We start from the raw sequence: 288,358 nt of genomic DNA, 5'->3' as shown, positions 1-288,358 counted from the left end.
GGCAGGAGAAAGCCCTCACTAGCCAGATCAAATCTGTCAATGAAACCCTCAGTAGAGGCACCTAGTTGATATTCTTTCACTCACAATAGAAATGCCTCACTAACCTCTACAATCTGCATCCAGTGAAGGAACACCCCTTCCTAATTACTTGGTCTTAATTGCACCCCCTCAGCCTACCCCATTACTAATGATTCTCACCCAAGTCTGCCACGACACCCGGTATAACCTTATCTACATAGATTGGATCATCTTCCAGGTCTAATTCTATAAACTCTGCAATACAATGTGCGATGAAACAAGGTTGGGTTTGGCTGCTCAGCCCCATGGTGGAGACCTCGAACCGTGACCTGGTTCAGTCCAACTGTGTTTACTAGGACCTCAATTCTGGAGGACAGCGCTTAATTGTTTTACAATGCCACACATTAACTGGCACATGTTCGTAGACTTCGTAGCTGCCAGCGCCAGATGCCTATGCTGTAATTCACTCTACTCTCCCCTCCAGTGTAATATGTATCCCTTTCAGTGGCGTAACCCTCTCTTAGCACTTAGCTAATGTATCTTCCAAGTGTTAGATTGATTTTTCGCTGCTATCTCACGCAGACAGAACTCATCACAAAGGAGAGAGACAGATCATAATTCCAAGGTCAATGAAAAATAATATCTACCATTCAAGCACCTAGAAACAATCACATTTGATGTGTACACAATTGTCAAACAGTCATTCATTTTAACACAATTCCATACATATGTACATGAAGCAAATTTTGTAACTATCTGTAACGAAGAGCTCTTATATCAATGTACAGGCAGGGCCATAAGTAGGAATTAATTTTATTGGGGAGGGTGATATTTGAATTTGAAGCAATTCCTAAATAGGCCATACTATGTAAAAAATGAAACAAAGTGATTTTACAATATTTAACTGGCTGGCTGAAAGGGAATGGAGGGAAAACATTCCATCCGACCTTACCTGGCCCTTATTATGTATAGTTTTAGAAGAATTGAAGAGTGAATATTTCTGGTTTTATTGTCTGAACTAGAACCTTTTACATCTACAGATTGCTTTATATCATGTGTGGGTCATTGTGAATGATGGTTATGTTAAATAACACAGTTATGTATGTATATATGTGAACAGTTCCATGTGAGCTAAATACATTAAATTTAATACTTTTTTTTAAAAAAGTATATTTTTACACCAGGATAACTGTTTGAACAACTGTCTTTAAACTAGTTTATTATTTACGTACTACGACATAGCTACAAAATAGACCAATGCGCCAAAAGAAACATTCATAAAATAAGAAGTGGAGCGAGAATTGTTTGTCACTGAATCACCGAAAATGGTGCTGGTTGGGTTGGCTATCTTTTACCAAATAGGGCCCAGTGTTCCACAACAGCCATTCCATATTTCCAGCCCACTTGAGTGGTTGCCGGATTTCCCCCTCCCACATTGCAGCTTGTATAAAGGGTGTTCATTAGTTAGAAGTTCACAGAATCCACATAGTCTTCTTGGGACTGTGAATCCTTTTAATAGCATACATTGGGGCTTATAGCGATGCAGGAAGAAATTGGCCATTCTACGAGTACAGCCCTGGAGTGGGGGATTTACCTCTAGCATCACTCTGGAGGCAAATCCTCCCACTTTCCGTCGAACATTGGCAAAATCGGTGGCATTACTGCAGTTGTAGCTCCATCAGTGGCAATTCTGCCAAAAATGCCCAATGGCCTCTCAAAAAATGGGGATTAACTCTGCCCCGGCACATGCAATCCAGCAGTAATTCCGCCGGACCAAGTGGCGGTAATGGTATTTCAGATGGGTGGTATTCGAGAAGATTTACCACCAAAATACCACCCAATTCATAATGAGGCCCATTGTGTTGGTGCTCCTTTGCATCACACAGAGCCTTTGTTTCTGGGAATGATGTCTCTCTTTACAGGGGTCTTCTAAGGAATGAATGATGGGAGAACAGATTCCAAAACCCAAAAAACATCATCAACCAAGTGAGCCTGCTGCTGCCTTACCAACTAATAAATACTGGTAATAGCAATAATACTCACCATCATCACAACCTTGTGTTTTATATACCTCCTCATGCTGGATTCCTACAGCTTCCAAGCACTGCAATAATTGGGGTCTAGTGTAACTAACTTATCAATGTGTCGGAGAATTCGAGTTAAAGGGCTGAGTCAGCCTGTCCAACCAGGGAACTAAATCCATTAGACCGACCACCGTCTTCTTTCTTTCCATGGCCAAGGCGGTGCGATTAAGCTGTCCTACAGGCGACCAGAGCCTGAGTTGCAAAAGCATTTTACAACGGCAAAAATCCCATTGAAAAACACGTTGTAAATCCAGGGACGTAATCTGGGGGTCACCAGGAGTCTCCCTTGCCACCTCTGTAGTCTCCCTTGCTACTTCATATAAAAATATATATAAACCATTATTTTTCTTTTTTTTTAGATTGAGTCTCACGGGCTGTGGCCAGCAGTATGTGGCTCTTTGTTTCTGGAGTGTCTGCTTTTCTGATAGCTATTAGCCATTATGGTAACTCATTGGGTAGAGCGCTCGCTGCTGCAATGTGTGTGTGATCTGCAGGTTCGACTCCCAGCAAGGTCAACCTTTCATCCTGCTTAGCTTGATAAATGTGCACCAGCACAGGTTGAGTGATATTGTATGTACATTTGATCTATATGAATTGCATAAGTGCTATATAGTAACACATCATTATTGTTTGGCCTTGGACGACTGCTTGCATTCACATTCATTTGGTAACATGGGCCTATACGCACTGATATTAATGATGCATATGGTGATCCATTCTTGTATAAATGTATACCACTTTACAGTGATATCGCAACAATATTTTTCGTAGTGTACTTAGAAACAATGCTATGCCACTTCCTGTTTTGTCAAAGGGGGAAAAGGTCGTGATCCATCACTTTCTATGATGTCACTTTGGGGTGAGGTCTAATTACATCACTTCTTGTAATGTCATCAGAGGTCAAGGGTCGTGTGATGTCACTTCCGCTACCCCTTACATTTTGGTGAAACCACGCCCATAGTGTCTGTCTGAATTAGTTGGTCCTCTTTAAGAAGAAGAAAGGTGGGACGGCACCTTCTCAGTAGAGATGCCATACCAGTTAAACTGACTTTCAATTTCTAACCAAAACTAGACAAGTAAAAAATAAATAAACAAAACATGTTTTGTTTTTTAAAAAAAGGAAGCACATTTGAAAAATACTGTGCGATATTTTCTTCCGAATTGTTGGGAACTTGTAAAATGTCTTAAATGCTGTGTTTTGGACCCCTGCCACCTACATTGAAATGGGCTTCTTTACATCCTGGAAACACGTTTGTCTTGCAAGCAAGTCAACGCAGAGCAACGCAGGTTTGAAAAGCTATTTAGCGTGTTATAAACAATTAATTTAAATACATGCACTGGAAGTCGTTACTGTTAATTTCTTCTATTTGGAATATTACTGTGGAAATGAAGTGTCTTTATTAACAGTAAATAAACGAAATAATTGCTATGAACATCCGAGTTTATCACGACTGGTAACATCAACAAATTCTACTTGGCAGACTCTGCCTAGCGTTTGAGCATTTGAATATAAAGCTTTTCATATTGGTAATCGTGAGACTGAATCTAATGATTTACAGTTCCACACTGCCATCTACAGGATCATAACAGAATTAGTTTACCTACTACCTACTCTAAAGAATATTATTTTCTGAGGATTTGTCTTGTGTATACATTCAAATCGTAGGCCCGCACAGTTTCCTTTTAAGTCAACTGGAAATAGGTCAGGTTACACCACAGATGAAAACCTCATGACCTATTGGTGTGTTTGTAGATGCAATATTTATCTTTATGTTTAATCATGCGATTGCGACAACGTTCTCATGAAAAGAAGAACTCAAAACAGCGTTTGATGATCCTTTTCTGAAAGCGCGATGCCGCCTGCACACATGTACATTATATACATATTATTTTAGTTAAATGCAATTGTTATTGTGTATGCAGCTATCTCCCTAATGGCAAGCACAGCGCTCTGATGTACTATGTGTCACGTTGATGTCTCCTTGGAAACGGGGGCGGGAGAAGTGAGGGTACGGATGCTAGGATGGGAAGTGACGTGGAGGGGGCGGGACGGGAAGGGGCAGTGCTAAGTTGTAAGTTAATAAAGAAGTACGTGTTGCTGCAGCTCCCCGTGTCTGCGTTTCACTGCGCCACTGTGTGCGCGACCCCAACGAACCTATCACAATGGCGACGAGGAGGTGAAGCGGTAGGCGGGGCCGCTCTTGAGGGAGAGCTGCCTTCCCCCTCTCACATACGACAAGATACGTGTGAGGAGGAACGGAGCGTCCAAGGCACGCTCCGCTCCATCAACAGCACACGCAACGCGCTTCGTGTGGCCCGGGCTGCGGCAGTGACTGGGCGAGTCACGTGGGGCCGGTGGAGAGGAACAAGGACACTCCGCAGCGTTGCCCAGCCCGCGATACGCACCAGGAGGCCAGCACACGTGTTGCACACGAGGAGAGAGGCTCTCCTACACACCCGGCCCCCGGAGCCAACAGACAGCGTGACACGTGCGCTGCTCGCAGAGGGGGTGAGCCCCACTGGGAAAATACGTGCAAGGACAGGGAGCCCCACCACAGCTGGTGCGGTGGACGTGCTCTGAGGGACCCTGTGCACACGGATGGTGCTCGTGCCTTTGGCGGCCATCCAGCCCTCTCACCAGCCGAAGCCACACCCTGCAAAGGAACGGGAGGCCTACGGGAGACATAACCCAAGAGCAACGACGGATCGTACTCGCGCCCCAAAGGCAGCCATTAAGGAGGGGAAGAACGCGGCAAACAGCCTAAAAGTCAGAGACAGTAAATGAAACCCCACTGCGCAGAAATGTTGGGCCAGGATGACGGGCAAGGAGCACAAGCTCAGGGTAATGGGCCCCCAACCCCAGTGGCGCCTACACCAGATCACATGCCCTACAACCTACCAGACACCCTGGCAGCCCAGATGCCAGGTGCATTCGACGTGACAGACACTAGTAACATGGGTCCCAGATGTACCAAGTGGATCCGAGATTTCGACCTGTACATGGGAGCCACGGGACCAATCACAGACGCCAGGCAAATATGCCTACTAAAGTTGCCAGTTGGGTTTGCCACACGGGACATCATTGATGAAATGCCTCCAGACTCCATAGACTCGATTCAGGACCTCAAGGATGCGCTAGCAGCATACTTCGCTCCACACACCAACGTGGACTATGAAAGACACTTGTTTCACAGCACCAAACAAGCAAAAGGTGAAACTACGGATGCCTACATCATGTGCCTACGCACCAAACTAAAACACTGCGACTTCACAAACTACTCTAACACTGGATCGAGTCTCAGCCTGCGAGTCTCAAGCCTTCTGCAGAAAATTACTTCAAAAATCCTGCACCCTGGAGGAAATACTGGCACTAGCAAGAGTCCAAAGAGCCATTGACTCCCAAGTAGAGAACGTTGTTAACACCAACCCAGGGGAAAGCGTGAACAGACTGCAGCTAGAAAGAAAAACAGAAGAACTCTTCTGCTTCAAATGCGGGTTTGAATACCCACATGAAGGGACATGCCCCGCGATCGGACAACGCTGCACCTCCTGTGGCGAAGAAGGGCACTTCAAGGCCGTATGCAGACTATTCCAAGACCAAGGAAGAGACCGGCCCAGAAACAATCAATCCAGGTCCAAAGACCGGAACATGGGGCCGTCAAATGCCTTCCCAACCTCTAGTACCCAAAGCATCCCGAGTCAACCCACCCTGGACCAAAGGGACAGAGAGTCCGGAGAAGACCGGCAGAAGAGAGAGAGGAAAGAAAGAAGGAGATTCATAATGCGCGCAAGACCCGAACGCAGATCGAGATGCCACGTACATTACCTGGTGGAACAATCCCCCACAGACTCTGACCCCAGCTCATCAGGGTGTGACCAGAAGAAAAAGGCCTACGTCTATGCCCTAGGTAACCCCACGGCAACAGCTCACAGCCGAACACTCATCATAAAACTCAATGAGAGGCCAACAGAATTTCTCATAGACACTGGGGCCATGGTAAACGTAGCAAGCGAAAACGTCTACGCCGACCTACCCCAAAAACCCAAGCTACATCCAGCGACCGTCGACATATACGCCTACGGAGCCAAGACACCACTAAAGTGTTTGGGACAATTCAGTGGGCTCTGTCGCTACAAAGGACACCAAATGAACATACCAATACATGTCCTAGCACGGAGACGGACAGTGGCTGCGTCTTAAGCTTCAAGGCAGCCGCTGACGTGGGTCTGATCCACATATTATACAATACAATGGTCTACAAATACATCGACCCGGTCGAAATGATCAACAATCTTTACTCCAGAATATTCAAGGAAATCGGAAAGCTCAAGAACAGGCCAAATCAAGCTCCACGTAGACAACAACATACGCCCAGTGGCCCAACTGTACCGTGGAATTCCAGTCAACATCCAGAAGAAAGTCGAGGATGAACTCCACAAACTCTTAGAACAGGATATCATTGAACATGCCACGGGCCCCCCCACGTGGGTCTCCCCGATTGTCCCAGTTCCTGAAAAGGGGTCTGAGGCCATAAGACTGTGCGTGAACATGCGGTGCCCGAATCAAGCCACCCGACGGGAGAGACACCTAGCGCCCCGCATCACAGGCATGATTCACTTACTGAACGGGGTGAAGGTCTTTTCCAAATTTGACCCGCAAAAGGGGTGCCACCAACTGGTACTGTGCCCTGAGAGTAGGAATACAACAACATTTGTCACCCATGTTGGCCTCTTTAGGTACAAAAGACTGTGTTTATGGGTGTCCTCGGCGGCGGAAATTTTCCAAGCCGAGGTACATAACGTCATCAAACACATCCCAAATTGTCTTAACTACAGCGACGACATATTGGTATTTGGAACAGACGTGAACAAACATGACAAAACCTTGATGAAGGTATGCAAGGCCCTACACAATGCCAATCTCACCTTGAACACGGACAAGTGTGAATTTCGAAAAAGCACGCTTAAGTTCTTCGGGCACGTCTTCTCGGAATCGGGAATGACCCCAGAACCTGAGAAAGTAGCGGCACTCAATAACACCTCTGCTCTAGCCAACGTGTCAGAACTTCGGTCTTTCTTGGGCCTGTCCAGCTATTGCAATCAATACATCCGAGACTTCGCGTCTGTCAGCGAGCCGCTGAGACATCTAACACATCAGGACATAATGTTCAACGGGACCTTTGACTGCCAAAAGGTGTTTGAAATCATAAGGGAAAGGGTCGCGAAAGCAGAGAACATGGCATACTATGACCCAAACAGGACGACTGAGTTAACAGTCGATGCCAGCCCCGTGGATCTGGGCGCCATCCTGTCACAAATTGACCCAAAGGACCTGTCTCAGAAGCACATTGTGGCCTACGCAAGCAGGAGCTAATCCACCACTGAACAGGCATATTCTCAAGCGTAGAAAGAAGGGCTTGCCGTTGTATGGGCGTGTGAGCACTTTCCCTTATTCCTGTATGGGAATCCGTTCTGAGTCATCACTGACCACCAAGCCCTACTGTTCTTGTATGGGAATCCACAAGCCAAGATGCCCCCCCCGAATTGCCCTATGGGGTCTGCGATTACAGGACTATGCATTTGAAATAATACACAGACCAGCGAAAGGGGAAAACCCCGCAGACTTCCTGTCTAGAAGACCATGGGAGGGGTGCGCACCTGAACCCTCCGTGGCCGACAGGTACCTCCGGTATCTCATCCACCAGACAACGCCAGAGGGAATCAATATAGAGACACTCCCCAGAGAGACCGAAAATGACCAAGCCTGCCGCATCACATGTGACGGGCTAGAGTCTGGACTGTGGCGAAGGGCAAAGGAAAGGGGGAGAGTCACCGGCAACAAGGTGAGGGAGGACATGGAATGCCTGATTCAAGTAAGAGATGAGCAGGCATTGTCTGAAGACCACTTGTTACTAAAAGACTGCAAATTGGTAATACCCGAAGCCATGAGAGCAAAAGTCATTGAGCTCGCTCATGAGAATCATCGGGGCATGGTATCCACCAAACGCACGCTCCCTCAAAAGGTGTGAATCCCCAACATGGACACCATGGTAGAAACAGCGCTGAAGGCGTGTCCCACCTGTTTTCTCATTACACCGAACCATCACCCCGAACCATTGGTCATGTCCGCACTCCCACAGGGAACATGGGAGGCAGTTGCAGCTGATTTCTTTGGACCTATTGAGGGAGGAAAATATATCTTAGCTGTGATGGACGAGTACCCAAGATACCCAGACGTTCAGCTGATATCCTCAACGACAGCTCATCATGTCATCCCTGCTTTGGACCACATCTTCTCAGCCTACGGAGTACCAAAGGTACTCAAAACGGACAATAGACCTCCATTCTGCAGCCATCAGTTTGCTCAATTTGCTGAATATCTAGGATTCCACCACCAGAAGATCACCCCATTAAGGCCTCAAGCCAATGGCATGATTGAACGGTTCATGGCAAGCCTCAAGAGAGCTCTACAGGTTGCCCGGCTGACAGGACAGCCCTATGAACAGGTCCTAAACCAACTCATGAGAGACTACCGAGGGCCTCCCCATAAGACCACGGGGAAGACACCGGCCGAACTAATGTTTGGGCAGAATACACAAACGCAAATTCATCAGGCTGATGCAATCAGTCCACTCCCTGCTCTAGACCAGGAGGTGCGAGAGCGGGATGAGGCGGCAAAAGCCCGAATGAAGGAACATGCTGACACTCATCGGCGTGCCCAAGCGACCCACATAGAGGTAGGAGAAGTGGTGGCAGTTAAACAACCTATGACACACAAACACACCTCGTGAGGATCCTCTACTTGTCACCCAGAAGAAAGGCTCCATGATCACTGCACAAGGATCGGAAGGGTCTGTCAAGAGGAACTCGTCCCACTTTAAGGAACTTCCGCAAACGGGAACCAGGCGCCTGAGTGGGAAGGTACAAGTTCACTTGGACTACGAATCTGATGACCCCTATCAGGGAGACCAATGGGACTCTGAAGAATCAGAACAGGATGTGGTAGCGGAGAATGCTGGGACTGTACCCTCTCCAGCAAGGAATCCCGTCTGCCCACAGAGAGCCCGGAACAAACCTCGCAGGTTGATCGAGGAAATGGACTAGTGGTCCCCGAGACCGTCGCCCGTTGCGAAGAGTCTGGTAACTGTTTAAAATAGGGGGAGATGTCACGTTGATGTGGGTGGGAGAAGGGAGGGAACGGATACTAGGATGAGAAGTGATGTGGGAGGGGGCAGGACGGGAAGGGGCAGTGTTAAGTTGTAAGTTAATAAAGAAGTACGTGTTGCTGCAGCTCCCCATGTCCGCGTTTCAATGCGCCACTGCGTGCGCAACCCCAGCGCACCCATCACACTATGGGCAATCCTCACGCTTTAGAAAGTCGTGTAAATAGATTAATAAATACAAATACTTTAATATATACTTAATTGGTATGGCCGTTATATATATATTTTCCAAAAACTGAATATGCACATTATTGAGCCCTACCAGTCTCACACCTCTCTGGAATCCTTGCTTTTAATTTACAGTAACAGTTACTAATTCTACGTCACGAAAACAATAAACAATCCGACAGCAAGAAATCATCATTTGATGGAATCTTCCTTTTAAAATCATTTGTTTTGCCTCATCTTGCATTCCCCGAGAATCCTGGGCACCATCTGAGGGTACTGCCTCAAAAACTAAGCTCTCAGGGTTACAACACCCAGGATCCTGTGTGGGGTTTAATGACAGCCCCAGGATCAAAGGAAGTGAAAGGCCAAGTTAGGCCCAAAATGTACAGAAATACCTTCTTGTAATGGGAAGGAACACTGGCAGACTTGATACCTTGCCAGGATAACTATCTGAAGTCCTCTGGGTGGAACTATTGATAGGAGGATGGAGATTTAACATTACTTGGGAGGCAGCAATTGGGAAAGACTAAAGAGGCTTGGATTTTGGCAAGGTGAGAACATTAGAGGGATGGATGCTGGTGGCTATCCATGACTGAAGTGCCTTATCAGATCCCTGTGCTTCCCCAAGAGAGGGTCCTGAAATGCTGATGTCTTTCCTGCTCATTAAAATCCCACAAATCCAATGTAAGTAGTTTGTCTAACCAAAAAAAGTGTGGGGATTTGTTTGATGTACTACCTTCCCCTCGGTTAATGGGTCAGGAGTATAATAGTAGACCTATTTGATAGCTAATAATTAATTTAATTTCCCTATAGCTAAATAACATGGGATGATTTTGTTAATATTTGAAATGAACAAAACTAATTCCCAGTATAAATAAAAACTATAGTCTGTTTATGTAATTGGGTTCACCTATCTTCCTTGTCAATCCCAGAATTCCATAAGGTAAGGGGTGTCCTTGTCTACAAATTAAATTCTTAACTGTCACCATTTCCCAGACCTGGCCTTTAAGCAGAGGGGGGCTGAATGTAAGTGAATGTGTTTTTCTTTGGATGATGGGTAGAAAAGTGCTTTTCTAAATGAAAGGACATGTATTTCTAATTGAAAAATGCACAATCTCTCCTAAGTGTGAGAAAGTGACCCTGATAAAAAAGAGATTTTGTATTGCTTCAGGGCGAAGAAGGAAGAAGGGTTCTATCAATTCGGAATATTATCAAACATCTAGTGTGCTTTTAAAACTGCTAGCATATTCAAGTGTGCAGAGAAATTAAACACACAAAGTGCTGAATGTGTGAAATTGCTGTTGAAAATAGAAAAGGTTTGCAGTTGGTTTAATTTTGAACTTCAATGGGTTTCGTGGGACAGGAGGGTTGAACTATTTATTTGGCCTATGTTCCATGCACATGAGACCCAAAGGTGAAATTACAAAAAGTGAGATTGTGTATTGAAGCTTTAATTTGGGCCACAGAGAAGGTGGCATGTGTAATAATTTTGGAGCAAATATTCATTGAACCTATTATTTAATAAATATATATTCTTTCTGTACAACAGTCTGGTTCTTGGCTTATTGGTGGTGGAGGGGGCAGGTCTACATGGCTCCATATAAAGAATTGACAGGATTTTACTGAACAGATCAATGATATATTGGGGGGTGCTTTCATTAGGGAACAGTGAACTCACCATGTTAGGGGAAGTTTCTAACTATGTCATTACAAGTAGGGGCTCATAGCTGGGATGTAGCTTTCTGTGGCAGAGATGGAGGTTGGGGGATGGCAAACTAGAATAATGCAAGTTATCACATCAGTAGGAACTGATATTTGTCAGAATATTGGTATGTTACACAAAGTCTTAACAGGATTTTACATGACCCAAAATATTCAGGAGGAACAGATTCAAATGGTTCAGCTCACAGCTTATTTATATTTTCACTTGCAAATAGTTGAAGAGCAACTGCAAAATAAAGAGACCATTATGCTGAATCAGACTGGAGACCAGGGACAAGCCCAGAAATCATTTCTGCAATGGGAAGATAAGATGCAACAAGGTCAGATTTTAGAGCTCAAATATGAAAATGTCATTGAACAACTCAAAAATGAGCTAAAAGCACATCAGCAAGATCGTATGGAGTGAGAAATGCAGTTCTCTGCACTGCAAGACACACATAAAGAATATGTGGAAAATGTGAACACACTGGACCATAAGGTGATTGATCAAACTACTTAGAGTAGGGCATTGTTGGATGAGATTGTCACCTTCAACGAGGCCATAAATTAACTAAAAAGTGAAAACATTCAGTTAATTATAAAAGGGAGTGAATCCCAAAATGGCTTTGATAAGATACACCAAGATGTAAATATTCTGAAAGAACAGAAAATGCAACTAATTAAGGAAAAAGACCTTTTGAACCAGGACAATAGCGTTCTATTACTAAAGTAAATCAGTTGAAAATGGATGCACGAAAAGGTCAATCAGTTTATGGAGTATTTGAAACAAGCTGAAGCTGATCTATCACAGGCATCACATTGTAGAGACGCTCAGGAGAAAGAACTTGTTATCTTGAAAGAAAAGCGCCTTGACTATGTACGCATAATACAAGACTCTCAGAGCGAATATGAAGTATTTCAAGATGAAGTACAGAAAATAAAGGATTCATTGGTGGCTCAGAGGAGTGTTCTAGAAGCCAGCCAGGCCTTCGTGTCAGAGTTAAAAATTCAGCTCTCTGGATATGAACAGGAAAGTAGGACAGAGAGAAGTGTGAGAGTTTAAACAATAAAATAGAGACATATAAACAAGCATTGAGGCACCCTGACCAATGAAGGTATGGGATGGGGTCCTGTGATCAAGGAGAGATACCCATCCCATTAGGGACCTGATGCCAGGATCCACATACTCTCCTGTACAGACAGGAACTGAACTCATGCATACCACTTATAGAGAACTGGGAAACCTGAGAGAGATGGACTTACCTAGGCCTAGCCAAACTGATCCAGAAGGCCAATCCTTATCTGACAATGATGAATATTCACCTATACCAAACAGAGCAGAAGGTAGCCAGACCAGTGTGTCCTGCGAGATTAAAAATAATTCTATGAATACTGCTAACGTTGAAAACTCACATGATGAGAAAATCAGAGTAAGACTTGCAGAAAATAATCTTGCAAAAGGAATATCTAAACCACTTTGCTGAAAGAGAAAATTCAAAACTCCAACATAAGAATGGCGGTCTAAAAACCTCCACACTTTCAGGTGAATGTGGGGATTTCCCCAGACTACCTGGAAGGGTGGATAGTACCCAGTGGCAATGGTCTGGAGAAGAGACTGGAGCTCATTAAAAGTCTGGCGGTAGCCATGCCGGTAAAACTGCCAGGTTGCCGCTGGACCCGTAGTGATTTCCCGGCACTGGACTTGCCGGAATTACTGGGGCATTATAGCCCCGTTGGTCCGGTAAATCCGGCGCCGGCAATTCTGTAAATCCCCATTCCTGTGGAGTTCCATATGACTCCATTGGAATGGGGACCGCGGAAACACTGGCACCATGTCGTAATTGCGCTGGTGCTTCCGTGCATCTCTGCGGGCGGGTTCCGTTCCACCCGCCAGGTCAGACCTGGCAGGTGGGATGGCACCTGCCCTCAGAATTTGTAGCTTGCCGGTCCCAAAAACGGTGTCGGTACGGTTCTACCGGCACCGTTAATTCTGGACCAGCAATCTTGTAATGAAGGCCACTGTGTTTTATCCTGGGCCTAAAAGTGACGACCGGGAAAGCGACCCTGAGAGTTTGTGGCGGCACAGGTGAGAGGAGTCCAGACCCTGTGATTCTGGGATGTATTCCCAATCTCATAGCACTTGGTAGATAGGCAATGGAGTTCAAATAGTAGCTCTGAGTCAGAACGTGAATGGGTTAAAGTCATAAAGAGATTCCTGACCATACCATAAGAATAGTAAGTATTCAATAGAGGAGCACGTGTATGTGTACACTCCCCCAGCATAACGGGGGGCCACACCAGGTAAGTAATTCAACAGGAAACTTCTCTCCCAACTTCCCACAGTAGAGAAGTACAGCTCCACCTTCCAACCTGTTTTTTCAACAGATACCCTAAAAATCTAAACTTCCAGAACAATCCTACTCCTGCTACCTGGTTCCAAGACAAAAAACACTGAACCAGGGAGAAGGGAGAATCGGGACTGAAAATTATGAGGGAATTTTTCAATACTGGAGCTTCTCCACTGGAAGGGACAGTTGCCCTTTTAGGGAGGAGAAGAGGTATTAGCAGGAGCCTCCCTACAACCCAGAGAAAGATATGGTTACGCTCACCTGGTCTCTGCGGAGGCATTGGGGCACGGTTGCAGCCCTCCTTGAACTTGAATCACCCCCTTCAGGCCTCTCCCTCAGTAGAAAAGCTGTGAGCTGTGGTACATGATGATACTGCTCCTGCGTGGAGATAAGAGTGTGTGAGTGCGCCAATCTGTGATTGTTGTTCCTCTCAAACGCTTCACCCCAAAGTATGGTTTCTGTGAGCATATGCCAGCCCATAAAGCTCAACTGTGAATCATGGAAGATAAGCTCTCTGTCCTGCTACTTCTGGCAGGGGTGCATTGAATGGGATCTAGTTCCTTCACTGATCCCTGATAAGGATTAGTCAAGTGCAGCTGCGACTATGCTTCTCCTTATGATTGGTAAGTCTTTCTTGAGCTCTTGTGATGCTGTTCGTTCTGTTTAATGTCTTTATATGTTTCTCCTATTTATGTCCGCAATAATGTCTCTCTTCTGTTTTCTTTGCTGCCGGATGGAAGATGGATGCTACTGCAATGTTCGACAGCAGGTATGTGATGGTTTAAGGAAAAGTGAATAGTATGGCAAAGCGCAACCTTAAACTGACATTTTTTCGATGTCTAACCTTGTCTTCTGTTTTTCCTTGAAGGCGCTGCTGTCGACAATGGAGTGTGTCGTGCTGCGGAGCCAAGATGAAGATTTTGGCGTTCCGGAAAAGTGTAAAGGTGAATACTTGGTTCGCTGAAGAGATGTACAGGTAAGAACAGCTCCCCCCAGTTGGTAAGTATGCTGGCAGGAAGCAGGATGTCCAGGAAGCAGGATCTTCAAAGGTAAGTCTGACCTCAGGCGACAGTGAGCGTTACGCTGCTTGCAAGTGCAGAATAATGCAAAGCATCTGTCTTGAGGATCGGGGCAGCTTATATAGCTGAGATTGTGGGCATGCCCATTAGGGCCGGCTTACCAGCCACACCCTGCCACTCCTAGAGAGTGAGCACGTGCGAAGGCAATCCATTAGCAGCCACACCCAAGAATACACTTGGGGCTGCTTAATGGATGGAATGTTCAAGGCTAATGTATCCTGCTTAATGGATGGAATGTTCAAGGTAAATGCATCTGAAGTGCTATGTCCATAATAAAAGCTTTTTGGTGTTAAATGGATGTTCTTGTTTACTTTTGTTCATGAGCCTGGCGCCAAAGCTGCCAGGACAGTGTCCACCCAGGTCTCCTGTGCATGCAACCCCTGCATGCCTGTGCCCCTGACTTCATGACCATGATAGATACTCAGCTGGAGTGACAGGTCCAACAATTGACGGATGACCTGGGGCTCATGCTGAGGACTCAGTCAAATCCTCAACTTAATCCTCCTTCCCAGAATCCCCCAACACCTGCGTCTGATGCCCCGGGGAGGGGGGATGACTGAAGGAAAATCTCGATATGAAACAGGTTCCTGAGGTGGAGGTCCTTGTTGAGGTGAGTTGCCAAGCTTGTGAGGAAGCTTTCTTTCTCAACAAAATAGAACCCCCTGAAACCGTGCAGCCTGATACTGACTTTTCTACATCTGGGAAGCTAGAACCCAAAGAGCAAACAGTAAGTAGGAGAAGTCAAAGAAAAAACGACTTTGTGGAGGAACAAAATCAAATAATCCCCTTGAAGGGAGAAGAATTCATGGAGGTTTCAGGTGTGCATATCTTATCTTTCAGGAATGGGGTGATCTCTCCCAAAGGAAAATGGGTCCTGTATGAAACCGGAAGGCGTCTCACCCACTAGTTCCTGGGGGTCTCTATCTCAGATGGCCAGGGCACGGGCACGGCCATCGCCTTTGGATCCAGACCCTGGGGGTGGACCAGTGCAGGAGGATCACCTGGGTGAGGGGACTTCAGGGAGTGGGACACCTGATGGTGAGATGCGGTATCGCTCTCTCTGCAACACCTTTACCCCATCTTACCCGTTAGGATATATGGGAACTCTTCCCCTCCTCCTTTCCCTGCATGAACACTTTCACACAGACAGCCTACTCTGGGAGAAAACAGACTCATACCCGAGTGGGGTACCTGACATGTCCCACTAGTATGGTCAGGCAAGGTCAGGCAATTACTGGTAATCATTCACACTTGGCTTCCCCACACTGATAAAAGGTGGAGCATGAGAGCACATTCTAAGAGAGGCAAAGCACACAAAGGAACAGCTGTTTCGAGACAGCAGTTGAATGAGGGATCGAAAGATGGCAAACCAAGAAGGCTTCACAAAGAGGGAAATACGCTTGACCTTTCCAGTAGATAGTCATTACTTTCTAGAAACCTTCTAATTAAAAAACATGAGGCCAGGAAACCACACTGAAGAATCCTGCTTTGTGTGACGGAGATACTCAGGGCCCTCCTGCATGACTGACCGAGTCAGGGAGAAGCATTAGCTGCTGTGGTACCGTCCTTGGCTCCAATATCAAGGAAACATCAACGCAGCTGGTGAGTTGAGGAGACCGATGCAAGTGTAGACGAGCAGATATATACATCCTCAGGATATCCCGCCCCACTACCTCCTTTATATTGGGAACATGAGACCGCACCTTGTCTGACTCCAGCTATCGTACCAATACCGCAAAGAGTGTTTGGAAGAAGGTACCCATTGAGACAACCTTATGGAATGCATCCACAAGTTACTGATGGCCTGCACTATGAGATCCCTAAAAAAATATGAGAACTAATTAAGAAAACTGACTGATGACATCATGAGCAGGTTTGCATGAAGTCCTGAAGTATCGAGTGAAGGACAATGGGCCTCATTACAAGTGAGGTGGTAAGGGGTAACGGCGCCGGTAAAGGTGTCGGTGCTGTTAACCCCTTACCTCCTCATTACGAGGTCCCCTCGCGGGACCCGCTCTGGAAGTCTGGTCAGACCAGACGTCCTATGAGGTTCCTGCAAAGGGACCAGCATGCTAACAACGGTCACATCATTAACGGGCCAGTTGTTAGCATGCTTGTTCCCCATTCCCATTGAGCCCTATGGGGGCTCAAATGGGAATGGGGATGGTCCGGGTTCCCTGAATGAGGAAATACCGGGCCCACTAAAGTCAGAATGGCCCGGTATTTCCTCATTCATGGACCACGGACCCGAACCCGAGTTTGGAGGCAGTATGCCCTTATTAAGGGCATAGCTGCCCACAAACTTGTAATGAGGCCCAATGTATGATTCCTGAGGTCAGCTATCTACTCTGAAGAAGAGCGAGTGTACAGAGGATGAATCCTCTCACGTTAAGGTGCAAGAAAGAATACAAAAAATGACAAATTTAATTTGTTTAAAGACATTTAAAGTTTGCAAAATAAACAGAATCGTGGTCTCCTGTCACATGAGCCGAGGCTGAAAATAAGGTATGAACTTGGAGTTTCAGACACGATAGCGAGTGCCCTTGCTTCCGTTAAATTTCTAAGACGAGAATACTCTGCAAGGCCAAGTACAAAGACAAATTCATGGCAGAAGGCATGGGTGATGAGAGATGCAAGTCTAATTGGGGTGAGGTAGCTTTATGACCTATCTCCCTGAACCTGGGTTTTGGCTTACGTACCACCAAATGAACTGAATGTTCCAGACATGGCACAAGCATGCCAACCAATTGTAGTAGTCTGTATAACAAAGGACCTTATAGTTTAAGAGACCAATGAAACACTATGGGCCTCATTACAAGATTTTCGGTAATGGAAAAACGATGCTGGTAAGGGAATACCGGCATCACATACCGCTCCGGCCTATTACGAGTCGACAACCGGGTATCAGCACCACCTCTGAGACAGTGCACCCCCATACCGGCGTGCGCGCAGGCACGCGGCACTTCGGGCCGGCAATACCGATGGCGCTAACCAGAGGACATCACAAGTCATGCGGACATGCAACTACCGGCATCATGAAGGCGGTAATAAGGGATACGGGGATGGCGGCATCACCGGCATCATGAATCACCCGTTGACAGCAATATGCAGTGTTCCCAACTGCCACAGGTGCACACAATCAGCACAGGTGGAGGCAATGGAGTCTCGCCCAGCACAAAAGGAGCACATCCACACACCACACCCATTTCCACACTAAAATGATCCCACTTGCAGTTGCGATATTGGGGCTGGAGGACATGCTTGCATTGCTACGCCAGCAACAACAACAGGCACGACAGAGGAGACGCAGGAGGAAAATGAGGGTGAGACAGGGCCAGCAAGTCCCACCAGTGCAGCCAGTGGTACCATGCAAGCAGCCTCCAATCCTTCGCATCAGAGCCAGTCCATTCAACCTAACCCTTGAGCAGATCCACACCCTGTACTGCCTGGACCGGGACACCATCACAACCATTGTGGACATGATACACAAGGACATTGTCAGCCTGATTGAAATTCGCCCCACCATCCCCCCTCTACTGAAGGTAGTGTCTGTGCTCCACTTCCTGGCCACAGGCACCTACCAGCACACAGTGGGGCAGATGCATGGCATATCACAACCTTTTTTTTCACGCATGCTGAACCAAGTGCTGGATGCCCTCCTGAAGCACTCAAGCGACTACATATCCCTACCACCAACTGCCGAGGAGATCTTTGACACTAAAGTTGGCTTCCATGCACTGGCAGGCATGCCAAACTGTATCGGTGCTCTTGACTGCACCTATGTGGAATTGGTGGTCCTGCATGCCATGGAGGTGGTGTACCCCAATACTAAGCTATACCACTCCATCAATGTGCAGATGGTATCTGACTCCAGCAAGTTCATCACACATTGTTGTGCCCGATATCCCGGATCAACTCATGACTCAATGGTCCTGCGGAACGCCACGCTACCACACTACATGGAGCGACATGCAGGACGACGTTCCTGGCTGCTTGGTAAATTGCATGACAGGCACATGGCAGTGTAATGGGGTCGAGAAAAGCACACACCACCCTGGTGTGATTGGGGTGGTGTCTGTACAATGTCCATACAGCAAAACACTGTGTCCCAAAGCATCCCAAACTGAACATGACACCCAAACCCCATAGCAAAGATGTAAGCTGCACACCAATGACAATATGCCTCACTTGCAACCAGCCCACTTCCCACAACACGTCCACTGCACATCATCAGACCTTACCCTCTGTAACATAATCCAGCAACATGCTGTGAGTATGCACAATGTAAATGACCACAGCAAAACCCAACAGAGGACATGCATCCATGAGTGTGCACAAATCAATCCCACCAATGGAATTCACAGCTTGTCACTGTTCCACCACCAAAGTAGCGCTGCATGTCACCATGGGAATAATAAGGGCTGAATGAGGAATCATGATGAGACTTGTGCCAATACTGCTAGTAAAAAAATCATAGTAATCACTACACATCACATTAATGATAACAAACACAGAGGTAGGCATCCACAGTGTATGAACACCAGCAAGGAAGTGGACACCCTGCATCATCTGGATGACACAACCCACACCTGTAGACCATGGGACAGCACACATTGTGGCAAGTTAAAATAAGTGCATACATCCAGGGACATGTGCATGTGAACAACAAATATCTGCAGGCATGTGAGTGATAAGTACAGGTGTTATTTTAGGAATTGACTTACACGTACCTTATTCTGCTCCCATGCAGGTGATACTGGCTACCTTTGAAGCGTGGCACCTCACCCGTGTCCGGAACCCACAGAACAGGCACAAAGAGGACTACAATTGTGCCCATACCCGTGTGGTGATCGAGCAGACATTTGGCCTGTTGGAGGCACGGTTTCACAGCCTCAGCAGGTCGGGTGGGGCACTCCTGTATGGGCATGAGAAGGTGGCCAAGATCACCATGGCCTGTGCTATGCTGCACAACATGTGTATCCGATGGAACGTGCCTCTGCCCCCTGACATTGAACAGCAACCACCAAGTGAGGATGAAGAAAATGGGGTTAAACATCATGCAGGTGATGATGCACAGGAGGGACGTGCTGTGCGCCAGTCTGTGATAGGCCAATATTTCTAAGACACATGAATGCAGAGGGTGCCATGAATGTGGGACTCAGGGCACTGGGCGTAAGGGTACATGGACACTAAGCACTGTAAACCAATAAAGCACACATACACAATAAGCAATGTCCAGTCAGGTGTATTTAACAGGAAATATGAAAAAGTGCTCTGACCGTCCACCTCACACACCCCCCTCCCCTCTCCCCCACTCCCCACAACTCCCCTATTCACCTCCTCCATCCTCCCCCTCCCCCACAACTCCCCCACACACTCCCTCCCCCCTACCTCCTCCCCCCACAACTTTGCCACATGAGTCTGCATTAATCTGCACATGCAGGCTGACCCTGCTACTTCTGTCCTCTGCCGGACTCTGGGGGTGGCATGTCAGGCACCGCATGGTGCGCACAGACCTGTGCAGGGGGCTCGTCTGTGTGGAGCTGGACGATGACCCTGTGGCCGCATGGTCCACTGTCGGGGCAGGAAGTTGAGCCTCCAAGGCATTGGCAGTCCTACCAAGGACCTGCCTCACTGCCGACAGCTCCTCACAGATTCATAGTGTGCTGGACTCAATGGTCCCTTTGTATGGCCACAGTGTTCTCTCGGGCCTCCTTCCTCTTCAGGTCACCATCCAAGACATATTGTTTTACAAGCTCGGTCAGCTCCTGCTGCCGCCCCTCCATTTATGCCATTCTCAAATCCCTGTCCCGGACCCCTGTGGAGGTGGATGGTACATCTGGAAAGGGGCCCAATTCAGGTGGGTCGTCTGTGGGGCTCCATGCCTCTGGTTCTGCCTCTCCTCCAGACTGGACGTGCATGGGGCCATTGGGTGAGCTTATTGGGGTGTACTGGGGTGTTTGGGAGAGGCTGGGTGTGCCACCAACTTCCACTCAGCGGTTGTCCTCCTTCAGGGACACATACCTCGCCTTGGGATTGTTCTTTATCCCTACTCTGGGGCGCTGCGACAGCTGCCTCCCCCAATGAGCTGTTAGCAGCAGGCAGGGTCCTATCTGTGACTGGCTCAACTGCAGTGGATTCTACGGGTGTTGGCACTGTTGGTATAGCGGCTGTCCTTTGACGCCCCTGTTCCTTGCCACCCTGTGTTGCCTTTGCCCTCGGTGGCTGATGCGCCTTGTCTGTGCCCTTGGATGTGTAAGGCCTGTTGCTGTCTTCCCTGGCCCTGGCCCTCTTCGATGGAGTGGTGGTCTGTGCAGCAGAGTCCTGTGCATCCCTGTCAGTATGGGAGACCGAAAGAGGGACGGCATCAGTGAGGGTTGTACATGCATCATGCACACAATGATATTAGTGCAGTTTTACACATTTGATGACTTGCTGTTTTACAGTTGTGGCATACAGGTTGCTTGCCTTATGGTGGGGTTATTGAGGCATATGTCTGGTTCACACGTGTGGGGTGGAGTATGCTTTGTGACATGCCTTTGTGTTGTGAACTGCGTGCAGTGTGACACATGCCGTTTCCCTGTTTGTGGGGTGTGTATCAGGTATGGCATTGGCCTGCTGCATGCATGTGAATGTGACGGTGCTGGGGACAGCATCTAGGCAGGGATGTGTCCATGTGTGTGTAATGGCTCATGTCACAGTCACATTGGTGGACCATCATCATACTTTGCATTACAGTGTTTTGTTTGGACACTCACCTCCATCTGCCGATGACGACGCGCCACGTTCCATTTCTCCCACTCACTCTATGGACTCAATTCCAATGGTGCTGGCACAAGTCTCTTCCCATTGGGTGAGTTTTATTGGTGAGTTCGACCTGCCGCCAGTAGCCAGACCCTGGCTCCGATTGGCTGACAAGATATTGCGCACACGGAGGCGCAGGTCATCCCAGCGTTTTGCTTACATCCTTTATGGTGAGGGAGGTGGTGCCAACTGCACTGACCTTCTGGGCCACTAGCTCACATGCCTCTTTCTTCTTCAGCTGTGTAGCTCTCTTGAGGTCTGAGGCAAAGGCCACGTCTGCATTCTCTGCCAGTGTATTGGCCAGTATGTTTAATTCATCCTCTGAAAATATCTCCTTCCTCTGCCGGGATTCTCCTTTTTTTATGGCCTTTGGCATAGTGCTGGAGGTGTGGGTGCAGATGTAGCTGGTGGTGTGAGGCTCCAGGTCCTGTATCTTGAGGATTGCAATTGATTGTGTTTTTTAAGATGGCCGCCGTGCCATTTCCCGTTCCGACGCGATGACGTTACTTCCGGTTCCGGTATTGCCAGGCCCGTTATTGCCGTGCCCGTTATTGCCAGGCCTGTTACTGCCAGGCCCATTATTTAGGGGTGGACGAAGGCAGAGGAGGTGTCAGCGCTTTCCATGATGCCGCTAACTGGGTTTTGGGGTCATTTACGCCATGCCGGTACAGACGATACCATCATGCTGCTACGCGCGTGCAGGCATTCTCGTAATCGGCCGCTGTTAGCGGCGTCAATGCTACCCAGACGTGGTATTACCTCCAGCACGGTAAAGTTTGTTTTTTACCACAAACCTCATAATGAGGCCCTATGTATCTGATGTTTCTGAAATGACATATCGTAAGTTATCCATCTGAACTCGGACAGCCAATAAGAATCCTAGCTCCTATATGATTGCATGTCTAGATATTTCCCTTAACCAATCCTCACCCTTGATAGTCTTTTCACTATTGCCATGTAGTATGACATCACTCTGATGCATAATGATGTATAAGAATTGTATTTTTTGTGGAGATCACTGAGAGACTGAGCGTTTGTCCGTTGATGTTCGTTGTAAATTCCCTGTTTTAGATAATTGTTAATAAAACAGAGTTTGGCCAGTTATTTGGACTCAGAATTATTCTGGTGTAATCCCATCCAACCATAAATGCACGTTCCAAGGGCCATAAGCTCATGTGGCAGCAGTGTGGCTGGTTTCAAGATCTAAACTAGTTTGACTTCATAGTTTCAGACGATCGGGCATCCTCTGCCATTAGCTGGAAGATTGTGGAGTTTCCTGTGGAGAGTGGCCAATAGAAATAAACTTGCAAGAAGAACCAAAACTGTGGGCAGGTCCCTTTTTGAAGAAATCTCTGCTCAGTTTTCACAATCGCCCCGCGGACAGAAGGCAAAGTGGCCGGATCTGAGGAGGAGTTGATACTGAAGGCCTCGAGGTGATTAAACAGATGTAAGTAGGGAAATGGCAATATAAAGGGGCAGGATTCTGTTATTTTGGGGTAATGGCAACATTTTGTGTGGATAGAGAAACATCTAGCTAAACCTATTTCAAGGGAGATAGAGAAAGACATCTCAAATTCCAGTCGGAATATTAAGAGAGAGAGAATATGCACATTCCGGACTGTGTATGGTGACATCTTAAACCCAGTATAGGGTAATATAAGTAACTTCACACAAGACAAAGAAGAAAGAGGCGAGAGTTGAATATATCAATAGATAGAGATAGAGAAATTAAGAGATGGAAAGGAGAAAAGGATAGGGCTTATGAGGCAGAGGTTGAAGTGGGCGGAAGCGGTCGGGGGCGGTGCTCCTATACTTTTTATTTTTAAGTTTCACCATTCCTATACTTTTATTTTAAAAAGAAACCATTCTGGAATGGTTTAGTTTTAAAATAAAAGTGTAGGAAGAAGTTAAACCTTGCACTTCAGTGTACTGCACTGCCCATTCCCATAATTATTAGGTGTGTTTGTTTGGGGGTTTGGATTGTGTGTGCGAGGGGGCACAGCAATAGGGTTTGTGGGGAGTGGGGCAGACCAGCAGGGAACATAATTCCACTACTTCTTTTCATACACTTCGACCACTGTGATGAGTTATCGCTTATGCAGAGCGAATGGAAGGGAGGACAGATATTACTCAAGATAGATGAAAAGAGCATTGAAGAGGTTAAGCAAAGGGAAGACAAGGATGAGAAAGAAAAGAAGGATAAGGAACGAGAAAAGAGGTTGAGGGAAGATGAGCAAGGAAGAAAAAGCAGGGAACATCAGGAAAATATATATAGAGAAGAACAAGAGAAAGACGAAAAGTGAGCAAAGGAACAAAGGAAGTATAACAGTAGAAAGAAAGAAATAGAAGAAAAGGATCAAACAGAAACAAAGAGAGTGGACGAAGAAGCACAACAAGTGAAGGAAAACAGACTACAGAGAAGAAAAGAAGAAGAACAGAGAGAAGTAAGAAGCAAAGCACAAAAACAAGAACAATGGAGGGAAATAAGAGACGCAAGAGAGCGAAGCGAAGTGGAAGAAGGAATAAAACCAAATAGACGGTTGTGAGATCTTGATGCCAGTTTTGTTCTTAAAGAGCGAATGAGGCCAAATGAGGAAATATGATGGGATACAACTAGAAACATTCTCCCAATAAAAGAAGTAGCACCAGAAATACCTAGAGTAGCACTACAAGAGGAAATGTATGATGCAGAAAATATTGGAGAAATGATCGATAAAATATACCAGAAAATGAGACTGATTCAGAGAGTATGGAACTCAGAGAAGCGGTAGATGATTCCCAATACCAAAATCACAGGTTGTGGAGGAAACTGTGCTCCTTAGTGAACATAGAAAACTGTCTTTAAGTAGAAGAGTTTTAGATAGTGAAGAGAAGGATGATAGTCACACCAGTTGGGGCCTAGCCATGTCAGACGAAGATAGGGAGTCAGCTTGTAAGGTAGGAGGGGAGGATGCATGTGCTCCCTTGGGAAATCATAATTTGGATAAGGTGGTAAGATGGTCAGATCTGGAACACCCTAAGGAGAGAACACCAGATACTATACCACATCCCAAACTCCCCTGAAGGCGATTATGTAGTGTGAGAGAACAATATCCACCTTATGTGAGTAGGTTAAAGTCGTTACCAGCACAAAGACAAATAGGGAATATTACCTCTTAATTGGGTAAACAAATCATAGGATCCGATTATGGGATGGGGTTCTCACAGTTCCCCTTGTTAAAGAAAGGGGGTGCAAGACCGCAATATATTCCATGGCCCCAAATGGATAAGCAAAACTTAAATTGTAAGTTACCTAGTTTGACTTCGGGGCTGGGAAATGGATATATGAGCTAGAGAAAATGACAGGGGGAACACACTGGCCGTAGGAGACATAAAAGGTCTACTGGCAGTTACTCTTAGGGAAAGGGCTGACGACATTTGGAGATGAGCAGAATACGCGAGTGTGACAGCACAAAACACAGTGCATGATGGAGAGCCATTTAATAATTGCAGGGCAAATGTTTGGAGAGCTCTCAGGGTACAGTGTCCTGATACATCAGATATGGGCGCAATTATAACAAGTAAAATGAAAGAAGATGAGGATCCTATTGCTTATATTCAAGAGAGATGGTAGCTTGAGACACGTGAATCATATTTTGTGTCAGGGTTTGCCAGAAAAGGTAAGGAGACAAATGAAAAAACAAGTAGGAATGGAAGTGAAGCCATGGGCTGAGATAGAATTGACTATTGTGGATCATTGCTGATTGTTACAAGAGAAGAAAAAAAGAAAGAAGAGAACAGAAAGCTTGAGGAAGCTAAGTTAGTTCAGAAAGAATTGTCAAAATTTGCTATAGAAGGGGCAGTATTGATGAGTGGGGAAGGAGTAAAAATGCAAGAATTAATGGGTGCATCCTAGGTGAATAATGGACACCCACTGGGTATGGGTTTCGGCCACGAGGTAGAGATGGAGGATTTTAGAGGAAGAGGTGGATTTCAGAACGCCCAAGGTGGATTTATTTCAAAATACCCTGGGTGGGAGTCAGAAAACTCAGGGAGGATATAATGGTGGGTTTGCCAGAGGACCATCCCCAGTGTGATGGAATTGTGGGATGAAAGGGCTTATTGCATGAGTATGTAGAAGCAGAGAAAATACACAACAGAATGGACAGTCTTCAAGAGGTGGGACAGCTTATCCACTGCCACACAGTACACAGACAGGAGAGGGCTTTACCCATGATCACACATCCTATTAGACACAGGCACTGCAAGCACAGAAGGCACTACAACAGGGATCAGTGCAAATACATCTACTGCAAGGGCAATCACAACAAGCACCTATGCAACACTGGACAAATACTGACACCTAATACAGTGGGTGTCACTGTGATCAGAGGAATCATTTTACGGGGACAGGGATGAATATGTACCCTCAATAGGACAGCTCACAGGGTGACTTGATGTGTTCAGTACTATCAGTAACATCAGACCCCCAAGAGAAACCAAAGGTCAATGTGACGATAGGAGGCAAATCCTTTCCTTTTCTTGTGGACACTGGGGCTACTCGCTCTTTTATAAGAGAGGGAAAATATCCAATGTCAAATGTTGCCATGAATGCTCAAGGGTTCTCTGGAGCTATGAATGTATATCCCCTTGTATTCACAACAACGTCATTTAACAGTGTGGGTAGAAACTTGATGACAAAATGAACATGACAATTTCATTCACAGACCAAGAGTTGGTGTGCTCCACTTCAGGAATACACTATTTAAACATGGGACAGTTCATAATGGCATCACAGGGCAAGTGGCTCTACGAGGAGTCCCGGTAGATCGGAAGTCTTCATGTATGGCATGAGCATTTTATTAACATAACTACCTGGATTAGTGGGCAACATTGTGAGGAACCCTGATGAATTTTTATTTAGTCTACACGTACTTATTGAACTGGAAGCAGCTACAGTACTAGGGAAATAGCAATGCTTGAATGAGTAGATGATGAGGGAAGAGCATGGAGGACAGTGATAGCTCTAGAGGAGAGTTACAGATTGACTGACATAATAGATTAAGCTTTGTTCAGAGATGAACGTATAGATGATGAGGTACTGTTTTTAATAAGCATTACATATTGGATAAAAATTGAGAAAAGGGAAGTCCCACAGCAAATGACACTACTGCGGCAATGGCCAGCTTTCTTTCAGGAAGAGGTAGAGAAGGTGCCAAGTGTCCTTTGGACTACAGGCACATATGACGTAGGCCTATTGAAGGAAATAGGGGAGGTTAACATAAAGCTCAAACCAGGAGCAATTTTATCCCAAACAAAACAGTATCCTATGTCTCGTGAAGCTGATGAAGGCATATTTAAAACTGTTTCAGCATTGATCAATCAGGGAATCCTAGTGCCATTGGAAACCCTGTGCAATACTGCGATGTATCGGTCAAAAAATCTAAAGGGATATTGTGGAGATTTATCCAGGACTTGCACCCTCATAATCAGATTGTAGAAGCAGATTTTCCATTAGTTCTGAATCCTGCGACAATTTTGTGTAGCATCCCAGTTAAAGCTAAGTATTTCCACATGATTGATTTAAAGAATGCGTTTTTCTCGATCCCATTGCATAAAGACTCACAAGACCCTACTTCCTTTATGTTCCGACAAAAAAAGACTAAAACACACTTGTTTACCTCAAGGGTACTGTGCGTCCCGTCCATCTTTAACAGAGTATTACAGATGGATCTAGGTAACATTGAAATCAACAGTGCAGTAATTCAGTACGTAGATGACATATCTATCTGCAGTGAAACAGATGATGAATGTAGACAGGACTCTGTTCAGTTGATGATTACCTTGGCAAATAAGGGATACAAGGTAGACACCGAAACATTTATTGCCAGGAAGAAGTATTGTACATAGGCCAGTCAATTTCACATGAAGGAAAGAAAGTGACACCTGAAAGAGCTGAGGCTATCATGAAGACACTTAGGCCAAATACAGTGAGACAAATGCAGCAATTTCTGGGCTTATGCAATTATTGCAGGGCCTCAGTGTTCGATTACAGTACATACACAAAACCGCTTTTGTAAGCACTTATTTTTATTTATTATGCATTTAGTTTGTATTCAATCAAGAACAAACTTTTGCACATTAAAAACAATAAAAATAGCATTACCTGCTATATAAGAAAATCAACAACAGAAATAGCCATGCACAAATATATAAACATTCCTATATTCACTACCAAAATTGACAATATTTTACCTTCCTACCATATCTTGTAGGTCCAATACCAGTTCATTATCAAATCAATCACCATCTGCCATATGTAAAAAGATGCAGCGTTGCCTACTACCGATTCTGCCCCTATCAAGTCTGCCCAAAATTGGTCCCTGCTTAGGTTCTCTATTGATTTCATGATACCCCCATATCCTTTTATGTACAGGGATTCAGAATGGCACATGCCGTCAGTAGATGTCGACTTGTATCTATTTCTGTGGAGCAGTGCCTACACATTACATCTTGATCCTCATGGGCTGCTCTTTTCCACTTCTTTGTGTATTCTTTTGAACCCAGGATGCTAAACCTAAGTTGCATTGTAAATCTCCTCAGTGATGAGTTGGACCATTTAATTAGGTAGCTTTTGGGTTTACCAATCTTGAAACCCTAGTGTGAGTATTCTCTCAATCTATGAAGCTTACTCAGTTTGTCTGTGTCCATGATCATGTAACTCTCCAATGATTTATTTTTAATCACTGACACGTTATTCGGTCGTTCACGTGTTTTGTCCAAATTGAGGTCCAGTTTACACAGGTAATCTTCCGTAAAACTACTCAGCTCCTTCCTAAAGCAGTTGGGCTGCTTCCCTTCATCACTTTACCCAGTAACTGTAAGAGGTGGTTTGTTCCTGCTAACGTTTTATCAATTTTAAGATACAGGAGAGTTTTTCTAACTGACCAGCCTGTGAGCAAAGGCTCCAGGCGCAGGGCCTCCACCGGTACACCTCTGGGCATATTCATTATGGAACAGAGTAGTTTTCCTTCGAATTTCTGGAGCCACACGACCTCCCTTTGTGACAAAGTCTCAAGCACAATGAACCCTTCTATATTGCTGCCACCCATGTGTTCCACGTAGGATTTCATTGCCCCCACCTCCTCCATATCCTGGTAACAATATGGACTTTGTAATGCGTGGCCGATGGAGTCGCCCATATAGGAAAGCCCAGGTATAACACTTTGGTAGCCCTTTCCAGTATTATGCTAGCAGATGCCACTGTGTTTGTTTTGTCTTACTTTTGGAATCTTTAAGGCACTTTGTTCTTGTTTTAGTTTTATTTATGATCATGCTGTTCTCTTTAGCATAGGCATCTAGTGCATTCAAGAAGCGTTGGAGTCCAATCTGTGTTTGATCTAAGATTATTATGTCATCGGCGTAAGCCATGATGACAATTTTTACACCATTTATGGTTGGAAGAATGTTTCCAGTATACTTTAAAGCTTGGTCATATCAGCAGTTTAGATATTATACATGATGGGACCCAGTGCACATTCCTGTTTGAGCCCCTCATTGGTGGAAACATATTTTGTCAGTGACTCCTCTTGGTTGAGACAGCCTGCCACAGTTGTATTCCTATATAGTTTTTGAATAAAATATAGGAGAGCAGGATCAATGCCCCATGCTTTTAATTTTGCCCATAATCTGCTTCTGGATACCAAGTCGAAAGCATTCGAGAATTCCACATAGCAACAGTACAACGTGTTCTCACCTTTTGAGCGTAATGCTCTCAAAAACTGCAATGTTGCTATGTTACTTGTTGTGCTATAGCTCTTCCTGAAACCTGTTTGGAACATAATAAATATGTTCTTATTTTCTGTCCAGGTATTCAATAGTTGAAGGAGAATGCCTGCAAATAGTTTCTTACAGGAATCCATCATCGCCAATAATCTGTAATTTGTTGTTATAAGTCTGTCCCCTTTTTTAATATTGGTTCCAGAATAGATTGGCACCAACTCTCTGGGATTTGGCCAGTCTTTAATATTTTCCCAAAGTATTGTGCCAAAATTCTTGCCCAAAGGCTGGGATCGGCTTTATAGAACAGATTGGGGATGCCATCCGGCCCCAGTGCTCGGGAGGCTTTTGATTTTATTATTAGCCTATCATGATTAGTTTCGGAGAACTCTTCTTCCGGCTTTACTCTTGAAAGTGAGTTGACATTGCTCCATGTTGTTGTCTCTCCTGCTTCTGGCTCTGCCCATACCTGGCCCTTTGGACAATGTAGCTTTTGGATGTGTTTTGTCCAACCTTCCACAGATATTGGATTTAGGGCAATCTTAGTTGATAGGTTTCTGAAGCTGTTGAAGTTACGCCAGAATTTGACCTTGTTATCTAATTTCAGCCATGTGGACATATTTCCCAAGTTCATCGTCCTGATAGAAGGCCTGTGCATTTTTTGCCAATTTCTGTACTTCGTGGCCATATTTTTCGTGGTCCTCTTTTTGTTTTCTGGAGATAACTCTGGATTTCGTTTCACTGCTGCCTTTTAGTTACGATATTTTCTCTTTCTCCTGGACAATTGGGTCAAATAGTTTGTGGTCTTGATCCTGGTTGTTTTAGTACTTCCCTTTATTATATTTTATATATCGTGGAAGGATCTCTTTGATTATCTCTTCTAGATTCCAATCAGCAGTAATGAAAAAGCTTTTCAATTTCCCCATGTTTATTTTTCAAACTTAATTTAGCCGTTCGATATCTCTTTGTGCTCATCGCAAACGGTTTCCTGCGTTATTTGGAATGACATTTGAACAATTGTGCGGTGTACCCGCCCATCCTTTTGAGTGGACATCCAACATAGTGTGCCATAATTACTGGCCCCACTATGAGTGACCACTATCGAGATACATATTGCATGCATTGCCCTGTCGACTACCACGTAGTCAATTAGGGAGGTGACTATACAATTTGACCATGTGTATATTGCATCAGACACCTTACTAGGCTGCATCCCCATGGGTTCCAGGTAAAAAACAATAAAATAGTGAATGCCAGCTTTATTTTGCCCCACATTGAGGCCGTTAGAAAGGTGTAGCAATCTTATGTTAAAATCTCCTGCCATGAGGAAACTACCAGTGGGGGTACTTTCCATCCGACAGGTGATAGCATCTGTGATTAGAACTTTTATTGATTTGGTTAGAGAGCCCCCCGGAAGATTGTGAATGTTGATTAATAGAGTTTTCCCATCTGAAGGAATGCTGCCACTTAAGCACTTAAGAAAGCACCAGTTTGACAAGGAAAAGGCAGAATGAACTGAAGAAATGGAAGAATGGTTTGAAGAATTAAAAAAACAATTTGTACAGCTCTAGTTTTGGGGATTCCCAATTACAGCGAGGAATTCTATTTGTTTTCACACACTAATGGGTCAGTAATGATAACAGTACTCACACAAAGAACAACCTTAGGGTATAAACCTTTGGCATATTACAGTGGGATTTTAAACCCAGTTATGAGAGGTCATTTCCAACAATCTTTGGCTGCTGCTGCATTTGCAATTGAGAAAACCACAAGTATTACCATGGGCTGTTCTATGACTCTTTACGTGGAGCACACCTTATTTGCGATTTTAGAGAGACCCAAAGGCACATTGACACCACAAAGAGCATTGGCATATGAGGTGCTGATCTCTAATCCAGCAATTAAAATAGTGAGGTGTAAAATAGTGAACCCAGCCACGTTTGCAGCTAAACCTGTAGAAGAAGGTAAGAAGGTGATCATGAGCATGACTGCTCAAATTATGTTGAATTCTATAATGATATACACCAAGTGAAATAAAATGCTTTAGCGGGAGAGGAGATTCTCTTTGTTGATGGTTCTTCGAAGATTGACCAAACTAGTGGGGAGAGAAATTCAGGATCTGCAGTTGTAAGACACTGATTAAATGGTGAATTTGAGGTAGTGATGAGTGCAAGACTACGTCCCACTTTTCACCACAGGCAGCAGACTTGGTAGCACTGATTGTTGCACTTGAAAAAAACAAAGGTCAGCAAGTGACAGTGTTCAGTAACTTGGCGTTCATGACGTCAACAGTAGATGCAGGGCTGTCATGCTGGAAAAGAAGGGGTTATCTCTGCGCAGGCGGCACTCCAGTACAACACACATCTCTATTGGACAGGCTCATTAAGGAACTACTATTTCCAGTAGCCATAGCGGTCGTAAAATGTGCAACACATAAACAGACTGTATCTCTCGCGGAAACAATGCTGCAGATTTGGAAACCAAAAGGGTTTCATCTTCTTCAGAAATTTCAAGATGTGATACTGAGAATGTCAAAGAAGTATTATATAGAAGTATGCTAGTACTAGAAGGATTTAATATGCCATAAATTATGCAACCAATAGAGATTCAGGATAGAGCCCCACACGAAGAGCACTAGCTATAGAAACATAGGGGGTTTTCTTTATCCCCCACGGAAGCATTATGGAGACAGGAAAGCCAGTGATGCCAGCAGCATTGTTGAAAGACAGACACGAGCAGCTGCATTACCCCACACATATATCCAGAGAAAGTCTTGCTGCCAACAATGAAGAAGACTGATTTGTTCCCAATTTATTGGAACATGTTGCACAGTTCATTGTGAATTGCATCATGTGTCAGAGGTTTACAGCTGGGCATACACTGAGAACAGTCAGTTTCAGCGTTTGCATATCAATTAGGTCGATATGCTGCAGGCATGTAATGGATACAGGTATCTATTAGTGATGGTGTGCCCCTTTACTAGGTGGATCAAAGCTCGTCCCTGCACATATCCTTATGCCACTTGCGCAGCAAGGTTTCTAGTGTGTGATGTATTTCTGAGATGGGGAGTGTGCAAAGTTTTGAGATCTGATAATGGCCCACAATTTATTAATGAGCTAGTTCAACAAATAGGACTTCTATTGAGTGTAAAGCATATGTTTTCTTCTGCTTGTCACCCACAAGCAAACGGGATATGTGAGAGACTCAACGGCTTCCTAAAGGAAAGGATATTCAAGATCAGATTAACTTTAAAAAAGGGATGGCTATATTGCCCACCCCTTGCCTTGTAAAGTCCCTTCGAGTCAGGAGTGATGCCGAGAGTGTAGCGCAGACTCTAGGTGATGAAATGCATAATTATTTGACATGTATGACTAACAGTGTTATTTTCATTACAGATCAAGTCAAGCATCAGAGATGGGGGTCAAAGAACATGGAAGTGGACATCACAGTAACCAATCTGAGTGAATTATTGCCACACTGTTGCAGACCCAATCCTTATTAAGAGTTTCACCCGCAGGTGGCATGAACCAAGATGTAATGGTCTCTTTTGTGTAGAAGAAGTTTTCCCTACTGCAGTTACGGTGTCTGGAATAAGAGCTTGGTTATTTTTAGTTAGGGGACGTAAAAATCTACAAAGGAGACCCTCCCTCCAGCACTTGTTGACAAAGAAGCAAGACAAGAAGAAGAATTGCTACATGTTCAGACTCGATCAATGACCAAGAAGAAGGAAGATGAAACAGTGTGTGATTAACGCACATTTCTTTCTGGACTGGAATTCATTTGGATACTCCTTAAATTTTAACAGGAAGTGAATGGACTTGCAGAGAATTGCAGAGCTTAAAAACATACTTTTAGAGATTCTTTGTAAAAACAAAATTGCATCAGTACTATGCCAAAACCTCAGTTCCGCATTAGAAATTGAAGTATCCAGATTCATTTTTGGGAAACTATCTGTTTTAAAACTAATACATGTTACCAGTTAATAGCGATACACACCGGCCTGTAGTTGCAATTTTTGTGTTTATACTTCAGTCATACCTACTCTCGTTAGGAGAGATGTTAATATTCCCACATTTATTAATGATCCAAAGAATGGCCCTGTCATAAGAAGACTTCTAATTGTAATCATTGAGCAGATTGTGCAACTACAAAAGTAAATTGAATACCTGTATTAAACATCATCTGGGAAGAAGACAATGTGGTTATAGATAGAGAAAGAGTTCAACAAGTATTGGTATGGCACACCAAGTATTTCTCTTGACTTTTATGCCCGATATATATATGTATATATATGACTGTGTCATTTCTTCTTCTTTCTGTACCTCATGTTTCAAAGCATGTATTTCTCTATTGTTTCAATTAAGAAGGCAACACCTGTGATTTCTCCTAGTATGGTTAAACATAACGATAATTTCTTTGACCTCTTTGGCCATGTCAAACGGCATAAGAGAAGTGCAGAAAAAGATAATCAGGGAAAATAACTATCTTGATAATTCATCTCACTTGGGGAATAACATGTGGTAGCAACACATGATAAAGGTGGGGGAGAGGGCATCTGATGAGAACTGCTATGCCTGCTCTCTCATCCCCTATGCCATGAGTACGGTAAGAACCTTAATTTCAAAAGAGATGCTGGCACAAGATTGGAAGTGCCTCAGCCAGCTAGCCACATGTACTACTAGTGGACAGTTTTAAGGTAACTGGGAAACCTTTTGATGGAGATCAAGACAGTCATTTCCATACCAGGATGATTATATGAAGACAACACAAATGGAAAAAGGAGCCTGGATGGACTGATAGGATGCTTGTGTGCCCTACTGCAGGACAAGAGAAGGTGATTGTTCAAGAAATGAAGAGGATGAATTTCTCGGACATGACGGAAAGGACTGAAATGCCTGGATTCTGGGAATGCTCATAGCTACTAATCTATGGACGGGTGAGCACAAACAAAGAATGTGAAGATTTAATGATGTCCTGTGCAGCTCATCTGCTGGGGAAGGAAGCAGTGCAAGAGGTGCAGTAGGTAAATGATGAGTGTCTGAAGTCATGGGCCAAGTTCTCTAAACTGTTGACATGGGTGGAAGACGAAGCAGGCCTTGTCACTGTTGTCCCATTGGTTAATGCAACATTATGCGTTTGGAGCAAAGGAAAAAATCAAGTTGGGGAGATTAAAGGGTGCAAGGCCACAAATGAAGTTCCAGGAATGAAGAGAGGGATGGCTGTCTTAATGGGATGATATTGGGCCTGCGGACCTAGAGCATATATGAAATTGCCCAGGAATTGGGGTGGAGTGTGTTCCTTGGTGTATGTCCATTTTCCAGCATTGGTGACTCCTCGGAGTGATCTGAAAATCGAAGCATTTCCAAAAGTGGATGACTATCTGAGAAAAAGAAGGTCAGTTGAACTCCGGTGGATGAAGAGAGATAATTATTTCTCACAAAAATCACTAAAGGGTTATGAAGACATTCCTGATGAGCACAAGTGGTTCATCATGACTGCTAGGATAATGACATCCATGATCAGGCCTGGAATTCAAACAGTGGTGAATGCCAAATGGCTACAGATCACCATGTGGGAGATGCTGCAACCAATCAATGCTACTATAAAGGGATTCAATGCCATAAAAGAAGAGTTGAGGTCCATAAGACCGATGACCCTCCAGAACAGGTATGTCCTTGACATGATTACAGCAATGGAAGGAGGTGTTTGTGCTAAGATTTGGCCATCATCTAGCACATTCATACCATCTCATGACGGTGAGAACGGGAATTTGATGAAGGCTATATCAATGTTCATAGACTTAAACACAAAAGTGGAGGAGGAGACAGATGACATTGGAGATGACAGTTGGTTCTCACTCATGTTTTCATGGATTCCTTACTGGATGCCAAATATATTCAAATTCCTTGGAGCAATATTGGTGTTGATCATGTTTGGATTCTGTATCATAAGGATAATAAATGGACAATGCAATAAAACAGCAAAGAAAGCAGTGGGAATGAAGATCATGACACAAAGCATGAAGCAGAAGACAAGGACCTGACTGATAGTGCCATTAAAGATCGTATCAAAGCAAGTATTCTGGCACCTGAAGGAACAAAATTCTGGTACCCAAAAGATCATAAGAATTATGAGGTACATTGGGTCTTCTGTGCACCTAACAGAGAATGCAATTACATGACCTGGAGTATGGATGAACACGTTAGAAATGGGGGCACCCTGAGGGGGGTGACGAAGATATGGATACCCAAGAAACCCTTCTTCAAGAGAAGATACAAAGAAGTAGGAAAAATTGATGAGGTGGTTGAGAACTCAACGAGAGGGGGGTATGTGGAGGAACAGATGTATACATCCACAAGTGATCCCACCCCCTACCTCCTTTGTATTGGGGACATGAGACTGTGCTGGGTCTGACTCTAGCTATTGTACCAATACAACAAAGAGTGTTTGGAAGAAGGTACACATTGAGACAACCTTAGCAAATGTATCCATGAGGTAATGATGGCCTGTGGAAGAGATCCCTGAAGAAATGTGAGAACAAACTATGAAAATGAACTGTTGACATCACAAAAAATTGTGCATGAAGTCCTGAAGGATCAAGTGAAGACAATGTATGGATCCCGAAGACAAAATTATGAAGTACCAAATTAGGTTAACTTTAAGGTGTAAGAAAAGAAGATTACATGATAGAAAATGCAGAAGAAATCAGAAGCATTGAGCTTAAGGCCCTTTAGTAATGTGCATACAATGGATGGGTTTGTGGAATAACTCTGAGTCCAAATACCAGAACCAATTCAGGAAGATCGAAAAAAGATCTGTTTTATTAACAATTATCTAAAACAGGGAATTACAACGAACATCAATGGACTTTCGCTCAATTTTCTTTCAGCGATCTTTTCACAAAACATACATTTTATACTAAAAATACGTCAGAGGTGATGTCCTAAAAACCTACTATGGATTGTAATTGGCGAAAGGAGAACATCTAAGTATACATTACATAGGAATTGGGATTGTGATTGGCTGCCCACTGTCAAGTGGAGAATATATGCCTACCTCTAAAACATGTCATCTTCAAAATAATTAAGTACACAGCTTTCAATGGTCTTCAAATGATAAGGTAAACACAAAGAATGAGAAATGGAATGAATTGAAGTGGTCCTGTGACGGTTTAAAAAAAACACATCGCACAATCGAAAGTCTTCAGTTTTGGATACAAAGGGATCTGAGCCCGAACGAGGGAGACCGTGGTCCAAGCCCAAACAAGGGAAACAAATTGTCAACATTGTGCTAAACGGGGTCTGAGCCCGAACAAGGGAGAACCGTGGTTTTTGTCCGAAAGAGGGAGACCAATTGGGAAGCTGTGAATGTGAGAATCCTCATAAGAAAGGAACTTTGGTGTTTGTTACGTTAGGCCCTCTGCAATGAGAGACTGTCATTGGAAGAGAGACATTGGCAGAAGGCACTGATACCTGGGCTCTAAACTGTTTCCTTGTGGCCAAGAAGCCAGAGTGTGTGCTAAGCTTGGGTGTGCCTCCTTGTCCATGCTGAAAACATGGGGAAGGGAAGCCAACAGCTCAACTATTCTGACATATTATTTCTTGAACACTTTTCTTTTGCCTACATTGTTTTCCTACAACATGTGTATTTAGAAGTAAGGATTGGCAATAGGTTTATTAGTATAGGCCCTTTTATTCTGACATAGACTCCACTAGGACTGCATTCTTATTAATTGATGGTCATACCTTGCTCCCATCCTTAGATTTGGGATTAGATAGGCATTTAACCAACCCATTTGAAGTTCAATAAACACCCTTGAACTGTGATCACTTGTGTCTGTCTTTATTGTTGGATACCATGACTTCCTTACAGTCCCAAGAGACCCTGATTTGACAGGATAGGTATGGAGACTGACCCCGATCAAGAAACTCTTAGACCCCAAAAATGTGAGCCAGATAATACAGAAACCATAGAGGTATCCTCCCCACAGACAGGTTCTGAGAATAGTTTTCAGGTAAAGGGGGACAGCGAAGAATCTGTGGCTAAAGAGGATCTACCAACTGTGCAAATTGCCAGATGTTAATTTATTGCTACAGATTCCCAATCTTCAACATGAAAAATATCCCAAGATCACATAGTGACATATTTCAACATTAAGAAAGTGACCACTAAGCTGATAAATAACGTACACTTTCTTTGCACCCTTGAGAAGAAAGAGGGAAGATGTTATGCCCTGGTCAAGGTACAAGGATAGTGTGAAATATCAGCTCTGGTGGATAATGATCCCAATCCAGTCTCCTGTTCAAAAAGGCTTTTGACCAATTAAACTCAGGAAGGGGAGAGTCACCAGATTCCCCTCATACCTCTTCCTAGACAACTCCACAGTTGTGATGGGAATGAAATTTCCATCAAAGGCACTGCAGATCTGCTAATAAAAATTGGGTGACATTGTTTAGAACACCCAGTGACAGTCATGAGTCCAGAGGGCACACCTTTTGTACTGGGGAATGAGATCCTTCGGAGGTTATCACCTCTGATCAACTGTGTGAATAAGGTCCCCTGGACCCAGACTAACCAGCCTATCAAACTAAAAATGAGTACAAATTATGTGAGTTTGAATGGCACCTGCCATTTAATCGAACAACCTTCTGAGAAAGTGGAATTTAATTCCAGAATAATCAGGTCCCAGACATCACCATCATTGCTGTAGGAGAACAAACTGGTAATGGTAACCCTTCTCAATTCTTGAAAATCAACCTTCATCCTTGTTTTTGAGTGGCATTCCACAGTGGAAGGGAACACCCTGCTCAAAGTTATAAGAAACCCTGCATCCCATGAAAAAGGACGTGAAGAACCAGCTCAAAGTCTGACTGGAATTCAGAAAAAGTGTGAACTATTGTTTTTCCCCATTCAGATAAATGACGGGGAGGAGCTTGTTCTTGCCACAGTATGCCTTATTAGTGGAAAAAGCTTAATCAGCAAAGGATTATTCAGGAAACTCCCAAAAGATCAGACCATCCCTACATTTAAATTGATTGAGAAATGCGAAGTGGGCATGGAAACCCCACATTCCAAACATTTCTTGTCTAGCAGGTGTATGCTAAAGATTTCTACTGGCAACAAAGGCATAGAACACAATTGTTGGGTCTTATGAGATGTGCCTTTAGACTTTTATTTAGGTAGTGACATTCTCAATCGATTCACAATCAACTTGGATCTAATTAATAATAAAGTGCGGTCATGGCTGGGTACCCATGGGATTTGACAACACCGAAAAAGTATTCCAGTCTGCTCAGTTGCTGCTTTATGCGGTTGATGTTCAAGTGCACGAAGAGGCTACCTTCCAAGGACATGTGCAACAATTCCCCCCAAAATTAAGCAAGGACAGAACATAAAACATAAGGACGCTTATATACATTTGAATTCTCATCTCCAATCACAAGGTTTGTATTTACATCCAACACTGCTAGTGGATCTAGAACATGACAGCATTCAAATGTTGGTGGATATCAGTGACCCTCAAAGTATCAATTATTGGACCAATTTCAAACAACTTTTTCGACACCAGTGATGGTATTCCTCCAGAAAAGATTTCTACCTGTCTTGGGGGGGGGTGCTGTCTTGGTATACTCTTCATACCCTTTTGGGGTTGAGGAGGTAACATGTGACATCAAGAAGGACAAAGTGATATTTAGAGGAATAATAGCTACCTCGAATCCATGGAACCTCCTGACAAGGGTAACACCATAAACAGAGCTATCTCACCCAACTGGAGGATAACGCTGACATAGCCAAGCCTAAGGTCTTTCCAGATTTTAAGAAAATGGATCAATCGGGCTGATGCCTGTGAGACTGAGGAGCAAACACAGAAACTGAAACAAGGAGACTCATATTACTGTGGACGTACATCTATTCATTCAACCCCCAACCCAGTGATGGCTCCAGTATTTGTTAAACAATACCAGTTACCTCTCACATGCATTGACTCACTCACAGAGATTATTAAGAATTTAGAATCCCATGGGATAATTTTTCCGATCCACAGTACCTTTAACAACCCGGTACTGGAGATATTACAACCAAATGGGCAATGCAGATTATGTGCAGATCTGAGGGAGTAGAGCAAATGGGTCCACATGTCAAGATGGCCACTTCCCTACATCGATCAAGTGCTGGTAAAGAGGGTCAAAAGTGTACGCATCACTTGACTTAACCAACAGTTACTGAAACGTGCAAGTGAGCAGAGAAGAACAATACAAGCTTGTCTTTACCTTTGGGGGGCAGCAATACACAGGGACCCAAAACCGCTTTGGATACATAAACTCCGGCAATGAGTTAAACATCTTTTTGCATAAGGCACACCCGCTTTGGCCAAAATGGGAAACCTGGCCTATGTACATGATGTCCTGATCAAGAGCTCAACTATGGAGGAAAATATAGAGGAAATCTGCTAGGTTCCGACCCAGTTGCAGAAAGCTGGAGAAAAGCTGTCCATTCAAAAGGCATAGTGGTGTAATACCTGAGTGAACTTCTTTGAGCACAAAATCACTGCTGAGGGTCTTAACCCCAAGGCAAAGAAGGTGAAAGCCATATTGAAATGAAAAGACCCTACTATACTGCGAGAATTGAGAAGCCTTCTTGGACTCGCTAGTAATAGTGGAAAGTTAATTGAAGACTATGCAGAGTCCACTCGACCCTTGTTCCATTTATTAAAGGCAGAGGTCAAGTGGGAGTGGGGTCTGGAATAATCCGAGGTAATTTTAACAACTGCAAAGACGCCTTTCCCAAGTCCCTTGTTTGGCTTACCCCATCAAGAATAAGGAGTTCTTCTTGAAGACAGGGTTCTCAGATTCTTCCCTAGCAGTGGTAGTGTACCAAAAGCATAACAAGGTTATCCTCCCCAACACCCCACATTCTTATGCAAGTGTCAATCTCACACACCATCACAATTCTGCCACCCTGCTTGGCACACAAGAACCCCACAAGAGTGTAGCGTTGCCAAGCTCCACTTCTACAAACTTTGCGTCACCTGCTTCACAAGCCACCATTCCCACCCCCAAAAACACCTACCCCTCCACTCCCACTTCCAATCCTGCTCCAAATCTGCCTTGTCCTAACCCCACCACCCCATTATTTCCTCAAAGGAAACAATATTTCTGCATTACTCACAGCACACCGACCTGACATCAGCATGACCACCTGCATTCACACTCAGAAACTTTATCAACCACCAAATAATGTTGCCATTACCACCCCTAGCATTACCCACTTGCCCCCCAACACCACCTCCGCCAATACCACCAGAGGTAAACATGGCAATCACTATTTTAAGCCACGCACAATCTGCAATTATGAGCCTTCTCCCAAACTACTGAATCCACCCAGAGAATACACCAAATGGCCCCAGGCTGCAAGGCACCAACTTCTCACCACACAATGCACTGACCATAAAGACCTCACTGAAGCTTGCCTTGGACCCTCAAGCTATTCTCACCTAAGAGCAAGAACCCTTCCCACCAGACATAACACACTACCTACCACACTCCCCTCCTTGGGAACCCACAGATTGACCAGACTTGCTTCTCACATCACCTGTGTACACCAATCCTCCATCCTCAAAGATCCCTCCCCAATCAAAAGCATCCTCACCAACCCCCACACCTCTCAAGAAACCACAAAATGCATGCACACTACCCACAATGTTTTACTGCAGCATCTGAGGATATGACACCCCAATCAGTCCCCACTGACACCATCCTCATTACACAAGAACAACAACAAAAAACTAAAATGTGCCTTGATTAATGCTCGCTCCCTAGGAGCATGTGCAATTGATGCCCATGACCTACTGCTGGAACACAAATTACACCTGTTGGCCATCACTGAATCCTGGATACACCTAGCCTAAGACCCTATCCTCACTTTAGCTGTCCCACCGGAGTACACTATCCTCAGAGCAGACCGCCTTAATGACTTAAGTGGAGGGGTAGCATTCATAGCTAAAACCTCACTTCATATCCAATCTTGCCCTATTCCTATTTAACCAGGATATGAAATCCTACTGATGAAACTATCCACTAACCCTAAAACCACCTACAACATCTTGTTAGTCTATCGCCAACCCAACAACATCAATCGACCTGACATCGACATTCCACAACTAATCACACCGCTTCTAAAGCCCTATACAAAATTAATGATCCTAGGTGACATTAACCTTGGCTAAACAACCCCAAAGCCACTGCACTTGCAAGAGCCCTTGAAGACATGAACTTCACTCAACTTATTAACACCTCCACACACAAAAAAGGCAGAACTGTTGACTGGATCCTTATGTCGAACTCAGCCATTAAAATGACCTTTATCTAAGAATCCCCCTGGTTGGATCACTTTCTAATTTACTTTGACCTCAATATCTCCAACTTAAAAGCCACCGTCCCTCATACACCTAACTCTATATTGGTTAGAAACTCACGTAAACTCACATTTGACAACCTGAACCCCACCCTTGTATCTTCACTCAAAAACCACGACTCTACCAACACCAACCCACATGACATTGCTAGCTTTTGTCATGCTTGCCTTCAACTTACCCCTACACACACATACACCGCTCATATCAAAATACCCTAAATCCCACAAACTGGCTCACTCATGGTTTGATGAGGAACTTACTAACCTATGCTGTAAGAAAAGTCAGCTGAACATCTGTACAACAGATATCCTTCCACCACCAAATGCAACACACTAGCCACAGCTACCAAAACCTATAAAGTGGCAGTGGTAGCACACAAATCTAACTCTTATAATACTCGAATCTCCGAGGCAGTCTCTAATACTAAAGAACTCTTCTCTATACTAAGAGAATTTGAATCACCCATTCCACCCTCCAACCCCAGACAAGTAGACAACGAATGGTGCATGGTCATCCAAAATGCCTTGACACACAAAATTGAATCCATCCAGGACAAAATAAGGGGTAAAAGAGACTCTCTTTCCAGCAAACCCACTGCGCACAGTCCCGCTGATCATATCAACCATGTCTCTTCTCACTTAACTCCCCTGTTCATATTCAATAAAATCTCCCAGGATCAGTTTCTGTCCACCATCCTTGTCTTAAACTTAAAACCTTCTAGCTGTAAGGGAGATACCTGCCTGGCCCGCTTAGTAAAACTCTGTGCTCCTACCCTGGCCTCTGTCAACACTGACCTCATCAATGCCTCCTTCACCTCTAATTCAGTACCTACCAACATCAAAGCCGCATGGATCACTTCTCTAATTAAAAAACCCACCCACGAACCCCACCATTCCCACCAACTACTGTGCATCACCACTGTCCCCTTTCTATTGATCATAATAGATTGTATAGCATATTCACAAATCCAACCCTTCCTTGAGCTCAACCACCTCCTGGGTTTGAGACAATCAGTCTTTCGAACAAAACATAGCACGGAAACTGCCCTACTGGACCTCAAAATCCAGATGGACACCATCCGTGCTACAGGAAACCTTAGCATCCTCCTCCTTCTCAAGCTATTGACTGCACTCAATTAACAAAGTATACAGCATCCTCCAAAACTGGATGGCTACACACAGCCTCTGCCTCAATAATGACTAAACAGAGATCATCATTGTGTGCTCCCCCACCTGCCTGCAATGTCTCAACCTTAACTATTCCACCATTTGCATTGACGACACATATCCCAGCACTGAAGCAAGTAGAAACATTAGGACTCTATCTGGAAGCTGGTCTCTCAATGGCCAGGCACATCAGTTCTCTCTCATCATCCACTGTGTACACATCCTGCTTCATCTCACTAAGAAGACAATTTCTATCACCCAACAACTGCCTGATGCTTGCTTGAGCACAGATCCTTTCTAAATTGGACTATTACAATGCCCTCCCTCTCAGAACCTAAGCCACCAACCTATTAAAACTACAAATATTGAAAAACAAAGCACTACATGCTGGCCTTAGCCTAAAACGCAGCAACCGCATATCTTCCACGAAACAAGATGCCCACGGGCTGCCCATAAAATCACGGATTGAATTCAAGGCCCTTATGCTGGCTCACAAATTTATTTACAATGATGCCCCAACTTACCGCAGTGACTGTCTCCTGAAAAAATCACAACAATGTACTTTAAGATCCAGTGCCAGCATCACACTTGACATTCCAAGATACAAAAGCAAAAGAGCAGAAGGCTCGGGATTCGCACTTGCCGCCCAACTCTTTGGAATACTTTGCCCTCTTCATTAGAATGAACATTCTTATTCAGCATTTGAAAAATGGGTCAAAACCTGGCTTTGGCAAATATGACTGATTCCTGAACACAATTGATAAATGTGTTTGTTACTGAATGTAATCTTGTAACAAACGCTGTGATACCTCTGGGTTTGGGAATTTTTAAATGCTATAAATAAATAAAGTTATCTAAAGTTATCTCTCTGGAGAAAAAATTCAATGACTGAAAAGCCACTCCTGTCAAAGTGTGGGCATTGAAAAACTATCGGCCATTCATCCAGGGGGAGCGCATTACCGTAGTGACTCCTCATCAACCCTTATAATATTTAAAAAATGACAGGATATGGGAGGGGAATGTAAGTAATTCCAGAATTACTTCCTTGATTCTGTCCATGCAAGGCTTCTCTGTGGATGTCGGTTATGGGCAAAACAAGAAGAATCCTCTAGCGTAAGGATTGGCTGACTTGTATGATTGTGCTCAAGAAAAATGGGTTCATGGACGAAATTCTAATGATCAAAAACAATCTGGTGGCGTACTTAACATCCCCACACAAGCTCTATGAAGAAGACATGTGTTGAGGATACCCACAGTTTATGTGGGTGGGTGGGTGATCCTATCATGTTGGCAGTAATGGGGAAAAAGAAATACTGGCTGGCATTGGGAATGCCTGGGTGAATGACATCCTGGAGCCCCCTGGCTTGTTGCAAAATTGGACCCTGAAGTAGACAGGTGGCAGAGTCGATGGCCGTTGATCAAGACATCCTCACTGCAGTACATCACCAACTGAAACAACTGGTCATAATCACTGACACTGATTATGTCAGGAATGGCTTTGTGGAACACCTGATTAATTGGAAAATCGAGGTATGCTTTGTCCTAACAATAAACCGTTAAAGCATGTGAAACTGATTCAGTAAATTGATGATCTGGTGGTCTCTAATAAGATGACCATCTATTGGAAGAAGATAAGAGGTCATTCCAAAATCGAGGGGCTGGATAAGATTGGAAATGACCTGGCTGACCAGCTGGCTAAAACCAAAGCTTTGCAGGGGGATTTCATAAAGACAGAATCCCTGCTGGGTGAAATCCAGTTCACAGTTGTAACTAGGTGTCAAACCCGTGGGAACAGTGAAGTCTTGACTGCCCTGTGGAGTAAAGATACTTGGATTCAGGTTTGATTACTGCACAGAAGGGGAACCCAATTCTTGGAAGAGTCTATCGACACACTAACAGAATCAGATTTTACTGGTAAAGTGTATCACCATGGGCTGATGAAGTTTTCCAAAATGTTCCAAATCCAAGTCGGTTTGCTGGTACGGAGATCCCTACTTGGATGTGACCAGTGGGTGGTACCTACCTCATTCCAGAGCCTGATGTTGAATCACGCCTAAGACACAGCCACTGCCGGTCATAGGGGGTTTTGTATGACATTGGAAATCTTGCACAAGGTTGCATACTGGACACACATCGGCCAGGACTGTAACATTGATTTAAAGGGGTGTCTTGTGTGTGTTCAATTTCAATCCAGTTCTCCTATACACCGAGATCCCCTACAGAAAATGGGAGTGACACTTCCTTGGTCAGATTTGTACATTGATTTCCTCCGGCCAGTGCTTCCCTCCTCTAGAGGAAACAAGTACATGTTGACTGTAACATGATTGTTTACCAAGTGGGTAGAATGTCTTCCTGGCCTGAATTGTAAGACAGCTGTCGTGCTAATGATCAACCACATCTTCTCTGGTTTCAGCCTCCCATAAAGGATTGAGTCAGATAGAGGCAGTCATTTTACTAGTCAGTTGATGACAAAGATGTGGGAGATTGGAGGAGGAAGATGAAAACTCCACATTGCCTACCACCCAGTCTCGAGCAGGGGGGGGGGTTAGAGATACAAAAAGATGATTCAGCATCCTGAAGAAGGTTGGGGCTGGCTCTGGACCCAGTTAGGACATTCGATTGCCACTTTTCCTGATGGCTATTAGGTCTATACCATCTTCTGCAATAAAACATTCACAATTTGAGCTTATGACCAGATGAGTTCCCTCAGCATCTGCTCTATAGAAATCAGGAGCAGACACTGATTAACGTGTCCACTACTCATGAGTACATTGAGAATTTAAGCAAACACCTCCAGCACGCCTACACTTATGCCCAGCACAATTTAGAGAAATCGGCTGAGGGAATGAATCCAGATTATGATCTAAAGACCTAGAAAAAGGAATACAAGGTAGGTGAGAAGATTTACCTGTACAATTTGCAGAGGAATCAGACCAAGGAATGAAACTTTCCTCCATCTTGGTGTGGCAGCTTTCAGATTGTCAACAAAATCTCCCATTTTACCTTTAATATCTGCATTCCAAACGGAGAACAGATGGAAGAGAAATTGGTCCATATCAATCAGTTGAAAAGCTGTCTTCCTAGACAAGCTTTACGACTGATTGAGGAGCCCAATGAAGTTAGAGCCGAGGAACCATCTGAGGAATGAAGGTAAAATGAAAAACCTGGATGGAAACTAAAATATATATAACAAGTGATTGGTTTAATTAATATTAATGGGAAATTTAAAAATAAATAAAGAATATATATGGCCTTGCAATTGCCAAGGTGAAATGTGATAAATGTCTCATAATTGATATGCAATGTCGTCTCAATTTCTATTCAAAATTGTCTCCCAAATTCTGTGTAATATTATCCGGGGAATGCAGTTTTAAACCAAAAATACTTAACTATTCTTTTTACTCCTTTCTAGAATGATTAATCTCCATCATTCCAACCTGGGGAATGGAACAACTGGAGTCCGGGGAGGATCACAGGGACACAGGAAAGGAACCAAGGAAAAAAAGAGATTGGAGGTGTTCCGTGACCATACCCCCAGAGCACAAAAACAAGGAGGTGTACAAAAAATAAATTCTCCCCGGCTCTTTCCTATGAGTAATCAGGACAAAAGAGCTGGGGGAAGGGGGTTCTGTGGGTTTTAATGACAGCCCCAGGATCAAATAAAATGAAAGGCCATAATAAGCCCAAAATGTGCAGAAATAGCTTCTTGTAATTGGAAGGCACACAGGCAGACTGGAAAGTCAGCATCAAAAACATTGCACCACTGCTAATGTGCCTAGTGAATTCATTAAATGTACTTCTGCAGGTGAAACAAGACATACATGAAAAATGAGACCTGGCTGCAAAAGAGAATATTGTCATATTGTGAGCTCACAGACAAAAATGCAGCACTTTCGTTTCAGCTGTCACATTAAAAAAACTGTTTCAAATTAAAGAGAAATCCACATACTGATTGGGCCTTGCATGTTACTGATACAGCCAAGAAATATTAAAGGCTAATTCTACATGGGAAGCCTGGCATTTGCAAACATAGAATCACCTTCATGAATATGAGTTTATGTTGCTAGAGGCATGACTTTAAGTTTCGATTTCCAGAGAAGGGTCCAGTTTCTATTCAGAACACTCATGCAGGGACCGGGAAGGAGATTTATTGCAGCCTGTTCTCTGAGATAAGCAACTGGATGAACATTACCTTTGGGAGAAGAAATGCTGATGAGATAACTGCAAGCTTAAGTCAACAATGAAGCAGCAGAGACTGCAACAGATGCTTGAGAAGAAATGAAACGTATACTGTGAAATGAAAGTCAGGATCTGCATACATGTTTGAAGATTCCCATTAGTTTAAATGGACTATCATAGTTGTTCATATTCACAAGAAGAATAAGTCACAGCATAATGGATCAGGTATCACTAAAAGCTGCTGAACAGGCCTACATATTCATGGAATTCTTATTAAAATTCAACTTTAGCAAACTCTGTAACAATCTAAAATGTATTTCTCGCTCGCCAGAAAATGTCACGAGGCCGAACGTTGGGGAGGTAGTAGCATCACGGAATCATGGTACTGGGTGAAACGTTTGGTGATAATAACTGGTATTATTTGTGAGAAAAGAGAGTGTGAAAAACTGTCAGTCGGACGTGGAACCTTCTGCCAAGACAGGAGTCATCTTAATAAGTGCACCATGATTAGCTGAATCTAAATTACAGGGACTGGGCAGCAGCTTTATAGTTATGTTTAAGTTGCCCAGCCGATATGAAGAACACTTTTTGGGTGGCTTATAGCTTTGCCCCACTTGGACGAATCCTGCAGAAAAACATATATGGCCCAGCCAGATCGAGCCTGCAAAGTTTGAAGTTTCGTCGTTGTGGGGGGCGGCGCAAAGTTTTAGGGGGGTTCCAAATGTGTGGTTTCTCCCATAGACGTAATGGAAAATAATTTTGCTCACACCTACAGCCCAAACCACTGGTCGGTCGTATTTTCACCAAATGTGTGGCAGGAGCAGCGGTTTGCTCCTGAAAGCGTGCTTTTGTAAATCTGATGTAAATCCGTCCCATAGATTTTTTTTAAAACCACCCAAATGTAGGTAAAAATAAATTAGTGATATCTGGGTTCGGTCCACAGACTCACTTCCCTGTTCAGGCTGTGGACAGCCCTACGATTGGTCCTGAGGGAGGGTGCTAGGTCCGTGGACATCGGGCGTGCCTGCTGATTGGATGGTGAACAGCGTGAGGTGCATGAGACTTTTGGAAATGCCTGCCATGTTGGATTCGTGGACAGCCGCCAGTGTCCGAAACATTGCGGTTAAAAACGTATAAAAAACACAACATTGCACTTGTCAAACTTATCAAACAATCTCTGGGGAGGTGAGGGTGATGAGGATGGGATGGGATATTGCCTTAAAAAGCCAAAAAACTGGTGTGTTTCTTCTCCGATGTCCGCAAACAGTCTGGGACACTCCTGTGATGTTTGCGAACATCTGAGATCTTCAGGGGCATCTATGCTTATTTGTGCATTACAGGGTTGGTGAAAAGCAATTTATGGATGGCATATAACTTTGGCGCCACTCAAACAAATTGCATGAACTTTTGGAATCTAATTTTAGACCTGATGCTGAATGGTTTTGAAAAGTGTGGTGCTGTTTTGTCAAAAGGGAACAAAATTAGAGCGGGGGGGTGTCCTAAAATATTGCAAATGCATAGAAATCTGGTGCCATTTGACGAAGCTGCGCAGAAGTATGCAAACAGATTTTAGATCTAGATATAAATGTTAGTGCAATGTCTGGTGGGATTTTGTCAAGAGGGGGCACAATTAAAGGGGGGTCTAAAAATATTGTAAAGGCTTATAAATGTGGTGCAATTTGACAAATCTGCACAAAAGGTTGCAAAAAGATTTTAGATCTAGATATAAATGATTTTGCAAAGTTGGGTGGAGTTTTGTCAAGACGGGGCTAAATTAGAGGTGGTCTCAACATTTTTTGATGGCTTATAATTTTGTTGCTTTTTGACGAATTTTCAGAAACATTTTCAAACAGATAGACCCAACCTTGAATATTCATGCAAAGTCTGAATTGATTTTGACAAGTGGGGGATAACTTACATGACTAATTTATGTACTAATTTATGTCCGTACATTTTGATACTCTGATATATTTGATATTTTCAAAAAATACAATGTGGGCGGATTTGCAGCAAACTTGTGCAAGAAGTGTTGGCAAGTACCTGAAAGGATGATTTTGCAAATGTGTCCGTGTTTTATTTTTTTAAAAGTGCCATAATGTAGGTACAAAAAAGTGATATACCTTTGGTGACTGAGGTATAGCCTTCGGCCATGGGCAGTGGGCAGATTGGCTGGGTCACGGCCTCAGGCGATGACCCGGACAATCTGGCTACTTCCCATGACCATGGGGGACTAGCAATGGGGTTAAAGTGGGCATGGCCACCAGGGACCGGCTATGTGGTAAAGCTTTTCGAAATTGGGATAGGTTTCAATGGGGAAAACAAATGTGCTTGTGGGTACATGTTGAAATGCTGGATGGGATTGCAGCAAATATGTATGAGGAGGGGCAGCAAGAACTTCAAAGCATGGTTTTGCATATATGTCCTGTATTTCATTTTTTGGAAAGTGTGAAAATATAAGTACACAAAATAGTGATATAATATTGGTGTCTGTGCAATGGGCCTGGCTGTCAGCAAGGAGAAATGTGTACTGTAATTTGCTTATTAGGGCATGCAGCGGTAGGTTTGAATGGGAACAAATATTCTGCTTGCGTTTACAGCCTGCAGTGATGGACTAGATTACAACAAACCTGCACGGCAAGCACTAGCAAGGATCTAAAAGCATGTTTTTGGAAATATGTCTTGTGTCTTATTTTTTGAAAGTGAAAGAATGTAAGCAGAAAAACTAGCGATATATATTTGGAGTCTGGGTAGTGGGCCTGGACCGCGGTATACTCAAATGTGTACTCTGATTTGCTTATTGGGGAATGCAGCATGAAGCCCATTCCCCATGGATTTGGAAACTTGACATGGCTGCAAGCCATGAACACTGCTCATTAGTTACATTATTATGGTTTAGTGGACACTGGGCCAGGATGCAGAGAAGGTGTAGTGAATAATAGGGGTGGTTTAGTTTGGCTGGTGTCATGGGGGAGCGTTATGCCGTAGGCTATTGAACGATGAATTACATCCCCGGCATGCACTTATAACGACAGACATAAGTATGTAAAGTATGTATTGCAAAAAATAGGTTTCTTAAAGGAGGTTTATAGTTCTTTCATATATATGAAAAGAGGAATTATTAATAACTTATATACAGTGATGTAACACCATGAAACAATTTCACTATTAAATTGACAGAAAAAACATTGTTAAAGGGATGTTACGGTTAAGATGCATCCCACCCTTGGGATTCCTCTCCTCCAGTAGTTAGCCAGTGGCGTCTCATCTTGGCATCCAAAAGGGAGATACAAAAGATTTGTAGAAGATTGTTAAGTGGCAGTTGGTGTGTTGAAGCATAATATGGTCATAGGATTATATGTACACGTTTTGGAAGTGATTGGTGGATGGATGTGACTGTTTGAAAGCAGGCATTGACGGAGTGTTACAAATATAAAATTAAAAGGAGTAGAAGGGCTACCCTGTGTGATGGCGTGCACGTGCCATCTAGCTCTTTTAATGATCCTTCGCCTGGAAAGGGAAATGTGGAGACCATGGATAGTTATAAAGGTCCTTCGATTATGGCCCTTATTGTATGCTAGAGAAAAAGTATTTTGGACAGAAAATTGTTTCTGTCTCTTTATATTTTTCTCTAGTATACAATTGTCCATTAGCACCCTGGGTGGGGGAGCCAGCTAATGAGGTGGCTAGGAACATGGGCTTGAACCGCCGGTACAAGCCTAGTTTCCAAGCCACATGATGGCTGGCTCTCCCCACCATCATCTTGTCCCCCACCCTCCATTCCATTTCTTTTTTTAACCCCTGATCCCCCTACTTACATTAATTCAGCAGCGGTGGATGGCGCTGGTGCATTCACTCCTTTTCTTCCCCTCCCATACGCTGCCATGGAAAGGGAAGAGGGGCTCTGTATTGAGCACCACCTTCCCTTTCCATTGTGGCCATCTTGGGAAAGGATTTACCTTCCTACAGTGGGACGCTGCGAGCGTCCCGCTGTAGGAAGAAAAATGCTTTTTTTAGTACCCCAATTTACCGCTTTGGCAATCCGGGGTGCTAATGGCCTTCATCCCCCTTTGCAGGCGCAGGGGATGGTTAGGTTAATGGCCTGGAGCCCTTGTTATCTGCCATTGCTTCACTTGTCTTTGGAAGTACTGCGCTGTTGAGTAGGTCCTCCAGCTGGTGGTGGCAGCGGTTTTGCTTGGCGAGGAGAAATTGCAATAGCTGATGCCGTTTTTTAAATAAATAGTAGTTTTGCTATTATTCTTCCAAGTATGTGCTCTGTACTAGATTATTAATAGATAATGAGTAAGAATAAGTGTAGGAGCTGTGCAAGGGTAAGTTCTGGGCTTGAAAGTTGCAAGATCAGCAGAAAGCGCAGCTCTGATCGAGAAGTGTGGATGCGTTCATGGACACGTCATCTTGTGGTGCGTGAGTGCGAGGTCATGCGACACTATCCGGAATGTCCGCAATGATGTCAAACGTTCCTGGACATCTATGGATGAAAAAGCGGTGGAAAAAGATGCAAAAAGTGCAGGGAAGTGTTCAAAATGATGCTAGAAGGTGGGGAATGGCAGATCTTCAAGGTGAGACTTTGTAAATTGGCCAAAAATGTTGCTATATCGGGGTAAGTATGATATTCGTAAGTTGTAAGAAATTAGCATACATTGGTAAAAACACATGAAATTCACAGAAAAAACACTGTTAAAGGGACGTTATGGCTAAGTTGAACTAATACAAATCTATGAAACTCACTGAAAAAACATTGTAAAGGGACGTTATGGTTAAGTTGCACTAATAAAAACCTATGAAATTAAATGAAAATCTTTGTTAAAGGGACGTTATGGTTAGGTTGTACTAATAAATACCTTTTAAATGCAATGAAAAAACTTTTTTAAAGGGACGTTACGGTTACAAGTAAAATCGAAAAACCTCAGAAATTCACCAGTTATGGTAAGCTAAGCAACAAAAACTTGCGCCACCAGCGTGCACTGCTAACACTAAAACCCAGGACATCAAAGTTGATATCATAAATGTCACTGATGACATCATTGATGACATCACATAATCACATCTGAAATTATTTTTTATGAAAAGTCCCTACAATGTCAAGGGTGATCAGGAGATCTATCATAAACTACTTAATCTATTAAACAATGTACTCATCTAAACAAAACATTATATTGCATTTCTTGTTAATACAGGAACCTAATCATACATAAACATAGGCAATGGATGCAGCATGCACGATAGAATTACAATATTTATAATCTTGTAATTTTGGATAGTAAAATAATGAATGCTACCTTATTAGAGTTTTGAGTAACGTTAAAAATGTAATAACTAGCCAACAATTCAAGACTTCTGCTGGTACAAACAATACATATGAAGACCCACAATGCATACAAATCAGAGGCACATACAGGGAAACTAAAATAAGGAAGAAAGAAACAGCATCATCAGAAAATGTTAATAAAGTTAAAGTTTATCTTCTTGTACACAAATGAATTGTGTGTTTGAGGCCTGCTTATTGCCCCATGTATGTGCACCATGAGCTGAGACCAAATCCTAAGGAAAGTACCTTAAGAACATATGACAATGTTAACATCTAGATATGTAGTACCTTTTCAATTTTAATATTCTGACTGTCAGTGAACAAAACCACCTGGCCTAGATATGCCAGTGAACAAAAATAAGTGGCCCAGATATGTGATGTCATCAGTTATGTCATCAAGGAACAACTCACACCACTTAAATCAAAGTTGGTAAGGAATAATAGTAACCACCAGAAATGGTTTCATAGCGAGCTAACCAAACTCAAAATAGAAAAAAGAGTTTTGGAAAAGAATTGGCTTAAACATCCAGCACTAGCCACTAAAGAACAATGGAAATGTACTGAATCACGCTATAGAAAGGGCAACAGAGAAGCTAAACGAAACCATTACAATTAATTGATAGCATCTGCACCTAACTCCACCTGCAAACTATTTGAGATCCTCAAGTCCATAGAGAAACCTAAGGCCCTATCTCCCCCTTTTGACCCCAGTCAGGATTACTGCGATTTGGTGCAAAGGGATTTCACTTCTAAAATTCAGAAAGCTGGGGACATCATAAAATCGGCCAGAGAAACATCCATCAGTGTAGTATCTACACCGGTCGGGAAACCCAGGAAGAGAGAAGTAGCTCATTTTCACTTCCATCCCACTTCTGAAGAGGACATGGTCAGAGTGCTTGCCACTATGAAGCCCACATCATGTTCGGAGAATATAATACCCTTGATAAATCATATTGGAACATAAGGATTTCTTTTCACCAGTCCTAACCAAAATAGTTAATGCATCATTCAAAGAAGGCACAAGTGCATAAAAGCAGTCACCATCACTCCCCTTATCAAGAAGCCAAGCTTAGACCCCAATGTCCCAGGCAATTTGCGTCCCATCACTAATTGCAACTTCGTACTCAAGGTCCTGGACAAAATAGCAGCAGCCAACTCCAGAAGCATGTTGAAGCTAATTCCATCTTGCATGAGCAACAATCGGGTTTCCGTGCTGCACAGAGCACGGAGACAGCTATGTTGGATCTGCAGAAACACATACTTAGTGTATTTGATAAGGGCAAGACAGGGCTACTGATGCTCTTGGACCTGAGTGCGGATTTTGATTTAGTTGACCACAAATTATTACAACAGGTCCTGGATAAAATGACTGGCTGCTCCAAGGAAGCATTGGCATGATTGACATCTTTCCTAGCCAACCACGAGGCAAAAATCCACTGGGGGGGATTCTCCAAGGCAGCCCATATAAGTTACGGGGTCTCTCAGGGAGCCAGCCTATCCCCTCTCCTTTTTAACTTGTGTATGCAATGCCCGTGCGAGCTACTGGAAATCACCGGCACATTTTTTACAAACTACGCAGACGAAACCAGGTTGGTGGTAGAGCTAGAGGGTGACTACGTTAAGGATAGTGCCAAAATCTCAACACTGTATAATGTCACAGAAAACTGGATGCAGGGCAACTGGATGTGCCTCAACAGCAAAAAGACGGAGATGATGGTCTTCGATATAAGGACACATGTATACAATTATCGGAGCAGGTTAAAACTCTCAGGATGACAATGCATTCTTCCATGGGAGCAGAGGCGCAGGTTCATTACCTACACGAGAATAATTCCTTCTATCTCCACTTACTTAGATCTATCCGTCCATTCCTAAGTGAGAAGAATACTGCCACAATTGCTACGGCAACCATTTTGTCTCAACTGGACTATGGGAACTCTCTTATGCTAGGGGCCACTAGGAACTGCATAGAGAGATGCCAGATCATGGAAAACAATGCTGTACGTATTATTAAAGGTATGAAGAAAAGTGATCATATTTCCATGGAAAGGAAAGCACTGCATTGGCTTAAGATCGATGATAGGATCCAGTTCAAAACCTTGACACTAGTGCAGAGGTGCTTATATGGCACTGCACCGGTATATATATCTCAAGAAAAAAATTTCACAATATATCCCGAATCATCCACTGAGATCAGAGACTCAATGCGGGATCATGGTGCCTTCCCACAGCCGAGCAACAGGCTCGGGTAGATCCTTCCATGTTCTGGCAGCAAAAGAATTGGAATAAACTACCCTTAACTCTCGGACTTGAACCAAGTTACTGGGCCTTGAGAAAGAATATCCTAGATCCCGGAGTTCCAGTCAGCCAAGGTTAGAGTGTTATTACTTTTGTTTGTTACCTATATGTTTTATGTTAAGCGCCCTGATGCCTGCGGGCTTTCGGCGCTTTATAAGCACATAAATACAAATACAATACAAATACATAACTGGCGAATTTCTGATGTTTTTCGGTTTTACTTGTAACCATAACGTTTCTTTAACAAAGTTTTTTCCTTGCATTTCATAGGTTTCTATTAGTGCAACTTAACCATAACATCCCTTTAACAAAGTTTGTTCATTGATATATATATATATATTCAAGGAAAAAACATTATTTGCAGGAATGTTAAGGTGAGAATTTAACATAACAAAACCCTTGACATCAGCTAAAGCCACCTTAACTTTGTGCCCCCTGTTGTGCAACCTATGACCACAATGTTGACAACACAGATGACATCACTGATGATACCACTAATTACTACACAACAGTATCTGGCACTAAACAGGGCCTTCAGCCATATTCAGTGTGCATGGCCAAATATATTTTAACACATTAATGGGCCAGAAGTCATGTGCTTGACTCCTAGACACTGGCCACGGCTTTAAGCTGGGCCCACTGTATATTTTAAAATACGAATAGGCCACCAAACCTAATCATTGCCTTTCACCAGTGGCTACATCCTTGACCCATCTCCACTGAATATTATTATATGCACTAACCAGCCACTAGCCCTGGCTTTTAACATAATACTGGCCAGTGGCCATGGCCTTCAGCCATGCCCACTGTATATTCTAACTGGGCCACTAGTCATAGCCTTTGACCATGGCTACATCCTTTTGTTATAACCAATGCAAATATTTAAATACAAATGTGACACTAGCTATGGTGTTTTCCCTTGTCCACTGTACATTTTAGAACACCAACCAGTCATTAGTCATGGCCTTTGGCCCTGAACTCTCATTATACACCCTTGCTTGGGCCTTTAACTTAAGTTTTTTCTGACATTACAACACCAGGAATGCTCTCCTGTGGGTGGTTGCTGCTTCAGAAACAGTGAAGATGGAATCAGAAGAGAAGACAGCTAATGTGCCCTGCCCTCTTTCCACTTCTAATGTTTTGGATGCATGCATGATATTACAGTGCAGAACATACAGAATGAATCCTAAAACCGGGTGGGGGGAAAAACAAATGTTGTAAAATATTATGTAGTGAAAGATTCCACTTACCAGAAGATGATGCAAAATATAAATCAAGCAGCAGCTCGTGCTTTGCCTCAGTTTTGGAGACAGTTATTTCATCTACATTTGCAGTGATGCCAGAGTATAAAGGCCACCATTCCCCGGCTCCTTCCTGCAAACAAATGACACTTCTTCACTACACGAAGCAATGCTGTTTAATAAAGCCTGATGAACTACATCACATTACTTTTGAAAACGTAGATGATATATTCATTTATCAAACATGAAATAGTGAAGATCATCAAAGCTGAACACCTTTTTGGGCGCTCAAAGATTTCATACTAATAATGCAGGGTTTAGCCAAATACCATGAATCGACGCTTGCAAATCGAAAGTGGTTCCCATAACACTCTATGATTCATAGATATGGGCGTCTGAAAATCCAATATAGCTAAGGCTCATTGTGGGGATCTATTTTAGATTCTCCTACATCTACGCCTATAGAGTATTTATGGTTCAGTCTTGGTATTGTTACTAATCAGGAACAAGCTGTGGTTAGAGCCTTTATGTATTTCCATAAGATTTGGTATGCAGACCCAACTCTATTTTTATTATTCTTATTATTCCTATTATCACTAATTTAAATAACACTTCTTGTGGGACTCCACCAGCTTCTAAACATACGACCAGGGATCAAACCCAAAGACACGCGCATGTGCTGCCTTTGAGCTCTCCTCCCGCCTCTTAGTAGAAGAAGAGGTTCAATGCCTGACATGTTTGGAAATGTTAGTCCTAAAAGTCGAAGAAATTGCAGATGTCACTTAGCATCGATACATTCTTTAAAAAAATGAGAAATATATACATAAGTTCTGAATGGCCGGACTTTGTCCAGAAACTAAACAATAATGAGCTAAATCTTCATTTTACCGAGAGCCACAAAAAGACTGCACTCGTTTATTTGGATATTCTTGTTAAAGTGGCTCAGGATGAACTTGTTACAGAACTATACAGAAAACCCACAAGTTCTAATATTCCGCTATACGCCAAGAGCAATCATCCTACCGCCCTGAAATGGAGTATACCATATGGGGACTGTATCCACATAAGGAGGAATTGTTCAGAGTTGGAGACATTTGATGCAGAACGTGCACGAATGGCCTTGAAGTTTAAACAACGTGGATATCCTAAAAAAATACTTGAACAAGCATATCACAAGGCCAGGGACCAGGATCGCTGCTCGCTTTTAATAGCCAAAGTTTTGCCATCCACAGACATATGCATAGTGAGACTCGACTCATTCTCACTTATGGCAAGGCTTCCCAGCATATACAGCAGATCATGCATAAACATTGTCATGTTCTACAGCTGGATGAACACATGCGAGGAGCCTTGGGGGATAGAATGAATATTACATTTCGACTTTTGATTTCCCTGAAAGACAATCTGGTCTCTAGTTTTATGAATTCACTGACATTATCCACAGGCCAAACCTGGCTCAACACACCAACTGCAGGCTTCCACAAGTGCAGGAAATGCAAAGCCTGTCAATATGCCAGAGACTTTTAATTATGAACATCCCATCCTGGCAAGAAACATTTCTATAGGATCATGTATCACTTGTGACACGGAGTATGTGGTTTATGTGCTCATTTGTCCCTGTGATAAGTGGTATGTTGGGGGCACAATAGGAAGATTGAAGCTGTGTATGCTCCAGCATATCCATGCTATTAAACATATAGATCCTACGTACCCTATGGCCTTACATTTTAAACAAGTACATGATGTGAAGTTAGATGGCTTTGCATTTTTTGGTATACACACAGTAGCCAAACATCCTAGGGGTGGCAACAGAAAATTGTCAGTCAGACAATTGGAAACTAAATGCATCTTGGACCGGGAAACTAAAAAACCCAGAGGACATAACTTAGATGAAGAACTTTACACTTTTCTGGGAACCTAGTATTGGAGGAAATGATTATTGTTATTATGCATGTTCCTTGCTTCCAGTTGAAGGACTTTGGGCTCTTCATGTATATTATTGTCATATTCTCCCAGTACTGTTCGTAGCATTGCCTAGTGGAGCTTTTCATGCATATGGTTTCCAGCCTGAACTGTACGAGATTATTTCTATTCAATCTAAGTATCTGCTTCTCTCCTCTATCTTCTCTCTTTTCGTGACTCAGCCTTTTGCCTTCGATGACATTGTCTATGCTGAGAAAGCACAGTCTAGCTATGTACATTATGTAGCCTTCATTAGCCTTTTGGCTAACTAAAGTCTGATGGTTTGTTTGTTTTTTCTATTCATGATGTACTGGGGACACCATTTGGTTTACATCTCGGATAAAACTAATTGTTATTACCCTATATTGAAACTCCTGCAGTACCCCCAACATATTTATGGTACAACACTTTTTAAAGTTTTTTTTAGAATTAGAGACTTTTCTCTCTTAATTTATTATTTTTTCTATTTTGTTCCATTACGAGTGTTCGATAGTAAAGCACATTCAGACATTTACAACAGCCTCCCTTTTTTTAGTATTACTCCTTAAAATGTATTAATATTGGCGGGCTTCTTTCATGAATCACACACTAGCATATATGCCACAGCCCAGCACACCACACCACCCATAACTCCATATAGGACCTGCCACATAACACTTTATTTATGGGATGACATTATGCATTAGAGGTTTAAGCATATTAGAGGGTTTTAAAATCAAATCTCCTCATCTGGTACCCCATCCCTGTATAATAGTTGCTCATGTTTGCATCTATTGACTGTAGTCAATTGCTATTCTGCTGATTTGCACAAGTCGATATGTTTACAGTGAAAGTTTACAGGCACAAAGCACTTTATTCAATGGGAAACATTATGTTGGAAATAATATATTCCAGCTAGTTGCTGCTATGCTTATTTGCACTAATTAATATGTTTACAGTGAAGATATTCACCGGCACTATGTACTTTATTCATTGATGTAACATGAGGTCCTTGCACACATCTGCTTAACCTAGGCTAGTAATGTTGCACTGTGGAGTTACAATTGGCCATTCATTTTGGCAGCATTAGTTTTAAAAGGGTTAGTGTGGGGGTTTGGGCAGCGAATCACTAGCACACAGGCAGCTATTCAGCAAGAGGCTACCGTTTTTGTACTTTTTTTGGGCAAGCATTATTGAGAGTTTTCTCGCATTTGAAACTAGTCCCATTTTAAAATACTTTACGATATGCCTAAATGTCTGTATTTAGATACATCTATAATAACGTTATATATAAATTGCTAGTACTCGCCGATAACAAAGTGGTTATTCACTGTGGCATACTCTGTATTTAGCACACCTTACCATGTGAAGAAATAATTCTATTTTCTTCCCTTTTTATGATTGTGTAAGAGTGAATTCCTTTAAATGCGATGTGATGTGATTTGTACACTTAAATAGATTAAAGCAACACTTTGTTTCTTTGCTTTTCCTTGTCATCCTGACTAATTCATAATAAAGGGATTTGTCAGTCTGGAGCTGATTCGTTGTCCCTGCCCTTTGCAGAAAGATATTTTGGCGTTTTTGCTTGTTTTGGGAGTGCATCCCGTTTTCTTTCCTTTTTCTGCATTGGATTTTTCTCCTTTCAATATTACACAGCCACGCTAGTGGCTGTGTAGTTATGGTGAATTTGCTGTTTCCATAGGAAGTGCCCTTTTTGGGTGGCTCATAACTTCGCTCTCCCTGGACGAATCCTCACCAAACTTTGCAAAAAAAGTATAAGGGTCACTCTGAATGTATTTGCAAAGTTTGGTGAGGTTTGGTCTGGGAGGGGCAAAGTTATAAGGGGGGGTCCCAAAACTTATTGTTTTCCCGTAGACTGAATGGGGAAAAAACTTTGCTCACGCTTAGAGCCCAAACCGCTGGATGGATTTTCACCAAATTAGGACCAGGAGCAGCGGCTTGGTCCCGAAAGCTTGCTTTTGCAAATTTGGTGAAAATCCGTCCAGTAGTTTTTTATAAAATGAGCAAAAAATAGGTCAAAAAAAATTTGTGATATCTATGTTCGGTCCGTGGACAGTGTCCTGATTGGACAACCGGCTTGCGTCATGTCCGCGGACATGCAACGTGTTTGTTTTTTGGACGGTAAAGAGCGTGAAGTGCGTCAGATTTTCGGGAACGCCCGCCATCTTGGATTCATGGACGTCCGTGGACAGTGCGGTGAAACTTGGTGGAAAAATACTATTTAGTAGAGTGTGTTGGTGTGTAAAAGTGTTTGAGGAGGGTGGGGGAGTAAGAGATGGGTTAAATGTTTTATTTATTTAGGTGGTAGACCCCCCTGTTGTGTTCGCTTTGTCCGCGGACAACGCAGATGTTCTAAAATGTTCTAAATAAACGAAATGGGGGTGTTCTGAGGACACTATGCCTGTCCATATTGTTCGCAGGCAAGTTGAAACTGTTATAAGAACACACGCGGTGTCCTGAAATCTTTGTCAATGGACGAAATGTGGGTGTCCTGAGGATGCTGTCCGTATTGTTCGCTGGCAAGATGAAAGTGTTCTAAGAACACATTATGTGTCCTGGGATGTTCGTAAATAAACAAAATGGGGGTGTCCTGAGGACGCTATGCATGTCCGTATTGCTCGCAGGCAAGTTGAAACTGTTCTAAGAACACAGGCTGTGTCCTAAAATGTTGTTAAAGAAACAAAATGGGAGTGTCCTGAGGACGCTATGCCTGTCCGTATTGTTCGCAGGTAAGTTCAAACAATTCTAAGAACACAGACTGGGTCCTAAAATGTTCGTAAATAAATGAAATGGGGGTGTCCTGAGGACGCTATGCCTGTCCGTACTGTTCGTAGGCAGGTTGAAACTGTTCTAAGAACACATCAAGTGTCCCGGAATGGTCATAAATAAACAAAATGGGGGTGTCCTGAGGACGCTATGTCTGTCCGTATTGTTCGCAGACAAGTTGAAACTGTTCTAAGAACAAACGCCTGTCCGTAACTGTTCGTTTCACTTGTGATGCACTTTTAATCACTTCAGGACCCGAACAGTGTCCGTAGAACACCAACGCACATGCGCAAAATAGTTTCAGTGCATTTGGTGTCCTGCGGACACCCGCTTCCTTCGCAAACATGTTCACGAACCTATCATTGACCGCGCCCACGATCAGCATATGTTCTGATTGCGAACAATGTTCGTGTCCCGAACAATTTAAAACTACATTTTCAAGTAATCTACAATATTTTCCAATAAAAACTCACAACAACAAGTCCCACATAGTAATCCTGAGTTTCTACATACTTTTTGTGACTTTTTGAACCCTTTTTTCTGTTCGATCTGTCCGCGGACAGCACGCATGTCTGCGAACCGCGCACAAGCACCCCTATAACAGATCACACCCTAGAGCTCATTCTCATTGTGTTTCTGGCTAACCTACAGAGCACAGTGAATTTTGCTGCCAATTTGCAGATTTTCAACGCCAAGCTGATGGCTTCCATGGCTCCACTCATGCCACCTGGTGCTGCATCTGCCTCAGCACCACCCCCACCCCCTCCACCACCACCACCTCTCCAAGGGCCTGAAGAGGGGAACAGGAGTGAAGATGCACAGGAGGAAGAAGAGGACGACGAGAATGAGGTAGTGGAAGTCCTTACTACCAGCACTCGGCGTGAGTCTTGGGTGTGGCGGTTACTTACCATTCGTGGTAATGGTCCTAAGGCGCGTGCGAACCAAGTCACCTGCAATGAGTGCAAAATGGTACTCAGTCGCGGGAGGCATGGTTCATACAGCTTTGGGACAACTACCATGAAGTGACACCTAAAGTCATTCCACTCGGGGGCCGTTCGCAAGGTTATACCTTGCGAGGAGCATAGCAGGTTGACTTCCTCTACTTCATCCTCCGTTTCCGATCCTGTCACCACAAGGAACACTCCTGTGGGACAGCGTATTCCTCAAGCTGCCTCACAGGCCATACGCAATGCTGATGACCCTTACCTTTCGAGGGTCACAGTTGTGTGTATGTACTGCGACGCAGTACTGTGCAGGGGGAGAGACTTTGTAGTGCTTTTGAGTCTATCGTCTCAGAGCACGAGAAGGTCTGCTCACTACCCAAGTGAAACCCACTCTACATCGTCCTCTCTCAGCTCGCCCTTTCTTATCCCTGTGGTTGGTGTCCCCTCCTTACCCTCCTTTCCCCTGCTCTCCTAGTGTGTCTTGTATAAAAAACCAAAATAAATTTAAAACAACAAAAATAAAAAAGGCTCTTTTCAGAGCCACCTTTTACAGTTAAAAAATAGAAGTGAAAATAAATGAAGCAGGTCTCTGTGTATTTTTTAGAAGTCCGAGGACAGTCCGCGGACATCTAAAATGTTGGGGTGCTACCCTATCATAACCATTGCAGTTTTATCTGGGAGGAAGTGGTGGCTCCGAAAAGAGCCTTCTGGTGGTGTTTATTTGTGTTTGAAAAATTTGAAATGCTCAACACCTACTATAAAATGGATGCTGTAATTCCAAAAAAGGTCGCAATGCATTTTGTACATTTCTCAAAACAAATCTGATTGCCAGCATAAGTAAGATGGACTCCATTTCTGCAAAAAGTGTATGTACTACAAAACATAATATTTTCATTGTGAAAAGAGGACATGCCAAAATCTCTTAGAAAGGCACAAACAGCCTTATTGACATTGCACCTTGCTTTCTCCATATGTGGACCAAATGAAGAAGAACAAAGCCACATTTGTCTTTGCGCAATCCGTGAAAAAATTACTTGAGAATTTGGAAACATGTCCATGACCTTCCCAAGTCCTTCTTTCATTGCAAATTCCAGACAGATGTCCTAAACTGTTCCCTCCACAATGAATTACAATTATGTCTGGATGTTGCTCTGTCTCCAAAGTAGCACAGAGAGGTAGGAAGTCCAACCACTTCATTGCACGTACTCCATGCCAGTGCACTTCCACATGTGGGAATCCAAGATCTACAGCTACTCCACAGCTTTCTGCATGCACCTTCAACCAATGTATCCACGAGTCTCCCAAAATCCAAACAATCTGTTTTTTGAAACAGACAGCCATAGCTATCTGTTCTTCTCTCAGCAAAAAGAGTATCTGAGAAACTCTCTCCTGGCACAACATGCCCACTAAACTTTCCTGACCAATCACTTTCTCTGCTCATTCTCATTTGCATGGCTCCCCAACCCAAAAATCCCTGGATGTAACACCCGATGTCCGCGGACTACGCCATGTCCTCGGACATATCGTAACATGAACAGTCCTTCTACCATTTCCTTTTCACTTTCTGTGCCATTCCCTCATTGGATATAGCTACTGTTAGTCTCTCTGAGTACAAGTGTCATATCATTGGAAAGCACCTTCTACCAGAAATACTGTACAAGTCTCCAAGATTTCTACTTGCAGCTGCATGCATATCCATATGCATGAACACAAACTACAGGTATGCATATTTTCTTTATAGTACATGTACAATTTGTATAGATTCATATAAACAGATTAACTGACTTTTAACTTGTATAATATATAAAATGAATTTACTGTCATTTTTTTGATCTCCTAAAATCAACTGTCACTTCCAAACCTATCTGCTATTTAATTTCTTTTTACACACACATTTTCAAAGCATGTGAACTAACATATTTAAAGTACAATATGAAGAGTTAACATACTCAAACAAAATTGCATGCACACAGTATGTTCAAAAATCAAACAACAATACTTGTACAAAAATAGAAACATTTATTGACTTATATTTATATACTGGGCAAGCAGCCTGTGGCATTGAGGAGCTGTTACTTACAAGAGCTTAGTTACAGAAATAGTGGTATTCAGTGATACGTTATGAATTCCACAAGGCATACAAATGATATTTTGGTTGGTACAGTTAGTCATTACAATACAGTTTATGCATTAAAAACATATGATGTGTATTCAACTGGTGCGATGCATCTTATGTGAATAAGATAGTTTTCATGATTTTGAGGAAGGCGCTGAGGATCAATGTCAAATAAAAAAATCGATGTCTAAATTAAAAACAATGCTATATACAAACAAAATTCCTTATTTGTTTCCTTTACAATTGCAGTGAAGACCATTCTCCTGAAAAGAAGCAGCCGAATTTGAAGTACAAAGAACAACTAAGAAGAAACCTGCTCATTTCAGAAACAAAGTAAATTGAATACCACCATATTATTTGTACTATTATTCAAACACACTGTAAGTTTAATTCATGCTATTTCTGTGTCTAAAAATAGAGATTGTGCACTATTCTGTCTACAAATCCCCATTTCTTAAACAGAGATTTACAGGCAGAATGACAAACAATTTCTTATTTTTCGACACACAAATAACCCAATTCAACCCCTAGAATTTTGATATTATAGAACAAACAACTGTTTTAATTGTATACCATTAGATTTACTATTTCTACTTCTCCACACCACCAGCTTACTTTCTACTATCATCTGAACCCCAGTTTAGTAGCACATAAATTCAAGAATACCCATCCCAACTAGTTGTAGTTGCCCAATGCACAATCACATCTTTATTATCTTACTCACACATTCATGCACACAGCACACATACATTAAGAACACCCCAACCCATACCTTCTTTATTTTTTTCAACAGACCCTAAAGAATGCCTACCAAAAATCAAGTCCGTAGAAAGCAACTCAGAAGCAGAGCAAATGAAAATATAAGTGTCAAAAACAAGCATCCATCTCTAGCAGAATTTGTAAAAAAGTTAAAACAAAACAGCTAATACAGTCATTTAGCGAAACAAAACAAGCTTCAAGTACAGAAACTTTGCCTCCTCTATCAAAATGTAAAACAAACCACAAAACAATTAACAAAAAATCAGCTACCACTACAGATAAAACTGCTCCTATAAATCTTGATATAGTGCAAACTAAGCATACCAAAAAAAGTATTTTAGCAAAAATGTTCCATCACAGAGTCCTTCAAAATCTTATAAAAAACAGGAGAGAAATCAAACTCAACCCTTAAAACCTACCGTAGGAAATTAATATTAGAAGCGGTGATACACAGTGCAATCCTTCTCAAAAGAAAGTTATTTATTTTAGTGTTAAACAAAATGAAACCACTAACAAAACTAATGACTAAATTACAAAAAAGACTTCTCAATAAGCAAAATGTCAACAGAAATAACTTCTTAAGTATCTGTGGGGGTGAATGGTGTCACACTACGAGCAAAGAACCATACTTTAATGAAGAAGCATACAAACAAAAGAAAACAAATACAATTGCCATACATAGCAGTGGACGAGGTTATGAAAAAGTTAATAATACCATAATGGAACAAGAAATACTGCTTACAAAAATATCCCAAGAAAACTTAGAATTACCTCTCCATTTAACTGAATCAGAAAGTCTAGTATACAAATGGCCATGCATGTCAATGTGTAACATTCCCAAAGAATCTTTCAAGTCTTTACGCCAATTCCTCAATCAATATGTGAAGGGCAAAGACAAAATCAAAATTAAACTACTGCAAAATATGCATACTTGTCCAGTGCGCAAGTACACAGGACTACAAGGACATTCATTGGCCTGCATTTCAGGACCTACTTGCAAAACCACCTTCCATTATATCAAAATGATATCAACACATCATTCAACTATAAGAAATCTAGTCTATAAACTGTACTATGCTAAAAGTCCTGCTTTAACACTAGCCGATTTAAATAACATTCTTCTACATGGTACAGCAAAAGACCTACTTGAAGAAATCGACTATTTCCAGAAAAAATATTTTGGAAGTGAAAGCCACTTACAGAATGAAATAGCTTTCCAACAAATTAGCAACAATTCTATGCATGCCAACCTTCTACTACACACATACAAAAAAGAAATACTGAAATTTAAAAGTACATCTGCTGAAATACCAAACCATCAGGGTAATTCATAGAATTTTGCACAAAAGTGGCGCACGCGGCTGGCGCACAGTGTCCCCGTGCGATACACTGCGCCAGCCGCGTGCGATAAAATCCATTTCATCGCACATCGTATTCATTGATTTTAGCCCCCAAAACCAGCCGTGCTGCAGAGTGGCGCAGCGACCCTGCAGCACCACCAGTTACGCCCCCAAGAACGCCCTCGCGCAAGGAAAATCCATCAAAATCCCCAATTCATCGCAAATGTCTGCGCTAAACCTGGACCAGTTTACAGGGCTGCCAAACAGCAAACGCCAAGCGGGGTCCGTGTATTACTGGGCTGCGTGGGAAGTTTCAAACGCGATTGGCCCTGTGCGAGCGGGGTACGTGTATAACTGGGGAGCGCGGGAAGTTTCACATGCGATTTCAGCAGGGTACGTGTATTACTGGGGTGCGCGGGAAGTTTCACACGCGATTTCAGCAGGGTACGTGTATTACTATGCTGCGCAGGAAGTTTTACATGTGATTAGCCCTGTGCGAGCGGGGTACGTGTATTACTGGGGTGCTCGGGAAGTTTCACACGCGATTGGCCCTTGTGCGAGCGGGGTATGTGTATTACTGGGGTGCGCGGGAAGTTTCACATGCGATTGGCCCTGTGCGAGCGGGGCACGTGTATTACTGGGGTGCGCGGGAAGTCTCACACGCGATTGGCCCTGTGCGAGCGGGGTACGTGTATTACTGGGGTGCGCAGGAAGTTTCACACGCGATTTCAGCTGGGTACGTGTATTACTGGGGTGCGCGGGAAGTTTCACACGCGAATTCAGCAGGGTACGTGTATTTCAGGGGTGCGCGGGAAGTCCCACATGCGATTGTCCTGGGTACGTTTATTCCAGGGGTGCGCGGGAAGTATCACACGCAAATTCAGCAGGGTACGTGTATTTCAGGGGTGCGCTGGAAGTATCACACGCGATTCCATCAGAGCACGTGTATTTCAGGGGTGCGCGTGAAGTTTCACACGTGAATTCCGCAGGGTACATGTCTTTCAGGGGTGCGCGGGAAGTTCCACACGCGATTGTCCTGGGTACGTGTGTTCCAGGGGTGTGCAGGAAGTCTCACACGCGAATTCAGGAGGGTACGTGCATTTCAGGGGTGCGCGGGGAGTACTACATGTGATTTGGCCATGTGGGTCCTCCCAGGTGTTCCCTCTACACCCTCCACGGCCCCTGCAGGCAGCCCACACCACAGGGGACTACCTTGCACCCCTGCTCATGTCCCGCAGGCAACCCATCCACCATGGGAATGCCCCCCAGCCAAGCCACATGTCACCTTGCACTACTGATCAACAACGCATGTCTCCCAGCACCCCCACCCCCCAGCACTGTGGGGCACCTGCCAGCAGGCCCCCACTCATGTCCAACTCATGTCCCCCTGAACCCCCACCCCCCAGCAGTCAGGGGCACCGTCCACCAGGCCCCCACTCATGTCCCCCTGCACCCCCAGCCCCCAGCAGTCAGGGGCACCCTCCACCAGGCCCCCATGCATGTCTCCCAGCACCCCCACCCCCCAGCAGTGCAGGGCACTTTCCACCATGCCCCCACACATGTCTCCCAGCACCCCCACCCCCCAGCATCCAGGGGCACACTCCACCAGGCCCCCACTCATGTCCAACTCATGTCCACCTGCACCCCAACCCCCCAGCATCCAGGGGCACCCTCCACCAGGCCCCCACTCATGTCCAACTCATGTCCCCCTGTACCCCCACACCCCAGCAGTCAGGGGCACCCTCCACCAGGCCCCCACTCATGTCTCCCAGCACCCCCACCCCCCAGCAGTGCAGGGCACCCTCCACCATGCCCCCACACATGTCTCCCAGCACCCCCACCCCCCAGCATCCAGGGGCACACTCCACCAGGCCCCCACACATGTCTCCCAGCACCCCCACCCCACAGCAGTGCAGGGCACCCTCCACCATGCCCCCACACATGTCTCCCAGCACCCCCACCCCCCAGGCACTGTGGGGCACCTGCCAGCAGGCCCCCACTCATGTCCAACTCATGTCCCCCTGCACCCCCACCCCCCAGGATTCAGGGGCACCCTCCACCAGGCCCCCACACATGTCTCCCTGCACCCCCACCCCCCAGCATCGAGGGGCACCCTCCACCAGGCCCCCACTCATGTCCAACTCATGTACCTCTGCACCCCCACACCCCAGCAGTGCAGGGCACCCTCCACCATGCCTCCACACATGTCTCCCAGCACCCTCACCCCCCAGCATCCAGGGGCACACTCCACCAGGCCCCCACACATGTCTCCCAGCACCCCCACCCCCCAGCAGTGCAGGGCACCCTCCACCAGGCCCCCACACATGTCTCCCAGCACCCCCACCCCCAGCATCCAGGGGCACCGTCCACCAGGCCCCCACTCATGTCCCCCTGCACCCCCACCCCCCAGCAGTCAGGAGCACCCTCCACCAGGCCCCCACTCATGTCTCCCAGCACCCCCACCCCCCAGCAGTCAGGGGCACCATCCACCAGACCCCACTCATGTCTCCCAGCACCCCCACCCCCCAGCATCCACGGGCACCGTCCACCAGGCCCCCACTCATGTCCCCCTGCACCCCCACCCCCCAGCAGTCAGGGGCACCATCCACCAGGCCCCACTCATGTCTCCCAGCACCCCCACCCCCCAGCAGTGCAGGGCACCCTCCAACATGCCCCCACACATGTCTCCCAGCACCCCCACCCACCAGCATCCAGGGGCAACCTCTACCAGGCCTCGACTCATGTGCCCTAGCCAACACGTCATCACAATCTAGATCCCTGGCCCTTATGGGCTGCCTCCACATGCCAAACACCCACCCAAGTATTGCATCCACCCACTTAGAAATGGCAATTACATGATACAACCCCAATGGCAAGCATGTAAATGAACACATGTCCCTCACATACACACAATGGTTGTCAGTGAATGTCAAAACCCATATTATGATATGCATGAAACCAATGAGATGATACTACACATTGAAGTTTGATGAAGAACATGTATTAAAAGCAACATAAATGGAATCAAAAATAAACAAACGACAATGGGAATTAAAAACCAAAAGCAGCATGTCCGTAAAATAAAGTAAAACCACAAATCATAATCCAAAGGAAAGGTGTCCAAAGTCACAGTTCAAAAAAGTAAATCCAATGGAAAATCCAAACCGAAAACCATTGCTCCATGGGTAAATTCCAAATAAAAAAATAAAATCCAACACTCAACTATATACAGATAAACAATCCAGAGTTCATGATCCCAACAGAAGAAATGAAAACTATCTAATAATACTACCTAATAAAAAAACTATATACAAAAATGTGGTCCATTGTACAAAAGGTCCAAAGAAAATTAAAAAGCAAAGGAAACCTAACACTAACTACATAACTATTTACAAGGGCAGCGGGCTAGTCCGACGGCTCACTGGTTGTTGTCATGGGCCAGGGCATCATCGAACTCCTGTTCAATGGCTTGGAGGCAGGCATGTTCCCTGGCCCCGAGGTATTGCAGGGATAATGCAGTGTCCAGCTCCAACTCCCTGCGAATACCCTCGAGGCACTCAGGCCGCCTCAGCCCCCTCCGCATGGAGTCCTCCGCCCTGACCATTGTGAGCCGTTCCTCCTCTGCCCGCTGCCGCTCCGCACCTATCTGCTGGCCCAACCGTTCCCACAAGGAAGACAATCCCATTCCAGGGTTCTCCTGCCCTCCGGCCGATGCCTGCACCCCTGATGTTGATGGCCCGAGCCATGATGCCTCCCACGTTGAGCCTGCCGCTGCCTCCGATGCAACTGCCTGTGCCAGCACGACGGCATCCAGGCTGATGGAATCCACCGACGCTGTAGTGCACGTGCCCTGCCCGATGATACCGTCACATCCTCCATCTGCTGGGGTCCAGTTGCTGGTGTGTCCACCCCCGCTGGACCTCCAACTCCCGACTGTGGCAGGGATGGGATCCCCACCGAGTTGGCTGAGTTGGCCGGGGCAGGTCCACAGGCGGCCCTGGTGGCATCTGGGCCAGAAGACGGCATGTAGAACGACTGGCGCATAGCTTCCACAGAGGAGGAGAGGGTCGCCAGAGTGTCCGACACATGTACGAAACCCCCGACCATGGTCGCTCCCAACTGGGCCACGTTGGCACGGTGCTCTTCGTGATGACGTGCGTGCTCCCCCCGGGAAGCACGCACCTCATCACGAATGACACCCGTGTGCAACGCGACACCAATCAAGACCTTCTCCATACGGCCAGGGGTCCCCTCGTCCATAGGTGGAGGGGAGTCAGATGACATGGACATCCCCCTACCTGCGGACAGGCCTGGGATGGGGCATCCCTGCTGGTGCATGGTGGTGCAGTCACAGTGTCAGGGACAGTGACATGCACAGGCACCTCCACGGCGACCTGTGCTGCCTCCTGCCCCTGGCCCTGGACTGCACCACTTGCACCAGCAGGGATGCCCCCACCAGGCCCCATGTGAGGCTCAGTAGCGGCCTCCTCCTCCTCTGTGGAAACCACCAACCTGGATGGCTCCACCCCGTCTTCCGCCGTTGCAAGCCCCTGTGGGGGCTCACCCACCCCTTCCGCTGCAGCCGTGGGGGCAACCCCGCCGCTTTGCTCCACAGCGCCGTCTCCGCCCTCTTCTTCACTTTGCGCTGTGTAGAGGGAGACATAGAACACAAGCATCAGGGTACTGTACAATGGTCCCCTAGACAGGAAGCAATAGCAGATGAGGGGCACTGTCAAAGATCCCTTCCATCATGTCCCTCCACAACACATGGGTCAGTGCAGGCAAAACACATACAGTAACAGGCATGGCGCATGCTATGGACATTAGCAAACATGTCCAAGGGACTCTTGAAACATACAATGTTGTTTTTGAACTCACATGCATCATGGGTCATGCCTATCACATGCACACACTTCACCGTACTTTCATCATCTGGACTCGTACACCCCAGACACAGTGGATGCAAGGATAACTAGGCTGCATCAGTGATTCTGAACATTGTCACAGACATGTGTCATGCATCCATGGCATTCACAAGTCACAGACACGCAGGTCAGACACACCGACATGGACACCATACATGCACATGGCATCAGCACCCATCCCTCACCCCCACCCATGTCCAGGAACAGAGACTGGCATGCTCTCATGTGTCCATTCCGCATAGGGCTCCCCATGTTGCATTTAAACACATACACCAACCGTGTGCTTCACACATTACTGTTCTCAAATGCATGACCATGATGTCCCTGCACACACACACGCGTACATGGCCTATGTCACACATACAGGCAAGTATCAGACAACCAGCACACTGCAACATGCCCTGTCTCACACAGCAATGCTTGGCCACTTACCGCTCGACTCCAGACGGGTCTGCCTCTCAAGGACCTGGACGTGGAGCGCTGGGGCTATGTGTTCCAGGACCCTCATCTGATCTTCCGACAAGTGGCCGCGGCGCCCCTTAGCATCCGCTGCCTTCAAGAGGTGCCGGGCCTTGTTGAGGGTCCTGGATCTGAAGTCCTCCCAGCGCTTCTTGACATGATGGAATAGTCGGACTGCCACCCCCTCCGCGTTGATGGCAGTCACGATGTCCGTCCAGATCCGAGTCCGTCCTTCCTTGTCGGCGCGTGATGATCCGAAGAGGGCATCATAATGCCCCAGGACAAGCTCCATCAGGACACCCTTATGGGCTGCCTCCACATGCCAAACACCCACCCAAGTATTGCATCCACCCACTTAGAAATGGCAATTACATGATACAACCCCAATGGCAAGTATGTAAATAAACACATGTCCCTCACATACACACAATGAGTGTCAGTGAATGTCAAAACCTATATCATGATATGCATGAAACCAATGAGATACTACACATTGAAGTTTGATGAAGAAAATGTATTAAAAGCAACATAAATGGAATCAAAAATAAACAAACGACAATGGGAATTAAAAACCAAAAGCAGCATGTTCGTAAAATAAAGCAAAACCACAAATCATAATCCAAAGGTAAGGTGTCCAAAGTCACAGTTCAAAAAAGTAAATCCAATGGAAAATCCAAACCGAAAACCATTGCTCCATGGGTAAATTCCAAATGAAAAAATAAAATCCAACACTCAACTATATACAGATAAACAATCCAGGGTCCATGATCCCAACAGAAGAAATGAAAACTATCTAATAATACTACCTAATAAAAGAACTATATACAAAAATGTGGTCCATTGTCCAAAAACAATTAAAAAGCAAAGGAAACCTAACACTAACTACATAACTATTTACAAGGGCAGCGGGCTAGTCCGACGGCTCACGGGTTGTTGTCATGGGTCAGGGCATCATCGAACTCCTGTTCAATGGCTTGGAGGCGGGCATGTTCCCTGGCCCCGAGGTCTTGCAGGGATAATGCAGTGTCCAGCTCCAACTCCCTGCGAATACCGTCGAGGCACTCAGCCCACCTCAGCGCCCTCCGCATGGAGTCCTCCGCCCTGACCATTGTGAGCCGTTCTTCCTCTGCCCGCTGCCGCTCCGCACCTATCTGCTGGCCCAACCGCTCCCACATGGAAGACACTCCCATTCCAGGGTTCTCCTGCCCTTCGGCCGATGCCTGCACTCCTGATGTTGATGGCCCCGAGCCGTGATGCCTCCCACGTCGAGCCTGCCGCTGCCTCCGACGCAACTGCCTGTGCCAGCACGACGGCATCCAGGCTGATGGAATCCACCGACGCCGTCGTGCACGTGCCCTGCCCGATGATGTCGTCACATCCTCCATCTGCTGGGGTCCAGTTGCTGGTGTGTCCACCCCTGCTGGACCTCCGACTCCCGACTGTGGCAGGTATGGGATCCCCACCGAGTTGGCTGCGTTGGTCGGGGCAGGTCCACAGGGGGCCCTGGTGGCATCTGGGCCGGAAGACGGCATGGAGAACGACACGCACATAGCCTCCACAGAGGAGTAGAGGGTCGCCAGAGTGCCCGACACATGTACGAAACCCCCGACCATGGTCGCTCCCAACTGGGCCACGTAGGCACTGTGCTCTTCATGATGACGTGCGTGCTCCCCCCGGGAAGCACGCACCTCATCACGAATAACACCCGTGCGCAACGCGACACCAATCAGGACCTTCTCCATACAGCCAGGGGTCCCCTCGTCCGCAGGTGGAGGGGAGTCAGATGACATGGACATCCCCCCTACCTGCGGACGGGCCTGGGATGGGGCATCCCTGCTGGTGCATGGTGGTGCAGTCACAGTGTCAGGGACAGTGACATGCACAGGCAACTCTGCGGCGACATGTGCTGCCTCCTGCCCCTGGCCCTGGACTGCACCACTTGCACCAGCAGGGATGCCCCCACCAGGCCCCATGTGCGGCTCAGTAGCGGCCTCCTCCTCCTCTGTGGAAACCACCAACCTGGATGGCTCCACCCCGTCTTCCGCCGTTGCAAGCCCCTGTGGGGGCTCACCCACCCCTTCCGCTGCAGCCGTGGGGGCATCCCCGCCGCTTTGCTCCACAGCGCAGTCTCCGCCCTCTTCTTCACTTTGTGCTGTGTAGAGGGAGACATAGAACACAAGCATCAGGGTACTGTACAATGGTCCCCTAGACAGGAAGCAATAGCAGATGAGTGGCACTGTCAAGGATCCCTTCCATCATGTCCCTCCACAATACATGGGTCAGTGCAGGCAAAACACATACAGTAACAGGCATGGCGCATGCTATGGACATTAGCAAACATGTCCAAGGGACTCTTGAAACATACAATGTTGTTTTTGAACTCACATGCATCATGGGTCATGCCTATCACATGCACACACTTCACCGTACTTTCATCCATCTGGACTCGTACACCCCAGACACAGTGGATGCAAGGATAACTAGGCTGCATTAGTGATTTTGAACATTGTCACAGACATGTGTCATGCATCCATGGCATTCACAAGTCACAGACACGCAGGTCAGACACACAGACATGGACACCATACATGCACATGGCATCAGCACCCATCCCTCACCCCCACCCATGTCCAGGAACAGAGACTGGCATGCTCTCATGTGTCCATTCCGCATAGGGCTCCCCATGTTGCATTTAAACAAATACACACACTGTGTGCTTCACACATTACTGTTCTCAAATGCATGACCATGATGTCCCTGCACACACACACGCGTACATGGCCTATGTCACACATACAGGCAAGTATCAGACAACCAGCACACTGCAACATGCCCTGTCTCACACAGCAATGAGTGGCCACTTACTGCTCGACTCCAGACGGGTCTGCCTCTCAAGGACCTGGACATGTAGCGCTGGGGATATGCGTTCCAGGACCCTCATCTGATCTTCTGACAAGTGGCCCCGGCACCCCTTAGCATCCGCTGCCTTCAAGAGGTGCCGGGCCTTGTTGAGGGTCCTGGACCTGAAGTCCTCCCAGCGCTTCTTGACATGATGGAATAGTCAGACTGCCACCCCCTCCGCGTTGATGGCAGTCACGATGTCCGTCCAGATCCGAGTCTGTCCTTCCTTGTCGGCGCGTGATGATCCGAAGAGGGCATCATAATGCCCCAGGACAAGCTCCACCAGGACACCAACTTCCTTCTGACTGAAGCTGTTGGCCCTCTGCCCCTCTGGCTGGGGCTCGCCAGTGGTCTCGGATGGTGTTTGCCCCGACATGGCGACCCCGAGGCAGGCGTCGGTGGGCAACTGGGTCCTGGGGCTGGGTTGTGGAGCGATGGTATCCCAGTCGGGAGTCTTCTGTTCCAGTAGGGGTGGACACAGCAACTGGACCCCTGCAGATGGCTGATGTGCAGGCACCAAATGGCAGGGCACGGTGGCAGCAGGCAGGCAGGCAGGCAGCAGCAGATGGCTCGTGGGAGGCTGCTCGGGGCTCTGGGGGGCAGTAATCCGGCCTTTTGGGCAGGAGTGTGGTCTTCCGTGTGCTTACGCGTGGCCAGCTTGATACGGAGTGATTTGGCATGTGAAAATTCTGCACGTCAGCTTGTAATTCGAGGAAAGGCCCTTAGCGCGTAAGCGCGTCAGCACGCATACGGGATTCCATTGGACCAAAGGCCCATAGCGCGTAAGCGCGTCTGTGACGTATCGCGCACGGGCGTTGCCCTGGTAGGACTTGAAGATCCCACGTGGATTTCCATTGCTCAGTACGTGCTTTTCGTGGGGTGCGGTGCGTGTGTTATGCAGGCGTTGGGGTTCATACGCCATTACTTCACAGCGGGTGGGTGTTGGCTACGCATTCCTCTACATGCAAGGCAGACAGTGAGTGGTACCCTGCTCCCCAAGGCCCGATCGCGTGTTAAACAACCCGTGAGCCCCTGAAATACACGTACCACGCTCCCCCATGCCCGATCGCGTGTTAAACTTCCCGCGCACCCACGAAATACACGCACACGCTATTATTCACACAGCGGGTGTCCGTGTTTGTCGCGTACCCCTTTGCACGTCATTTAGGGGTGCGTGGGAAGTTTCACATGCAAATTCAGCAGGGTACATGTATTTCAGGGGTTCCGGGGAGTACTACACATGAATTGGCCGTGTGAGTCCTCCCAGGTGTTCCCTCTACACTCTCCATGTCCCGCAGGCAGCCCATCCACCATGGGCATGCCCCCCAGCCAAGCCACATGTCACCCTGCACTACTCATCAACAACGCATGTCTCCCAGCACCCCCACACCCCAGCACTGTGGGACACCTGCCAGCAGACCCCCACTCATGTCCCCCTGCACCACCACCACCCCCCAGTATCCAGAGGCACCCTCCACCAGGCCCCCACTCATGTCTCCCAGCACCCCCACCCCCCAGCACTGTGGGACACCTGCCAGCAGGCCCCCACTCATGTCCCCCTGGACTCCCACCCCCCAGCAGTGCAGGGCACCTGCCAGCAGGCCCCCATACATGTCCCCCCAACTTCGGTGGCAGTGAAGCTGGTGCCCCTCTGCCTCTCTGGCCAGGGGTTGCCAGTGGTGCCACATGTTGCAGTGCCCGACATGACAACCCCAGAGGCAGGAGTGGGTGGGCAACTGGGTCCTGGGGCTGGTCTGTGGAGCGATGGAATCCCAGTCGGGAGTCTTCGGTTCCAGCAGGGGTGGTCACAGCAACAGCACCCCTGGCTGATGTGCAGGCAGCAAATGGCAGGGCACATGGGCAGTAGGCAATCAGACAGCAGCAGATGGCAGGTGGGAGCATGCTTGGGGATCTGAGGGGCAGTAATTTGGCCTTCTGGGCAGGAGCGTGGTCTTCCGTGTGCTTACGTGTGGCCAGCTTGATACGGAGTGATTTGGCACGTGAAAATCAAGCACGTCTGCGTGTAATTCGAGGAAAGGGCCTTAGCGCGTAAGCGTGTCAGCACACGTACGTGAATTCATTGGCCCAAAGGCCCCCAGCATGTAGGCGCGTCTATGATGTTACGCGCACGTGCGTTTTCCATGGCGCGTAGAAAAAATAAGCACGTCAGAGTGTCATAGCGTGCAATTGGTGGAAAGGGCCTCAGGGCGTATGCGCGTCTGTGACGTGCGTGCGCGGGCGTTTCCCTATAACTGCACGTCAGAGTGTCAGCTCGTGTAATTGGAGGATAGGGCCTTAGCGCGTACACGCGGAAGTGACGCTGGACGTGTGTGCATGTTTAAAAGGTACGTGTAGAACGCCATTTCCTTGTTCGTGCTTTTCGTGGAGAGCGAGTGGGTGAAATCTGTACTTCTTGTCGGTTCATACGCGATTTACTTCACAGCATTCCAAGTTCGTACTCCGTTTCCTCTGACAGCTTTTTCTCTTTTTGTCTTTTTCCTGGGCCTGTTTCCTCAAACAGCGTTCACTTCTTCTGTTGTCCTGTCTCCTCAGACAGCGTACAATTCTTCTTTTGGCGGGGGTGTTGCCAACGCGCACACGCGCGTATTTTTCACACAATTTTTCCTGTGCTTGCCCCGTGTGTTGCGTACCCCTTCAGAGGTCAGTCTAGGCTGCGTGTGACACGCATACGTTCATTTTTGTGTTTCTGGGTGCCACAGCGTAGTGCAGGTTTATTTTTCCATGCACGTGGTCTAGGAGGGGTTGCGTGCACATTATCTCCCTTTTTTGGGGTGCCTGTTCGTTGCGTGACCCGTCATCTTCCTCCAGGGGTCACATACAGCCTTGCTAGAGCACTAGGGTACGAATTCCATCTAGTACCCTTCCCCTTTGACCCCCAATTGCCCAGGACAATAGTTTACTGCAACTCCCATACGCACAACAACATCAGTGCCATGGTTGGGAGGCGAGCACGTGGTAAGAGTGGCAAAGGTGGCCGAGCCACAAGAGGTGGCCGTGGTGGATACGGTAGGGGACGTGGCCGGGACTTGCAGGGTGCCCCTAGCCCCCCATGTGTGGGTGACCAGTCAGGGACACCCATGCCCCCCCCCTGGTTGAGGGTAACGTGGCTGACACCATCCCTGCTCAGCCCTTGTTGGACCAGCCCATTGTGGCACCAGACCTGGCACAGGGTGACTCCATGGCTGACTTCCAGGTCAGCAGGTCTAGGCCACGTGTGGCAGTGCATGTTGGTGTCACCAGGCCACGTGGATCAGGGGCAGCTATGTCATCTGCTGCCCCGAGTAGGCAGGGTGGGGCGGCTGCAGGGGCAGCTGCGGCTCCATCCACCCCAGCTCTGAGTCTCCCAGCCAGGACAGTGTCGGTCCCAGTCCATCCTGCTGACGTTCCGCCTGACTACATCACACTTCAGCTAATGCCTGCACCAAGTCCCATGGTGAGTGTTCATTCCCACACTCCTAGTCCATAGTCCACCGGGGCTCCTGCCCCTAGTGTCCAGAGCGGCGTAGGACACTCAGGATCCCCACCACCTTCCAAGCAGAAGAGGAAGAGTGCTCGTCCAGTACAGGCTGATGCCCCAGACACGGCTACACAGTCCGGCACACCAAGGAAGCCCAGCTTCAATCAGGCCGATCTTGATGCACTTGTGGAGTATGTGGCTGCACATGACAGCGAAATGGTGATTACTGCAGGATGCAAGACCACACCTGCACAACGTCAGGCACACTGGCAGACCATCGCGGACATCATAAGTGCCCTTGGATTCGTGAGGCGCACAGCTAATGATTGCTACAAGCGCTGGAATGACCTGAAGCGCAGGGCAAAGAAAAAGCTGGCCTCAAGTCATGCCGCAACTCTAGTGACTGGAGGTGGGTCTCCAGCAGAGGACATAGAACTCACTCCACATGAGTATGTTGCTGGGACCTACGTCACGGAGGAACAGATCCAAGGTGTGGGAGACCTGCCAGATTACGAGGCATTGTCCGGTGAGTGCACATGCATGTGTGTCATCCATGTGCATGGTGTGTGTGCGAGGGCTTCTGATTGAGTGCCAGGTGAGGGTGTGTGTGCCTGAGTGGTTTGGGTCACCCATGTGCTTCATCCAACACATTCTGTGCACCAGGATTTGGGTATTGCAGTATCCCTTCTGGCAACAGTAGACATTCAGCCCAACCTCACGCCAGTTGCCCTTGAAGTGTCATCTTGCCACAACATAGTTGCGTATTATTCTGTGTTCATTCAGGCTGATTGTTTGCATTGCACCACTTTCACTAGGCATTTCTCAGTCCTATTGTCACATGTGTGACATGGCTATGGTACATGCCATCTGTGTGATGGCATGTGTCATGTATGTGTATTGGACATGCCAATCACAGGCCAATGTGTGATGGCACTGATAGCCAGCATGCAGCAAATGTGTTGGTCTTCCATCTTGGTGTCATCAATGTGTGCCATTTGCCTCCCCTTCATACGCAGTGACGGTGCATGCATGGGAAGGCTATAGTCATGTGGGACATGTGTCAATGAAGTACTGTTTCTGTTGCTTCTCAGCCCTAATTGTGTGCCATGGTGCTAATGCCTGTTCCCATTTCTTTTCTTTCATGTCTTTGCAGGGGATGACGCACTTGATACTGCTGGGGTTGTGGAGATGGTGCAGACCTAGGAGGGGTCTCAGGCCCGACCGGGCACCAGTGAGGGACGTGGTGTGGTGGTGGGTGAGAACCCACACTTGCTGCAGACCATCATCTCAAGGGGTGTCTCTGGGTGCACCTCCCCCGAGCTCTATTCAGGTGTCGATTCGGATGATGAGACCTATGTGCGGTCGCAGGTAAGTGTTTCTGGGAGGGATTCTGTACTGTTCAACCCACCTGCACCAGGGGTAGAACCCTCAATGGGGATGTCAGTGTTGGTAGGTCCGCCTTTGGTGGTTACGGATGCAGGGTCATACTCCGCAACATCTGATCCTGTTCCTGGGCCAGCAGATCAGAGGGGGAATGCAGTCCTGCAGCCTCAGGCAGTGCCGGCACAGCAAGGCGCAGTTCGTCTTGCCCCAGACAGGTGTGGTGCCCGCCGACGCGGTGGCCGTACGCCACCTGGCAATACCGCATGGGAGCAATCCATATACGGTATGGCAAACCAACAGGCAGCATCGTCTGAGATGATGGCTCAGGCCATGGATATGGTGGCCACTTCCATTGTCCCCCAAAAAAGGCTGATGGAACAACTACAGCAGGCAACAGACTCCATTTGCCAGTCACACAGGGAGGACATGTTGGCGTCCAACAGGGACAGGCGGGCGGCACTGGAGACTCTGCGGGAAGCCATTTCTATTGCGTCCCAGGGCCGCAGGGAAAACCTGAGGGTGGAACTCCGTCAGCTCAGGGTGACTCTTGTTGAGCTTGAGGCTTCAACTGACATGAGGACAGAACAGCAGCTGGAGCGGCTCGCACGTACGCTCTCAGCTGAGATGCAGGCAACTAGGGAGGAGGTCCGGGCATCCCGTGAGTTGTTGCATGGGGACCTCCGCACGATTATCCTCCAGAACCAGACCTTCCACACCCACATGCTTGCTGCCATGGAGGACCAGACTAGGGCTTTGCGTGGGCTGCCTCCCATAGTGCCACCACCTCCTGATGCAGCTGCAGAGGGTGAGGAGAGCGACAGCAGCGAATCTCTCACAATAGGGTAGCTGTGCAGGCCATGAGCCCATGGAGGTCTTTTTTTTTCGCATGGAGGGTTTTGGTGTGCACCCTGTCCTCGGACCTCTTGGGTGGCCTTCTCCAACCCCCCTGGCCCATTCATGGCCATTTTTGATTTTTGATTTTTGATTTTTTTGACAGTGTGTTGCCTTGTGTGGCTCCCGTGGGCATACGCTGTATTGTGGCTGGGCACATGCAGGCTTGTCCTGAATTTGGGTTAGATGCTTGGGTTTGTGTGACACACACCCCTCCTGCTTCCCGTTTCCATTGGCTTGCAAAGGGTGTGCCCAAGTGACATTGACTTACACAGTGACGTTGGACTCCCATTTAATGTGTGGGCAGTCTGTAGTCAATATTGTGTATGGGGTATAGCTGTTGGGCTGGGGCGACCACTTTTTTGATAGGGGCTTGTGGGATGTGGTCAGTAAATCATAGACGAAAAAGGGGTTTTCCCAGAAACAAGCTACCTGTTGTTGTCACAATCTCGGGCGCAAGGTCTAGATAAAGATGAGGAACATGCAGGAGAAACATAATCTTATTATAGAATCAATCTGTACAAAAGCTAGTATTTTTACTCAAAAAAACATAATTTTATTTGATTACATAAAAAGATTGAACATAATTAGTTCAATTAAAAACACCAAAGATGACCAAAATCACAATCCTGTTTAACAGAAACGGTTAGATAATAGAGGTAGTCATGTGGGACCACTTCATTTCATCCAATCATGTATCAGGCCTATTTTCTTTTATGAATATAGGTGATGTTAGTAGTTTTGTAAGTGACTTTTCAACACAAACAATGACTCATGAAAACATTTTTGAACAACCACTAATGGTACAGTATATGGGCATAAGCCCATCTGTAAACAGTGTCGACAGGTTAGCTCTGTTTCCAGCCTTATAGGTCAACACCAGTCTTTTGTGAGTGGCTGTCGTCGTGGGATGGAAGTGAGACCATATAAGACTTTCGTCAGGACACGTTAAAGCGGTGTTAGTAACCCCAGCATCGAAATCTTCATACTGGGCTGAGAGTATCAAAAGATGTATTTCTAAAAACAAACAAACACAATAGGTTCAAAACTAGCTAAGTTCCAAATGTCATTCATCAGCAAGCCTCATCAGTATTTCTATGACCTGCACTGTCTTATTTTAGTGGGTGTGCAACCAAGAAAACTAAGTGGTTAATCCCCTCAGTCTCGATCAAGTTAGTTAAATAACTTATATTTTTGGAGTATCTTATTACTGATGTAGAGAGATATTTATCGTTTTCTTATTTAAGCATTCTTCATAAAAATGTTATTCATGTTATTTCTATAGAGCGATGTTATTTTTTATACCTTCAAGTGGAGCTCCATTTTCACGATATTTGATGGAGTGTTACAAGGTCCAAGAGTTATTAGTGACTTTGTTTCCTTTTTGAAGCAAAGGGTGTCGATCAATGGCTTATAGTGACTAGAGGAAAAAGGAGAGAGAGGAATGCATGTAATGCACATCAATGTTGTAGCGATTGCCTCGCTACAGATACATTATGGAGGGAATATATGTGAGTCCTCATACCTTTAATCCATAGTGATGCTGTTGCCATCAGTACAAAGGCAAAATGCGGTGTTGTTGGAATCCGTATAGACGAAAAACGGGGCGGTACGTATCAAATATCGCGTGTGTACCTGATCTACAAATTCAAAAGGTACACAAAAGGACTATGAATGAAACGGAATCCAATCTACTTTTCAATACAAAAAAACTCTAAATGCGGAAGACTTACTTGTACGTATGGAACAGGACTATTTGTTCTCTGTCCAGACGGTCGCGTACCGTGTCGGTGATCATGTGATTTATATGGCGCCTTTATACATGATCACACGTTAGCGTTGGCGTGATGACGTGTTTTCTAATGGCTAGCCTGATGCGAATGAAAACGCAAAAGACAACACGCAAAAGGGACGGAGGAAATCGGCCATTTCTGAATGGTTGCCCAAGATCTAGATGGATGTGTGTTAAAAATATGGCTGTTTCTGAAAGGCGGCACAGAGCATGGGAGCAGGTTGTTATAAAACACAATGCAGTGGAGGCTCTGGGATGTATCATCCAAATCTAGTGAAACGTCCATGATTCTGACTAGCAGGACTATAAGCTGCTTGGTCCCCGATATTAAAAAGGGGAAGAGACACATCTCATTTGTGTATAAACAGATTCCATTCGATATATAAATTTAGGCCGCTTTTAACCGAGTCTTGTTTGTGGATCCATTTTTGTTCAAGTTTACGTAGATTGAGGTCCCTATCTCCCCCTCTGGGATGTGGATCGAGAGTTTGCAAGACAAACCAGGTCAAATCATTGAAAGAGTGTTTCATTTTATTGTAGTGATCTACTAGTGGTTTATCTTTGGTATTATTCTTAATGCATGAGCGATGTTCTCCTATTCTAGTTCTGATAGTACGTTTAGATTTCCCAATGTACATCAGATTGCATGGACAGATAATACAATAGATCACCCATTTTGTGGCACAGTTGGAAAAAGATTTTAGTGTCCAAGTACCAGTCTTGAGCTCAATAGTTTTGACATTCCTAGTGAAGTTACACATTAGGCATTTGCCACATTTGTAGTGGCCTACAATTGGAGGGAGGCTCCATAGTGTGGATTGTGTAGATGGTATGGTAAACTGTCTGGGATACGTGTGGACCAATCTGTCCCCGATATTTTGTAACCGTTTGAAAGCAAAACGGGGGGGAGGAATAGAAAAGGCCTCCGTATTTATCATTTGCCAGTGTTTGAGAATAATTCTCCTCAAGGCATTGCTGATGGGAGTGTAGGTTGTCACGCAGGTGATTTTATCTAGTTGCGTGCGGTCTTGTTTTTCTAAGCAGTCTGCTCTCGGAGTGTTTTTAGCCCTTTTGTATGCTCTTCTGATCGTATGGGGTGGGTAACCCCTTTCTTTCAAATTGTTCTTTAATTTGTCACTGTGGGTTACAAAATCTTGTTTCTCAGAACAATTCCGCCTGATCCTCAAAAACTGTCCGAACGGCAGGTTTTCTTTCAGTGATTGAGGATGGAAGCTCTCAAAATGCAGGAGTGTATTTTTTTGAGTTGGTTTCTTATAGAGGCTGGTTCCAATTCCATTGTTAGATCTGCGGTATATAAGGAGATCTAAAAAAGGTATTTCTTTGATGTTAGCTTCCCATGTGAACTGCAATGATGGCTCGCGTTGGTTAAGCCAGATGTTGAAACTAGTAAGTTCTTCTTTTGTACCGCGCCAAATCATGAAAATATCATCGATATAGCGATGCCATGTGTGGATGTTTTTTCCGAAAGGGTTCGTATCATGGTATATATGGGTGTTTTCAAAATGATTCATGTATAGGTTAGCCAAATCTGGGGCAAAAGTAGCCCCCATGCTTGTGCCATTTAGCTGTTGATAAAACAAGTTCTTATGAATAAAGACATTTTTTGTCAGGGCAATGTGTATGCATTCGGCAATAAACGCCGAAGGAGGCTGTTTGTCAGGTCTTGTTTCCAAGAGTTTGAACATCACATCAATACATTTTGTTTGAGGTATATTAGTGTAAAGTGATGTGATGTCGAGGGTGACATGAGTCACTACTATTGGAGGAGTTGGAGAAAGTTACCCGTTTTCTGTTTCTTTGGGATCTTATTTGTGGCTGTCCATTCCAATTAGTCTGGTTTGGATTGAGTTGTTGAAAAAAGCCGGGAACTAAATAGGGGTATGTAACTTCTTCTTTGTAATTAGCGATATCCTTCTTCAGTTTCCAGATCTTTTTGTCTAGTGTTAGTGTTTGAAATTTAGACATTTCTAAGTTCAATTTTTCTAAAGCAGATTTTGCCTCAGGAATACTTGAGTCAGCTATGATCTTTTTTTCTAGAGTGTCAATGTCAGTTTGTTGTTTCTTGCTCTCTTCTTCTGCTGTCTCAATAATCAAGATTACCCAGTCATGAGAGCATTTGTTGCCTACACCACTAAATCCTTTCATAAATTTAGGATTATCAAGAAACACTCTGGCGATGTTTTTTACCTGTAAGCCCTCAGGAATGACTCCGGCCTTTAGGTACTCAATCATTAGTTGTCCGTGAGATTGGGTGCGTATCAATTTCTTTGTTTTTTGCGCCAGAAGGTCCACATCGTTTGTATTATTTAGTAGGGCAGCAGAGGGTCCCGCGACTGGGGTATCTAATATGGATGGTAATCCAATACATTTTTTAAAAATATCTTCTGTAAATGAAAGAATATGTACATTTTCCATTTTGATATTTGGAGAAATGCTCAACCAACCACAAGGGTTGTCCTAAAACTGGGTATAGCTGTTGGGCTGGGGTGACCACTTTTTTGATAGGGGCTTGTGGGATGTGGTCAGTAAATCATAGACGAAAAAGGGGTTTTCCCAGAAACAAGCTACCTGTTGTTGTCACAATCTCGGGCGCAAGGTCTAGATAAAGATGAGGAACATGCAGGAGAAACATAATCTTATTATAGAATCAATCTGTACAAAAGCTAGTATTTTTACTCAAAAAAACATAATTTTATTTGATTACATAAAAAGATTGAACATAATTAGTTCAATTAAAAACACCAAAGATGACCAAAATCACAATCCTGTTTAAAAGAAACGGTTAGATAATAGAGGTAGTCATGTGGGACCACTTCATTTCATCCAATCATGTATCAGGCCTATTTTCTTTTATGAATATAGGTGATGTTAGTAGTTGTGTAAGTGACTTTTCAACACAAACAATGACTCATGAAAACATTTTTGAACAACCACTAATGGTACAGTATATGGGCATAAGCCCATCTGTAAACAGTGTCGACAGGTTAGCTCTGTTTCCAGCCTTATAGGTCAACACCAGTCTTTTGTGAGTGGCTGTCGTCGTGGGATGGAAGTGAGACCATATAAGACTTTCGTCAGGACACGTTAAAGCGGTGTTAGTAACCCCAGCATCGAAATCTTCATACTGGGCTGAGAGTATCAAAAGATGTATTTCTAAAAACAAACAAACACAATAGGTTCAAAACTAGCTAAGTTCCAAATGTCATTCATCAGCAAGCCTCATCAGTATTTCTATGACCTGCACTGTCTTATTTTAGTGGGTGTGCAACCAAGAAAACTAAGTGGTTAATCCCCTCAGTCTCGATCAAGTTAGTTAAATAACTTATATTTTTGGAGTATCTTATTACTGATGTAGAGAGATATTTATCGTTTTCTTATTTAAGCATTCTTCATAAAAATGTTATTCATGTTATTTCTATAGAGCGATGTTATTTTTTGTACCTTCAAGTGGAGCTCCATTTTCACGATATTTGATGGAGTGTTACAAGGTCCAAGAGTTATTAGTGACTTTGTTTCCTTTTTGAAGCAAAGGGTGTCGATCAATGGCTTATAGTGACTAGAGGAAAAAGGAGAGAGAGGAATGCATGTAATGCACATCAATGTTGTAGCGATTGCCTCGCTACAGATACATTATGGAGGGAATATATGTGAGTCCTCATACCTTTAATCCATAGTGATGCTGTTGCCATCAGTACAAAGGCAAAATGCGGTGTTGTTGGAATCCGTATAGACGAAAAACGGGGCGGTACGTATCAAATATCGCGTGTGTACCCGATCTACAAATTCAAAAGGTACACAAAAGGACTATGAATGAAACGGAATCCAATCTACTTTTCAATACAAAAAAACTCTAAATGCGGAAGACTTACTTGTACGTATGGAACAGGACTATTTGTTCTCTGTCCAGACGGTCGCGTACCGTGTCGGTGATCATGTGATTTATATGGCGCCTTTATACATGATCACACGTTAGCGTTGGCGTGATGACGTGTTTTCTAATGGCTAGCCTGATGCGAATGAAAACGCAAAAGACAACACGCAAAAGGGACGGAGGAAATCGGCCATTTCTGAATGGTTGCCCAAGATCTAGATGGATGTGTGTTAAAAATATGGCTGTTTCTGAAAGGCGGCACAGAGCATGGGAGCAGGTTGTTATAAAACACAATGCAGTGGAGGCTCTGGGATGTATCATCCAAATCTAGTGAAACGTCCATGATTCTGACTAGCAGGACTATAAGCTGCTTGGTCCCCGATATTAAAAAGGGGAAGAGACACATCTCATTTGTGTATAAACAGATTCCATTCGATATATAAATTTAGGCCGCTTTTAACCGAGTCTTGTTTGTGGATCCATTTTTGTTCAAGTTTACGTAGATTGAGGTCCCTATCTCCCCCTCTGGGATGTGGATCGAGAGTTTGCAAGACAAACCAGGTCAAATCATTGAAAGAGTGTTTCATTTTATTGTAGTGATCTACTAGTGGTTTATCTTTGGTATTATTCTTAATGCATGAGCGATGTTCTCCTATTCTAGTTCTGATAGTACGTTTAGATTTCCCAATGTACATCAGATTGCATGGACAGATAATACAATAGATCACCCATTTTGTGGCACAGTTGGAAAAAGATTTTAGTGTCCAAGTACCAGTCTTGAGCTCAATAGTTTTGACATTCCTAGTGAAGTTACACATTAGGCATTTGCCACATTTGTAGTGGCCTACAATTGGAGGGAGGCTCCATAGTGTGGATTGTGTAGATGGTATGGTAAACTGTCTGGGATACGTGTGGACCAATCTGTCCCCGATATTTTGTAACCGTTTGAAAGCAAAACGGGGGGGAGGAATAGAAAAGGCCTCCGTATTTATCATTTGCCAGTGTTTGAGAATAATTCTCCTCAAGGCATTGCTGATGGGAGTGTAGGTTGTCACGCAGGTGATTTTATCTAGTTGCGTGCGGTCTTGTTTTTCTAAGCAGTCTGCTCTCGGAGTGTTTTTAGCCCTTTTGTATGCTCTTCTGATCGTATGGGGTGGGTAACCCCTTTCTTTCAAATTGTTCTTTAATTTGTCACTGTGGGTTACAAAATCTTGTTTCTCAGAACAATTCCGCCTGATCCTCAAAAACTGTCCGAACGGCAGGTTTTCTTTCAGTGATTGAGGATGGAAGCTCTCAAAATGCAGGAGTGTATTTTTTTGAGTTGGTTTCTTATAGAGGCTGGTTCCAATTCCATTGTTAGATCTGCGGTATATAAGGAGATCTAAAAAAGGTATTTCTTTGATGTTAGCTTCCCATGTGAACTGCAATGATGGCTCGCGTTGGTTAAGCCAGATGTTGAAACTAGTAAGTTCTTCTTTTGTACCGCGCCAAATCATGAAAATATCATCGATATAGCGATGCCATGTGTGGATGTTTTTTCCGAAAGGGTTCGTATCATGGTATATATGGGTGTTTTCAAAATGATCCATGTATAGGTTAGCCATATCTGGGGCAAAAGTAGCCCCCATGCTTGTGCCATTTAGCTGTTGATAAAACGAGTTCTTATGAATAAAGAAATTTTTTGTCAGGGCAATGTGTATGCATTCGGCAATAAACGCCGAAGGAGGCTGTTTGTCAGGTCTTGTTTCCAAGAGTTTGAACATCACATCAATACATTTTGTTTGAGGTATATTAGTGTAAAGTGATGTGATGTCGAGGGTGACATGAGTCACTACTATTGGAGGAGTTGGAGAAAGTTACCCGTTTTCTGTTTCTTTGGGATCTTATTTGTGGCTGTCCATTCCAATTAGTCTGGTTTGGATTGAGTTGTTGAAAAAAGCCGGGAACTAAATAGGGGTATGTAACTTCTTCTTTGTAATTAGCGATATCCTTCTTCAGTTTCCAGATCTTTTTGTCTAGTGTTAGTGTTTGAAATTTAGACATTTCTAAGTTCAATTTTTCTAAAGCAGATTTTGCCTCAGGAATACTTGAGTCAGCTATGATCTTTTTTTCTAGAGTGTCAATGTCAGTTTGTTGTTTCTTGCTCTCTTCTTCTGCTGTCTCAATAATCAAGATTACCCAGTCACGAGAGCATTTGTTGCCTACACCACTAAATCCTTTCATAAATTTAGGATTATCAAGAAACACTCTGGGGATGTTTTTTACCTGTAAACCCTCAGGAATGACTCCGGCCTTTAGGTACTCAATCATTAGTTGTCCGTGAGATTGGGTGCGTATCAATTTCTTTGTTTTTTGCGCCAGAAGGTCCACATCGTTTGTATTATTTAGTAGGGCAGCAGAGGGTCCCGCGACTGGGGTATCTAATATGGATGGTAATCCAATACATTTTTTAAAAATATCTTCTGTAAATGAAAGAATATGTACATTTTCCATTTTGATATTTGGAGAAATGCTCAACCAACCACAAGGGTTGTCCTAAAACTGGGTATAGCTGTTGGGCTGGGGCGACCACTTTTTTGATAGGGGCTTGTGGGATGTGGTCAGTAAATCATAGACGAAAAAGGGGTTTTCCCAGAAACAAGCTACCTGTTGTTGTCACAATCTCGGGCGCAAGGTCTAGATAAAGATGAGGAACATGCAGGAGAAACATAATCTTATTATAGAATCAATCTGTACAAAAGCTAGTATTTTTACTCAAAAAAACATAATTTTATTTGATTACATAAAAAGATTGAACATAATTAGTTCAATTAAAAACACCAAAGATGACCAAAATCACAATCCTGTTTAACAGAAACGGTTAGATAATAGAGGTAGTCATGTGGGACCACTTCATTTCATCCAATCATGTATCAGGCCTATTTTCTTTTATGAATATAGGTGATGTTAGTAGTTGTGTAAGTGACTTTTCAACACAAACAATGACTCATGAAAACATTTTTGAACAACCACTAATGGTACAGTATATGGGCATAAGCCCATCTGTAAACAGTGTCGACAGGTTAGCTCTGTTTCCAGCCTTATAGGTCAACACCAGTCTTTTGTGAGTGGCTGTCGTCGTGGGATGGAAGTGAGACCATATAAGACTTTCGTCAGGACACGTTAAAGCGGTGTTAGTAACCCCAGCATCGAAATCTTCATACTGGGCTGAGAGTATCAAAAGATGTATTTCTAAAAACAAACAAACACAATAGGTTCAAAACTAGCTAAGTTCCAAATGTCATTCATCAGCAAGCCTCATCAGTATTTCTATGACCTGCACTGTCTTATTTTAGTGGGTGTGCAACCAAGAAAACTAAGTGGTTAATCCCCTCAGTCTCGATCAAGTTAGTTAAATAACTTATATTTTTGGAGTATCTTATTACTGATGTAGAGAGATATTTATCGTTTTCTTATTTAAGCATTCTTCATAAAAATGTTATTCATGTTATTTCTATAGAGCGATGTTATTTTTTGTACCTTCAAGTGGAGCTCCATTTTCACGATATTTGATGGAGTGTTACAAGGTCCAAGAGTTATTAGTGACTTTGTTTCCTTTTTGAAGCAAAGGGTGTCGATCAATGGCTTATAGTGACTAGAGGAAAAAGGAGAGAGAGGAATGCATGTAATGCACATCAATGTTGTAGCGATTGCCTCGCTACAGATACATTATGGAGGGAATATATGTGAGTCCTCATACCTTTAATCCATAGTGATGCTGTTGCCATCAGTACAAAGGCAAAATGCGGTGTTGTTGGAATCCGTATAGACGAAAAACGGGGCGGTACGTATCAAATATCGCGTGTGTACCCGATCTACAAATTCAAAAGGTACACAAAAGGACTATGAATGAAACGGAATCCAATCTACTTTTCAATACAAAAAAACTCTAAATGCGGAAGACTTACTTGTACGTATGGAACAGGACTATTTGTTCTCTGTCCAGACGGTCGCGTACCGTGTCGGTGATCATGTGATTTATATGGCGCCTTTATACATGATCACACGTTAGCGTTGGCGTGATGACGTGTTTTCTAATGGCTAGCCTGATGCGAATGAAAACGCAAAAGACAACACGCAAAAGGGACGGAGGAAATCGGCCATTTCTGAATGGTTGCCCAAGATCTAGATGGATGTGTGTTAAAAATATGGCTGTTTCTGAAAGGCGGCACAGAGCATGGGAGCAGGTTGTTATAAAACACAATGCAGTGGAGGCTCTGGGATGTATCATCCAAATCTAGTGAAACGTCCATGATTCTGACTAGCAGGACTATAAGCTGCTTGGTCCCCGATATTAAAAAGGGGAAGAGACACATCTCATTTGTGTATAAACAGATTCCATTCGATATATAAATTTAGGCCGCTTTTAACCGAGTCTTGTTTGTGGATCCATTTTTGTTCAAGTTTACGTAGATTGAGGTCCCTATCTCCCCCTCTGGGATGTGGATCGAGAGTTTGCAAGACAAACCAGGTCAAATCATTGAAAGAGTGTTTCATTTTATTGTAGTGATCTACTAGTGGTTTATCTTTGGTATTATTCTTAATGCATGAGCGATGTTCTCCTATTCTAGTTCTGATAGTACGTTTAGATTTCCCAATGTACATCAGATTGCATGGACAGATAATACAATAGATCACCCATTTTGTGGCACAGTTGGAAAAAGATTTTAGTGTCCAAGTACCAGTCTTGAGCTCAATAGTTTTGACATTCCTAGTGAAGTTACACATTAGGCATTTGCCACATTTGTAGTGGCCTACAATTGGAGGGAGGCTCCATAGTGTGGATTGTGTAGATGGTATGGTAAACTGTCTGGGATACGTGTGGACCAATCTGTCCCCGATATTTTGTAACCGTTTGAAAGCAAAACGGGGGGGAGGAATAGAAAAGGCCTCCGTATTTATCATTTGCCAGTGTTTGAGAATAATTCTCCTCAAGGCATTGCTGATGGGAGTGTAGGTTGTCACGCAGGTGATTTTATCTAGTTGCGTGCGGTCTTGTTTTTCTAAGCAGTCTGCTCTGGGAGTGTTTTTAGCCCTTTTGTATGCTCTTCTGATCGTATGGGGTGGGTAACCCCTTTCTTTCAAATTGTTCTTTAATTTGTCACTGTGGGTTACAAAATCTTGTTTCTCAGAACAATTCCGCCTGATCCTCAAAAACTGTCCGAACGGCAGGTTTTCTTTCAGTGATTGAGGATGGAAGCTCTCAAAATGCAGGAGTGTATTTTTTTGAGTTGGTTTCTTATAGAGGCTGGTTCCAATTCCATTGTTAGATCTGCGGTATATAAGGAGATCTAAAAAAGGTATTTCTTTGATGTTAGCTTCCCATGTGAACTGCAATGATGGCTCGCGTTGGTTAAGCCAGATGTTGAAACTAGTAAGTTCTTCTTTTGTACCGCGCCAAATCATGAAAATATCATCGATATAGCGATGCCATGTGTGGATGTTTTTTCCGAAAGGGTTCGTATCATGGTATATATGGGTGTTTTCAAAATGATCCATGTATAGGTTAGCCAAATCTGGGGCAAAAGTAGCCCCCATGCTTGTGCCATTTAGCTGTTGATAAAACGAGTTCTTATGAATAAAGAAATTTTTTGTCAGGGCAATGTGTATGCATTCGGCAATAAACGCCGAAGGAGGCTGTTTGTCAGGTCTTGTTTCCAAGAGTTTGAACATCACATCAATACATTTTGTTTGAGGTATATTAGTGTAAAGTGATGTGATGTCGAGGGTGACATGAGTCACTACTATTGGAGGAGTTGGAGAAAGTTACCCGTTTTCTGTTTCTTTGGGATCTTATTTGTGGCTGTCCATTCCAATTAGTCTGGTTTGGATTGAGTTGTTGAAAAAAGCCGGGAACTAAATAGGGGTATGTAACTTCTTCTTTGTAATTAGCGATATCCTTCTTCAGTTTCCAGATCTTTTTGTCTAGTGTTAGTGTTTGAAATTTAGACATTTCTAAGTTCAATTTTTCTAAAGCAGATTTTGCCTCAGGAATACTTGAGTCAGCTATGATCTTTTTTTCTAGAGTGTCAATGTCAGTTTGTTGTTTCTTGCTCTCTTCTTCTGCTGTCTCAATAATCAAGATTACCCAGTCACGAGAGCATTTGTTGCCTACACCACTAAATCCTTTCATAAATTTAGGATTATCAAGAAACACTCTGGGGATGTTTTTTACCTGTAAGCCCTCAGGAATGACTCCGGCCTTTAGGTACTCAATCATTAGTTGTCCGTGAGATTGGGTGCGTATCAATTTCTTTGTTTTTTGCGCCAGAAGGTCCACATCGTTTGTATTATTTAGTAGGGCAGCAGAGGGTCCCGCGACTGGGGTATCTAATATGGATGGTAATCCAATACATTTTTTAAAAATATCTTCTGTAAATGAAAGAATATGTACATTTTCCATTTTGATATTTGGAGAAATGCTCAACCAACCACAAGGGTTGTCCTAAAACTGGGTATAGCTGTTGGGCTGGGGCGACCACTTTTTTGATAGGGGCTTGTGGGATGTGGTCAGTAAATCATAGACGAAAAAGGGGTTTTCCCAGAAACAAGCTACCTGTTGTTGTCACAATCTCGGGCGCAAGGTCTAGATAAAGATGAGGAACATGCAGGAGAAACATAATCTTATTATAGAATCAATCTGTACAAAAGCTAGTATTTTTACTCAAAAAAACATAATTTTATTTGATTACATAAAAAGATTGAACATAATTAGTTCAATTAAAAACACCAAAGATGACCAAAATCACAATCCTGTTTAACAGAAACGGTTAGATAATAGAGGTAGTCATGTGGGACCACTTCATTTCATCCAATCATGTATCAGGCCTATTTTCTTTTATGAATATAGGTGATGTTAGTAGTTGTGTAAGTGACTTTTCAACACAAACAATGACTCATGAAAACATTTTTGAACAGCCACTAATGGGAGAGTATATGGGCATAAGCCCATCTGTAAACAGTGTCGACAGGTTAGCTCTGTTTCCAGCCTTATAGGTCAACACCAGTCTTTTGTGAGTGGCTGTCGTCGTGGGATGGAAGTGAGACCATATAAGACTTTCGTCAGGACACGTTAAAGCGGTGTTAGTAACCCCAGCATCAAAATCTTCATACTGGGCTGAGAGTATCAAAAGATGTATTTCTAAAAACAAACAAACACAATAGGTTCAAAACTAGCTAAGTTCCAAATGTCATTCATCAGCAAGCCTCATCAGTATTTCTATGACCTGCACTGTCTTATTTTAGTGGGTGTGCAACCAAGAAAACTAAGTGGTTAATCCCCTCAGTCTTGATCAAGTTAGTTAAATAACTTATATTTTTGGAGTATCTTATTACTGATGTAGAGAGATATTTATCGTTTTCTTATTTAAGCATTCTTCATAAAAATGTTATTCATGTTATTTCTATAGAGCAATGTTATTTTTTGTACCTTCAAGTGGAGCTCCATTTTCACGATATTTGATGGAGTGTTACAAGGTCCAAGAGTTATTAGTGACTTTGTTTCCTTTTTGAAGCAAAGGGTGTCGATCAATGGCTTATAGTGACTAGAGGAAAAAGGAGAGAGAGGAATGCATGTAATGCACATCAATGTTGTAGCGATTGCCTCGCTACAGATACATTATGGAGGGAATATATGTGAGTCCTCATACCTTTAATCCATAGTGATGCTGTTGCCATCAGTACAAAGGCAAAATGCGGTGTTGTTGGAATCCGTATAGACGAAAAACGGGGCGGTACGTATCAAATATCGCGTGTGTACCCGATCTACAAATTCAAAAGGTACACAAAAGGACTATGAATGAAACGGAATCCAATCTACTTTTCAATACAAAAAAACTCTAAATGCGGAAGACTTACTTGTACGTATGGAACAGGACTATTTGTTCTCTGTCCAGACGGTCGCGTACCGTGTCGGTGATCATGTGATTTATATGGCGCCTTTATACATGATCACACGTTAGCGTTGGCGTGATGACGTGTTTTCTAATGGCTAGCCTGATGCGAATGAAAACGCAAAAGACAACACGCAAAAGGGACGGAGGAAATCGGCCATTTCTGAATGGTTGCCCAAGATCTAGATGGATGTGTGTTAAAAATATGGCTGTTTCTGAAAGGCGGCACAGAGCATGGGAGCAGGTTGTTATAAAACACAATGCAGTGGAGGCTCTGGGATGTATCATCCAAATCTAGTGAAACGTCCATGATTCTGACTAGCAGGACTATAAGCTGCTTGGTCCCCGATATTAAAAAGGGGAAGAGACACATCTCATTTGTGTATAAACAGATTCCATTCGATATATAAATTTAGGCCGCTTTTAACCGAGTCTTGTTTGTGGATCCATTTTTGTTCAAGTTTACGTAGATTGAGGTCCCTATCTCCCCCTCTGGGATGTGGATCGAGAGTTTGCAAGACAAACCAGGTCAAATCATTGAAAGAGTGTTTCATTTTATTGTAGTGATCTACTAGTGGTTTATCTTTGGTATTATTCTTAATGCATGAGCGATGTTCTCCTATTCTAGTTCTGATAGTACGTTTAGATTTCCCAATGTACATCAGATTGCATGGACAGATAATACAATAGATCACCCATTTTGTGGCACAGTTGGAAAAAGATTTTAGTGTCCAAGTACCAGTCTTGAGCTCAATAGTTTTGACATTCCTAGTGAAGTTACACATTAGGCATTTGCCACATTTGTAGTGGCCTACAATTGGAGGGAGGCTCCATAGTGTGGATTGTGTAGATGGTATGGTAAACTGTCTGGGATACGTGTGGACCAATCTGTCACCGATATTTTGTAACCGTTTGAAAGCAAAACGGGGGGAGGAATAGAAAAGGCCTCCGTATTTATCATTTGCCAGTGTTTGAGAATAATTCTCCTCAAGGCATTGCTGATGGGAGTGTAGGTTGTCACGCAGGTGATTTTATCTAGTTGCGTGCGGTCTTGTTTTTCTAAGCAGTCTGCTCTCGGAGTGTTTTTAGCCCTTTTGTATGCTCTACTGATCGTATGGGGTGGGTAACCCCTTTCTTTCAAATTGTTCTTTAATTTGTCACTGTGGGTTACAAAATCTTGTTTCTCAGAACAATTCCGCCTGATCCTCAAAAACTGTCCGAACGGCAGGTTTTCTTTCAGTGATTGAGGATGGAAGCTCTCAAAATGCAGGAGTGTATTTTTTTGAGTTGGTTTCTTATAGAGGCTGGTTCCAATTCCATTGTTAGATCTGCGGTATATAAGGAGATCTAAAAAAGGTATTTCTTTGATGTTAGCTTCCCATGTGAACTGCAATGATGGCTCGCGTTGGTTAAGCCAGATGTTGAAACTAGTAAGTTCTTCTTTTGTACCGCGCCAAATCATGAAAATATCATCGATATAGCGATGCCATGTGTGAATGTTTTTTCCGAAAGGGTTCGTATCATGGTATATATGGGTGTTTTCAAAATGATCCATGTATAGGTTAGCCAAATCTGGGGCAAAAGTAGCCCCCATGCTTGTGCCATTTAGCTGTTGATAAAACGAGTTCTTATGAATAAAGAAATTTTTTGTCAGGGCAATGTGTATGCATTCGGCAATAAACGCCGAAGGAGGCTGTTTGTCAGGTCTTGTTTCCAAGAGTTTGAACATCACATCAATACATTTTGTTTGAGGTATATTAGTGTAAAGTGATGTGATGTCGAGGGTGACATGAGTCACTACTATTGGAGGAGTTGGAGAAAGTTACCCGTTTTCTGTTTCTTTGGGATCTTATTTGTGGCTGTCCATTCCAATTAGTCTGGTTTGGATTGAGTTGTTGAAAAAAGCCGGGAACTAAATAGGGGTATGTAACTTCTTCTTTGTAATTAGCGATATCCTTCTTCAGTTTCCAGATCTTTTTGTCTAGTGTTAGTGTTTGAAATTTAGACATTTCTAAGTTCAATTTTTCTAAAGCAGATTTTGCCTCAGGAATACTTGAGTCAGCTATGATCTTTTTTTCTAGAGTGTCAATGTCAGTTTGTTGTTTCTTGCTCTCTTCTTCTGCTGTCTCAATAATCAAGATTACCCAGTCACGAGAGCATTTGTTGCCTACACCACTAAATCCTTTCATAAATTTAGGATTATCAAGAAACACTCTGGGGATGTTTTTTACCTGTAAGCCCTCAGGAATGACTCCGGCCTTTAGGTACTCAATCATTAGTTGTCCGTGAGATTGGGTGCGTATCAATTTCTTTGTTTTTTGCGCCAGAAGGTCCACATCGTTTGTATTATTTAGTAGGGCAGCAGAGGGTCCCGCGACTGGGGTATCTAATATGGATGGTAATCCAATACATTTTTTAAAAATATCTTCTGTAAATGAAAGAATATGTACATTTTCCATTTTGATATTTGGAGAAATGCTCAACCAACCACAAGGGTTGTCCTAAAACTGGGTATAGCTGTTGGGCTGGGGCGACCACTTTTTTGATAGGGGCTTGTGGGATGTGGTCAGTAAATCATAGACGAAAAAGGGGTTTTCCCAGAAACAAGCTACCTGTTGTTGTCACAATCTCGGGCGCAAGGTCTAGATAAAGATGAGGAACATGCAGGAGAAACATAATCTTATTATAGAATCAATCTGTACAAAAGCTAGTATTTTTACTCAAAAAAACATAATTTTATTTGATTACATAAAAAGATTGAACATAATTAGTTCAATTAAAAACACCAAAGATGACCAAAATCACAATCCTGTTTAACAGAAACGGTTAGATAATAGAGGTAGTCATGTGGGACCACTTCATTTCATCCAATCATGTATCAGGCCTATTTTCTTTTATGAATATAGGTGATGTTAGTAGTTGTGTAAGTGACTTTTCAACACAAACAATGACTCATGAAAACATTTTTGAACAACCACTAATGGTACAGTATATGGGCATAAGCCCATCTGTAAACAGTGTCGACAGGTTAGCTCTGTTTCCAGCCTTATAGGTCAACACCAGTCTTTTGTGAGTGGCTGTCGTCGTGGGATGGAAGTGAGACCATATAAGACTTTCGTCAGGACACGTTAAAGCGGTGTTAGTAACCCCAGCATCGAAATCTTCATACTGGGCTGAGAGTATCAAAAGATGTATTTCTAAAAACAAACAAACACAATAGGTTCAAAACTAGCTAAGTTCCAAATGTCATTCATCAGCAAGCCTCATCAGTATTTCTATGACCTGCACTGTCTTATTTTAGTGGGTGTGCAACCAAGAAAACTAAGTGGTTAATCCCCTCAGTCTCGATCAAGTTAGTTAAATAACTTATATTTTTGGAGTATCTTATTACTGATGTAGAGAGATATTTATCGTTTTCTTATTTAAGCATTCTTCATAAAAATGTTATTCATGTTATTTCTATAGAGCGATGTTATTTTTTGTACCTTCAAGTGGAGCTCCATTTTCACGATATTTGATGGAGTGTTACAAGGTCCAAGAGTTATTAGTGACTTTGTTTCCTTTTTGAAGCAAAGGGTGTCGATCAATGGCTTATAGTGACTAGAGGAAAAAGGAGAGAGAGGAATGCATGTAATGCACATCAATGTTGTAGCGATTGCCTCGCTACAGATACATTATGGAGGGAATATATGTGAGTCCTCATACCTTTAATCCATAGTGATGCTGTTGCCATCAGTACAAAGGCAAAATGCGGTGTTGTTGGAATCCGTATAGACGAAAAACGGGGCGGTACGTATCAAATATCGCGTGTGTACCCGATCTACAAATTCAAAAGGTACACAAAAGGACTATGAATGAAACGGAATCCAATCTACTTTTCAATACAAAAAAACTCTAAATGCGGAAGACTTACTTGTACGTATGGAACAGGACTATTTGTTCTCTGTCCAGACGGTCGCGTACCGTGTCGGTGATCATGTGATTTATATGGCGCCTTTATACATGATCACACGTTAGCGTTGGCGTGATGACGTGTTTTCTAATGGCTAGCCTGATGCGAATGAAAACGCAAAAGACAACACGCAAAAGGGACGGAGGAAATCGGCCATTTCTGAATGGTTGCCCAAGATCTAGATGGATGTGTGTTAAAAATATGGCTGTTTCTGAAAGGCGGCACAGAGCATGGGAGCAGGTTGTTATAAAACACAATGCAGTGGAGGCTCTGGGATGTATCATCCAAATCTAGTGAAACGTCCATGATTCTGACTAGCAGGACTATAAGCTGCTTGGTCCCCGATATTAAAAAGGGGAAGAGACACATCTCATTTGTGTATAAACAGATTCCATTCGATATATAAATTTAGGCCGCTTTTAACCGAGTCTTGTTTGTGGATCCATTTTTGTTCAAGTTTACGTAGATTGAGGTCCCTATCTCCCCCTCTGGGATGTGGATCGAGAGTTTGCAAGACAAACCAGGTCAAATCATTGAAAGAGTGTTTCATTTTATTGTAGTGATCTACTAGTGGTTTATCTTTGGTATTATTCTTAATGCATGAGCGATGTTCTCCTATTCTAGTTCTGATAGTACGTTTAGATTTCCCAATGTACATCAGATTGCATGGACAGATAATACAATAGATCACCCATTTTGTGGCACAGTTGGAAAAAGATTTTAGTGTCCAAGTACCAGTCTTGAGCTCAATAGTTTTGACATTCCTAGTGAAGTTACACATTAGGCATTTGCCACATTTGTAGTGGCCTACAATTGGAGGGAGGCTCCATAGTGTGGATTGTGTAGATGGTATGGTAAACTGTCTGGGATACGTGTGGACCAATCTGTCACCGATATTTTGTAACCGTTTGAAAGCAAAACGGGGGGAGGAATAGAAAAGGCCTCCGTATTTATCATTTGCCAGTGTTTGAGAATAATTCTCCTCAAGGCATTGCTGATGGGAGTGTAGGTTGTCACGCAGGTGATTTTATCTAGTTGCGTGCGGTCTTGTTTTTCTAAGCAGTCTGCTCTCGGAGTGTTTTTAGCCCTTTTGTATGCTCTACTGATCGTATGGGGTGGGTAACCCCTTTCTTTCAAATTGTTCTTTAATTTGTCACTGTGGGTTACAAAATCTTGTTTCTCAGAACAATTCCGCCTGATCCTCAAAAACTGTCCGAACGGCAGGTTTTCTTTCAGTGATTGAGGATGGAAGCTCTCAAAATGCAGGAGTGTATTTTTTTGAGTTGGTTTCTTATAGAGGCTGGTTCCAATTCCATTGTTAGATCTGCGGTATATAAGGAGATCTAAAAAAGGTATTTCTTTGATGTTAGCTTCCCATGTGAACTGCAATGATGGCTCGCGTTGGTTAAGCCAGATGTTGAAACTAGTAAGTTCTTCTTTTGTACCGCGCCAAATCATGAAAATATCATCGATATAGCGATGCCATGTGTGAATGTTTTTTCCGAAAGGGTTCGTATCATGGTATATATGGGTGTTTTCAAAATGATCCATGTATAGGTTAGCCAAATCTGGGGCAAAAGTAGCCCCCATGCTTGTGCCATTTAGCTGTTGATAAAACGAGTTCTTATGAATAAAGAAATTTTTTGTCAGGGCAATGTGTATGCATTCGGCAATAAACGCCGAAGGAGGCTGTTTGTCAGGTCTTGTTTCCAAGAGTTTGAACATCACATCAATACATTTTGTTTGAGGTATATTAGTGTAAAGTGATGTGATGTCGAGGGTGACATGAGTCACTACTATTGGAGGAGTTGGAGAAAGTTACCCGTTTTCTGTTTCTTTGGGATCTTATTTGTGGCTGTCCATTCCAATTAGTCTGGTTTGGATTGAGTTGTTGAAAAAAGCCGGGAACTAAATAGGGGTATGTAACTTCTTCTTTGTAATTAGCGATATCCTTCTTCAGTTTCCAGATCTTTTTGTCTAGTGTTAGTGTTTGAAATTTAGACATTTCTAAGTTCAATTTTTCTAAAGCAGATTTTGCCTCAGGAATACTTGAGTCAGCTATGATCTTTTTTTCTAGAGTGTCAATGTCAGTTTGTTGTTTCTTGCTCTCTTCTTCTGCTGTCTCAATAATCAAGATTACCCAGTCACGAGAGCATTTGTTGCCTACACCACTAAATCCTTTCATAAATTTAGGATTATCAAGAAACACTCTGGGGATGTTTTTTACCTGTAAGCCCTCAGGAATGACTCCGGCCTTTAGGTACTCAATCATTAGTTGTCCGTGAGATTGGGTGCGTATCAATTTCTTTGTTTTTTGCGCCAGAAGGTCCACATCGTTTGTATTATTTAGTAGGGCAGCAGAGGGTCCCGCGACTGGGGTATCTAATATGGATGGTAATCCAATACATTTTTTAAAAATATCTTCTGTAAATGAAAGAATATGTACATTTTCCATTTTGATATTTGGAGAAATGCTCAACCAACCACAAGGGTTGTCCTAAAACTGGGTATAGCTGTTGGGCTGGGGCGACCACTTTTTTGATAGGGGCTTGTGGGATGTGGTCAGTAAATCATAGACGAAAAAGGGGTTTTCCCAGAAACAAGCTACCTGTTGTTGTCACAATCTCGGGCGCAAGGTCTAGATAAAGATGAGGAACATGCAGGAGAAACATAATCTTATTATAGAATCAATCTGTACAAAAGCTAGTATTTTTACTCAAAAAAACATAATTTTATTTGATTACATAAAAAGATTGAACATAATTAGTTCAATTAAAAACACCAAAGATGACCAAAATCACAATCCTGTTTAACAGAAACGGTTAGATAATAGAGGTAGTCATGTGGGACCACTTCATTTCATCCAATCATGTATCAGGCCTATTTTCTTTTATGAATATAGGTGATGTTAGTAGTTGTGTAAGTGACTTTTCAACACAAACAATGACTCATGAAAACATTTTTGAACAACCACTAATGGTACAGTATATGGGCATAAGCCCATCTGTAAACAGTGTCGACAGGTTAGCTCTGTTTCCAGCCTTATAGGTCAACACCAGTCTTTTGTGAGTGGCTGTCGTCGTGGGATGGAAGTGAGACCATATAAGACTTTCGTCAGGACACGTTAAAGCGGTGTTAGTAACCCCAGCATCGAAATCTTCATACTGGGCTGAGAGTATCAAAAGATGTATTTCTAAAAACAAACAAACACAATAGGTTCAAAACTAGCTAAGTTCCAAATGTCATTCATCAGCAAGCCTCATCAGTATTTCTATGACCTGCACTGTCTTATTTTAGTGGGTGTGCAACCAAGAAAACTAAGTGGTTAATCCCCTCAGTCTCGATCAAGTTAGTTAAATAACTTATATTTTTGGAGTATCTTATTACTGATGTAGAGAGATATTTATCGTTTTCTTATTTAAGCATTCTTCATAAAAATGTTATTCATGTTATTTCTATAGAGCGATGTTATTTTTTGTACCTTCAAGTGGAGCTCCATTTTCACGATATTTGATGGAGTGTTACAAGGTCCAAGAGTTATTAGTGACTTTGTTTCCTTTTTGAAGCAAAGGGTGTCGATCAATGGCTTATAGTGACTAGAGGAAAAAGGAGAGAGAGGAATGCATGTAATGCACATCAATGTTGTAGCGATTGCCTCGCTACAGATACATTATGGAGGGAATATATGTGAGTCCTCATACCTTTAATCCATAGTGATGCTGTTGCCATCAGTACAAAGGCAAAATGCGGTGTTGTTGGAATCCGTATAGACGAAAAACGGGGCGGTACGTATCAAATATCGCGTGTGTACCCGATCTACAAATTCAAAAGGTACACAAAAGGACTATGAATGAAACGGAATCCAATCTACTTTTCAATACAAAAAAACTCTAAATGCGGAAGACTTACTTGTACGTATGGAACAGGACTATTTGTTCTCTGTCCAGACGGTCGCGTACCGTGTCGGTGATCATGTGATTTATATGGCGCCTTTATACATGATCACACGTTAGCGTTGGCGTGATGACGTGTTTTCTAATGGCTAGCCTGATGCGAATGAAAACGCAAAAGACAACACGCAAAAGGGACGGAGGAAATCGGCCATTTCTGAATGGTTGCCCAAGATCTAGATGGATGTGTGTTAAAAATATGGCTGTTTCTGAAAGGCGGCACAGAGCATGGGAGCAGGTTGTTATAAAACACAATGCAGTGGAGGCTCTGGGATGTATCATCCAAATCTAGTGAAACGTCCATGATTCTGACTAGCAGGACTATAAGCTGCTTGGTCCCCGATATTAAAAAGGGGAAGAGACACATCTCATTTGTGTATAAACAGATTCCATTCGATATATAAATTTAGGCCGCTTTTAACCGAGTCTTGTTTGTGGATCCATTTTTGTTCAAGTTTACGTAGATTGAGGTCCCTATCTCCCCCTCTGGGATGTGGATCGAGAGTTTGCAAGACAAACCAGGTCAAATCATTGAAAGAGTGTTTCATTTTATTGTAGTGATCTACTAGTGGTTTATCTTTGGTATTATTCTTAATGCATGAGCGATGTTCTCCTATTCTAGTTCTGATAGTACGTTTAGATTTCCCAATGTACATCAGATTGCATGGACAGATAATACAATAGATCACCCATTTTGTGGCACAGTTGGAAAAAGATTTTAGTGTCCAAGTACCAGTCTTGAGCTCAATAGTTTTGACATTCCTAGTGAAGTTACACATTAGGCATTTGCCACATTTGTAGTGGCCTACAATTGGAGGGAGGCTCCATAGTGTGGATTGTGTAGATGGTATGGTAAACTGTCTGGGATACGTGTGGACCAATCTGTCCCCGATATTTTGTAACCGTTTGAAAGCAAAACGGGGGGGAGGAATAGAAAAGGCCTCCGTATTTATCATTTGCCAGTGTTTGAGAATAATTCTCCTCAAGGCATTGCTGATGGGAGTGTAGGTTGTCACGCAGGTGATTTTATCTAGTTGCGTGCGGTCTTGTTTTTCTAAGCAGTCTGCTCTCGGAGTGTTTTTAGCCCTTTTGTATGCTCTTCTGATCGTATGGGGTGGGTAACCCCTTTCTTTCAAATTGTTCTTTAATTTGTCACTGTGGGTTACAAAATCTTGTTTCTCAGAACAATTCCGCCTGATCCTCAAAAACTGTCCGAACGGCAGGTTTTCTTTCAGTGATTGAGGATGGAAGCTCTCAAAATGCAGGAGTGTATTTTTTTGAGTTGGTTTCTTATAGAGGCTGGTTCCAATTCCATTGTTAGATCTGCGGTATATAAGGAGATCTAAAAAAGGTATTTCTTTGATGTTAGCTTCCCATGTGAACTGCAATGATGGCTCGCGTTGGTTAAGCCAGATGTTGAAACTAGTAAGTTCTTCTTTTGTACCGCGCCAAATCATGAAAATATCATCGATATAGCGATGCCATGTGTGGATGTTTTTTCCGAAAGGGTTCGTATCATGGTATATATGGGTGTTTTCAAAATGATCCATGTATAGGTTAGCCAAATCTGGGGCAAAAGTAGCCCCCATGCTTGTGCCATTTAGCTGTTGATAAAACGAGTTCTTATGAATAAAGAAATTTTTTGTCAGGGCAATGTGTATGCATTCGGCAATAAACGCCGAAGGAGGCTGTTTGTCAGGTCTTGTTTCCAAGAGTTTGAACATCACATCAATACATTTTGTTTGAGGTATATTAGTGTAAAGTGATGTGATGTCGAGGGTGACATGAGTCACTACTATTGGAGGAGTTGGAGAAAGTTACCCGTTTTCTGTTTCTTTGGGATCTTATTTATGGCTGTCCATTCCAATTAGTCTGGTTTGGATTGAGTTGTTGAAAAAAGCCGGGAACTAAATAGGGGTATGTAACTTCTTCTTTGTAATTAGCGATATCCTTCTTCAGTTTCCAGATCTTTTTGTCTAGTGTTAGTGTTTGAAATTTAGACATTTCTAAGTTCAATTTTTCTAAAGCAGATTTTGCCTCAGGAATACTTGAGTCAGCTATGATCTTTTTTTCTAGAGTGTCAATGTCAGTTTGTTGTTTCTTGCTCTCTTCTTCTGCTGTCTCAATAATCAAGATTACCCAGTCACGAGAGCATTTGTTGCCTACACCACTAAATCCTTTCATAAATTTAGGATTATCAAGAAACACTCTGGGGATGTTTTTTACCTGTAAGCCCTCAGGAATGACTCCGGCCTTTAGGTACTCAATCATTAGTTGTCCGTGAGATTGGGTGCGTATCAATTTCTTTGTTTTTTGCGCCAGAAGGTCCACATCGTTTGTATTATTTAGTAGGGCAGCAGAGGGTCCCGCGACTGGGGTATCTAATATGGATGGTAATCCAATACATTTTTTAAAAATATCTTCTGTAAATGAAAGAATATGTACATTTTCCATTTTGATATTTGGAGAAATGCTCAACCAACCACAAGGGTTGTCCTAAAACTGGGTATAGCTGTTGGGCTGGGGCGACCACTTTTTTGATAGGGGCTTGTGGGATGTGGTCAGTAAATCATAGACGAAAAAGGGGTTTTCCCAGAAACAAGCTACCTGTTGTTGTCACAATCTCGGGCGCAAGGTCTAGATAAAGATGAGGAACATGCAGGAGAAACATAATCTTATTATAGAATCAATCTGTACAAAAGCTAGTATTTTTACTCAAAAAAACATAATTTTATTTGATTACATAAAAAGATTGAACATAATTAGTTCAATTAAAAACACCAAAGATGACCAAAATCACAATCCTGTTTAACAGAAACGGTTAGATAATAGAGGTAGTCATGTGGGACCACTTCATTTCATCCAATCATGTATCAGGCCTATTTTCTTTTATGAATATAGGTGATGTTAGTAGTTGTGTAAGTGACTTTTCAACACAAACAATGACTCATGAAAACATTTTTGAACAACCACTAATGGTACAGTATATGGGCATAAGCCCATCTGTAAACAGTGTCGACAGGTTAGCTCTGTTTCCAGCCTTATAGGTCAACACCAGTCTTTTGTGAGTGGCTGTCGTCGTGGGATGGAAGTGAGACCATATAAGACTTTCGTCAGGACACGTTAAAGCGGTGTTAGTAACCCCAGCATCGAAATCTTCATACTGGGCTGAGAGTATCAAAAGATGTATTTCTAAAAACAAACAAACACAATAGGTTCAAAACTAGCTAAGTTCCAAATGTCATTCATCAGCAAGCCTCATCAGTATTTCTATGACCTGCACTGTCTTATTTTAGTGGGTGTGCAACCAAGAAAACTAAGTGGTTAATCCCCTCAGTCTCGATCAAGTTAGTTAAATAACTTATATTTTTGGAGTATCTTATTACTGATGTAGAGAGATATTTATCGTTTTCTTATTTAAGCATTCTTCATAAAAATGTTATTCATGTTATTTCTATAGAGCGATGTTATTTTTTGTACCTTCAAGTGGAGCTCCATTTTCACGATATTTGATGGAGTGTTACAAGGTCCAAGAGTTATTAGTGACTTTGTTTCCTTTTTGAAGCAAAGGGTGTCGATCAATGGCTTATAGTGACTAGAGGAAAAAGGAGAGAGAGGAATGCATGTAATGCACATCAATGTTGTAGCGATTGCCTCGCTACAGATACATTATGGAGGGAATATATGTGAGTCCTCATACCTTTAATCCATAGTGATGCTGTTGCCATCAGTACAAAGGCAAAATGCGGTGTTGTTGGAATCCGTATAGACGAAAAACGGGGCGGTACGTATCAAATATCGCGTGTGTACCCGATCTACAAATTCAAAAGGTACACAAAAGGACTATGAATGAAACGGAATCCAATCTACTTTTCAATACAAAAAAACTCTAAATGCGGAAGACTTACTTGTACGTATGGAACAGGACTATTTGTTCTCTGTCCAGACGGTCGCGTACCGTGTCGGTGATCATGTGATTTATATGGCGCCTTTATACATGATCACACGTTAGCGTTGGCGTGATGACGTGTTTTCTAATGGCTAGCCTGATGCGAATGAAAACGCAAAAGACAACACGCAAAAGGGACAGAGGAAATCGGCCATTTCTGAATGGTTGCCCAAGATCTAGATGGATGTGTGTTAAAAATATGGCTGTTTCTGAAAGGCGGCACAGAGCATGGGAGCAGGTTGTTATAAAACACAATGCAGTGGAGGCTCTGGGATGTATCATCCAAATCTAGTGAAACGTCCATGATTCTGACTAGCAGGACTATAAGCTGCTTGGTCCCCGATATTAAAAAGGGGAAGAGACACATCTCATTTGTGTATAAACAGATTCCATTCGATATATAAATTTAGGCCGCTTTTAACCGAGTCTTGTTTGTGGATCCATTTTTGTTCAAGTTTACGTAGATTGAGGTCCCTATCTCCCCCTCTGGGATGTGGATCGAGAGTTTGCAAGACAAACCAGGTCAAATCATTGAAAGAGTGTTTCATTTTATTGTAGTGATCTACTAGTGGTTTATCTTTGGTATTATTCTTAATGCATGAGCGATGTTCTCCTATTCTAGTTCTGATAGTACGTTTAGATTTCCCAATGTACATCAGATTGCATGGACAGATAATACAATAGATCACCCATTTTGTGGCACAGTTGGAAAAAGATTTTAGTGTCCAAGTACCAGTCTTGAGCTCAATAGTTTTGACATTCCTAGTGAAGTTACACATTAGGCATTTGCCACATTTGTAGTGGCCTACAATTGGAGGGAGGCTCCATAGTGTGGATTGTGTAGATGGTATGGTAAACTGTCTGGGATACGTGTGGACCAATCTGTCCCCGATATTTTGTAACCGTTTGAAAGCAAAACGGGGGGGAGGAATAGAAAAGGCCTCCGTATTTATCATTTGCCAGTGTTTGAGAATAATTCTCCTCAAGGCATTGCTGATGGGAGTGTAGGTTGTCACGCAGGTGATTTTATCTAGTTGCGTGCGGTCTTGTTTTTCTAAGCAGTCTGCTCTGGGAGTGTTTTTAGCCCTTTTGTATGCTCTTCTGATCGTATGTGTTGGGTAACCCCTTTCTTTCAAATTGTTCTTTAATTTCTCACTGTGGGTTACAAAATCTTGTTTCTCAGAACAATTCCGCCTGATCCTCAAAAACTGTCCGAACGGCAGGTTTTCTTTCAGTGATTGAGGATGGAAGCTCTCAAAATGCAGGAGTGTATTTTTTTGAGTTGGTTTCTTATAGAGGCTGGTTCCAATTCCATTGTTAGATCTGCGGTATATAAGGAGATCTAAAAAAGGTATTTCTTTGATGTTAGCTTCCCATGTGAACTGCAATGATGGCTCGCGTTGGTTAAGCCAGATGTTGAAACTAGTAAGTTCTTCTTTTGTACCGCGCCAAATCATGAAAATATCATCGATATAGCGATGCCATGTGTGGATGTTTTTTCCGAAAGGGTTCGTATCATGGTATATATGGGTGTTTTCAAAATGATCCATGTATAGGTTAGCCAAATCTGGGGCAAAAGTAGCCCCCATGCTTGTGCCATTTAGCTGTTGATAAAACGAGTTCTTATGAATAAAGAAATTTTTTGTCAGGGCAATGTGTATGCATTCGGCAATAAACGCCGAAGGAGGCTGTTTGTCAGGTCTTGTTTCCAAGAGTTTGAACATCACATCAATACATTTTGTTTGAGGTATATTAGTGTAAAGTGATGTGATGTCGAGGGTGACATGAGTCACTACTATTGGAGGAGTTGGAGAAAGTTACCCGTTTTCTGTTTCTTTGGGATCTTATTTGTGGCTGTCCATTCCAATTAGTCTGGTTTGGATTGAGTTGTTGAAAAAAGCCGGGAACTAAATAGGGGTATGTAACTTCTTCTTTGTAATTAGCGATATCCTTCTTCAGTTTCCAGATCTTTTTGTCTAGTGTTAGTGTTTGAAATTTAGACATTTCTAAGTTCAATTTTTCTAAAGCAGATTTTGCCTCAGGAATACTTGAGTCAGCTATGATCTTTTTTTCTAGAGTGTCAATGTCAGTTTGTTGTTTCTTGCTCTCTTCTTCTGCTGTCTCAATAATCAAGATTACCCAGTCACGAGAGCATTTGTTGCCTACACCACTAAATCCTTTCATAAATTTAGGATTATCAAGAAACACTCTGGGGATGTTTTTTACCTGTAAGCCCTCAGGAATGACTCCGGCCTTTAGGTACTCAATCATTAGTTGTCCGTGAGATTGGGTGCGTATCAATTTCTTTGTTTTTTGCGCCAGAAGGTCCACATCGTTTGTATTATTTAGTAGGGCAGCAGAGGGTCCCGCGACTGGGGTATCTAATATGGATGGTAATCCAATACATTTTTTAAAAATATCTTCTGTAAATGAAAGAATATGTACATTTTCCATTTTGATATTTGGAGAAATGCTCAACCAACCACAAGGGTTGTCCTAAAACTGGGTATAGCTGTTGGGCTGGGGCGACCACTTTTTTGATAGGGGCTTGTGGGATGTGGTCAGTAAATCATAGACGAAAAAGGGGTTTTCCCAGAAACAAGCTACCTGTTGTTGTCACAATCTCGGGCGCAAGGTCTAGATAAAGATGAGGAACATGCAGGAGAAACATAATCTTATTATAGAATCAATCTGTACAAAAGCTAGTATTTTTACTCAAAAAAACATAATTTTATTTGATTACATAAAAAGATTGAACATAATTAGTTCAATTAAAAACACCAAAGATGACCAAAATCACAATCCTGTTTAACAGAAACGGTTAGATAATAGAGGTAGTCATGTGGGACCACTTCATTTCATCCAATCATGTATCAGGCCTATTTTCTTTTATGAATATAGGTGATGTTAGTAGTTGTGTAAGTGACTTTTCAACACAAACAATGACTCATGAAAACATTTTTGAACAACCACTAATGGTACAGTATATGGGCATAAGCCCATCTGTAAACAGTGTCGACAGGTTAGCTCTGTTTCCAGCCTTATAGGTCAACACCAGTCTTTTGTGAGTGGCTGTCGTCGTGGGATGGAAGTGAGACCATATAAGACTTTCGTCAGGACACGTTAAAGCGGTGTTAGTAACCCCAGCATCGAAATCTTCATACTGGGCTGAGAGTATCAAAAGATGTATTTCTAAAAACAAACAAACACAATAGGTTCAAAACTAGCTAAGTTCCAAATGTCATTCATCAGCAAGCCTCATCAGTATTTCTATGACCTGCACTGTCTTATTTTAGTGGGTGTGCAACCAAGAAAACTAAGTGGTTAATCCCCTCAGTCTCGATCAAGTTAGTTAAATAACTTATATTTTTGGAGTATCTTATTACTGATGTAGAGAGATATTTATCGTTTTCTTATTTAAGCATTCTTCATAAAAATGTTATTCATGTTATTTCTATAGAGCGATGTTATTTTTTGTACCTTCAAGTGGAGCTCCATTTTCACGATATTTGATGGAGTGTTACAAGGTCCAAGAGTTATTAGTGACTTTGTTTCCTTTTTGAAGCAAAGGGTGTCGATCAATGGCTTATAGTGACTAGAGGAAAAAGGAGAGAGAGGAATGCATGTAATGCACATCAATGTTGTAGCGATTGCCTCGCTACAGATACATTATGGAGGGAATATATGTGAGTCCTCATACCTTTAATCCATAGTGATGCTGTTGCCATCAGTACAAAGGCAAAATGCGGTGTTGTTGGAATCCGTATAGACGAAAAACGGGGCGGTACGTATCAAATATCGCGTGTGTACCCGATCTACAAATTCAAAAGGTACACAAAAGGACTATGAATGAAACGGAATCCAATCTACTTTTCAATACAAAAAAACTCTAAATGCGGAAGACTTACTTGTACGTATGGAACAGGACTATTTGTTCTCTGTCCAGACGGTCGCGTACCGTGTCGGTGATCATGTGATTTATATGGCGCCTTTATACATGATCACACGTTAGCGTTGGCATGATGACGTGTTTTCTAATGGCTAGCCTGATGCGAATGAAAACGCAAAAGACAACACGCAAAAGGGACGGAGGAAATCGGCCATTTCTGAATGGTTGCCCAAGATCTAGATGGATGTGTGTTAAAAATATGGCTGTTTCTGAAAGGCGGCACAGAGCATGGGAGCAGGTTGTTATAAAACACAATGCAGTGGAGGCTCTGGGATGTATCATCCAAATCTAGTGAAACGTCCATGATTCTGACTAGCAGGACTATAAGCTGCTTGGTCCCCGATATTAAAAAGGGGAAGAGACACATCTCATTTGTGTATAAACAGATTCCATTCGATATATAAATTTAGGCCGCTTTTAACCGAGTCTTGTTTGTGGATCCATTTTTGTTCAAGTTTACGTAGATTGAGGTCCCTATCTCCCCCTCTGGGATGTGGATCGAGAGTTTGCAAGACAAACCAGGTCAAATCATTGAAAGAGTGTTTCATTTTATTGTAGTGATCTACTAGTGGTTTATCTTTGGTATTATTCTTAATGCATGAGCGATGTTCTCCTATTCTAGTTCTGATAGTACGTTTAGATTTCCCAATGTACATCAGATTGCATGGACAGATAATACAATAGATCACCCATTTTGTGGCACAGTTGGAAAAAGATTTTAGTGTCCAAGTACCAGTCTTGAGCTCAATAGTTTTGACATTCCTAGTGAAGTTACACATTAGGCATTTGCCACATTTGTAGTGGCCTACAATTGGAGGGAGGCTCCATAGTGTGGATTGTGTAGATGGTATGGTAAACTGTCTGGGATACGTGTGGACCAATCTGTCCCCGATATTTTGTAACCGTTTGAAAGCAAAACGGGGGGGAGGAATAGAAAAGGCCTCCGTATTTATCATTTGCCAGTGTTTGAGAATAATTCTCCTCAAGGCATTGCTGATGGGAGTGTAGGTTGTCACGCAGGTGATTTTATCTAGTTGCGTGCGGTCTTGTTTTTCTAAGCAGTCTGCTCTCGGAGTGTTTTTAGCCCTTTTGTATGCTCTTCTGATCGTATGGGGTGGGTAACCCCTTTCTTTCAAATTGTTCTTTAATTTGTCACTGTGGGTTACAAAATCTTGTTTCTCAGAACAATTCCGCCTGATCCTCAAAAACTGTCCGAACGGCAGGTTTTCTTTCAGTGATTGAGGATGGAAGCTCTCAAAATGCAGGAGTGTATTTTTTTGAGTTGGTTTCTTATAGAGGCTGGTTCCAATTCCATTGTTGGATCTGCGGTATATAAGGAGATCTAAAAAAGGTATTTCTTTGATGTTAGCTTCCCATGTGAACTGCAATGATGGCTCGCGTTGGTTAAGCCAGATGTTGAAACTAGTAAGTTCTTCTTTTGTACCGCGCCAAATCATGAAAATATCATCGATATAGCGATGCCATGTGTGGATGTTTTTTCCGAAAGGGTTCGTATCATGGTATATATGGGTGTTTTCAAAATGATCCATGTATAGGTTAGCCAAATCTGGGGCAAAAGTAGCCCCCATGCTTGTGCCATTTAGCTGTTGATAAAACGAGTTCTTATGAATAAAGACATTTTTTGTCAGGGCAATGTGTATGCATTCGGCAATAAACGCCGAAGGAGGCTGTTTGTCAGGTCTTGTTTCCAAGAGTTTGAACATCACATCAATACATTTTGTTTGAGGTATATTAGTGTAAAGTGATGTGATGTCGAGGGTGACATGAGTCACTACTATTGGAGGAGTTGGAGAAAGTTACCCGTTTTCTGTTTCTTTGGGATCTTATTTGTGGCTGTCCATTCCAATTAGTCTGGTTTGGATTGAGTTGTTGAAAAAAGCCGGGAACTAAATAGGGGTATGTAACTTCTTCTTTGTAATTAGCGATATCCTTCTTCAGTTTCCAGATCTTTTTGTCTAGTGTTAGTGTTTGAAATTTAGACATTTCTAAGTTCAATTTTTCTAAAGCAGATTTTGCCTCAGGAATACTTGAGTCAGCTATGATCTTTTTTTCTAGAGTGTCAATGTCAGTTTGTTGTTTCTTGCTCTCTTCTTCTGCTGTCTCAATAATCAAGATTACCCAGTCACGAGAGCATTTGTTGCCTACACCACTAAATCCTTTCATAAATTTAGGATTATCAAGAAACACTCTGGGGATGTTTTTTACCTGTAAGCCCTCAGGAATGACTCCGGCCTTTAGGTACTCAATCATTAGTTGTCCGTGAGATTGGGTGCGTATCAATTTCTTTGTTTTTTGCGCCAGAAGGTCCACATCGTTTGTATTATTTAGTAGGGCAGAAGAGGGTCCCGCGACTGGGGTATCTAATATGGATGGTAATCCAATACATTTTTTAAAAATATCTTCTGTAAATGAAAGAATATGTACATTTTCCATTTTGATATTTGGAGAAATGCTCAACCAACCACAAGGGTTGTCCTAAAACTGGGTATAGCTGTTGGGCTGGGGCGACCACTTTTTTGATAGGGGCTTGTGGGATGTGGTCAGTAAATCATAGACGAAAAAGGGGTTTTCCCAGAAACAAGCTACCTGTTGTTGTCACAATCTCGGGCGCAAGGTCTAGATAAAGATGAGGAACATGCAGGAGAAACATAATCTTATTATAGAATCAATCTGTACAAAAGCTAGTATTTTTACTCAAAAAAACATAATTTTATTTGATTACATAAAAAGATTGAACATAATTAGTTCAATTAAAAACACCAAAGATGACCAAAATCACAATCCTGTTTAACAGAAACGGTTAGATAATAGAGGTAGTCATGTGGGACCACTTCATTTCATCCAATCATGTATCAGGCCTATTTTCTTTTATGAATATAGGTGATGTTAGTAGTTGTGTAAGTGACTTTTCAACACAAACAATGACTCATGAAAACATTTTTGAACAACCACTAATGGTACAGTATATGGGCATAAGCCCATCTGTAAACAGTGTCGACAGGTTAGCTCTGTTTCCAGCCTTATAGGTCAACACCAGTCTTTTGTGAGTGGCTGTCGTCGTGGGATGGAAGTGAGACCATATAAGACTTTCGTCAGGACACGTTAAAGCGGTGTTAGTAACCCCAGCATCGAAATCTTCATACTGGGCTGAGAGTATCAAAAGATGTATTTCTAAAAACAAACAAACACAATAGGTTCAAAACTAGCTAAGTTCCAAATGTCATTCATCAGCAAGCCTCATCAGTATTTCTATGACCTGCACTGTCTTATTTTAGTGGGTGTGCAACCAAGAAAACTAAGTGGTTAATCCCCTCAGTCTCGATCAAGTTAGTTAAATAACTTATATTTTTGGAGTATCTTATTACTGATGTAGAGAGATATTTATCGTTTTCTTATTTAAGCATTCTTCATAAAAATGTTATTCATGTTATTTCTATAGAGCGATGTTATTTTTTGTACCTTCAAGTGGAGCTCCATTTTCACGATATTTGATGGAGTGTTACAAGGTCCAAGAGTTATTAGTGACTTTGTTTCCTTTTTGAAGCAAAGGGTGTCGATCAATGGCTTATAGTGACTAGAGGAAAAAGGAGAGAGAGGAATGCATGTAATGCACATCAATGTTGTAGCGATTGCCTCGCTACAGATACATTATGGAGGGAATATATGTGAGTCCTCATACCTTTAATCCATAGTGATGCTGTTGCCATCAGTACAAAGGCAAAATGCGGTGTTGTTGGAATCCGTATAGACGAAAAACGGGGCGGTACGTATCAAATATCGCGTGTGTACCCGATCTACAAATTCAAAAGGTACACAAAAGGACTATGAATGAAACGGAATCCAATCTACTTTTCAATACAAAAAAACTCTAAATGCGGAAGACTTACTTGTACGTATGGAACAGGACTATTTGTTCTCTGTCCAGACGGTCGCGTACCGTGTCGGTGATCATGTGATTTATATGGCGCCTTTATACATGATCACACGTTAGCGTTGGCGTGATGACGTGTTTTCTAATGGCTAGCCTGATGCGAATGAAAACGCAAAAGACAACACGCAAAAGGGACGGAGGAAATCGGCCATTTCTGAATGGTTGCCCAAGATCTAGATGGATGTGTGTTAAAAATATGGCTGTTTCTGAAAGGCGGCACAGAGCATGGGAGCAGGTTGTTATAAAACACAATGCAGTGGAGGCTCTGGGATGTATCATCCAAATCTAGTGAAACGTCCATGATTCTGACTAGCAGGACTATAAGCTGCTTGGTCCCCGATATTAAAAAGGGGAAGAGACACATCTCATTTGTGTATAAACAGATTCCATTCGATGTATAAATTTAGGCCGCTTTTAACCGAGTCTTGTTTGTGGATCCATTTTTGTTCAAGTTTACGTAGATTGAGGTCCCTATCTCCCCCTCTGGGATGTGGATCGAGAGTTTGCAAGACAAACCAGGTCAAATCATTGAAAGAGTGTTTCATTTTATTGTAGTGATCTACTAGTGGTTTATCTTTGGTATTATTCTTAATGCATGAGCGATGTTCTCCTATTCTAGTTCTGATAGTACGTTTAGATTTCCCAATGTACATCAGATTGCATGGACAGATAATACAATAGATCACCCATTTTGTGGCACAGTTGGAAAAAGATTTTAGTGTCCAAGTACCAGTCTTGAGCTCAATAGTTTTGACATTCCTAGTGAAGTTACACATTAGGCATTTGCCACATTTGTAGTGGCCTACAATTGGAGGGAGGCTCCATAGTGTGGATTGTGTAGATGGTATGGTAAACTGTCTGGAATACGTGTGGACCAATCTGTCCCCGATATTTTGTAACCGTTTGAAAGCAAAACGGGGGGGAGGAATAGAAAAGGCCTCCGTATTTATCATTTGCCAGTGTTTGAGAATAATTCTTCTCAAGGCATTGCTGATGGGAGTGTAGGTTGTCACGCAGGTGATTTTATCTAGTTGCGTGCGGTCTTGTTTTTCTAAGCAGTCTGCTCTGGGAGTGTTTTTAGCCCTTTTGTATGCTCTTCTGATCGTATGGGGTGGGTAACCCCTTTCTTTCAAATTGTTCTTTAATTTGTCACTGTGGGTTACAAAATCTTGTTTCTCAGAACAATTCCGCCTGATCCTCAAAAACTGTCCGAACGGCAGGTTTTCTTTCAGTGATTGAGGATGGAAGCTCTCAAAATGCAGGAGTGTATTTTTTTGAGTTGGTTTCTTATAGAGGCTGGTTCCAATTCCATTGTTAGATCTGCGGTATATAAGGAGATCTAAAAAAGGTATTTCTTTGATGTTAGCTTCCCATGTGAACTGCAATGATGGCTCGCGTTGGTTAAGCCAGATGTTGAAACTAGTAAGTTCTTCTTTTGTACCGCGCCAAATCATGAAAATATCATCGATATAGCGATGCCATGTGTGGATGTTTTTTCCGAAAGGGTTCGTATCATGGTATATATGGGTGTTTTCAAAATGATCCATGTATAGGTTAGCCAAATCTGGGGCAAAAGTAGCCCCCATGCTTGTGCCATTTAGCTGTTGATAAAACGAGTTCTTATGAATAAAGAAATTTTTTGTCAGGGCAATGTGTATGCATTCGGCAATAAACGCCGAAGGAGGCTGTTTGTCAGGTCTTGTTTCCAAGAGTTTGAACATCACATCAATACATTTTGTTTGAGGTATATTAGTGTAAAGTGATGTGATGTCGAGGGTGACATGAGTCACTACTATTGGAGGAGTTGGAGAAAGTTACCCGTTTTCTGTTTCTTTGGGATCTTATTTGTGGCTGTCCATTCCAATTAGTCTGGTTTGGATTGAGTTGTTGAAAAAAGCCGGGAACTAAATAGGGGTATGTAACTTCTTCTTTGTAATTAGCGATATCCTTCTTCAGTTTCCAGATCTTTTTGTCTAGTGTTAGTGTTTGAAATTTAGACATTTCTAAGTTCAATTTTTCTAAAGCAGATTTTGCCTCAGGAATACTTGAGTCAGCTATGATCTTTTTTTCTAGAGTGTCAATGTCAGTTTGTTGTTTCTTGCTCTCTTCTTCTGCTGTCTCAATAATCAAGATTACCCAGTCACGAGAGCATTTGTTGCCTACACCACTAAATCCTTTCATAAATTTAGGATTATCAAGAAACACTCTGGGGATGTTTTTTACCTGTAAGCCCTCAGGAATGACTCCGGCCTTTAGGTACTCAATCATTAGTTGTCCGTGAGATTGGGTGCGTATCAATTTCTTTGTTTTTTGCGCCAGAAGGTCCACATCGTTTGTATTATTTAGTAGGGCAGCAGAGGGTCCCGCGACTGGGGTATCTAATATGGATGGTAATCCAATACATTTTTTAAAAATATCTTCTGTAAATGAAAGAATATGTACATTTTCCATTTTGATATTTGGAGAAATGCTCAACCAACCACAAGGGTTGTCCTAAAACTGGGTATAGCTGTTGGGCTGGGGCGACCACTTTTTTGATAGGGGCTTGTGGGATGTGGTCAGTAAATCATAGACGAAAAAGGGGTTTTCCCAGAAACAAGCTACCTGTTGTTGTCACAATCTCGGGCGCAAGGTCTAGATAAAGATGAGGAACATGCAGGAGAAACATAATCTTATTATAGAATCAATCTGTACAAAAGCTAGTATTTTTACTCAAAAAAACATAATTTTATTTGATTACATAAAAAGATTGAACATAATTAGTTCAATTAAAAACACCAAAGATGACCAAAATCACAATCCTGTTTAACAGAAACGGTTAGATAATAGAGGTAGTCATGTGGGACCACTTCATTTCATCCAATCATGTATCAGGCCTATTTTCTTTTATGAATATAGGTGATGTTAGTAGTTGTGTAAGTGACTTTTCAACACAAACAATGACTCATGAAAACATTTTTGAACAACCACTAATGGTACAGTATATGGGCATAAGCCCATCTGTAAAAAGTGTCGACAGGTTAGCTCTGTTTCCAGCCTTATAGGTCAACACCAGTCTTTTGTGAGTGGCTGTCGTCGTGGGATGGAAGTGAGACCATATAAGACTTTCGTCAGGACACGTTAAAGCGGTGTTAGTAACCCCAGCATCGAAATCTTCATACTGGGCTGAGAGTATCAAAAGATGTATTTCTAAAAACAAACAAACACAATAGGTTCAAAACTAGCTAAGTTCCAAATGTCATTCATCAGCAAGCCTCATCAGTATTTCTATGACCTGCACTGTCTTATTTTAGTGGGTGTGCAACCAAGAAAACTAAGTGGTTAATCCCCTCAGTCTCGATCAAGTTAGTTAAATAACTTATATTTTTGGAGTATCTTATTACTGATGTAGAGAGATATTTATCGTTTTCTTATTTAAGCATTCTTCATAAAAATGTTATTCATGTTATTTCTATAGAGCGATGTTATTTTTTGTACCTTCAAGTGGAGCTCCATTTTCACGATATTTGATGGAGTGTTACAAGGTCCAAGAGTTATTAGTGACTTTGTTTCCTTTTTGAAGCAAAGGGTGTCGATCAATGGCTTATAGTGACTAGAGGAAAAAGGAGAGAGAGGAATGCATGTAATGCACATCAATGTTGTAGCGATTGCCTCGCTACAGATACATTATGGAGGGAATATATGTGAGTCCTCATACCTTTAATCCATAGTGATGCTGTTCCCATCAGTACAAAGGCAAAATGCGGTGTTGTTGGAATCCGTATAGACGAAAAACGGGGCGGTACGTATCAAATATCGCGTGTGTACCCGATCTACAAATTCAAAAGGTACACAAAAGGACTATGAATGAAACGGAATCCAATCTACTTTTCAATACAAAAAAACTCTAAATGCGGAAGACTTACTTGTACGTATGGAACAGGACTATTTGTTCTCTGTCCAGACGGTCGCGTACCGTGTCGGTGATCATGTGATTTATATGGCGCCTTTATACATGATCACACGTTAGCGTTGGCGTGATGACGTGTTTTCTAATGGCTAGCCTGATGCGAATGAAAACGCAAAAGACAACACGCAAAAGGGACGGAGGAAATCGGCCATTTCTGAATGGTTGCCCAAGATCTAGATGGATGTGTGTTAAAAATATGGCTGTTTCTGAAAGGCGGCACAGAGCATGGGAGCAGGTTGTTATAAAACACAATGCAGTGGAGGCTCTGGGATGTATCATCCAAATCTAGTGAAACGTCCATGATTCTGACTAGCAGGACTATAAGCTGCTTGGTCCCCGATATTAAAAAGGGGAAGAGACACATCTCATTTGTGTATAAACAGATTCCATTCGATATATAAATTTAGGCCGCTTTTAACCGAGTCTTGTTTGTGGATCCATTTTTGTTCAAGTTTACGTAGATTGAGGTCCCTATCTCCCCCTCTGGGATGTGGATCGAGAGTTTGCAAGACAAACCAGGTCAAATCATTGAAAGAGTGTTTCATTTTATTGTAGTGATCTACTAGTGGTTTATCTTTGGTATTATTCTTAATGCATGAGCGATGTTCTCCTATTCTAGTTCTGATAGTACGTTTAGATTTCCCAATGTACATCAGATTGCATGGACAGATAATACAATAGATCACCCATTTTGTGGCACAGTTGGAAAAAGATTTTAGTGTCCAAGTACCAGTCTTGAGCTCAATAGTTTTGACATTCCTAGTGAAGTTACACATTAGGCATTTGCCACATTTGTAGTGGCCTACAATTGGAGGGAGGCTCCATAGTGTGGATTGTGTAGATGGTATGGTAAACTGTCTGGGATACGTGTGGACCAATCTGTCCCCGATATTTTGTAACCGTTTGAAAGCAAAACGGGGGGGAGGAATAGAAAAGGCCTCCGTATTTATCATTTGCCAGTGTTTGAGAATAATTCTCCTCAAGGCATTGCTGATGGGAGTGTAGGTTGTCACGCAGGTGATTTTATCTAGTTGCGTGCGGTCTTGTTTTTCTAAGCAGTCTGCTCTGGGAGTGTTTTTAGCCCTTTTGTATGCTCTTCTGATCGTATGGGGTGGGTAACCCCTTTCTTTCAAATTGTTCTTTAATTTGTCACTGTGGGTTACAAAATCTTGTTTCTCAGAACAATTCCGCCTGATCCTCAAAAACTGTCCGAACGGCAGGTTTTCTTTCAGTGATTGAGGATGGAAGCTCTCAAAATGCAGGAGTGTATTTTTTTGAGTTGGTTTCTTATAGAGGCTGGTTCCAATTCCATTGTTAGATCTGCGGTATATAAGGAGATCTAAAAAAGGTATTTCTTTGATGTTAGCTTCCCATGTGAACTGCAATGATGGCTCGCGTTGGTTAAGCCAGATGTTGAAACTAGTAAGTTCTTCTTTTGTACCGCGCCAAATCATGAAAATATCATCGATATAGCGATGCCATGTGTGGATGTTTTTTCCGAAAGGGTTCGTATCATGGTATATATGGGTGTTTTCAAAATGATCCATGTATAGGTTAGCCAAATCTGGGGCAAAAGTAGCCCCCATGCTTGTGCCATTTAGCTGTTGATAAAACGAGTTCTTATGAATAAAGAAATTTTTTGTCAGGGCAATGTGTATGCATTCGGCAATAAACGCCGAAGGAGGCTGTTTGTCAGGTCTTGTTTCCAAGAGTTTGAACATCACATCAATACATTTTGTTTGAGGTATATTAGTGTAAAGTGATGTGATGTCGAGGGTGACATGAGTCACTACTATTGGAGGAGTTGGAGAAAGTTACCCGTTTTCTGTTTCTTTGGGATCTTATTTGTGGCTGTCCATTCCAATTAGTCTGGTTTGGATTGAGTTGTTGAAAAAAGCCGGGAACTAAATAGGGGTATGTAACTTCTTCTTTGTAATTAGCGATATCCTTCTTCAGTTTCCAGATCTTTTTGTCTAGTGTTAGTGTTTGAAATTTAGACATTTCTAAGTTCAATTTTTCTAAAGCAGATTTTGCCTCAGGAATACTTGAGTCAGCTATGATCTTTTTTTCTAGAGTGTCAATGTCAGTTTGTTGTTTCTTGCTCTCTTCTTCTGCTGTCTCAATAATCAAGATTACCCAGTCACGAGAGCATTTGTTGCCTACACCACTAAATCCTTTCATAAATTTAGGATTATCAAGAAACACTCTGGGGATGTTTTTTACCTGTAAGCCCTCAGGAATGACTCCGGCCTTTAGGTACTCAATCATTAGTTGTCCGTGAGATTGGGTGCGTATCAATTTCTTTGTTTTTTGCGCCAGAAGGTCCACATCGTTTGTATTATTTAGTAGGGCAGCAGAGGGTCCCGCGACTGGGGTATCTAATATGGATGGTAATCCAATACATTTTTTAAAAATATCTTCTGTAAATGAAAGAATATGTACATTTTCCATTTTGATATTTGGAGAAATGCTCAACCAACCACAAGGGTTGTCCTAAAACTGGGTATAGCTGTTGGGCTGGGGCGACCACTTTTTTGATAGGGGCTTGTGGGATGTGGTCAGTAAATCATAGACGAAAAAGGGGTTTTCCCAGAAACAAGCTACCTGTTGTTGTCACAATCTCGGGCGCAAGGTCTAGATAAAGATGAGGAACATGCAGGAGAAACATAATCTTATTATAGAATCAATCTGTACAAAAGCTAGTATTTTTACTCAAAAAAACATAATTTTATTTGATTACATAAAAAGATTGAACATAATTAGTTCAATTAAAAACACCAAAGATGACCAAAATCACAATCCTGTTTAACAGAAACGGTTAGATAATAGAGGTAGTCATGTGGGACCACTTCATTTCATCCAATCATGTATCAGGCCTATTTTCTTTTATGAATATAGGTGATGTTAGTAGTTGTGTAAGTGACTTTTCAACACAAACAATGACTCATGAAAACATTTTTGAACAACCACTAATGGTACAGTATATGGGCATAAGCCCATCTGTAAACAGTGTCGACAGGTTAGCTCTGTTTCCAGCCTTATAGGTCAACACCAGTCTTTTGTGAGTGGCTGTCGTCGTGGGATGGAAGTGAGACCATATAAGACTTTCGTCAGGACACGTTAAAGCGGTGTTAGTAACCCCAGCATCGAAATCTTCATACTGGGCTGAGAGTATCAAAAGATGTATTTCTAAAAACAAACAAACACAATAGGTTCAAAACTAGCTAAGTTCCAAATGTCATTCATCAGCAAGCCTCATCAGTATTTCTATGACCTGCACTGTCTTATTTTAGTGGGTGTGCAACCAAGAAAACTAAGTGGTTAATCCCCTCAGTCTCGATCAAGTTAGTTAAATAACTTATATTTTTGGAGTATCTTATTACTGATGTAGAGAGATATTTATCGTTTTCTTATTTAAGCATTCTTCATAAAAATGTTATTCATGTTATTTCTATAGAGCGATGTTATTTTTTGTACCTTCAAGTGGAGCTCCATTTTCGCGATATTTGATGGAGTGTTACAAGGTCCAAGAGTTATTAGTGACTTTGTTTCCTTTTTGAAGCAAAGGGTGTCGATCAATGGCTTATAGTGACTAGAGGAAAAAGGAGAGAGAGGAATGCATGTAATGCACATCAATGTTGTAGCGATTGCCTCGCTACAGATACATTATGGAGGGAATATATGTGAGTCCTCATACCTTTAATCCATAGTGATGCTGTTGCCATCAGTACAAAGGCAAAATGCGGTGTTGTTGGAATCCGTATAGACGAAAAACGGGGCGGTACGTATCAAATATCGCGTGTGTACCCGATCTACAAATTCAAAAGGTACACAAAAGGACTATGAATGAAACTGAATCCAATCTACTTTTCAATACAAAAAAACTCTAAATGCGGAAGACTTACTTGTACGTATGGAACAGGACTATTTGTTCTCTGTCCAGACGGTCGCGTACTGTGTCGGTGATCATGTGATTTATATGGCGCCTTTATACATGATCACACGTTAGCGTTGGCGTGATGACGTGTTTTCTAATGGCTAGCCTGATGCGAATGAAAACGCAAAAGACAACACGCAAAAGGGACGGAGGAAATCGGCCATTTCTGAATGGTTGCCCAAGATCTAGATGGATGTGTGTTAAAAATATGGCTGTTTCTGAAAGGCGGCACAGAGCATGGGAGCAGGTTGTTATAAAACACAATGCAGTGGAGGCTCTGGGATGTATCATCCAAATCTAGTGAAACGTCCATGATTCTGACTAGCAGGACTATAAGCTGCTTGGTCCCCGATATTAAAAAGGGGAAGAGACACATCTCATTTGTGTATAAACAGATTCCATTCGATATATAAATTTAGGCCGCTTTTAACCGAGTCTTGTTTGTGGATCCATTTTTGTTCAAGTTTACGTAGATTGAGGTCCCTATCTCCCCCTCTGGGATGTGGATCGAGAGTTTGCAAGACAAACCAGGTCAAATCATTGAAAGAGTGTTTCATTTTATTGTAGTGATCTACTAGTGGTTTATCTTTGGTATTATTCTTAATGCATGAGCGATGTTCTCCTATTCTAGTTCTGATAGTACGTTTAGATTTCCCAATGTACATCAGATTGCATGGACAGATAATACAATAGATCACCCATTTTGTGGCACAGTTGGAAAAAGATTTTAGTGTCCAAGTACCAGTCTTGAGCTCAATAGTTTTGACATTCCTAGTGAAGTTACACATTAGGCATTTGCCACATTTGTAGTGGCCTACAATTGGAGGGAGGCTCCATAGTGTGGATTGTGTAGATGGTATGGTAAACTGTCTGGGATACGTGTGGACCAATCTGTCCCCGATATTTTGTAACCGTTTGAAAGCAAAACGGGGGGGAGGAATAGAAAAGGCCTCCGTATTTATCATTTGCCAGTGTTTGAGAATAATTCTCCTCAAGGCATTGCTGATGGGAGTGTAGGTTGTCACGCAGGTGATTTTATCTAGTTGCGTGCAGTCTTGTTTTTCTAAGCAGTCTGCTCTCGGAGTGTTTTTAGCCCTTTTGTATGCTCTTCTGATCGTATGGGGTGGGTAACCCCTTTCTTTCAAATTGTTCTTTAATTTGTCACTGTGGGTTACAAAATCTTGTTTCTCAGAACAATTCCGCCTGATCCTCAAAAACTGTCCGAACGGCAGGTTTTCTTTCAGTGATTGAGGATGGAAGCTCTCAAAATGCAGGAGTGTATTTTTTTGAGTTGGTTTCTTATAGAGGCTGGTTCCAATTCCATTGTTAGATCTGCGGTATATAAGGAGATCTAAAAAAGGTATTTCTTTGATGTTAGCTTCCCATGTGAACTGCAATGATGGCTCGCGTTGGTTAAGCCAGATGTTGAAACTAGTAAGTTCTTCTTTTGTACCGCGCCAAATCATGAAAATATCATCGATATAGCGATGCCATGTGTGGATGTTTTTTCCGAAAGGGTTCGTATCATGGTATATATGGGTGTTTTCAAAATGATCCATGTATAGGTTAGCCAAATCTGGGGCAAAAGTAGCCCCCATGCTTGTGCCATTTAGCTGTTGATAAAACGAGTTCTTATGAATAAAGAAATTTTTTGTCAGGGCAATGTGTATGCATTCGGCAATAAACGCCGAAGGAGGCTGTTTGTCAGGTCTTGTTTCCAAGAGTTTGAACATCACATCAATACATTTTGTTTGAGGTATATTAGTGTAAAGTGATGTGATGTCGAGGGTGACATGAGTCACTACTATTGGAGGAGTTGGAGAAAGTTACCCGTTTTCTGTTTCTTTGGGATCTTATTTGTGGCTGTCCATTCCAATTAGTCTGGTTTGGATTGAGTTGTTGAAAAAAGCCGGGAACTAAATAGGGGTATGTAACTTCTTCTTTGTAATTAGCGATATCCTTCTTCAGTTTCCAGATCTTTTTGTCTAGTGTTAGTGTTTGAAATTTAGACATTTCTAAGTTCAATTTTTCTAAAGCAGATTTTGCCTCAGGAATACTTGAGTCAGCTATGATCTTTTTTTCTAGAGTGTCAATGTCAGTTTGTTGTTTCTTGCTCTCTTCTTCTGCTGTCTCAATAATCAAGATTACCCAGTCACGAGAGCATTTGTTGCCTACACCACTAAATCCTTTCATAAATTTAGGATTATCAAGAAACACTCTGGGGATGTTTTTTACCTGTAAGCCCTCAGGAATGACTCCGGCCTTTAGGTACTCAATCATTAGTTGTCCGTGAGATTGGGTGCGTATCAATTTCTTTGTTTTTTGCGCCAGAAGGTCCACATCGTTTGTATTATTTAGTAGGGCAGCAGAGGGTCCCGCGACTGGGGTATCTAATATGGATGGTAATCCAATACATTTTTTAAAAATATCTTCTGTAAATGAAAGAATATGTACATTTTCCATTTTGATATTTGGAGAAATGCTCAACCAACCACAAGGGTTGTCCTAAAACTGGGTATAGCTGTTGGGCTGGGGCGACCACTTTTTTGATAGGGGCTTGTGGGATGTGGTCAGTAAATCATAGACGAAAAAGGGGTTTTCCCAGAAACAAGCTACCTGTTGTTGTCACAATCTCGGGCGCAAGGTCTAGATAAAGATGAGGAACATGCAGGAGAAACATAATCTTATTATAGAATCAATCTGTACAAAAGCTAGTATTTTTACTCAAAAAAACATAATTTTATTTGATTACATAAAAAGATTGAACATAATTAGTTCAATTAAAAACACCAAAGATGACCAAAATCACAATCCTGTTTAACAGAAACGGTTAGATAATAGAGGTAGTCATGTGGGACCACTTCATTTCATCCAATCATGTATCAGGCCTATTTTCTTTTATGAATATAGGTGATGTTAGTAGTTGTGTAAGTGACTTTTCAACACAAACAATGACTCATGAAAACATTTTTGAACAACCACTAATGGTACAGTATATGGGCATAAGCCCATCTGTAAACAGTGTCGACAGGTTAGCTCTGTTTCCAGCCTTATAGGTCAACACCAGTCTTTTGTGAGTGGCTGTCGTCGTGGGATGGAAGTGAGACCATATAAGACTTTCGTCAGGACACGTTAAAGCGGTGTTAGTAACCCCAGCATCGAAATCTTCATACTGGGCTGAGAGTATCAAAAGATGTATTTCTAAAAACAAACAAACACAATAGGTTCAAAACTAGCTAAGTTCCAAATGTCATTCATCAGCAAGCCTCATCAGTATTTCTATGACCTGCACTGTCTTATTTTAGTGGGTGTGCAACCAAGAAAACTAAGTGGTTAATCCCCTCAGTCTCGATCAAGTTAGTTAAATAACTTATATTTTTGGAGTATCTTATTACTGATGTAGAGAGATATTTATCGTTTTCTTATTTAAGCATTCTTCATAAAAATGTTATTCATGTTATTTCTATAGAGCGATGTTATTTTTTGTACCTTCAAGTGGAGCTCCATTTTCACGATATTTGATGGAGTGTTACAAGGTCCAAGAGTTATTAGTGACTTTGTTTCCTTTTTGAAGCAAAGGGTGTCGATCAATGGCTTATAGTGACTAGAGGAAAAAGGAGAGAGAGGAATGCATGTAATGCACATCAATGTTGTAGCGATTGCCTCGCTACAGATACATTATGGAGGGAATATATGTGAGTCCTCATACCTTTAATCCATAGTGATGCTGTTGCCATCAGTACAAAGGCAAAATGCGGTGTTGTTGGAATCCGTATAGACGAAAAACGGGGCGGTACGTATCAAATATCGCGTGTGTACCCGATCTACAAATTCAAAAGGTACACAAAAGGACTATGAATGAAACGGAATCCAATCTACTTTTCAATACAAAAAAACTCTAAATGCGGAAGACTTACTTGTACGTATGGAACAGGACTATTTGTTCTCTGTCCAGACGGTCGCGTACCGTGTCGGTGATCATGTGATTTATATGGCGCCTTTATACATGATCACACGTTAGCGTTGGCGTGATGACGTGTTTTCTAATGGCTAGCCTGATGCGAATGAAAACGCAAAAGACAACACGCAAAAGGGACGGAGGAAATCGGCCATTTCTGAATGGTTGCCCAAGATCTAGATGGATGTGTGTTAAAAATATGGCTGTTTCTGAAAGGCGGCACAGAGCATGGGAGCAGGTTGTTATAAAACACAATGCAGTGGAGGCTCTGGGATGTATCATCCAAATCTAGTGAAACGTCCATGATTCTGACTAGCAGGACTATAAGCTGCTTGGTCCCCGATATTAAAAAGGGGAAGAGACACATCTCATTTGTGTATAAACAGATTCCATTCGATATATAAATTTAGGCCGCTTTTAACCGAGTCTTGTTTGTGGATCCATTTTTGTTCAAGTTTACGTAGATTGAGGTCCCTATCTCCCCCTCTGGGATGTGGATCGAGAGTTTGCAAGACAAACCAGGTCAAATCATTGAAAGAGTGTTTCATTTTATTGTAGTGATCTACTAGTGGTTTATCTTTGGTATTATTCTTAATGCATGAGCGATGTTCTCCTATTCTAGTTCTGATAGTACGTTTAGATTTCCCAATGTACATCAGATTGCATGGACAGATAATACAATAGATCACCCATTTTGTGGCACAGTTGGAAAAAGATTTTAGTGTCCAAGTACCAGTCTTGAGCTCAATAGTTTTGACATTCCTAGTGAAGTTACACATTAGGCATTTGCCACATTTGTAGTGGCCTACAATTGGAGGGAGGCTCCATAGTGTGGATTGTGTAGATGGTATGGTAAACTGTCTGGGATACGTGTGGACCAATCTGTCCCCGATATTTTGTAACCGTTTGAAAGCAAAACGGGGGGGAGGAATAGAAAAGGCCTCCGTATTTATCATTTGCCAGTGTTTGAGAATAATTCTCCTCAAGGCATTGCTGATGGGAGTGTAGGTTGTCACGCAGGTGATTTTATCTAGTTGCGTGCGGTCTTGTTTTTCTAAGCAGTCTGCTCTCGGAGTGTTTTTAGCCCTTTTGTATGCTCTTCTGATCGTATGGGGTGGGTAACCCCTTTCTTTCAAATTGTTCTTTAATTTGTCACTGTGGGTTACAAAATCTTGTTTCTCAGAACAATTCCGCCTGATCCTCAAAAACTGTCCGAACGGCAGGTTTTCTTTCAGTGATTGAGGATGGAAGCTCTCAAAATGCAGGAGTGTATTTTTTTGAGTTGGTTTCTTATAGAGGCTGGTTCCAATTCCATTGTTAGATCTGCGGTATATAAGGAGATCTAAAAAAGGTATTTCTTTGATGTTAGCTTCCCATGTGAACTGCAATGATGGCTCGCGTTGGTTAAGCCAGATGTTGAAACTAGTAAGTTCTTCTTTTGTACCGCGCCAAATCATGAAAATATCATCGATATAGCAATGCCATGTGTGGATGTTTTTTCCGAAAGGGTTCGTATCATGGTATATATGGGTGTTTTCAAAATGATCCATGTATAGGTTAGCCAAATCTGGGGCAAAAGTAGCCCCCATGCTTGTGCCATTTAGCTGTTGATAAAACGAGTTCTTATGAATAAAGAAATTTTTTGTCAGGGCAATGTGTATGCATTCGGCAATAAACGCCGAAGGAGGCTGTTTGTCAGGTCTTGTTTCCAAGAGTTTGAACATCACATCAATACATTTTGTTTGAGGTATATTAGTGTAAAGTGATGTGATGTCGAGGGTGACATGAGTCACTACTATTGGAGGAGTTGGAGAAAGTTACCCGTTTTCTGTTTCTTTGGGATCTTATTTGTGGCTGTCCATTCCAATTAGTCTGGTTTGGATTGAGTTGTTGAAAAAAGCCGGGAACTAAATAGGGGTATGTAACTTCTTCTTTGTAATTAGCGATATCCTTCTTCAGTTTCCAGATCTTTTTGTCTAGTGTTAGTGTTTGAAATTTAGACATTTCTAAGTTCAATTTTTCTAAAGCAGATTTTGCCTCAGGAATACTTGAGTCAGCTATGATCTTTTTTTCTAGAGTGTCAATGTCAGTTTGTTGTTTCTTGCTCTCTTCTTCTGCTGTCTCAATAATCAAGATTACCCAGTCACGAGAGCATTTGTTGCCTACACCACTAAATCCTTTCATAAATTTAGGATTATCAAGAAACACTCTGGGGATGTTTTTTACCTGTAAGCCCTCAGGAATGACTCCGGCCTTTAGGTACTCAATCATTAGTTGTCCGTGAGATTGGGTGCGTATCAATTTCTTTGTTTTTTGCGCCAGAAGGTCCACATCGTTTGTATTATTTAGTAGGGCAGCAGAGGGTCCCGCGACTGGGGTATCTAATATGGATGGTAATCCAATACATTTTTTAAAAATATCTTCTGTAAATGAAAGAATATGTACATTTTCCATTTTGATATTTGGAGAAATGCTCAACCAACCACAAGGGTTGTCCTAAAACTGGGTATAGCTGTTGGGCTGGGGCGACCACTTTTTTGATAGGGGCTTGTGGGATGTGGTCAGTAAATCATAGACCTTGCGCCCGAGATTGTGACAACAACAGGTAGCTTGTTTCTGGGAAAACCCCTTTTTCGTCTATGATTTACTGACCACATCCCACAAGCCCCTATCAAAAAAGTGGTCGCCCCAGCCCAACAGCTATACCCAGTTTTAGGACAACCCTTGTGGTTGGTTGAGCATTTCTCCAAATATCAAAATGGAAAATGTACATATTCTTTCATTTACAGAAGATATTTTTAAAAAATGTATTGGATTACCATCCATATTAGATACCCCAGTCGCGGGACCCTCTGCTGCCCTACTAAATAATACAAACGATGTGGACCTTCTGGCGCAAAAAACAAAGAAATTGATACGCACCCAATCTCACGGACAACTAATGATTGAGTACCTAAAGGCCGGAGTCATTCCTGAGGGCTTACAGGTAAAAAACATCCCCAGAGTGTTTCTTGATAATCCTAAATTTATGAAAGGATTTAGTGGTGTAGGCAACAAATGCTCTCGTGACTGGGTAATCTTGATTATTGAGACAGCAGAAGAAGAGAGCAAGAAACAACAAACTGACATTGACACTCTAGAAAAAAAGATCATAGCTGACTCAAGTATTCCTGAGGCAAAATCTGCTTTAGAAAAATTGAACTTAGAAATGTCTAAATTTCAAACACTAACACTAGACAAAAAGATCTGGAAACTGAAGAAGGATATCGCTAATTACAAAGAAGAAGTTACATACCCCTATTTAGTTCCCGGCTTTTTTCAACAACTCAATCCAAACCAGACTAATTGGAATGGACAGCCACAAATAAGATCCCAAAGAAACAGAAAACGGGTAACTTTCTCCAACTCCTCCAATAGAAGTGACTCATGTCACCCTCGACATCACATCACTTTACACTAATATACCTCAAACAAAATGTATTGATGTGATGTTCAAACTCTTGGAAACAAGACCTGACAAACAGCCTCCTTCGGCGTTTATTGCCGAATGCATACACATTGCCCTGACAAAAAATTTCTTTATTCATAAGAACTCGTTTTATCAACAGCTAAATGGCACAAGCATGGGGGCTACTTTTGCCCCAGATTTGGCTAACCTATACATGGATCATTTTGAAAACACCCATATATACCATGATACGAACCCTTTCGGAAAAAACATCCACACATGGCATCGCTATATCGATGATATTTTCATGATTTGGCGCGGTACAAAAGAAGAACTTACTAGTTTCAACATCTGGCTTAACCAACGCGAGCCATCATTGCAGTTCACATGGGAAGCTAACATCAAAGAAATACCTTTTTTAGATCTCCTTATATACCGCAGATCTAACAATGGAATTGGAACCAGCCTCTATAAGAAACCAACTCAAAAAAATACACTCCTGCATTTTGAGAGCTTCCATCCTCAATCACTGAAAGAAAACCTGCCGTTCGGACAGTTTTTGAGGATCAGGCGGAATTGTTCTGAGAAACAAGATTTTGTAACCCACAGTGACAAATTAAAGAACAATTTGAAAGAAAGGGGTTACCCACCCCATACGATCAGAAGAGCATACAAAAGGGCTAAAAACACTCCGAGAGCAGACTGCTTAGAAAAACAAGACCGCACGCAACTAGATAAAATCACCTGCGTGACAACCTACACTCCCATCAGCAATGCCTTGAGGAGAATTATTCTCAAACACTGGCAAATGATAAATACGGAGGCCTTTTCTATTCCTCCCCCCCGTTTTGCTTTCAAACGGTTACAAAATATCGGGGACAGATTGGTCCACACGTATCCCAGACAGTTTACCATACCATCTACACAATCCACACTATGGAGCCTCCCTCCAATTGTAGGCCACTACAAATGTGGCAAATGCCTAATGTGTAACTTCACTAGGAATGTCAAAACTATTGAGCTCAAGACTGGTACTTGGACACTAAAATCTTTTTCCAACTGTGCCACAAAATGGGTGATCTATTGTATTATCTGTCCATGCAATCTGATGTACATTGGGAAATCTAAACGTACTATCAGAACTAGAATAGGAGAACATCGCTCATGCATTAAGAATAATACCAAAGATAAACCACTAGTAGATCACTACAATAAAATGAAACACTCTTTCAATGATTTGACCTGGTTTGTCTTGCAAACTCTCGATCCACATCCCAGAGGGGGAGATAGGGACCTCAATCTACGTAAACTTGAACAAAAATGGATCCACAAACAAGACTCGGTTAAAAGCGGCCTAAATTTATATATCGAATGGAATCTGTTTATACACAAATGAGATGTGTCTCTTCCCCTTTTTAATATCGGGGACCAAGCAGCTTATAGTCCTGCTAGTCAGAATCATGGACGTTTCACTAGATTTGGATGATACATCCCAGAGCCTCCACTGCATTGTGTTTTATAACAACCTGCTCCCATGCTCTGTGCCGCCTTTCAGAAACAGCCATATTTTTAACACACATCCATCTAGATCTTGGGCAACCATTCAGAAATGGCCGATTTCCTCCGTCCCTTTTGCGTGTTGTCTTTTGCGTTTTCATTCGCATCAGGCTAGCCATTAGAAAACACGTCATCACGCCAACGCTAACGTGTGATCATGTATAAAGGCGCCATATAAATCACATGATCACCGACACGGTACGCGACCGTCTGGACAGAGAACAAATAGTCCTGTTCCATACGTACAAGTAAGTCTTCCGCATTTAGAGTTTTTTTGTATTGAAAAGTAGATTGGATTCCGTTTCATTCATAGTCCTTTTGTGTACCTTTTGAATTTGTAGATCGGGTACACACGCGATATTTGATACGTACCGCCCCGTTTTTCGTCTATACGGATTCCAACAACACCGCATTTTGCCTTTGTACTGATGGCAACAGCATCACTATGGATTAAAGGTATGAGGACTCACATATATTCCCTCCATAATGTATCTGTAGCGAGGCAATCGCTACAACATTGATGTGCATTACATGCATTCCTCTCTCTCCTTTTTCCTCTAGTCACTATAAGCCATTGATCGACACCCTTTGCTTCAAAAAGGAAACAAAGTCACTTATAACTCTTGGACCTTGTAACACTCCATCAAATATCGTGAAAATGGAGCTCCACTTGAAGGTACAAAAAATAACATCGCTCTATAGAAATAACATGAATAACATTTTTATGAAGAATGCTTAAATAAGAAAACGATAAATATCTCTCTACATCAGTAATAAGATACTCCAAAAATATAAGTTATTTAACTAACTTGATCGAGACTGAGGGGATTAACCACTTAGTTTTCTTGGTTGCACACCCACTAAAATAAGACAGTGCAGGTCATAGAAATACTGATGAGGCTTGCTGATGAATGACATTTGGAACTTAGCTAGTTTTGAACCTATTGTGTTTGTTTGTTTTTAGAAATACATATTTTGATACTCTCAGCCCAGTATGAAGATTTCGATGCTGGGGTTACTAACACCGCTTTAACGTGTCCTGACGAAAGTCTTATATGGTCTCACTTCCATCCCACGACGACAGCCGCTCACAAAAGACTGGTGTTGACCTATAAGGCTGGAAACAGAGCTAACCTGTCGACACTGTTTACAGATGGGCTTATGCCCATATACTGTACCATTAGTGGTTGTTCAAAAATGTTTTCATGAGTCATTGTTTGTGTTGAAAAGTCACTTACACAACTACTAACATCACCTATATTCATAAAAGAAAAGAGGCCTGATACATGATTGGATGAAATGAAGTGGTCCCACATGACTACCTCTATTATCTAACCGTTTCTGTTAAACAGGATTGTGATTTTGGTCATCTTTGGTGTTTTTAATTGAACTAATTATGTTCAATCTTTTTATGTAATCAAATAAAATTATGTTTTTTTGAGTAAAAATACTAGCTTTTGTACAGATTGATTCTATAATAAGATTATGTTTCTCCTGCATGTTCCTCATCTTTATCTAGACCTTGCGCCCGAGATTGTGACAACAACAGGTAGCTTGTTTCTGGGAAAACCCCTTTTTCGTCTATGATTTACTGACCACATCCCACAAGCCCCTATCAAAAAGTGGTCGCCCCAGCCCAACAGCTATACCCAGTTTTAGGACAACCCTTGTGGTTGGTTGAGCATTTCTCCAAATATCAAAATGGAAAATGTACATATTCTTTCATTTACAGAAGATATTTTTAAAAAATGTATTGGATTACCATCCATATTAGATACCCCAGTCGCGGGACCCTCTGCTGCCCTACTAAATAATACAAACGATGTGGACCTTCTGGCGCAAAAAACAAAGAAATTGATACGCACCCAATCTCACGGACAACTAATGATTGAGTACCTAAAGGCCGGAGTCATTCCTGAGGGCTTACAGGTAAAAAACATCCCCAGAGTGTTTCTTGATAATCCTAAATTTATGAAAGGATTTAGTGGTGTAGGCAACAAATGCTCTCGTGACTGGGTAATCTTGATTATTGAGACAGCAGAAGAAGAGAGCAAGAAACAACAAACTGACATTGACACTCTAGAAAAAAAGATCATAGCTGACTCAAGTATTCCTGAGGCAAAATCTGCTTTAGAAAAATTGAACTTAGAAATGTCTAAATTTCAAACACTAACACTAGACAAAAAGATCTGGAAACTGAAGAAGGATATCGCTAATTACAAAGAAGAAGTTACATACCCCTATTTAGTTCCCGGCTTTTTTCAACAACTCAATCCAAACCAGACTAATTGGAATGGACAGCCACAAATAAGATCCCAAAGAAACAGAAAACGGGTAACTTTCTCCAACTCCTCCAATAGTAGTGACTCATGTCACCCTCGACATCACATCACTTTACACTAATATACCTCAAACAAAATGTATTGATGTGATGTTCAAACTCTTGGAAACAAGACCTGACAAACAGCCTCCTTCGGCGTTTATTGCCGAATGCATACACATTGCCCTGACAAAAAATTTCTTTATTCATAAGAACTCGTTTTATCAACAGCTAAATGGCACAAGCATGGGGGCTACTTTTGCCCCAGATTTGGCTAACCTATACATGGATCATTTTGAAAACACCCATATATACCATGATACGAACCCTTTCGGAAAAAACATCCACACATGGCATCGCTATATCGATGATATTTTCATGATTTGGCGCGGTACAAAAGAAGAACTTACTAGTTTCAACATCTGGCTTAACCAACGCGAGCCATCATTGCAGTTCACATGGGAAGCTAACATCAAAGAAATACCTTTTTTAGATCTCCTTATATACCGCAGATCTAACAATGGAATTGGAACCAGCCTCTATAAGAAACCAACTCAAAAAAATACACTCCTGCATTTTGAGAGCTTCCATCCTCAATCACTGAAAGAAAACCTGCCGTTCGGACAGTTTTTGAGGATCAGGCGGAATTGTTCTGAGAAACAAGATTTTGTAACCCACAGTGACAAATTAAAGAACAATTTGAAAGAAAGGGGTTACCCACCCCATACGATCAGAAGAGCATACAAAAGGGCTAAAAACACTCCGAGAGCAGACTGCTTAGAAAAACAAGACCGCACGCAACTAGATAAAATCACCTGCGTGACAACCTACACTCCCATCAGCAATGCCTTGAGGAGAATTATTCTCAAACACTGGCAAATGATAAATACGGAGGCCTTTTCTATTCCTCCCCCCCGTTTTGCTTTCAAACGGTTACAAAATATCGGGGACAGATTGGTCCACACGTATCCCAGACAGTTTACCATACCATCTACACAATCCACACTATGGAGCCTCCCTCCAATTGTAGGCCACTACAAATGTGGCAAATGCCTAATGTGTAACTTCACTAGGAATGTCAAAACTATTGAGCTCAAGACTGGTACTTGGACACTAAAATCTTTTTCCAACTGTGCCACAAAATGGGTGATCTATTGTATTATCTGTCCATGCAATCTGATGTACATTGGGAAATCTAAACGTACTATCAGAACTAGAATAGGAGAACATCGCTCATGCATTAAGAATAATACCAAAGATAAACCACTAGTAGATCACTACAATAAAATGAAACACTCTTTCAATGATTTGACCTGGTTTGTCTTGCAAACTCTCGATCCACATCCCAGAGGGGGAGATAGGGACCTCAATCTACGTAAACTTGAACAAAAATGGATCCACAAACAAGACTCGGTTAAAAGCGGCCTAAATTTATATATCGAATGGAATCTGTTTATACACAAATGAGATGTGTCTCTTCCCCTTTTTAATATCGGGGACCAAGCAGCTTATAGTCCTGCTAGTCAGAATCATGGACGTTTCACTAGATTTGGATGATACATCCCAGAGCCTCCACTGCATTGTGTTTTATAACAACCTGCTCCCATGCTCTGTGCCGCCTTTCAGAAACAGCCATATTTTTAACACACATCCATCTAGATCTTGGGCAACCATTCAGAAATGGCCGATTTCCTCCGTCCCTTTTGCGTGTTGTCTTTTGCGTTTTCATTCGCATCAGGCTAGCCATTAGAAAACACGTCATCACGCCAACGCTAACGTGTGATCATGTATAAAGGCGCCATATAAATCACATGATCACCGACACGGTACGCGACCGTCTGGACAGAGAACAAATAGTCCTGTTCCATACGTACAAGTAAGTCTTCCGCATTTAGAGTTTTTTTGTATTGAAAAGTAGATTGGATTCCGTTTCATTCATAGTCCTTTTGTGTACCTTTTGAATTTGTAGATCGGGTACACACGCGATATTTGATACGTACCGCCCCGTTTTTCGTCTATACGGATTCCAACAACACCGCATTTTGCCTTTGTACTGATGGCAACAGCATCACTATGGATTAAAGGTATGAGGACTCACATATATTCCCTCCATAATGTATCTGTAGCGAGGCAATCGCTACAACATTGATGTGCATTACATGCATTCCTCTCTCTCCTTTTTCCTCTAGTCACTATAAGCCATTGATCGACACCCTTTGCTTCAAAAAGGAAACAAAGTCACTAATAACTCTTGGACCTTGTAACACTCCATCAAATATCGTGAAAATGGAGCTCCACTTGAAGGTACAAAAAATAACATCGCTCTATAGAAATAACATGAATAACATTTTTATGAAGAATGCTTAAATAAGAAAACGATAAATATCTCTCTACATCAGTAATAAGATACTCCAAAAATATAAGTTATTTAACTAACTTGATCGAGACTGAGGGGATTAACCACTTAGTTTTCTTGGTTGCACACCCACTAAAATAAGACAGTGCAGGTCATAGAAATACTGATGAGGCTTGCTGATGAATGACATTTGGAACTTAGCTAGTTTTGAACCTATTGTGTTTGTTTGTTTTTAGAAATACATCTTTTGATACTCTCAGCCCAGTATGAAGATTTCGATGCTGGGGTTACTAACACCGCTTTAACGTGTCCTGACGAAAGTCTTATATGGTCTCACTTCCATCCCACGACGACAGCCACTCACAAAAGACTGGTGTTGACCTATAAGGCTGGAAACAGAGCTAACCTGTCGACACTGTTTACAGATGGGCTTATGCCCATATACTGTACCATTAGTGGTTGTTCAAAAATGTTTTCATGAGTCATTGTTTGTGTTGAAAAGTCACTTACACAACTACTAACATCACCTATATTCATAAAAGAAAATAGGCCTGATACATGATTGGATGAAATGAAGTGGTCCCACATGACTACCTCTATTATCTAACCGTTTCTGTTAAACAGGATTGTGATTTTGGTCATCTTTGGTGTTTTTAATTGAACTAATTATGTTCAATCTTTTTATGTAATCAAATAAAATTATGTTTTTTTGAGTAAAAATACTAGCTTTTGTACAGATTGATTCTATAATAAGATTATGTTTCTCCTGCATGTTCCTCATCTTTATCTAGACCTTGCGCCCGAGATTGTGACAACAACAGGTAGCTTGTTTCTGGGAAAACCCCTTTTTCGTCTATGATTTACTGACCACATCCCACAAGCCCCTATAAAAAAAGTGGTCGCCCCAGCCCAACAGCTATACCCAGTTTTAGGACAACCCTTGTGGTTGGTTGAGCATTTCTCCAAATATCAAAATGGAAAATGTACATATTCTTTCATTTACAGAAGATATTTTTAAAAAATGTATTGGATTACCATCCATATTAGATACCCCAGTCGCGGGACCCTCTGCTGCCCTACTAAATAATACAAACGATGTGGACCTTCTGGCGCAAAAAACAAAGAAATTGATACGCACCCAATCTCACGGACAACTAATGATTGAGTACCTAAAGGCCGGAGTCATTCCTGAGGGCTTACAGGTAAAAAACATCCCCAGAGTGTTTCTTGATAATCCTAAATTTATGAAAGGATTTAGTGGTGTAGGCAACAAATGCTCTCGTGACTGGGTAATCTTGATTATTGAGACAGCAGAAGAAGAGAGCAAGAAACAACAAACTGACATTGACACTCTAGAAAAAAAGATCATAGCTGACTCAAGTATTCCTGAGGCAAAATCTGCTTTAGAAAAATTGAACTTAGAAATGTCTAAATTTCAAACACTAACACTAGACAAAAAGATCTGGAAACTGAAGAAGGATATCGCTAATTACAAAGAAGAAGTTACATACCCCTATTTAGTTCCCGGCTTTTTTCAACAACTCAATCCAAACCAGACTAATTGGAATGGACAGCCACAAATAAGATCCCAAAGAAACAGAAAACGGGTAACTTTCTCCAACTCCTCCAATAGTAGTGACTCATGTCACCCTCGACATCACATCACTTTACACTAATATACCTCAAACAAAATGTATTGATGTGATGTTCAAACTCTTGGAAACAAGACCTGACAAACAGCCTCCTTCGGCGTTTATTGCCGAATGCATACACATTGCCCTGACAAAAAATTTCTTTATTCATAAGAACTCGTTTTATCAACAGCTAAATGGCAGAAGCATGGGGGCTACTTTTGCCCCAGATTTGGCTAACCTATACATGGATCATTTTGAAAACACCCATATATACCATGATACAAACCCTTTCGGAAAAAACATCCACACATGGCATCGCTATATCGATGATATTTTCATGATTTGGCGCGGTACAAAAGAAGAACTTACTAGTTTCAACATCTGGCTTAACCAACGCGAGCCATCATTGCAGTTCACATGGGAAGCTAACATCAAAGAAATACCTTTTTTAGATCTCCTTATATACCGCAGATCTAACAATGGAATTGGAACCAGCCTCTATAAGAAACCAACTCAAAAAAATACACTCCTGCATTTTGAGAGCTTCCATCCTCAATCACTGAAAGAAAATCTGCCGTTCGGACAGTTTTTGAGGATCAGGCGGAATTGTTCTGAGAAACAAGATTTTGTAACCCACAGTGACAAATTAAAGAACAATTTGAAAGAAAGGGGTTACCCACCCCATACGATCAGAAGAGCATACAAAAGGGCTAAAAACACTCCGAGAGCAGACTGCTTAGAAAAACAAGACCGCACGCAACTAGATAAAATCACCTGCGTGACAACCTACACTCCCATCAGCAATGCCTTGAGGAGAATTATTCTCAAACACTGGCAAATGATAAATACGGAGGCCTTTTCTATTCCTCCCCCCCGTTTTGCTTTCAAACGGTTACAAAATATCGGGGACAGATTGGTCCACACGTATCCCAGACAGTTTACCATACCATCTACACAATCCACACTATGGAGCCTCCCTCCAATTGTAGGCCACTACAAATGTGGCAAATGCCTAATGTGTAACTTCACTAGGAATGTCAAAACTATTGAGCTCAAGACTGGTACTTGGACACTAAAATCTTTTTCCAACTGTGCCACAAAATGGGTGATCTATTGTATTATCTGTCCATGCAATCTGATGTACATTGGGAAATCTAAACGTACTATCAGAACTAGAATAGGAGAACATCGCTCATGCATTAAGAATAATACCAAAGATAAACCACTAGTAGATCACTACAATAAAATGAAACACTCTTTCAATGATTTGACCTGGTTTGTCTTGCAAACTCTCGATCCACATCCCAGAGGGGGAGATAGGGACCTCAATCTACGTAAACTTGAACAAAAATGGATCCACAAACAAGACTCGGTTAAAAGCGGCCTAATTTTATATATCGAATGGAATCTGTTTATACACAAATGAGATGTGACTCTTCCCCTTTTTAATATCGGGGACCAAGCAGCTTATAGTCCTGCTAGTCAGAATCATGGACGTTTCACTAGATTTGGATGATACATCCCAGAGCCTCCACTGCATTGTGTTTATAACAACCTGCTCCCATGCTCTGTGCCGCCTTTCAGAAACAGCCATATTTTTAACACACATCCATCTAGATCTTGGGCAACCATTCAGAAATGGCCGATTTCCTCCGTCCCTTTTGCGTGTTGTCTTTTGCGTTTTCATTCGCATCAGGCTAGCCATTAGAAAACACGTCATCACGCCAACGCTAACGTGTGATCATGTATAAAGGCGCCATATAAATCACATGATCACCGACACGGTACGCGACCGTCTGGACAGAGAACAAATAGTCCTGTTCCATACGTACAAGTAAGTCTTCCGCATTTAGAGTTTTTTTGTATTGAAAAGTAGATTGGATTCCGTTTCATTCATAGTCCTTTTGTGTACCTTTTGAATTTGTAGATCGGGTACACACGCGATATTTGATACGCACCGCCCCGTTTTTCGTCTATACGGATTCCAACAACACCGCATTTTGCCTTTGTACTGATGGCAACAGCATCACTATGGATTAAAGGTATGAGGACTCACATATATTCCCTCCATAATGTATCTGTAGCGAGGCAATCGCTACAACATTGATGTGCATTACATGCATTCCTCTCTCTCCTTTTTCCTCTAGTCACTATAAGCCATTGATCGACACCCTTTGCTTCAAAAAGGAAACAAAGTCACTAATAACTCTTGGACCTTGTAACACTCCATCAAATATCGTGAAAATGGAGCTCCACTTGAAGGTACAAAAAATAACATCGCTCTATAGAAATAACATGAATAACATTTTTATGAAGAATGCTTAAATAAGAAAACGATAAATATCTCTCTACATCAGTAATAAGATACTCCAAAAATATAAGTTATTTAACTAACTTGATCGAGACTGAGGGGATTAACCACTTAGTTTTCTTGGTTGCACACCCACTAAAATAAGACAGTGCAGGTCATAGAAATACTGATGAGGCTTGCTGATGAATGACATTTGGAACTTAGCTAGTTTTGAACCTATTGTGTTTGTTTGTTTTTAGAAATACATCTTTTGATACTCTCAGCCCAGTATGAAGATTTCGATGCTGGGGTTACTAACACCGCTTTAACGTGTCCTGACGAAAGTCTTATATGGTCTCACTTCCATCCCACGACGACAGCCACTCACAAAAGACTGGTGTTGACCTATAAGGCTGGAAACAGAGCTAACCTGTCGACACTGTTTACAGATGGGCTTATGCCCATATACTGTACCATTAGTGGTTGTTCAAAAATGTTTTCATGAGTCATTGTTTGTGTTGAAAAGTCACTTACACAACTACTAACATCACCTATATTCATAAAAGAAAATAGGCCTGATACATGATTGGATGAAATGAAGTGGTCCCACATGACTACCTCTATTATCTAACCGTTTCTGTTAAACAGGATTGTGATTTTGGTCGTCAATATTGTGTATACATTCCTAGTGCATATTGTTGTTGTATTGTACACTGCATGGTGTATTGATATGTGCCTCTGCATCCATCTCATCCTCCTAATTTGCAGGTCCATTTCTCATGTCTTCACAAGGCGGTCTACTTTGGAAATGGAGTCCATGTTGTAAGCAGTGCACCTACACTTTTGCGTGGCGCTAACACTGTACAGTTGAAAGTGTTTGAAGTGCTGGCATTATCAGGTAGTGAGACTACCAATTTTTTAAATCTGTACTGTCATGTTTATGGTATGTTGGAGGTTGTGTAGGTGATTAGTATTATTGGTTAATATTTGGTAATGTGTGTTGTTGGTCCTGCATTACTGTGAGCATTTCATGTGTGGCCAGTTTCCATTAGGGACACTGTAGTTTGTGACACTTGTGTCATGTTGTGGGGATTAATTTGTTTGCTCTCACATAGCATGACATGCCATGGTGTGTTGTGTGGCGGTGCTGGGGAGGGGTTGGGTGACATGGCACTGTTCTCATGTTGTATTTAGCAAGTGGGTATTCATTTTTGCTGCATAGAAGTGTGTCTTTTGATGACACTGCATTGGTGGTGTTTGTGTAGGTAGGGATGCACACATTGTGACACTTCCAGGTGAACAATCTCAGGCTTCTATGGTTCTGACAGTTGACTGTCCTTTAATTCATCAGAATTGTCAGATTGAGTCATCATTGATTGTCAGATGGTATGTGCCAGGGCTGTGTGCACTCCACAGGGGTGTGATTTCTATGTGAAGTAATTAGCCACCAGCTGCATACGGGCTGCCTCACCCCGTGCCCTTTCCCCTCCCATGCTTAGCGGGCATGCATGTGGTTGGGGATGTGGGGGCACCACCATGTCCACAGCCAGGCCCCGGCATGTTGCAACATTGTGCAGGACACATGCTGCCACTATGATCCTGCACACTACTGGGGGAGCGTATAACAGCTGCCCGCCAGAACGGTCAAGGGAGCGAAAGCGTGACTTGAGCACTCCGAATGTGCGCTCTACTATGCCCCGGGTTGCAATATGGGCTGTGTTGTATCTTACCTCGGGAGGCGTGATGGGGTTCCGAATTGGCGTCATCATGTGGGTGCTCAGACGGTGGGCACTGTCCCCTGGGGAGGTGGTGATGGGGATCATTAGTGGGGTAGTGACATTACTCTGTATCTGTCATGCATGCATTGCTGTGGCATTTATACTCACCAAGCAGCCATGCATCGACAATGCCGCCCAGCTTCCATGTCCCCGTTTAGGGTTGACATCCTGTAAATGAAGCTGTCGTGGGTGGACCCTGGATAGTTGGCATATACTGAGGTGATGATTCCCTTGGCATCACATACTACCTGGACGTTGATGGAATGCCAGTGCTTGCAGTTTCGATAGATGTGCTCAGATGCCCTGGGGGGACGTAGAGCCACATGGGTGCAATCAATGGCACCTAGCACTTTGGGGAATTGGGCCACCCTGTAGAAATCCTGGCTGACAGCCTGCCTTTCTGCAGGTGTTCTGGGCAGGTATATGTGCCTGCGGACTGATGGGCATGCAGTGATGATGGCCAACACCTGGTGTAGGCACCGTGACTGCGTGGCCTGTGACACCCGCTCCACTATGGCACGTGTCCGCTGAAATGATCCGGTAGCCAAGAAGTGCAGTACATTGAGGACCTTCTGCAGGGGGCTCAGTGCTTGGGAGCACAGGGTGGGTGATGTGAGGTCATCCTCCCACTTACTGACCAGGTCGAGTATTATGTGAGGTGGAAACCTATACCTCCCAAACACCTGGTCATCAGGCATACCAAAAAGGCTGGTTCTGGGTGTGAAGATTCTGGCCCTGACTATCCTCCTCCTCCTCCTGCGGTATCCCATGGCCACTGCTGCTAGGAACGGTATATTCATCCTGGCGTCTGAGCTTGTTTGTTGTTTGCGCACACTGTTATGCTGCGCGGGACGTGCGCCTGCTTCATGCTGGCGTACGTGTTTCCGGATTGGACCTTTTTTTTTGGCGCATTGTAGGCGACCGTGTAAATCTTCCCGCCCACCCCAGGAATACACGTAACACGCTCTCTCAGGCCCAGTCGCGAGTGAATATTCCCGCCCACCCCAGGAATACACGTAACATGCTCTCCCAGGCCCAGTCGCGTGTGGAAGTTCACGCAAACCCGTATTACATGTACCCTGCTGATATCGCGTGTGGAAGTTAACGCGAACCCCGTAATACACGTACCCTGCTGATATCGTGTGCGGAAATTAACGCAAACCCCGTAATACACGTACCCTGCTGATATTGCGTGTGGAAGTTCACGCGAACCCCGTAATACACGTACCCTGCTGATATCGCGTGTGGAAGTTCACGCGGACCCATAATACACGTACCCTGATGAAATCACGTGTAAGACTACCCCCGCACCCCTGAAATACATGTACCCAGGCAAATCGCACTGCTGGGGGGTAGGGGGGCAGGGGGACATGAGTGGGGGCCTGGTGGATGCTGGGGGGTGGGGGTGCAGGGGGACATGAGTTGGTCATGAGTGGGGGCCTGGTGGAGGGTGCACCTGACTGCTGGGGGGTGGGGGTGCAAGGGGACATGAGTTGGACATGAGTGGGGGCCTGGTGGAGGGTGCCCCTGGATGCTGGAGGGTGGGGGTGCAGGGAGACATGAGTGGGGGCCTGGTGGAGAGTGCCCCTGGATGTTGGGGGGTGGGGGTGCTGGGAGACATGAGTGGGGGCCTGGTGGAGGGTGCCCCTGGATGCTGGGGGGTGGGGGTGCAGGGGGACATGAGTTGGACATGAGTGGGGGCCTGGTGGAGGGTGCCCCTGACTGCTGGGGGGTGGGGGTGCAGGGGGACATGAGTTGGACATGAGTGGGGGCCTGGTGGAGGGTGCCCCTGGATGCTAGGGGGTGGGGGTGCAGGGAGACATGAGTGGGGGCCTAGTGGAGGGTGCCCCTGGATGCTGGGGGCTGGGGGTGCTGGGAGACATGAGTGGGGGCCTGGTGGAGGGTGCCCCTGGATGCTGGGGGGTGGGGGTGCAGGGGGACATGAGTTAGATATGAGTGGGGGCCTGGTGGAGGGTGCCCCTGGCTGCTGGGGGGTGGGGGTGCAGGGGGACATGAGTTGGACATGAGTAGGGGCCTGGTGGAGGGTGCGCCTGACTGCTGGGGGTTGGGGGTGCAGTGGGACATTAGTTGGACATGAGTGGGGCCTGGTGGAGGGTGCCCCTGACTGCTGGGGGATGGGGGTGCAGGGGGACATGAGTTGGACATGAGTGGGGGCCTGGTGGAGGGTGCCCCTGAATGCTGGGAGGTGGGGGTGCAGGGAGACATGTGTGGGGGCCTGGTGGAGGGAGCCCCTGGATGCTGGGGGGTGGGGGTGCAGGGGGACATGAGTTGGACATGAGTGGGGGCCTGGTGGAGGGTGCCCCTGATTGCTGAGGGGTGGGGGTGCAGGGGGACATGAGTTGGACATGAGTGGGGGCCTGGTGGAGGATTCCCCTGGATGCTGGGGGGTGGGGGTGAAGGGAGACATGAGTGGGGGCCTGATGGAGGGTGCCCCTGGATGCTGGGGGGTGGGGGTACTGGGAGACATGAGTGGGGGCCTGGTGGAGGGTGTCCCTGGATGCTGGGGGGTGGGGGTGCAGGGGGACATGAGTTAGACATGAGTGGGAGCCTGGTTTAGGGTGCCCCTGACTGCTGGGGAGTGGGGGTGCACGGGGACATGAGTTGGACATGAGTGGGGCCTGGTGGAGGGTGCCCCTGGATGCTGGGGGGTGGGGGTGCAGGGGGACATGAGTTGGACATGAGTGGGGCCTGGTGGAGGGTGCCCTTGACTGCTGGGGGGTGGGGGTGCAGGGGGACATGAGTTGGACATGAGTGGGTCCTGGTGGAGGGTGCCCCTGACTGCTGGGGCGTGGGGGTGCAGGGGGACATGAGTTGGACACGAGTGGGGCCTGGTGGAGGGTGCCCCTGACTGCTGGGGGGTGGGTGTGCAGGGGGACATGAGTTGGACATGAGTGGGGCCTGGTGGAGGGTGCCCCTGGATGCTGGGGGGTGGGGGCGCAGGGGGACATGAGTTGGACATGAGTGGGGGCCTGGTGGAGGGTGCCCCTGACTGCTGGGGGGTGGGGGAGCAGGGGGACATGAGTTGGACATGAGTGGGGGCCTGATGGAGGGTGCCCCTGGATGCTGGGGGGTGGGGGTGCAGGGAGTCATGAGTGGGGGCCTGGTGGAGGGTGCCCCTGGATGCTGGGGGGTGGGGGTGCTGGGAGACATGAGTGGGGGCCTGGTGGAGGGTGCCCCTGGATGCTGGAGGGTGGGGGTGCAGGAGGACATGAGTTGGACATGAGTGGGGCCTGGTGGAGGGTGCCCCTGACTGCTGGGGGTGGGGGTGCTGGGAGACATGAGTGGGGGCCTGGTGGAGGGTGCCCCTGGATGCTGGGGGGTGGGGGTGCTGTGAGACATGTGTTGGTGGGCAGTAGTGCAAGGTGACATGTGGGTTGGCTGGGGGCATGGCCAAGGTGGATGGGCTGCCTGCGGGACATGTGCAGGGGTGCAGGGTAGTCCCCTGTGGTGTGGGCCGCCTGCAGGGGCCGTGGAGGGTGTAGAGGGAACAGCTGGGAGGACCCACATGGACAATTCACGTGTAGGACTCCCCAGCACCCCCGAAATACACGTAGGCTGCTGGATTTGCGTGTGGAATTTCCCGTGCACCCGGAGAACACGTACCCTGCTGGAATCGCGTGTGGAACTTCACGCGCACACCGAAATACACGTACCCCGCAAATTCGTGTGTGAAACCTCCCGCACACCTTGGAATACACGTACCCTGCTGAAATCGCGTGTGAAACTTCACGCGAACCCCGAAATACACGTACCCAGGCCAATCACGTGTGGAACTTCCCGCGCACCCCGAAATACACGCACATGCTATTTTTCACACAGCGGGTGTCCGTGTTTGTCGGTACCCCTTTGCACCTCATTTGTCCTAGAGGGCCACAGTATGGATCATTCATCATAGCTGTATATAGGTGCTTTTTGTAAGCGCACATTTTGGCGCACATTTATTTCGGGCGCAGGGACGCTACCGCCTGCTTTCTTGTGGCGGACTTGTTTGGCCCTGCGCGCGTCTTTGACCGTGCGCTGGTTTGCCCTATTCGATTCCATGAATACGAGTTGTAGGCGAGCGTGTGGGCGTTCTGCGCACTTGCCTCCTGTACTTCCCCCGTGACGCCCATATTTTCACGCGTTGTTCCCCATTCCGAGTGTTACGCCACGTGTTCCGCCTACTTTTTTTATGTGCGCCGCGCTATGTGCGATTTCGCTGTGGCCATGGCGCACGCCGCTGGATGACCTGTGCGCCGGCGTGCGCTGCGCACTTTTTCAGCGCACATCCAATATTTTTCTCGTGCATGGACTTCCATGAATCGATGTGCGCTGGTTTCCCTGCGATTTTTGCACTTGCACTGCGATTCGCACGTTTTGGCACCTCTGCGCCGGAATCTTTGGCGCGCATTAATTCCATGAATCGGCCTGTTGCTGTAGAAATTTTTATGAAAGTAACACAAAAACTGTAGACCTAACATACAAAATAGAAGACAATGAAGATTCTAAATGGTTTGAATTAGCTCTCTACCTTATAGCAGAAAACAAATAGGAAATAACTGAGCCCTTAATACTTTGCAGTTACTGCACTACAAAACTTGACAACAACCAAACTCCTTCATGTGCTATCACAAATAGTTTGGAATTATTTCCACTACCAAAACCCCTACAACAACTGAATTTATATGAGAGCATCATAATTCAAACAGTGCACCCATTTCAAACAATAATACGCCTTCAACCAAAAACAGCAACATTACCACCCTCTGAATTAGTGAAAGGTACTCGGGGCAAAGTAGTGTATTTACCATTAGATCTAAAAGAAAATGTACACACTCTAGGAGTGCAACGTCCAATGGAGCAATCTTTAATTATCTTAGTAAATGGTGTACCTACAAAAGACAAAAAAAATTGGCAACAACTGGTAGATTTACATAACGTTAGACAAGCCTTGCTATCTCTAAAAGAAAATAATGAATACTACAAAGAAATTAATATTGAAGAAAACTTGAAGGATATCACTGAAATAATTCAAGAGACACAAGAAGCTGATCAATTTGAGCTCCTAGATCCTGCTACAATATCCAACACTTTAGACCATTATACAATTCACCCATTGCACTCTAATGACACCGTAGAAGATGGACTAGAAACGTACCAAATGCGTCAAACAAAAGGATCACCAATCAGCATATGGGAAAAAAGTATAGAAGCATGTGCTTTTCCTCTACTTTTTCCTACTGCCAAAGGAGGAAGGTATGATGATAGACCTATTCAAATAATAGCATCCGAATATCGCTCATTACAGATGTATCCTGAAGATCCACATTTTGTCTAAATCTGGGAATACATATTCCATCTACTCTTTGAAAGTGAACTAGCAACTTTATGTTATGGAGTTGCACATTACAATCAGGATCCCACTTTCAAAATATGTCAGCTACACAATTATTGCAAAGAGTGCAACAAAAAGATGAGGTTTTACAATCAAATATTACAAATCTATTAGCAAATAGGTGTGGTACTAAAGAATACTGGTTTCGACGTCATGGAGATGTACGTTGTATGATAAGAAACCTTGGCCCACCCACTTGGTTTGGTATATTAAGTTGTGCAGAATATGCATGGGAAGATTTACATGATTTCCTACGCATATCACAAACAAAAACAAAACAAACATAGATATACTAACACCTGGAGAACTTTGTTCTCTAGATCCTTTTAATGTTTCAAGATATTTTCACCATCGCTTCATTGCTATGCAACACTTTATTTGTAATAAAACTGCTCCTCCCCTTGGAGAAGTGCAACACTTCTTTTGGAGCAAAGAATACCAAGCCAGAGGAGCACCACATATCCACATGCTTTTATGGATTAAAGATGCTCCTAAATTTGGTCAAGACAGTGATGCCACTGTTTTACAGTTTATTGAAAAATATGTCACTTGTCAAATTCCATCAGAAGCAACAAATAGTGATCTTCATGCACAAATTTTACAATTTCAAAGACACAAATGTGGCAAATATTGTCGTCGCAAATACAAAAACAAATGGAAATACTACACCAAATGCTGCTTTGATTTCCCTAGACCGATTACAAAAACAGGTCAAGTGAACAACTTCATGTCTTCAGTTAGACATAGTGTTAAAGGTAAATCACCTAAAAATACATATTACATAAAAAGACCAGAAGAAGAAAAATATATCAATGATTACAATGCAATCATTGCCCACTTATGGAATGCAAACATAGATGTGCAGTACGTTGCAGACAATTCCACTGCAGTTACATGATATGTTACAGCATACTTAACCAAATCAGCAAAAACAGAGCTACAAGACCTCTGGGATGACCTGTCATCAGACAAAACACTGTCTCAGAAATTATACAGCTTGGGCATAAAAATGCTCTCCCATAGAGAATGTGGCTCCTATGAAGCAGCAGATAGTTTAACTGGTACTGCTTTGTATGGAAAATCTGAAAATATAGTATGGCTAAGTTTTGGTCCTGCTAAATCTACAAAAATAGTTCTAAAATCATACAAAGATATAGAAACAATAGCCAAACATGATGCCAACAGCCAATACATTTTAAAAAACAATTTGCTGGACACATACTACCCAAACAGAAGTACCACTTTGGAAACCATGTGTCTATACCACATAGCCCAAAACTTCACATACAAAAATAATATAAAACCTGATGAAAAAAAGGTAGAAACCGAGTGACAAATTGTGAAGGCAGCTTAGTAAAACTCACCAAACCAAATTTTATTAATCATATCAAATTTGCATTAAAGACTCCTCAACATAAAGAACTATATGACATGTCCCTGCTACAACTCTTTAAACCATGGAGAAAAGAAGAAGAAATACTAGATAACTATGACTCCTATGAAGATGCTTTCAAAGCAAATGAAAGCGCTATAACTGATGTAAAATTACACAGTACAAAACAATGTTGCACAATGAACAGCAACACGAAGAAGAACTGCAGGCCCAACTAGATAAGGACACTCCTGACAGTAGTCAACCTTCTGTAACAGGAAGCCAAGAACCACTGGTTGAGCCACTATTAACAAATGAGACAGAATTAGCTATGACAGAAGTGGAAAACACCATGGGCCTCATTACGAGGTATGCCGGTAAGGCAAAAACGATGCCGGTGTGGTAATACCAGCATCGTTTACCGTCCCGTTGCATTCCGTCCCGCAAACCCGGTATTAGCGGCACACTAAACAACGGTGCCGCTAATAGTGGCATAGGCACGTACACACACCCCTTCAGGGAGCAAATACCGGCATGCCGGTAATAGGGGGTAATTCCAACCCACGCATACATGCAAATACCGGCATCGCGAAGCCGGTAATCATGGCCTGCACGATGCCGGCCATACAGGCATCTCAGACCACCCGCAAACAGCAAGAAGGATGCAAGGCAGCTACCACAGGTGCACACAATCCCCACAGGTGGAGTCAATGGAGGCTGTGCCGGTATAAACTGAGCACACCCACACACCACAACCCCCCCCCCACAGGTGTAGGCAATGTAGAGTGGCCCAGTACAAAAGGAGCACACCTACACACCACACCCCTTCCTACACCAAAATGCTAACACTAGCAGTTGCAATCATGGCACTGGAGGACATGCCTATACTGCTACAACTACAGCAACAACAGCAACAACAACAACTACAGCAGCAACAACAACAACTACAGAAGCAACAACATGCAGCACAGAGGAGACGCAGGAGGAGAAGGAGGGTGAGACAGGCCCAGCAATTACCACCGGTCCAGCCACCAGTGCCTCGTAGGCAGCCACCAATCCCTCGCACCAGACCCAGCCTATTCAACCCTACCCCTGAGCAAATCCACACCCTGTACCAGTTGGACCGTGACACCATCACCACCATAGTGCACATGATACAGAACGACATTGTCAGCCACATACAAATATGCACTGCCATCCCCCCACTACTAAAGGTGGTGTCTGTGCCACACTTCCTGGCCACAGGCACCTACCAACACACAGTGGGCCAGCTGCATGGCATTTCACAACCACTATATTCATGCATGCTGAACCAAGTGCTGGATGCCCTCCTGAAGCACGCAAGCACCCACATATCCCTACCACGGACTGCCCAGGAGATAGCCGAAACCAAAGTAGGCTCCCATGCACTGGCAGGCATGCCCAATTGTGTCGGTGCCATCGACTGCACCCATTTGGAATTAATAGTCCCCCATGCCATAGAGGCCGTGTACCGCAATTGCAAACAATACCACTCCATCAATGTGCAAATGGTATGTGACTCCAGGAATATCATCACCCATTGCTGCGGCCGATTTCCTGGATCAACACATGATCCCATGTTACTGGGTAAATCCACGGTACCCCATCAAATGGAGCGACATGCCGGACCACGTGCCTGGCTGCTTGGTGAGTTTGCCACCCGTCCCATGGCAGTGCTTTGGGTTACTGATGTGTGAGGATGCATGAGGGGGGGCAATACTGCACCTGGGTGGGAATAGCCGGTGATTGGAGAATGCATGCAGAGCCAAACATTCCTGACCTGAACCAGTCAAACGGTACATGACACTTCACTGGGCCACATATCACAAATAATGCATATCAATGAGAACCAGTAAGAGGCACAACCAGTCCACCATGGTGATGGCAAGCAATGCATGAATGAACAGGACAGCAAGTGTGGCTGTGTGGGCAGTGTGACCATGCATAGTAAATAATGAACAGCATGAATTGGAGTCAAATCATTGTTGCACTACCACAGCATATCTGCCTCAGCATGCATGATTACACCCTGCATCATCTATTGAATGCCAACCAGACTACCACACCTCATGACAGTACAGATTGCACCTAGATAACAATTTTTCATGCTTACAGGGACATGTGCATGGCCACAACAAATAGCTGGCGGCATGACTGTGCTCCCTGAATTACGGGAGTTCAGAGTGACACACACCTATTTGAATCTGCTTGCAGGTGATGGAGGATATCCCTTGAGGCCGTGGCTACACACCCCTGTGCCTAACCAGCAGAATGGCAATGAGGAGGAGTACAATCGTGTGCACACCCGTACCCGTGTTGTCATTGAGCAGACCTTTGGCCTGTCTGAGGGGCGGTTCCGATGCCTCAGCAGGTCTGGTGGGGCACTCCTATATAGGCCTGAGAAGGTGGCAAAGATCACGATGTCCTGTGTCATGCTTCACAACATGTGCATCCGGAGAAATGTACCATTGTCACCTGACATTGACATGCCTGGGCCGGGTGAGGATGATGAGGATGGAGACAGAGGTGAAGTAGCCCCACTGCCAGTACGTGATGCACGGGAAGGCCATGCTGTACGGCAAGCACAAATTCAAGTATACTTCTGAAACACAGGGACTATGAAAGACTTGTGTCAGTCAGACACTGGGCCAATGTGAACATGCACACAGGGAATGTTGGGAGTTGGGCACTGAACACCGTAACACATTAAATGGATGCACACGAAAAAATAACAATGTCCAGCCATGGATTTTTCTTCTCACAACTTGTGTATTTTTTAAAACTGCAAACATGTGCCCACTCCCCCCTCCGAGACCCCCCCAACAAACTCCCTCACCCACCCCACAAACCCCAGAAAATACCCCAACAAACTCCCTCACCCACACCACAGATCCCAAATGTCCCCATGTGTGCAACAAACAGTGTTCCCTTCACCAATTTAGTTCTTCACATTGTCATTGCCCATACTGTTATTTCTTTGAGACTTTTAGGTCTGGGGGTGCCATGGCCGAGCGCCATTCGTTCCTCCGCGTTAACCGCACAGGGCTCGATTGCACCGAGGTGGAAGGGGTTGTTGTAGTGGAGGTGTCTATTGTCAGTCCCATGGCTGGGCCAAGGCGTGGCCCCTGCATTTGCGGGATGTTTGCAAGAAGGGCCTGTGTCAATGACCCCATGCACTCCCTGAATGCACACGTAGATGCCTCCACAGCAGCTGTATTGGCTGCAATGGCTGTGGCTATGGCCCTCATGGCCTCATTCCCAGCGTCGACCTGTTGACGCATGATTTGCAGCATTGAATCTTGGCGGGCCTCTACCCTTGCCAGGCGAGCCTCGAAGGAGGTGTCGGCCGCAGGTGTACTGGTGGCTGGCAGGGTGGTGGCTGGCAGGGTGGTGGAAGGCACCTGCTTGGGGTCCTCGTCCTGGGCACTGTCCTCCTGGAAGATCCCAATGTCTGATTCTCCAAGGTCAGAGTCATGGAGACACGGATCGTCCAGGCTCTCAGACTCTGCAGGTGGGTGGGGGCTGGCAATGCGGCTTGGGGTGGGTGTTCCAGACATGATTCCAGCCTCATCATCCACCTCTGTGGGCACAATGTCCGTGGTGGCTGGCGGAACGGCTCCCACTGTTGTGGGTGCCTGCTTCTGTACTGTCGCTGCAGGAGCCCCCTGCAGGGTTGATGCCTTGCGTGGCACACTGGGTGTTGCTCCAGACATTTTCTTGGACGGGGGGGTGGCGGTGGCCCTGGTCCCTTTGCGTGCACTGAATGTACTCGCACCCCTGTCCTGTGTTCCACCTTACTCATCGATGCCTGGGAGATAGAAGAGATGCAGGTCATCAGTGATGTTGTCAAATAGCATATGATGTAATATGATGTATTGCGGTGTGATATGTTCATACATTCAGGCATCATTTCATTTCTGGTGTGTGGCATTTGGTGTACTGAGGGATCATGTTGGCAATCAATGCATGGCTGGAGGCATAGCAGTGGTTTGGTGTCTGTCTGGTGGGTCCCATGGGCATGGTTGGGTCATGTTGCACCTCTGTTGGGATTGGGATTTTCACTCAGCATGCATGTGGTGCAGGGTGTGGCACTCACTCATTATTCTATGGATGTGCTGATGTAGCCTTGGAACATGCATTGCCTTGCCTAGTCTAACTTCCACATCACTTGTGCCACATCATGTTCTGGTATACGTGGATGTGATGGTCCACTCACCTTCCTCTGTGGTAGTTGCAGCGCCAAACTCCTGGTCTCCTATTCCCTCTATGGATTCCGGGTCAATGAATGCACTTGCGGTCTCCTCCCATGTGGTGAGCTTCACAGGGGAGTGTGGGCCACCGCCTGTCGCCATTGCGGCCCTCCTGTTCTCCGCCAGGATCTTCCATACCCAGAGGCGGAGGTCGTCCCAGAGCTTCCGGCAGTCACGTACACTCCTTGGGGTGCTCCCCACTGCCGACACCCTCTGAGCGACCTCCTGCCAGACCTGTTTTTTTTTTGTTTGGGCCGCATGCTTGAGGTCTGTGCTCCTGATTGTGTCTGCATGCTGTTCGAGGGTGTTAGCAAGCATAGTGAGTTTAGCATCAGAAAAACGCTGCTTCCCCTTCCTTTGGGAGGATTTACTGGTGGCCTTCGACATCCTGCTTCAGTTGTGGCACACAACAACACAAGTGTAGTGGTGGTTATGGAGGATGGCAATGGATTGTGTTTTTAAATATGGCCGCCGGCTCATTTCCCGTTCCTGCGCGATGATGTAATTTCCGGGTCCTTTTTTGCGACCACGGTAATACTGTGCCGGTATTACCGTGCCAGTGTTTAGTGGTTGTTATGACGCGGTTACCCGCAATGCCGGTATAGGGGGGTTGGTGGCCCGTTACCGGCATGGCGGTTTTGCCACTACCGGCATGGGGTAACGCGCGTTCTCGCGCACTCGTAATCACCCGCTGTTAGCGGGTTCATACGGACCCGCTCATTCCGGCATGCCGGTAATGAACCCGGTTGTACCGGGCAACTCGTAATGAGGCCCCATGTGTCAGTATGAAGATAAAGAAGACTTAACTTTACTACAATCAAAACTAAACACTGAACAACGTAGCATTTTTGAAGAAGTAACAAAAGAAATTGCACATGGTGTACAACATGAAAACAAAGAATGCACCTGCCAAAATTACAAACCTATACTACTGTACGTCAGTGGTGAAGTTGGTTCTGGCAAACATTCTTAATCAAAATCATTAGTGAATTCCTTCAACAATTGACAAACAAAAAACTGTCAGCTGTTGTCACTGCCCCCCAGGTTTAGCTGCCTACAACATAGGTGGTGTCATTTTACACCGATTACTACTCCTTCCAGTAGAACACCAAAACAAATTAGACTATTACAAACTTTCTACAGAAGCTGCAATGGAACTACGCAGAGTATTAAAACAAATGAAAATGCTACTAATTGATGAAGTGAGCATGGTCTCCAACCTAATGTTGGCCTTGATTCACCTCAGATTACAAGAAGTACTCAAAACAAACTACGAAGAGCTCTTTGGAGGAAAACACATTATTGTTTTCGGAGATCTTCAATTGACACCAGTGAAAGGTGAGCCTATTTTTAAAACCTTAGGACACAAACTCTGCCGTAAAACTGTTGGCAGCATTGGAAATGTCAACCTTTGGCAACATTTCCAATACAGAGAATTAACAGAAAACATGCGGCAATCTGCAGATCTCACTTATGCCAACATCTTAAAAAGTATTAGAGTTGGTTCATTATCTCAAGAAGCACAAGCAATATTGAAAACCCGGCACATTCATGCACTTTATGGCGATAATGCATGTGCTACGGATGTTATGGAACAATTAGCCCACAAAAATGTCAATTGTATGGCCTTAATGCCAACTTTTGCAAGCTGTTTCAAATTCAATGAAACAATGTTAAAAAAAGAAATGCAACCAATAATTGAAATTAGCGCCGCAGAGATACTAGACATACATGGTATAACACTATCCATGCGTGAACAAGCCACAAGGAGACTAAATAGTTTAGAAAATTCAATCTCCAACACAGCTTGATTGGAAAAAATATTAAAATTATCCTTAAATTGCAGAGTAATGCTTAAACGTAACCTTGACGTGGATCAAGAACTGGTTAATGGAGCACTGGGTACAGTTGTTGGCTTTCAAACATACCTATGTGACAACAACATTCAGTTTGTCAATATTCTCTTTGACAAACTTTCAGAAGTGAAAAGGATAGGACGCTCAACAGCTCGATTCCTTCCCTTCAAAGACATGTATGTACGAAGATAACAATTTTCTCTAACTCTTGCATACGCAGTCACCATTCATAAATCACAAGGTCTTTCCCTAGACAAAGCATTGATAGACATTGGTAACACAGTCTTTAAAGAAGGCATGAGCTGCGTAGCACTATCACACTTACGTATACTTGACGTTCTATTTCTAATGAACTTTGATGCAAGAAAAGTAAACACTGATATTCCTTGCATTTCACTATACACCTCCATCTAAAAACATATCCTATTCCACAAAAAATAAAATGTTCGAAAAGAAAACTAAATCAAACAGAAATGCAACAGGATGTCACTGCAAATCCTCCAAAGAGATTAAAAGAAACTAATACTTCATCAAGTACCACAATCAAAAAAGAACCTATTAGGGCAAGCAAACCAGGTACTTCTTCAAAGAAGGAAGACAAACTCCAAAAAAAAGCACTCAGATACACCTAGTTCATTTAAACTACCTGGTCCATTTAAACTTTCAAATGTAATTGGTGTAAATTGCTACGCAAATGTAGCAATGAATATTCTATTTCAATTACCACCAATTGTTGACAACATTTACTTACACAGTACAGACCAATTGTGTTTGCAAATGTTAGTACTTCATAGACACACAACAAATAATCCTGACAACACGCATAGTGTTTATGGAATAAGACAACAATTGGACTACTGTGCTGGAATGGTAAAATTCAATATAAACTCACAGTAAGATCCACAAGAATTTCTAATGTACTTACTACAAGTACTAGAAAACAAAAACATACCTATAAATGACATCTTCCAAATTTCATACATGTGGAAACATACATGCACTCTGTGCAACAATGTGACACAAGAACAAATCCCCAATGAGCGCTTTGTGCATGTATCAATACCTAATTGTGAATCTGTTGCATTTCAGCAACTTGTACAACATGCAAACCATGGTAGATTATGTTCTACCTGCAATTCGGATAATCGCTCCACCTTACTAATACAAACACATAGTAAATACGTAATACTAATGCTTCTTCATTACAATACAGATGGTACAAAAAACAACTGCAAGCTGACTGGATTCACACATGGTCAAATATCACTTGGTAAGAAAACCTTCACAACAATAGGTATAATCTACCACACAGGAGCCACAACCAATGCAGGTCACTACACTGCACATATAAAAAAAAATGTGGATGGTTCGAATGTAATGATAGTACCATTACTCTAAAGCAGAGATTACCTGCAAATCTTACAAACGCTTATTTAGTGTTCTTAAAACCAAAATATATTAACTAAACTGTACTTAAACATTAACTAAACTTCTATTAAAAAACTATAAACTGTTACAATATGCCAACAGCTATATAACTGCCCCAAGATTCTACAATAACTAAACAGATAAATGAATACTACTATATTATATCTAAAAATAGATAATTAGAATATGCCAACTGGTATCTAACTGCCCTAAGATTTTACAATATCCAAACAAATAAATCAATACCACTTCATTATAACAAAAAATAGACTGTTAGAATATGCCAACCGGTATCTAACTGTCCCAAGATTCTACAACTAGTAAACAGATAAATGAATACCACTAAATTATATCAAACAATAAACAGTCAGACTACGCCAACTGGTATCTAACTACCCCAAGATTTTCAATAGCCAAACAGATAAATCAATACCACTACATTATAACAAAATATAGGCAGTTACAATACGCCAAATGGTATCTAACTACCCAGAAATTTTACAATATGCAAACCGATAAATCAATACCACTTCATTATAACAAAAAATAGACTGTTAGAATATCTCAACAGATATCTAACTGCTCCAAAAATCTGCAACAAGCCAATATATAGAGCATTAGCCAGAAACAACAAGTGAACACTGAAAACAAACAAACAAATAGACTGTAGCATAACAAAAAAAGATTTTTTGGAATCCAACATGGATTTTTTTTCTCCCACAGACCCAATGATTTTGTAATCTACTAAATATGAGGGTAAAAAAAAATGTTGATTATTCAATGTTATAAGTCGTTACAAAATACCAATACTAACATGATCTTTTCTTACCAAACAGTAAGTATGTTATAATAAGTACAACCATCACAGCAAATCACACCCATAGTGACTTATAACTTTGGTGCTTATAAATTTGGTCTTGTCCATGCACCCAAGACTATAGGCCCTGCCCACAACCACCACAGCATATCACACCCATAGTGGCTTATAACTTTGTTGCTTATAAATTTGTTCTTGTATCCCAAAGTTATAAGCCACTATGGGTGTGATACGCTGCGGTGGTTGTGGCCAGGGCATAGAGTCTTGGGTGCATGGCCATAAGGCCATGCTCCCAAGACTCTATGCCCTGGCCACAACCACCGCAGCGTATCACACCCATAGAGTCAAACATTTTACCTATGCCATATTGGCCCTTTTAATGTCCGCAGACATGATGAGTGTTCTTAGAACAGTTTCAACTTGCCTACGAACAGTACGGACAGGCATAGCGTCCTCAGGACACCCCCATTTTGTTTATTTACGAAAGTCCCAGGACACATAATGTGTTCTAAGACCACTTTCATCTTGCCAGCGAACAATACGGACAGCGTCCTCATGACACCCCCCTTTCGTCCATTGACAAACATTTCAGGACACTGCATGTGTTATTAGAACAGTTTCAACTTGCTTGCGAACAAAAAGGACAGGCATACCGTCCTCAGGACGCACCCATGTAGTTTATTTTCGAACATTTCAGGACACCGCGAGTGCTCTTAGAACTGTTTCAACTTGCTTGCGAACAATACGTACAGGCGTAGTGTCCTCAGAACACCCCCATTTTGTTTATTTACAAACATCCCGGGACACTTCATGTGTTCTTAGAACAATTTGAACTTGCTTGCGAACAGTACGGACAGGCATACCGTCCTCAGGACACCTCCATTTTGTTTATTGACGAACATCCCAGGACACATGATGTGTTCTTAGAACAGATTCAACTTGCCTGCGAACAAAACGGTCAGGCTTACCGTCCTCAGAACACCCCCATTTCGTTTATTTTCAAACATTTCAGGACACTGTGAATGTTCTTAGAACACTTTCAGCTTGCTTGCGAACAATACGTACAGGCGTAGTGTCCTCAGAACACCCCCATTTCGTTTATTTACAAACATCCCAGGACACTTTATCTGTTCTTAGAACAATTTGAACTTGCTTGCGAACAGTACAGACAGGCATACCATCCTCAGGACACCCCCATTTTGTTTATGGACGAACATCCCAGGACACATGATGTGTTCTTAGAACAGATTCAACTTGCCTGCGAACAAAACAGACAGGCTTACTGTCCTCAGAACATACCCATTTCGTTTATTTTTGAACATTTCAGGACACTGCGAGTGTTCTTAAAACACTTTCAGCTCGCTTGCGAACAATACGTACAGGTGTACTGTCCTCAGAACACCCCCATTTCATTTATTTAGGACATTTCAGAACATCTGCATTGTCCGCGGACAAAGGAAACATAACAGGGGGGTCTATCACCTAAATAAATTTAACCCATCTCTTACTCCCCCACCCTTCCCAAACACTTTTACACACCAACACACTCTACTAAATAGTATTTTTTCCACCAAGTTTCACTGTGCTGTCCATGGACGTCCGCACATCCAAGATGGTGGGCGTTCCTGAAAATCTGACGCGCTTCACACTTTTCACCGTCCAATCAGTGAACACGTTGCATGTCCGCGGACATCACGCAAGCCGATTGGCCAATCAGGACACTGTCCGCGGAGCGAACAGGGAAGTGTGTCCGCGGACCGAACACAGATATCACACATTTTTTATGACCTACTTTTTGTTCATTTTTTTAAAAACTACTGGACGGATTTTCACCAAATCTGCAAAAGCACGCTTTTGGGACCAAACCGCTACTCCTGGTCCAAATTTGGTGAAAATCCATCCAGCGGTTTGGACTGTAGGCGCGAGCAAAGTTTTTTCCCCCTTCAGTCTATGGGAAAAAAAAGTTTTGGGACCCCCCTATAACTTTGCCCCCCTGGACGAATCCTTTCCGAACTTTACAAAAAAATTCAGAGTGGGCCATATACTTTTTTTGCAAAGTTTGGTGTGGATTCGTCCAGGGGGAGCGAAGTTATAAGCCGCCCAAAAAGTGCTCTTCCTATGGAAACAGCAATTTAACCATAACTACACGGCCACTAATGGCCCACTCTGAATCTTTTTGCAAAGTTTGGTGAGGTTTGGTCCAGGGGGGTTCCCAAAATGTAATTTTTTCCCATAGACTGAATGGGGAAAAAACTTTGCTCATGCCTACAGCCCAAACCGATAGATGGATTTTCACCAAATTTGCGGCAGGAGCAGCGGCTTGCTCCCAAAAGTGTGCTTTTGTTAATTTGATGAAAATCCATCCAGTAGTTTCTTTTAAGACGACAAAAAGTAGGTCACAGAAAATGTGTGATATCTATGTCCGGTCCGCGGACATACTTCCCTGTTCGCTATGTGGATAGGACACCGATTGGTTAATTGCCTTGCGTCATGTCCGCGGACATGCAACGTGTTCACTGATTGGATGGTGAAGAGTGTGAAGTGCATCAGATTTTTGGAAACACCCCCCATCTTGGATTTGCGGACATCAGCCATTGTTCGCGGACATCATGGTAAAAACATATTAAAAAACACAACATTGCACTTGTCAAGCTTATAAAATAATCTCTGGGGAGGTGAAGTGTGATGAGGATGGGATGGGATATGGCTGCAAGAAGTTTTTGCAGCGAAAGTCCGCGAACATTCCTGTAAAGTTCGCAAACACCTCAGCATTACAGGGATGGTGAAATGCAGTTCTTGGATGGCTTATAACTTTTGGCGCCACTTAATGGAACTGCATGAAATTGTGAATGTATACTTCTGACCTGATTCTGAGTGAGTATGCAAAGTTTGGTGGGATTCTGTCATGAGCGGGCACAATTAGAGGGGGGCTCCCAATATAATGTAAAGGCTTATAAAAGAGGTGCCATTTGACGAATCTACACTTAATTTTGGAAACTGATAATAAATAGATATTAATGTTTTTGCGAAGTTTGGTGGGATTTTGTGAAGAGAGGGCAAAATTAGAGGGGGGTCCCAAAATAATGTAAGGGCTTATAAATGAGGTGCCATTTGACAAATCTACACTTCGTTTGGCAAACTGATAATAGATCTAGATACACATGTTTTTCCGAAGTTTGGTGGGATTCTGTCAAGAGGGAGCAAAATTAGAGGGGGGCCCCAAAATATTGTTAAGGCTTATAAATGTGGTACCATTTGACAAATCTACACAAAGGTTTGAAAAAAGATTATAGATCTAGATATAGATGATTTTGTAAAGTCTGAATGGATTTTGTCAAGTGGGGCTAAGGTCATATGACGATTGTATCTGCATACATTTGACACTTTTGAAAAAATAAAACATGGGTGCATTTCCAGCAAACTTGCATAAGGAGCATTGGCAAGGACCTACAGGCATGGTTTTGCAAATGTGGCAAGTGTCATAATGTAGCTACAAAAAATAGCGGTATACCTTTAGTGACTGACGGGTAGCCTGTGGCCATGGGCAGTGGCAGATGGTCCGGGTCATGGAATAAGGTCATGATCCAGACAATCTGGCTACTGGCCATGACCAAAAGGGACAAAACATAGGATTAAAGTGGCCATGTCCACCTGGGACTGGCTTTGTGGTAAAGTTATTCGAAATTAGGATAGATCTGAAAGGGAAGAAAAATGTTCTTGTGGTATTATGGTCATAGGGTTCGCTTTTTGCCTTCTACATGCTGCCATAGAAAGTGAAGAGGGGCCCTGTGTGGAACCCACGTCTTCCCTTTCCATGGTGGCCATCTTGGAAAAGGATTTTCCTTCCTACATTGGGACACCACAGGCATCCCGGTGTAGGAAGAAAAATCCTCTTTTTCAACACCCCGGGTTCCCGCTTTGGGAACCTAGGGTTCTAATGGCCTTCATCCCCCATTTCAGGGGCTGGATGGGGGTATAATGGTCCAGAGACCTCATTATCCACCCTCGCTTCGCTTGGGCTGATAACTGGGTCAGTATCCACCGTTCAAGTCCCTGGAACGGAGAATGAACGCCACAATATTCCCATTAGCATAACACAAAATGCAGATGGAAATGTTGGAAAATCTTATTGAGTCTATGTACTTTACTGAGAAATATAAATTATATGGAGTCTATATATGTTTTTTTTTAGTTGGTTCCTAAAGGAATATGTCTTATGTTGTTTTTAGATGTATTTTTTTTGGCAGGAGAGCTGAGAACGAAAGGTGCGGGGGAAATGAGGGAAGAGGAACCAAACACTAATATGGAGGGGTATGTGGACAACGGAAAATGTTGTGCGTGTGTTATTGCTAAGGTAGGGGGCAGTGTTTCTCATGCTCCTTGATTACAGCAGTGGTGGTGGCTCTTGGGGCGGAGGGATGCCATTAGCTGATGCCATTTTAAGATAAATAGCAGTTTTGCTAACATTATGTTCCTTGTACTAGATTGTTAATGGATAATGAGTAGGAATAGGTGTTGGAGCTGTGCAAGGGAAATTTTGAATTTGAAAGTTCCTAGATCAGTAGAAAATGCAGTTCCGAACTGTCCGCGAAGCAGAGATCTTATTGCGAAGTGGGGACGGGTTCTCGGACACGTCATCATGCTGCACGCCAGCGTATGGTCATGTGGCACTGTCCGGAAGGTCCGCTATGAAGTTAGATGTTCGTAGACGTCTACGGATGCAAAACTAGTTGAAATAGTTGCAAAAAGTGTATGGAAGTGTTAAAAATGATTCCAGAAGGTGGGAAATGGCAGAGTGACACTTTGTAAATTGGACATAAACATTGCTTTATTGGGTAAGTATGATATTAGTAAGTTCTTTTAGTAAGTTTTTTAAGGAAAATAGCATGAACTGGTAAAAACCTATGAAGTTCACTGAAAAAACTTTGTTAAAGGGGCGTTATGGTTAAGTTGGACTAATAAAAATCTATGAAATTCAATGAAAAAACTAGGTTAAAGGGACATTATGGTTAATTTGCACTAATAAAAACCTATGAAATTCAATGAAAAAACGTTGTTAAAGGGACGTTATGGTTTCAAGTAAAATCGAAAACCCCCAGAAATTTGCCAGTTATGGTAAGATAAACAACCATAACTCACGCCACCACCGTGCACTGCTAAGACTAACACCCAGGACATCAAAGATGACATCACAAATGTCATTGATGACATCACTGATGAGATCACATGTGAAATAATTTTTGATGAAAAGTCCCTACAAGGAATTGTGTTTATATTGTTGGTAACACGATGTCAGGGGTGATCAGGAGACCTTTCATGAACTACTTAATCTATTAAAGAATGTACTCATCTAATATCATTGTATTGGAGTGTTGTTGTTAATACAGAAACCTAATCATATATAAACATAGGCAATGACTGCAGCATTCACCATGGAAGTACACTATTTATAATCTTGTAATTTTAGATAGTACAATAATGAATGCTACCATATCAGAGTTTTGAGTAATGTTAAACATGTAATAACTAGCTAACAATTCCAGACTTGCAGCACTTGTGCTGGTACAAACAATACATATGAAGAAGCACAATACGTACAAATCAGATGCACATACAGGGAAACTAAAGTAAGGAAGAAAGAAACTGCATCATCAGAAAATGTTAATAGCATTAAAGTTTATCTTCATGTATACAAATGAATTGTGTGTTTGAGGCCTGCTCTTTTCCCCATGTATGTGCACCATGAGCTGAGAACAAACCCTAAGGAAAGTACTTAAAGAATATATGACAAAGTTAACAACTAGATATATAGCACCTTTTTCAATTTTATTATTCTGACTGCCAGTGAGCAAAACCACCTGGCCTATATATGTCAATAAACAAAAACAAGTGGCACATATATGTGATGCCATCAGTGATGTCATCAATGACATTTGTAATGTCATCTTTGATGTCCTGGGTGTTTGTCTTAGCAGTGCACGGTGGTGGCGCAAGTTATGGTTGTTTAGCTTACCATAACTGGTGAATTTCTGGGGTTTTTCGATTTTACTTGAAACCATAACGTCCCTTTAACAAAGTTTTTTCATTGAATTTCATAGGTTTTTATTAGTGCAACTAAACCATAACGTCCCTTTAACAAAGTTTTTTCATTGAATATATATATATATATATTTATATATAGATTACTCTCAAAATATCATTTAGTTGGGTTCAAAGATCAGGGCTTCTACATAATGAAAATTGCCTTCCAAAATATGAGTTAAAGTGACATATGTATTGGAACTTCGTAATCCCGCATGGTGAAGAACTTCTAGGCCTCTATGTGAAACACAGTTTCCATACGACCTTAATTTATTAGAAAATGTCACACCAAAATTAAGACATAAGTAAATAACTGTGGTTAGGCCATGGACGTCATTTAGTGGGTGCCAGGAGTCGCAAATGCAACCCCTGAGGTCCCCCTTGCTACCCCTAAAGAAAATGCAAATAATCCACGTTTTTTCATTTTCTTTTCTTTTTACATTGAGGCTAATTGGCTGTAGCCAGCAGCAAGTGGCTCTTTGTTTCTGGAGTGGCTGGTTTTCTGATGGCTATAGCTGCTAATATAGCTCAGTGGGTTTGAGCGCTGGCTGCTGCAATGTGTGTGTGATCTGCAGGTTCCAGGTTCGAGTGCCAGCAATGTCAACTCAGCCTTTCATCCTGCTGGGGTTGATAAATGAGTACCAACACAGGTTGGGTGATATTGTATGTATATTTTTTCTATATGAAGCGCTTAAGCATAAGTGCTATATAATAACACATCATTATCATATGGCCTTGGACGCCTGCTTGCATTCACAGTGATTTGGTAATATGGGCCTATACACACTGATATTAATGATAAATTTGGTGATCCATTCCTGTAGGAAATGTATATCAATTTACCGTGATATCGTAACCATATTTTTCGTTGTGTACTCAGAAACAATTCTATTTGATGCCACTTCCTGTTTTGTCATCAGGTGAAAGGTCATGTTCCATCGATTCATGTGATGTCACGTTTGGATTGGGTCAAATGACATAATTTCCTGTGATGTCATCAGAGGTCAAGAGTCGTGTGATGTCACTTACGCTACCCTCAACAATTTGGTGAAATGACATCCCTGGTTTATTGGCAAATAAAATGATGTGTACATGTTAAGTAAGATGAAAAAGGGATTTAACAATATCAAGGAAAATATTCTTGACCTCTTTTGTGTCAATGCACACGTCATTGGCGAAAATATATGCTGCGAGAAAATAAATATATATATATATATGTTGGGTGGAGTTATTGCAGAGTCACTGCAGTTGTTGGCAGAGGAGGCTGTGGCTGTGTGGAAGAGTCTTTCCTCAATGGATACTGTTTGAAGGCGGAGTGGGCTACTAATATCAGCACGGAGAGCCGCAGAGTTACTGCAGAGTCACTGCAGTTATTGGCAGTTATTGGCGGTTGTGGTGCACTTCCGGATGCAGAGAGTCATCAGAGGACTATGGCAGAATAAAACCTCCCTTTTTAGGGAAAGAGGTCAGTGAGTTTTCTTGTCTGCGGTGTGGCTCATTAGAATTACCAACGGCTTTCTGCTCCCCCCCCGCCCCTCTTCCACCTCACTGCCTTTTTTCTTCCTCTTCCCCTTGTTGATACATTGTTGAGGGCAGCTGGGGTGGACATTTCGCAGATTATCAGGGATGCAGGGAGTTCAATCATGGGAAAAGCTATGCACCCAAATCCACCCCCCACAGGGCGGTCACTCAGGCCGCCAAGCTGGCACGCTGCCCCCGCTCCCTTAAAAAAATAAAAGCAGCAAAGCAACCCATCGCCAAAAGAAAACATGGTAAGAAAAATCACATTCTTCTGATCAAAAGAAAATGACAACATATTTCCGAATAAGGCTAACTAAGGCTACAAACGGGACGGGGCGGACAGCGAATTTAGAGCAACAGCAGTTTGATGTCCACCCCGTTAACCTCCTCCAAAGCTCCTTCCTGATCGACAACAATAAATCCCTCTTGAAACATTGTCTACATTTGAAACTGACTTCTTTAACCCACAATGATTACAGCCAGGTACATTCTGGGATCTGTGATCAATCTGGGATACCCAACCTGGAACAATTAGTATCGCCTGAATTGTTTTACTCTTCAGACACTGGAGAGGGGATTCAGAATTCTCCCAGGAGTTTAATCCTCATTGCCCTTCTGGGGGGACCCCTGAAACCTCAGGCTTCACTTTGGAAATGATTTTAGCCAAACTTGATGTGCTATTTTTACTTTGCTCCAAGTTGCCTGAGGATAACTCCTCGATCAAAAAAAATGATGGCACAGATATCCCATGTAGTGCAAGACCAACCTAAGGTCGATAAAACTATGCCTTCTCTCATCAGTGACTCCTCACACAATATATTACAGGAGTGAAAGAACGGCTTGGGCAAGGCAGTGACAGCTACGACTGGCAAAGTTCTTCTTTTTTTCCGCCACACAAGAACTGGACCTCCAATCCAGTGGTTCTGCAGGGCTCCTTCCTGAGAGTAACAGCGTTATCACGAAAACAAGCCCTGGAGGCCATTGACGTCGAGCAGTCACTCCTTGCTGACCCCCGGTGTACCACGGAGGAGAAAAAAGAGGCGCAGGATGAAGACTGGAGGGGGGTTGCCTTCAACCCAGGGCGTGACCTAGAACACGTTAGCAGCGGCTCTCACAATCCACAATTTTCAGAACCCCAATGGGGATCCACTCAATACAGGCAAATATCTGTCAGTAAACACCCAGCCTGACGGAGCCATTCGCCAAGTGATGTTGCACTGTCCTTTGAATGAAAGGATCCCCATCATTGACTTAATAGCTGCTAATAGTCGTGCCCTCCATAACACCAGGGCTCCTGATGCACCGGTCGTATCAGCCTTCCATGCTGCAGAGGGTGAATCACAGTGGCCATAATATCAGGGACTCCTACGCCTAATCACACCCAGGAGGGCATGCAGAGGGCAGATTTATTCTGCCCCTGGCAGCATGGAAATCCTGTGTGGAGACCGGAAGTAGGCCCCTTGCTGATGGGAGCCCATATCGGAGCCCGTATCTTGAATTCTCCAGGAAACGTGCTTGTTCAAAATATATCAAGATAGTTGAACTTGAGCCTTCAGCAACCAGCCCCTTCCTGAACAGAACTTGGCTGCTTCAGCTGTTACAGCTCATCCCAGATCTTTATGGACTCACTTCCGATGATATTGTGAGGCTAGAACTGCGCCCTTATCAGAGCGCTACCAACTGGGTGCTCACGGAATTAATTTCCCCTTTGAATGCCGATTGCGTTTGCAAAAACGTTAAACTATTCTGCGATGTGGGTTTTGACATGTTTTCCTTTCTCCCAGATGTTGGGCAGGCATCTTTGGAACACAAGAGATATGGGGCCTCATTCCGCGATTGAGGTAGCCATGGCGCTATTTGCGCCATGGCTGCCTCCAATAGCGGGTCCGACACCGGTCTTGTTCAATGGGGACTTACCGGTGCAGTCCGACTCTGGCGGGACCGGTAAATCCCCATTGAACAAACCATTCCGCATTCCCATTTGAGCCCCCATAGGGCTCAATGGGAATGGGGAGGGCACTAATAACAGGCTCGCGAATGGAAAACCTGTTATTAGCGCCCTGGTTCTGTGGGATGTATTTACCCATGCATCCGAGCCCTACCTCAAAACTGTGCAGTACTGACATGGAAAACATCATCATGGCCAGAGCTTCCCAGAAAATGCACAGGGAAATGCATGAAGAATAGGCTGCCACCCATTTTTGCCGATGTTATGGGCACAGAAGGACACTGCCTAAAACCACCATTGGACTACCCACACAGTAGTCTGAAACCATTGGGAATGGCAATGCTGATTGCCAAAAGCAAACCCATAACTGTTGGGAATTCATTTTCTTAAATCCCAAAAAGGGGTGCAGTACCAGTACTCACCACTATCCAAAAGCCGGCGTTTTAAAACCACCAGATTTTGTAGAAAACTGAATAAATGAACCCAAAGCAAGCCAAAGAAAGACTTACTGAGAGGTGGATCCAATGTAAAGTTATATTCTGAAGTGACTTGAAGGTGTATAACAAGACTGGCTGAGCTGTGGATTTCAGCAGTTTAAGTAAATTTGGACTGAAAGACACTACAAATCTAAATGTTCAAATTGACTGAGTGACCTACTTTTGAGTGTCACATAGGTTGAAATTGTTTAAATGTCATAGTTTTAAACTTAGAATCAGCATTCTAGCTGCATATGTAAAAATGTTTAGTTTTATTTGAATGCAGAAACTGGGGAACAAAAAGTGACATTTTATCTGAAACTTGGCTTAAGGAACTGGATTCTGCCCACCAGCCACCCCCATCAGGAGTGAAACTTGAGTCACAGCTGTGTTCCCAGGCCTATCTGCCTTTTGCTGGCCACACTAAGGATATGCCATGTCTCTGATAATTGAATTAAGGGGAGCGCCACAGAATACAGGAGCTCTGAACAAAGCCCTGTCCTGACTCAGGCAAATGTTTTATTGCAGATGTCGTAAAACAGCTTCCTCTTGGCAGAAGCTGGGAGTGGCAGGGTCTCTGAGCTTGGCAGAAACTGGAAAGACTGGTTTCTGTACCATGTGACCTGAAAAGACACACCTCTATAGCCAGAATATGGTTTTAGAAAAAGATGAATAACTCATAGTCCGGACTTGTGAAAATTATTTAAATGATACCATAATTCTTGTGATTTTTCTGCCCACATTTTAAGAGGTTTTTCGAACCGGTGGCATGTTCAGGGGAGTTTTAGCGGAAAAGAGGATATTACTCAAAATGTGTGCATGTGAAAAATCTGACACTTCATCAATTAATGTCCATACTCCTTGCGCACATGTGTGTAAATTTGGGGTAATGTCCGGAATTGCAAACCAGTTAAAAAGTGCAAAATATTGCCATTTCTGAATGCAAGCTCCCAGGAAGAGCAGAGTTTGAACAGGAGATACCTCCTGTGATATGTGAGGGGTGCATATGATTTTAAAACAATATGTACCTCTGCAAATATGTATTTGTTTCAAATCTAGATTTGTGTGTAAGTTGACAGGAGGAGTGGACTTTCTGCAGGCTGTAAAATGACATCACTCTGACACAACTTAGCTCCCCCAATCAGGGGAGAAATGAAAGCTTTGCCAATGATAAGTGGAGAGGGGCTGGCTAGCGATGCTGCTCACACACACCCATTTTAAAAACACATAAAAGCAGAGAGACAGGACAGATAGGGACCTTCAAATCCATTTGCAGCTGGAAGCTCTGCCGGGAAAATCCATACCTTGCCTCCATCAAACCTCCAGAGAGCCAAACTAGAGACTTCAATCTATCCAGAACCAGAGACCCAGACCAGACCAGCAGAGTAGAGCTGACCTGTTAGCAGAACCAGAGAGAGCTGACCCAGATCACTGTGAAGTGCAGAGACCAGAGGCGAGTCTAAAACCTGACCAGATCCGTGGCGTGGCCCATTTCATTCAAGAATATAGTGTGAGTACCTAGAAAACTGTGCAGAACCAATCTCTTAGTTAAAATAATATAATTCAATCCTATTTTAATCTAAGTAGAACTGTCTCCTAACTGTCACCTGTCATTTGTAAAGCTGTCCCCTGTGATTTGCTAGTTGCAAGCTGCACTTGTCTTTTTGAACTTTAAAATTTAAATCTGAAAAACGACCTTTATTCAATCGCTCATATCTCCGCGACCGTTTGTGCTAGAGACTTGCAGTAACTTTCATCTGGAAGCTGAGATCCTAGGCTTTCATAGGACCCCAAAATGATATTGATAGCCCCTGTAGTTCTTCTGTAATAGCGCCCGGCGCATTCGCAAATTTTGCCACGATTTGCAAATTTCTTCACGTGTAAAAATCTGCTGCTGCTTGCCTTCCAGTTGCCAAAAATTCGTTTAACCTGCTAGTTACACCCTAGATCCTTGCTAAAGTGAGCCTGGACTATTATTAACTAGATACCACTCACCCTGAACCTCTAGAGGGAATTAAATGCATTTTAGCATATTTTTCACTTTGTTGCCAGCACATTTAAAAGCATTTGGGCCTGTGTTTTCAACTTCTGTAGTCTAAGTTGCTGGGTGAACTGAATTACATTTGAATTGCATTTCTGAGAATTGTGTGCCTTCCTTCCATTTCCCTGCATTGCATAAAAGGGGGGGTGAATTGTCCAAGAAAGTGATTACATTGTCTTTTGCTGAAATCCTATCAAGTTATTTTCTTTACTGCATTTCATTCCACATTGCATCCATTTGAAACCATAAAAGTATTGTTGCTATCTTATCCATTTCATGTCAACTCCTTAGTGATTATCAAGAAGTGTGCTAGTGCCAGATTCTCCGTTGTTAATCTTTATCATACCAGATTAAGTGTGATATCCAATTATTAATTTATTATAAAGCGTGATATAATATATATTGTTTAAGTTATCAAATAAACCTTTAAACTTGCAAAACAGAACTACTTCTTGGCTCAGTGGGGTCAGGAGGATTCCAAGAGAGGGGTGTTATATAGGGGTAGTCATCCAGAACGCATGAACTGGACATAAAGTTATATCAATAAGGGTTTTCATTCAGTATTATAGACTAGGCGTTGACTTAGCTGTAGTGTTGAATTGAATCCTCTTACAAATTGGGGGCTCGTAGCCGGGATTCTGGGTTAGAATACCACTTGTGCAGCTTAATACAGTGTGCTAACTGACGGGATACATACATCCAGTCGGATCACCACGCTGCATTACGCTGTGAAGCATTCCTCAAAAGGGACACTCCAAGAAAAGTTCTGTTCTGCAAAAATAAAATACTAACTTCTGTAAGTCAGGACAGAGACCAATCTCTAGAATGACGACCTTGGTAGATATGAAAATAGCCAGAGAGCACTTCTTACATAAACTATTTGTGAGAGGTGAATGGGCTGAGCAGGGCCAGGAGGCCTGGTTGCAGGCCATCACGCGACAGGCCACTGAAACAGGGTCAGACTTATGGAGAGATCAGGGTCCATTACATGTGGCCCTGAGTGAACTATATATGGCTCCTAAGGCCAAAGATGAACACGACAAGATTGTTAGGATAGCGGCATATTTATATTTATATATGGGAGCCATACAGAATAAATGTGCTGAAGGCCAAGATCTGGCGAATAAGCGACAGATGGCGTTAGAGAAGGTCCAATCTGACCTGGTCTCTTCTGAGCAGAGGCTGCAGGGGAGCCAGGAGTCAGAAAATGATAGTAGGCAATATATCATTAAAATAAAAGAGGATATGGGCATCCTACAACAGGAAAAGACAGACCAGGATACCAGATTTCTGGCCCTGCAGAAGGAGCACCAAGACAGTTTGGACTCCTTACTGCAGAACCAGAAAAAGTTGGAGCAACAGATCAATTTCAACAGGGCATGCGCGGAGCAGGTAGTCACCCTGCAAAGCCAGCTAGATAGAGAGAAAGAGGAGAGCAATAAACTGATTCTGAAAGACCTGGATACCCAGGCAGAGTTTGATGAGGAGCGCCAAAAAGCTGGTGCCTTTCAACGACAGAGGGACGACCTGGCAGCACAGATGCAGGCTCTCAGTCAGGAAAGAGACACTTTAGGCCAGGAAGTCTGCCACTTAAAAAAGGAAATTGAAGAAAATCACCTGGCCCTCCAGGGGCTGGGTGACCTCCAAAAAGAAAACCAGAACTTGGTAGAGCACACCAGAAGGGTGGAAGATGCTCTGGCAAGAAAGGAGCAGGCCAGTAGGGATGGGACTCAGGAGGTAAACCTCCTGCAGCAAAGACTGGCCCAGTTCTCCAGGACCAACCAGGAAGCACAGAGGGAAAATGAGGCCCTCTGTCAACACAATGATAGGCTCGAACAACAGGTAGCGATGCAGGAGAGACTGATAGAGTCTAGTAAGGCCTTGACTGAGGAACTGAAAGCACAAATGCAGGCTCTTGCATTGCAACAGGGAGCAGGGGCGGATAGAGATGAGGTCCGCTGGGAAAGAGAGACTCCTGACCATAACCTCAGGAGCCCTAACACCAGGGGCCTTCATCTCTCCCAGTCCCTGGACTCTACCACCCCCATGTCCCCTGGCGCACATGAGCACAGGGCCACAGGGATGGCAGATTACTATCCAGCTAAAAGTATGGGGCTCATAGGCCAGTACCACTCAGGAATGGAGGGGTGGGCATCCGGGTATGGGCACCCAAGTACAGTACAGTTGAGTGGGGAACCCCAGGAGAGTAGGCCCCTTAAGGCCTAGTTAGGTCAGTGGGGGGGGGGTACCCAGCAAATCCTGGCAGCAAGGAGGGATCTGAGGACTCCTCTGAGCACCACAGGAAACAGGAGACCAGGTCCCCACATTCTGCCAGCCATTCCCAGGCTCGCAGAATCTGGGAAAACCTGGAAGAGCAGACAGGAACCTCTGGGAGCAGTGCCTCTGAGTCAGAGGATGAATGGACAAGGGTTACCCGAACCAAAAAGGCCAATAAGGCAAAAAGGGCCTTGCTTAAGGACCCCTTAAAGCAAATTAAGGCGATCAGGAGCGTCATCACGCCTTACCATAAGAACGCTAAGTATTCTGTTTGGGAGCACTTAGAGTTGTTTGAGCAAATGATGGAGACTTTCCATTTGAAGGACAGCCAAAGCTGTATCCAATATGTAAAGTGGACATTCTCCCCGGAATACTCCAGTTTCTTTGCGGGGCTGGAGGACCAAAATCATTTAAGATGGTCCACCTATAAGGCGGCCATCTTGAAACATTTTTCCATTCATAGAAATCCTCAAGAGGCTCGCAAGGCAGCCTACAATTTGCAATGTGGGGAGGATCAGGCCCCACAAAAATTTGTGCAAGAACTGAAACGTGCTTTTGCGCAGACCACCAGAAGGGTGCGCACAGACAGTAGAGAATTCATTAATACATTTTTTCATGCCTTGCCCAAATACATAATGACCCAGCTCGTGAGGGATTTTCACGAGAAAAGATCTTTAGACTGGGTCCTTGAACAGGCTACCCGGATCTATGAGGTGCAGAAACCGGTAGATAGCAAAAATAATGCTCAGAAAAACCCCAAAGCCAACAGCACCCCTGCTGCTGCCAAGGTGGCAGAGGTAAAGGTCACCCCCGTTTTAGAGTTGGAGATGGGGGGGCCTAAAAACCTACCTGCACCTAATAATGCTAGGCCCAGAAGGTCCTCGGGCCAGTCACAGACAGGGAGCCAGGGAGGCAGCCCCACAAATGGGGTCCCTCGCTCTCCTGATTATGTAAGTCCCCGTTACAAGGGAAATCGACCCATCCTGGGTTATGTGTGGACTCCTCCAGCCCAAGGGGGGGATCCAGCCAAGCACCTAACCCAGGGAACTTCCCTCCCAACTTCCCACAGGAGGGCAGAAATTCTCCAAATCCTGGGCAGAACTTTTTCCCCAGGTATCCACCCAATTTCCAACCCCAAAATCATCCATCCGTCTTTCCCCAATTCCCTGAGCCCAGACAACCTAATCCGGGAGAGGGGAGGCCAAGGGTGGAGGGGTACCCAAATCTTCCCAACCCGGGGTATTACCAGAGGAGGGACAGCTAGCCTTCCCGGGATCAGCCCAGGGGAGAAAACAGGGCCCTGAATCAGCCTGAGCGGGTTTCCCAGTTAGAGCGCCAGGTTCAAAACATGGCGCGGGATCTGGGTCACATACTGAGGGCTCAGCAGAACCCTCAGATCGGCATGCCGGCGCAGAACGCACCCAACTCTGGACCTGGTGCCCCAGAACAATGACGGGGGCAGCACCCCGATAACTCACCGGTTCCCAGGGAGGAGGCACAAGGGGAAGGGGGGTGTAAAGCCTTGGAGGAAGCTTCCTTCCTCACTTGTAAACAGCCCCTGGAAACCCAGGAACCGGAAACAAAATCTCTTGCCCCTGAAAGTCTGCCTCCTAAGGAGCAGAGGGGGGGGTAGGAGAAACAAAAGACCCAAACAGACTCAGTTTGAGGAGGAGGTACAGGTCTTCCAATTTGAGGGAGAGGGATCCTCAGAGGATCCTGGGAAAAGGATCTTCTCCTTCAGAGAGGGGGGAACGCCTCCCAAAGAAAAATGGGTCCCTAGGGATGCAAATCCAGACTGGGGAGATGTGGAGACTGAGCTACCGCCGCCCACCATCTCATCCCAGAACCAACCGCAAGAAAATCCCCTGGTTCAAACCCATCCTGGTGACTGCCTCCAAAAAGGGGGGGGGCGGCCCAGAACCGGAGCCAGGGGAACCCACAATGGCTCTGATCTCCAGTTGCCAAATTTTTCTTTCAGATTCCCAAGGCTCTCCACAGAATTCTGCCCAAATCTCTTCGCTAGCGATGTCCAAAACCAGAAAATTAGCCCACCAGTTGTCCAAAAATGTACATTATCTGTGCCCCCTTGAGGAGAAGGAGGGAAGATATTATGCCCCGGTACAAGTAGAGGGGCAGGGTACAATTTTGGCACTGGTGGACACTGGATCTCAAGCTACCCTTCTGTCCAGAAGGGCCTTTGACGAACTGAATGCAGGAAGGGGAGAGAATTATCGTATTCCTCTCACCTCTCTTCCTGGACAACTCCAGAACTTCGACGGGAAGGAAATTCCCGTTGAGGGGACGGCAGACTTGGACATTAAAATTGGGCGACACAAGTTGAAACACCCGGTCATAGTTGTGACCCCAGAGGGCACCCCTTGTTTACTAGGGAATGACCTCCTGAGGAGGTTGTCACCCCTAATAGATTGCGTAAACAAGGTCCTCTGGACCCAGACTAGCCGACCAATAAAATTAAAACAGAGTGTCAACCATGTTAGTTTAAACGGCACCTGCCACATGGTTGAACAAAAATCTGACCAAGTAGAATTTCATTTCCAGAATAGCCAAATTCCAGACGTGACAGTAATAGCAGTAGGACAACAGACTGGTGATGGAGGGTCCTCTCTATTTCTTAAAATCAACCTTCCTTCCAGTCTAAGGTGGTATTCCACACTGGAAGGAAACTCTCTGAGATTCTATACTAATCCACAATCAGAAACTCCCACTCCAATAGTCCAGAAAGATGTGAAATCAGCTCAGAGCCTGGCTGATATTCAGCAAATTGGAGAGCAGTTGTTCATCCCTGTTCAGTTAAATGATGGGAAGGACTATGTTCTCGCTCGAGTGTGTGTGAACAACGGTAAGAGCTTCATCAGCAAAGCCATGTTTCGCCAACTCCCAAAAGATCCAGCCATTCCCACCTTCAAACTGATAGACAAATGGGAAATGGACCTGGAAGCACCTAATTCCAAACATCTCCTGCCAAGCAGGTGTATCCTCAAAATCTCCATTGGCAACAAGAGCATAGTCCACAATTGTTGGGTCGTGCGAGACGTCCCTGCCGCCTTTTACTTAGGCAGTGACATTCTCAATCGCTTTGCCATTAGTTTGGACCTAATAAACTTCAAAGCTTGGTCCCGATTAGCGGATAATCCCATGGGCTTTGATGATCCAGAAAAAGCATTTAGGTCAGCTCAATTGCTACCTTATGCAGTTGAAATTCAGGTTAAAGAGGAAGTCACCATCCCAGAAAGGACCCGACAATTCTCCCTGGAAGTGAAAGTTAAAAGGGGACAAGAGTTGAAAAACCCTGATGCTTACATACATCTAAATGCTTCTCTCCAACAGCAAGGGTTGGGGGTAAACCCAACGCCATTAGTCAACATAGAACATGACACCATTCTAATAGAGGTGGTTAACAGCGACTTAAAGAGTATTACTTTAGCCGCAGGCACCATTATTGGAATGGCGGTTGACGACCAACATTTCTCCATTGATCTTGGAAATGAACTGTTAGGACCAATCCCCAAGGACTGTTTTGACAGTGACAGTGATGACAATGCAACACCAGACAGGATCTTTACCCGGCATGGGGGGAACTTCCTGGTGTACACTTCCTGCCCTTATGGTAAGGATGATGTGACGTGTGACTTCAGGAGGGATGAGGTGATTTTCCAGGTTCATGAAGGCTGCCTTTCCCACCTGAAGCCTCCGGTCCAAATCAGCACTCTGACCAGGGACTTCTCTACCCAGCTGGAGGAGGCCGCGGAGATAGCCAAACCAGAAGTCTTTCCAGGCTTCAGGCAGATGGTGGAAGAGAGAGTCAACCTAGCTGATGCCTGTGTGACTCTGGAACAAAAGCAAAAGTTGAAACAAGTTTTCTTGGATTTCCAAGATCTCTTTGCAGTAGACTCATATGACTGTGGTCGCACTGACATCCACACAACAACAATCCCCACGGACCCTGGCATGACTCCAGTGTTTGTGAAGCAATATCGCTTGCCTTTCGCATCAATGGAGTCCCTTACTGAAATAATTAAGAACCTTGAGTCCCGGGGAATAATCCGTCCAGTCCACAGCACCTTCAATAATCCGGTGCTGGGAATTTTGAAGCCAAACGGCCAGTGGAGACTCTGCGCTGACCTTAGGGAGCTCAACAAACGGGTCCATACTTCCCGATGGCCTCTGCCCTACATTGACCAAGGGCTGGCCCAGATCCAGGGGTCACAGGTATTCACAGCAATAGACCTGACCAATGGATACTGGACTGTGCCTGTCAGTAGGGAGGACCAATACAAGCTGGCTTTTACCTTTGGGGGCCAGCAATACACATGGACCCGGACTCCCTTTGGATACCTCAACTCCGGCAATGAATTCAACATTTTCCTACATAAGGCCATGCCCGACCTGGGTGCGAGGGGTAACCTGGCTTATGTAGATGATGTCCTCATCAAAAGTTCATCTGTGGAGGAACACATAGCGGAGATCCGTTATGTTCTGACCCAGTTGAGGGCCGCCGGAGCAAAACTTTCCTTTCAAAAAGCACAGTGGTGTAGAACCCGTGTTAATTTCTTGGGGCATGAGATTACTCCTCAGGGTCTCTGTCCCCAGGAAAAGAAAGTGGAAGCACTTCAAAAACTGAAAGACCCCACAACTCCGCGGGAACTAAGGAGCCTCCTTGGACTGACTAATTACAGCAGAAAGTTCATTGAGGGCTATGCAGAGATCACCAGACCCCTGATTCATCTCCTGAAGGGGGGGGTCAAGTGGGAATGGGGTCCAGAACAAGCCGAGGCAGTAAGACAACTCAAAAGAAGCCTCTCACAAGCGCCTTGCCTAGCTTACCCTGTCAGAAACAAGGAGTTCTTCCTGGAGACGGGGTTCTCTAATACGTGCTTGACGGCAGTATTATACCAAAAGCATGACAAGGTCAATAAAGTAATCTCCTATGCGAGCAAAACTTTATCCTCTGTGGAGGAAAAATTCAACGATTGTGAGAAGGCACTCCTGGCAACGGTGTGGGCATTGAAGAATTACCGCCCGTTTATCCAGGGGGAACACATCATAGTGGAGACTCCACACCAGCCTCTGCAATATCTCCAAAGTGACAGAATCCGGGGCGGAAATGTGAGTAATTCCCGAATTACTTCCTGGATTCTGTCAATGCAAGGCTTTCCTGTGGAGGTCAGATATGGCCAAAACAAGAAGAGTCCCCTCGCGCAAGGTCTGGCTGACTTGCATGATTGTGCCAGAGAAAACTGTCTCGAGGACGAAAGTCTAAAAATCAAGGACAACACAGAGGCATACCTTAATTCCCCACACAAAATCTTTGAAGAGGACAAGTGTGAGGGAATGCCCACTGTCTATGTGGATGGATGCTCTTACCATGTTGACAACGACGGGGAGAAAGAACTGGTGGCTGGCGTAGGGAATGCATGGGTGAATGAGTCCCCAGAACCCTCCGCTGGATACAAAATTGGTCCCCGAAGTAGTCAGGTGGCAGAATTGATGGCTGTGCATCAGGCCATCCTCACTGCTGTCCAGCATCAACTCCACGAACTGGTCATAATCACAGATTCGGATTATGTACGGAACAGGTTCGTGGAGCACCTGGTTAATTGGAAAACCAGAGGCATGTTATGTGCTAACAACAAACCCTTGAAACATGGGAAGTTGATTCAAAACATTGATGATCTGGTCATCTCAAATGAGATGACCATCTATTGGAAAAAGATCAAGGGTCATTCCAAAGTAGAGGGACCAGACAAAACTGGAAATGACTTAGCTGATCAGCTGGCCAAAACCGGGGCCATCCAAGGGGATCTAATTGAGATTGAGTCCCTGTTGGGGGAAATCCAGGTCACTGCTATCACTAGGTCCCAGACAAATGCTCACAACGACCTTTCAATTGCACAATGGAGTAAGGAGACCCCTGATGCTGATTTGATTACCGCTCAGAAGGGGGATCCAATAATTGGTAAATTTTACCAACACCTTGAGGACCCTGAGAACTTTCCCCTGACGGATACCGATTACTCTGGGAAAGAGGACCTAAGAGTGTTGATGAAATGTCCAAAAATGTTCCGAATCCAAGACGGTTTGCTGGTAAGGAAATCCAAAGCTGGCCACGATCAGTGGGTGGTTCCTACCTCATTCCGAAGCCTGATGTTAAGTCACGCCCATGATGCGGCCACCGCCGGTCATAGGGGGTTTCACACAACACTGGAAATCTTAAGAGAGGTTGCATACTGGCCACACATGGGGCAGGACCTCGACCAATACTTGAAGGGGTGTCTTGAGTGTGCACAATTTCAGCCATCACCCCTCACGCACCGTGCGCCTCTCCAAAAGAGGGGGATGACACTGCCATGGTCAGATTTACAAATCGACTTTGTAGGCCCTGTGATTCACTCTGCTAGGGGGAATAAGTACATGTTGACTGTGACATGCTTGTTTACCAAGTGGGTGGAATGTCTCCCAGCCCCAAATTGCAAGGCAGAAACTGCAGCTGCCCTGATGATTAACCACATCTTTTCCCGTTTTGGTCTACCTCAAAGGATTGAGTCAGACAGAGGTAGCCACTTCACCAGTGAAGTAATGACAAAGATGTGGGAGATACTGGGGGTCAAAAGGAAGTTGCATATTGCTTACAGGCCAGCTTCTTCTGGGGCAGTAGAGAGATATAACCGGACAATTGTGAGCATATTAAAGAAGTTTGTGGCAGATTCTGGGCCAAGTTGGGATAACCGATTACCTCTGGTCCTAATGGCCATCAGATCTACCCCTTCATCTGCAACCAAAATGTCACCATTTGAGTTGATGACTGGGCGCAAGATGGTGCTTCCGCAGCATTTGCTCTACAGGACCCAAGAGCAGACACTGATAAATGCCTCCACAACTCATGAGTATGTGGAGAATTTAAGGAAACACCTTCAACATGCTTTTGCTTATGCTCAGCGGAATCTAGAAAGATCAGCTGATAGCATGAAGACCCATTATGACCTGAAAACTTCCAGGAAGGAATATCAGGTGGGACACCGGGTCTATCTATACAACTTCCAAAGAAACCAGGCAAAACAGCGGAAATTTTTGCCTACGTGGAAGGGACCCTTTGAGATCATCGACAAAATCTCCCCTGTGGCCTACAAAATCCACATCCCCAAAGGTCCTTTGGCAGCGGGGGAAGACAAGTGGGTCCACATAAACCAGTTGAAATGTTGCCATCCCAGGCACACTCTGCAACAACTGGAGGAATCCTCTGGAATCCTAGCGGGTACTGTCTCAGACTAATTCAGTTCCAACCATAAAACATACCACATCTAGTCTCTAAAATATTGTGATTTGCATGAAACTGTATCTTAGTTATACTGTTTTTTTTTTCAAAATAAGAATGTAATGTTTCGTTATGATGAAATGCATATGCTGCCCCACTATCTCAACAGTGGTGGAAAAATGTCTATGAATAGGTATTGCCGCTCTTCCTTTGTCATCCTAGGAGAGATGAAACCATGGAGAATGACCAAGGAGGACGATCCGGAGACCGGGAGCAGAGACGCAACAGGCCCAGGGTACCGCCCAATATTCCCATCAGGACTGGCGAGGAGAACCGATCGATCCGACCGGATGGAGAAAAGATGCTGAACTGTGCCATCTATTGGAAGAAGATGAAGAAACATCCCAGGTCTTGCGAGTCCCATCAGTGAAACCGAATGGCCATCGCAAGAGGGGGGCTTGTGGGATGTATTTACCCATGCATCCGAGCCCTACCTCAAAACTGTGCAGTACTGACATGGAAAACATCATGATGGCCAGAGCTTCCCAGAAAATGCACAGGGAAATGCATGAAGAATAGGCTGCCACCCATTTTTGCCGATGTTATGGGCACAGAAGGACACTGCCTAAAACCACCATTGGACTACCCACACAGTAGTCTGAAACCATTGGGAATGGCAATGCTGATTGCCAAAAGCAAACCCATAACTGTTGGGAATTCATTTTCTTAAATCCCAAAAAGGAGTGCAGTACCAGTACTCACCACTATCCAAAAGCCGGCGTTTTAAAACCACCATATTTTGTAGAAAACTGAATAAATGAACCCAAAGCAAGCCAAAGAAAGACTTACTGAGAGGTGGATCCAATGTAAAGTTATATTCTCAAGTGACTTGAAGGTGTATAACAAGACTGGCTGAGCTGTGGATTTCAGCAGTTTAAGTAAATGTGGACTGAAAGACACTACAAATCTAAATGTTCAAATTGACTGAGTGACCTACTTTTGAGTGTCACATAGGTTGAAATTGTTTAAATGTCATAGTTTTAAACTTAGAATCAGCATTCTAGCTGCATATGTAAAAATGTTTAGTTTTATTTGAATGCAGAAACTGGGGAACAAAAAGTGACATTTTATCTGAAACTTGGCTTAAGGAACTGGATTCTGCCCACCAGCCACCCCCATCAGGAGTGAAACTTGAGTCACAGCTGTGTTCCCAGGCCTATCTGCCTTTTGCTGGCCACACTAAGGATATGCCATGCCTCTGATAATTGAATTAAGGGGAGCGCCACAGAATACAGGAGCTCTGAACAAAGCCCTGTCCTGACTCAGGCAAATGTTTTATTGCAGATGTCGTAAAACAGCTTCCTCTTGGCAGAAGCTGGGAGTGGCAGGGTCTCTGAGCTTGGCAGAAACTGGAAAGACTGGTTTCTGTACCATGTGACCTGAAAAGACACACCTCTATAGCCAGAATATGGTTTTAGAAAAAGATGAATAACTCATAGTCCGGACTTGTGAAAATTATTTAAATGATACCATAATTCTTGTGATTTTTCTGCCCACATTTTAAGAGGTTTTTCGAACCGGTGGCATGTTCAGGGGAGTTTTAGCGGAAAAGAGGATATTACTCAAAATGTGTGCATGTGAAAAATCTGACACTTCATCAATTAATGTCCATACTCCTTGCGCACATGTGTGTAAATTTGGGGTAATGTCCGGAATTGCAAACCAGTTAAAAAGTGCAAAATATTGCCATTTCTGAATGCAAGCTCCCAGGAAGAGCAGAGTTTGAACAGGAGATACCTCCTGTGATATGTGAGCGGTGCATATGATTTTAAAACAATATGTACCTCTGCAAATATGTATTTGTTTCAAATCTAGATTTGTGTGTAAGTTGACAGGAGGAGTGGACTTTCTGCAGGCTGTAAAATGACATCACTCTGACACAACTTAGCTCCCCCAATCAGGGCAGAAATGAAAGCTTGGCCAATGATAAGTGGAGAGGGGCTGGCTAGCGATGCTGCTCACACACACCCATTTTAAAAACACATAAAAGCAGAGAGACAGGACAGATAGGGACCTTCAAATCCATTTGCAGCTGGAAGCTCTGCCGGGAAAATCCATACCTTGCCTCCATCAAACCTCCAGAGAACCAAACTAGAGACTTCAATCTATCCAGAACCAGAGACCCAGACCAGCAGAGTAGAGCTGACCTGTTAGCAGAACCAGAGAGAGCTGACCCAGATCACTGTGAAGTGCAGAGACCAGAGGCGAGTCTAAAACCTGACCAGATCCGTGGCGTGGCCCATTTCATTCAAGAATATAGTGTGAGTACCTAGAAAACTGTGCAGAACCAATCTCTTAGTTAAAATAATATAATTCAATCCTATTTTAATCTAAGTAGAACTGTCTCCTAACTGTCACCTGTCATTTGTAAAGCTGTCACCAGTGATTTGCTAGTTGCAAGCCGCACTTGTCTTTTTGAACTTTAAAATTTCAATCTGAAAAACGACCTTTATTCAATCGCTCATATCTCCGCGACCGTTTGTGCTAGAGACTTGCAGTAACTTTCATCTGGAAGCTGAGATCCTACGCTTTCAAACGACCCCAAAACGATATTCATAGCCCTTGTAGTTCTTCTGTAATAGCGCCCGGCGCATTCGCAAATTTTGCCGCGATTTGCAAATTTCTTCACAGGTAAAAATCTGCTGCTGCTTGCCTTCCAGTTGCCAAAAATTCGTTTAACCTGCTAGTTACACCCTAGATACTTGCTAAAGTGAGCCTGGACTAATATTAACTAGATACCACTCACCCTGAACCTCTAGAGGGAATCAAATGCATTTTAGCATATTTTTCACTTTGTTGCCAGCACATTTAAAAGCATTTGGGCCTGTGTTTTCAACTTCTGTAGTATAAGTTGCTGGGTGAACTGAATTAGATTTGAATTGCATTTCTGAGAATTGTGTGCCTTCCTTCCATTTCCCTGCATTGCATAAAAGGGGGGGTGAATTGACCAAGAAAGTGATTACATTGTCTTTTGCTGCAATCCTATCAAGTTATTTTCTTTACTGCATTTCATTCCACATTGCATCCATTTGAAACCATAAAAGTATTGTTGCTATCTTATCCATTTCATGTCAACTCCTTAGTGATTATCAAGAAGTGTGCTAGTGCCAGATTCTCCGTTGTTAATCTTTATCATACCAGATTAAGTGTGATATCCAATTATTAATTTATTATAAAGCGTGATATAATATATATTGTTTAAGTTATCAAATAAACCTTTAAACTTGCAAAACAGAACTACTTCTTGGCTCAGTGGGGTCAGGAGGATTCCAAGAGAGGGGTGTTATATAGGGGTAGTCATCCAGAACGCATGAACTGGACATAAAGTTATATCAATAAGGGTTTTCATTCAGTATTATAGACTAGGCGTTGACTTAGCTGTAGTGTTGAATTGAATCCTCTTACAGTTCCTTAGTGGGACCCATAAGGGACGTGTGGTCAGACCACACGTTCCTTATGGTTCCCTCCAAGGGACCTCGGAATCGGGCAGTAAGGGATTACTGGCACCGGTCTCCTTTCCGGTGCCCAGTATCCCTTACTGCCCGACTCGTAATGGCCCCCATGGTGGACCTTAAGGTCCCAGCTTGGTTGCACCACAAGTATAGGGGTTTGACCTTGGGTCCTCATCCCAGAAGGGCAGAATGACCGGGTCTTGGTCACGTGCCCTCACACTGGCCTGATTGCCGGTAATTGAGGCCATACAATTTACTTTACTCTCCTGGAACACCCATGGCCATTTTTCATTCCTGGCAAACACCTTGGTAGCAAAATAATTGTTGCCCTCACACATCTTTTGTATTCAGGAAACAGGGCTTACCTCATCTGCTTATTGGAAGGCTACTCCATGTTTTTTCAGCCCCCCTACACTGGGTCGTCCCAAAGTGGGGGCTTTGTATTGGGGTTAGATCTGTGCAGTCCCCTTCTTCTTTCTGTGTTACAAGGGAGGAGGGGGAACTTCCTGGCTGTCACCATACCGGATTCCCTGACCAGGGTGGGGGGCACATTGGTGGCCACCTTCTTTGACCCCCCTAGGGGGCTAGAAACTGATAAACTTATGGATATTCTATATGACACTTTGTATGCATGGATGGATCAAGCAAAGGCGGGGGGTATCATCATCACCAGAGACTTTAATGTAGATTGTCTAGGTGAGTCCTTGTCCTTAGCCATGGCTCACTATTATTCCACTAAGGAGCCTAATGGCATCTACGCTAGAACCCCCATGGTTACCTCCACAGTCTAGTCTCATGTGATGATGGCTGATATGGAGGGAATGATTGAGAAATCTAAAGCCTCTCATGCCAGGGGTCCGGACGGCCTTTGCGATGAAGTTTTGAAGAAGGATCAAGCCTTCTGGGGTGCTTTGTTGAAAAGGCTCTTTCTTTGCATATGTGAGGCAGATGACATTCCCCAAGGTTGGCAGGATTCGATCTTAGTCCACGTGTTTAAACAGGGATCTCCTGCTGACCCAACTTGCTACCGCCCATTAGCCATAGTATATTGTAGCTACACATTTTCTGCGGGGCTGCTCCTCAATCTGCTACTGCGTGGGTGGAAAGAGAGCATTTACTTGGCCTGTATCATTCCGGCATCAAAAGGGTTTTTAACACCTCCCACTCTATCTGGATTCTGTAGGCACTCATATCTGATGCCCATAGCTATATGGGAATGCCACTGTATCCATGATTTGTGGATTATTGTGCTGCCTTCAACAGTGTGATGCTCTCCCGTTTATGGGACAAAGTGACAGCGTGTAGCATTGATAGCACTTTATTGTACTTTATAAAACGTCTGTACTGCGATACTAGCATTCGGGTTAGATTATCGCAGGAGGGAGCATTGTCAGGGTCTTTCTACACCAACATGGCACCCATCCTGTATAACCTATATGTCTCTGACTAGCACCAGTTTAAAAGCAGCCCACAATTTTCCCCCAGATTTGCCATGCAGGAGATAGTCTGCCTTATGTACACCAATGATACAGTGGTTATGGACAGGACCGCCATGGGATTGCAGCGTTCCTTAAATGCACTTTAAGACTAATCTAAACTCAATGGCCTGCAAATTAACATCTCTAAGACCAAGGTCATGAGCTTTGGTAGGAGGACCAAGGGCAGGAAGGCATTCCCTTGGGCAATGGACTATGGTAGGAGGACAAAGGGCAGGAAGGCATTCCCTTGGACAATGGACAGTGTTCGGGTGGAGTATGTCCTCCTCTACAAGTATCTCGGCATACATTTGCAGGCTTCTTCATCCCTGGCCCATTTGGAGGATGGCATAGTGTTTAAAACTTGGCCTAAGTGGCTGGCCATCAGGAGGGTTATTCTCGATAATGGGGTGGATCTATCGAAGCCCTCATTATTGAATATAGGGTGTCTATCATACCTACCATCATGTACGCTCTCGAGGTGGTTCCACATAAGGCACTTTCATGGCTTCTAAAACTAGAGGCCAAAATCCTCTGTTCTATTCTGAACCTATCCAGTTCCATCCCAGTCGAGGCCTTACGACTGGAGCTGGGCCTCCATTCACTCCTGTCTTCTTGGAAAATTGTGGTTTGCAAGCTTTGTGGAGAGAACAAATACAACTGGAGTTCGATGCCCTCCTTGCCATTCTCCACATTAGAGCATACTGATCTTCGACATAAATGTTTCTGGTTTAGGGAATTGGAGCCCACGGTGGAAACAGATTGCTGTGACATAAATGTATTCTGCTCTAACAGGAGTGACATCCCTTTATTCATGAGCAGCATGAGCGGCAAATCTCGCATATTTGACCGCATCTGCTCCCTGGCGGAGACACGCAAGTATGCCATTTACACCCAACAGGGTCTATTTGGGAGACTCCCCTCGCCAATATCTTGTTTCACTCTGCTTCTCGGCACTTGTGAGATTTATACTTTACTTACGATTCGATCTATTGCCAGTGCTAGCTGTGCTAGGACCCTGGAGGGGGATAATGGGAGACAATCATCTCGGCCGGCTATGTACCACTCATGTTGATCCAGCACGTCACGTTGCGACAGACTGTAGCGTTTAGAATTTTTTTTTATCAAAGGGGTTTCGCTAATTTTTTTCACTTTGACTCGGATCAGTTCTGGAGCATGCTATATTGTGGAGACCATATGTTATCTTTGCTTCTGCCTTCCATGTTTGGCTTAAAATTAATGCAGAGCATATTTTTTACAAGTAATTTACTAGGGAGTACGAATTGACTGATTAATTTATAATTAGTTTGAAAAATATGTGTATTAATCGAAATGTTTGCGTATGAAATGAAATGATCTTATAGCTGTACTTTATTGGTTTTAGAGGCATTTGCTATGCATTTTAAATGTTTTCTATTGATATTTTACTGTTTTTATGTGCGAAAGGACCTAATAAGCCTTCAAATGCACAAAATAAAAAATTAAAAAATTAAAAATTAAAATTAAGTTAGGAGGATCCTCATGGTCCAATTTATATCACCTTTGAAAGAAAGACCACGTTTGCATCCCTAAACATGTTGGACACAATTCACAAAGCATTTTCTTGCATCAGACAAATAATTGCAGCTGGAGCAAATATAGCAACTGCTATTAGTTTAAACGTAAAAGAAAAGTCAATTTAACTCAAGCTAAAGAACAAAACAAAGTACTTGTGCCAATATGGGTGTTTTCCAACAAGGCATAAGTCAAATTTGGAACACGGTAAACAGTCTGAAACAAGTTTATTTACAAAACACATTCTTCTTGAAAGTGGTTCATTTTCAACAAAGCGTGACAGCACTTTTAAGTTAAAATGTTCATTTTTACTTGTTTCGCCATCATTCTGTTTTGCTGTCAGGTGACTGCATCTGAAGATGGGCACTTTTGTGTGTCACTGTTTTATATTTCTTGCTGCAATCTAAAGCACACACAGTTGTCATAGCCCCATTTCTTGTTCATTATAAATCACCAAGCAGCCCCAAAATCTGAGTGATCACTCATGCAATTAGCAGGTGCTGCGAAAAGCGCCCACAAAATGTTATCTTCATGAAGTGGGCACTTTATTTTATTAAATTAATTACATGGAAAACGTTATTTCTGATTTCCACTAGTTTCCCAACTAAGTATTTTTAAGACTCTTGAGTATATATTATTTCAAGGAATACTGACTACGATGATGTTTCTCGTGAACTTTCCAAATTGGAATCTTGGTTAAGTGTGTCCTGGACCTGAGCAATCACTGTGCACCGCCCCCAACCTTTGCTTACGGCCATAGTGTCATTATAAGAGGAACTGGTAATTACTATATTTTAAAACAAAAAGGTTTCGAGCCAGAGGCAAGGAACACCCTAAGACCTTGTTTTCACATGGCCTTTTCTCCGAGGTGTAATAGTAAGTCAGAAAACGTTTGGATGTACATGTTTGTATAATGCAAACTGTGGTTTGCAAAGTAAACAAGAAGTAAGTAGAGGAACGGAAACAATAGGCTTAATTCTTCGGGTTATCATGGACCTGCCAAAAATGCAGCACGTTTTTCTTTATACATTCCACAGCCGCTCACCAAATGACAGCTGCAAAAACGAATCTACTGTTTTTCGCTTTCCATGAGCCAGTTTTTTTTTTCAAGGCATTGGTGCATGAACCACACACGGTTTACAAGGAATGAAAGCCACAGGATAAACTAAAACATTTATGGAAAGGTGTAAAGGGCTTACGTCTTCTGCATGCTTCACGGTTTTTAGGGGGATGCACAGGCTGCCCAAGAGCTTGTCCCAAATCCAGCATTTTTTCCATAGCTCTACAACAAGGCTTTCTTCGTCCTCAGGGATGTCACTGTTAACAAAATAGAAGGGTGAGAAAAGTCAGATGCGAGACTTTGTTTGCATCGTCAGTCTCTGAAACTGACCAGGAATAACTAACCTCAAACAAGAACATACCACCCTCTGTAGATTTTAAGTAAGCAGGTCAATCGTTGCCAATTAACTTCAAATCTATTACATGCTGCATGTAAGGGTACATGGTCAATATAAGTGAAAGAAAACAAGTGCCATCATTACAGAAAGGGGGGGGGGTAAGAACCTGCTGGGAGGTGACAGATCTACTGCCCGGTGGTAGGCATTGACCACCAGAGAAAGGTATGCCTATTACAGTAGTTTTTCCCCCTTTTGGAAATGAGGTAGCAGAGCACACCAGTCAGTGGACTACTGCCCACCAAGCAAGTCCTGCCCAGCAAATCTGAGACCTCCAAAGGGTTTTGTTTGAAACCTTGGCAGGGCTGGTAATCCGGATTTGAAGAATCATAGAGATCTTGAGGACTTGGCTGGTAATAATTTATGAGGTACAGGCTTCCATGTAGGAGAGCGCTCAAATGGCACGGTGGATCCTCATATGAGAAGGATCTTCAACCACATTCCAGAATGCATGATCCTTCATCCTGAACAGAGGCCCCACATGCCTACACTTCCCAGAATGCACTTTACATCACTCTGTATATAAGCTAATGACATATGACTAGACAGTCCCAAAACACAGCTTCCTCGCGGAGGAACACCCAACCATTATGTTGTCAGGTATTCACCCCTTGCTGCCTCATTTCTGGCACCAAATGATTGAGGCTGAGGAGTGAGTGGATGAGATTTAGTGCAGGGCTGGCAAGATTACAGACATCCCCTATCTCCAGCATGGGAACACTAGTGGATGGGCACCTTAGCGGTGATCCCCAGGCAGCAGCCCCTCTTCGTCTTCCATCATCTTTCTCAAGCTACTCCCCTTCAGGTCAGGTGTCACAGTGCAAGGGTGGGCAAAGGGGAGACCCCTTTTTAAAGGCGTGAGAAGCTACACCCAGCCTCTTTAGCAGGCAGAGATTCGGGAGACACACATCGCGTGATCGTTGTTGAGCAGGATCACTACTGAAGCTCAGAATCCACCCAGTGTGTGGACTAGGGGACTCCAGGGTGAACGCGCCCAACAGAGATAAAAAAGGAGTTAGAATTACTCTTAGATGACGCATTGGAGAACCATTGGATTACCGAAAAAACGAAATCATATTTGTTTACGACATATCCAAAAATGCTGCATCTATACATCCTTCCAAAAATACACAAGAGAATGGATAAACCACAAGGAAGACCAATAGTGGCGGCAACTAAGAGCATCTTTCAACTTCTCGGCACGTATTTAGATTATTTTTTGCAACCTATAGTGCAAAAAACCTCTACCTTCATCAAAGATACGACACATTTTTTGGAAATACTCAACCAAATAGAACTAGATGAACATGACATCTTGTTTACTATTGATGTTGTAAATTTGTACACGAGCATACCCCATGATCAGGGTCAAGAGGCTGTTCAAAGCCTCCTACTCCAAAGTGGACAAATTGGAGCTAACAAAGAGTTTCTAATGATTCTACTCAAGTTTATATCTATGCACTCTTGTTTTGAGTATGATCAGAAATATTACAGACAAATACCTGGAACAGCCATGGGGGCAATCATGGCACCAGCTTATGTCAACTGCTTCATGCACATATTTGAAAGTAAGAACGTCCTTGAAAACACAAGATGGAAACCCTACTTAAAAACCTCGGTCCGATATATCGATGATATTTTTGGAATATGGGCAGGAGAAAAGGAAGAGTTGGACACTTTTCTGAGTTATCTGAATAACATAGACACACGCTCACAATTCACCCTAGAGGCTGGAAACCCTAATATACACTATTTGGATGTAAGAACGGTGATCAATGGAAACAGGATCAATACAACACTTTACACCAAACAAACAGACCGTAATAACTTACTTCACCGTATGAGTTTTCACCCACCAAATATGCTACGCAATTTACCATTGGGACAAATGCTCAGAATAAAACGGATTGTAAATAACCCCGAAGATTGTGAGAGACAATTAGTACAACTTCAAGAACGACTGAAGGAAAGAGGCTACCGTGAAGCGGATTTGCAAACAGCATGTGCAAAGACAGAAATACAGACAAGAGACCAACTTCTTGCTAAAAGAACAAAACAAGAAAGTCCCGAACTTGTCTTTGTTACCACATATGCCATACAAAGCAACAAAATCAAGGAGATAATCCTGAACAGATGGAGTATACTGACAAGTGTCACACGGATTAAGGATTTGTTCTCACAACCGCCAGTTTTCGCCTATAAAAGAAGCAATAATTTATGCAATATGTTGGTGAACACAAGAGGCAAGAATTCCAACAGAAAACCAGACAAACACCCTGGTACCTACCCTTGCATGAGTTGCAGTAATTGCAATAACGTGATGAAGGGTAACACTATAATGCACCCTAAAACTAGAGCCAAAATCAAACTCAGGTACCATGCAACCTGTTTGTCAGAAAATGTGGTTTACGCCATCAAATGCCCCTGCGGCATCTACTATGTAGGAGAAACAGCACGGAAGATGCGTGTGAGGATAACTGAGCATGAATCATGTATTCGCAATAACAATCTAACCTCAGCAGTAGCAAGGCATTTTAAGGCGAACCGACATTCTATATCACAATCGAGGTTTGCGGTACTTGAGGTGCAATCTACCAAAAAGCCCAGCAAAGATATGAGGAAATGCAGGGCCCAACAGGAAGCTCATTGGATTGAAAATTAGATGCACTATCTCCTGATGGAATTAATGAAGAGTTTGATCTGAGCTGTTTTTTATGATTTTCTTAAGCCACACAAGTTTTGTTTATTTACAATGACAATGCTTTGTACCATTATGTTCTGAGCTTAACCAGTTTTGGGTTTGTGCCACCATAGAAACTATTGGGAGTTAGCCAACAAGCTTTTCCTATGTATTCTTCTAGATTACTGTTTATGACATTATTGTCCTAATTTTACTGTATCAAGTGGTAACTGTATGTTTCCTTACAGTTCATTGCAGCTCTATTTCTCATAATTTCAAGCTGAGCAGAGATTATTTTTTAATGAGAAATGCTCAACATAACAGTAGATTTGATATACATATACTTAGAATAGATAATGGGCCTCTAGTACTAGGACAGATGGTTATTAATGGGTAAGTAATATATACATGATTGGGTTCTAGTAATGACACACGCATAGTACATTGCTGATTACCTTTATTCTGAGCCAAAAGTAAAAAGAATAATATTAAATGGAAACATTGAGGTGTATAGATTGTACATCTTTTCAGGCGCTACGTGACATATGTAAGTCTATGTGACATATGAGCAGTGAGTTGTAGCGGCACTAATTAGTGTAATTACACTGATAAGAAATGGGCATCCGTTAGAATATCAGGTCCTTTACTAACGTGAAGAACAACACACTTGCAGTATATAATGTGAATAGAGCCACTATTATGTAGTGATATTCGGGTCACAGTCAGGCAGCACTGCTTGCCTCAATACATTGTTTGACTTGCAGCACGCAGGACTCACGCATTGTATACTTAATAGAGCCTAATGAACAGTCAGTATTCTTAGGAAGCGTGAACATTTTTTTGCCATTGACACTGGATTGCACGTGTATATAATTTTCTTTCACGGCACTCTATTTGCACAGTATTTGATACTAGGTTTGTTCTCTTATTAATTTTTGACATAGGAACCAGGATTACATTTGGATTTTTATATTAAGTATGGTTACTCCTCAGTCCTCACGTTATAGAACAACACACAATATGGCAGCCTGGTGTTCATTCCTTTTCCCCTCACCTTCCTCCATTGCGTCTCCATAGTAACCTATAACAACACCACAGCTCGAAGTGAAACGCACGTGCACGCCGGTTTCATGGAGAGAACAGGAGGTAAGATTCCTTGTACATTTAGATGATGCAGATCCTTTAAGCCCGCTATCAAACTCTAATCAGCGGCGCACATATGTTTACAGATTCGCTTTGGATATATATGTCTAATCCGCACGAACGCGTGACAACACGCAGGGCGTTTCCCCAGCCATTTTTACAGGCACCACTGCACAACAGGGAAGAAAGGTCCGTTTCCTTTACATCCATGGCATGTTAACTTTGATTTTGACTTTAAAACGTGTATTTACTCCCGTTTCCTTTGTTTGTTTATTTGTTACATTTGCTGGTTTCCCTCGCTCTCATCCACACAGTCAAACCGTATGTATACTTCTCCTTCACACATCTCTTTCTGCATGTCTGAATGATTTGGTTACAATTTTATTTGCGAAACTTCATGCTGTTATGTTTGTATTGGTGGCACTCTTTTGTATATAGGGCAATTATCTTTTCTTGAAACATACATGGAATGAAGATGGTCGGCATTGATCGGATGTTAAATGGACTTGTGAACTATGATGTAATACGTTCTTTTGAATATGGCTCGACTTGGATGGCATTTATCCTTTTTTTTAAAACATATATTGAATGGACATGGTTGGCATTGTTTTTATGCTAAATGGACTTGTGAACTATGATGTAATACGTTCTTTTGAATATGGCTCGACTTGGATGGCATTTATCCTTTTTTTAAAACATATATTGAATGAACATGGTTGGCATTGTTTTTATGCTAAATGGACTTGTGAACTATGATACAATACGTTCTTTTGAATATTGCTTGATTTGGGTGGCATTTCATTTCTTATTTGTGTTATGATGATCATGATTAGAGCCTGATGAAGGAAGTCTATTCCGAAATGCATTGGCCATCCCTATAGGCACCTGCATTGACAGAGATTATTAATCACATAAATCCATTTAATACAATCCAGTCACATTGGATAAAAACGCACAGAGTATGTGATTCCTTATATCTTGGATGAAAGCTGTTTACTAATTAAAGGATACCACACATTGGTGGATAGAGGAGTGGAGCCCGCACCGCTGGCTTCACAGCCAAGGTCATTTTACGTCGTTGAACGCGCCCAACAAACCATCCCAGCTGGCTATTTGGGGTGATCTCGCTGAAGCGCCCAACAGCAAGGTAAATGGGGGCATGGGCACAGGACTACCGTTGCCCTCGCACACACCGGCAGACACGCAGGTCCCATACCAACCCACCGGGTGTCACAACCCTGTCACCAAATCACCCTCCCCACCCACCAGGGATTGCTCTCCACAAAGTCCTCCCTATCATGGCAAATACCATTAGTGTCAAAAGAGAGGATCTGGAAAAGGGAGCTTATTGACAACTTTTCCTTACCAGAGCATGGCAAATTAGGGTCAGACAGAACGAAGATGTCTGCTAAAGACGAGGTTAAGAAAGAAGGAAGGGGAGTGAGGCCAGAACACAATATAGACAACTGGTTGGAAGCCTTTCTTATTCATCCTTCCCTGCCCCTTCCCCCTCCCCCGATCAGGGGTGACAAGCCTCAGGGGAAATATAACAAATACCAGTGGGGAAATTCATATTGGGGAACAGAACGGTCATGCAGGTTTTCGCAGGGTCTTCCTGGGGTCAGTCATGCACGTTTAGTGATGTTTGTTCCACTTGCGGCACCGTACACCCCGCAGCAACATGCACCAAAGGACAAGGCAAGCCAAAACCCAAAATTGCAGGGTCCAAACAGCAATAGACAGCAAACACTTTGTCCATCCCCAATAAAAATGCAGGCGTTAACCCAATGCCTGACTAGATACCCCATGATGAAGGAAAGGGAATTGGTATTTCACAGCTTCAGTGAAGGTTTTAGAATAACCTAAGCAGGCCCTGCGTTACACAGGACTGCCAGAGACTTGAAGTCTGCAGCAGACTTGCACGAGGTGGTAGCAGAGGAAAAAGAGAAAGAGAAACTATTGTGCCGCATTTGTGACGCCTTCAGCATCCCACCCTGGACCATTTCATTATATCCCATTTGGGGATGGTATCCAAAAAAGAAAAGGGAAAGTACAGGTTGATTCATCACCTATCCTATCCCAAGGGGGACACAGTGAATGACTGTTTGGGCGAGGGGCAATGTTCAGTGTCTTATAGCTCATTTGATGAAGCAACATAACTGGTGAGGAGAGTAGGGAAGGGTGCACTCCTTCCCACAGGAGACATTGAATCGGCATTCAGACTCCTGCCAGTCCACCCAGATAGCTTCCAGCTATTAGGTTTTTTGTTCAATGGAAATATCTATAATGGCAGATTCATGCCCATGGGCTGTTCCGTCTCGTGCTCATACTTTGAAATGTTCAGCTGTGGATTGGAATGGGTGGTACAAGGGACCAAACCAGCCAGGAGCATGATCCATTACCTGGAGGATTTCCTCTTCATGGGTAGAAAGAACACAGCATTGACAGCATTTGTTTCGACAGCAAAGCTGGGCGCACCCCTTGCTCCTGACAAGACCCAAGGCCCTACTGAATGCCTTACTTTACTAGGTATTGAAATATACACTTCCCAGGGAATCTGCATGCTACCATCCGACAAAGTAGAGGGCCTTACCCAGGACATAGTTTTAGTCCTCAAGAAGGAAAAGACAGTGTTGGGGACAGCTAAGGAAACTTAATTTCATGGCCTGCGCTATATCCGGAGGCCACGTGTTTGCCAGGAGACTGCCCAGGGTCCCGTCTGGGGTAACAGAGGAAAACCATTTTATCCCCTGAGGGCTGACCTAAAGAAAGACTTGCACGTCTGTTTGGACTTCCTTACTCACTTCAACAGACGCTACTTTGGCAATCAGCTTGGGTCACAAACAATGGCCTGCAACCTTTCACCGACACTGCTGGGGCCACCCGTTTTGGGGTTATCCTTGGGCCAGCATGGTGTGCTGAACCATGGCTGGGGGCATGGCCCAGACAGGGTTGACTCGCACCAGCAAAATAATGGTTTTGGAGCTGTTCCCTATCCCTGTGGCCCAAGTCATTCACAAATAGGTGAAGTACAATTCAGAGGAGGGAGGAGAAGGTATAATAATAATAATAATAATAATAATTTGGCATTTATATAGCGCTACGAACCCTTAGGTACTTGAGCGCTGCTTATTATTACCCACGGTGTGTGGTGCTTATTTATTGACCTCAGAAGGATGAAACGCTGAGTTTGGCGCTGCCGGGATTCGAACCTGCGTTCGCAGGCTCTGCACTGATGTCAAAGCGAGCGCTCTACTCTACTCACTGTGCCACTTGACCGGCTATATATATATGTATAAAGAGGACATGGGACAGAAGGATCATAGAAGACTGACAAGTAGCTAATGTAGAGGAAAGGAAGGTGAACCCTAAGATTGAACAGGAGAGCCAGAGGGGGGTGGAGGAATGAGCATGCGTTGAAACAGGAGATACACGTAAAGATAGAAAATAAAGAGGAGAAGTGAGACAGAGTTGGACATTTTCATTTAGGCACAAGCCCATGGCAAAATGATGAGGTGGAAAGTGAGATTGTATTGGTGGGAAAGAGAGCAAGAACTCTAAAAAAGGGAGGAGGTCAGACACCCATAAGAAACCCACTGCATACTGTAATCTGGACACCTGGGTCATTAAGAATGTGGTACTGTGCAAGACTATGGCCTTCTTTATTTTTTGGGCTGCAACAAAATTAATAACTGCTAGAAAAACCCAAGACCAAGAGTGGCCTTGTCACCCAATCCTGCTACATTGTAACATCTCAAAAAAAGCATGATGATCCAGAAAGGGGCCACAGGAGGGCGCTGTTGCATGGCATGGCGGACTAGATGCATCTCCGTCTAGCTCTGCTCCGACACCACTGGTGCGGGGCCTTTTAGGCCTCCAAACTCATCAAATCGGAGCCTTTCTTTCCTTAAAAGTATGCAGACGGAGAGGGGCGAAGACCAGACTCCAGTAATCCTGTTGGACATCAAGGAGAGGGAAGAATTCACCTTTGCCCGCAGAGCTCCAGAGGAGTCAAAATGGTGGTATGCTGCTAAAGAACATCGCCCAGAGGCAGCAAAGACAGCAGAACAGCGTAACGGGGTACCGAGAGCCTGTGGGCCCACCCCCGACTCATCCAGCCAGTTGCGGCCATGGGGATAATTTGAACTTGGCCGCTTCAGCATCAGACCCAGCTGGAGGATGGGGCGAAACGGGTGACCACTCTTCCAAGGGGCACTTGCCGGGACACTGAATACACTGACCAGGAGAAGGGGAGAGGAGCGGAGATGGGAGCTTACAGAGACTGGCCCGTATCACCCCCCATTGGTGCCAGGGGGACGGGTGCAGCGCAGGAACTGTATACATAAGAGGGAATTGGAAAACTGATAGTGCTGCATTAAACAAGATGGTGAAGGAGAAGGGAAAGAAAATGCACGTGCAGGCAAATATATACTAATTCACGGTTCATCAGAGGGAGCCCACAAGTTGTAGAGAAGGCAGAAAGGAGGCTGGTGTGAAGGCATCCCAGTCGATGCCCTCAATGGGTGAACTACTCCTCACAATCAAAGAGTCCAAATCCTTGCTGGAGAGAAAGGTGAATGCATTCAGGGCTGAAGTGAGCTTTTTACTGCAGGATCTATAGTAAATATCAGTGAGTGGGGGAAGCGGAGCACAGGATCTCAGAAGTAGAAGATACACTGTAGTTGATGAGGAAAGACATCCAGGAACTTAAAAGTAAGACAAATTTTGGAAGAAAGGGTGGAAGACGCGGAGAGGAGGGCCCACCGCAACAACCTAAGGATTTTGGGCCTTCCAGAGCAAATAGACGGTCCCTGACATAGTGGATAGGGCAGACTGGTGATAGCTAAACTACAATTCGATATTGCAGACATCAAGGAAAGAAGGGCCCACGGAGGTAAATGGATCCAAAGTTACGGTATATCCAGACTTCACAAGAGCAGTGCACAAGGCCAGACACTCATTTGAGGATGTCAAAAAAAGTTTATCGGAAGCAGAGATTCAGTATGCCATTCTCTTCCTGGCCTCAGAGGGGTGGGACTCAGAGGTGTATGGTGTTTTCAACGTCTGAGAGAAGCCTGGGACTGGGCGGACAGGAAAGGGCTCTGTAAACAGAACCCTTCCGGGATGTTGAAGAGAACACATCAGGTTGAACAAGAAGGCTGAAGTGTTTTGTAATAAGTGATACCGGCAAGAGCAAGAATATTTTAGCAGTCCAGAGAACGGTTGGACATGAGTAACATAGTCAGAGCAGAGTGGGAGAGACATGAAGAGCACAGACACCCAGATCACTGTTTGGTTTACAGTTGAATGGCGGCAGATGCTTCAGTTTGGGGGGAAGCGTGGGGAGGGGGAGACCATTGTTGGGGAAGTTCGTGGTTCAGTTGAACTTTTTCTCAGTACAACCAAATTGTGTGGGAAAAAACCAAAGCCAACTGCGAGGGTGCATATAGGCCCAACCCGGGTCCAGGGGCCGAGACAACCAGACTGGAATGGCAGGAGCAGATCATTCTCAGCTGTATGTCCTGAAATTTTAATGGACTACTAGATCAAATCAAAAGTTTCTCATGTCCCACCTAGCAGATATTGTACTATTGCAAGAGTACTCATATGGTAGGGGCAGAATGTAAATTTCATTGCAGGGCAAGGTATTCTGTGGTGGAGCATGCAGGGTTCGTCAGAGGCTACAGGGGTGTGGCCAATTTAATTAAGAAATTGATACTGCTAGAAGTGCAGATGTGGCTAGAGATCAAGGGGGTAGAATGGTTCTCTTGAGTGGTATAGTCTGTGGGGGCAAACAATGTGTATAGTTAATGTTTATGCACTCCAAACACTACAAGCGGAGACACTAAGGCAGATACAAAATCTATTAGCCAAAAATGTGGGGGAAATAATACTGGTATGGGGGATTTCAATGACAGGGCACAGCCAAAGGAATATAGATCACCCTATTTAGGAAGGCCTACACACACCCCTACGAAGCTCAAAACGTTCATTGAGGACATGGGCATGAGAGAGATATGGAGAGACCTGCACCCTGGGGAACAAGGCTTTTAATTCTATTCTAATGCACACTCCTCCTTCTCAAGTCAAGGATTGACTATGAATTTCTCCCGAGCACAATGCTATGCAGGGTGGAGATGACCAAAGTGTTATTTAAGGCATGCATGAGGGGAGGCTGAATGTGTTCTACTTAAAAAAATGAGAAGATCACGGATGCCCACCGGAATGAATCAGCGACCTATTTCCAAAATTACTATTGGACGGTGGACAGCAGATCCACATTATGGGAAGCATATAAAGCGGTCTTAAGTGGGAGAGCAATGAAGGTCATAAGGCAGTACCATAAAGATTACAGAGAAAGGATAAAGATTACAGAGAAAGGATGGAACAGTTAGAATGTGTGGTCAAGGCAATGGAGGCAAATCACGTTGGCATAACACAGAAGACAGCAAGAGGAAGCTATCCAAGGTAACAAACTTGTACGGCACGATGGCCCAAGAGGAGGCCAGGGCAGCTCACTGAGATAAACAGGTGAGGATATTTGATGCTGGGGAGTACTGGCATGGCTAGAAAAGGGGATGAGGGGTTCAGGTGGGTCAGGGAAATTAGATGGGCTGAGGGGGGCACGAGGTGTAAGAGTGAAGAAATAGCAGAGGCATTTGTGGATTATTATAGAGAGCTATACTGGGAACACCACCATGGAAGCACAATATATGGGAGATACAGAGTTACGGGAAGTGGGTCAGGAGCAGCGGGACAGGCTGGAATTAGACACGACCGTGGAGGAGATTCAATTACCCATATCCCAACTACAGTCCGGGAAATCTCCAGGGACCAATGGGTTTCCAGCGGAATTTTGGAAACTGGTGGGACAGGGGCTGGCGAAAGAGAAAGAGACATGTTTCTGGAATTCCTGGAGGAGGGTACTTTACTGGATGATCTTAGACTAGCAACGATAGTGGTGATACCTAAAAAAGGAAAGCCCCCAGATCAATGTAGTGCATACCGCCTAATCTTTTTAATTAACGGAGAGGCTAAGATATTAGCAACAGTTTTAGCTAACCAACTATTACCAGTGATTGGCCAATTAATCCATCCCGACGAGTGTGGGTTTGTCTTGGGAAGGGCAACCAGAACGAATTTTCGGAGACTTCAAAATGCTCTGAGTGCATCTTCCTCCCTAGAGCGCGGCATGCGGTAACAGCGATATACTCAGAGAAAGCAATTTGACTCTGTGGGGTTAGCAATACATCTGGGCGGTAATGGTGAGGTTTGACTTTGTGCCCAGTTTTGTGAGATGGGTGAAGCTACCATATACCAACCCTGTAGCAAGAGTAAAGGTTAATGGGTGTACCAGGGGTGCGTTCCACTTCAGAGGGGAACCAGGCAGGGATGCCCACTCTCGCCACTACTGTTTTTTGTTAGCAGTGAAACCCCTGGCTGGAAGGGTGAGATTGTATCCCCAGCTGAAGGGCTTTGTGTTGCCTGCGGGAAAGGGGGGGTGGAGACTGCATATCGTTGTATGCCGATGATGTCCTTATTTAATTGGAGGACCCCAAGCACACTGGCCTGAGACTCATGGAACTATTTAGGAAGTTTAGGGAAGTTAGAGGCCTCAGGATAAAGTAGGATCAATCAAAGCTTTTGCTGATAGAAGGAGAGAAGGAGGCAATACCAGAGGGATGTACGCTCTTGATAGCAAGAGACTCTATTAAATATTTGTGCATCAGAGTGGGCTTGGTGGATTCAATGTCTCTCCAGAATAATCTGGACACAGTTTTGAACAGGCTAAAGGGTGATGCCAAACCCTGGCCGACTCTTCCCAAATCCTATGCGGGGAGGACAACCCTATTTAAAATTATGTCATTGATGCATCTCTTCTACGTACTCCACAATACCCCTGTGAAGGTTCCGCAGAGGGTGTTTTGAATAAACTGCAGAGAGAAATTATATGAGGAAATAAAGTCCTGAGAATAGTGTTAAAGACGTTAACTAGGTTGGGATGGAGGGTTGGGGCTTCCGAATGGGCAGCACTACTACTGGCCTTCCCAGTTGATTGCGATAAACAAATGGCTGTTTTGCAGAAGGGGTTTATGACGCATTATGCTGGAATTGAGTAAAATGGGATCCCGGACACCTTTGCAGGTACGGTACGGGAGCTGGTCAACACATGAACTAACACAACCAGGGGCTTGTACAATTGATGCCCGCAAAGCAGCTCTTAGAGCGATGGGTTGGGGGGAGTCGTGACAATGGAGGCACCCACATGGGGGAATGCAGATTTGCCTGAAGTGTATAAATTGGGTATGCAAAGGACAGGACAAGGGCATCAGGAAAGTCAAGGATGTCTCAGTACATAGCCAATTTCCATTATTTCAACAACTGCAAGGCAAATATGGGTTACAGGTTCAGGATCGCAATACTTACACTAGGCTACAACATGCTGTGACCCAAGAACAACAAGAAACGCAGGATGTTCCCGAAAGGTCCCCGACAGAGACCAACCTCCTGGCGGGGGAAATTAGGGTGAAGGCAATTACACAATTATAACAGATGCTGATTATTTTCACATCAAAACCTTTGCAGACTCTTAGAGAGAGATAGAAGGAGAACCTGGGAACTTTGGAAGTGGAAGGCTGGGTTAAAGCGCTGCGCTCCCCAAGAAAAGTAAGCATAACCATGCGATTGCGTTTAATACAGTAAAAGATATGGCATAGAGTATATTATAGCAGGGATTGACTTCATCAGTTGGGAAGGGCAGTTGATCCCCTGTTTCGGAAATGTAGGGTGAGAGTGGTTTCTTTCTTCCATATGTTGTGGGAGTGACCAAAAGTTAAGTACTTTTGGGAACTAGTTAGAAACAAGAGGTCCAAGATTGTCAGTCCACCATTGCTGGACTGCCCCAAACTGATGTAGTTACATATATGGGGGACTCAATGTTCAATACTAAAGAAATAATCCTAATAAGGACCGCCATGATGATGTGTGCTGTCAATGGAGTGAACAGATTAATAATATAATTGTTCTTTTATAATTGTTAAGACGGATTTCTGAACTCTGTCCTGGCGGCGCAGAAGTTCAGAAGGCCAACCTAATTACTTGGAACAGGGTAACCTCTGGACAAGCCAGACCAATCAGGGTAGCGATCGCGGCGGTCAAGACTAGGTCTCAAGAGGGGTGAGGGTGACTGAAAGCCCGCAATGAGCACACAAAGCAAGGACACTTACAAATTACTCCAAACAGGTGTTATATTAAAAATATATACACATTTATTCCAAGGCCTTTAAAACAATGACCGTAGCGAGAAATCACAATACAACTCTAGTTAACCAACACATACCATACCAATACAATATATATACAAATACAACAAGTCTCAAGCGTTAGATGCATGAAATGTGTAGTCCACCTAAAAGGGAAGGAAAACAGGCAGTGCGAAATAATGCTTAGACCCAGTCTGCCTTCAGAGTCACCTAACTAAACGGAAGTCCGAGCCCTACGAAGAGTGGAGCCTTGTGCTCAAAAGTACCTGCACACGCTGGTGCCAACGGGCAAAAGGGGAGTCTCTTCGAGGGAAATCAGGCAGTTCAGTTTAGTGCACAAATGAAGAAGAACAGTGTTCCGCAACTCAAGCGCAGCCTCCACTGTGGGCAGAAGCAGAGCGTGAGTACGGAAAGGCGTGCTGTTTTAGACACAGCGGGGAAAAGCTATGGGCTCCTGCAGGAGGGCGACCAGTTCCTAGCTATGCTACTCACCGGTCCCCGATGCAAGCAGACCCAGGCTTCTCCGCGTCAGTTTCAGTCGCTGGCAGGTTCAGAAGAGCAGGGGACGTCTCGTCGTCGTGTTGAGTCTGCAGCAGCAGAGTTGAGTAAAAGACGTCCCAAACGAAGGAACCCGCACAGTTTGTTACCACAGCAGGGCAACGGAGCGGCCATGTGTATCTGAGCCAAATGTACACTACTCACTTCAGACCTGGGAACGCCAAGTGTACGAAGCGTGTGAGAGTGACAAGGACTCGAAATACTACACAACCTGGCGGCGGTTACAGAGCAAGACTCCTGTGTAGGCTGGTCAGTCTGCTGGATGGCCCAGAGACGCTTCCGAAGGCTTACTAGCAGGAGATGGTGAAGATGCCGAGAATAGCTGTTCCCGCTATTCCAAGGGTCGAAGTACCTGTACGGGCCTTCTGGTTTGATCAAAGGTGAAAAGGGTTTCACAAGGCGACAGCAGTGCAGAGGAGCAGTCCTTCAGCGGGTCACCAGCGATTCCTCGGTCCAGCCTCTTGGTTGCAGGATACTTGGCTCCTGTATTCCTTCGTTCGTGAGAACTCAGGAGATCGACATGGTAGTGGTGTTTCCAGCCCCCTCTTATCCACGGTTCCCTTCGCGCCAAAACGGAGGGGACCCAATGGGAGATCCGCTCATCAACACTCACACCATTCGTGGACCTATCACTGACCACAGTGGTCCCAGGCATTCACACCACCCTAGACTCTCTGGCACCCAGGATGTGTATAGGGACCAGACATCCCAGCACACATCCTGGAGGCACACACCAGGCATGTAGAAGCCCGCGAAAGCATCCGTGTTTCGCGGGAAAGTACATGCCCAAATAAGGAAGGCCCCGGGTCGGCTCGACCTGGGGAAGGTGAAGGGAGCAAGACGGTCAGCAGACAGGACAAAGGAGCCTCGTGGTCTGGCCATTTTGGGCGCCAGGCCACCATTTTGGGTTAAGCGCGAGAAACGCGCTTAAAACGCCAAAAGGAGCTCAAAACACAAGAAACGATCGCTGCCACCATTCCCGTCCGTGAATCACTTGCACCGATCAGTTACAATCCTAAAAGAGTATCTAGGGCCTGTAGAAGGCTAGAGACCCAAGAGAGCAGTAACTTAGCTTACAGTGCCCTCTTGTGTCATGTTGCACGAAAGCCGCAACATGATAAAAGAAACTACGGAAAACAGCGTTTCCCGTTACTGACTGTTTTAAGAGCATGTCAGTTTCCCCGTAAGAAAGGAGCGAAAGCCCAGAGGAGTGCGGCAGAAGGCTGCACTTCTCTGGCAAAGTCGAGAACAAGGTGAAAAACAACAGCAAAAAGTTTAGGGGTTGCCACATGGAAGGAAAATTACCTACAATTACGAAATCTTTCCTAACAATAATGCACTTAATACCAGAGATTGGTTTAATAAGTGTGGGATTAGGATTCAAACCTGTGTTGCCCTGCTTTGTCTTGCTTGCAAGACAAATGCATTGCCCCTGAGCTTCCCCCCCCCCCTCCATTAGGAGGGGATGGATTAGCAGTATGGTGCAATGACTGGGGGTGGTTTTAACATGGAGGGTACACAGGGATTGGCATGGGGAATTATTGTGTGGTTTTGTACTGATGGATTTTTTGTTTGAGTTGTTTGTTTTGGCTGTTCATTTGAAAATTACAGAAAATAATAAAAGTAGTTTCATAAAAATAATAATAATAAGGTGGTGACAGGACACTGTCATCATAGGACTGAGTGCACCTTTCATTGCATTCTGTCAGTCTGGCCAGGAACCAGGGGCAAGCTTGGCTAGAGTTGAGTAACCTTTTGCACAAGAAACCACAACGGTATGCAGTAATAACATTGAGGCAAAAATGTCGCCTTTACAAAAAATTGCTGTAAAAATGCTGTGGTCTGACCTGGTAAAGGTGTACCCCATTATACCATTTAGGGAGAGCGGGAGTTGCAGGGGTGTCCCCCGCTCCCCTTAAATGGTATAATGGGTTTGGGAGTTGTGGGGTGTCTCCCACATCCTTTACATGTATTGCGGCAGCAAAAACACAGCCTTTTTGCCGTGATTATTTGTGTAAATGGCAATTTTTGCTGCGATTTTAACACATGGAACAGTGTCCAGTCATAATATCGAATGAAAAATTTCGAATGTCAAAAAAGTCGAATCAAAAATGTCGAAAAAAAAAATGTTGAATTATTTATTTTTTCGATATTTTTTTTTTGGCTCTAGTTTATATAAAGAAAATAGGTAAAAAAAAAAAAAAAAAGGGGGTTTTGGGGGGGTACCCCCCAACTTTTCGAAAAAAAAAGTCATAAAAATAAATTCGACATTTTTTTTTTTGACTTTTTTTTCGACTTTTTGACTTTCGAGATTTTTGTATTCGAAATTATGTCTATAAACCACATGGAACCACCACAACTCCATCACCCACTCAGGGAGCGAGGTTGGAGAAAGGAGCCTTTATAGTTGGCATGCAGAGACATTTTGTCAACCGAGCCCAGTAAGGACAAATCTATCCTGATTTTATCTCAATGTAAGAAGAACCATTTTTTTCGGATATGCCTGTTCTTATTGTTATCTGAAAAACACTTAAAAAAACTTGATAATACAGCATACTCATTCAAGACCTTTAATTGATCCCTGTCTGCTTCGTGACTGAAGACAAAAACTAATAGAGTGGTTAAAAAGAGGTTAGAATGGCTTTCTCTGATGGATGCCTCGAAGCCATGTTTCCACCCTCTGCAAACTCATGCGATCAAGCCCCTGCCAGCCCAATCACAACAGAATATTCAACTGGGTCTTTTATGATAATCATATTTACAAATTGTGAGGTTTTAAAAGTATCATTGTTTCTTCGATTCAACTTCTTTATCTAAATGACCTGTCTGGTTAACTTCATTTCTGCCTCAATAATGGAGTATGGAAGGGTTGAAGGATGACTGCTGGATCTGGGCCATAATGCGCTGTGCCAGTGTTTTGGGATGAGAAAGCGTGCTTCTGGAGATCGACAGCACAAGTTGATAATTGACGAATTAACTATGTGCACGAGGGACGTCGCTGAGCCACTTTTATTGAATAAACTGATTGCTCAATAACATGACTAGGAAATGTTCTGATCTCAACATTTCAAAATATTATTATCAGGTTTTGATCTGTCACGCAGTAATGAAACGTGGGAAGATTAATACAATTAAATATAAAAAATAGGTATTCAGTAAATCTTATTGAAGATTGTATTCAAGTGACGATTTGGATGGTACATTTAATGCACACAAAGTATTGCAATTCTTAATCTTGATGGGTTTATTTTCCAATGTTACCTGAATAAATAACGTCAAGTGGTAAACTTGTTTTACTGCTTCCTTAATAAGATGACAGGAAAAAAGTGATCTGGGTGTACCAGATCACAAACGCAGTGGATCGCCAGCCAAAATGCATTTCACCAGTGCATTCATCCAACTTGGTTGATCTGTGGGACATCTGATCGAATTTCAGTGAACAAAGTGCCTGAAATTTGGTCTTAAGAATATTTATATTTTCATGGTTGGACACCACAGAACACACACAATGCTGGAAGGTGCTTGGAGTCACTCATGGTCACAGTGATTTATACATGCCTCAGCACACATCATTGTCTTGTTTTTGCCTTGGTCTTTGCCTTTGTCTGATGGATGAGGTGGTAGCCACAATACCACTCTTGCCCTACGGGTGTCTCTAGAGTCCAATCTCTGTCTTTGAGATAAGTGCCCTCTAATGTAATACTTTGTGTGCCTTTTTACGCTGGTAGCAGAGGGGATAGGAAGTAGAGAAAACCCCACAGGAAAGTAAAATGGAGAAACCCTTCCTCAAATCCACTTGTGTTCCCTGGCTGTCCTAAAACTTACCCCTGCTCAGCTCTCTGTTGTACAACTGTTTAGTGTGTGGAAGGGTTTTGTGATGTGCATGATGGCTCTTTGAAGCCAGGGTCATGTGTCTCCCACAGGGAGATCCCAGCCTGCCAAGAGGTTGTTATCTTCCCTCCTAGAGAGTCAAGAAAGGAATGCATTCTACCCTATTATTTCATTTACTTGAATGCTGACAGGCAGGGGCCTGAAGTCCACACAATGCAGACAGGCAGGGGCCTGGAGTCCACACAGCCCCCCATAGCTGCCTGAGCCCACTGGGATGACATTGACATTCTACAAATCAGATGTCACTTTAATAATGTGAACTCTCCACCACCCTGCCACACTGGGTGTAACTTATATTAGCAGATTACCGTGCCAGCAAGAGATGAATTTTTAATAATCATGTAGAATTTGGAACAGAGGTCTAAACGTTAATGCAACCTCTGCACTGCACTGACGTGGGTTTCCTGTGACCTCTGAACCTGGTATGTGCCATTGGAGAGCAGGGGTAGCAGCTCAGGCTACTGAGGCAGCAGGTAACAGGTTACACTATGCTTTTGGGATGGAGTTTTATGAAAAGAGAGTCTGGTTAGCAGACCACCCATACTGAGATGAAATTATTCCAATCATTTTAATTCAGAGGATGAGATGTTCCATTTCCCAAGGACTCTATGCCCAATGTACGACCCCAAAAAAAGCAGAAATAAAAAAGGCATCTACAGTGGGTCAGGCAGAAGCACTAACAATGATGCTCCAATTTGTTCAGCGTAGCCCCCAGTGCTTTAAGTGGGCCGGGGCCTGCCGGGGCCGGGCCCCGCCAGTCTCCAAAAAGTGGGGCTGAGCCGGGGCCCTGCCGGGGCCCCCCCCCGTCCCACCACGCCATGGCAGGACGCATTATCCCGCCACGGCCGCAGCCGCGACGGGAGATGCGCCCGCCAGTGTAACGTTAGGCAAGTGGACAGAAGTGCCAGCCAGCCACAGCATCGCTGAGGCTGGCTGGCACTTCTGTCAGTCACTGTAACTTCCCTGATGACCCCCCATCTGAGGGGTCATCAGGGAAGTTACAGTTCCTTTGTTTGCCCTCGCCAGGTCACTGACCTTCTGTGAACCTGCGGGCTCCATGATCTAATATGCAGATTAGATCACGGAGCCCGCAGGTTCGCAGAGGGTGAAAGGCGCCTCGGGCTCTGTGATCTCTGCTCAGAGCAGCGATCACTGAGCCCGAGGTGCCCGTCTCCTTTGGCAAATCTTTATAAAAGATGCCTTGAAATGTGTACGTTTCAAGCCATCTTTTATAAACGTAGAAATATTTCTATGTTTATAACAGACGGCTTGAAACGTACACAGTTCAAGGCATCTTTTATTAAGCTTTGTCGACGGACAAAGCCACCTTGGGTTTTGTCCATCCTCAACGCTTTATAAAAGATGGCTTGTACGTTTCAAGCCATCTTTTATGAACATAGAAATATGTTACAAATGTCTATGTTTATAAAAGGTGGCTTGAAAAGTACACAAACCATAGTAAGGTAAGCACACAAGTGTGCTAACAAACTATGGTTTGTACACTTTCAAGCCACCTTTTATAAACATAGAAATATGTAACATTGCTATGTTTATAAAAGAAGGCTTGAAAAATACACAAACCATAGTAAGGTACGCACACAAATATATAAATGCTCAAAGACATTTGTATATTTGTTTGCGCACCCTTCTATGATTTGTGCACTTTTAGGCCACACCCACAGCGGATGCCACGCCCCCAAACGAGGGCCCCCCCTCAATTTCTTACCCCACTTAAAGCACTGGTAGCCCCATATTATTGTCATCAGAGGTGGCTCCACTCCTCACAGTCTTTGCTTTCTCTTCCTCTCCAGCAAAGGAAAATAAATTAGTGCCCAACATGTACCTGATGTGGTGTCTTTATGCTCACCTGGTCCAGCTCCACAGAGTCCAGACTCCTTAAGCAAATAGGCCACATCAGGGGTTTCAACATCTTTGACTGGGATGTCTGGTGCCAGGCAAGCAATTAGCCTTAACATGTACTCATGACTCGTAAAACACTCTTTTTCCGCAAGGTGTTCTGTAATGAAGAGTCTTTAATGCAACTGGTTATAGTGTAGATATGTGAAGCCCATAAATTATCTTGCAATCTCATGTAAGTGACTGAATCATGACTTTCCAGTTTCTAACACTCAGGCTACGATTGAAGTTCAGAAAGGCGGAAATGGAGAGGGGTACATCGTGAGACAAATAGACAGACAGAGCCACTCAGTGGTTGATAGTGTGTGTGTGTGTGTGTGTGCGCACGCGTGCGTGCGTGTGCATGTGGAGGCCAGAAATGGGACAGTGGGAGTGACATGGGACAGAAATTAGACACATAAACTGAAATTGGTGCATACCTGGGTCAGCAAAATTGACAGTCAGCAGAATTTGGGCCAAAGCAAGGAACATATCTGGGAGAGTTTGAGCGGTATGGGCAGAACCTGGGCAGTATGAGTGACAGCTGGACAGTGAAAGCAATGTGGGAAATACCTAGGGCAGTGACGGTTATATTGGGGAATACTGTGGCAATGAGAGTGACACGTGAAGAACTGTAACAGTGAGAGAAACATGATCATTTGGAATTGTGAGGAACACGGTCAGACCTACGGCAGTAAAAGCCACAAGAGGCAGAACATGGCAGTAAAAGCAATGCAGGGCTGAACTGTGACAGCAACGTTCACATGGGTTCAAACTATGGCAGTGAGAAAGAGGGGGCATGCCTGGAGTAAATGCACATGAGGTTGGGGAAAAACAGGGGCAGTGAGGGTGGCTTGGAGCAAGAGTGTGGCAGCGTAAGAGACATGGGTCATTACTGTGGCAGTAATAGCAACTAACAGTGGGGCAGGCATGGGGCAGTATGAATGACAGTGAGGGAAGGATCATGGCAGGGAGAGTCATATCGGGCATAACGAGGCGCATTCGAGCAAGGGCTTCATCAAGGGCTGATACTGCTACTGCTGTCCGTGCTGTCTGTGCTGTGCATTTTTTCAACGAGGATCTTTCATTGTATATGGACTAATTGATCACGGTATATATTAACCACTGCAAGAGACTTGTGACACAACAATATACAGCTGGACTTATTCAAAACTACTTGGTACAGTTGTTACAATTGTTGTTTGTTTCCATTTTCCAGTGCTTCTGAAAACTCCTCCTCCCCTTCCCAGAAGCCCATATCAGCAGTAACGCGCGCATTCGAGCAAGGTCTTCGTCAAGGGCTGATACTGCTGATAGGGCTGGAGGGTGGAGAGGTGGGGACAAGCACTTTCCAACATTGTGGTATATTCCTAACTTTCATTCGAAATAACTTGAATATCTGATTGTATCTAGAGCTTACTTTAAGCTATAATTTATTATGTCACAGAGCAAATGGTAATACTATACACTCTTTTGTCAGATATGCTGCCGCTAAAGCAAGTAGCGGAGGCTTTCTTTACAAACAATAATACGCCTAAACGCGCATCTCATAATGCAAATCGAGCACGAAATGACAAATTACCTGCTCGTGCGAAAATGATTTCATGCACATCAGATATACGAAAATTCTACCCAGATAAAATGATGGCTGAGTTAACAAATGTGGGTGTTCCACTAAAGATAACTCACGTGGCACAATCGAAGGAGCCTTTACTAGCTTCAAAAATCGAAGAAGTGCAACATATAGATTTATGCACGCCATCTGACTCCTTATTAGCAGCCTTTTCGGAGCAAATCTCCTGGGAGAGTTTGTGCTCACTACCGTAAATAAAATTGAAGCCAGAGCACAAATTCACATAGCTCAAGAAAACCAACAATCGGCTCTTCCCTCACAACCCGAGCAATTCTCCCAGTGTGGTGTTAATGAACCACCTGTAGTTTTGTTTTTAACTCCCGTGAAGGTACAAACTCACCAACAGCAAATAACCCCAGCAAAAAATCAAATAACTTTCAAGATTATGAACACTTGTCACAATCGCCTGTTATGTTTACTCATTCTCCGAATTAATCCTCAGAATTATCGATATCTTACACCCAACCCACACCAAGACAACTAAGGCCCACTATCGTAAGTACTCAAGAGATTTCTCCAACCACAACGCTATTTCCAGAGATCATGTTACAGCATTGTACTCTTTGGCAAAACTCTATGAAAGTCTATGAAAGCCTAGTTTCTCGCCTTACTGACCAAAACTTCTTACTAAAAGAGTTATTGGAAATTAGGCGACAGTCTTTGCCAATGGTAGACGCTACAAAAATGACTCAATCAGGGCCGAAAAATAAAAATAGCATTGTAAATGTAGTAAGCGAAGACTATTCATTTCCAGACAAAAATATTATAATCTGTTAAGAGATGAAAAAGAAATCACAGATTCTGAAACAAATAAGAATGAACGCATTAAAAAAACTACAACATCTAAAAGGATGGGATGTGTCAATGAAGAAAATCTACAGATTGAAGTAATTGAAATATCTGATTCAAAATCTTCTCAAATTCAAGCTGACCCCAAAAAGTCATCTGAGGAGCCCAATGTCTTGAACAAACCGACATTCAACATTTTTGCACCGCAAACTGAATGAAAATCTACCATAACAAAAGACGTAATGAGCAAGAAAACTAAGAATCAACAGATATCAAAAGCACAGAAAAACAGAAATTCATGCCAATTCATCAGATCTTTACCCTTGCCTGATAGAAGAATAAAAGAACGAGGCTCAGCTATAATTAGGAAGTATGTGGCTCTATCAAAAATGAAGGCTACATTACCGAAATTGAACCTAAGCATCCAAAAAAATGAACCCTTACCAGCACAAAATCTATCCTATGCTCCGCAGGATAATTTAGTAAAAGAAGCGCAGAAAGAGAATGTTATAAATTCATTTACAATACCGCCGCTGTGATTGAACCTCAACCCAAGGTCAAGCAAGCTTCGTCACTACCAGCAAATCAGGTGATCGATCTCTCCTCTACTACGTTAGAGACAAGGCGGGAAGAAATACAAAGATCCCTCGACCTGTATATGTCTCGTCCCACCTGGCTAATTGTACAAAAAACACAGCCACAAGGAGAATCTTGTATGATTCAACACAAAGAGATTAATGACAGACCCTTAACCTAACAACAAAATGTAGGTAAACAACTGAGCTCAAAACAAGTGCAGGCGAGGGATTCTGAAACATCTTATACAAATAATCGATCTAATGATATTAAAAGCCACTCGAAATAAAAGTGACTCCATTGCCTGCTTTAGTCTGATACTGCAATGTCATGCTGAAGACTATGGGATATATGACCTCAACAGATCGTGGGCCTCATTACGAGGTTGGAGGTAACCATGCTGCAATTTGTGGCATGGTTACCTTGTTGGGGGTTCTGACCCACGTTTGAGCTATCATGCTGCAACATTTGGTGCTGTGGGCTTAGAAAATCCAAGATGGCCAAAAAGCCCACAAGTGCGCCAGAATCCAGGAGAACCACGCAGTTTGTGCGCACACCAAAATGGTTACCTAACTTGCCACCCACCAGTGTAAAGAAAGATCTTTGTTGAAAAAATCCACTGTTACTGATGTCAAAAAGTTGCTGAAATCGTGGCTCATTGGACCACTTTAAAGATTCAACCCTTTTGTGGGGTTCCACATAACCATTTTACTGTAAGGAGCCCCATCAAAACAATGTTAAGCAAGGATTATTTACTACCATGTAAGAACAATTCCTGTTTAGAATGCATTAATCCAAGAAAGATCCCAAAATTGCATGCAGTACCAACAAAATCCTCAAGGCGGCGCTAGCGGTCTAAACTCTGACAGGAGAACTGAGTGCAGTTGCTGACAAAGGGATTTGACTCAGCTGACTTCAAAGGCTGCATTTTAATTAAAAATTAGCCACCTGCTGTTCCCAGAGGCCTAAAGCCTGGGAAACCCTCTCACCTCCAGAGATTCACACCAGGAGTTAGAATCTCACATGACCTCTTGATTGATAGAAGGCAGACTGGCTGGGAGCCTCCTGGAGACCACACAATAGGCTCTTGCAATTGAATAGGATATGTTGATTTTGACTGTTTCCTGTCAACAAAGGCCTGCCTGCCAGAAGACACATGTGACTGACCCAACCAAGTCTTGGAGGCGGACTCCAACACTCTGAGAACTGAATTGAAAGCAAAATATATATTTTACAGAAACACTGATAACTCTTTGTAATCAAATGACAGAAATGTATAACTTTGAGAGCCTTAATTTAAAAAATGTACCTTCAATTCAAGCCCAAACTCCAATTTGTGTGATGTTCTGGGGGCAAACTAGCAGTTAAGAGGGTATTACTTAAAATGTCTGCATGTGAAAACTCTGATACTTCATCAATTAATGCCTGCATGCCTTGCACACATTTGGGTAAATTTGAGTAAGAATCTGATATTGGTAACCTGACCAAAAAGTGAAATATGTTGCCATTTTTGAACCCAAGCTCCTAGGAAGAGCAGATTTGAACAGGGTATATCTCATGTGGTATGCATGATGGGTGCATGTAATTTCAAACCACTGTGTAGCTAGGAAATATGTCTTTTTGATCAAATATAGATTGTGTGTAAAGTTGACAGGGGTGGGTTCTCTGTATCATAAACAGACCTCATCATGATGACACTTCATTTCATTCCCCCAATCAAGGGGAAGAGGATGAAGTGGCCAATGACAAGTGGAGAGGGGTAGGGCCTAGGAAGCTAGCCTCTCCACCCATTTTCAAAACACATAAAAGCAGACAGTCAGGACAGATAGGGACATTCAATTCCATTTGCTGCGGAGCATGCTGCCGGACCATACCACATCCAGAGATCCAGACTTCAAATCCATCAATCTCCAGAGAAAGCTGTGCAGAAAGATACAGAAGCAGTGCTGTACCCAGAGAGAGCAGAGCTGACCCAGACCACTGTTAGCAGAACCAGAGAGCTGACCCAGATCACTGTGAAGTGCCGAGACCAGACCAGAGTCCAGTCTAAAACCTGACCAGATCCGTGGCGAGGCCCATTCTATTTCTAAATATATTGTGAGTACCTAGCGGAACTGTGCAGAACCAATCTCTTAGTTAAAATAATATAATTCAATCTATTTTAATCTAAGTAGAACTGTCTCCTAACTGTCACCTGTCATTTGCAAAGCTGTCACCTGTCATTTCTAGTTGCTAGCTGTCACTTGTCACTTTGAACTTTGAAATTTCTAATCTGAAAAACGACCTTTACCATATCGCTCATATCTCCGTGACCGTTTGTCTTAGAGACTTGCAGTAACTTTCCTCTGAAAGCTTAGAATCTTAGCTTTTCAACGAACCTAGAACCGCATTCCCATTCCATACACTTTTGCCGCAATTGCGAAAAACGCACTCGCGAATTTACCGCGATTTGCAAATTTCTCCACGTGTGAAAACAGCAGTTTTCTTGCTTTCATTTGCCAAAAATTCGTTTAACCTGCTAGTTACTCCTAGATCCTTGCTAAAGTGAGCCTGAACTCATCCCAAGTATATTTCACTCTCCCTGAACCTCCTAAAGGGAATTAAAACCATTTTCAGCATATTCCTCACTTCATTGCCAGCACATATAAAAGCATTTTGGGCCTGTGTTTCAAACTTCTGTAGTCTAAGCTTGCTGGGGTGAACTGAATTACATTTGATTGCATTTCTGAGAACTGTGTGCTTTCTTCCCATTTCCTTGCATTGCATAAAGGGGGGAGGGGATTGCCAGAGAAAAGTGATTACATTGTTTTGTTGAAATCATATTGAGTATTTTCTGTATTGCATTTTCATTCAACATTACATCCATCTGAACTTATATAAAGCATTCTCTACCACCTTATTCTTCTGTTCCTATTCACAAGTGTGCCAGTGCCAGACTATCCATTATTGATTACTGCTCAGATTCAGTGTGATATTCAATTATTAATTTATTATAAAGCGTGATATATATATATATATATTGTTTAAATTATCAAATAAACCTTTAAACTTGCAAAACAGAACTACTTCTTGGCTCAGTGGGGTCAGGGGGATTCCAAGAGAGGGGTGTTATATAGGGGTAGTCATCCAGAACGCATGAACTGGACATAAAGATATATCCATAAGGGTTTCCATTCAGTATCCCAGACTAGGCTTTGACTTAGCTGTAGTGTTTAATTGAATCCTCTTACAAATTGGGGGCTCGAGCGGGACGTTTGGGTTAGATCTATCACTTGTGCAGATTAATACAGTGTGCCAGCTGACCAGATACACATAACCGGTCGGATCACCACGCTGTGTTACGCTGTAAAGCACTCCTCAAAGGAACGCTCTAAGGAAAAGGTCTGTTTTTCAAAAATAAAATACAAACTTCTGTAAGTCAGGAAGGAACTCAAATTCCAGAATGACGACTTTAGTAGACATGAAAATAGCCAGAGAGCACTTCTTACATAAGTTATTTGTGAGAGGTGAGTGGACTCACCAGGACCGCATGGTCTGGTTGCAGGCCATCACGCAACAGGTCACGGAAACAGGGTCAGATATATGGAGAGATCAGGGTCCCTTACATGTGGCCCTGAGTGAACTATACATAGCTCCTAAAGCTAAGGATGAACAAGACAAGATGGTTAGGATAGCGGCATACCTGTACCTATATATGGGAGACATGCAGGATAAATGTACTGAAAGCCAAGATCTGGCGAATAAGCGACAGATGGTGTTAGAGAAGGTCCAATCTGACCTGGTCTCTTCTGAGCAGAGGCTGCAGGGGAGCCAGGAGTCAGAAATCGAGAGTAGACAGCACATCATTAAAATAAAGAGGGATATGGACATCCTGCAACAGGAAAAGGCTGACCAGGATACCAGATTTCTGGCCTTGCAGAAGGAGTACCAAGAAGGTTTGGACTCCCTACTGCAGAGCCAGAAAAAGCTGGAGCAACAGTTAGACTTCAATAGGGCATGTGCTGAGCAGGTAGTCACCCTGCAAAGCCACCTAGATAGGGAGAGGGCAGAGAGCAATAAACTGATTTTGAAAGACCTGGATACCCAGGCAGAGTTTGACCAGGAGCGCCAGAAAGCGGGTGCCTTCCAAAGGCAAAGGGACGACCTGGCGGCACAGATGCAGGCTCTTAGTCAGGAAAGGGATACCTTAGGCCAGGAAGTCTGCCACTTAAAAAGGAAAATGGAAGAAAATCACCTGGCCCTCCAGGGACTGGGTGACCTCCAAAAAGAACACCAGAACTTGTTAGAGCACACCAGGAAGGTGGAGGATGCTCTGGCAAGAAAGGAGCAGGCCAATAGGGACACAGCTCAGGAGGTAACCCTCCTGCAGCAAAGACTGGCCCAGTGCTCCAGGACCAATCAGGAAACGCAGAGAGAGAATGAGGCTCTCTGCCAGCACAATGATAGCTCCAACAACAGGTAGCGATGCAGGAGAGACTGATAGACTCTAGTAAGGCCTTAACTGAGGAACTGAAGGCGCAGGCTCTTGCATTGCAACAGGGAGCAGGGGCGGATAGAGATGAGGTTCGCTGGGAAAGAGAAACTCCTGAGCATAACCCCAGGAGCCCTAGTACCAGAGGCCTTTATTTCTCTCAGTCCCTGGACTCTGCCACCCCCATGTCCCCTGGCGCACATGAGCACAGGGCCACAGGGATGGCAGATTACTATCCAGCCAGAAGCATGGGGCTCATAGGCCAGTACCACCCAGGAATGGAGGGGCGGGCATCCGGGTATGGGCACCCAAGCACAGTGCAATTTGATGGGGAACCCCAGGAGAGTAGGCCCATTAAGGGCATCCTGAAAACCTCTGCCCAGTTAGGTCAGTGGGGGGGTACCCATCAAATCCTGGCAGCAAGGAGGGATCTGAAGACTCCTCTGAGCGGTACAGGACACAGGAGACCAGGTCCCCACATTCTGCCAGCCATTCCCAGGCTCACAGAATCCGGAAAACCTGGAAGAACAAACGGGAACCTCTGGGAGCAGTGCCTCTGAGTCAGAAGATGAATGGACCCTGGTTACCCGAACCAAAAAGGCCAATAAGGCAAAAAGGGCCTTGCCTAAGGACCCATTGAAACATATTAAGGCAATCAGGAGTGTCATCACGCCTTATCATAAGAACGCCAATTACTCTGTTTGGGAACACTTGGAGCTCTATGAACAAATGATGGAGACTTTTCATTTGAAGGACAGCCAAAGCTGTATCCAATATGTAAAGTGGACATTCTCCCCAGAGTACTCCAGTTTCTTTGCAGGGCTGGAGGACCAAAATCATTCCAGGTGGTCCACCTATAGGGCGGCCATATTAAAACATTTTTCTGTTCACAGAAATCCCCAAGAGGCTCTCAAGGCAGCCTACAATTTACAATGTGGGGAGGATCAGGCCCCACAAGAATGAGTGCAGGAGTTAAAGCGTGCTTTTGCACAGACCACAAGAAGGGTGCGCACGGATAGCAGAGAATTTATTAATACGTTTTTCCATGCCTTGCCCAAATACATAATGACCCAGCTTGTGAGGGATTTTCACGAGAAAAGATCTTTAGACTGGGTCATTGAACAGGCGACCCGGATCTATGAGGTGCAGAAGCCAATAGAAAATAAAAATAATGCGCCCAAAAACCCCAAAGCCAACAACACCCCTGCTGCTGCCAAGGTGGCAGAGGTAAAGGTCACCCCCGTTTTAGAGTTGGAGAAGGGGGGCCTAAAAACCTACCTGCACCTAATAATGCTAGGCCCAGAAGGTCCTCGGGCCAGTCACAAACAGGGAGTCAAAAGGTAGTCCCACAAATGGGGTCCCTCGCTCTCCTGACTATGTAAGTCCCCGTTACAAGGGAAGTCGACCCATCCTGGGTTATGTGTGGACTCCTCCAGCCCAAGGGGGGGGATCCAGCCAAGCACCTAACCCAGGGAACTTCCCTCCTAACTTCCCACCGGAGGGCAGAAATTCTCCAAATCCTGGGCAGAACTTTTCCCCCAGGTATCCACCCAACTTCCAGCCCCAAAATCCTCCACCTTTCTTTCCCCAATTCCCTGAGCCCAGACAACCGAATCCGGGAGAGGGGAGGCCAAGGGTGGAGGGGTATCCAAATCTTCCCAACCAGGGGTACTACCAAAGAAGGGATAGCTACCCTTCCCGGGATCAGCCCAGGGGAGAAAACAGGGCCCCGTATCAGCCTGAGCGGGTTTCCCAGTTAGAGCGCCAGGTTCAAAACATGGCGCGGGATCTGGGTCACATACTGAGGGCTCAGCAGAACCCTCAGATCGGCATGCCGGCGCAGAACGCACCCAACTCTGGACCTGGTGCTCCAGAACATTGACGGGGGCAGCACCCCGATAACTCACCGGTTCCCAGGGAGGAGGCACAAAGGGAAGGGGGGTGTAAAGCCTTGGAGGAAGCTTCCTTCCTCACTTGTAAACAGCCCCTGGAAACCCAGGAACCGGAAACAAAATCTCTTGCCCCTGAAAGTCTGCCTCCTAAGGAGCAGAGGGGGGGTAGGAGAAACAAAAGACCCAAACAGACTCAGTTTGAGGAGGAGGTACAGATCTTCCAATTTGAGGGAGAGGGATCCTCAGAAGATCCTGGGAAAAGGATCTTCTCCTTCAGAGAGGGAGGAACTCCTCCCAAAGAAAAATGGTTCCTTAGGGATGCAAATCCAGACTGGGGAGATGTGGAGACTGAGCTACCGCCGCCCACCATCTAATCCCAGAACCAACAGCAAGAAAATCCCCTGGTTCAAACCCATCCTGGTGACTGCCTCCAAAAAGGGGGGGGCGGCCCAGAACCGGAGCCCGGGGAACCCACAATGGCTCTGATCTCCAGTTGCCAATTTTTTCTTTCAGATTCCCAAGGCTCTCCACAGAATTCTGCCCAAATCTCTTCGCTAGCGATGTCCAAAACCAGAAAGTTAGCCCACCAGTTGTCCAAAAATGTGCATTATCTGTGCCCCCTTGAGGAGAAGGAGGGAAGATACTATGCCCCGGTACAAGTACAGGGACAGGGTACAATTTTGGCACTGGTGGACACGGGATCTCAAGCTACCCTTCTGTCCAGAAGGGCCTTTGATGAACTGAATGCAGGAAGGGGAGGGAATTACCAAATTCCTCTCACCTCACTTCCTGGACAACTCCAGAACTTTGACGGGAAGGAAATTCCCGTCGAGGGGACAACAGATTTGGACATTAAAATTGGGCGACACAAGTTGAAACACCCGGTCATAGTTGTGACTCCAGAGGGCACCCCTTGTTTACTGGGGAATGACCTCCTGAGGAGGTTGTCACCCTTAATAGATTGCGTAAACAAGGTCCTCTGGACCCAGACTAGCCGACCAATAAAATTAAAACAGAGTGTCAACCATGTTAGTTTAAACAGCACCTGCCACATGGTTGAACAAAAATCTGACCAAGTAGAATTTCACTTCCAGAACAACCAAATTCCAGACGTGACAGTAATAGCAGTAGGACAACAGACTGGTGATGGGGGGTCCTCTCTATTTCTGAAAATCAAACTTCCTTCCAGCCTAAAGTGGTATTCCACGCTGGAAGGAAATACTCTGAAATTCTATACTAATCCACAATCAGAAACTCCCACTCCTATAGTCCAGAAAGATGTGAAATCAGCTCAGAGCCTGGCTGATATTCAGCAAATTGGAGAGCAGTTGTTCATCCCTGTCCAGTTAAATGATGGTAAGGACTCTGTTCTCGCTCGAGTGTGTGTGAACAACGGTAAGAGCTTCATCAGCGAAGCCATGTTCCGCCAACTCCCAAAAGATCCAGCCATTCCCACGTTCAAACTGATAGACAAATGGGGAATGGACCTGGAAGCACCTAATTCTAAACATCTCCTGCCAAGCAGGTGTATGCTCAAAATCTCCATTGGCAACAAGAGCATAGTCCACAATTGTTGGGTCGTGCGAGACGTCCCTGCGGCCTTTTACTTAGGCAGTGACATTCTCAATCGCTTTGCCATTAGTTTGGACCTAATAAACTTCAAAGCTTGGTCCCGATTAGCGGATAATCCCATGGGCTTTGATGATCCAGAAAAAGCATTTAGGTCAGCTCAATTGCTACCTTATGCAGTTGAAATTCAGATCAAAGAGGAAGTCACCATCCCAGAAAGGACCCGACAATTCTCCCTGGAAGTGAAAGTTAAAAGAGGACAATATTTGCAAAACCCTGATGCTTACATACATCTAAACGCTTCTCTCCAACAGCAAGGGTTGGGGGTAAACCCAACTCCATTAGTCAACATAGAACATGACACCATTCCAATAGAGGTGGATAACAGCGACTTAAAGAGTATTACTCTAGCCGCAGGCACCATTATTGGAATGGCGGTTGATGACCGACATTTTTCCATCGATTTAGGAAATGAACTGTTAGGACCAATCCCCAAGGACTGTTTTGACAGTGACAGTGAGGACAATACAACACCAGACAGGATTTTTACCCGGCATGGGGGGAACTTCCTGGTGTACACTTCCTGCCCCTATGGTAAGGAAGATGTGACTTGTGGCTTCAGGAGGGATGAGGTGATTTTCCAGGTCCATGAGGGCTGCCTGTCCCACCTGAAGCCTCCGGTCCAAATCAGCACTCTGACCAGGGACTTCTCCTCCCAGCTGGAGGAGGCCGCGGAGATAGCCAAACCAGAAGTCTTTCCAGGCTTCAGGCAGTTGGTGGAAGAGAGAGTCAACCTAGCTGATGCCTGTGTGACTCTGGAACAAAAGCAAAAGTTGAAACAAGTTTTCTTGGATTTCCAAGATCTCTTTGCGGTAGACTCATATGACTGTGGTCGCACCGACATCCACACAACAACAATCCCCACGGACCCTGGCATGACTCCTGTGTTTGTGAAGCAATATTGCTTGCCTCTCGCATCAATGGAGTCCCTTACTGAAATAATTAAGAACCTTAAGTCCCGGGGAATAATCCGTCCAGTCCACAGCACCTTCAATAATCCGGTGCTGGGAATATTGAAGCCAAACGGCCAGTGGAGACTCTGCGCCGACCTCAGGGAGCTCAACAAACGGGTCCATACTTCCCGATGGCCTCTGCCCTACATTGACCAAGGGCTGGCCCAGATCCAGGGGTCACAGGTATTCACTGCAATAGACCTGACCAATGGATACTGGACCGTGCCTGGCAGCAGGGAGGACAAATACAAACTGGCTTTTACCTTTGGGGGCCAGCAATACACATGGACCCGGACTCCCTTCGGATACCTCAACACCGGCAATGAATTCAACATTTTCCTACATAAGGCCATGCCCGACCTGGGTGCGAAGGGTAACCTGGCTTATGTAGATGATGTCCTCATCAAAAGTTCATCTGTGGAGGAACACATAGCAGAGATCCGTTATGTTCTGACCCAGTTGAGGGCCGCCGGAGCAAAACTTTCCTTTCAGAAAGCACAGTGGTGTAGAACCCGTTTTAATTTCTTGGGGCATGAGATTACTCCTCAGGGTCTCTGTCCCCAGGAAAAGAAAGTGGAAGCACTTCAGAAACTGAAAGACCCCACAACTCTGCGGGAACTAAGGAGCCTCCTTGGACTGACTAATTACAGCAGAAAGTTCATTGAGGGCTATGCAGAGATCACCAGACCCCTGATTCATCTCCTGAAGGGGGGGGTCAAGTGGGGATGGGGTCCAGAACAAGCCGAGGCAGTAAAACAACTCAAAAGAAGCCTCTCACAAGCGCCTTGCCTAGCTTACCCTGTCAGAAACAAGGAGTTCTTCCTGGAGACGGGGTTCTCTAATACGTGTTTGACAGCAGTATTATACCAAAAGCATGACAAGGTCAATAAAGTAATCTCCTATGCGAGCAAAACTTTATCCTCTGTGGAGGAAAAATTCAACGATTGTGAGAAGGCACTCCTGGCAACGGTGTGGGCGTTGAAGATAAACGCCCGTTTATCCAGGGGGAACACATCATAGTGGAGACTCCACACCAGCCTCTGCAATATCTCCAAAGTGATAGAATCCGGGCCGGAAATGTGAGTAATTCCCGAATTACTTCCTGGATTCTGTCAATGCAAGGCTTTCCTGTGGAGGTCAGATATGGCCAAAACAAGAAGAGTCCCCTCGCGCAAGGTCTGGCTGACTTGCATGATTGTGCCAGAGAAAACTGTCTCGAGGACGAAAGTCTAAAAATCAAGGACAACACAGAGGCATACCTTAATTCCCCACACAAAGTTTTTCAAGAGGACAAGTGTGAGGGAATGCCCACTGTCTATGTGGATGGATGCTCTTACCATGTTGACAACAACGGGGAGAAAGAACTGGTGGCTGGCGTAGGGAATGTATGGGTGAAGGAGTTCCCAGAACCCTCCGCTGGATACAAAATTGGTCCCCGAAGTAGTCAGGTGGCAGAATTGATGGCTGTGCATCAGGCCATCCTCACTGCTGTCCAGTATCAACTCCACGAACTGGTCATAATCACAGATTCGGATTATGTACAGAAAGGGTTCGTGGAGCACCTGGTTAATTGGAAAACCAGAGGCATGTTATGTGCTAACAACAAACCCTTGAAACATGGGAAGTTGATCCAAAACATTGATGATCTGGTCACCTCGAATGAGATGACCATCTATTGGAAAAAGATCAAGGGTCATTCCAAAGTAGAGGGACTAGACAAAACTGGAAATGACTTAGCTGATCAGCTGGCCAAAACCGGGGCCATCCAAGGGGATCTAATTGACATTGAGTCCCTGTTGGGGGAAATCCAGGTCACTGCTATCACTAGGTCCCAGACAAATGCTCACAACGACCTTTCAATTGCACAATGGAGTAAGGAGACCCCTGATGCTGATTTGATTACAGCTCAGAAGGGGGATCCAATTATTGGTAAGTTTTACCAACACCTTGAGGACCCTGAGAACTTTCCCCTGACGGATACCGATTACATTGGGAAAGAGGACCTAAGAGTGTTGATGAAATGTCCAAAAATGTTCCGAATCCAAGACGGTTTGCTGGTAAGGAAATCCAAAGCTGGCCACGATCAGTGGGTGGTTCCTACCTCATTCCGAAGCCTGATGTTAAGTCACGCCCATGATGCGGCCACCGCCGGTCATAGGGGGTTTCACACAACATTGGAAATCTTAAGAGAGGTTGCATACTGGCCACACATGGGCCAGAACCTCAACCAATATTTGAAGGGCTGTCTTGTGTGTGCACAATTTCAGCCATCATCCCTCACACACCGCACGCCTCTCCAAAAGAGGGGGATGACACTCCCATGGTCAGATTTACAAATCGACTTTGTAGGCCCCGTGATTCGCTCTGCTAGGGGGAATAAGTACATGTTGACTGTGACATGCTTGTTTACCAAGTGGGTGGAATGTCTCCCAGCCCCAAATTGCAAGGCAGAAACTGCTGCTGCCCTGATGATTAACCACATCTTTTCCCGTTTTGGTCTACCTCAAAGGATTGAGTCAAACAGAGGTAGCCACTTCACCAGTGAAGTGATGACAAAGATGTGGGAGATACTGGGGGTCAAAAGGAAGTTGCATATTGCTTACCGGCCAGCTTCTTCTGGGGCAGTAGAGAGATATAACCAAACCATTGTGAGCATATTAAAGAAGTTTGTGGCAGATTCTGGGCCAAGTTGGGATATCCGATTACCTCTGGTCCTAATGGCTATCAGATCTACCCCCTTCATCTGCAACCAAAATGTCACCATTCGAGTTGATGACTGGACGCAAGATGGTGCTTCCGCAGCATTTGCTCTACAGGACCCAAGAGCAGACACTCATAAATGCCTCCACAACTCATGAGTATGTGGAGAATTTAAGGAAACACCTTCAACATGCTTTTGCCTATGCTCAGCGGAATCTAGAAAGATCAGCTGAGAGTATGAAGACCCACTATGACCTGAAAACTTCTAGGAAGGAATATCAGGTGGGGGACCGGGTCTATCTATACAATTTCCAAAGGAACCAGGCCAAACAGCGAAAATGTTTGCCTACATGGAAGGGACCCTTTGAGATTATAGACAAAATCTCCCCTGTGGCCTATAAGATCCGCATCCCCAAAGGCGGTTTGGCAGAGGGGGAAGACAAGTGGGTCCACATAAACCAGTTGAAGTGTTGCCATCCCAGGCACACTCTGCAACAACTGGAGGAATCCTCTGGAATCCTAGAGGGTACTGTCTCAGATTAATTCAGTTCTAACTTAAAATATCCTACATATCGCCTATCAAATTCTGAGTTTCTCAATGTGGGTGTTTTCGTTTTTGAATGCAAAAAGAAATGTGCATGTTCATATGTTTTGACTATAAATTTATATGCCACCCCACTATATCAATGGTGGGGGAAAAAATGTCCATGAATAGGTATTGCCGCTCTTCCTTTGTCGTCCTAGGAGAAGAAAACCTGGAGACGGGTCAAGGAGGGCGATCCGGAGACCGGGAGCAGAGACGCAAGGGGCCCAGGGTACCGCCCAATATTCCCATCAGGACCGGCGAGGAGAACTGATCGATCAGTACCGGATGGAGGAAAAGATGCTGAACTGTGCCATTTGCAGAATTGGAAGAAGATTATGCGGACAGACCAGTGCATGGGTCAAAACCCTGGTGCACCCGACTCCCCATCGACTCAAATTCAAAGGGCAGTCACGTGGGGGGATCTGTTGGGGGTCCTGACCCACGTTTGAGCTATCATGCTGCAACATTTGGTGCTGTGGGCTTAGAAAATCCAAGATGGCCAAAAAGCCCACAAGTGCGCCAGAATCCAGGAGAACCACGCAGTTTGTGCGCACACCAAAATGGTTACCTAACTTGCCACCCACCAGTGTAAAGAAAGATCTTTGTTGACAAAATCCACTGTTACTGATGTCAAAAAGTTGCTGAAATCGTGGCTCATTGGACCACTTTAAAGATTCAACCCTTTTGTGGGGTTCCACATAAACATTTTACTGTAAGGAGCCCAATCAAAACAATGTTAAGCAAGGATTATTTACTACCATGTAAGAACAATTCCTGTTTAGAATGCATTAATCCAAGAAAGATCCCAAAATTGCATGCAGTACCAACAAAATCCTCAAGGCGGCGCTAGCGGTCTAAACTCTGACAGGAGAACTGAGTCCAGTTGCTGACAAAGGGATTTGACTCAGCTGACTTCAAAGGCTGCATTTTAATTAAAAATTAGCCACCTGCTGTTCCCAGAGGCCTGAAGCCTGGGAAACCCTCTCACCTCCAGAGATTCACACCAGGAGTTAGAATCTCACATGACCTCTTGATTGATAGAAGGCAATCTGGCTGGGAGCCTCCTGGAGACCACACAATAGGCTCTTGCAATTGAATAGGATATGTTGATTTTGACTGTTTCCTGTCAACAAAGGCCTGCCTGCCAGAAGACACATGTGACTGACCCACCCAAGTCTTGGAGGCGGACTCCAACACTCTGAGAACTGAATTGAAAGCAAAATATATATTTTACAGAAACACTGATAACTCTTTGTAATCAAATGACAGAAATGTATAACTTTGAGAGCCTTAATTTAAAAAATGTACCTTCAATTCAAGCCCAAACTCCAATTTGTGTGATGTTCTGGGGGCAAACTAGCAGTTAAGAGGGTATTACTTAAAATGTCTGCATGTGAAAAGTATGATACTTCATCAATTAATGCCTGCATGCCTTGCACACATTTGGGTAAATTTGAGTAAGAATCTGATATTGGTAACCTGACCAAAAAGTGAAATATGTTGCCATTTTTGAACCCAAGCTCCTAGGAAGAGCAGATTTGAACAGGGTATATCTCATGTGATATGCATGATGGGTGCATGTAATTTCAAACCACTGTGTAGCTAGGAAATATGTCTTTTTGATCAAATATAGATTGTGTGTAAAGTTGACAGGGGTGGGTTCTCTGTATCATAAACAGACCTCATCATGATGACACTTCATTTCATTCCCCCAATCAAGGGGAAGAGGATGAAGTGGCCAATGACAAATGGAGAGGGGTAGGGCCTAGGAAGCTAGCCTCTCCACCCATTTTCAAAACACATAAAAGCAGACAGTCAGGACAGATAGGGACATTCAATTCCATTTGCTGCGGAGCATGCTGCCGGACCATACCACATCCAGAGATCCAGACTTCAAATCCATCAATCTCCAGAGAAAGCTGTGCAGAAAGATACAGAAGCAGTGCTGTACCCAGAGAGAGCAGAGCTGACCCAGACCACTGTTAGCAGAACCAGAGAGCTGACCCAGATCACTGTGAAGTGCCGAGACCAGACCAGAGTCCAGTCTAAAACCTGACCAGATCCGTGGCGAGGCCCATTCTATTTCTAAATATATTGTGAGTACCTAGCGGAACTGTGCAGAACCAATCTCTTAGTTAAAATAATATAATTCAATCTATTTTAATCTAAGTAGAACTGTCTCCTAACTGTCACCTGTCATTTGCAAAGCTGTCACCTGTCATTTCTAGTTGCTAGCTGTCACTTGTCACTTTGAACTTTGAAATTTCTAATCTGAAAAACGACCTTTACCATATCGCTCATATCTCCGTGACCGTTTGTCTTAGAGACTTGCAGTAACTTTCCTCTGAAAGCTTAGTATCTTAGCTTTTCAACGAACCTAGAACCGCATTCCCATTTCATACACTTTTGCCGCAATTGTGAAAAACGCACTCACGAATTTACCGCGATTTGCAAATTTCTCCACGTGTGAAAACAGCAGTTTTCTTGCTTTCATTTGCCAAAAATTCGTTTAACCTGCTAGTTACTCCTAGATCCTTGCTAAAGTGAGCCTGAACTCATCCCAAGTATATTTCACTCTCCCTGAACCTCCTAAAGGAAATTAAAACCATTTTCAGCATATTCCTCACTTCATTGCCAGCACATATAAAAGCATTTTGGGCCTGTGTTTCAAACTTCTGTAGTCTAAGCTTGCTGGGGTGAACTGAATTACATTTGATTGCATTTCTGAGAACTGTGTGCTTTCCTCCCATTTCCTTGCATTGCATAAAGGCGGGAGGGGATTGCCAGAGAAAAGTGATTACATTGTTTTGTTGAAATCATATTGAGTATTTTCTGTATTGCATTTTCATTCAACATTACATCCATCTGAACTTATATAAAGCATTCTCTACCACCTTATTCTTCTGTTCCTATTCACAAGTGTGCTAGTGCCAGACTATCCATTATTGATTACTGCTCAGATTCAGTGTGATATTCAATTATTAATTTATTATAAAGCGTGATATATATATATATTGTTTAAATTATCAAATAAACCTTTAAACTTGCAAAACAGAACTACTTCTTGGCTCAGTGGGGTCAGGGGGATTCCAAGAGAGGGGTGTTATATAGGGGTAGTCATCCAGAACGCATGAACTGGACATAAAGATATATCCATAAGGGTTTCCATTCAGTATCCCAGACTAGGCTTTGACTTAGCTGTAGTGTTGAATTGAATCCTCTTATAACCTCCTTACCGCATACCGGGTCCGGGTTCCTCAAATGAGGACTTTCCGGGCCATTCCAACCTTGGAGGACCTGGTAATTCCTCATTCGAGGAACCCGGACCTGGTACATCCCCATTTCCATTTGAGTCCCCATAGGGCTCAATGGGAATGGGGAGGGAGCTAACAACGGGCCTGTTAATAACAGGCCCGTTGTTAGCTCACTGGTCTCCTCGCCGGACCCGCTAAGGATGCCTGGTTTTACCAGGCGCCCTTTGTGGGTCCCGCAAGGAGACCTCGTAATAGGGTGGTAAGGGGTTAACGGCGCCAGCACTGTTAACCCCTTACCACCCACCTCTTAATGAGGCCCCTTGTCTACTGAATATAATGAGCAACGTTCCCAGACTCCAAGATGTTACAACCAACAATATAGCTCAAGTGCAATTTATACACCATTATGAAACATCTGTAGTTAAGATATGGACGACATCAGGATTAGTAAGAAATATAACTTGGCAGGCTAGACACAAAATCTATCAGTTGGGTTTCTTGCTTCTAAATCCAAATAATATCCCTGTTGAAAATAATCAAACATTGTCCACCCACCAACAAGAAAATGGAAAGAAACCATGGCTGTCCGCTCCCATGACAAACTCTTGCTCGTCAATGGATCAAGTGAATGCCCGATCCATATTTTTTACAAATGGTCAACACTCTGTAAACAACCAATAACAATTCAGACCCATTCCAGATTATGTTTTTAATCTGGGCTCGTGGAATAAACGCAGCAATAAGCATCTAATTGCATCTTCATTGAGTTTGCTTGCCAATTTTGATGTAATTCTTCTCCAGGAGGTGTGGCTCACAGTCCCCCCTGTATGGGATAACCATCAGGTAGATTTGAATCCAGCTACCAATGTGTTAAGAAGAAGACCAATGGCCGGCCTTATGGTAGCAGTTAAAAATATTAGAGACTTGAGCCTAACCTTCTGGGCAGCGCCAAGCAGCTACCTATAACTAGTTAGAATTAAGTATGTCTCCAAATACATTGCATGTTTAAATATATACTGGAATCATCAAGCGATAAAGATATACAGTTCTTCAAAGATCTAGAGATGTGTCCAGATATAATTGTTAAAGATCCATATGTTGAACACATCATTATAGCTGTTGACCTCAACATGAACTGTATGACAGAAAAAGGCAAAAAACTCAAGCCTCTCTGAAAAAATTGACCCACCAAATGGAAGAAAGAGGTCTAAATATGGTTAACGGCTCGATTCAAGATGATGTACCACCAAGGAACACATGGCGAAGAGGCACTCAAGCCTCGCTAGTAGACTATATCTATGTAGACACAAATCTTTTTGCGTGTCTGAAGTCCTTTAAAATAACGAACCAAGAAATAAGTGATCATCACATACTGGAAATGAGATGGTCTTGGCTAATTGTCCTGGCTGCAAATCCAACACAATACTATGATACTCAATTGGCAATTTCATCAAATGGTACTAGGTTCAAGTGGATTCCACCCATCTTAGACAACCTACTAAGAGCTGTATCCTATAACAATGATATCCTGCGCCCAGATATTGATTATCGGGATGGCATGTATGTAGCGGCTCTTCACTTATTCAAACATAAAGAACACAAAAGCAATCTTTCTAAGAAAATACATCTACATACTTTTGACGAGTCTATTAGATTGCATAAAGTAAAAAAGAGAAAATAAATTTGAGATCTAAATTATTTAACATCTCAAAGATGCTAAACTTATGCTTGCCACCATAGCCTCGAAAAGCCTGGCCCTAATATGAGTCCCCTAATTTGGGGACTCATAAAAACCATATATACTGAGCAACAATCTGTCATACAGATAAATGCAGTATCAGAGGAGGTATGGTCAGACTATTATAATTCATTTTATCCTGACACACATTGGGCAAATCATTCCATCACAACTTCTTTACAAAATATGCCTTCCTTGAACATAAATGAATTGGATATTCTGGAGAACAGTAAGAAATTAAGCTCCCTTCGAGCCCCAGGCCCAGACGGGCTATCCATTGTAATGCTAAAAACCCATCCTGAGGCATGGTCAGGTGTATTGAGAGTAATATTTATGCAAACAGTTTGCTCTCAGAAGATCCCTCACTCATGGCAAAAGTCTATTATCATGCCTATCTACAAAAGAGAGATAGGCATGAGCCTAGAAACTATAGACCAATAGCGCTTTTGGATGCGCCTGGAAAGTTATTTGCGTGCCTTATCTTGACAGACTTTAATCAATGCACCAAAGAATCAAACATTAATGATCCGTATCAAACGGATTCATGCCAGGATTGGGAACTTCTATCAATCTGCATGTTTTACATGCTATTAAGCATCATGAATGGCAAAAGAAACAACCCTTATTTATGGCCTTCATTGATTTTGAGACCGCGTTTGATTCAGTATCCAGACAGTTGCTTTTTGACAAATTATCAGGAAGCAACTGCCCAAAACACTTGCAACATTGGATACATGAATTTCATACTAATACATCCATAGAGATATGACTCTTGATGGATGGTAAACTTACGCAGAGTATCTACACGTACAGAGGTCTCAAAGAAGGATGCCTATTGGCATCCTCTCTATTCAACTTTTTCATATCTGACATAATAGACTATTTCATCAACACAATGTCTGATTTTCCTTGTCTAGGTGGTTGTGCAATCCCCTGGCTTCTCTATGCCAATGACCTTGTGCTGTTGGCTAAGACAGCCAGGGGCCTGCAAATGCTCCTAGATCAGTTGAAGAACTATGCCTGTAAAAACAAGTTGATGGTTAATTTGGATAAGTCTAAGATCATGAAAATAGCCTCTACATATGCGAAGAGAAGGATGCGTCGAGTCTGGTCTCTGAATCAGATACATTTGGAGATTGTACCAGAATATAAATATCTGGGTTTGAATGTTAACAACCTAATTTCAGATGCTTCTTACTATAATGAAGTTAGAGCAACGATGAGAGCTGCTACTGCTCAAGCAACAATATTAAATTATAAGTATGGAACGTTCTCTTTAAAACCAATACTTACTTTCTATTGCCAGAAAGCAGTTCCAACAGTGTTATATGGTTCAGAAGTAAGAACATGGCGTGACAAATCCTTCTGGTTGGTGATCGAGGGAATTTTTGGGAAAAAAACTATTAAAATTGCTGAATACTATTTCTATGTGCATTTTGCGTTTTGAATTGGGGCTCTCGTCGCTATATGCAATGCATATGTGGAAACTGTGTAGTTAACACCGAAAATGTATCATGAGTTCCAAGGCTGAAACGATACTTGATATATTGTCCAAATATAAAGAAACAACTGAACATGCACTGATGAAAGAATGGCGGGTAAAGGTCGAGGAGTATTTGCTAGAGGATGATGTAACCAAAACTTTACTAATAACCAATCCAACTAAAGTAAAAGAGAAAATGATGCTGTTGGATTGCATTCATACAAGGGATCAATGTCTAAAGCAGAAACACACACAAATATTCTGTACCTTGATTAAGAGACTTAGAACTCCGGAATCTTATATTTTGAAATTTCCAGATTCAAAAATCAGAGATTCTTTTGTCAGATTTAAATTGAATATCTGGCACACCAGAGACATTTTAGCTAAATGGAAAATAATTTCCGTAGCGGAAAACATCTGCCGCTTTTGCAAAAACGCCAAAGGACAAGGAACCCTGCCGCATTTGGTAACAATCTGCCCTATATTGATAAACCAACAAACAGAATGTTTCAAACGATATTTTGAGGGTTTCAGATACATAACTGCAGAGCAACTATGGTATTATATATATAATACCAACTTGAACAAAGTGAGAATTGCCCTTATAAACTATTTAATGATGCTAAACTTGGAAAATGATAACATATCATGAACCACGGAGCATGCATGAATGAGCCCACTATTGAGAAACGTTAGCACAGATTTGATGCTTATACAGGAGCAAGAGTAGATCTGAAAAGATTGCTCGATGTCACTTGAATTATGAGATGAATTACCCGTGTTTTTGCACATGTTTATATCTTATTGAATCTGTGTTCTTTCTGTTTCTGGTTTTCTTACTAGTCAATGACAACATTTTGAAGAATTTTATCTGAATTTTATCTGCATCTTTTATTTTTCTTTTTTCTTTTATAATTTCACTTTTTGAATTATTGCTTGAAGAAATGTAATAGATTAATGTTAATTTTATCTGTTTTGAAAACTTGTTTTCTTTTGGTGTATGCGTTAATATTGAAAAGTTGATTTATCAACTATACCAATAAAAATAAAAAAATATTGGGTATAACTCAGGAACTGGAGTGACAAAACGGCAGAACTGGAGGTGTAAGAGTGGGATGGGATGGACCTGTAGAAGTGAGGGAATATCGGGCAGAACCTGGGCACTTAAAGTGGCATATGGCAGAACTGCTTCCGTGAGAGGGGCATGATGCCAGCCTGTGGCAGTGCGAGCAGCATGGGACAGAAGAGGTTCGGAGAAACCTGCTGTGTGCATCATTACAGAGGCAGTGCAAGGAACATGGAGCAGGTATGAGGCAGCAAGAGAAATATGATCTATAACTGCAGCAGTAAGAGTCACATGGGGCAGTGCTCTGCAGTGAGAGCCAAAAATGGTGAAACATTGAGGGAGTGAGAATGACATGAGACACAAATTCGGTAGTAAGAGCCAAATGTGGTAGAACGGAGCAGTGAGAGCAATTGGGACAGTACCCGAGTTGCAAAAAACCAAATGGTACAGCGCTTGGGCAGTGAAATCTACATGGGATAAAAATGGAGGCGTGAGCTTGACAATCTGGTAGAACAATGCAATAAAAGTGACCTAGACCCAGATTAGGGTAGTGAGAATGACCGGGACACAACTAGGGCAGTCAAAGTAACATGTGGGCAGAGCTATGGTAGACTGAACCACCTGGGCAGAAATGGACAGTGAGAGTTACATGATGCAGAGCTGTGGCAATGAGGGTAAAGCTGAGGTATTAAAAGGACAGAACCGGGCAGTGAGAGTCAAGTGGCCAGAACTATGGCAGTGTGATTGACATGGGGCAGATTCTGGGTATCAAGAGCCACATGTGGCAGAACGGGGCAGTAAGAGCCATACGGGACAGTACCCGTGGATATGAAATCTACGTCGGACAGAAATGGCGGAGTAAGATTGACATTGGGGTAGAACCAAGGCAATGATAGTGAGATTGTGGCACAACAGGGACAGTGAGTGGGACATGGGCCCCAACTAGGGCAGTGAGAATGACATAGGACAGTAAGAGTGGGCAGAACTGTGATAGACTGAGCCATCTGGACAGAAATGGGCAGTGAAGGTTACATGATGCAGAGCTGTGACAATGAGGGCAACACTGGGGCATAAAAAGGACAATCAGTGGGCTATAGGGCATAACCAGGGCAGTGAAAGTGAAATGGCCAGGACTGGGGCAGTGTGATTGACATAGGGCAGAACTGCAGCAATACGTTGGAAATGAGGTGGAATTTTCCCAATGGGGAACACATGGGGCGATGGAACATCTTGCCCCTACCACATGCCACTGAAACCACCCTGAACGGGTGTTGGTTCCCTCTGTCAAATTGAGGAAACATATGTACAGCACTTACAAATTGACCAGCCAAAACTGGTGTAATGGACATAGGAGACTGCTACCATCCAGGGTTGGGGACAAGGGGCACTTCTCTGAGTATATTAGAGTGGGGGTTCCTCTTGTAATTGCAATATACCGAAGCATTACTCCCAGCCGGGATATTTCCCAATGTCAAGACATGAATTTACCAATAGTTAAAAGCACAACATCCGGAGTCTGTTTCCCTTTGCATGGATATGTGAGGCGGTGTGTGGCACCCAAGCAAGCTGAACATGCTCAGGTGATGAGAGAGGGTGAAGTCTTTGAACTGCATGCAATCTCTGAATGGTGTGCCATCTGCATTAGTTGCCAGAGGAAATGGCCGCAATGAGGGTGAGCCTGAGAAACTCTGAACTCTGGTGGGAGTGGAGGACCAACAGAGAATACTGGAAAAGAGGATGAGGTACACAGATCACCCCATGTATGGTACAGCGCCTTCAAACAGCAGTGAGGATGAAGAGAGGACACCTGTCGAACCATAGCAGATAATGCAAGGCTAGTAGCAGGCAGCAACGAGCAGATGTGAATCACTGGGTCTGAACAAAGAAGCAGGATGGACTCTAGGGATGAATGGACCCACACAGCAGAAGGGAAGGAGAGATGCAGAGTAGGAGATGATCAAACCTGTGATCATAGGCAGGGCCCACAGACCAAACCCAAAGCAGATGGAGTAAAGCACCAGAGATCACGAGGAAGGAAGCAGGGCTCCAGACCAAGATCAGTGAGAAATCCTGTGAGTAGAGGCACATAGAGCAAGAGGGGACAAGAAGGGCTCCAGTGTGAGATTAGTGAGAAATCCTGTGAGTAGAGGCACATAGAGCAAGAGGGCACAATCAGGGCTCCAGCATGAGATCAGTGAGATCCTGAGAGTAGAGGCACATCCAGCAAGAGGGCACAACCAGGGCTCCAGCCTGAGATCAGTGAGAAATCCTGTGAGTAGTGGCCCATAGAGCAACAGGGCACAAGCAGGGCTCCAGCCGAGAGCAGTGGGAAATCCTGTGAGTAGGGGCAAATAGAGCAAGAGGGCACAAGCAGGGCTCCAAGTGAGAGGAGTGAGAAATGCTGAGAGTAGAGGCACATAGAGCAAGAAGGCACAGCAGGGCTCCAGTCCGAGATCAGTGGGAAATCCTGTGAGTAAAGTCACATAGAGCAAGAGGGCACAGCAGGGCTCCAGTGCGAGATCAGTGGGAAATCCTGTGAGTAAAGTCACATAGAACAATAGGGCACAAGCAGGGCTCAAGACTAAGATCAGTGAGAAATACTGTGAGTAGAGGCACATAGAGCAAGAGGGCACATGCGGGACTCCACCCAAGAGCAGTGTGACATTCTGTGAGTTGAGGCACATAGAGCAAGAGGGCACAAGTAGGGCTCCAGTTGAGAGGAGTGGGAAATACTGAGAGTGGAGGCACATAGAGCAGGATGGCACAATTAGGGCACCAGGGGAGGGCATAATGGGAAAACCATCCTGACAAGACCTGCCACATGCTAGGACATAAGTGAACAGAAAGCCACAGGAAAAAGACATGCTGCTTAATGGAACAAGGAGCACAAGTTCAAAAAGCACACTTACAAATCCTTGGTGAAAAGACAACCAAATTATGTTAACTTAAAGCACAAGATTCTGTAGCGCCTTGAGAAGGCCATAATGAAAAGACATCTGACTACAAGAACCTAGAGAAGGAGTTCCAAGAGCAGACTAAAAGAAACCATGTTAACAAAACAAAACAAAAATGAAAGTCGTCACTCGAGCCTCAGCTTATGACTAGAAGCTAGAGATCAAGCCTCAAGCTCTAGGCCCCTTTCGCATTCCAGTGCCACACTTGAGGATTTTGGGGATTGAGATAGACTTCAAACTCCCCTTGGAGCCTTAGATGATGGCATTATTACACTCTGCATTTCATTATCGAGTTAGATTAACTTTGCTAATATTATATTATTTTGCCCTTTATATCGCTCTGTTAGGCACTTAGCTCCTGCCACTGTTTCAAATATTTGGAGTTTGCACAGTTGAAGGCGCCATTTTTATATGTCATCACAAGTTGTATCCCCATGTAGGGTTCAGGATTTCCAACTTTTTGTTCAGGGCATGGGTATGGAGGAACAGATATGCAAGGTTGGCAAATTGAATATATTAGCTCATTACTGCAGGGCTCTAGGAGGAGATCTGGGAACCTTACGCAATTCTGGCATATCCATTGGTGCTTGATTATACGAATTCCTGTTGATGATATTTTGTTAATATTTTGAGGTGAGTGATATTTTTTGAAAAGTGTGTGACCTTGTCAAAAAGGGATGGGAACCCCTGTGAGGGGGTGCTGGCACTTGAGAAGACCTCATTTCCTTGTTCTACTCAAGGGTCAGTCTATACATGTGCAGTACCAATTTGCATCCTGCCCATGCCTCTTAACAAAGTGCTGTCCAGGGGAGTTGCTAGGTCTGGAAAAGACCCGGGGCTAAGCTGATGTCGGAACGGTTGGGGTTGGGGGCTAGCTAGTCTTTTGGCTGTAGCTCCTGAGATTCTATCCGGGGCTACAACCAAAAGATCAGGGGCTATAGCCCCCTTAGCCCCCCCTAGCAACGCCCCTGGTGCTGTCCAAGTTCTTTCTTTCATTTCCATAAATGCTAGTGAAACCACAATCATGAGAGGAGATCACCCACAGGACAGCAGCCATCACTGTCCTATGCAAGCCAATGCTAGAACTAGCTGGGGAGAGAGAAGCAGCGGGAACATAAATGGAACTCCAATACACCTAACTTCAGCCCTATGTTTCCTGCATACAAATGCCACAAGGAGAGAGAGAAAGCAAACGCAGGAGGAGCCAGAGCTCCTGCATGGCTTTGGTAGATAACTCTCACCAGAACTCAGCCTTGGCATGCAAGCTGCAAAACCGACGCGGCCACCCTAGACCACCAGGGATTGAAACAGACATCAAAAATCATAACAGAACTTACATTAAGGACAACCAAGCCACGGTCCCCTAACACAAACTGAGATACTTTGCAGCACGGGCCACCATAGTTGCAGGATTGCAGCCCCATGCAGAGAAAATGGGTGGGGCTTAGCCTGCTCTTTCAGATTTTCTGTAATTCTGATCCCTCCTAGGGGCTGGGGGTGAAGGACAAGGCCAAATTGTGCAGGGCCAAATGACCAACCATTGGAGGGTGTTGGGATAAAAGAATCGCCAGGAAACAGGAGGTTATGGGTTGTTCGGGTGAGATCAGATGAGGCGGTGGCAGAGCAAGAGACCACCAGGAGGAAGGAGAATGAAGAAGAACATGTAGGGGAATGGTAGAGTGGTGAGGCATTGGTTAGTGCGTGCAATTGACACTGCATTCAAGTGTGTGAAAGTCTTGCTAGCGTGGCTAGGAGAAGGAGTGTAGGGAGTGAATGTGAAGTAAATATGCGAGTTAAAGTGGGGGGTTTTGAGAAGAAAATGGGGTGTGGTTGCAGTAGTAGTGTGAAGGAAGGAGTGGTAGTGTTGAGGAGAAACGAGATAGAGTGGTCAATATTCTGTATTTATACATCATAAAGTTGTATCCTTACTGCACAGATGTATCATCATCATCATCATAAACTTTATTTTGGTTAATAAACCATAAAAGTACACAAATAAAAAAGACAATGAATTCATGATAAAAAGGAAGTCAAACTTAATAAAACCATCATATCAATTTTGACATGTCTACAGAATACAGTGTTTTCCATAATCAGGTCGAAATTTCATAAGGATAAAACAGGATGAGAAGAGTCGATAACTCACAGCCTCACCTACATGACATAAATAATCTAGTTTGTTGCTTGGCTGATATACTCAGAATAACACTCTAAGCAGCCATGCTCTGTGGATATAGTGAGCTGTTGCTCGAATAACATGCATGTCTCAACACTGGTTCAAGAATCTCACAGCACTGTCCGATTGTCGAACCTCTACCACTCTCAATATTGGCATCAAATACATTTTTCTCAGCTTAACAGTCCTACTACAGAACAACAGAAAATGCATAACTGTCGCATTACCCTCCTCACATGGTGGGCACGTACCTGTATTAGTGGGTAGCCAATTTTGGTTGAAGGAGGCCACCGGAAGGATCCCCAATCAAAAAGGTTAATAGAAGGCCTTTTCGTGGGTTGGAAAGATATAATCCAAGCACGATTTGTAACCCGGTTGTTACCTCCAGTCAAGGTAACCAAGACCAAGTTTGAAACATGAGGCATCTACCAGTAAGCATTCATTGTTTCTCTGCTTAACCCTGTTTTTGATATTCTCTCTCATGGGGGGCCTTACAGTAGTAGGGTGCAGCCACAAATCAATCATGTCAAGATCCTGCAAAAGGGTCTTGACATGAGATGCCCATTTTAAACTCCTACTGCCCACCATGGCTAAGAGGTAGAGTGCTGCATTCTGATATCTTTAAAGACTGTGCTGATTCCAGAGTCTAGCCCAAAAGAGAGCTGGTCTAGAACGAGTTTGGACAGCAACTGAGGTGCCACCCAACTGCATAAATACCATAGCGGTAGGGGCATTTGCAGGGAGCATCAACAGTTTCTTCAGAAATGTGTGTTCATATGTGCAGAGCTTCACTATATTACCATACCCTCACAGTTCAGAACCATAGAAAACAGCAGGGATGGCGTGCTTGTGGAATAAATCCAAAGCTGGGGCAACGGAACCTCTTCCATGCTTCACATGAAACGCCAAGATTGTTCCACCAACTTTCTCTACAGTGGAGGACGATTTAGTGGTCAGGGCTGCCCAAATAACGGACCCCTCGAATCTCAGCCCTAATTGGTCATAAAATTCAACCTGTTTGAGCATTGAGCCCTCTACTTCAACCTTCAATGTTCTGTTTTTCACAGATTTGAGTCTCAAAACCATCACCTTTGATTTGTCAATGTTCAGGCTAAGATCTAACTTGTTACATTTCTTGAGAAAAACAGACAATTACCTCATCAAACCTTGTGGTGATGTAATGAAGAAGATTGCATCATCAGTGTAGAATGGGGTTGGATATTTATTGGATTCAATTTAAGGGTAATCTTGGCACTCCCTCAGTAGTGCATCTATAAAAAGAGGGGGGCCAAAGTACAGCCTTGTCAACCCCTTTTTCAACATCGAAAGGCTGCATCAGGTCACCTCCTAGCCTGAAAAGTACACTTGCCCTGATAGCAGTATAGAGCTGACATGCACCTGGAGCTTTCCGTACATTAAGTATCTGTGACAAGGTTTCTCTGCAAACAGAGTCAAATGGGTTTTTTAAGTCAACAAAAGCCACATAAAGGCATATTTTAAAAAAAACATTTTTGTAATAATAAAAAAAAACATGAAACATTGGTCAATCATTCCTCTAAATCTCTAAAACCAGCCTGAAGGTCATGGATTATAGATTCCTTATCAACCCAATCCTGTAGGTGATTTCGAATGACCTTCCCGAATAATTTTCCTACGCTATCTAAAAGCGAGATTAGGCGATAGTTTACTGTAAGGTCTCTACCACCTTTTTTGTATCTTGGTAAGATCACCACCCACCACCAAGATTCCGGTATTTCCCTCCTTGGAATAGCAAACGTCTGGTACCCCTGAAGGTGAGGTGGATTGACTGCCCATCTTTCTTGTAACATTATAATGTGGAAGTTATTCACGTACTTACACCAATCTGGATTGTCAAGCAACCTTTTGACTCCCGCTATATTCCAAGGTGCCAACTCTAATTTTTTATTGTACACCCACAGTACAACCATCCTTACTGCCCAGTCAGTCCACTTCCTCCAGATCCACACAAATGGGGCCTCTATAACCAGTAATTGTAGTAATGGTGGGACGTTCTCTAATAGCCTCGCCCTGCATGTTGTGTAATCTGGTCCTGCAGTTAGAGAACGTGCTGTGCGCAGCAGAGACTGAAAAGAAAATATCTGGAGATCTTAACAAAATCTTGGCGTTTCCAGCGGGATAGACTCTACGCTCAATAATGAAAAGACCTTCGCCCAGGGGCCAAGATACAGAAAAACACAAATGTAGTCAACGACATTGCCTATTATTTTTCCCCAAAAACAGTATGGAATTTCATTCCTGATAATAGAAAACAACCTTTAACATGGTGGATCCAGTAAATACATCAATTTTTAAGTGACTCTTGATCCTCAAATGAACGTGGGGGGAGCTTAGAAACATTGGTCGTCACTATTGAGGGCCCAATATCGCCCGGACCAGCAACTGACATAAATGCCTTCTTATTAGGATTAATAATAGGGCATGAGAGGGGAGAGAGTTAGTGGGGTACTCGGCCTTTGGAGCAGTATGCCCTCCGACTGCCGTTCACCCCCACAGGCACTACAGGCACAGAGTGTGAATTGTGGCTAGATTTTATGATGCTCTCTCCCACAGCTCGCTCCAGATTACTCAGGCCCCTGTGTGGGACTGACCTTGCGACTTGGGGCAGAGTTCCCAAACTTGTGTTTCCAATGGCAGGACTCCGCCTGCCAGGGAAAGACGGTATTCCTGACCCAATGCCTGAGGAATCCACCTCACTGTTAAAGGGTTCTTCCATCATTCCCCCCACCCATTTGTCACTTCTCAATATGATTACTTTTTTAATATCAGCGAGAATGTTCTCAACTGTCGTTATACATACACTAGTCTTTACACTCATTGCAACTGGTCTTGTGGCAGCTGGTCTGAGAGCCAGCTCCACAGTATGACTTGACGCCACCAGGTTGAACTTCACACTGTAATTATCTACATACTGTGTGTGCTCCAGACAATTTGACCCTTTTTCCATGTGGCCGGCTTCCATTGATGCACATCCTGTGGCATAGAGACTGGGGCGTCATCTACCATAAGAGACTCACCAGAGAGAGACAGAAAACGATTGTAAAGGGGCAACAGAGGTAGCACAGATAGACCCTGAGAGGTGACAGTTATGTCGCTAGTCGACGCCCTCCTAAGGCCAACAGTGGGCAATCCCTGTGAGGTAACCTGTGTAGGGAAGTCACTTTAGTACGAAATATGATATGATATGTTATTTATAACGCACTTAATACCCAGAGGTTTCTAAGACCATTACTGGGTACTTCAAATAGAAAGTTCCATCCACCTGACTGTCCCGGTTTTTGAGCTATTTAAAAAAAAAAACAGAATATCTTCTTTCGAGATGTGAGGGTCAGGGCCTTGAGGCAGTCTGGCAAGGTTTATGGGGGCTGGCGCTTTAGCAATGCCACAAAAAGAGATCAGGTTGAAAGTGTCTTCATTTACTGCACAGTTGGATTTTAGCGGTTTCCCTTAGGGTTGGGCTAGGGGAGTTCATCAACATGGTGGATGGACTATGAGGCCCTTTTCCTTGGTTCCATCGATGCTGGCTAGAAGAACCCTAATTTCTGAAATGAATTCATTGACATCTTTATAGACTTAAACAGTCTCGAATTGCGTTGGCTGGCGCCAGGGTGTATTGGGCCATCCGCCTTCCTTTTTTCCATTGTTAAAGTGAAGGTTCCAGGGCTTTAGGATCCTCGGTTCACTACCCAGAGACAAGCTCCCTTCGTTCTCACTGAACTAAGTACTCTCCCCTCGCCACACACGCTTGTGCAGTAGATGGGAAATGTAAATAGTGCGCGTCCGAAAGCTAAGCGTGCAACCAACCACAAAGCATGGGTGAGGGAACTAACTGCGAGGGTTCTAATGTAGTCAATATGAGGCGGAACAATTGCAAAGACACGATCCTGGCAGGGGAATCAGCTCGCAAGGGGGATACAGCAAAAGGGCGCCTACACGGACACCCAAAGCCGACCACCAGTGTATTTGCTCCTTGCACTGCTGAAGGGGGACAGGCTATTATCAGTTAAGTTCAGTGTACCATGCAAACAAAGCAATATATGCAATTAAGCAAGGTGGCCAAATGAGGCAATATGTACAGAGGTAGCAGATTTTTCAAATTTAGTGCAGATTTGTGCAATCATTTCTAGGTGTGGTTCAAGACACAGTTAATGGTTAATAGTAAAAATCCTTAAAATTCTTAAACTAGCTCAAAATGTGCAGGATGTTGCAAAGAACTAAGTTCAAAGACCTTTAAAACTTTTCAAGACGGCTCTCCTCTGTACCAGGCCACACCGTGACCTCCGTTATAAAGAAATCTGGAAATGGCACCAAAACGAACAGTGTTACCCACAGCTCCTGATTGTGCCTCCTGCCACCGACAGCCATGGACAGTAACACCCTTTCACAGCGGGTTTACCACACAAGGGCGAGACTCCAGCAATTGTATCCCCCGAGCTTCCTTCTTTCATTGCAGGGGGGCAGGGCCCACCAGGATGCACGACAATAGCTGGAGCAACCAACAGCCATGGACAGCAGTGCCCTTCTACAGCAGACTTACGCCACATGGGCTAGACTCCAGTAATTCTATCCCCCGAGCTTTCTTCCGTTCGTTGCAGGCGGGCAGGCCCACCAGGATGCACGGCAAGAGCAGAGCAGCCAACAGCCACAGCAAGCAGCACCCTTCCACAGCAGGCTTACACAAATGTGTCAGTGGTACAGCTCCTCAATATTGGAAGGATTGAATACATATAAAACTACCTTGGGAGTTGTTCACTCTAATGAGGGCATATGTGTCACTCAACCACAAGATTTGGTGCTACACGTTTTGAGGTTTGGGCACCCAAAGCATGGCTCAAACTCCTGGGTGCCTTGTGCAACCTTCCACATCTCTTGAAGTTCAAAAGGGATCCCAAGACCTTTCTTTTTTTTTAAAAAAAGGGATTGACTAATTGCTACTTCTTCTTTGTGTTTGGCCTGTCTTGTTTTCTGTAAAGCACTCTGAGGCCTTGGGTGAGTAACGCTCTATAGAACTGGACATAATGAAGGGGACCTATGAAGTAGCCCCTAAGTCGGGGTTGGGCCATAAGCATTTCCTTGATGTTGGAACAGGAGTTATTGACAGAGATTACCAGGGAGAAGTATAGGTAAAATGTTGAATCTTGGGAACACTTTTTATATATTGTGAGATTGCGTAAAGTCATAACACAACCAATGTGCGAGATAATACTGATTTGAGGGATGGAGGAGGTGGAGACGCTGAAAATCAAAGAAAGGGCAGAGGCACAGTTTAGTGAAATCACAGCAACATACAAAGCAACATTCCATACAATGTTGTACTTTGTGCACTGTAAACTGTGATAAATTGATAAATCTGAAATATCAGTTTCTGCTTCTTTGGTGAAGATAGGCAGTTTTTTTCTTGTTTTACACTGTGATCTTTTTATTGCTTGTATTATAACGTGTACTTGTAACCTCTGTTTGGAACCTAAAACACGTCAGTTTACATTTTTCTGAATTGTTCATAACTAGTTTCACTTCACTATAGTTTATCGTTAAGCATGACACATTTACAAAGGAGTCTGTCTTTTATGTCCACTGGGTGCACCAATCTGTGGACATACATAATGTTAAAGCACCTGATATCGTTTTTTTCAGAAACTTGCCTCACAGAGATATTGTTGTTCTTTAGTTATCTATGTTTTGTTTCCATTTGCTTTTGTTTTAGAGTCTAATATTTGAAGCCCTGAAAAATATACACCATAAAGATCTGGACATGTATTGACTGTTTGTATGCAGGATCTAAAAACACACAAAATGCACATCTTTATGATTAGATTTTTCCTATTATCAAAGTTGATCACCTGAGCTGATCTGAAACCCTGTCCAAGGGAGGTGTCACAGGTGGTTAACACAGTCATCCAAGTGATCTTTGAATCTCTTATAGAATGTTTGCGAGGTCTTTATAGTAGCTGCTGGCCATCACAGTAATACACTCTCCAAATCAAATCTCTCTTATCTTTATCTCCATCACCCTGGTCCCCCACCCACACTTTTAAGTGCACAATTGGTTCTGTTGCAGCAAAAGTGGAGTATTATCTGCAACTAGTCATCAGTGTTTCCCAACATGCAGTTTAAAACTATCAAGTTATTGATCTTTTAATTTCTCTACCCTTCTTCAAACGCTCTCCATTCCAAGGGATCTTGCACCTCAATAGTATGTGTCTGTACCCACCTTAACCCTGTGCAATCCTACAACATGGGTGAGAAACGTGCATTGGAATAGGTGTACTGGCTGTAAGGTTATCTCAGTGGGTCTGTGGCTCAGATTCTTTTTACGCCTCCTACTGCAAGGCAAACCACAGCAATGACTAAATTGACTGTCTTATTAAAATGCATTCAAACATTCATCCCAAACATGAGTAATTGCAAAGGTTTTAGAAACATGTTGTAAACCTCATATCCCATTGTATTTAAGAAAGAGTTTGAATGGCATCTGCCAACTAAGTATGTCTCCGAGATGGAGCATGCCCAGTTCTGGCTGCACCATCATCATTCTTTCTTTTGCATCCCGATACAATGACAGCCCTCCCCATAGCCACAATGCCACCCCTGATGCCTGAAGGAAGATTAAAATAATGCCCACGGGAATAGGTAACCTCTCGGGGGGTAGGGGGAAGAGCAAGGCAGAAACGTCCCCTCGACCATTGGTATAATCTAAATTGGGTTTCAGAGAACAAGGAGCCAAAACGGACTGGTAGCTGTTCGGATGCAATGATGCTGAATGGAAGAGCGGTGACACATCGCCCTTTCCGCCACTAGCTGAATAAACACTGTGCTGTTCCCATGTGACATGAACATGTGCCAACCTTGTTGGAACAGGATAAACTCTGTCAACAAGTCACAGTTGGCCATACTGGATCGGTGTCAAGAAACCGAAGTTCCTTAAAGAGATAGGTAACTGCTCAATAGAATCTATAACAATACTATGTAACCCCATGCAGTCCTCTCTAAGGTCCCAGGGACCCTAGCTGTCATCGATGCAAAGACAGTTTCCGAGCAGATGCTGGACTGGAAGGAAAAGGCTGCAAACCCAATCAGTCTGAAATACATTGCCAAAAAAATCATCAAAACTAATAACAGTAGCCTTATCCCTTCAATGTCCAGCCGATGTAGTATGACATAGACACAACCTTGCACGTGCGACTGTATTATCAACACACAAAAAATGGCCCCAAACAAATGAATCCATCCTTCTTCATCCATTGAATAGGAGAAGGCCAAGAAAAAAGCTCTCTAATCTCATCCTTTCTTACTTTGATAAGAAAAGAGTGTGAACAAAAAATCTCATATGGCTCAAGTGTATTAAGAGATAGGACAGTATGTCCACCATCTCCTGGTATCTCATCAACAATGCTCCAGCAGTAAGATTGAAAGAGCCTGGAGTATATGTTACCATAAAATAATATTGAGCACACAAATAAGGCTTTCTTGATTGACAACTATTCAGAGGCTGCACGTGGTGTAATATGTGAAGAGTACTATGGTATGTTAAGGGGCTAAAAGTCAAACAATCGCTCAACCATGAGTGGCACCATTCAATATAAGCAAACTTTATTGTCAACAACAAGTTCATGATTAACACAATATAGTCACTTGCGTCTGATAAGCGATTCAGGCAATCGGAAAACAGATGTTCAGCTAAATCATCATCCCGACCCTATTAATAATGTTTCCAATACCACCATTTGAAGCAGCGACCTCAACAATACATTGTTTTGAAGTTTGCATGTGATGCAGCATTGGGACAGAAGGGAAACCATTTATAATGACCTGTAGTCTTCACCGCTTGATCTTCTCAATGAACAACAACACCCAAATTCTCCTCATGTTACAGACAAGTAACAGACAAGTTACAGACAAGTTACAGACAAGTAATCTCAGAAGTATACCATGATTAATTATGAATCAAATAAACACCCTAGAAAACACTGGGTTTCTCTAACAGATTAAGGGGACGGCCACCTCAACATAACCCACACCTTTTGCATTCTATACACAACCTAAAAATAAAATTGTGGCCGATAAATTAGGCATGCCTTCTGCTAACCTGTCCATTACATGGCATGGCATGCGCATGTGGAGATAGAGGAACGAATAATACACAGATGATGTCACAATGAGGACTTCCTCTTCTGTGTTAGATATGGGACTACTTGTTGAACAGAAAAATGAGGAATTGTGGAAGTGGAAGATTGTTTGAGGTGCTGTAACATACAGGTCGTGGGACCGGTGGAGGGAGCCTGGCACACACTAGTCCCTGATAACCTCAGTACAGAAGGAGTAGAGGTGGACATCGTGCATAGATTCCAGAGTCAGCGGCTACTGCACTGGGTTCCTGATCGAGATCAATACTTATGACGATGGTTCGATATAGGCATAAGTCTGCTTGCACAAGCCAGGAAAAAATATGTGATCAAGTGTGGGGAAGTTGTCAGTGATTTACATAGGTTTGGTACTTGGATAGGTGCTTCCATTTTGGTCAATATTTATTTGGTTTGAAAATGAAAAAGAGGTGTGAATGGTCCATCTCCAGGAGATTTTCCGCAATTGAAATCCTGTTCCTTTTGTTATGAGAATTGGTCGAACTGTATGTGCTGCATTTTACCGCAAATGTATGTGGGGTGTGAGGTGTTAGGTGAATAATAAAGGTAAGGTGTTATTGGGGGTGTGTGCTGCAGGGGGTCTCCCCTGCATACATTTGTGGTAAAATGTCCTTAAAGAAAAAACTAAATTTGATCAATTCTCCCGCGATGAAGTAAATTCAAAGAAATCACAAAGAACCCCACCCACCACTCCTTTGACACACTGAAGGAAGCCACAAGTTTCATCCAAATAAGGGCATTAATTGTGGAATAGTTCTGATGTCCTTCTATTGTGTACCCTCATTTTCAGCTGGGTCAAGAATTGTCATTCTCCCCTAGACATTTAGAAAATAGTCTACACAATTTGTTTTTCGTATTCTGTATGCCATAATGTTGTTGCAAGGGTGGGTTCCCAATATGATGTGGTGGGAAGGAGAAGGTTATGAATTTGCTTGTTTGTGATGTGGCTCTTAGTTACCACTTGTTATATTGGTATTTGTATTACCTGGCAGTGTATGGCACAGGCTCCTGTTACTCAGAGGATATAGGGCCCCCAAAGGAGATGGGCTCTACATATTACATCATGCAAAGGGGCAAGCATAAATTAACTCGAAGCAAGGGTCACATGTTAACCACATCCCAGTGAGGAAAGTTAGGGGTGCCTTCTATTATCTCCTCTATTATTTCTTATTCATTTTGTTTATAGGAAATTGTCTGCGGATTCCAAGAGTGGAAGTGGGAAGGTAAACAATACCTGGCTTGGTACCTTGAATACTTAAACTGATGTTACTTGAAAGGTTTTCAGCAGTTGATGGAAAGGAGTGGGACTGGCAGGGTGTATCTTTATTTCCTAATTTGGGGTTTCAGAATTGAGTGGTAAGGCGTGTCCCTGTCCGTCTCCAGTTGCCCTTACCAGCATGTCCCATCTCACCCTGAGCATCTGTTCTGTAGTGGGCCTTCACTGTTGCCCACACCACCCTCTCCCCATCTTTTCCTTACCCCTTCTTAGCCCCTGCATCCCTCGCCCCACATTGGACATGGCTGCAATCACCAGCCACCATTCGCAGCAGGGGAAACAAGCGCAGTACAAAGTCAGCACAGTTAATACCGACTGCGCTAAGAACAGCTGGGGAAAAGACAGACACCACTAATATATAGATATACAGTAATACAATTTATAGGTTTACCAGTGTAAGAGCCAGTGTACATGGGCCAAAGTGCAGGTTTTCGTTCACACAGTAGGAACACAATGGGCCTCATTACAAGGTTGGCGGTGAGGCAAAAACATTTACCGCTCGGGTGTATTCTGACCCGGCAACCCGGTATTTGCGGCACCCTAAATAATGGTGCCACTAATAGCGGCATGGGTGCGTACAAGTGCCCCGGCGGGAGCAAATACCGGCATGCCGGTAATAGGGGGACATCCCAACCCACGCGGACATGCAAATACCGGCATCACGAAGCAGGTAATCATGGGCTGCATGATGCCGGCCATACAGGAATCGCGGACCACCCGCAAACAACAATCAGGATACAAGGCATCTGCCACAGGTGCACACAATCCCCACACAATCCCCACAGGTGGAGTCAATGGAGGCTGGGCCAGTATAACATGAGCACACCCACACACCGCTTCCATTCCAACACCAAAATGCTACCACTAGCTGTTGCAATCATGGTGCTGGAGGACCTACCCATTCTGCTACAACTACAGCAACAACAGCAACAACTACAGCAGCAACAACAAGCAGCACAGAGGAGACGCAGGAGGAGAAGGAGGGTGAGACAGGCCCAGCAATTACCACCAGCGCAGCCAGCAGTGCCTCGTAGGCAACCACCAATCCCTCGCACCAGACCCAGCCCTTTTAACCTAACCCCTGAGCAGATCCACACCCTGTACCGGTTGGACCGTGACACCATCACCACCATAGTGGACATGATACAGAACGACATTGCCAGCCTCATAGAAATACGCACTGCCATCCCCCCGCTACTAAAGGTGGTGTCTGTGCTACACTTCCTGGCCACAGGTACCTACCAACACACAGTGGGCCAGCTGCATGGCATTTCACAGCCACTATATTCACGCATGTTGAACCAAGTGCTGGATGCCCTCATGAAGCATGCAAGCAGCCACATCTCCCTACCACGGACTGCCCAGGAGATAGCCGACACCAAAGTAGGCTTCCATGCACTGGCAGGCATGCCCAATTGTGTTGGTGCCCTTGACTGCACCCATGTGGAATTGGTAGTCCCCCATGCCATAGAGGCGGTGTACCGCAATCGCAAGCAATACAACTGAGGCAATGTGGTCAGTGTGACCATGCATAGTGAAGAATGAACAGCATGAATTGGAGGCTAAACATTGTTGCAATACCACAGCACATCTACCTCAGCATGCATGATTACACCCTGCATCATCTATTCAACCCCATCCATACTACCACACCTCATGACAGTATAGATTGCATCTAGGTGACATTTTTGCATGCGTACAGGGACATGTGTATGCCCACAGCAAATAGCTGCGGCCATGACTGTGCTCCCTGAAGGTGGCAGTTCAGAGTGACACACACCTACTTGTATTTGCTGGCAGGTGATGGAGGATATCCCTTGAGGCCGTGGCTACTTACCCCTGTGTGGAACCCGCAGAACAGTCATGAAGAGGAGTACAATCGTGTGCACACCCTTACCCGTGTTGTGATTGAGCAGACCTTTGGCCTGTTGAAAGCGCGGTTCCGCTGCCTCAGCAGGTCTGGTGGGGCACTCATTTATAGCCCTGAGAAGGTGGCAAAGATCACCATGGCCTGTGTCATGCTACACAACATGGGCGTCCGGAGAAATGTACCACTGCCACCTAACATTGACATGCATGGCCCGGGTAAGGATGATGAGGATGGAGACGGAGGTGAAGTAGCCCCCCTGCCAGTACGTGATGCACGGGATGGCCATGCTGTACACCAAGCACTAATTCACGAATACTTCGGAAACACAGGGACTATGATAGACATGTGTCAATGACACACTGGCTCCATGTGTACATGCACACTTGTATTGTTGGGAGTTGGCGACTGAACACCATCACTCATTAAATGTACATGCAAAAAATGAAGAATGTCCAGCCATTTAATTTTTGGCACACAAAGGGTGTATTTTTCAAACAAGCAACAATGTGAACACTCCCCCCCAACCCCGAGTGAACTCCCTAACCCACCCTTCAAACCCCAATAACCCCCACTGAACTCCCTAACCCACCCTACAAACCCCAGTAACCCCAAGTGAACTCCCTTACCCACCCTACAAACCCCAAATGTCCCCAAATGTACTCTGATGATTGTTCCCTTCACCAACAACCATGTGTCCAACTGCCATTGTTTGGCGAATCTACTTCTTGGCCTTTTTGGTATCCGGGGTGGCATCTCCGAGTGCCGTGCACTCCTCCGGGTCATCCGCACAGGGCTTGTGTGGGCTGAGGTTGAAGGTGTTGTAGCAGAGAACGTGTCAGAGGCAGGTTCCATGCCTGCTCCAAGGCGTGGCCGCTGCATATGGAGCAGGATGGACGTTAGCGCTTGCGTTACTGCCCCCAGACAGTCCCTCAAGACGCGTTAACGGCAGCAGTGTTCGCAGCAATGGCTGCTGTGGTCTCCCCAATGGCAGTAGCAATGGCCCTCCTGGTGTCCTCCCCATCGGCAATATACTGCCACATTAGATCAAGCATTGACTCCTGTCGTGCCTCCACCCTTGACAGGCGAGCCTCAAAGGTGTCGATGGTAGCCGGAGTGCTGGTGGCCGGGGTGGTGGTAGCCGGGGTGGTGGATGGCGCTTGTGTGGGGCCCACATCAAGGGTGCTGTCGGAATCTCTGAGGTTGGAGTCGTGGAGGCAGGGATCGTCACTGCTCTCAGCCTCCATATGGGGTGTGGAGGTGGTCAGGGAGCTTGGGATGGGTGTAGTGGACACAACTGTTACACCCTCAGTGTCCACATGTGCATCTGCAACGTCCGCAGTGGTTGGTGGTGCAGGAACGGAACCCCCTCCCACTGTTGTGGGTGGCTGCTGCTGGTCTTGATGTGTGTGGCCCACACTGGCAGCGGGTGTTTTTTGCTGGGTTTCAACCCGGTCTGGCCCACTGCGTGTTGGTTTGGCCTGTTTCTCTGGCTGGGGGGTGGTGGTGGCAGTGGCCCTTGTCCCATGGCGTGATGTTGATGCCCTTGCGCCCCTCTCCTGGCTGGCATCTTCCTCATCGGTGCCTGGGGGTTAGAAGAGATGCAGGTCATCTGTGATGGTATCACATGCCAGCGACATACTATTGCAATGTGATATATTCATACATTCATGCATCCATTTATTACAGGGGTGTGGCAATTGGTGTTCTGAGGGGGCATGTAGGCCATCAATGCATGGCAGGTGGCATGCCATTGATATGGGGTCTGTGTGTTGAGTTACATGGGCACGGTCATGTTATGTTGCCCGTGTGTTGGGATTGGGATTGGCACTCAGCATGCATTTGTGTCTGGCAGGGTGTGGCACGTATTATTGACTGGATATGTTGATGTAGGTCTGGGACATGCATTGGCTTGCCTAGTCTCACTTCCACGTCACTTGTGCTACGTCATGGTTTCCCCTACAGGGATGTGCAGGGTCACTCACCTCCTTCTGTGGATGATGCGGCGCCCATCTCCATCTCTCCGAATCCCTCTATTGACTCGGGATCAATGAATGAGCTGGCAGTCTCTCCCATTGCATCAGCTTTGCTGGTGAGTGTGGCCCCCCGCCTGTCGCCATGGCCGCCCTCCTGTTGACTGCCAGGATGTTCCTCACCCTCAAGCGGAGGATGTCCCACTTCTTTCTGCAGTCACGCACAGTGAGTGGGGTGGTCCCCACGGCCGACACCCTCCGGGCAACCTCCTGCCAGATTTGCTTTTTCTTCATATGAGCAGCATGCTTCATCTCATTTGACTTGATTATGTCTTCATGCTGGGCCAGAGTGTCCGCCAGCATGTTGAGCTTAGCGTCAGAGAAACGCTGTTTCTGCTTCTGGGGGGTCATCTTCTGGGTAGCCTTGGACATCCTCAGGGTTTTCAGATGCAGCAGGACACGAAAAGAATGGTGGTTGGGGAGGATGGCAATGGATTGTGTTTTTAAAGATGGCCGCCAGCCCGTTTCCCGTTCCTGCGCGATGATGTAATTTCCGGGTCCGGTTTTGCGAACGCGGTATTAGCATGGTGGTATTACCGGGCCGGTATTTAGGGGTTGCTCTGAGGCGGTGCAGGTATCGGCGGGTCCTGTGATGCCTCTTTCGGGGGGTTGGAGGGGCTTTAGCGGCATGCCGGTATTACCATTACCGGCATGGGGGTTCGCGCGTGCTTGCGCACTCGTAATCACCCGCTATTAGCGGGTTCATGCGAGCACGGACCCGCTCTTACCGGCATGCTGGTAATGAACCTGTTTTTACCGGGCTACTCGTAGTGAGGCCCAATATATCTTAAGGCAGCAGCTCCCTCTAGCGGTGACAACAGGCAAAGCTATGCAAATCTACTGCACATGACTGCATCAGACAAACTTGCATCTGGCCTTTACATTATAGTAAGATTTTCATTATTTTTCTTTGTATACTGTAATAATGCTATGCCGGTTCTAGATTGGTGTTAATGTCAATTTCTGGGTGTGCCTGACAATGATTTCATTTTATGTTTGTGCTCTAAATATGATATACCTTTATTTGGCATGCACTTGTTTTAACACTACCCCACAATATATTAATAAGGCTGTTATATGGGGGGATATATCAAATTAGGAACTTTATATGAGTCGGTGAGTAGGTGGTTATGTAGGCACAAGTCACTTGATCGATTCTGAAAAATTGTTTTTGGGAGCAAGTGGTGACTTGGCTGTGTGGTCTACAACCTGCAGCTCTCCAAATGTTTTGGCCCACGGCTCCTATAAAACCACACCATTGACTATACTGGGTAGAACTGGTGGGATTTGTAATATAAAATATCTGGACAACCAAAGGTTGCAGAACCCTGATCTAGGATGATGGCTGACAAAAGGGAACGGGGGATGCAACCTAGAGAAATGTTAAAGGACTTTATATACAGGACTCTGAAAAAGGCAACCTTTTGGTGCTGGTCCTCGGGGGCACGATATTGAGGGTATGTAACACAATCTAGAAACAAATGTGGATGTTATACCCGGTTGCATCTAACAGGAGAGTGACAGCATTTCCATACTGGCCAACTCACCTAAAACATTTTCCTCTTGACTGTCTTAAAAGAATTGGCATAGAAAAGTTCATTGTTTTATACTTCAATGGTGAGTTCATGACTTTGAAAATGTAAATGCAGAATAAAGGGTTTCCAGTGAAATATCCATTTAGATATTTTCAAATCCATGATGTGTTGATGATAGCTACGCCAGGTTTTCCATAGGTGCCTCGTGCATGTAGACTGTTGAATTCTATATTTCAGTTAGCAGAGTCTGGATGCAAAAAGGTCACTTTGCTGTAAAAACACAGGAACCAAAAGAAGCAGTGGTGGCTAATACCAGATTAGTGTGGCAAAAAGGATATGGTTTTGGCTTGAGGAATGGTGTGACGAATCAAGGGATTTAGTCACTTCTCCCAGAGGGGAGCCTTTCCTTGTGAGGCTGGGGAGGTGAGCCCGCTATGCGATACCCTCCCTAGTGGTTGTGGTAAAAGTGACCTCACCAGGAGAGCCTCCCCCTCGGGGGACAGAGTCTCCCTTTCCAATGAGGAACTCCCTTCTCCTTACCTTCAACAGAACAATGGTGGAAGTCACCTTGAGAGAAAACTATTCTAGCTACTATTGTGATGCCAAAAAACACTGATAATGTTTTATTGGAGAATGGGACAAAAAAGATCAATTGAGTTATAATGATGTAAATCAAGAATGTACTGGGACGAAGAAGACAAGTGAAGTTATAATGAATATAAGCTAGAAACAGAGGAAGGACTCAATCTGTCGGGGAAATCCAAGAACCCCATCATAAGGGAGAGAGAGATAGAGAGAGAGAGAAGCCCAGGAGGCCAGCAGGGAACATAGTTCCACAACTTCTTTTCATCCACTGCGAACACTGATGCCACTCAAGTAAAATCCAGTCCTAGAAGGGAAGCAAGAGAAATAGTTGAGGGGTATATGTAATTCTGTGGGATCTTGAAAGAAGGGACATTTTGAATACCAGGGGTGCATTGCAAATGAAGCATATGATCATGTATTACTAGGTGTTTTGTCTGAATTTGTGACAGAGGGCCTGTGTGACATCATTAACGCAAGATGGCCACCGTTACAATTTATGAATCAGAATTTGATCTATAACTCCTTTCTGAGTGATCCTATGATCCAATAAAATATTTTCTATGGACCCCTTTTGTTCACCATAACAACTGAAGAAAGAAGGTCCTTAAAATAATTTGATAACTCTTATTACGAAGACATTTCTGTTCGCAGTTTGTTTTCCAGATTTCTAATATTATTTTCCTTCTATTTTGTTACAGGTTGCAGTAATTGGCAAGAAAATTTGAATATGATTTAAGAGAAGTTGAAGCGTGAAATTTGATTCTATCTTTCAGTAAGATCAATTTCTTCAAAATGTTGATACCTCCAGATATAGAAAGTCATTAAAAAGTAGAACTTCCACCATCACCCAACAAAAGAAAATTGATAATTGATGTTTCTTTATGTTTCTTATGTCAACAAAGAAAGACATCTCCCCTGGTTAATCCAAAAGGTTATGAAAACATTTGATAGTGAAGAAAAGAGTTGAGTGGAACAATAATTAATACTTGATTATAAGTACACAATTAGGCAACTTGCCACTTGAAGAACTGAAAAAAGAAAAAGCATCATGGCCTTCGGAATGCTACAAGCATTGTACTCATAAGGCAAACATGAATCAAAGCAAAAGATTGTATGGAGAGCAGTTATGTGAGGCAAAGCCATCTATCTCGAGCCAAGAAGAAGAGGAAGAAGTAGAATGAAGCTACACTACAAGAACAAACATATATATGTATGACAGAAATAAATGCTTCTATTGCAATAAAGAAAAAAGAAGAAATCAATTATATTCGATAACAACTGATTCAGCACAAAATTGCATATCACAAACTCAGTTGGAAGAAACATGTAGTGAATGTCTTATGACGCAAGCCTACACTAAGCAGAAAGATTCAGCCAAATTCACTGACTTACGAATCAACAAATGTTGAATGTGTATCTTCAATCAATGATTTTCTCCTTGAAGGTAATGCAACAACAATGGGGGAAATTGAAAAGCTTTACAGGAAAATTGCATTTAACAATGGTTTAGAAGAAGGACAGATGAAAACAAACCAAATCAAATGTTTTATAGAAGAAGAGGTTAAATGTATAGGCATTGTTTTTAGTATTCTCAAAAGGGTAAATGAACCACGAATGTTACTGAAAGTCACATCAGATGAAGAATTTGAGGATATTGTGAAAAATATGAGAACCCTTTTTGAAGTAGGTACGAGTTTACAGCAAGTTGAATTAACCTGAAAAATGGAAATTCACTGGAGGTTTTGAAGAAGTGAATTTGGGAGATGTCATTCTAAAGTGGTGCTGTCAAGGACAGATGGGTATGAAAAGTAATTTAGAAAAGCGGGATACACTGTAATGAACAAGGCTCATAAATTGTCACAGATATTTAAATATGAAATGCTATCACCACGACAAGCTTCCTATGCAAGCACGTCTACCACACATTATACCCGCGAAGTGCACTTGCAAGTGGCAGTTGGGCTCACAATGCACACAGCTACCCACAGCAAATTCATCATTCAATTTCTGCATAGCATGGCAGATTCTATAGATTACATCAGAGTCCTGCGGTTTGGGATAAAGATAGGCACAGAGGTAATAAAACACCGGGATGAGAGTGGAGGATCTGACGTTCCCTCAGAGTTGGTCAGAGGCAGAGTTTTCTATGGTGCTGCTGCCAACATTGACTACCTTGAGAATACTCTGTATGGTAAAGAAACTTTGCATGGTACATTTATGGTGGTCTATTGGGAGAAGGAGGAGTCAGATTTCCTAAGCCCAGTTGAAATATCAGGACCATCATCACTACGATCACTGCAGAAGATTCCTCAGTACCTGTCTGAGGTCATGTCTTGCTACATTCCCAAAGGGTGTAGACCACACAATCCTGTAAGCAGTCAAATCACTGATTATACAGAGAGGAATATGGTTATTTTGGATTCCAACTGACTTGGCGACCTACTTTAGATGATGGCAAAGTCTTTCCGTTGAGTGATTTTCAAGAATGTTTCAATGAAGAGTTGCTGGATACACATTATAATCTCACCGAAGAAACCAAGACTGATGATTTTGAGACAGAGTCAGAACCACTCACTACAGTTCTGACTTGGTCAGCTTACAATTCCATTATAAGTGATTCACCAACTAAAGAGGTGCAAGTCTGTGTACTTCCACTCATAGATGCCAGCCCAACCAGCACATAAACACAGCTCACATTCATGAAGAAACTGAAGAAAATAACACCTGTTGGTAACCCAGAATAAAAAAAAACATTGTAAAATTGGATTTTGGCCTTTACAAGCCTGTCTTAAAATTAGCTTTGACTAAAAAAGACTTGTCAAAGAACTGGATGCTAAGAAAAGGTGAGCTACATATAATAATGGCAATGCTTCAAGATATTTGCTCTTTCTTGGATGGTACAGGCATTGAGGACACATTAACTGTACTTTATGATGCAAACAGTGTGTCGAAGATCCTATCAGGGAAGTGTCGAGGAGAGCAGTTGAAAAACATACATCATTACAGCTTGCACTTTTCAAATGCATCATCAATGAATTCTAAAAATAGCATGTTGAAATCAAGCAAAGGATGGAACCTGAGCTTAAGAAGTTACTTAAAAGTTTATTTATAAGTGGATGATTCCCAAGAAGAAAATCAATACATGGTTATGTTATGACAGTTCGGACAAATCTTTATGTTATGGTCAAAATACAAGAATTTGAGGCTAAAGAATCTCAAAAAGAACCAACACTCATAGTTGCTCTTCTGTACATTCATATGGTGGACATGATGCTTTTATTTATCAGATCCGTCCAAACTGAAAACTGGGATTTACACCTTGAATCCCTTGAAGATTTGCTTAAGTACTTTTTCGCCATCAATTTGATAAACTAGCAAGTATGATAGCATGTTACTTAGCAGAAATGAAACAGCTTGAAAGCAAACACCTGGACTTGTGCAGTGAGCTTCAGAAAGTCAATCGGGTAGTAAGCAAGACACAGGTGCCCTTTGCGCATTAGGTTCAGATGAAGCTCTGGAACATCAAAACAGAGCAATTAAAGTACTTGGTGGTGTGGTTAAAATTACTCAAAAGAAATAGGCTGTAGCAAGATTCTTTTAAGTCTCTCCTGAGCTGTTAAGGCTCTTTACTATTGTAAGAAAAACTGTTTACTATTGTAAGAAAAATCTAGGAAAACTGTTGTAAGAATCCTAGATTACGAACAGTAAAAACATCACCACCTAAAAGCATCCAAAGCAATCTGCCAAAAGGAAGATGTTCAACAGATCTACAACTCGATCAGGACATTGACTAATCCTGTGAATTATGATGGACAAGAACTCATTAACATCTCGACAAAGGCAGACTTTGACAAATACGGAAAGACACATCAAGACAGACAGAAAAAGGTTGCCAAATGTACAACAGAATTAAAGAAGACTGGATTGAATCAGAGAGTTGCAGCTTGTGGGTACCAATGAAAAAAGAGTGTTAAAGTGTACACAAAGCTGTTAAGACAAAGGTATCAGGCACCATAGTGCACTTGAAGGAAGATCATTCTTTGTTCACACAGTTGCTGATTGCTTAACAAAGTCGAACTGACATTGATCTACAGGAATGCTTGCATAATTACGACTTCACTGCAATACCTCTTTCAATGTTGAACTTAGATGATACAATGATTTTAGCTGCAAACAAAAGCAAGCTAATGTAAATACTGGAAGAGGAACAACATACAGAGGTTTCTAACAACATGACAGAGATCTCTTAATTTGGTACTGAGGACAGAGTATCTGTACCGGAGCAAACATATTCAGCAGCTGTCATTGATGCAATGGCAGATTTGCAAGCACTGCAAAAACCATTATATGCGAAGACATACCATGACCTTGCAATTGAATTGAACAAGAAAATAGAACCTTATCTGTTCAAGTATTATGAAACTCGTTTAGTATTTGATACCTATCTAGAATATTCACTCAAGAACTCCATGTGAGGAAAAGAAAAGGAAAAGCAAGATCTGTTCAGTACACAATCACAGATTCCACAAATATTGAAAATGTTTTAATGACAACCCTTCTATTCCATTCTAAAACTAAACATGAGTTAACAGCTTAACACTCAAATAAAGTAATTCTGCATGCACAGAGGATTAAAAGAAGCCTGGTATCCAGTTGGAGAAGTGGAACCAAGTCTTCAGATGGAGACATTGGAACTCATTACAAGTTTGCCGGTATTTCGGTGGTAAATCCGCTGGACTACCAGCAAATGGAATTACTGATACTGCCACTTAGTCAGGCGGTATTACCACTGGGGGTGTTACCTCTGGCAGAAATACCACCTGATTACAAGTGGCAGTTTGCCAGTGTAAATCCCCATTTAAGGGATAGGATTTCATTGGGGATTTCTGCTGGTTATTACCAGCACTCTTATGACCGAATAGTATTAACAGCAATTTCTGGAGGTAAACTGGAGGAGTTACCTTCAAGCTTGAGTAATACTGGCAAAGTTGTAGTTTGGCGGTGTGGGAAAGATGGAGGTAAACAGTATTACCTCCACTTTTTTTCTGCACTGCCAAACTGGTAATGAGCCCCATTGAAAGAACACATGAATAGGCTGACCCAAAAATAATTATTCACTTCCTTTTTGTATAATATCGTCATGCTACTACCCTCTGCATTTTTCCACCTGATACCAATGTTTTTGTCCTTTCACTGTAGTGGTCACTGCTTTTCCCATCTGACTGCATATTTGTCTCATGAGTTGGAACTAATAGAAGATTTATAGATCTCAGATGTGTGTGCTCCTCTTTAGGGCCAATAAAAGTGCAGGCATTACTAGGCCTTCATGCTCTTTCATGGTGTGATGTTACCAGGTGATTTACGAAGAAAGAAAACTATCTTTCTGGAAGGTTTTCAAGATTTCAGAAAAATAAATCCTTGAAACTTTGGGAAGACTTGGATATCTCTAGGAATTTAAGAAGGAAGATGAACGATTGATAGAGTGATTCATTTTGTCATGTGTACTCGTGAGCAACAAAGATTTCAGACATTGGTGAACTGTGTTGCTTTCTAATTTAGTGAGCATACAGTAAATGGTTAGTGATGAAGTAGCAAATGTTTACGAGGCTATATCTCAGAAACAGTAAACATATAAAATATATCCTTAAATTAACTTTTCTATTCCTTTGATAATGTTTAACAACAAACACACTTTGCAAATTTTTCATAAAATCACCCTAAAAGCAGTTGCAGCTCAGAAATGAAATTAGTATTCATAATGGCAGCCATCTTAGATAAATGATATCTCGCAGGCCCTCTGCCACTTATTCATACAAAACACCTGATAGTACATGATTGTATGCTTCATTATCAATGCAACCCCAGTAGGCATACCTTCCCTTCATTCAAAATCCCACAGACTAGGTTATTGTATTGTAATGTATTGTATTGTAGTTGTCATTAATATAGCGCCATCTGCCCATTTGTAGAGCATCAACGCGAATAGTGATTGGAACGCCCTCGGGGACAGAAGTCCAGGTACATGAAAGTTCCAAGAGTTAGTTTTTTGGATGTGTGTGTGCATTCTGCCAGGATTAGGACTTAGGTGGGCTGTCTAGGCTCCGGTAAGCAACCCAGAGGTCAGACACATGGGCGGGTGCTGTTGGTGGTTGTGGTAGATTGCTAGTGCAGGAGACTCGATGTGTGCTCAGCTAGGCCAACATTTGTTGTAGGTTGTCCCTGCATATTAATGACTGAGGCATTGGGGCACTTCAGGGGTTTCAGTGCGTATGGCTAAGGGAGCAGCTAGACCGGATTTAACATAGCCATAAGTGCATTCTAGAGTGCACAGATGGGGAGTGCTGCCTGCAGCCTGTGTCCAGAGACATGGTGAGATTTATACATACCCTAAACTCAGACAGAGTTTATCTTTGATGTCGCTTTCCTAGGTCTCCCAAGGCAATTGGCTGGTCATGCAGACTGAGAGCCACCTAGATTTGAGATCATGAGCAGTGGGAGAAATGCCTAGGTTTGAAGCACAGCAGCAAATGGAGAGACAACTAAGTCTGGGATGAAGCAGCAAGGGAAAGACATCCACATCCGAGACAGGCAGCAAACAGCGGAAACCCCAAATTTGAGACCCTGCCACATAAGGAGACCCATCTAAGTTTGGCACACTGTAGCAAACAGAGAATTACCTAGGGATGAGAACTAGAACAGTAGGAAAAATGCCTGCATTTGAGACACATCAGTAAATAGAGAAAACAGCCAGAATTTGATACTCAATAGTGAATGGCGGAACACCTAAATTTGGGGTACCCTGAGCAGCGGGAGAAATAGCCTAAATCTTAAAGGCAACAGAACATGGTGGAACACCTACATTTGGGATAACCTGAGCAGTGGGAGAAAGAGAAAGAGCCTCAACCTGACAATAAAAACTACATAGTGGAACACCTACATTTGGGATTCTTGAGCAGTGGGAGAAAGCCTAAATCTGACAATCATTACATGGCAGAACACCTAAATTTGGGATCCTAGAGCAGTGGGGGAAATACCTAAATCTGACAATCAACAGCACATGGTGGAACACCTAAGTTTGGGATAACTTGAGCAGTGGGAGAAACGCCTACATCAGACAATTAACAGTGCATGGTGGAACACCTAAATTTGGGATACCCTAAGCAGTGGGATAAAGACCTAAATCTGACAATCAAGGCAACAGAGGGTGGTGGATAGGAGGTGCAGGAAGCCCCTGAGCTAATTACAATTTTTAAAGGCCAAATTCAAGCTAAATGCAGTTGGGGATGCCACAGCAGGGAGAAACACTTACCACTGGGCCATAGAGTGAGAGTGCAGGGGGTGCAGGACCCTTGTCTTGATGTTTCTGGGCCTTAGGGGGTCAATCAGGCGTCGGGGTGATTATCCTGGGGTCGGCTGTGCCGTCTGCGGACCTCCAGGCTGGGAGGCCCCAACTCCTCCCGTGCTTCCCAAAATGAGTATGAGACACACACAAGGAGCAAGGTGGTTCTGCTGTTTATTATAACAACGGCAGGGATGGGTCTAGGATCGTACGCGTCCGTCCAGACTCTCAAACTTAGTGGGGCTTGCAGCAGTATGACGCGCTACTTGCGTCACCTGGGAAAGTTAGCGAAAAACCTATTGCCATTTCGGATTGGTTCCTCGAGTGGTAGGGTTAGTATAGGATACATATAGAGAAGAATATTAGTGGTTAAGGATGAGTCAGGTGGTATACTTGGGCTGTCCCTTCTATTAGATACTTGAATGGTTACACGAAGACCCCTGATGATTGGCTGATGTTAGTGGCGTCAGTGATGAGTCCCCCATGTTCTGATTGGTCCTCTTGCGAGCCCCCAAGTCTGGGACCATCGTCGCTCCCAGCTCGCAGTGTACCTGTTACTAGCAAGAACGTGTAACTATGTGTTTGTGCAGACAATGTACGGGTTTGCTCATAGGCTTGAGAGCAGGCCATTCCCATTGCCGTAGGTGTCCATCTTGCCATTTCGCTGTTGCAACCTGTGTCCCAGACGTGGGACCCAGGCGACTTCTGTCTCGTGGGTCTGGCACCTTGTCAGATCGGCTTGGTCATGTGTGGAGAGACCGTAGATGGAGCGGAATTCTGCACATTTAAAGTTGAATTTCGCTTCTTTGTGCTTGGCTTTGCTTACAGGTGTGACCTTGGCGCCGGCTGGTAGCATACAAGTTGCAACATCGCGCCCTTGGCTACGAGCTCTCGCTGGAATCGCTCTGCGTGATTAGCACTTGTGTTCTTGCTAATAGAGTGTTCATGGTGGCTCTTGCTTGCGGCCTACTTGGGCTTAGTTCATGGGTGGGGATGCATGATCCATGGTACCTATGTCGCGTTTGGCGTCATAATCAATATTATATCCACATTATAATGTCATCACGAGGCGAGAGGTGGGAGAAGCGTCAGCAAGCGTATACGTGAGTCCTTCAGGCATCTTGCGTTTCTGCATTACTATAAAGGGGCCTATGTGAAAAATAACAAAGATGCGCGTCAGTGGGTGTGTCCGTCACCTACGTCATAGCACTGAAAATGTTCTTCATGTAGGCTAGTGCGTGAGTGACCAGTGTGCATGGTGGCATGTGTGTTCTTGGCAGTTGGCTAGGTCGTTGTGGCATCTCTAATGATGTGGGTGCTCGTTGCCTTTGTCTTAGTCGAGTTCATCCATGACGCAGGTGTCGGCCTGAGTCGGACAGGCTGGTGGGTATATCCTTATGTTCTTGAACCAGGGTATTTTGTCATCCGGTAGATAGGCGAACTCGTCTCGTGGTGGTTGCCTGGGCCGCGGTCCTCCAGGCCATGGTCGCGATGAGATTGGGGGGAGCTTGTTCTCCCATTCTCCCATTCTCCCACTTCACAGGGGTGGTGGGAGGGCTGGGAGATGGGTGGGGGCAGGGAAAACAAGGCAACAGAGGGAGGTGAAGGGAGGCGTGGAAAGCACCTGTGCTGATTACATTTCTAAAGGCTAAATTCAAGCTGAATGCAGACAAATACCTACCACTGTGCCAAAGGGCCACATGTAACAAATGCCCTTCAACTAAAAGCAGAAAAACAGAAAGGCTAAAGAAAGTCTGGGAAGGCGAACAAAGTCCCGGGGGGGACATAAGAAGAAGAAATGGTGGCCTGAACAGGGAATGCGAGGAAGCCCTCAGTTAAGCCTAGACCGTTTGAATAAACATATATTGGAAAACACAGCGAGAGACAAGCCATATTAGTACAGAGGACATCCTCACAAGAAGAGGAGAACCAGAGAAAGAGAATACTGACCCATTGACCCAACCCCACCATAACAGAGGTAACAGAGTGTGCGGGAGACCTGCGTAGAGAGTCAGTGATAAGCGTTACTTTATCAGTAATTGTCACAATTGGAAAAACAAATATAACGATCACAGTAATCTTACTCATCACTGTAAAAACAAAAATTGTCATAGTTGGAAGAACAAATATAAGGATATACAAGAACAAAGTTGAAATGTCAGTGCCGGAAAAGAACGAAATGTATTCCTCCATTTCATACGAAAATGTTAAAACGGCAAAGTAAAGATCACATAAAAACACATAACCACAAACAAAAAGGTGCAAAAATAACTAATTTAAAGATGAAAAGTAAATATAAAAACACACTCGAACATAACGTAGGGCTTACTTGTGAGCACTTCCTCATTCCGAGATCACGCGAGAAATCGCGTGAGAACGACTTTCCAGGAAGTGAAATTTTGCGAGTGAGAAAAAGACTGTTAAATGTTACTTTTTCACAATTTGTGCTGAGAGGAACTTGCGCTTCAGAAAACAAGGTAACGTAGGGACATATTCAGTAAATAATAGTGAAAGTAAAGGAATAAGGTAAGTTTATTTAATTTAACGTGCAAGAAAGTAATTAGACATGAGTATAAAAGAAAATAAATGTTGTGTTCTTACATTTCATTGAACTAGAACGAAAAAGAACGATGGAAATTGCAAGCCATATATTATCACACAAAGGCAAAAACAAGTTAACCTACAAAGGATATATATAATCTGGAACGTACCAATAGTGAGAAAAGCTGGTGGAAGTACATAGAATATTCCAAAACTGATTGCAAGGAAAGGGCTTCTAGAGAAAATTATTTTATACATTTTTACCACGGATCACAACCATAAACCAAATGCCAGTAAAATAGAAATTAAAGAGAAAATAAATTAACTAAAAAGGAAGGCAACAACTGAAACATGTACACATGGACAGGTTGTTAGACAAATACTTGGGAAATTACCACAACATCTAGCGGGTGAAATTCCTTGTTCAAAACTATTAAAACACCAAGTTATTAATCGAAGAAACTTGGAAACAATGCTGCCAGAAATCCCCCAAAAGGTTAGTGAATTAATAATCCCAGATACGTTGAGAGGTACACTGCAGGGACACAATTCCTTGCATTTTGACAATAAGGATGAGGAAAACAGATTTCTAATATTTGTGGAAAACTTGATCAGACTAGCTACAATACACAATTGGATGATGGATGCACTTTCAGAAGTTGCCCAAAACCTTTTAAGCAGTTATGCAGTATTCATGGTGAATTAGACAATGATGAGTTTTTCCAATTAGAATATGTACTGATGACAAATAAAACAGAGAAAGATACTGTGATGTTTTCAGAAAAATAAAAGAAAGTATGCTAACTAATTAACTAATCCTGAAACATGCAGTATGGATTTCAAATGATCTGCTATAAAGGTGTCAATCACACATTTCCAAGGATATGATTTCCATTTCAGTCAATCATTGTGGAGAAATATTTAGAAGCATGGACTTCAAAGTAAATATTGTGCAGACAGGAAGTTTCAATACCACATGAGGAAGGTCTGTGTGCTTACATGTCTACTAAAACAAGAGGCAATCATAAAATAAAGCAATTACCAAAGAAATGATACAGAATTGGCAAGTTGTCTGCACTATTTTGTAGAAACATGGATTGGTACACAAACAAGGTTCAGCACAAAACAGCCTAAAATCAAAATTGATTTTTGGAACTGTTATGAAGCAATATTAAGTGGTTCACCGAAAACAAATAATAAACTGGAGGGTTGGCATCATAGCCTGAAAGTGGTGATGGGACACAAAACCATTGATTTGGAAATTCTTAAATGTTTTGCAAAAAAAACGAACAAAAAGTATTTAGAATATGAAAAAAATGAAGGAAATTGCAGACAATTTTTCTACATTGAGTTTGGCTGACTACATTTCAAGCAAGGAATTTAATATAAACTTCATTGTTCTATAAGTGAGTGATGTCGAAACCCATGAAAAATACAGTTAAAAAAAGAGACTGCGACTGAGCTCAAAATGATCCAAATGAACCAAAAAGAAAGATAACTTAAAAAAGTGAACCTTTGTAGGTGGGTTTAAATTAAGATTTTGAAACGTTTGAACAGTTAATAAATGCTGTTGGTTCAAATATGAATTGATGTATAATTAAATATTTTTTATTTCAAAACATAACATTTTGATAATTGCTGAACAGTTTTTACATGAAAATGATATGGAAAGGAGTGGAAAAGAAATAAACAGTGTAAGAATGTTAATCACAAAAAAGTGGAAGGCAAGCATCTATTACGGTAAGTGAAAAAGAATGCTATGCTGAATTGTGAAGGAGTGGGGCTATTCCAGACTTAATTTGTGAAACGGCAGAGAAATTAGTAAAACATGCTGTGAAATGAATATATAAAAATGCTCCAATCAACTAATTAAGCACTTTACAAATGCGAGCACAACATTTAGGGGTAAAAATCAATGCACTGGGGACGAGAACGTAGTATATGAGTAAGTAAGATTGAATGCTCGGATGGACAATAGAAAAAAAATGTTGCGGCATAACCTTAATGAATGCACGAAGGTGAGCTCAACATGGAGGGTGTGAGAAACCTGAGGGAATTATCACTCCTATTCCCACAGGATCTTCTTCTCAGGTGGCCAAAAGACGGCCATCAGTGTTGCCTCCAGAATCTCGGGGTGGACAAGCGAGTAAGGATCCCCTTAGTGGAGGGTCATTGGGGATTGGGAGTGAGGTATCCATAGGTGAGACGCGGTATTCTGATGGGACAATAGAGGAGAAAGAGGAAGTTCCAGATGCCTTCATCGGATATATTGATTCCGATAACTCTTATTGAGGTGTCATGGCATTTGATTCCCATCATATCAGTTATCAGTTATGACCCAAGAGAGAGAAAGAAAGGAGTCAGTTGCCCCAGTGGGGGGAGGAAGAAGACCCAAATGAAACAAAGACAAAGTTCTTGTGTTGAGATCCATTCATCCTCCACCTGTCTAAGTTACAGAAAATACCACCAAGACTGTTGTTTTTATAATCAACCCACAGACATAAGGAAGGGGGCAACCATTCCCTTAAGTAAAGGCAAGATTAGAAGATTTTCCTATGTTCCATGCCAACTCTCTAAAAAGGTAACATGAACTCAATCTACTCTCCAATACCAGTACACTTCACAACCCTCTCCCTCAGTCTTCATGGGGTATCTTCAATCACGCCCCATCTCCTCCTCCCCATTTCCAAGAAATTCTGTGACGAGGAGGATGAAACTAAGATCAGTGAATATTATGAATAGAAACAATATGGGGAAAGAAAGGGCAACCTACTATAGAAAGAACTCAGGTTGTCCCACTAATAAAGTCAGGCAGAGTCAGGTTTTCAATAATGACCATTCACACCTAATTCCACTTCACTGTTCAACTATAAAAGGTGTGGTTTTTCACAGAGAAGAGTGTGAGCTCGGTATGTTGCCAGGACCAGAGAGGCCAATGAACAGAGAGCAGCAGGTCCCGAAGCCTGGAGGAGAACGGCATGCCAGGACCTTGGTCCAGTGTTTGAAAGGGGCTGCAGCGTGGCTAGGGAGCCGTGTCTCCAAGGAGCCGGTGTGAGGCATCCTGCTGTTGGTGGTCGAAAATGTGCTAGCTCCCTTGGGACTTGTGCCTGTCCCAAGGGTTTCTGGGGGGCAAGTGGTGAGACTATGACCTCAATCCTATCTATCCACAGGGACTGTTTATCAACGCAAAGCTGCCCGGTGAGTTTCATGTTAGTGAGAGAGAAACTCAGGAGCATGCAATTGAATGGAGCGGAGTGTGACAGACACAGTTGATGAAAGTTGAAATGCGAGAGAAAGCTTGTAAAGCGACACAAAGCGAAAGGTGAAAGAGGCGAGAGAAAGTTTGCAGAGCGGCAAGTAGCAGAAAAGTGAAGGGAAATATGGAAAAGATAGAAAGCACAAGAATAAAGAAAAGGAAAGCAACAGAAGGAAAAGGCGCTAGCAGCGCAGACGCAAAGTAAAGACATTAAGAGGGTGCAACTGTGCATGAGAAAGCAAGGAAGGTGCAACTGTACACAAGAAAGCAAGGAAGGTGCAGGTGTGCACGAGAAAGCAATGAAAGCACAAGTGTACACGAGAAAGCAAGGAAAGTGCAAGGAAAAGGTTCTAGCTGCGCAGACCGAAAGTAAAGCCATTAAGAAGGTGGAAGTGTGCACGAGAGGTCAAGGAGGGTGCAAGTGTGCATGAGAAGGAAGCATAGGGAGCAAAGGAGAAGAAGACAGGGTGAAGGAAGCACCTGAATGTGAAATGTTACAAAGGAATAGCAAGGAATAAAGAGAAGGGTTACAGATCAGAGTGGTTACGCCTAGGAGGATCCAAGAACCTGGTGGTTTTGAAAGTCTCTGATTGTACCCCACACGTGAAATGTGTGTGAAAGAACTCAATAAAAAAAAGGGGAGGCACATCCTGACAAGTTAAACTTGTGTTTAAAACTAGAAGGGGCCTAAGCACGGGGACGTTAACCGTGGGAGGCCCAGGCTGAACTTGTATTTGAACCCAAGAGGGCCTAAGCTTGGGGAATGGAACCCTTACAGGCCTAACAAAGTGGAAGACTTATTTTGTGATACTGAAGAAGTTAAGGCTTGGTGAAGGGAACCCAGGGAAGCTTGAAGAGGAACTCTGCATATTTATTTTGGTTATGTGTTGAACTTGGAAGAGTTAAAGCTTGGGGCAGGGAATCCCAAGTAACTTAAGACATTTGAAGTTGGGAGAAGAGGGGCCTAAGCTTGGAAAGGGAATACTGAGAGGCCTGACAAAGTTGAATGCATATTGGTGTTTGATGCTAAAGGAGTTAAAGCTTGGGGAAGGGAACCACAAGACGCTTGGAGAGGAACTGTGTATATTTATTTTGGTTGTGTTTTGAACTTGGAAGAGATAACACTTGAGGAAGGGAATCCCAAGGAACCTAAGAAAATGAAAGTTTAGGCCTGCTGCAGGTTCTGTGGAGAAGGTCTTGTGAACAGCCCTTTTTGATTGAACTCATGTTTGTGAGGCAGACCAACCCAGACCTGGTGAACAGACCACCTGAAACCAATCTGAGTATCCAATTTTTCATGGAACTACTATATTCTTCTTTTAAGAGACTTCCTAACACATTTTTTTAAAGAGTGAGTGAAAGCATAAGTTTAGACACAGATAGATTTTTGCTTTGGACTTTCAGACTTCGACAGCCCTTCGAAACATCAGTTAAGGGAACCATCCCTGTCATGTTAGGGCCAGTCAGGCATTACACCATCCCAGGAACTTTAGTAAATAAAGGCTTTGAAACTAACATCTTTGAGTCTGTGTCTCTCTTGATACCATGCCCGTCTCACAAGGGGTAAAAATGAATACACAGGGGATGAGAACGTAGCATATGAGGGGCAAATGAGATTCAATGTGCGGATGAACAGTAGCAAAAGAATGGTGTGAAAATATGATGTGATATATGAGGAGGAAGTCATCAACAACATGGTATAATTATTCTTTTTTATTATTGTGTTTTTATTGTATATACAGTTTAAAGAAAGTTTTACACATAAATAACACATAGTAGAAAATTAATTTACAAGTAAATTAAAAAATAAAGAAAACACATCAAATACATTTACCAAAAGCAACCACCAATCTAGCTCATATAGGGCAAAGCATTGTCACATCTCATTAAAATCAGCAAATACATTTAGCCAACATTAAAAGGAGAGCAAGTAGAACACAAATTAGTGAGCAGAATGAAATGAAATCAGAGTACTGTACTAATTATTCAACAGTTTCAGATATGGGTAATTGTAGTACAGCCAAAATAACCAATGACACCATACAAAGATTTATTTTCAAAACTTTTGACTGAAACTGAATATAACGTTCAGAGTAATCTTATTCATCACAGTAAAAACAATCACTGTCACTGTTGGACAAACAAATATATTGATCAGAGTAGTCATATTCATCCCACTGCGAGACTGAAAAGTCAAGAGACTGTGAATAATAAATGAATATGTCATACTCTTCTCAACGAGAGAGTGATAAATCAAGAGGCTATGACCTGAACAATCATTAGAATTATCATACTCGCCCCAGTGAGAGGACCAGTGACTCAGAAAAACGGTGTCCTGCACAGCTTACTCGTCCCAGTGCGAGGGCCAGTAACTCAAAGAAAGAGTATCGTGAGACGTCTACTCGTCCATGTGAATGGCCAAACATTTAGAAGAGTAAGAATCATTCAGGGACTCAGGCTACTCATCCCAGTGAATGAAAAATCATCAAGAAGAGTGAGAACCATTCAGGGACTCAGCCTAGTCGATCCAGTGAATGGCAGAACACCAAGAAGGGTGAACCCCACCCTAAAACCAATCCAAATTGTCTCAGTTATATGAGAGAGAATCAAGAAACTGAGAATCATTACAGAACTAAATTTTGTCTTCTCAATAATACACAAAGTCGGCAAGAGAATACGAATAATCATTGGGTCTACTATATGTGCCCCAAAGAGAGATTTTCAGAGACATTTCAGAAAAACCTAGTCAGGGAGATTCAAAAGCCAAGAAGACTGAGGAGAAGATGGTTTTAAAGGGAAGAGAATTCCTTTCCTGGATGAACAGTATAACCTAATGCAAAAGACAGCCAGAAATTAAAACTGATATACTGAGGCTAGGAGAGCCACTCCAGAAGAAGGTAGTCATTCTCCTGGACCTTGACTGAATATTGACGGAATATTGTTCACAAATGGAAACTTAAACATGCTGCGTTTATTTGAGCTAAACAGCAGCTATTTATGGTTTGGGTGCAGAACGAGTGCCCGCTTTGGATTTAATAGGGTGGGGACTTGTATGAATGTGCAGTTAATGAGAATTTAATTTGTACTAAATATATGCACATACCACACATCCCAAGTGGTTTATAGTCATAATATCGAAAACATAATTTCGAATTACAAAAATGTCGAAACAAAAATGTCGAATTCAAAAATGTCGAAAACACATACATATAATAGAAAAAGTCATTAATTCGAAAATAAAATGTCGAAAAAAAATCGAAAAACCAATGTTAAAATAACTATGTAAAATGTCACAAAAACTAATGTTTTTTATGGGGGGTCCCCCCCAATCCCCCCATCCCAAACCCCTACCCCAACCCCCCCCCTCCTCCCCATCCCCTCCCAACACCCCCCATGGATATACCTTTAATTTTAAAAAAAATATATTTAATAAAACAGTAATTAAATAATTAATTATTAAAAAACCCCATCCCAAACCCCTACCCCAAACCCCCCCTCCTCCCCATCCCCCCCACCCACCATGGATATACCTTTAATTATTTAAAACAGTTATGTTTAATAAACTATTATTAATTAATTATTTATTTAAACATTAATTCGAAAAAAATTCGACATTTTTGTAATTCAACATTTTTATTTTCAACATTTTTTTTTCGACATTTTGACTTTCGAAAATATTGCATTCGATATTATGACTGGACACCATCCCAAGTATATCTGCCAGAGTATATGGATACAAAAACCTTAGTATGCCACCAGAACTGTCAGGTGATAACAGCATTTTACGCAGCATGTAATGATATGGTATGATAGGTTATTTATAATGCACTTAATACCCAGAGGTTTCTAAACATGGACCTGGGGATCGAACCTGTGGTGCTTGGTGTCATCTTGCTTCCAAGGTGAGCATGTTGCCCCATTAGCTATCCTCCTGAGACTTCTGATGGTCCTTGCAGTTAATTGACATGAAAGTGTGGACTTGTGACCTATAACTGTCATTTTACATTTATTGAACAACTATAGATGGGGAGGGTTGGTTTGGGGGAGTTTAAATTTGGAACGTGGTAGAGTTTTGAATGATGTGGCTTTTCCTGCAACGTTTTAATTATGTAAATGGGAAACAATGGGACCTCCTGGAACTAGACCTTTCACATAATTGTTTTCCATTTGGCAAACCGAATAAACGCTAGCCAAAATTGAACCACTGTCTTGTTTTTCATCATGCCCTAGGTTGGAAAAGGAGGAGGTCGTTCATGATGGACTGTGTGAGAAGAATTTGGGGCTCGTTGGAGACAGCGTGGTGGACCCCCAGGCAAAATGAGCAGGGATTATGGCCTCTGCCCCGACCAATCCCCTCATGCCTGACATACACCTTGCCCTGACTCGACGCATGTTAGAGTAAGGTTTGAGGCATGTCTCAGCCTGCTAACTAACATATTAAGGATGTTTAAATGGGTGACTGTGGTCCTCAAATTGTAAGCTGAGAGAGAGAGATGTGCCAGTGGGAGCTAGAAAAATGTGACCTGTCTGCAAATGGCCAGGGGCAGGAATGTAGGGTTACAGGTTGTTTTGCCTTGTAAGACTTCAGCTTGACTACCACCTAACACTACACACACTAGCCCCCACAGAAGGCCACCACAGGCCTAGCCATTAGCACATCAACATTAGCCAAGATGATAACCAAACCACGACCAAGCTCTCCTCTTTAGCCTTGTTGCACTCTTAACATATCAGTAGCTAACCATGTCCAAAGGACTATATTCTATCAGATCTTGGCCTCTTACCTGTGGATAACATACTCCAGAGTTTCTTCTGCCAACCCCATAGGAAGCAGATTGGCACTCATGGACTCGGTACTTCCGACCTACACCCATCAACACACCACAGGATTCACATCTGCCGTTCCGACTTTCATGCTAATGAACCTCTCTGCCCTTTGTCTCTTACAAAGCCAAGCACAGCAAGGCCACCAATAATGGCAGACTGGCACTATAGAAGAATCAACTAAAAATTACATTGCCAGAGACTTACCTCTACCACAAAGGCGGTCAGAATGCCCATTTGGAGCTGTGTTTGTGGCATAGAAAGCTGACGTAATGCTCTGGAGAATGTGCTCTCCACTACCCCATAGCACCCGACAGGTTTATTGTTGGACAGTGCTACTGTTGCGGGTCAAGCCCTAGAGCATCTAGGAACCAACTCGTATTACCATTGTGGGCTTGGGAATGATTACAATAAGATGTTGTCAACATTGTCACTATATATCACAAAAACACGTATTTTCACCTGCAATATAGTACCCTTTTATGCTCCTAATTAGAAACACACCACAGTGCTCTCACTCAGGTTAGCATTTATGTAGAAGTATTCTATTGTACAGATAATATACAAGCATTCAAAATAATGAGGATACAATTTGCTAATTACCAAAAATGTAATCGAATATATTCCTAGCATCCTACTTTTCGCCTATTCACTACTAGAAAGTCAAAGCCATCTACAACCAACCCACAATGTGGGTAGGGATCTAATGATGATGTGTGTAGTTTAAAGAAGGAAAGAAATCTGCGTTGGTCCATATGCTGAGCATGTTACACAGTGAGGTATTGTTGGGTATCATCTGATGGCGAAAACAAAATCTTTCCTTCTCAGACACATGAGCCACTCCAATATCTTTATGTTTTTGGCAATCTGCTGCACCAGCCAAACAAAGTTTAAAATACTTCTGTTCAATACGTGCAGAGGTTCAACATCCATCATTTGGTAACTGAAAATGGCCCATGAAATCACTTATGAAATATAATACTGCTGGAGTACTTACAATGTGAAATCTTGCTCCCATGAGGGGTCACTTCCACTCTTGCTTACTGTGTAACACTTCAGGTTGTGGAGTTTAAGAACTGTGTAGGTCTCATAGCTGTCTATAAAGCAAATGGGTAGAGGATGTAGCAATACATACTTTCAAAGTGTCATTATAATGTACATTATTACTCAGAATGGTTAATTCTGCTCACAAGAAACACACTCAGCTTACACAGCGTTCTGTATGTCAGCACACTCTAAGATCATAAAGGTCTAGAAGTAGGGTGCTGCAGATCAAGCCAGCAAACAGATGAAGTAACAGACATGTATTATTAGTGTTTGGTTCATATAGATACTTGGTGTAACTAAATCATTTAGTTGCATGTGTAAAACAGTTGACTTTGTTAAAAGTATTGAAATTCGCAAGATATTTTGACAGAAAACAAACCAGAACAAGGTACTGGAAAAGTGATGTGTGTGAGTGCGGAGAGAGTGAGGTGAGTGAAGGTGTAAGGGTGTGAGAGTGCAAAGTTGAATGAGTGTATGTGTGGGGATGGAGGGTGAGTGTGTGTGAATGCGTGTGTTGCTCGATCCTGGGTCCTACAATAATGGGCACTGATGAGATTGTGATGGTGGTCTGAAGACCCCTGGGCTTTCTTCAGTCTGTACTCACTATCTAATAAGGCCTCCTTTCCCTTCCTTGCCTTTCCCTCTTTGGGGTTGCAGGAATGATTATTTTATTGCTTTCTGAGGTTTGAGAAATTAATGTATGTTCAAAATGGAATCTACTCTGCTTAGTTGTGATTGTGTATCAACTGTGAGAAACCTGAAGGTGTCTTACCCGCTAGTCCCCGGGGATCTGTCATCCAGGAGGCCAGGTCATGGCCATCACTTTTGGTTCCAGTTCCTGGGGGTGGACCAGTGCGTGAGGATCACCTGGATGGTGGGTCTTCGGAGTGGGAGTGGGACACCAGATGATGAGATGCAGTATCCATTTCCCTGTAACACCTTTTCCCCATCCTGCCAGGTAGTATACTTAGGAACTCAATCCCCCCCCTTTCTCGACACAAACACTTTCTCACGGACAGTCTAATACCCAAGCCGTATACCTGACATGTCCCAACACAATGGTCAGGAAGAGTCAGGCAATTACTGATCATTACACACATCTGACTTCCATCACACTTCCCCACATGGATAAAAGGCGGAACACAAAAGCACACTCTGAGCAAGGCAAAGTATGCGAGGAAGCAGCAGCTCCAAGATGGCAGTTTAATACAAGGAGAAAGATGGCAAGAGGGTTCCAAGGAGAGAAGTGCCCTTGACCTTTTCAGAGAAAAAAAATATTACTTTCATGAGGTTTTGAAAATAAGTAACTTAAGACTTGGAATTAAAGCTGAAGAAACCTGCATTGTGTGACAGAGGTGCCTGGGGCTCTACCATGTCAATAGCCAAGGCGGGGAGGAGCATTTGCCACCATGGTACTTTCCTTGGCTCCCACAACAAAGCAGCGCTAGTAAAGTTAGCACAGCCTGTGAGTCGGGGAGAATGATACCAGACTGGTCTGTGTTAAAACCAAGGTTGCAAGCAGCAACATTGTCAGGAGAAATCTGAAGAGAACAGGGTGTGAAGCGTATGTGACGAGCGACGCAAATCTAATTGAACAGCAGAGGAGTGACTGAACTTTTGAAGCCTAGATAGATATCATATACAGAGTGGTCCGGCGCCACGTGGGTGCTCATTCAAAGATCTCTGTTAGGTATCCAATTGATAGGTGGCAAATACAAAAAGGAATTGTGAAAACGAAGTGGTCCTGCAATGGGTCAAGCTAAACCCTGTGCACAGTCGAAAGTCTTTGATAGTTGAGTTGAACTGAAATTGGTCCAAGCCCGGCTGAGGGGTGTTAATTGTGTAAGATGAAGGATCTGAGTCCGGCTGCAGGGGATCCGGGTGGAACTGTGAGTCACCCGAGAGAGAATATTCTCTGAACATTGGAAAAGGGGATCTGAGCCCAGAAGAAGGGGATCCAAAGTAATGATCATTGTATAAAAGGGATCTGAGCCCGGCTGAGGGGGATCCAGGGTGAAGAGTAAGTCACCGGAATTGAGTACTTGTAAGAGGAAAGGAACTTTTTGTTTGTTTTGGTACATCAGGCCCTCTTAATCAAAAGACTTTGATAAGTAAATAGATTTGGGCACAGAAGACCCTGATGTTAGTAATTGAACTGCATCCTTGTGCCGAAGAAGCCAGAGAGTGTGCAATGCTCGAGTGAACTGCCTTGTCCCATGCTGAAAATGTGCTATTTGTATTTAGAGGTAAGGATTGGCAATCTTTTTTTAATACAGGTCCTTTTATTTTGATGAGACTCCACTAGGACTGCATTATTATTATTTGATGGTCATAGCTTGTTCCCATCTGTAGATTACCCTTGTTGAAGTTCAATAAACACCCTTGAACTCTGGTCACTTGAGTCTGTCTTACTGTTCATACCATGCCTTCCTTACACTAACTATGAAATGTCTTGTACTTCTGTTTGTCATACATGGATTTACATATAGAGTGACAATCCTTAAGTGTGTACAAAAACCAGCCTTTCCTAAAATGTCTTCTCTTTGGTTATAAGTCGTTTTTGTCTATTTATTGTTTGCACTTTCAGTTCCATTTCTTGTTCTATTTGACCTGGATTCTGTTGATATTATGAATATGTTGTCCTGTCTTTCAAATATTCCTTAAGTAACTATGTTTAATCTCAAGCACTGAGGGCACAGCCAAGTGTTAAGCAAGCCTCTGGCATGGAAACTTTTCATGTAGGAAACTATTCCAGTTAGAAGAGTTGTGAAACATGGCAAAAATAATGTGATTATTCATAATGGACATTGCATTACCCACAAATGTTATTTTAGGGCCATTAATGTAGATATTAAAATTAATAGTGACATGCAATAAATTGACAAATAATACAAACAAGCAGAATCATTGGTGAGTTCTTAGTTGACCCAAACAAATGTCATTTATAAATATACAATACAAAAATAATGTGCTGTTGATATGTTATATCATGACACATTTGGCAGTGTACTTTACATTTCTCATAACCCTGATATACAACTCTGGCCCACCCATTTTTATCCAAGCCTGTATATCCCCGTGGAGTGCCCTCAACAAGGATAAGACCATCAAGTGCAATCTCATGTGGTCCATCTTGGTCCACACATTTTTTTGTCCAGCCTGTGCAATGCTATCAGGAAGCCGACAAATTAGTAGAAATGTAAAAGCCCCTTACATATTTTCATGCTGCATGTGACAGGATGTAAGAATAGATCCATAATTCCCACAGCCCCTATAAAATCTAAACTGGTACTGATGGACAATCTCAGTAGTGTCAACCCAGGTTTCCAAATATCTGAGGAGAACTCTAACAAATATCTTGTCAGCCAGATTCACTAGGCAGTTAATTGCTAGGATCCAGCCAAATTGATTAATCTTTTGGTATCACCAACACACCTTTGCTAGATACATGGTTATTCAATAGAGCAATTTCTGTATTGAAAACAGATAATACAGACGCCTTGTAAATCATAGTCTAACTTACAAAACAAATTGGAACATCATCTGGTCGAAGAATTACTACTTGATGGCATCCACATTGTATGTTACTTACTGTAGTACATTAGAAAGGACATTCTTCTATTGAGTCATATCTAGGTTCTGGCTCCTGATAAGTCAGGCTAGGTGCACAGATCTCCAAAGAACTTCTGCCAATGCTCCCCTAATGCATGAACGTGACCTTACAGTGTACGGAAAACTGTGCCATGTCAACCTGAGGATAGCAATCATGACTCATTAGAGGCAATGTTTACTGATATTTATTTTGTGTCCATCTTTACTTGATCGATGCTTGTAGAGCTGTATGCTTGTTTGGATGTGAATGAACATATCTGGGTTCTAGCTTATCTCGGTCTGGTTGATGGTGTGATGGGATGCGGTACTGCTTCTGAAAGGTGCTTGTGTTGCATCTCAGTGAGCTAGATGTGCACACAAGGTAGTATACAATGCCAATATCTCAGTTGTATTAGATGAAATAAGATGAAAAGGGTGGTAGGGAAGTGTGATGGTAGAATGAGATCCAGACTGGATTTTATTTTTGTACAAAATGATTGATGGATGAAGAACTGTAGCCTCAACATACAGTACTTTTTGAAAGCATATGATTTTTCTCTTTAAAATAATTCCCCAAAATGAAGCACTCGTTGAAGGGTAATCAACTAACTTGTATGTGTTGGAAGTATTCAATATACGTATAATAATATAAAATAAATACATTGTTTAATACAAATGTCGCCTAATGTCATCACATTAGTTAATAAGATACAAAGGCTATACAGGGAAAGTGATTGGGCATTGTTATTAAACAACCAAATACTCTGAGAGGCATGAGATAGTCTGCACAAGACATGAAGAGTGGGAGAGAAGGCATCATATCTGAATATTTGGAAAGAGTGTGACAAGTTAGATGTCACAGTTGGCTGTATTGATTAGGGGTGAGCAAACTTTTCGGCACTGAAGCGAATAGTGCAGAGTCTGCCCTGCATTCCGCTTCCACCCAATCTGTGAAATCAGCAATACTTTTCTGCCACCACCAAAATTCCGCTGGGTTTTGTGTGGTTTTGCACACTGTGTGGTGTTTCGTTTCCATGTCAGTTTTGTGTCACACAGTGAGAAACATCTTTTTTTTTGTTGATCTGTGCTAGTTTCATGCACCAGCAACATGAGAAACTTTGGGTACGTCTTTTTCTATCCGTGGTAGTTTTTTGTATGATCAGGAGAAACTTCTGGCAGTTTTTCAATTCGTGATCGGTTCACAGAGCGACATGAGAAACTATGTGCAGGTCTTTTACCGATCCGTACTAGATTTGTGACAAGAGAAACCTTATGCAGTTCTTTTTTTTTTTAACCGTAATATGTTTGTGCAGTGACATGAGAAACTTTGTCTAGGTCTTTTTCGATCCATGGTAGTTTAATGCAGTGGCACGAGAAACATTGTGCTGCTTTTTAGGTTCAATGTGTGGTAGGTCGCACCGTGTCACGAGAAACTTTGCATGTTTTTTTCAAACTGTGATAGGTTTGTGCAGCGACACACGAAACGTCGCACATTTTTTTCAAAATGTGCTAGGTTCGCGCAGTGGCACAGGAAACTTTGCACAGCCTTTTTTGTTAGATTTGTGGTAGTTTCGCACAGTGGCACAAGAAACTTCATACTGTTTTTTCAATTGACGCCAGGTTCGCGCAGTGGTACAAAGAACTATGCGCAGCCTTTTGTTTGATTTGTACTAAGTTTGCGCAGCGTCAGGAGAAACTTTGTGCTGCTCTTTTCAATTGGTGCAAGGTACGCACAGTGGCATGAGAAACTTTGTGCCATGCATTTCGATGCACTGGGGTGGTGGAATGGTGGATTTTGGTGAAATGGATCAAAATCTTTCAGATTTCGCTTCATGTGGTCAGCGGAACAGAATTTCACAAATTCGCCCAGCCCTAGTAGTAATGATCCACCAAGTCTATGAAGATGTTCAAAGGTTTTTTATTAGTATTCGCAATTTGGTTTGAGAACGTTTTTTTCCAAAGGGGATCCAACTAAAGGGCATCCCTCTCCCTTTCTTGTCCTCCTGTGGGCTCCCTCCACCCCAGCCTAGAAGTCCTGAATCCGAAGATGATTTGCACTAGAGATTGGTAAGCCCTACTATCTAAAAGCTTGCAGACTAAGGATGGAGACTTAAAGACCAATGCCTTCTCTGTCTTGCTCCCTCCCGGACTCTCTTAGGGTACCTTCACGTTTTCTCCAGATTTCCAGGATAACAATAGTGTCTTCATAGTCCTAGTAACAGTAATCCTGATCTGTTCTTTCACGCACTCCCTTTCTCTTCCCTCCTCTCCCTGATCTTGCTTTTCCTCTCTCATGTCTCCCCTCCTCTACTACAATATCCCCATCTGCTCCTTCTCTCATGCTTTCTCACCTTGAGTCCCTCTCTCCTGTTCCTTGGATATGCTGCACTCTCTTTTTTTAACCTTCTTTGCTCCTTTCCTCTCACCCCTCCTCCCTCTTCTCTTCTTACCCTCCACACTCCACTACTCTGGCCCCTCAACATTCCCCCACTCTCACTTCCTTCTCATTCCACTACTCTCACCCCTTCCCACTTAATCTCCCCCAACCCCTCCTTCTTCCATTACTCTCACCCTCCTCCTCTACTCTCACCCCTCCTTACTCCACTATTCTCACCCCTCCACTGCCACCACTTCCCAGGGACATGGTGCCCTGCTCACCCTTTTCTTCTAACCTCACTTTCTCCCAACCCCCTGCATCCTTTTACATTACCTGCTGCCCTCACTCACCCACTCCTTTCTCCCACTTTCCACTCACTACTACCTGCTCTGATTGCTTCACTCCTACCCAAAATTGTACCATTCTTCCTCACAACTAATACTCAATCTGCACTTTGCTCCAACTTTACCAACAACTCTTTGGCACTTCGCTCTGCCATCCATCCATCCCCACTCTGTCTCCGCAGTTCCTCTTCACTTCTTCTGAATCCATCCATCCAACCCAAACTCTCTCTTCCATGCACTCCCTTTGTAGGCCGTTCTCTTTCTATTTCCACCCCTCACCACTTCCATTGGCTCCATCGCTCACCCGACTGTGGGCCAATCAGTGTGTCTTTCCCCTCAGGGATCGGTTACGCAGGTGAAAAGCTTTAAAAATGCCCATGGCGCCCCCTTTTGGAAAACAGGTCTGTTAACAGTCTCTGGAGGGTTCCCGGCCTGCTGTTCGTTTGGCTTGCTGTTTTCTTTTCGCATTAGTTCCTTATCCATTGACAAGGCTTGTACAGATGTTGACTCTAAGGAAATGACGACGGGGTATCAAAAACAGAGCAGCAGAAAAATAAGTTGTCACTGTGCAGCCTTTCAAGATTATGCTTGACTCTTAGAGAATGTAAGGAGAGCAAATCATTTCAGTGGTGCGCTCTGTTCTTTAAAAGTGAATAACACTAATACACATTTAGCAATAAATGCAGAGATTCCGTCAAAGTAGGTGAATCCGTCTTAAACTGAGCAAGGGATTCCCTTACTGGTTGCTCCCTTAAAAGCAGGGGTATTTCCTTGTATTCATCGTTGGCAGATGCCATTTCGTTTGCAACGGGTGTTCTTTGATTCGAACAGCTACACTACGATCTCCAATTATGCAAAAATAAGACTTGGAGAATCCTTGTATTTGTTAGGGGCGTTTTACTGTTCATCTCAGAATTTCCCACAGTGAAATAATCCATTGACTCACCACAAAAAATAATTGTAATGTCATTGCAATCTCTGAATTCATTGTTTGCAGAACACCCTGTGCTGCCATTCTAGAGCAACTCTCTCTTGCTTTGCCCCTTACTCACTGGGCCTCTTGCTGGGCTTCTAGCTCAAGGTTTTTGTTAAGCTCCATAGGGCTAAGGAGGTCCTAGTCTTGTATTTCTAAAACCCCTTCCACACAGGAAAAGTCCCAGTCTCATCTATTGAATGCGTCCAGGCCAGTGAACCCTGCCCTCTTTGGACCCTTCAACCACTATACACTTGACATATGGGAACATGCAGGGGCTGCAGTTTGGTTGGGAGTGTTTGTGGCTTCTTTCATTGAGGCTCCTTACCTCTTTTCTATCTAGGGAGGATAGCTCAGGGGCAACGTGCTCACCTTGGATGCAAAACGACACGGAGCAACACAGGTTGGATCCCTGGGTCCGTGCATATAAACCTCTGGGTATTAAGCGCGTTATAAATAACCTATCATATCATTTTCTAATTGATGTAAAATTGATGTAATTCAAGTTTCGTTTTGTGGTTGTGCTGCACTTCTGGCTTTGGCCTCCTTTCCTGGATATTGGGGTTATTGTTCAGGTTGAACAGTGATTACGTGCTCACTAAAATGTTACTGTCCAAGGACTGGGCAGAGGAAGAAATATGCGCTTAATTACTCGTGGTGTTCATTACACTTACCCCTCCATTGCCCCTGGAGGTACATCCTCAACTTTACTACTGTGCTTTAAAGATGAAGAGGCAGTGTTGCTGAAGGTTGCCCATCTTAAGGATTGTGAAGACTTTCTGTCTTTGTTTCCTTTTATGCACAATCAGGATGGGTGATGGGTAACCAGTGACCACAGACACATGAACGTAAGTGAAGTATTAGAGGAAAGTGTGTGCAAACACATAAAGAAGAATGTAGTAACATGGGAACACCGGCTCACAGGTTCCCAGGGTCAAGGAAGGTGTAAAATGCTTCAAAGGGCAAGGTGGGTAGTATGAAATGCAGGAGTGGAAAAGGACTCAAAACAATGCTGCAAAATTCAATTTCATGTATCATTCTCCGCCTCATTCTTGTCCCAGTAAGTTTCTTCTAAAACCTTTTCAACTCTCCTTTTTTTCTTTCAATAGACTTCTCACCTTCTCCAACAAATCTCCTTCCCTCAAATTCCTTTCAACTCCCTGATTTAAAATCATCATCTTCCTCCTTCCCCGTGACTGCCTCCACAGCCAAATATGAGATGCACCCTTTCTGCTTTTCTCCAACATCCTACCATTTGTATTCAACATCACATTAGTCTATGATAAATAAAAGGGAATTCCCCTCCACCTCCAGCCCCCTCCTTAAACTCTCCAAATTCTTTTAAAAACCTCCCAACATTCCCCTTGACTCTGTAAAGCTCCTTCTGCTATATTTCTACCTCCTCCCTAACCTCGCCAACTTCCTCTTTAAACTCTTCACCTTCTTCCAACAACTCTAATGCAATAACCATGTCTTCCAGTAACCCACCACCATCCTCCTTTTATCCTACCCAACCTCCTTCAACTCTGTCTTCCCTTCTGGTCTCTACTTCCCCCACACTCTACACCTTGTTTTCCCTCCACTCCCCTTCTGCAGTCTACTTCTCTCACCTCTGATCTTCAAACACATCTTTCTTCCAGCTCACACATCTCTGTTCTTACTTCCCTCCAACAGCTCAAAAGCTCAACAACGGACTGGGGCTGTCTCTCTTTTTATAGTGTAGTGCCCCCTCCCCCCTTGGTTGGTTCTCCCAGTGATGGGCTGCAGCTGCGATCTGTGCAGAGGGCTCTCGTCTGATTGGAGGGGGCTGCTTTCTTCATGTGATACCTGTCATGTGGGTGTTCCAAAGAAAAACAGGGCCTATGAGAGGTATGGGTTTACCAGTTGAGATTTCACTGGTCTTCGCTGACGATTCCGGTCTGCCGGCTGCCTAAAGCTTTCCCCTCTAAATGAAGAGACAAAGTTGGGTTGGATTTTTGGGATCACCCTGGAAATAAAACATTCTCCTGGTTACTGGATGGGACATGGTTAAGTATTTTGTGTCTCACTTGCAATGTGTATGTTTTGCTCGATCCACTGACCCAGTTGAGGATCCTCGGTTCCTGCAAACCTCAAATTATAGGAGCTGCCTGTATTCTCTGCCCGGTTGGGACTAATGTAATACATGGACTTCTTAAAGAGAGAATGTCTTAGTTCAGGATTGGGTAGGTGTTATTTTCCCAAATGTATTACCCAGCCTGTGTGAGTCCCTGTGGTTGCTGTCTTCTATAAAGAATCCTGTTGGAACTGTCAAGGACTATCTGGCCCGTTCTACCTTCCTGAAGAGGCTCCTGGTGGCTCATTGTATACACAATGATCATGCGATACGCAGGAGGAATAAAGTGATAAGAAAATACCAGACCAGGCAGGCGGATAGTAGAATACCTAATTTGATGATCCAAAACTCCCTACCCCATGAAGGCTCCCCACTCTAGTTTTCTGTGGTAGAGGCACAGTGCTAACACTTCTGTGGGTGAAGAGAAGGAGTAACGTTGTGAAGCTCCCCGAATGGGATCTCCGAAAGAGCTCCATGACATCTTGGGAAAACTTAATTGGAGCCACCACGATTAGGGTAATACAACAGAGGGAAGCCAGGTGAAGCTCAAAGGGAGGAGAGGAAAACAGGGAAGGAACAAAGGTAGGTAAGGAACCCCAGTGAGGAACAAGTTCCAAGACTTAAAAGCGGCAATCAGCTACACGGAACAGGAGTTGTTGCGATACAACCACCATGCATAGGGCACACCTGAGAGGAGCTGGTGTTGGAGATGGTAGTAAACAATGTGCAAGTGGGGCACTCGGGCGGAGGCCCGGAGCAGCTCCATGCAATAGGCAAGATGTCCACTCACAGGCGGATGGTGCCATTGTTGCAGGGGGAGTGGGGCCAGACTGGCTCTTGGTTTCTAAGGCAACGAAACCAACACCATCGTTGGTGCACTCATCATGATGGTACGTGTTTCTCCAGGAAGCATGCTGGCTCACCAAACAAGGATTTGCAACAGGACCAGGTATGGGTTGAGCAGTCTGTTCCAAGGATCTGTTGTTCCCATCTGAAGGTCCTCTGCTTAGAGAAGGGGCTGCGTCAGAAGCCCCCAGCGACCCCTCCTTTTATCACCTCTTGGTCCACCATCATGTAGCTCGGCGGGAGGGGAGGGGGCGCGCACAGCCCTTAGAACGCATCCACTGTCAGCCTTGATGCAAAACAGGGGACTTCGTGAACTCACCTAAGGAATTATCAGCCACGATTCAACAAACCTACCTCACGGTGTAAGTACTAGGTCTAGAGAGAGAGTTGGACTCTGTGTGATGAAGATTATCAGCACGTATTCAAAGCATGACCACACGCTATAGCTTGTGTCTTAATTTTCAACTATTGGAATGCTTGGTTACTTCTGAATGCATGAAAACTCTCCATATTAAAAAGCAATGTGGAGACTTTTGTGGACTCCATAATGCTGCCCTCTGCACATCCAATGCACTGGCCGCCACACTTTGTTATTCATTTGAACAATACACTGCATCACACCCACAGAGTTCTAATAGAGAACTTTGGGACCAGCAATCCGCCAGAAGCTGCGTCATCCCTAGACGCCATGCTGGTGGAAAAAACACGTCACTTTCCATTGCAGCCTATGGCACCCTGGCGCCCAGGGCTGTCAACTGAATGGCAGACGACTGTCTCACTCTTTGCTCCCAAGAAGTCAGGAATGTTAGCCTTCCAGTTCTTTCTCAGTACTCTGTGCTCGTGCCTAACGTTGTTCTTTGGAAACAATGACCAAACATATTGTATGCTTTTTCCTATGCCCGCCCTCATTCAATCACTGGAAATCATGCATGGTTTTATACCTCAAAACAAAATGTGTACATTTTACAAAGTGCTTTAGTTTACGTCCTTAATCTCAAGAGATTTACAATGACAAAAGAACCCTTTGCAAGACTGGAGTAGCATAACACAGAATCACGCTTACCCAGCGTTCCTTGAAACCTTCCTTGTTTTACTGTAAAAAAAAGAAAGAATATGTTAACAATGAAAACATATAATGAGTGTTTGCTGATTGTTGTGAGCTGTACTTCTTTAACCAGCTAAGTATGCAATCAAAGTTCGCAACATAACATTTAAGAAGCTTAACATGTCGAAACTGATTATCCATGGCCTCTATTTTTCCCATCCATAATGTGCTCATGAATTAATGTGCTGGTTTCATTTTATACTGATGTGGGAATATACAAATCGGAATTGGGGCTGCCGAACTGGTGTGGTTTCTGGTATGTTCAAGAGATAAACTGTTTGGGGTCGCCTTATCCCAGTATCATATTCTCTGTCTCAGGATCCCTGTGCTGGTGTCTGCTGCACTCTGCCCCTGCCTTCTCCTCGCCCTGGGCCAGCTTTTGCATCTGCTTGTATTCTCTGTGGTGTCTCACCCGGGCCAAAACAAAAGAGCTGATGCCTCATGGCTGTAAAGTTCTGAATTAATCTTAACCTCTGGAAATTGCTCTGGGCAACTCTTCAGACCTTCGTTCTTCAGCCCGCGCACCCCTTACAAAAAGGGGAAAGACCATCCGCTAATCAGACTTGGTCCCACCCCAATATGGGCTGTCCAGCCCAATCTACTTGGTGACATCCCTTCAGCACAAAACCACAAGCAACCCCAGACATGTTTCCACCGCATTGGGCATCATCAGGAGCTTGGGTCTCTAGGCCCAGCAAGCATCGAACACATGCCTGGGCATACCCGTCCTCCTTGGGGTGACTTCAGCAAAACACAAGAGGTGATGGCTGTAAGCTTTTGAATTAATTCTTAACCTCTGCCAGTTGCTATTGGCAACCCTCCAGACCATCGTTCATCAGCTTGCCAAGCCACTACAGAAAGAGGAAAGACTGTATGCAAATCAGGCTTGGTCCCACCCGAAAAGGAGCCGACCAGCCCAAACTGCTTGGTCACATTCCTTCTGCATGTGACCGCAAGCAACAACCGGGGGAAGCCATTTCCTCATCGCCTCGGAGTGGTGTTTATTGCACCTGCCATCTCTCTGCCTGTTGCTTTTTGGAACTGAGGCAGAGGATACTGTTCTTTTCTGCTACACCCAACAAACCCCATAAAAAAACACAATGGCTACAGCAATCTTTACCACTGAATCAGTTTGTAAAGTCCAGTTGTGTTAGCACTAGTCATATCCTGGCAAGGGTTTGTGTTGCGTAAAAGGTAAATAGGGAATGATTGCCCTAGCATGAGTTGAAAAAATCAATTTCTGACAATGACTCTCTGAATTGGGGTTCAAGCGTGAGACCACTGACCAATGTGGTTCCAAGGCCCCTTATGATGGAGGATGAATCTGGGCAAGAGCTCATCACATTTGGCCAAGGCATTGAGCTGGTATTTGACAAAGCCCCTGTGTAAAGCAGGAGTTCTATTTTGGGAGGATTGAGTTCAGGTATGTTTGACGGCATCCGTTTATTCATGTGTCAAGGGATGTTTTAGGTCTGGTAAGTTCATTAAAAGGTTGTTCTTGAGTTTGTTGATTATTTGTCTGTCAACTGTATAGTTGAACCAGGTGAGGCTAATCAGACTGATAAAGTTCTGTATTGGTGTTGTGTAAATCCCGAAAAGAAGATTGTGTGGATCCTTGGAGTACATCCCAGGTCAGCGCGCATGACTGGGATATGTATTGGGCCATGATGGTAGTTTCATCTCTACCACAGAGGAAGGTGTTGATCCAGCCTAGAGCATCTCCTCTTAGTCTAATGTGTCCCAGTCTCTTTAGCAAAATCTAGTGGCTAATGCTATCAAAAGCTGCTGAGAAGTCCAGTACACTCTCACAATGTTCATCTCTGTTACTCTATAGTCTGTAAAAAACAATAAAATACACTGGGGGACCAATGGTGGGTCTTGTACCTGGCGGTATACCCAAATTATTTCACACAATTAACGACAGGTCAGTGGTTCTATTTCTTTATCTTGTTTGAGTTACCTTATATGTAACTTAAAGCTGCTTGCCCTCCAACCATTCTATGTAATCCCTCCTGCGGTGCCTGGCCCTAGACAGTACTGGTGTGCCACTTATCTAGGGTTAGGGCATTGATAAGAAGAGGCTTGCCCTAAATCCTTCAGGCAAAGAACTGTTTTGTCAGGTTTCTGTCATATAAAAAACACAACTATAGGTGGATCTTCACCATTGAACCACAATGTGTGCTCAATGCCTTGCAGGTGAAATGCTTTTGTGTATTCTTTTTCCATGGGTTGGCATATAAAAAATTATTAATTAAAATGGAAAAACATTTTGGAGTTAAGAAACCATACTTCAAAATTCCACATAAGAACCTAAACAAAGTGGTAATTCTGAAGTGTTTTTCACTCTAGCAAGTGGTATTGTTCCACTCGTTGAACCGCCAGACCTTGTGAGTAGTCCCTTATTTACAGGAGGTCTAGACAGGCCGACCGGTTTCAGTGGATCCACTGAAATTATTGGCTGTTTACTTCAAGTCATTCCTGAATCTTGTTAATTTACACTTCTTTCCAAGGTCTGGTCCTTTAAATAATTTCACAAAGTGGGGTTACCTCTGTGATGATTATGAACAGAATGACCCACACAGCAGTGACTATTTTCTCATTACAGAAAATGCCATCAACATTTAAACATCAATGCGAGTGAGGCTGCGATCACTTTTTTGAGATGCATTGCGGTAAGATTAGCTGAGTGGGATCTCGTGGTGGGATTGTCTTCTTTATCGAGCCATCAGATGTTGGGGATCCATGGATAGTTTGGCGGCCACATCTCGGGTTTGTAGGCAAAGTTTGAGCTGTAGGATGGTGGTATGTACATGAGGAGGAAGCGTAGTTATGAGGTATGAGAAACTGAGCGGATAAGTGTGAGTGATACACATTCTAGGATGTTGTTGATTGAGGGCGTTTGATACTATCACATTATAGACCAGGGAGGGGTTGTTATCGTAGGATAATGGCCCGCAACCAAGTTATGGCCTGAGGTGAAACCGTGGGCCAACGTTGGGGAAGGATCATTACCTGAGGTCTTGAGGTCTATTATGCTATTAGAACATAGTGGTATTGTATTTTATTTATTTATATAGTGCACCGAGCCCTGAGGCAACTGGGCACATTTTTTGGGTACATATGTAGATACATTTACAGTTGCAAGCATAGTCATACAGAACGTTTATACAGTTTACAGGAAGTGTGTTACACATGTTATGCAGGCACAATTTATAAGGCACAAAATATGGCATAAAATATATATACAATGGCGTAAGATAGTGGAGAGTATATACAGCAGAATTTATTATGTTTGGAAGGGCCAGTAGGTTTAGTTTTCATTCATAATGAGCTAGGATTTGGCTTCTTTCCAGAATTTGTGGAAGGATGGTTCTAGTCTAATGTTAGATGGTAGAGGGTTCCATGTTTTGGCTTCAAGGACTGGGAAGCTTTTTCCTCGTGCTTTTTGCTGTTTGAACCTGGGTATGATAAGGTAGTTGGAGTGGGATGATCCGGTTTGTCTCGTTGGGGACTGCAACAAGTGTTCAATTTTGTAGCCGACAGGTGTTTCGACCCTCGAGGGTCATTTTCAAGGTGAGTTAGTATGATGCTGGACAGCTATCCTGTGCTCGGCCGGGGGTGGGCCCAATTAGGATGTCATGCCTGCTGGACATATCTCTGGACCAGGAATGACCTCTCCATACAAAATGAGTTACGCCCATAGAACCACTAGACCATTCTATTCGAAATGGAGGTTGTTTGATGCATTGCCCGGAAAACGATGTCTGATATTTTTCACGTCGTTAAAATTCATGTGACTTAGTTCCGTCAGGTGTATCACGGCAGTTCGTACATAAGCAGCGTGGAAACGTCGATCGCTGCTTCTGATTAATTCATTTTTGGCGTTTTGTAGCTGAACTCCGGACCTGTGTCCTCGCATTCCCTTCAGCAACTTCTTTGGCCTTTTGGAGCGTGTTTTCCTCCACACGCTAATTCCTGGAGCTGCGTGTATCCTGTTCACATGCCAAATCTCCACGTGGATGCTGTCTGCAAGCGCGGCTGTCCTAAACTGCGTGTATCCTGTTCGCGTGCCAAATCTCTACACGCGGACACTGTCTGCAAGCGCGGCGGTCCTAAGCTGCGTGTATCCTGTTCGCGTGCCAAATCTCTACACGCGTGCACTGTCTGCAAGCGCGGATGTCCTGAGTTGCGTGTATCCTGTTCACGTACCAAATCTCTACACGCGGACGCTGTTTTCAAGCATGGCTGTCCTGGGCTGTGTGTATCCTGTTCGCGTGCCAAATCTCCACACGCGGATGCTGTTTTCAAGCGCAGCTGTCCTGGGCTGCGTGTATCCTGTTTGCGTGCTAAATCTCCACGCGGAAACGCTGTCTCCAAGCGCGGCTGGCCTGGCTGCGTGTACGCTTTCGCGTGCAATCCTGCACGTGGTTTTCTGAACTACTTTGAACCTTTGGTACCTGTGACAGTTAACAGGTGAAAATCAAATTTTTGTTCTTCGTGGGAAAGGAAGTATTTCATGAACTATTGGAAGGTGATTGTGCACAGTACTTTGGACGCTATCCTGTGGTGCACCAACCCGGTATCTAGCGTGAGCCTCATGCCGTTCGGGATAAGTCTCCCTTACTAATCTTCCCCTCCTTTATCGTTGGTTCAAATCCTGGTTTTCTTCAAGAGACTTTCGTTGAATTCTTCAGTTTTGCCATAAGGTCAGTGTTTTGAATTAATGCTAATACTGTGCTATCATAGTGATTTGAGTTTGGCACAGTTTCTTATGATACTTTATCTATCCTAGGCATACTTACGATACAATACCCACACCCTTTCCAGTGATACATCTCTCTGACTGTTTTATCAGTCAGAGAGTTGTATCATTTGGAAGGTCTAATTTGACCTACCTACAATCAAGTCGTGTGAAAAAGGATCCGGAAGAGCCCTACCAATTGTATCCTTTTTTGGTTACCGTATCCTTTTTAATTGATACATTGGTGATTTATGACATAGGACTATCAGCCAAAAATAAATCTAAATGATTTAAGCATAGTGGCAATGTTACGAAAACATGTAAGAGCAAAAATATCAGGATGATAACCTTCCCCAATGTAAATGGGACTAGAATTATTCTTGAAACCTATCTGAAATAGGTTGTGGGAGCATTGGAAGAAAAGATCATGCAGGCCGAAAAATGTATTGGTTATAAGGAGGGATCTAACCGGATCCCAGATGATCATGAGGTTCTTCTTTGCCAGTTTGATAATCTAAGTGGAATATATCAGCCTAAACCTGGTGGGGAGGAGGGCATTCACAATGGTGCCACTGCGACTAAGAATAATCACCCATGAACCAAGGGTGGGACAAGAGTCTCATCGAACTTAACTGGCTCCCACTGCATGCACCTTCAACTCTTGTTGCATCATCTTTAAGGCACCTTCAAGTTATCCAGCTACCTTGCGGAGAAACTCAGCATCTCCGGAGGACAATGCACCACTAGAAGACAGGACATGTGCAGACTTGAAATCTGCCACTCCAAAAAGAAAAGGACCAGAAAACAAGCATTCTCTGCCTATGCCCCATGACTATGGAACCTCCTCCCCATCAGCATCAGAATCGCCCCTGTGCTAAAACAATTCATAAAAGAACTCAAGACCCACCTCTTCAAGGAGACTCTCCTCAACACCTAGGCCATCAGGTCACCCCTCACACCACCGACTCGCTAGATGCGGCACACCCTCTACTACCTGCCAAGGGAACAGATGTACCCCTCCTCTGTGCCCCTCTGTATCCTACCCCCCACTGTATATCTGTTCTGTTGTTACCTCTGTAAAGCCCTTCGTTATGTATCTGTATTGTTGTATACCTCTGAAAGGTGCTCCATTGGTCTGGTTCAATAAATACAATAATAATAATAATTATTATTATTATTATTACTATAATAATAATGCATCACTGCAGGGGGGAGCACTTTGAATACTGAAAGTCTTATTAAATCCTCAGGTTTAAAGGAAACGTACCCTGAATATGCCTTTGACAAACGGCTGGACATCAAGGAAACTGGAAGTATGTGATTTCTTCGAAAATATGTTACCTACTGGAGATTCTACCGAATTAATTTCACTGAAAAACACAATTAAGATTTCACTTTTTCAACTTTTTTTATGAAGGGGAGACCCCCGCATCCCTCTTCACCCCTCCCTACTCTAACGTATACCCTTACCCCACACCCCACCTATTATGTACTATAGATAGACCACTTTACCTACACTATTTTTGGTGAAAGACATTCTGTGAAATCTCATTAGGTAAAATTGTATTCAGTGAAATGTAGATATATGCAAATAACCGAGGTGCTCACAATCCATGAGGCCCTCATGGGAATAGAAATTAAGAAATTAAACTTGATAATCTTACAGGGAAAATAAATTCATTTGAAACCCATGGGAATAGTAGAAAATCACCACAGGCTATAAAGGAACATCAGATTAAATTGGTATATTCATCCAAAGGCAGGTTAAAGACGGGGTCACAAAATACTGGGCAATCTAAAACTGGGGCAACTTCAAACATCACTTCCACTGCTGCCATTATAACAGAGGTTGGTGTGGGTTGGGGAGTGGTCATAAATGGTCATAGGCCTAAGGCAGCACACTCCATTGTGCAGAAATGGAGAAACCCATCTAATCAACCTGCTCCAAATGTGCTTAACTACGGGAGGCATGTCATAGAGCTGACAGATCCCTCTGGGGTTCTGAGAGAGACAGTCCCTTTGAAGAATAGGTGTTTGGAATATCAGGAGTCCAGGACAGGGTCAAAACCATACACATCCCCAATGAATTCAGAAAAACTATTTGTCCTAAACCTCCCCCCTCTCAGGGGGCACCTCTTGTGGTGGCACTGACCAATGTCCCTAGGTTAAATCCTACTGCCAAGTAGAAAATATTTCTCTAATGAGCAAGGTTTCCCATTTTGTTAGGGACCTCTGTGTTTGATGGTGAAGCATTCATCTTGGGTTGGGCGCTTACCTTGAATAATCCATCTAGGGCCTCTGACTTGCTACAGAGATGAACCTATCACTGCCTAAACATGTCAGAGATCCCCCTAGGCTTTTTCTATAGATGAGGTGAGGATGGGATGAATAAGGATATGACATATTGTAGTCTTCCCCCCTTCTAACCTCTCTCTCCATATCATGAAATATCATATAACCCTACACAATGGTAAGGAAACTGAACTTAACGAGTTTGCAGCTATACCTGTATCCAACAGATTTGATTGTCTGAGTGGTCTGGAGAAAGTAGACTGACATTTGGATCCGGATGGAGGACATGATAATCCTATTGTCCCATTTCTACTTAAACGGGATACAATTGGGAATTAATTGGGGTTGCTGACCAGGGCAAAAGACAGTGGGATGCCTAAAAGAGGATTCAAGGGAAGTTAGCTTTGAATATATGTCCAAGAGTGCAATAACATTTCTTGTCTAGAATATGACAGGCTTATCCAACAGAGTTCAAGATAGCACACTGAGTGACTTTGCCCAGAAGTATCAGATTATAATGTTACAAGAAACCTGGGCAATTTAGCTCATTTACCTTGTTGCATCTGCCTGCTATCAGACTGAAGAACAGGGAAAGACCTTTGTGGTGGGGGTGCTAGCTATTTAAATGTTTACTACTCTGGGCTGGGCAATTATGGAATTTACTGACTTAAACGTCAATCTGCAAACTTATTAGATAGGGTCCTATTAAAGATAGGCTTGGGACCGAGAATTCGATGAGGGATCAGAGCAATTTACTCCTCCCCTAAGACATCTGTAGCAGTTAATGGGGGCCAGTCCAGATGGTTCAAATTGAGAAGAGGAACTAGTCCTCATTATTGTTCGTTCTTTCACTTGAGCCACTTGCCCAAAGACTAAGACAGGACCAGAGGGTGGAAGGAATCACAGTTGGGGAAAGTTCATAAAAATTGGGACACTATGCAGACGACATGCTGCTTCATGTAACAAACCCACTAACTTCCATCCCAGATACGATTGAAGTAATAGAAACATATGGTCAATTAGCTAGGCTTAAGATAAACACTGGAAAATCGGTCCTCTTCCCAATAAACATAGATAACCCAGTTGACATTGAGCATTTCACCCCCCTGGGAATGAAAGTCAGTATGAACACACTGCAATACCTGGGCATCAACGTTACTAGAAACCTCAAAGCGCTGTATGAAACCAAATACCCCCTCTGCCCCCTGATGTCCGGAAAAAGACCTTGATAGATGGTTTCGGCTCCCACTTTCCTGGATGGGATGCCTTTAAGCCATCAACATGGTAATGCTACCCAAAATACTATATCTCTTCCAAATGCTTCCATGCAAATACCCAATGATTACTTTAAGTAAACCAAGGGGTCCCTATCACTCTTCCTATGGCAGGGCAAAAAAATCAGGGTCTCAGACAGGCTACTGCAACTGCACAAAGACAGCAGAGGGCTAGGTCTACCCGATATACAGTCATATTATAAAGCCTCACATTTGAGGATCCTCTTCCCACATCTTAGAACACGGAAAGTCTTACATTGGGTAGATTTTGACAATTACCATCTCCGTCCCGCTACAGTGGAAGAATGGTTATGGGTTCCCACACCAAAACTACATGAGAGTATACGTGATCACCCCATACTAGGGACCCTGTGGATTATTTGGAAACAGGGCGGAGAGATGAAGGGTATCACAAACTGGCCCTCCCCGCTAGCCCATCTGTGGGTACCAGGAATTTGTGACACCATCCCAGAACCTGCAAGATACCAAGCCTGGTATGAGGCTGGGCTAGAGAGAGCAGGACAACTGTGGAGAGCAGGTTCCTTTCTCAGCATATAGGAACTCAAAGAAACATTAGGGCTGGACCCTCTCAGCATATTTTCATACTTACAACTGAAGGGGGTCATGAGAAGAGAAATCTGGAGAGACAAATTACAACAGAGAACTCACACCCTTTGAGAGAGTGATGGACACTGGTTCTGGCTCCAGGGGGCTAATAGGCGCACTCTACAGAGCACTAATAGAAACAAAGCGATCACCATCTGATAAATTGAGAGAGAAATGGGAAAAGGACTTAGTGAGGGAAATATCACTGAATGCTTGGCTTCAAATATGCAGGAGGACCTAACAAACATCGATTGCATGTCAATTCAAACTTCATGGTATAAAACTTCTCTATAGATGGCAATATGACCCGATCAGGCTGGCTAAAATGTACCAGGGAGTCAGCCGACTCTGCTGGCATTAGTGTGGGATGAATGCTGACTATTGGCACATGTGGTGGGGGTGCACGGTGGTACAGTCATATTGGGATGAGATCCTAATTTGGATAAAAGATCTAGATGGAGTGACAAGGGAGAAAATACCAATGTTAATACTGTTTGGCTTAACAGAGCAAGATGATGAACTCACATATTTTCCAAAGATGGCACACAGCCTACTTCTGGCTGCAAGAGCATGCCTCACAATGCTCTGGTAAAGAGCACTTCTCCCAACCAAAGTTGAATGGGTCAATGTAGCGCATGGATCACCTAACTGCATCCATTCACAGAGACTATACCTCCATTGACATGGAATGGGCTGACTTCCGTTCAAATACGACCAATGAAACAATCCATGCAGTAGTGGCTAACTATGATGTAACACCTGGTGAGCTGTAATCAATCAGTCATGTTGATGCACACACAGATGTATAATTGTCTTTCTGTGATTGTGACGAAGATCCCTCAAGCAATGTCGGAATTTATACTAGCAAATGCCTAGGCCTAAGGCAAAATGTGACAAGGAGGGAGGTGGGTGGGAGAAGGAAAGAAAAGAGGGAAAACTTGAGATACACTAGCATAACTGGTTCACCCACGTTTTGGAGATGATATTGTTAAATCACTTGATGCCTGTGTACGTTGTGACTTTAAAAATTCAATCAAAACCAAATTTAAATAGAAAACGTCAATCTGCAATTACTAACTGCTAATATTAGGGGATATAAACCGCTTGGTTTCACAAATCTTTACAAAAGAAATGCGGATAGGTCTTTTGCTCTCCTAATCATGGAGAGCAAAGAAGCTGTAATAACGGGCTATGCTCGGACCTGTAACTATGGGCCCCGGGGC

General features: G+C 43.7%; 1 long non-coding RNA gene across 1 annotated transcript; it reads right to left on the bottom strand.

The window, feature by feature from the left end:
* Window positions 1-55,823: 55,823 nt before the first annotated feature.
* LOC138504854 (uncharacterized) lies at window positions 55,824-267,188 on the bottom strand. Its single transcript, XR_011280011.1, has 3 exons — window positions 266,842-267,188; window positions 184,823-184,940; window positions 55,824-55,941 (listed from the first exon to the last, which is right to left on the bottom strand). It is a non-coding gene; the product is annotated as an uncharacterized lncRNA (long non-coding RNA).
* Window positions 267,189-288,358: the final 21,170 nt, after the last annotated feature.

This window comes from Ambystoma mexicanum, chromosome 11 (genome assembly GCF_040938575.1).
Source record: "Ambystoma mexicanum isolate Mex_15411 chromosome 11, UKY_AmexF1_1, whole genome shotgun sequence".
Lineage (NCBI taxonomy): Eukaryota > Metazoa > Chordata > Amphibia > Caudata > Ambystomatidae > Ambystoma > Ambystoma mexicanum.
Note: the sequence above shows the minus strand (reverse complement) of the source record. Positions and strands in the feature narration are given on the sequence as shown.